General features: G+C 34.2%; 27 protein-coding genes, 1 long non-coding RNA gene, 1 other non-coding gene and 1 pseudogene across 43 annotated transcripts; 18 read left to right on the top strand and 12 right to left on the bottom strand.

The window, feature by feature from the left end:
* Positions 1-2,873: 2,873 nt before the first annotated feature.
* Positions 2,874-12,406, top strand: LOC146934193 (Peptidase M1 family protein). The gene is made up of 32 exons (XM_085706063.1): positions 2,874-3,247; positions 3,379-3,459; positions 3,562-3,606; positions 3,707-3,841; positions 3,943-4,018; positions 4,110-4,186; positions 4,479-4,592; positions 4,712-4,786; positions 4,883-4,990; positions 5,069-5,281; positions 5,395-5,456; positions 5,605-5,632; positions 5,712-5,798; positions 5,915-5,940; positions 6,042-6,105; positions 6,210-6,290; positions 6,586-6,633; positions 6,746-6,764; positions 6,929-6,933; positions 7,042-7,053; positions 7,138-7,194; positions 7,295-7,404; positions 7,476-7,556; positions 7,677-7,860; positions 9,274-9,422; positions 9,535-9,673; positions 9,773-9,919; positions 10,045-10,126; positions 10,346-10,521; positions 11,048-11,275; positions 11,923-11,994; positions 12,112-12,406. The coding sequence occupies exons 1-32, from the start codon at positions 3,170-3,172 to the stop codon at positions 12,190-12,192; spliced, it is 2,940 nt and encodes a 979-aa protein (XP_085562189.1). The 5' UTR covers positions 2,874-3,169; the 3' UTR covers positions 12,193-12,406.
* Positions 12,407-14,897: 2,491 nt separating this feature from the next.
* Positions 14,898-15,678, top strand: LOC146934192 (uncharacterized). Its single transcript, XM_085708428.1, has 2 exons — positions 14,898-15,158; positions 15,272-15,678. Exons 1-2 carry the CDS (start codon positions 14,919-14,921, stop codon positions 15,335-15,337), a joined length of 306 nt encoding a protein of 101 aa, XP_085564554.1. The 5' UTR covers positions 14,898-14,918; the 3' UTR covers positions 15,338-15,678.
* Positions 15,679-18,675: 2,997 nt separating this feature from the next.
* LOC146934191 (clathrin light chain 1-like) lies at positions 18,676-21,044 on the bottom strand. The gene is made up of 3 exons (XM_085706062.1): positions 20,276-21,044; positions 19,557-19,710; positions 18,676-19,428 (listed from the first exon to the last, which is right to left on the bottom strand). Exons 1-3 carry the CDS (start codon positions 20,671-20,673, stop codon positions 18,925-18,927), a joined length of 1,056 nt encoding a protein of 351 aa, XP_085562188.1. The 5' UTR covers positions 20,674-21,044; the 3' UTR covers positions 18,676-18,924.
* Positions 21,045-38,358: 17,314 nt separating this feature from the next.
* On the top strand, positions 38,359-41,200 carry LOC146934190 (uncharacterized). The gene is made up of 2 exons (XM_085706058.1): positions 38,359-38,647; positions 39,548-41,200. Exons 1-2 carry the CDS (start codon positions 38,519-38,521, stop codon positions 40,808-40,810), a joined length of 1,392 nt encoding a protein of 463 aa, XP_085562184.1. The 5' UTR covers positions 38,359-38,518; the 3' UTR covers positions 40,811-41,200.
* A 2,902-nt stretch (positions 41,201-44,102) lies between these two features.
* Positions 44,103-46,050, top strand: LOC146934189 (BTB/POZ domain with WD40/YVTN repeat-like protein). Its single transcript, XM_085706060.1, has one exon. It carries the CDS (start codon positions 44,437-44,439, stop codon positions 45,805-45,807), a length of 1,371 nt encoding a protein of 456 aa, XP_085562186.1. The 5' UTR covers positions 44,103-44,436; the 3' UTR covers positions 45,808-46,050.
* Positions 46,051-48,888: 2,838 nt separating this feature from the next.
* Positions 48,889-50,724, bottom strand: LOC146934188 (uncharacterized). The gene is made up of 2 exons (XM_085706061.1): positions 50,633-50,724; positions 48,889-50,443 (listed from the first exon to the last, which is right to left on the bottom strand). The coding sequence occupies exon 2, from the start codon at positions 50,431-50,433 to the stop codon at positions 49,138-49,140; it is 1,296 nt and encodes a 431-aa protein (XP_085562187.1). The 5' UTR covers positions 50,434-50,443; positions 50,633-50,724; the 3' UTR covers positions 48,889-49,137.
* An 8,282-nt stretch (positions 50,725-59,006) lies between these two features.
* LOC146934187 (uncharacterized) lies at positions 59,007-62,726 on the bottom strand. Its single transcript, XM_085706050.1, has 5 exons — positions 62,511-62,726; positions 62,241-62,407; positions 61,326-61,394; positions 59,569-59,849; positions 59,007-59,309 (listed from the first exon to the last, which is right to left on the bottom strand). Exons 3-5 carry the CDS (start codon positions 61,347-61,349, stop codon positions 59,153-59,155), a joined length of 462 nt encoding a protein of 153 aa, XP_085562176.1. The 5' UTR covers positions 61,350-61,394; positions 62,241-62,407; positions 62,511-62,726; the 3' UTR covers positions 59,007-59,152.
* Positions 62,727-67,118: 4,392 nt separating this feature from the next.
* LOC146934186 (cytochrome P450 86A22-like) lies at positions 67,119-69,476 on the top strand. Its single transcript, XM_085706057.1, has one exon. It carries the CDS (start codon positions 67,656-67,658, stop codon positions 69,204-69,206), a length of 1,551 nt encoding a protein of 516 aa, XP_085562183.1. The 5' UTR covers positions 67,119-67,655; the 3' UTR covers positions 69,207-69,476.
* Positions 69,477-75,386: 5,910 nt separating this feature from the next.
* Positions 75,387-82,320, top strand: LOC146934185 (mitogen-activated protein kinase kinase kinase YODA-like). Its single transcript, XM_085706054.1, has 12 exons — positions 75,387-75,555; positions 77,405-78,202; positions 78,303-79,010; positions 79,286-79,373; positions 79,608-79,670; positions 79,801-79,961; positions 80,070-80,145; positions 80,284-80,343; positions 80,432-80,539; positions 80,709-80,945; positions 81,204-81,304; positions 81,571-82,320. Exons 2-12 carry the CDS (start codon positions 77,631-77,633, stop codon positions 82,088-82,090), a joined length of 2,694 nt encoding a protein of 897 aa, XP_085562180.1. The 5' UTR covers positions 75,387-75,555; positions 77,405-77,630; the 3' UTR covers positions 82,091-82,320.
* A 118-nt stretch (positions 82,321-82,438) lies between these two features.
* LOC146934184 (short-chain dehydrogenase TIC 32, chloroplastic-like) lies at positions 82,439-85,445 on the bottom strand. Its single transcript, XM_085706056.1, has 8 exons — positions 85,301-85,445; positions 84,990-85,221; positions 84,441-84,520; positions 84,156-84,309; positions 83,912-83,990; positions 83,510-83,594; positions 83,028-83,074; positions 82,439-82,902 (listed from the first exon to the last, which is right to left on the bottom strand). Exons 1-8 carry the CDS (start codon positions 85,404-85,406, stop codon positions 82,741-82,743), a joined length of 945 nt encoding a protein of 314 aa, XP_085562182.1. The 5' UTR covers positions 85,407-85,445; the 3' UTR covers positions 82,439-82,740.
* A 16,819-nt stretch (positions 85,446-102,264) lies between these two features.
* PIP1;5 (plasma membrane intrinsic protein 1;5) lies at positions 102,265-103,899 on the bottom strand. Its single transcript, XM_085706053.1, has 4 exons — positions 103,500-103,899; positions 103,111-103,409; positions 102,625-102,765; positions 102,265-102,520 (listed from the first exon to the last, which is right to left on the bottom strand). The coding sequence occupies exons 1-4, from the start codon at positions 103,825-103,827 to the stop codon at positions 102,425-102,427; spliced, it is 864 nt and encodes a 287-aa protein (XP_085562179.1). The 5' UTR covers positions 103,828-103,899; the 3' UTR covers positions 102,265-102,424.
* A 4,069-nt stretch (positions 103,900-107,968) lies between these two features.
* MURE (ALBINO OR PALE-GREEN 13) lies at positions 107,969-112,408 on the bottom strand. The gene is made up of 5 exons (XM_085706052.1): positions 110,493-112,408; positions 110,181-110,297; positions 109,857-110,032; positions 108,624-108,769; positions 107,969-108,469 (listed from the first exon to the last, which is right to left on the bottom strand). Exons 1-5 carry the CDS (start codon positions 112,312-112,314, stop codon positions 108,451-108,453), a joined length of 2,280 nt encoding a protein of 759 aa, XP_085562178.1. The 5' UTR covers positions 112,315-112,408; the 3' UTR covers positions 107,969-108,450.
* Positions 112,409-117,336: 4,928 nt separating this feature from the next.
* On the bottom strand, positions 117,337-121,282 carry LOC146934181 (uncharacterized). The gene is made up of 6 exons (XR_015007682.1): positions 120,811-121,282; positions 120,543-120,672; positions 119,963-120,051; positions 118,187-119,113; positions 117,754-117,870; positions 117,337-117,668 (listed from the first exon to the last, which is right to left on the bottom strand). It is a non-coding gene; the product is annotated as an uncharacterized LOC146934181 (long non-coding RNA).
* A 735-nt stretch (positions 121,283-122,017) lies between these two features.
* Positions 122,018-125,758, top strand: TRM12 (uncharacterized). Of its 4 annotated transcripts, none has more exons than XM_085706049.1 (5): positions 122,018-122,110; positions 122,603-122,824; positions 123,045-123,112; positions 123,812-124,790; positions 124,945-125,758. In XM_085706049.1, exons 2-5 carry the CDS (start codon positions 122,692-122,694, stop codon positions 125,508-125,510), a joined length of 1,746 nt encoding a protein of 581 aa, XP_085562175.1. In that variant the 5' UTR covers positions 122,018-122,110; positions 122,603-122,691; the 3' UTR covers positions 125,511-125,758. The 4 variants fall into 4 exon arrangements, with proteins under 4 accessions (XP_085562175.1, XP_085562173.1, XP_085562174.1 ...); XM_085706047.1 differs by having other exon boundaries at positions 123,039-123,112; XM_085706048.1 differs by lacking the exon at positions 122,018-122,110 and having other exon boundaries at positions 122,570-122,824.
* A 2,150-nt stretch (positions 125,759-127,908) lies between these two features.
* Positions 127,909-130,969, top strand: LOC146934179 (GMP synthase (glutamine-hydrolyzing), putative / glutamine amidotransferase). The gene is made up of 6 exons (XM_085706045.1): positions 127,909-128,561; positions 128,782-129,032; positions 129,134-129,509; positions 129,631-129,762; positions 129,851-130,026; positions 130,589-130,969. Exons 1-6 carry the CDS (start codon positions 128,010-128,012, stop codon positions 130,710-130,712), a joined length of 1,611 nt encoding a protein of 536 aa, XP_085562171.1. The 5' UTR covers positions 127,909-128,009; the 3' UTR covers positions 130,713-130,969.
* A 5,555-nt stretch (positions 130,970-136,524) lies between these two features.
* On the bottom strand, positions 136,525-140,900 carry EGL3 (basic helix-loop-helix (bHLH) DNA-binding superfamily protein). Of its 2 annotated transcripts, none has more exons than XM_085706043.1 (8): positions 140,579-140,900; positions 139,682-139,936; positions 139,476-139,572; positions 139,218-139,232; positions 138,758-138,814; positions 137,865-138,644; positions 137,239-137,685; positions 136,525-136,879 (listed from the first exon to the last, which is right to left on the bottom strand). In XM_085706043.1, the coding sequence occupies exons 1-8, from the start codon at positions 140,674-140,676 to the stop codon at positions 136,808-136,810; spliced, it is 1,821 nt and encodes a 606-aa protein (XP_085562169.1). In that variant the 5' UTR covers positions 140,677-140,900; the 3' UTR covers positions 136,525-136,807. The 2 variants fall into 2 exon arrangements, with proteins under 2 accessions (XP_085562169.1, XP_085562170.1); XM_085706044.1 differs by having other exon boundaries at positions 139,476-139,564; positions 140,579-140,898.
* A 9,099-nt stretch (positions 140,901-149,999) lies between these two features.
* Positions 150,000-155,591, bottom strand: LOC146934177 (uncharacterized). Of its 8 annotated transcripts, none has more exons than XM_085706038.1 (5): positions 155,285-155,591; positions 155,137-155,185; positions 154,989-155,033; positions 153,099-153,190; positions 150,000-150,540 (listed from the first exon to the last, which is right to left on the bottom strand). In XM_085706038.1, the coding sequence occupies exons 1-4, from the start codon at positions 155,535-155,537 to the stop codon at positions 153,124-153,126; spliced, it is 414 nt and encodes a 137-aa protein (XP_085562164.1). In that variant the 5' UTR covers positions 155,538-155,591; the 3' UTR covers positions 150,000-150,540; positions 153,099-153,123. The 8 variants fall into 8 exon arrangements, with proteins under 8 accessions (XP_085562164.1, XP_085562163.1, XP_085562161.1 ...); XM_085706037.1 differs by having other exon boundaries at positions 150,069-150,753; XM_085706035.1 differs by having other exon boundaries at positions 150,462-150,762.
* A 3,595-nt stretch (positions 155,592-159,186) lies between these two features.
* Positions 159,187-169,005, top strand: LOC146934176 (P-loop nucleoside triphosphate hydrolases superfamily protein with CH (Calponin Homology) domain-containing protein). Its single transcript, XM_085706033.1, has 22 exons — positions 159,187-159,461; positions 159,851-159,941; positions 160,032-160,186; positions 160,316-160,414; positions 160,823-161,018; positions 161,212-161,336; positions 161,498-161,581; positions 161,709-161,792; positions 161,891-161,983; positions 162,084-162,113; positions 163,320-163,673; positions 163,758-163,839; positions 163,938-164,033; positions 164,128-164,307; positions 164,588-164,694; positions 164,783-164,962; positions 165,347-165,510; positions 165,600-165,853; positions 166,016-166,179; positions 167,550-168,106; positions 168,316-168,422; positions 168,578-169,005. Exons 2-22 carry the CDS (start codon positions 159,896-159,898, stop codon positions 168,637-168,639), a joined length of 3,219 nt encoding a protein of 1,072 aa, XP_085562159.1. The 5' UTR covers positions 159,187-159,461; positions 159,851-159,895; the 3' UTR covers positions 168,640-169,005.
* A 1,133-nt stretch (positions 169,006-170,138) lies between these two features.
* Positions 170,139-170,212, top strand: TRNAV-CAC (transfer RNA valine (anticodon CAC)). The gene has a single exon. It is a non-coding gene; the product is annotated as a tRNA-Val (tRNA).
* Positions 170,213-170,293: 81 nt separating this feature from the next.
* Positions 170,294-175,030, top strand: LOC146934174 (Mitochondrial substrate carrier family protein). Of its 2 annotated transcripts, XR_015007681.1 has the most exons (11): positions 170,294-170,407; positions 170,498-170,598; positions 170,856-172,104; positions 172,243-172,361; positions 172,546-172,670; positions 172,928-173,027; positions 173,216-173,284; positions 173,378-173,461; positions 173,682-173,767; positions 173,930-174,262; positions 174,608-175,030. XR_015007681.1 is itself a non-coding variant. In XM_085706032.1 (10 exons), the coding sequence occupies exons 3-10, from the start codon at positions 170,907-170,909 to the stop codon at positions 174,042-174,044; spliced, it is 1,896 nt and encodes a 631-aa protein (XP_085562158.1). In that variant the 5' UTR covers positions 170,294-170,407; positions 170,498-170,598; positions 170,856-170,906; the 3' UTR covers positions 174,045-174,506. The 2 variants fall into 2 exon arrangements, 1 of the variants encoding a protein (XP_085562158.1); XM_085706032.1 differs by lacking the exon at positions 174,608-175,030 and having other exon boundaries at positions 173,930-174,506.
* A 1,353-nt stretch (positions 175,031-176,383) lies between these two features.
* On the top strand, positions 176,384-176,827 carry LOC146934173 (uncharacterized). Its single transcript, XM_085707885.1, has one exon. It carries the CDS (start codon positions 176,384-176,386, stop codon positions 176,825-176,827), a length of 444 nt encoding a protein of 147 aa, XP_085564011.1.
* A 119-nt stretch (positions 176,828-176,946) lies between these two features.
* On the top strand, positions 176,947-179,570 carry LOC146934172 (Tetratricopeptide repeat (TPR)-like superfamily protein). The gene has a single exon (XM_085706031.1). The coding sequence runs from the start codon at positions 176,979-176,981 to the stop codon at positions 179,487-179,489; it is 2,511 nt and encodes an 836-aa protein (XP_085562157.1). The 5' UTR covers positions 176,947-176,978; the 3' UTR covers positions 179,490-179,570.
* Positions 179,491-180,373, top strand: LOC146934171 (uncharacterized). The gene is made up of 2 exons (XM_085707884.1): positions 179,491-179,505; positions 179,611-180,373. The coding sequence occupies exons 1-2, from the start codon at positions 179,491-179,493 to the stop codon at positions 180,244-180,246; spliced, it is 651 nt and encodes a 216-aa protein (XP_085564010.1). The 3' UTR covers positions 180,247-180,373.
* A 6,331-nt stretch (positions 180,374-186,704) lies between these two features.
* On the bottom strand, positions 186,705-191,023 carry LOC146934170 (bromo-adjacent domain protein, putative (DUF3527)). The gene is made up of 3 exons (XM_085706030.1): positions 190,488-191,023; positions 188,041-189,929; positions 186,705-187,439 (listed from the first exon to the last, which is right to left on the bottom strand). The coding sequence occupies exons 2-3, from the start codon at positions 189,907-189,909 to the stop codon at positions 187,113-187,115; spliced, it is 2,196 nt and encodes a 731-aa protein (XP_085562156.1). The 5' UTR covers positions 189,910-189,929; positions 190,488-191,023; the 3' UTR covers positions 186,705-187,112.
* A 2,082-nt stretch (positions 191,024-193,105) lies between these two features.
* On the bottom strand, positions 193,106-198,208 carry LOC146934169 (ASI1-immunoprecipitated protein 3-like). The gene is made up of 8 exons (XM_085706029.1): positions 197,812-198,208; positions 197,649-197,711; positions 195,983-196,738; positions 195,722-195,856; positions 195,176-195,259; positions 193,907-193,966; positions 193,728-193,814; positions 193,106-193,624 (listed from the first exon to the last, which is right to left on the bottom strand). The coding sequence occupies exons 1-8, from the start codon at positions 198,064-198,066 to the stop codon at positions 193,415-193,417; spliced, it is 1,650 nt and encodes a 549-aa protein (XP_085562155.1). The 5' UTR covers positions 198,067-198,208; the 3' UTR covers positions 193,106-193,414.
* Positions 198,209-206,359: 8,151 nt separating this feature from the next.
* Positions 206,360-211,466, bottom strand: LOC146934168 (ASI1-immunoprecipitated protein 3-like). 2 transcript variants are annotated; one of them, XM_085706027.1, is made up of 8 exons: positions 210,994-211,466; positions 210,746-210,808; positions 209,198-209,956; positions 208,929-209,063; positions 208,138-208,221; positions 207,174-207,233; positions 206,994-207,080; positions 206,360-206,899 (listed from the first exon to the last, which is right to left on the bottom strand). In XM_085706027.1, exons 1-8 carry the CDS (start codon positions 211,321-211,323, stop codon positions 206,663-206,665), a joined length of 1,755 nt encoding a protein of 584 aa, XP_085562153.1. In that variant the 5' UTR covers positions 211,324-211,466; the 3' UTR covers positions 206,360-206,662. The 2 variants fall into 2 exon arrangements, with proteins under 2 accessions (XP_085562153.1, XP_085562154.1); XM_085706028.1 differs by lacking the exon at positions 208,138-208,221.
* Positions 211,467-217,095: 5,629 nt separating this feature from the next.
* Positions 217,096-219,083, top strand: LOC146934167 (Haloacid dehalogenase-like hydrolase (HAD) superfamily protein). The gene is made up of 2 exons (XM_085706025.1): positions 217,096-217,332; positions 217,480-219,083. Exon 2 carries the CDS (start codon positions 217,759-217,761, stop codon positions 218,893-218,895), a length of 1,137 nt encoding a protein of 378 aa, XP_085562151.1. The 5' UTR covers positions 217,096-217,332; positions 217,480-217,758; the 3' UTR covers positions 218,896-219,083.
* A 3,034-nt stretch (positions 219,084-222,117) lies between these two features.
* LOC146934166 (DNA damage-repair/toleration protein DRT102 pseudogene) lies at positions 222,118-223,537 on the top strand (annotated as a pseudogene). The gene is made up of 2 exons (XR_015007680.1): positions 222,118-222,996; positions 223,203-223,537. The product of XR_015007680.1 is annotated as a DNA damage-repair/toleration protein DRT102 pseudogene (transcript).
* A 2,527-nt stretch (positions 223,538-226,064) lies between these two features.
* Positions 226,065-233,267, top strand: LOC146934165 (glutamate--cysteine ligase, chloroplastic). Its single transcript, XM_085706023.1, has 15 exons — positions 226,065-226,555; positions 227,910-228,060; positions 228,216-228,323; positions 228,602-228,694; positions 229,116-229,199; positions 229,313-229,381; positions 229,466-229,536; positions 229,636-229,704; positions 230,177-230,270; positions 230,429-230,518; positions 230,628-230,708; positions 230,912-231,004; positions 232,003-232,083; positions 232,158-232,227; positions 232,955-233,267. Exons 1-15 carry the CDS (start codon positions 226,269-226,271, stop codon positions 233,041-233,043), a joined length of 1,530 nt encoding a protein of 509 aa, XP_085562149.1. The 5' UTR covers positions 226,065-226,268; the 3' UTR covers positions 233,044-233,267.
* A 2,085-nt stretch (positions 233,268-235,352) lies between these two features.
* LOC146934164 (tubulin beta-1 chain) lies at positions 235,353-238,565 on the top strand. Its single transcript, XM_085706024.1, has 3 exons — positions 235,353-235,829; positions 237,130-237,399; positions 237,554-238,565. Exons 1-3 carry the CDS (start codon positions 235,436-235,438, stop codon positions 238,225-238,227), a joined length of 1,338 nt encoding a protein of 445 aa, XP_085562150.1. The 5' UTR covers positions 235,353-235,435; the 3' UTR covers positions 238,228-238,565.
* The last annotated feature ends 3,409 nt before the right edge of the window (positions 238,566-241,974 follow it).

Genomic DNA, 241,974 nt, shown 5'->3' with positions numbered 1-241,974 from the left:
CTTGATGTGCTTTATTGATAATGAACACAAAACAATATTTAACCAAGTGGTCGTTAGTGAAAATTAGTTGGCACTATTCAAATTTGATATCTGATTGTAATAATCTTAGATGAGGATTTATTTATCTTCTAGTCGAATGCATGATTTACAGGACCATTTCCTTTGATAATTGATGGTTAAAAAAAATTAACACTGTTTATTAATCCTGTTTATTAATTTGTAGTGAATATTGTCAATTTTCACTCAATAATAACACATTTAATCATTTAAGTTTTTTTGTGTGTGTATGAGCATGTTGCCAAATTCAGACAAAATTCTCACCAACTTTTTCTCTTTGACTCAGAATCCTCTAAAAAAACTCCTCAAACATACGAAATCTTTGTTTTTATACATATTTCAACCATCAACTCACTTAATACACCATATTTCTGTCTGAATGCAAATGTAATGTGACTTTGAAATATTCCTCATTGAATTTCAGCTTTTTCGTTGCATTCAAGTCAAGATTTTATGTATTGGCATAGTCTGGATTTTAAAATCTTAAGATTCAAATTTCCATCCGGATTCTAAAATTCAAATTTTACTAAGATAGCCTTGTTTACTTAAGTTATTACATAGTTTTATACACGGCTACTCCTCGTGATCCTCCCGTTGATGTGAAACCATACAATGCATCTCCAATTGCGGATCGTCCCGTTGATGTGAAACTTGACAATGCATCTCCAGTTGTGGATCCTTTTGCTGATGTGAAACCTTACATTGCACCACCAGTTGTAGATCCTCCTTGTATTGGTTGCCACCTACAGTTGACCGTGTTGGTATAAATTTTACTACATGAGATGGGTTGTTGAAATGGGTCCAAGATGAAGCAACAAAATTATGATTTAATTTTGTTATCACAAAATTTGATCATGGGAGAAAAAAATAATTTGTTTTGTTAGGATTTCACCTTTTTGGTTTCTTTACTTTTGCCTTTCATTCTTTACTTCTAAATTACTACAAAAAGTGTTGTAAAAGTGTAAAGAATTCATGATTCACCTATCTTTCTAATAAATACAGAAAATGGGGGAGGGGGCATATGGTTTCTTGCAAAACAAGTTAATAAGTGCCCTTAAATATATAAGTAAAATCACAATCATGTGTTTCCATCTCTTAGGGAAAGTATGCTATTGCAAAACAAGTTAATAAATGCCCTTAAATATTTTCTTAGAATTGAAGTAGTTCAATCAAATTCAGGTGTTTCCATCTCATTGACATTTTGGAGAAGACTGGGATGTTAGATTGCAAACCCATTGACAGACCTACAAATCCAAATAGCAGGCTTATGCCAAATCAACGTGAGTCTTTTCAGACCCACGTAGACACTGAAGATTGGTTGGAAAGTTGAACTACCTTTTTGTGGGATAGGCATTCACCAAGAGGATCCTATCTCCCCTTATCTCTTCATTTTGTGTGCAAATGACCTATCAACTCGTATCAGACAAACTGAAACGAGTTGGGCATTCAGGGTGCGAGAATCAGCAAAAATACTCCAATTATTACTCATTTATTATTTGGAGGCGGTTGTTTTATGTTTTTCAAGGACATCGACCAAAAGGTCAGGCTTATGAAAAATATTCGATCTATGTATGAGACAACTTCTTACCCAAGCTTTAAACCTTCAAAAATCAATTTTTTTGTAGCATAAATGTAAGCCAACACTGAACGGTGTTTAAATGTTATTACAAACTAGCAAGTGCTCAGGTCTTCCTTCCACAATCAATTGAAGCATGAAGCAAACATTTATATTTATCAAGGATATAATTCTAAGAGAATAAATTCATGGAGTAACATATATATTTCTAGAGCGAACAAAACACGTTAGATTTTTGGGATTGCTACAACCTATCTTGACAGTTGCTGCGGTACTAATACAATCTTCTATTTGTGCATTTTTGGGTTTTGTTAATGTTGACACAACTGTTGTTTTTGCAGTTACTTTTTAGAGCATTTGGAAACAAAGGAACAAGAAGGTTTGAGACAATATGCAGGAAATATTACAACAGGTTGTGGTGCACAATTTGCATTGTTAAATAGATTAAAAAAGTGGCACAACAAGCTGTGGGTAACAACAACATATCAAGTCCACATAGTGTAGGGGTTGTTTTTTCTGTGGCAAAAACCTTCCACAAATTGGTTCAAATGCAACATTAGTAATTCTTTTCATATGGCTAACAACTGGGTTGGAATTGGCATGTGTACTCGACACGAGAATGCAATTGCAATTATGTGTTGGGCAAGACGAAATGGATGTCACCACTTTGTAGTGTTTATGAAGGAAAAGTAATTGACCTTTTATCGACGATATTTTTTATTATAGACATCATTTTCCTATGTTATTCAATAACTTTACAGTAAAACTTTTAAGTAGATAAGTCAATGCGGTAACTCGTACACTAGCAAAGACAATCACGTTTTTATCTTTAGGCATGTTTGTACTTTTTTCTTTTGACCATGGTGTTTGTACTTTAATTGAAACACCTTATATTGTTTCTATTATTAGAATTGAAATGAACCAATTATCTCTTAAAAAAAATTATATATTTTGTTCTAAGTAATTAGTACTATAATATATTAACATCTTTTTATTACATGTATCACAAATTAGAAAAATAATTTTTTCATCAACTAATTCTTCATCAATTGACGAAAAATGCTGAAATTTTTATACCTGGTAGTAAAACAACAAACCAAAAAGAGAAAAATATTTTTCGAAAAATAACCTTAAAACGAAGGAAAAATAAATAAATGTTTGGTCTAATCTCTGTTTGGATAAATAAATGTTTGGTCTAATCTCTCTCTATATATGTATATATTCTGATTTCATTTCATCCATCCTGTCACTTTCTTCCTTCACTGAATTTCATCGCGGAACCAGGTGAGGTGAAGCTCAAATATCAATTCTTCAAATTTTCAATCATTTTATTTTATTTATTTATTTATTATTATTGCATAAGGTTTGGTTTATTATCCAAAATCAATTATATACCCGTGAATTTTCACGTCCATAATAATCGAAAATAACCCTACTTATCCAAATCCAATCACAAGAAAAAATTCTGTGTCGTTAACTGATCTAGGGTTTTTCAAGTTTCCTTTCTGGAAAATCATCCAATTAGGGTTTCAATTCATGGCACGTTTGGTTCTTCCTTCCAAGACTCTCGCTTTTTCCAGGAAGAGTCTACTGGGTTTAATCTCACCTGCTCCCGTTCGTGTCATTTCCATGATTCTGTTGAATTGCTGCTTAATTCAAATTTTTACAAGTTCAATTGTTGCTTAATTCATGGCTGTTTTTTTTTATTGGTTTCAAAATTCATTATTTACTTCATTTTTTTGCAGCTTCGGATTAATTCCAGTGTTAATTGTTTTCGGAACATCTCGAAAAGTAGTGTTAGATATAGACATTTCCTTGCATCAGAGGTTTTTTTTTTTTTTTTTTAATTTTGAATATTAATTTTACGATTTAATGTTGTTTTATGACTGTACTGAACTGATTGATTGATATGAAAATGACATTCACAGGTTGTTCTGCGAAAGAATTGTTGCCCGTTTTATTCTTCTGTTCCGGTAAGTTTGTATATTTTCTGCTGGAACTTTAACGTCTAGAGACTCATTAAGTTTGTGTTTGGTTAGTTTATCTTTATGTTCTTGTTATATTGTTTACCAGAGGGTCAAGAAAGCGAGTAGGAAGCTAATTTGTTCTGTTGCTACTGAATCAAAGCAAGTTGAAGAATCCAAAATGGCGATGCCAACAGAAATATTCTTGAAGGATTACAAAATGCCTGATTACTACTTTGAGACAGTAAGTTTAGAGGAGTTTTTAGATTATGTTTCGTTCATAGCATTGCCAATTTTTAAATTTTTACATTTGTTTTGTTCTCATGTTGCGTGGAACTATTGCAGGTGGATCTGAAATTTTCCTTAGGAGAGGAGAAGACGATAGTTAGCTCTAGAATTGCTGTGTTTCCTCGCGTTGAAGGTAGCCCTTTATGGTTCCATTATAATAGACTTGTAACTTTTTAGATCAGTGGAAATATATGCAGCATTAATCGTCCTATTTTATGACACAGATTCTACTCCTCCACTAGTTTTAGATGGACAAGACATGACTTTAGTTTCAGTTCATATAAATGGCAAGGCATTGAAGGTATACATATTTTTGTGCTGGGCACTACCCACTTTCTGAACATAATCACTGATAGAATTTCTTTGCCATCTTTTTTTACTCTGCTTTGCCATCTTACTAGTATATCAAGCAAGGATGTTCACTTTCTATTTCCTGATTTCAGTATGCTGAATATTATGAATGTAATTTTATGCTTCCTAGCTGAAACCTTAGATGTTGTTCACTTCAAAAACACTTATATAGGTTTCAATCACTGATGATTGTAGTGTTGTGTATAATTATTTTAAAGATATTCTCTTATGTTTATCTTCAGGAGGAAGATTTTCATTTGGATGTGCGCCATTTAACAATCCAATCCCCTCCTAGTGGTAAATATGATCTTGAAATTGTAACTGAGATTCTCCCACAGAAAAACACATCATTGGAGGTAAATGAAATTCTCCTGTTCTTATACTTGTATTATTTTCTGCTTCAGTCACCTCAACTCAGAGTATGAAGAGAGCGGGTGGGGATGTGTTTACTTACTATGAATTTGATTTTTTGTAGGGTCTTTACAAGTCATCTGGGAATTTCTGTACTCAATGTGAGGCTGAAGGCTTCCGTAAAATTACATTTTATCAGGTTTGCATCTTAGAGGAGTTAATATGATCAGATTTACTTCCTTAAAATTAATTTTGACATCAAATTAATGTATCCTAATAACCTATCGTCCAACAGGATCGGCCTGATATAATGGCAAAGTATACAGTTCGTATTGAGGCAGATAAATCACTGTATCCAGTATTGTTGTCTAATGGAAACCTGGTTGGACAGGGTGACTTGGAGGTGATCTTTAATTGAATTGCATAGGCTTCATTGGTGGTTAGTTCACTATTCATTGGCATTAATCAAGCTTTTCTGCAGGGCGGCAAACATTATGCTGTTTGGGAGGACCCCTTCAAGAAGCCTTGTTATCTGTTTGCCTTAGTCGCCGGGCAACTGGAGAGCAGAGATGACACATTTACTACCCGTTCAGGAAGGAAGGTGTCCCTTAGGATCTGGACACCTGCAGAGGACGTACCCAAGACTGCACATGCTATGTATTCTCTGAAAGCAGCTATGAAATGGGATGAAGATGTCAGTCATTAGCTGGTTTTCACTTTTATTTAATCAGATCAGCTATTTAGATTAAAAATACTGTTTCAGTTTCTGAAAAAAAAATTCTGTCTTGTCGTATGCTTTGCAAACAGGTTTTTGGACTTGAATATGACCTGGATCTCTTCAATATTGTTGCTGTCCCAGATTTTAATATGTAATTTATGTCTACCTTTTCTTTTGTGAATTTCTACAATGTAGCCGTTCATTTATCGCGTGCACTTTGTACATTTTATGAGATGAGATAGCATGAAGAGATTATGGTGCAGAAAGTAATATTGTTTTCTTGTTTTTGTAATGGTCAGGGGCGCCATGGAAAACAAAAGCTTGAATGTACGTCTCCTCATCAGCTGGTCTTGATGGGCTATTTTTCTTAACTCTGACATTTATACTTCTGTTGGCTTGTTTGTAGATTTTCAATTCCAAGCTTGTATTGGCTTCTCCCGAGGCTGCTTCGGATGCAGACTATGCTGCAATATTGGGAGTTATTGGACACGAGGTTTGTAACTATCACATATCATCAGCAAATGTGGGGGATTTTTTAATTTTTGATACACTCAACTTCCTTAGCTTTTGTTGATTGTAACTGAAGCTTATTTATTATCTATTATGCAGTATTTCCACAATTGGACTGGCAACAGGTGGCGCTTCCCACGATCTTGCTGTCCTTTCAATATGCTCTTGTTATTGTTCATTTAATTTTCTAATGCCTTTTCCTGCTTGTATTTTGGGTTTATATCAGAGTGACATGTCGCGACTGGTTCCAGCTTAGTCTGAAGGAAGGTCTCACCGTTTTTCGTGATCAGGTACTGCCTCTTTGACCTCAGTTGCTATGCTTCAATTAGGGCATTGGCAGTACTTTTCTTCCGCTGAGTATTTTAGTATAACGAGCTGCATCAATTATTGGCAGGAATTCTCATCTGACATGGGAAGCCGCACTGTAAAGCGTGTTGGTGATGTTTCAAAACTTCGAAATTACCAGTTTCCACAGGTTACTTATCTTTCTAATTTTCCATTTCTAATTATTCCTTTGTTGTACTTCATCAATATTGCTAATGAGTGCCACTGGGGCACTGTTTAAGGATTCCAAATTAAGAAATTAATCATTAAAAAAGTCAAATAATTCAATTTCCAATGCATTGAATACCCAATTTTTCATTAAAACTAACCATTTAAGGTCCTTAAAAAGTGCCCCGGGGGTACTTGTTGGCATTGTCCTTATTATAATTAATATTTTGTACTATTCATTTAACTAGAATTCTGATACTTCTACACTGATTTTCCAGGATGGAGGTCCCATGGCCCATCCAGTGCGGCCACACTCTTACATTAAGGTTAGAATTTGGATACCTTTTCCTCAAATCCATTTGTCACCAAAACTCCCCTTAACCCCTTGATATACATGCCCTGTAAGTCTGTACTTATATTTTATTTCCTTTTTGACAGATGGACAACTTCTACACAGGCAAGCTTCTTTATTTTTAGAATTTCAGATTGAGACAATATCATATTTGAATTTTACTCTACTGTAGGATAATTTATTGTCTGTTATTGCTAATTTACCTATTATCTTGACAACCTTCCATGGTTAATTTCTGATGCGGCCCTGTCATCAATGTCAAAATACAGTTACGGTATGTTTGCGGGTTTTGTTGCAGATTTTGACCTGTTTGGTTCAGTTTCTCTCACGAAGATATAGACCTGTTCCTAATGATATATTCTTTTTTTGTTTTGTTTTGTAGGTCTATGAGAAGGTGTGATATTTACTTCTAAAATTTTCAATCCCTCCATGTCCATTAGTTTCTCGAGCAGTTTGTTCTTATGATCCTATGTAACAGGGGGCTGAAGTTGTTCGAATGTACAAAACCTTGTTGGGAAGTCAAGGGTTCCGAAAAGTAAGAATACTCGTTAACCATGTTACTTGCAATGTCATGCTACCAGCAATCTGACGTTCTTAATTTAGAATTCAAATCTCACAGATTCTCTGTATTTCAGGGCATGGATCTTTATTTTAAGAGACATGATGGGCAAGCTGTAACATGTGAAGATTTTTACGCTGCCATGCGAGATGCAAATGATGCAGATTTTGCAAATTTCTTATTGTGGTTTGTATTGTGGGTTTTCTTTTCCAGCATTTTTATGCTAATTTCATACTGATCGATCAACTAATGGACAGGTACTCTCAAGCTGGGACTCCTGTTGTCAAAGTAAACACTTCTTATAATCCAGAAGGACATACATTTTCTTTGAAAATTAGGTATACAAACTTCAACTTTTTATTTCTCTCTGATTGGGTTAAAGGTGATTAAGTTTTGATTTCTATTTTTTAATTATTTATTTATCTCTGTTAACATGTTTGATGGCAACATTTTTGCAGTCAAGAGATCCCGCCAACTCCAGGGCAGTCAGTTAAGGAACCCATGTTTATTCCTATTGCGGTAGGTTTGCTTGATTCAACTGGCAAGGACATTCCTCTTTCCTCTATTTACCACGACGGGGCTTTGCAATCTGTTTCAAGCAATGACCAATCAGTCTCTACTACAATCCTTAGAGTCACTAAGGTGGGTTTGAACTTTTCTTTCGATGTGAATTTCTAAACTCATGTTTTAAGCAAGTCTCTTGGTAAGTTTTTGAAATATGTACCATAGCAGGTGAATAATAATCTGTGATTGCGTATTCCCCATTTCTTCCTCTTCCTGAAGAGGAAATGCCTTTCTCCCTTTTCGAGGAGAGGAAATAATCTTCCACTGTTAATTTCAAAGAGAATTCAGAGAGAATGTCCTAACCAACTTTATCACAAATTCTGGTATTTCATTGTATGAATAATTCTGTTATAAATCAGCTTTATATATGAGGCTGATAGTTACCTGCAATAGCAGGTCAACCTATGTCTGACTGACACACACTAGACCGCTGTTGATAACTGTCAAGTGCCAGATATATTCAGCTAGCTTAACTGGAACTAAGTCTAACTAATTCCTGAACTATACTTAACTAAACAGCTTCTCTTATACACTCCCCTCAAACTCAATGTTGGTTTGCAGTCACATTGAGTTTGGAGCGCATGAGTAGAAACTTTGCTGTAGAGACAGGCTTGGTGAGAACATCAGCCCACTGATCTTAACCAGGAATGTGCACAACTGATAGCTGCCGGGCTATAACCTTTTCTCTGACAAAGAAAAGATCTATTTCCATATGCTTAGTTCTTGAGTGCAAGATAGTATTGTGAGCAAGCAAAACAGCTGACTTTCATTGCCTAACTCGGTCTGTTTGGGCTGGTTCCCTCTACTTTTTAATTATGGAATGTATATGGAGACAAGGGTTGTGCTTTCCAACAACAGAAGTTTTATTCCCCCGCATAGTCTCCAAATTTCAGAAAAATTCTATTACCATATTATCAGCTAATCATTTTCTATTAGTATACCTGTTTTCAAAATATGTCCTTATTGCCCATAATGCTATTGGGCCAAATCAGTCCATCACACCAAACACCTATCTTCTCCCTCCTCAAATATACTCAATTTCTAACTCATCTCTTCCGGTATCCACAATCCAAATTGTGAACTTCATAATACATTCTTTCCAATTGACAAATTGTTTCTCCTTTCTCCCACTTCCTATGTTTTCTCATTTCTGGATCGATTACTGTATGTAGTAAAATTATATTCTAATCATGATAACAGATATATTACAATGGAAAATAATCAATTTTCTCATATTGCAAATTATGATCATCTTATCTTATGTCTATAATTTGATTTGATTTGAGGTGAAGGATACTATAATTTGATATGATTTGAAGTGAAGAAAAATGAGTGCAAAATTTTAAAATAGAGTTATTGAAAAAAATGATTGAATTTTTTATCTGCCCGATTTTCCCCAAACAATTATAGTTATTTGTTGAAATGTCTGCATATCGTGGTGGGACTTTTTATTGTTCATTTGAATGACAAATTTGTTTGTATTTCCTGCAGAAAGAAGAAGAGTTTGTGTTTACTGATATCTTTGAGAGGCCTGTTCCATCTTTGTTAAGGGGATACAGTGCTCCTATTCGTCTTGAATCTGATCTCACTGATGATGATCTGTTTTTTCTACTAGCCAATGATTCTGATGAATTCAACCGGTTTGTGTTCTTCAAAGTTGCATTTTTGTTCTTTTATTTTTACAATTATTTTGTTATTTTTTATTTGATAGCATAATGGAAATTCATATACTGCCTTGTTTAAATGACTTAGATGGGAGGCTGGACAAATTTTGGCACGAAAGTTGATGCTCAGCTTGGTGGATGATTTCCAACATAATAAACCATTGGTTCTGAATTCTAGTTTTGTTGATGGGTTCAAACGTATACTATCTGACTCAAGTCTGGACAAAGTATGCTAAGGAATTTCTTTAAAGTTTTTCAGTTTTTTCTTGTGGGATATGGTATTTTATGATTGCATTGATTGAACATTTTACTTTTTGATTATTTAGGAGTTTGTGGCAAAGGCAATAACTCTGCCTGGTGAGGGAGAAATAATGGACATAATGGAAGTTGCAGACCCTGATGCTGTTCATACTGTTCGGTCTTTCATCAGGAAGCAGCTTGCGAGTGAACTGAGATCAGAGTTCCTTAAAACAGTATGCTTTCTGTCTGATTCTGCCTGGAATTTTAAAAGAACTAACTTATTTTGATATAAAATAACTTTTAGTCTTCCATGTATGAATCTCTTCATTAATGCAAAGGATTGTTTACCTTTTTGCAGGTTGAAAACAATAGGAGCTCAGGAGAATATGTGTTTGATCATTCAAACATGGCCAGACGAGCTTTGAAGAACATTGCTCTTGGTATACCTTTTATTTTTGTAGTATTTGTAATAGTATGTAGAATAGATACAATAAATGTTAATTGATATAATTTGCTAATTCTAATCATTATCTATGATTTTAATCCTAACAATAAATAGCCTGGTTTTATTTTTTTATTCAAACAATTTTTTATGCAAGATACATTTTCATTCATGTTTTTAGCAGATCATCTGTAATTTTTGTTTGTTTGATTGGTAGCTTATCTTGCATCCCTTGAGGATCAAGAACTCACCAACCTTGCTCTTCAAGAATACAAAACTGCTACAAATATGACCGAGCAGTTTGCAGCATTGGCCTCCGTAGTTCAGAACCCTGGTAAAACTCGTGATGATGTTCTTGCTGACTTCTATGACAAGTGGCAGAATGATTACTTGGTAAATCTCCATCTCCGACTATTTTGAAGATAAATATTTATATTTTTCTGTTACGATTATGACATAGTTCGATCTTTTTAGCCGAGTTTGTGGTGGTGGTTGTTGGCCATGTTTCTTCTATTCTTTGAGAACATATTATTGTTGACATATGTAACTTATGATGATGTGAGGCTGGATTACACTCAAGGTGCACTGTCACTGCTATTTTCCAGCCATTATCCATGAAGAGCTCCCTGCTTCCTTTCCTTCTTACACAATTCACATTATTGTGAAGAGAAGCTCTCCTCCATTTGGGCACATTATTTAGGATGAACACCGTTCCACTTGACACCTTCTATAGCTTTGCAAAGTATTTTATGTTTTGGCTGGCTGACTGCTATTGCAATCTCTTGTACTTGTCTTACCCAAAAATATGCACAGTTCAGTTTTTTTATTTTATTTATAAAAGCGCTCCTTCCTACCTATGAGTTTATGCTACATAGTGGACTATTTTAGATTGATATTTATACTTGACCTTCCTTTCCAGGTAGTGAACAAATGGTTTTCTCTTCAAGCAGTGTCTGACATTCCTGGTAATGTTGAGAATGTGCGGAAACTGTTGAACCATCCAGCATTTGACTTGCGCAATCCCAACAAAGTGTACTCTCTCATTGGAGGTTTTTGTGGGTCACCTGTGAACTTCCATGCAAAGGATGGGTCAGGCTATGAGTTTTTGGGAGATATTGTACTGCAACTTGACAAAATAAACCCTCAGGTCTTTTCACATTACCCATCTTAAATTACGGGTTCTTTGATTCACATGTTATATAAAAACTGTCATGTGCTTTTCAGCTAACAGCTTAAGTTTTCTGGGATGATTGGTTCATGACATTGTATCAGTGCATCCATCTATTACCAAACTGTTTAGACGTATTGCTCTCATTCTTTTAAATAAATTAAATCTAGGGAAATGCCCATTTTATGAAAACGGAAATCCCGAAAGAATTTGAAGAGATATGATTTGTGAAAGTTGGTTAGGTCTGTTTGTTATCCATATCTGAAGCCCAAACGGTTGTTGCATGATTTAACATAAAACATTCATATACTTTCATCTAACAACTTGCTTATATGGTTTAAGAAAACATTTAGTTTTTTTATTTTCTGTTTTCACCATTGCTCTTTTTTTCTTTTTTCTTTCTTCTTTTCATTCAGTTTACATGTATCAGTTAAAACAAAATTGTTTACCTGTTGGCTTTGCGGATATTTTCAAAAAAGGAAGTTGAGTGAAACCTTTTGGGGGGGGGGGGGGGGGGGGGTTACAATTAAAAATGAATGTAGAAAACGTTTCTTGACAGTGTGTATTGTCAGTTACATGGTCTTCAGTCATTAAGTATTTATTGGATTGGATTTTTTCTTATGTAGGTTGCCTCAAGAATGGTGTCAGCCTTCTCAAGATGGAAGCGTTTTGATGAGACCAGACAAAAACTTGCAAAGGTAATAAAGTTATTATTTTGCTACATTAGCTGCAATTTTCTTAAAATATTATTGAATAACATAATTTTAATTCTGGCTGTCGTGATTTCTTAAAATAATTGTGTTGTATTGTTGCAGGCCCAGCTGGAGAAGATCATGTCTACTAATGGCCTTTCAGAGAATGTGTTTGAAATTGCTTCAAAGAGCTTAGCTGCTTAAAGTGCCAATGGCTGGTAATCTAAACTACCAAGCTGTGCCTTTCAAACTGTTCTGGCTTATGTTTAGTTAAAACGATCGTATCTGTGATCCCAATATCCTATGCATGCTTGCTGCCACTGGTAGCTTTTCCAATAATTTATTTTCATACCGAACTTCCAAAGGATGCACAATGCATTATTTATGCCAAAAAATAAAGAACGGAAGTTTATCTTTATTTGTTTTCTCGAGGTTTAGCATTATAACAGAAGTTCGATTGTGAGAACTCTGCTGTCTTTTTTTTTTTTTTATTTTTTTTTTTATTTTTTTTTTTTATGAAATTTCTTCTGTCTTGCTGATATCATTACCAAAATATTTATATTTGATTGATCAATGATCATAGAATCTTATATTTGAACCACCTTCCGCATCACAATAGATGATGAGTGATCATCTATTAAAAGTGATTTTAGTTTAAACTTATTTTGTTAAATTTATTTGATTATAACTGTGTTCGAAGAGAAATGAATATTTGTGCGGTTTTACTTTGAATACATGTTTGAAGTAATATATGTCAATTTTTTTGCCCAACGCAACTATTTTTTCATCACTTTTAATCGAGGTTTATCAATAATGTTTGACAGCAACAAAACATGTATTTCTATCAAATTCATGTTTCATAGGAGGCAAAATCGATAAGATATTCTTTATCTGAACACTGACACAACATTCATTCTTATCATTGTTCTACCTTTAAATGTTTCTTAAATTAAAAAGCCATTGTAAATCAGCATTCATCCATTGATGCATCAATTTAAAGTGGTAGAGTTAATGGATGGAAAATAGGGTTATTCTATTGAAAAGCATGTTACACGCTAAAAGAGAAAGACGTTTCTTTTGTCTTTGACTCTTGCACTGAGTTTAAAAATAAGCAATCGAGATTTAGAGTTTAAATTTGGGTTGCAATAATTCCCTTTTCAAATAATATAGTTTGAAAAAAATATTTCAATAATATGGTTGTTGATGTTTGGGTTTAATCGGTTGGTCTTATTGTAACCACAAAAAAAAATCGGTTGGTCTTATGAAAAAAAAATATTTCAATAGGATCTTAATTACCTTGAAAGATAAGTATCTCTACATGCTTGGTTTTTCATTAATTTTGAACCAAAATGGGAAATGGATCCTCTCGTTCTCGACCCTCCACCTTGAACCAACCTTTCTCCCTTTTTTTTCCTCAAAGCAAAATGCTACTTATTGCGAAAAGCGATTTTGTGAAACATAGCAAAAGTTTGTTATTTTCTGAACTTCACTTATGCACATGTGTTTTGCGGAAATAGGAGTTGAACATTTGACCAAAATTTTACAAACGCAACATGTAAGCAATTCGTGGCCTTGAGATACTAATCCTATTGAGCCAAACAACCATTTGGTGCACTGGATAAGAAGACATGACATGATATAAATATCATATCTTATTTAAATCCATTGCTTGACGCATCAATAGAAAAATGATAAATTAAATCAATTGTTTACCCTATCTGATCAACCCTTTGTAATCCTAATCCTTAGTTTAAGCCAGATTAGCAACCTCATAGGATTAGAGAAACCTATTTTTATCTCTCGCCTGTATTTTCTTCTCTCTAATGGTCCATCTCTCAACTCCAATCTTTCATGTATGGATTTGTACCCTTTGATCCCAATTTTTTTTATATATTTTTGTTGCCCCTCCTAATTTTTTTCCCCAAGTTTGTTGGTCCTATTTTTGTTTATTTGTTCGATCGATTTGTTTGGGTTCCCATATTTTGTTTTTCTCAATTTGTTTCTTTGTTCTTCTTATGTCAACATTATGTCAAGCATGCACCAAACACATGATGACATAAAACGATGCTATTATATTTTTTATCATGTGTGAACTAAACACATGATATATGATAAATATTTTTATTCTGTCATTATCTTGTCAGATTACTATCCATCTCTTTATCATATTTTATTGCTATCATACATTGCGCACCAAACTGGTAGTTTAAGAAATATGTAAAGAAAATCACTTTTTTCTCAAATACCATATGGTTTTTTTAGTATTACGACAAGTATATAGGCCACAATAAGAAAAATAATATAGTAATGATTAGAAAAACATAAATACAATATATTTTAAAAAAATCCTTAAAGAAACATTTTAAAAATCGAATACTAGTAATATATTTAAAAATCGAATACTGGTAATATATTTTGAAATGAGTAATACCTCAAATTCGTCCTTGAATTATCAGCAATCCATCAAATTCGTTCCTGAATTTATCGAAATATCTATTTAGTCCCTGAATTTTGCAGACGTCCATCAAATCAGTCCCTCCGTCCAAAAGCACCGTTAGTGGTGATGACATGTCCCCTTGCAAGCTGTGTTGTCCTGTACACGTGTCAACAAGGCAGCCACGTGTATAGGGACGAAATTGATGGAAATGGAGAAAATTCGAGATTTAACTTTTGAGGGTAATTTTTTCTGTGTTTCCAATTATACCCCTCTATTACCATTGTCTTTCATCCTCACATTTTTTTCACTCAGAAGCATCAAACCAGTCCCTAATCTTTCACCTTCCCGCCTAAACCGTCACCCTCTTCACTTCTCCAAAATCATCATCATCACCAGCGATCAACCTTGGAAAAGATTCGGTCTTGAAGTCAGATTCCGTGGGAGTAGCATGAAGATAACCTATAATGACACTCAATGTGGAAGATGTGGACTGATGGGACATAACTCAAGAACTTGTGCAAAGCAAGGTGTGGCTAGGAGACCAAAGGATTGGATTGACACTGAGCCTGAAGAACAAGTACAAGGTAATGTGGCAGGTGTGGAAACTGTTGTTGAGAATATTGCTATTGAGGTGCAACAAGAGAATGTTGCTACTGAGAATGTTGCTTCTGAGGTGCAACAAGAGAATGTTGCTACTGATTATGGACCTGTAACTGATGCAGTTTCTAGACAGGTATGACTTTATCCAAAATATGGATCGATTTGATACTTACTGGCATAATTTGAGGACTAATTTGATGGATTTTGTTATAATGTAAGGGCTGATATGATTGATTTTATTTGCAGATAATGAGTACAAGGAGATATGGCATGAGAGGACCAGTGATTCATTCAAATGACATGCATAAATAAACACCACTGAGGGGTCCTGCTCCACAGAATTCAACTGCTCCTGGAATTGTTAGAGTTCAAAATCCAAATTACGGGTCCGCTTCTACTCAACCCCAATACATGGAGTTTATCCCAACTCCAGGATTTCCAAAGCATTGATGCTTGTTTAAATTATGCTTTTGGACTAGTTTAATTATTGCTTTTTGGACTTGTTTAGTTTATGCTTTATTGGATATGTAATCACTTAAGAACATCAAATGATTTGATGACTTGATGGCTATGTAATTTGCATTTTTTGGCTATGTAATGACTTATGAACATCAAATATATGACTTATGATGGTATGCAATGTATGTCTTTTTATAATCAAAATGTCTGTCTTTTACTTTTTACTTTATTCAACAAATGTATGCCCAATGATCAAAGTGATATCTGGTGTGAAAATTCAAGGACCTATTTGATGGTAATTTCACTAATTTGAGGATCGATATGATGGATATGCATATAATTCAGGGACCATTTTGATTGAAACTGTTTTTATATCAGCCTTTTGTTAACTTCTTTTCTACGAGTAGAAATTAGCTTCAAAACTGTCTGTTTTTATATCAGCATTTTGTTAACTTCTTTTCTACCAGTAGAAGTTAGCTTCAAAACTGTCTGTTTTTATATCAGCATTTTGTTAACTTCTTTTCTACCAGTAGCAGTTAGCTTCAAAACTGTCTGTTTTTATATCAGCCATTTTGTTAACTTCTTTTTTACCAGTAGAAATTAGATTCAAACAATGACCAATGATTTTTTAATTTCGAATTGAATCAACAAAATTAGGGTTTTATGTTTTTGAATTGGGGAAGAACACCTACTCAATTCATGGAAGAATTTTGGAGGATTTTGAACTCTAGGTGACAAATAATAACATTAGGGTTTCATATTTATGTATTTGGGGAAGAAAGAGCCGTTAATTTGGAAGTGGAGAAAGAGCCGTTATTGAGTACAAGGAGAAAGAGCCGTTGCCAATTTTATGAAAATCCATCAATTTGGTCCTTGGAAATTTTCTGAAAATCCATCAATTTGGTCATTGGAAATTTTCTGTAAATCAATCAATTTGGTCCCTGCTTGCGTGGCATCTGACGTGGCAAGCCTTGTAAAAGGTTAACGTTACACGTCACCTCCGTTAACAGACCAACTTAACGGAGGGACTGATTTGATTGACATTTTGTAAATTCAGGGACTAAATAGATATTTCGATAAATTCAGGGACGAATTTGATGGATTGCTGATAATTCAAGGACGAATTTGAGGTATTACTCATTTTGAAATAAAAGAAATAATACTAATAAATATAACTTTTTTTTTATAGAATACTAATAAATATAACTATTTAATTCAGATCTCAGATATGATCGATTTTGAATAATATGAAACTGATATTTGAATCAATAGATTCCGAGTTGCATTGGTTTATTTCGGTTTAAATCAAAACAGAGAAAAAAATTCAAAACAACTTAAATCGGTTAGGATTGGATTTTCATTAGTTTGATTGTTAGATTCTATTTGACTGGATTCTTATTAGACAAAAGATGTCATATCGTAGAAGGTCATACCATTTTAGGACACCCTATCATTAGTTTTTTTTCCTTGATCCCCACTTTTCCATTCTTTCTTAATATATCTTGTTCCCCCTCTATTCTACACGACAGTGACAATTCATGCATGATTTGAAAGTCAATACCGACAAAATGGAGATGGAAAATTTCTTTGTAGACTTTGCTAAGTGACTATTACATCTATGGGTCAACCACTTTCTAGAGTCTCTAAAAGTGGAATAAAAGCAAGGTCCAATCCCATTATTCTAACTTACAATAAGATCGTTTCTTTGATGAAGAAGTGACCAATTTTGGAGTCACTCAAATGCTTGAACTATTCAATAGTAGGAGTAATTGAAATTTTCCTATCTAGTATTAGTATGTGTTTGGATTAGCTTTTGCACTACAAATTCACGTCCCAAGGCAAGTTGGACGTGGAAATCCTGAAGCTATAAAAGCAAGCTTTGTTAAAACGTAAAAATTCACGGTGATTCTATGGAAACCACCGCTAAACCAAACAAGCACCTAGTCTAGTGTTAAATCTAAAGAAGGCCTGCAGCCAAGGAGTCAAATTCCACCCTTAATTTCCTGAAACCTCTATCCCATGCCAACCTTATTTCTTGAAAAATAGTCCATAGCTCTGATTGAACAAAAAGCAGCATCCTTAAAGGAACAACTTTATTCACCTCACATTTTTAAAAATCATATATGACTCTGAAAGTACACATTCAGGCTTAAAAACTCTTGGTTTATCTGGAAGTATACTCCGTCCCGATTGATCCGCCACAGTTAACCGATACCAGGTGGCCTCAAAGCTACTAAGGATGTTGATATGTTGTTGTTGTGAATGCTGTGCAGAGTTATATGTCAAAGAAGTGGTGGCCTGAAATTTATAATTAGTGGAGGTTATCCATGGCAAGAATTTGTGGACAAATTGGTATTGCAATGTGAACCATCAACGAGAACCTCTGTCCTCTGAGGGAAGCATCAGAAGTGGAAAAACATTCACACCTTACAATGTAGCTCCTGCAAGACTATATTTTTGGCAAAACTCATAAATTGTTATAATTGTGATTTGTGAAGTAAACAAAAGAAGGCACACTTGCAATCATATACCATTTGAGCCATTCATGATAGTTTTATTCATAAATTCCTTAATTTAGATTCTTAATGTTTGATCAAATCAATTGTGTCAGATTTCTTACTAGTTGAGCTGAGTTAGTTAAATCATTATAATATAGTGGAACACAACTTCCAATTCAAGTCTCCCTTACATGTTATCATCTGTTAATAAAATCAAGTTTGGCATTTTGTACTTGGAACTAGACAACCATTCACTAATTGTTCAATCCCCGTCCTGCAAAGATGTATTAGATTGCTTGCTCCACACAAGCCAGCAGATAAACACGGTTTATCTAAATACAAATTCGCGTAAAAGGCAAGCAGTTATCATAGGTTGCGATCTTAGCTACTAGTTGTTCGTATAATCAAGTGGTAAGAGACTCGGGGACCTTAAGCAAGTGGTCAACCGGGTTCGATCCTTGACTATTGTGTATATAAAATATCTGTTCGAGATGGAAAACCCATCTTGTTTGCCCAATATGTTCTCCGACGTGAATCAGTCACTACATCGTACTTATAACATGGCTATACAAAAATATTGGCCGTATAATCAAAGTTTATTTTGTGAACTGACAATACCTCAGAATTGAAAAAAGCAATGCTGGGTGCTTCTTGCTGAGATTAAATGAAATAAATATGCAAACGATAAGAGGGTGAAAAAAAAAATTGTACTTTGATAAGGAATTCCAAAGTAAAATAGCAACAAAAAGACTTGCTTCTAAAACCTACAAAACTAGGACAATAGTTTAGACTGATGCTCTCAAAAGGGGGTGCTGCAAACTCCAAAGTATCTTTCTACTATGTCCATCACTTATTCTTAATGAATGTAAGAATAGAAAGGTCAAAAAAACAGGTATATATCTAAAAGAAATGCCAAGGAAAAAGAATAACATATTGTCCTCATCACTGAGCAGCTGGTGGCTCAGAACTAGCCACTTGCTCAACCTCAACTGTTGGAGGATCTTGTTGTTCACCATTAGCAGCAGCAGCAACAGCAGCATCTTTTGTAGGTGTAGCAGGCTTATTTTCTGCAGAATCCGCAGAGGCAGCGACAGTTGGTGTTGAGCTTTTCTCTGCCTTGTCATTTTTCCCATCCTTTGCATCTTTAGCGTCTTTGCTATTTTTGTTTTCTTTTGCATCTTTGTCTTCTTTTGGTGGGGGAGGAGGCATCATATGAGTCGGGGGGTTCTGTTTAAGCTTCAAAATCATTTGGCGCATTCTAGAAAGATCGGTAGGTTTCCCAGGCTTTGGACCTTGAATAACATGAACCGAAGGTTTATTGTCGGCTTCTTTTTTCCCTCTCCTCTTCTCAATATTAGGAACCTCGCGGGGAATGATCTCTGCTATTGCTTTCCAGTAATGTTTGTCAGCTTCTTTGTGAAATTTCTCTTGGTTGGCCAAGTATATCTAGACAGACACATGTATAAATAATCATTCTCTTCATTTTTCTTACACATTATAAAGAATTATGGCATGGTCAGGAAATCGGAAAAGGCGAAGAAGACATATAATTGCTTAATAGTTTACTATTATACCTTTTCTTTTTCTCTGTTGGTCTGTTTGTTTGTCTCACAATTAAGTTTTCTTTTCTCATAGAAAGCTTCCTTAAAATCTTCAGCTTCCTTTATGATCTGATTTCTCATTTCCTTTTCTCTTTTCTCCTTTTCCTCAAGGTGAAAGGCATTTTTCCTGCATAGGTTGAAGCCATAAAAATTGTACTATCATATAGGCAAACAAAAGCATGACAGTATTACTTTCTTCATCATGACACAAATTGAGTTCAATTTAATCCTCCAAAAGACACACCACAAATCTTTATACAAATAACAGATCAGTCTCTGACTCATTATAACAAAAGTACTACTTTGTCGTCAATATAAAAATGTCAGGGACTAGTTTGAGTATTGTTTTTGTCAAATACTAAATTAGACCACGGGAAAATTACAAGGGACTAAAATGAATTTTCAGATTGTGTAAAATAGTTTTGTCGAAACTTCTAATCAGATTGTATTATTTAGATGTCTGTGTAATATTTCAAAAAATAATACTATAAACTGATTTACTCATCGAGTGCATACAATTGATGCATGATAAAAATTGTAATACAAAATAATACAAGCTTCCATTTCTCATAACACAAAAGTCACATTGCATTGCAATTGCATTACATGGAACTATATATATATATATATATATATATATATATATATATATATATAGATTAATTTCGGCAAAAGAGAAAAAGAAATGTAACCTTCGCCATTCGCGTCTAGCAAAGCCTTCCTCTTGCATTTGAGTGGGATCAGGAAGAACAGGACCATCAGAAGAGAAGATTCCATCATCAGTTTCATTGGTTTGAAAAGGAGTAACGAAATCAGGGTTAGGGTTAGGGCTTGAAACTCCAAATCCATATCCGGGAGGAGAATGTTGGTCATTGTTGATTTTGTTGTTGGTATCAACGGTGAGGTGATCGTCTTCGGGGTTATTTGGAGGATGGAATGTGGATCCATAATCATACTGCTGTTGAGAATCATATCCTTCATAGTTGCTGGTGTTGTCATCTTCGAAAGGTCCTCCTACTCCTCCTCCTCCTGTGGTTGGAGATTGATGATGATGTGACTGCTCTTCCTCAAACGAGTCCAGGGACTCCATAGTTGAATTACCTTAGCTTTGGATCACAATTCTTTCTGTTCCTTTGTTTTGCCTTTCACAAATCACAACAACCATAACTAACTTCAATTACAACGTGTCACAAGCTACATATCTTTCGATTTTTTTGTTGACAAGCATTGTAGCTCATTACATGATTAAAAATGTAATAATTAAGTACAAATTAAACAATCACAATTAATTAATTTCGATCTCATCTATTTGATAAAAAATAGATGAGTATAAATGTGTACTAAATGTGAGAGTATATTTCTCAATCGGATTTATATGGACCAACAACATATTTAAGCATAATTTTTCGTATATTTTGTTTCAAGAGTGACGAACAATTTATCACAATGAAAACTAAATTACTGTTGGTGATTTCCAAAATAATGGAATCACTTTAAATCAAAAGTTGTAACTCTTCATGGGAATCATTCATATACATTGGAACTTTTCGCAAAGAGATGCTTAATGAACATTTGCATTGATTCAAATGTATATGATTATAACCTTTGGCAAAAGGGTGCTTAATGAACCTTTGCATTGATTCAAGTGTATATGATTATAACCTTTGACAAAGGGATGTTTAATGAACCATAACATTGTTTCAAATCAAAGGGGTGTTTTCTCTCATATGAAGGGTCATATAATGCACTATAAATGCTTGACATTTGGGCATTAGTTGGACACACAACAGAACAACAACACACAACTTTGGACAGAATTTTGTTGCATTAACAACATAATTCTCTCTCATTCTCTTACTCTAAATCATCCATCAATTCTCTAATGCATGAGTGAATTGCTGGAACCATAAATCTGTAAAATACTGTTAGGAGATACGCTTGGTGTGGTTGTGCAATACACGTCAAGGAACTCATAGTATCCTGAAGGGGATTCGCCGGTCATTCCTTATTGCATCCAATATACAGTTATTGGTGGGGGCGAATCGAACCTAAAGGTTAGTATGGCAACCCCATACGCTTTGAGTTTACATGCATAACCATTAATCTTTTCAGGTTTCAAGTGCAACAGCATCTTCCCAACAATCAAGATATACAACAATCTTTGGAATTTATGTGCACACTTCATCGTATTCATCTTCATCATCTTCTTGGTCAAGTTATTGTAGCAGACCCCCAACACAAGATCCAACAATCTTTAGGTTCGATTTATGATTTACTTGTAATTAATGGCTGCAATTTTTGGGAGAGATGAAATCTTACATATTCATCCATGACTACGGTGAACGGTAAACAAATTCCATTTATGAATATATGTTATGGAAATTTATGGATAAATATTTCATATGTGATGTGCTTGTGTTAAGTTTACATGTGGTTGTAGATAATATATGCATGATAAATTTTGATATGTATGAAATTTATCGTTTGAAATCTGTTTGATGTTAATTTGAACATGAGATAATATGCATATAAGTGATTACCTATTATGAAATATTTGGTGTTCTAAATGCATGTGTATAGTATCTAAGTAAATATGAATATGTTAGATTTAACATGTGGTGACATATATATACATGATTTAGAAATTGTTCAAGTATATGAATTTTGATGAGTATAGTAATATGTTAAGAATGTTTAAACACTATTTTATTTATGAAAGTAGTGTAGATAAATTGTCAAAATATCAAGTGGTTGATTTAATGATATTATTTACTTTGTGTAAGAAATTATTATCATTAATATTGTGCTGATATTATATTTACATGATAATGTGAAAAGTAATGGTTAATTTCTTGTTTATCATGATATTAAAATAATTTGGGTATGTTTTGAATTGTTGTAAGTTGATATATGTTCATGGAAGAAAGTCATAGAAAATATTAATGATTTTGGTTCATTGTTTATTCTTCTATGTCATTGTTTATTGAAATTTAGTATTGAACATATTTAAACATAAACTTGAATTTAACACAATGAATTTATGATATATGTATTAGTTATATGATAACTAAAATCAAAATGATTGTGTTATATTTGATTTTATGTGGAGTATATGACTTACATGTTTAATCCCATCTTATGAAGTTTGATTATGACATTCTTTTATGATCAATTTTTAGTTTGCTATGTATGTTTAATGCATTCAATGTATAATATATCTTGACTAGATATAAAAGAAAAGTTGAAGTTCAAATTGAAATGCATGTTAAATATTGTTATAGCAAAGGTGTAATGACATAAAAGTTTGTGCATTATTACAATATACTCAATTGACAAAAGTGTGTCATGATTTGATGATAGTTGGTGAATACTATCAAGAGTATATAAGTTGATCCATAGACATAGCTATGAGAATACAAAATCTATGTGAAGAATTGAATATTCAAAGTTTATAAAAGTTAAAAGAAAATCTTGCAATTATTTGACGAAATGATTGACAAGGAATGATGTCTTTGGAAATGATGTTGAATACATTGAAGACATTATTAGGGATGTGGTACAAACCCAAATCTAATTGATTACCAATGGTGGAAACTTAACCCACACTTGAGTAGCATCAAGTCTTGGGTTCAATGGTGAAAGTACACTATTAGAGTAATTGAAGTACTTGACAATAGATAACATCCCAAGGGGCAAAAGTACTTGGACCATAAGAAGAAAAAGGGTAGGATGAGGTTTTCCTCTTAATGGACATATAGCATACATTTGCTGGAATGCATACTTATGGGGCATTTCCGATATAGTCTACCTATGTGAGAATGAAGTTTGGCCGCTTCACGGAGTTCAAGGGTTTGACTCTTAAATTCTCATGAAAAGGGATATATGACACAAGGCCTTCTTAATGTGTCATCTTACAAGTCTCTTTATCAATGGTACCGAGATTCTATGTGTAAGTTATGCACACTTGTTCTAATGAATAGTTGGTTCAAAGCTTGCCTACCATACTATTTGGGAATGAGCGAAAACTTAACTTACTAAGTAATGGTTCAAATCGCGAGATACCATTATCTGAAGGCATGGAATTTTCGGATTTATGTGATTTAGTATTTTGAAAATGGTGGGGGATTGTTGGTGATTTCCAAAATAATGGAATCACTTTAAATCAAAAGTTGTAACTCTTCATGGGAATCATTCATATACATTGGAACTTTTCGCAAAGAGATGCTTAATGAACATTTGCATTGATTCAAATGTATATGATTATAACCTTTGGCAAAAGGGTGCTTAATGAACCTTTGCATTGATTCAAGTGTATATGATTATAACCTTTGACAAAGGGATGTTTAATGAACCATAACATGGTTTCAAATCAAAGGGGTGTTTTCTCTCATATGAAGGGTCATATAATGCACTATAAATGCTTGACATTTGGGCATTAGTTGGACACACAACAGAACAACAACACACAACTTTGGACAGAATTTTGTTGCATTAACAACATAATTCTCTCTCATTCTCTTACTCTAAATCATCCATCAATTCTCTAATGCATGAGTGAATTGCTGGAACCATAAATCTGTAAAATACTGTTAGGAGATACGCTTGGTGTGGTTGTGCAATACACGTCAAGGAACTCATAGTATCCTGAAGGGGATTCGCCGGTCATTCCTTATTGCATCCAATATACAGTTATTGGTGGGGGCGAATCGAACCTAAAGGTTAGTATGGCAACCCCATACGCTTTGAGTTTACATGCATAACCATTAATCTTTTCAGGTTTCAAGTGCAACAGCATCTTCCCAACAATCAAGATATACAACAATCTTTGGAATTTATGTGCACACTTCATCGTATTCATCTTCATCATCTTCTTGGTCAAGTTATTGTAGCAGACCCCCAACACAAGATCCAACAATCTTTAGGTTCGATTTATGATTTACTTGTAATTAATGGCTGCAATTTTTGGGAGAGATGAAATCTTACATATTCATCCATGACTACGGTGAACGGTAAACAAATTCCATTTATGAATATATGTTATGGAAATTTATGGATAAATATTTCATATGTGATGTGCTTGTGTTAAGTTTACATGTGGTTGTAGATAATATATGCATGATAAATTTTGATATGTATGAAATTTATCGTTTGAAATCTGTTTGATGTTAATTTGAACATGAGATAATATGCATATAAGTGATTACCTATTATGAAATATTTGGTGTTCTAAATGCATGTGTATAGTATCTAAGTAAATATGAATATGTTAGATTTAACATGTGGTGACATATATATACATGATTTAGAAATTGTTCAAGTATATGAATTTTGATGAGTATAGTAATATGTTAAGAATGTTTAAACACTATTTTATTTATGAAAGTAGTGTAGATAAATTGTCAAAATATCAAGTGGTTGATTTAATGATATTATTTACTTTGTGTAAGAAATTATTATCATTAATATTGTGCTGATATTATATTTACATGATAATGTGAAAAGTAATGGTTAATTTCTTGTTTATCATGATATTAAAATAATTTGGGTATGTTTTGAATTGTTGTAAGTTGATATATGTTCATGGAAGAAAGTCATAGAAAATATTAATGATTTTGGTTCATTGTTTATTCTTCTATGTCATTGTTTATTGAAATTTAGTATTGAACATATTTAAACATAAACTTGAATTTAACACAATGAATTTATGATATATGTATTAGTTATATGATAACTAAAATCAAAATGATTGTGTTATATTTGATTTTATGTGGAGTATATGACTTACATGTTTAATCCCATCTTATGAAGTTTGATTATGACATTCTTTTATGATCAATTTTTAGTTTGCTATGTATGTTTAATGCATTCAATGTATAATATATCTTGACTAGATATAAAAGAAAAGTTGAAGTTCAAATTGAAATGCATGTTAAATATTGTTATAGCAAAGGTGTAATGACATAAAAGTTTGTGCATTATTACAATATACTCAATTGACAAAAGTGTGTCATGATTTGATGATAGTTGGTGAATACTATCAAGAGTATATAAGTTGATCCATAGGCATAGCTATGAGAATACAAAATCTATGTGAAGAATTGAATATTCAAAGTTTATAAAAGTTAAAAGAAAATCTTGCAATTATTTGACGAAATGATTGACAAGGAATGATGTCTTTGGAAATGATGTTGAATACATTGAAGACATTATTAGGGATGTGGTACAAACCCAAATCTAATTGATTACCAATGGTGGAAACTTAACCCACACTTGAGTAGCATCAAGTCTTGGGTTCAATGGTGAAAGTACACTATTAGAGTAATTGAAGTACTTGACAATAGATAACATCCCAAGGGGCAAAAGTACTTGGACCATAAGAAGAAAAAGGGTAGGATGAGGTTTTCCTCTTAATGGACATATAGCATACATTTGCTGGAATGCATACTTATGGGGCATTTCCGATATAGTCTACCTATGTGAGAATGAAGTTTGGCCGCTTCACGGAGTTCAAGAGTTTGACTCTTAAATTCTCATGAAAAGGGATATATGACACAAGGCCTTCTTAATGTGTCATCTTACAAGTCTCTTTATCAATGGTACCGAGATTCTATGTGTAAGTTATGCACACTTGTTCTAATGAATAGTTGGTTCAAAGCTTGCCTACCATACTATTTGGGAATGAGCGAAAACTTAACTTACTAAGTAATGGTTCAAATCGCGAGATACCATTATCTGAAGGCATGGAATTTTCGGATTTATGTGATTTAGTATTTTGAAAATGGTGGGGGATTGTTGGTGATTTCCAAAATAATGGAATCACTTTAAATCAAAAGTTGTAACTCTTCATGGGAATCATTCATATACATTGGAACTTTTCGCAAAGAGATGCTTAATGAACATTTGCATTGATTCAAATGTATATGATTATAACCTTTGGCAAAAGGGTGCTTAATGAACCTTTGCATTGATTCAAGTGTATATGATTATAACCTTTGACAAAGGGATGTTTAATGAACCATAACATTGTTTCAAATCAAAGGGGTGTTTTCTCTCATATGAAGGGTCATATAATGCACTATAAATGCTTGACATTTGGGCATTAGTTGGACACACAACAGAACAACAACACACAACTTTGGACAGAATTTTGTTGCATTAACAACATAATTCTCTCTCATTCTCTTACTCTAAATCATCCATCAATTCTCTAATGCATGAGTGAATTGCTGGAACCATAAATCTGTAAAATACTGTTAGGAGATACGCTTGGTGTGGTTGTGCAATACACGTCAAGGAACTCATAGTATCCTGAAGGGGATTCGCCGGTCATTCCTTATTGCATCCAATATACAGTTATTGGTGGGGGCGAATCGAACCTAAAGGTTAGTATGGCAACCCCATACGCTTTGAGTTTACATGCATAACCATTAATCTTTTCAGGTTTCAAGTGCAACAGCATCTTCCCAACAATCAAGATATTCAACAATCTTTGGAATTTATGTGCACACTTCATCGTATTCATCTTCATCATCTTCTTGGTCAAGTTATTGTAGCAGACCCCCAACACAAGATCCAACAATTACATAGGTGTGGATCTTGAGAAAACTCAAGTCTCATATTGAATAAAGATAAAATCTTATTGAAGTTGATAAAGAGTAACACCATCAGGTGGCACCTTATAAGATAATATCATATGCACTTATGAAGAAATAAATAAACCTACAATTGTTTTCGCATAAATTCAATGTGGAAGCTTACTTGCTTCACAAATAATATTATTGTTATTATTATAAATTATTGTAAAGGTCAAGATTGATAGATTAGCATGCTTTGATTGGTGACTAGGTGGGATCTTGTATTTTAACCGATTTAAGGCTATTTGGCTTCTATAAAGTATAGGTAGACTGTTATCAACAAAAAAAGTATAGGTGGACAATTAATTTTTTTTATTTTTTTAAAGAAGGTGGACAATTAAATTATTCATTACTTATATTTGCTTTTGCGTGTTCAACTAGACAAAATATATATATATATATACACACACACACACACATATATATATATAGGGTTATGATAGAAGACACCTTTTGTGAAGGTGTCTTTTATCAAGTTACTCTATGAGCATTTGTTAAAAGACACCAACTACTTTTTATGAAGGTGTCTTTTATCAAAGTTATAACTAAAAAAGTGAAAATCACACCTTGAGGTGTGACTTGATAAAAGACACCACACTACTTTTTATGAAGGTGTCTTGTAACATAACCCATATATATATATATATATATATATACAACCTCAAAGAAATATAAATATATTGGCTTCTAGCCTTCTACAAATATACGGTCAATTTGTATTTTTTTTCTTTTTGAAAGGGATCAATTTTTATTTGTTTTATGGAAAATGTTAATAAATACACTTAAAATATTTGTTAAAATTAAATATAGTAAAATTATCTTAAAATTTATGTTTTAAAAAATTTAAAATTATTTTTTCATAGCATTTTTTTGCTTAACAAATACTCCAAAAGATTAGTTAACATCACCCTTGTTTTATTTCTCTGCTTTTCAAACTCTGGCAGATACATTATGACACTTTGAAAAGCCTCATTTTTCCTCTTAAAAAAATTTATGACAATAAGTGAAGCACACAATGGTATGATAGGACTATAAAGCATCTTTTTTGTTGGATTTAAATCAAATTTATGCACGTGTTTGAGCAGTTTTCATTATTGTGGAGTTGTTCGATGCTTTGGTTTTTTTTTTCAAGCATATTAGTTAAACAACAGAGCTACATTTCAAAATAACAGAGCTACATTTCAACCGCGTAGATACTCTAACTAAATACCAAATACAAATAAGATATGGTTACTTTTTAAGAAACCAAATTAAGGGTTTTTTTTAGAGAACCAAATTAAGGGTTTTGTTTATGTAAACTTAAAGGTAAACATTAAAATTATGGATCGCATACTTTTTTTTGACAAGAGGATCGCATACTTCTTTATATTATTTTATTTTTTTTTTGCAAATTCTTTATATTATGTTAATTACTTAAAAAAATTAAATTGGAGAATGGTAACTAGTGATCGGGATTTCATGATGTTGAAAAAGCACATAGTCATACACAATTTTACACCTTAGTCGTTAATGGTTGATCATATGGTTTATAATATTTTTTTGATTGATAATTTTTTGCATTTTAATATGCAGAAATGGTAACTCTAACAAACAAAAAAAAAAAAAAACAAACAAACAAAAAAAAAAAACTTTTCGTGGAAACATCACAAATAGAAAAAATAATACCATAGCGAACATTTTTTATTTACTCTTACCATCCATAAGAAGATCTAAGGTTCACTATTGATTTGCACTTTTTACTACAAATAACATTAATCTTGAATGAAAACTGATAAAGAGTGTCCGTTTGACACTTATCAAGGAAGCTAATACATAGATATTGTGTTAGGAAGTGGTGAAAGTGATGTATTCAATTTTAAAATATTAAAATTATGGTTTTCAATGAAATTTTTTAACTAAAATATTTAGGACACTATTTATAGGGGTGTAACGTTGTTGTCATGTGACTGTTAAGGTCACGGGTTCAAGTCCTGGAAACAGCCTCTTGTGTAAAAACAGGGTAAGGCTGCGTACAATACACCAAATGGTGGGACCCCTTCCCGGACCCTGCGTATGCGGGAGCTTCGGTGCACCGGGTTGCCCTTTTTATTTATAGGGGTGTAACGGTTCGGTTTGGATTGATTCGGTTTTCACTATTTTTCAAAAAAGAAACCGAACCAAAATAATCGGTTTAGGGGTGGCAAAAAAATCCGTGCCCGCGGGTATCCGCGGATAAAATCCGTCATGGGCACGGGGCGGGTAGCTAAACGGGTACCCGCGGGTAAAATAAACGGGTATTTAACTACCCGTTTCTTTATGGGGACGGGCACGGATTTGATGATACCCGTGCCCGCGGGTATCCGTACCCGTTAGTATATTAAGTAAATTACTAAAATACCCATGTGTATATATATAAGAGTTCAAAGATAAAAAACCCTAGTTTATGTGCGGCGCTCAAGTTGTTTCTCTCAACATTCTTTCTCTGTTCTTTCTCTGTGCGGCTCAACATTCTTTCTCCGTTCTTTCTCTCAAAAATCATTCATCTCCTCTACTTTTGCGGCCAGGTTTCCTTCTTCTCCTTCATCTCTTTTTTTTTTCTTCCTTCTTCTCCTTAGCATGATTACTTGTTTATGATTTTAGAATTTAGGGCTTTCTAATTTGAGAGTAATAAACTAATTTAGGGCTTTCCAAAATTGAAGGGGTAAAAATTAGTCTGAACTGAATGCAAATATTCATATAATTAGGAGTCTAATGTTATTGGTGAGTGATCTTGAACCAGTATTCCTCAATTCAAATCATACTAGATTTAGTTGTTCAAGCATTTGGATCACATGAGTGAAAGTTATCGCTCAGCTCCAAAGCCTCGGCACATAATTTCTTTAAATGTTCATCTTTGATTTTCCAGGGATCCAGAATCTGTTACAAAACCAATAACATATGTATGTATTTGTCTATTTCGATGGTTGTATTCACTATAATGTTTGTACGATTCTGTCTTTAATGGTTTTTTTTTTAAGTTTCTAATTATTCCTGTTATTCCTTTGTAGAATGTCTTTTGAAGAAAGTCAAGGAACCTTCAGTCCTAGTCCTATGGCAGTGGCAGATGCACAAGAGCATCCGGTGCTCGTGGATGGGTCTAATGTTGCTGCTTCAAATGTTCCGATTCTTCCAAATGCAGAAACTAATTCAACTCCTAATGAAATTGAAAGTCCAGTCCCATGTGAAATTGAGGTTGAAGGTGGTAAAAGAAGGCGTACTTCAGAAGTATGGAAACATTTCAAAAGGAAAAAAATAGAGAATAAGTGGAAGGCTATTTGTAACTATTGTGGCAAGAAACTCTTGGGTGACCCAGCTCAAGGAACGTCACACTTGAAGTCACATTGGATGTCTTGCGCAAATCGAACAACTCGAGATATAAGACAAGCTTTGATCAAAACTGAAAAAGTTGATGGTCAAACTGTAACAGTTGGTTCTTATGCATTTAATCAAGACGTAGCAAGACGTAAAGTTGCTAAGATGATAATTCTTCATGAGTATCCTTTATTGATGGTTGAACACATTGGTTTTAGAGAATTTTGTGCTTCTATGCAACCTTTATTTAACTTAGTTTCTCGTAACACTATCAAGGCTGACATCATGAAAATTTACGAGGATGAGAAAGAGAATACAAAGAAGTTGTTGTCAAAAAATCAAAGCCGTATTGCATTTACCAGTGATATGTGGACTTCAAGTAACCAAAATAAAGGATATATGACAGTTACAGCTCACTTTCTTGATGATTCATGGACCCTTCAAAGTCGACTTGTAAGGTAATAACACTAAACGACTTAATTTATGGTATTTTATATAATGTTAGTGATATATCATATAGTTTTTTGTTGTTATGGTATTTTGTATAATGTTAGTGATATAGTTTTTTGTTGTTATGGTATTTTGTATAATGGTAGGTTCATTTATGTGCCGGCTCCCCACACTAGCAAAACTCTAGCTGACACCTTATATGAATGTTTGTTGGATTGGAATCTAGATAGAAATGTGTCCACAGTAACTCTTGATAATTGCTCTACGAATGATGCTATGATTGAACGCCTTTTGAATAAGATTACACCTAGGTCACTTATATTGGGTGGTAAATTGTTCCACATGCGCTGCTCAGCTCACATAGTGAATTTAATTGTGAAAGGGGCTTGTCCATAATCGCTGCTGCCATTGAAAATATTAGGTTAAGTGTTGGCTATTGGAAAGCAACACCGAAAAGAGAGGAGAAGTTCATAGAGGCATGTGCTCAAGTGAACATACCTTATGATAAAAATCTTGTTCAAGATTGCAAGACTAGGTGGAACTCTACCTTCTTAATGCTTATTGTTGCCATACAATACAAAGATGTTTTTGATCGCTTGGCAAAACGATATAGTGAATACGAAACTGTGCCGAGTGAAAATGAATGGATGGAAGCAAAGGAAATTTGTAAGCATTTGGAAGTTTTTTATGAAGTCACACAATTGTTTTCTGGTACCATGTACCCAACTGCAAATGTTTATTTTCCCAAAGTATGTGAAATGAAATTGGCTTTGATTGAATGGTCAGATTCTTCTACTAGCCATCTCATTAAAAAGATGGCTACAAGTATGCTTTCTAAGTTTAACAAGTACTGGAATGTGGTAAATGAAGTGATGGCAGTAGGCATAGTGTTGGATCCAAGGTACAAAATTGAATTGATGGATTACTTTTATCCTCAAATTTATGGAGATAGATCTGACAGTGAAATTGAGAAGATTAAATCTTTTTTCAGAGATATGGTAACTGAGTATGATTCAAAAATGAAGGAGAAGCAGAAGGAGAAGGAGATTGCTTCTTCATCTTCAAGTCAAAATCAAAATTTATCAGAAGTGATTGCTGTTGGGAAAAAAGAAGCTTGGAAGGCTAATTTTGCCAAACATGTTAGTGCAAAACCAAGTGTTGCATCTAGTAGGTCAGAATTTGACCTCTACATAGAGGAGAAAAGGCTACCGGATGATGAAAACTTTGACATCTTAGGTTGGTGGAAGGCAAATGGATTAAAATATCCAGTCATGCAAAAGATTGCAAGAGATTTCTTAGCAATTCCTATTTCAACTGTTGCTTCAGAGTCTTCATTTAGCACTAGTGGTCGGATTCTTACTCCTCATCGTAGTAAATTGAGTTCAGATACTTTAGAAGCATTGATGTGTGTCCAAGATTGGCTGGTGATGTGAAAGGTAATCAATTCTATAACAAGTTTATTTTTTTTTTTTATCAATGTTAATTGACACAAATTATTTCTTTAACAGACCTGTAATGAATTGTGTGAACATCTAAGGGACTGAGTTAACTAGTTATTCTTCCACTTTTCTTAATTTCATGCTTATATAGTTTATTTGTTAATTGACACAGATTATTATTTGACTCTTTCTTTTTCTTTTATAGGTTCTACAAAATCAAAGTTTGAGAACATTGAAATTAACTCAATCCTGGAAGATATGGACGGTGACATGGACATAACCGGTGAATGACATTGTTAGTGAATGATAAAAGATTTTATTTCAAATTTCATTGTTATGTCGATTTATTTGGATTTTTATTTGGTTGGTTTTTATGCACTTATTTTAGGAAGTGGGAAGTGAAGTTATTGAAGCCTGGAAAGCATATAAGGAATTGTGGGTGTTTATTTGGATTTCAGGCTTCTCTAGCTTTTATTTGGAGATTTTTATGCTTTTTGGATTTTGGATGTTTTTATCTTTTATTCTACTTCAAGACATGGATTATGTAAGAATCATAACTATTATGGTATGATGAATTTGCTTGTGATCATGTAAGAATCCTTTTTTTGTTGGTTTATAATATGGATTATGAAATTTCAATAGAATATTTTATGTATGGATCTTTAAAGTTGAATTTTGTAGGTAATTAAAAGTTGAATTTTTCTGGAAAAAAAAAATTCAAAAATTCATGGGTACCCGCGGATATCCGTGGGTATCTAAATACCCGTGGATTACCCGTATAGAGATACCCGTACGGGTATGGGGACGGGTACGGGTAGCATATTTATCCAACGGGGCGGGGACGAATATCATACTACCCGTACCCGCGGGTACCCATTGACATCCCTAAATCGGTTTGGTTCGGTTTGGATTGGTTCGGTTGATCGGTTTATTTAAAAATACAATTAAAAAAAATTCATATTCTCACAAAATATTTCATAGAACTTTGTATAATTATATTTCATATTTTGTTTTTTCATGTTCTCTATTTTTCAAACAACTTTTTATAACTAACCTTACTCTATATTTCATGCATATGATCCAAGATTCATTCATCCATCATTCTTCAAAAACAACTTCATCAAACTCAAATATTTCAATCATTCATGATCCATACGTGCATCATTCATCAACAAACACAAAAATCAGTTTAGAATTGACTAGTGTTAATCTCTAATATTTTTAAATCTCTAAAACTTATAAAATTATTTCTGAACCAGCAAATAAAAAGTTATGCATACATGTGTGAAAATTTTCTAGGGATGCACTTTTTATTGAGTATATATATATATATTAGTTTTATTTCAATTTTTATCAATACACATCAATGACATCACACACGATCAAAATTTTACGCAAATCGCAAATGCTTTCTTTTTTGAATGGCTTTTTCTAATCTTCACTAAACAATGACATATAACGTAACGTGTATAACTCAATGGCATATAAAATGAACATGGAAAACAATGAAATATAATGAGTATAAATCAATGGCATAAACATGATAAAACTAACCAAGAGATGAACGATCTCAACGGTGACCAGTGGCGATGAGCAAATCGCAAATGCTTTCTTTTTTGAATGGCTTTTTCTAATCTTCACTAAACAATGACATATAACATAACGTGTATAACTCAATGGCATATAAAATGAACATGGAAAACAATGAAATATAATGAGTATAAATCAATGGCATAAACATGATAAAACTAACCGAGAGATGAACGATCTCAACGGTGACCAGTGGCGATGAGCAATGGGTTTGGTGTGGTTGACGACTATGGTTTCTTTTTTAGTAGAAATGAAATAGTTTGACTGATGAGATAAGATGAAGACGAGAGAAAATGAATGGATTAAAAAGTATTTTATGTTTTCATTTGGGCCTAACCATAAGTTTGTGTGAGGTAGGATAATATTAGTAAAATAAGGAGTGTGGTTATCATCGGATTGGTTTATCGGTTTCACGGATCTCGAAATGAAAAACCATGAACCAAACCAAACTAGATCGGTTTCGATCGGTTCAGATCAGTTTCAAACCAAACCAAACAAGATCGGATATTTTTTTCGGTTTGGACTTTCGGTTTCGTTGGTTTTGTCCAAACCACTTACACCCCTAACTATTTAACATAACTCATTAAAAAGATGTGCTTCAATGACACGTGTATTGTTAACAAAGGAAAAAAGATAATCCATAACTATATTTCCAATTCAGGGAATGAAAATAGAAACTAAACCAACATTAAAATACTAGTAATCAATCATTTAGAAGGTTTGATGAGGATGAAGAGGTTTAATAAAAGATGGTTTGGGGGCCGCCAGGGTATGGTCATGGAATTGGGGGTACTGCTATACTTTTTGGGCATGAATTTCAGAGAAGACAAATTATTAACATCAATTAATTATCATATTAATTACTACTTGGATTAAGGGGGTAAGTAAAGGATGGGTGTTAGTTGAAATTTGAAAAAAGGTGGGTGTAAAGGTGGTAATAGGGAAGAAGTTTGGAGGGTGATATGTAGATGATGGTGGGTCCCACCTAGCCCAGTTAGTCAATAATTATAAGATGATGATGCTATGCACGAAAGCCGCCCAGAACAGAAATGGTTGTGCACACGTGCAGCAGCATTGCCACTTGTAGTCCATTCGTTTTATACGACCAAACGGATGATGGATCTTTACACTTATTTTTCTCCTTCTTTATTCTCAACAACAATATTTTTTACTCCTCTCTCTCATTCAGACTCTTTCCTCATTTCTTCTCATAACCAATCACTACTTAGGTATTGTTTACATATTTTCAGTCATGTCATTTGAAATTTATATTGGAGATGATGTAAGATGTATTAGCTTGTCTTGTTTGATTTCGTAATTAATTCTTTTTTACACCAAAAAAAAAATGTAACTTTTTTTTTCAATTCAAGAGGATATAAGTCAATTAAATATGTTTATAACAATATTCAATGTGCTCTTTCCAAAATAAAATATAAACAAAAAATTATAGTTGAAAAGTTGATGTATGCAGACTAAATTTTTGACCACACACATGAATTTTTTAACTATCAATTTTGCTTATGTTTCATTTCAGATGAAGTACATTTTAAAAGTAGAAGCAATTGAGTTCAAATGATCAATGAATTTAACTAAATAATGAATTGTTACTTAATTTAATTTATGAGTTGAACAATACCTCAAAGAGGAGCACACTCTCAGATCTCAAGTCAATACCACCAAAGCAACTCACGTGGGTTTAATCAGACTATACTTACTTTATGTCAAACTTAAAATTACTAGAGGTTCATTTCTCCTTAGAACTAAAAGGCTGACACCAATAATTAAATTGTGCTTATAACCGAAAACATGTGTAATAATGAGTTTATTATGCAACCAACTTTGTTTACACATCAATCACATCTGTAGTTCATCAATGACAATCACAAACAATGTGATAATTTATGTTGTATTGACTCTCTTGCCTTCATGTAAAAGAAAAGGAAAAGTCAATATAGGAAACCAACTCACTTGCTCTTAAGAGCGATTAATCCACAATTCACTCAATATATAGTGATTAACTCACTATAGAATTATGATATGTTTTTTAATCCGTGTTAATGTCAACTAACCAAATTATATATAAACACATAACACATAGTCTATCGATGGAGGTTGAATAGGGACTAAATTCCTCCAATTTCGTTTTTTTCATAACTAAACATTATATTTTTCTGTCAAAAAAAACTAAACATTATTTTTTAGAAGGAATCAAATTCAGTTTCGCAATTTTTTTTATGATCAAAAGGGATTTTACTCTTTTTTTTTTAACAAACTTTCTTATTTTAAAGAATAAGCTATGGCAGAATTATTACAATATTGCAAAATGATTTACATAAAATAGCCAAGAAGAGGAGTCTTAGAGAATTATAACTATAGTTTATAAAATTGGTTGCAAGTTCATGTTACAAACTAAATATGTTAGAAATGTTTTTGAAGTAAAATATGTTAGAAAATTGAAATACGAAAATTTAATTACTGAAAAAATACAAAATTCGTTTCTAATTCAATTGTTAAAAACTCGGTCGTCAATTTTATGTTTTCCGTCTTTAATTTCTATCAACTCCCCCCCCTTTTTTTTTTTGTCAAATGCCAAAGTCTATCAACTCTTTACAGTAAGTAGTATTAACATAACTGGCTTGTATGCAAACAAACAAACTTTAATAATAATTCAACAAATGCACTGACAAAATTGACTTGAATAGTTGGGTTTCTATACAAAACGATAATTTGATTTGTTAGGAAAAGAAAAAGGCAAAAAAGATCATGAATAATAAAACAAAAAGTTAATACGATCACATGCAAACATATGGATCATAAATTTAAATTTGTCTCAAGTAGACACCTTGTTTGAAGCTAAAAGATGCTCAAGAAGTGCTTGACAAAATATATAGAGTTTTGACCCTAAAACTTGACATAAGGAGTGTTTTTGGTGTATTATTTATATCATTTGTTTTTAACACTTCAGCGCATTAGAGGTCGTTGACCTTGTACATAGAATCTAAAGGGTTATGCATAACAATGTTGTGTGTCCTAGGTTCATGAATGTTGTGCTTACAATGATTGGTTTTGTCATCCAAAAAGGTCTAGTGACGCAGCTTGTTGCATGCTTGCCTCATATTCATGTGTAAGTAATATTGATAGTAAATTTAATTGATTTTCTTTTTCTTCACAAAAAAAAAAACTTTCAAAATACTCCATCCGGTCCTATTTACAAGAGAAAATTGACTTTTTAGATACATTGAATAATGTATGTATCTAGTCAAGAACCTAAACCAAATACATAAATTATTTAGGCTTTGTTTGGGAGTTTGGAGGGGAGGGGAGGGGAGGGGAGGGCTTTGGGGGGTTGGAAATATATAGGAAAATGGACAAACAATTCACATTTTTTGAAAGAACAGTTTTTTAGAGAATGATAAATTAATACTTATGATCAATATACTTTTAATTTTAAGAATATTATAACAACATAGATTGAATTTGAAAAATTCATATAAACCCTCCATAACCCCCCAAAACCCTCCCCCGATGCAATTTTTGAGTTCCCCCAAATGAGGGGGATTTTTTATTATGAGTAAAAAATTAACCTCCAAAGCCCTCTCCTCCCAATGTCTTCTATTTCTTCCACTTGCTCCTTCCTTTTTTTTCAAAACCCTCCCCTCCCCTCCAAACTCCCAAACAAAACCTTAATGTATCTAAAAAGTAAATTATCTCTTGTAATTAGGAGCGAAGGGAGTATAAAAGTTTTCAATTTCCAATACACTATTACACAAATTTTTATAAAAAGTTGTCATTTAAGGTTGTTTACCGCATCAAAACCTACTCCCTTGTATTTGAGCCCCCCAAATACGTATCTATCTAGTGATAAAGGATTAATTTAGCTTATCTTATGAGACTAGTCAAAATGTGAAGTTGTATTATACTATATGAGACTAAAAAAAGACGGAGCATCAAAGCTAGTTGTGTAAAGAGCAATGATATTTGAACAACCATTTGCTAACAACTTTCATGACAACCCCTTTTTCCTCTCTTTTTATTGGTTAAAAACAATGGAGAGAGAAAAAGGAAGAGAGAGATTAAGAATATAATGTGAGTATGAGAGAGAAAGTTGTGTAAAAATTGTCAAAATATTTGTGTAAATGAGTGAAGGACATTGATAATAATGATAAATAATGAAAGTGGGAAAGTCGTTGTTAAATCACACGAGTAGCAAAGTCTTTGTTAACTCACACAAACACACGAGGAACAATCAAAGTCATTGCCGTGTTTGACCTGAACTCAAACAGGAACACAACCTTTGGCTTATACTCTCTCACACGACACAAATTACACGCCAAACAATCAATCTTAAATCTCAGATTTCATTTTATTTCACTTCTTGTCTCTCATTTTTCCTTGTTAAGCAATCTATCTATCTATTTCTATATGCAGCTGATCGATCTACTTCTTCCTCTTTTTTCTTCCTTATTGTGAAAGAAAGAAAACACACACAAAGATGAGAAGAGTTAATAATAGAAATGATGGAAGAGATTCCAACAACAACAACAACACTTTGGATACTATAAACGCTGCTGCTTTTGCTATTGCTTCTTCCCAGGATCGTGTTCAGCCTGCTACTAATCAGGTATAATCCAATAACAAACATTTTTTTGCTTCTTTACCTTCACATCACTTTTTGTAAATAAATATATAAAAAAAAGGATATTTCTCTGTTCAAACTAGTTAGAAAGGGTTATTGATTTCTGTTTTATGAGGGTGAAGTGAAGGTAGAGTTATTTATTTTACTATTTTCTCATTGTTTTGATGCTATAGACTTTTAGCCTTTTTGGTTGGATTTCCATAATTGATCTCTTTTCTATAAAGAAAAGATCTTTTCTCTTTGTCCTTGTATGTGTGCGGTGACATTATTAACAAATAAAGGACCAACCTTTTCACTTTCATGATATGGTAAATAAGTTCGTTAAATAAACTGATTAAACAATGTTAGGATTTACCTGTTCTTGGTCTTTGGCTCATTTTCAATGTTTCTATGATACTAGTAATAGATCGGAAATATATTTATTCTTTTGTGAAAAAAAATATGAAAGTAATATCTGCAGAGTCATTGCAAGATGGAGTTTAGTAAGATTAACAAAGGAAATTGTCAATTTTGTGTGCTCTCTCATTTTTTACATAATTAAATTCTCAGTTTATGGTAATCAGGTTGATTAATACCAAGACTTTTAACTTCAACATAAAAAGTGATTTACTCATACAAGTGTGTTTGTCCTAATTAATTCTTATCATGTGTGACAGTTAATTGATTCCTTTATGAATTCAATCGAGTGAATGTTCTAGGAGTAACTACTGTTCATTTTTATTAATAAAATTAAGGTCTTAGTCAATTTCATTTTGTGTATAATACAGTTAACAGTAATTGTCACATTAACCCCTAAAACAAAGTAATTTGTCACATTAATGTAACACATATCACATAACAATGTCTTCTATGACTGAAACTTAACTCAGCTACTTGTGTTTGCAGAAGAAAAAATGGGGAAATTGGTTGAACATAACCGGGTGTTTCGGCTATCAGAAAAACAACCGAAAGCGGATCGGGCATGCTGTTCTTGTTCCAGAAACAGCACCTACTGGAGCAGATGCTGCTGCTGCTAATGCTGTTAGTTCAACAGCTCAAGCACCACCAAGTATAACACTTCCCTTCATTGCTCCTCCTTCATCTCCTGCATCATTCTTCCAATCCGAACCTCCTTCAACCGCACAATCACCGGTCGGTATATTATCTAAAACTTCTGTATCTGCAAGCATGTACTCACCTGGTGGCCCTAACTCAATCTTTGCCATCGGCCCTTACGCGCACGAAACACAATTAGTTTCTCCGCCTGTTTTCTCAGCTTCTTCAACAGCTCCTTTCACACCACCTCCCGAGTCTGTCCACTTGACCACGCCTTCTTCACCCGAGGTTCCGTTTGCTCAACTATTTGATTCCAACAGTAGAAATTCAGAGACATATCAGAGGCTCCAAATATCTCACTATGACTTCCAAAATTATCAGTTCCAACCTGGAAGCCCAGTTGGTCCACTGATATCACCAAGATCCGCGATCTCGGGCACCTCTTCTCCTTTGCCTGATGAGTTTCAAAAAGTAGACACTGCTAAGCTTCTTCAATTGGATAAACTTTCAATTTATGGTAGACAGAAGTCGAGCCAAAGTTCTGGGTCTATAACCCCAGAAGCTGTCAAGTCCACTAGTACTCAGGCTGGTTTTTTCCCAAATCATTGGGTTTCTGATATTAAAATTTCACCTTCTCCAAGCAATAATCGCCGGAATGAGATTAGTGTAAATCATAGAGTCTCATTTGAATTATCGAATGCAAAAGCATCGTCGTCTGTGGAAAACAAGCCAACAGCATCATCACAATGGACTAAAGTCCTGTCAAAATTTAAAAACGACGCAGCAGCAGCAGCAGCAAAAACGACAGACAAAGAAGAGAATCATTCAATAGAGAATGAGTGTGATGATAAACAAGTTGTTACAGAAACTCTTATTGATACAACGAAGCAAAGAAAAGCCGCTGAAGCAACAGTTGACGAGAAGGATCATCAGTCCTTAACCCTTTCTTCTTCTTCCACGAAAGAATTCAATTTTGCTAATGCAGAAGGAGGAGATTCTCCTGCACCAAATATAGTTGCTGATTGGTGGGCTAATGAGAAAGTTGCAGGGAATGAAAATGCTGCCTCAAAGGATTGGTCTTTCTTCCCAATTACTCAACCTCGTGTTAGCTAACAAGCAAAGGACTAACATATTATACAGTGGCTTCTTGTTCACAGAATTTGACAATTGGTTTTAAATTTTGTGCTGTGTTACAACTTGTCAAAACCCAACAGCAACACCTGCTAAATTGAGTTGGGAAATCTAACACAGTGATGGCTTGGGGTTTGTATTTTGAACACAATGACCCCTGGAAGCAATAGTGAGTTTGAATAATTTGTGTTTGGGAGCTTCTTTTTCCACCCCACATGGGACAAAGTGTGGTTTTAAAGTTCCTTTTGTATTTCTGTAGTTCTTACAAAGTTTGGATTAGAAATACCTGTATGTACATATTAGTGTTTGTACCTTATCCTCTGTTGATTTTATATGTAGTTTTATTTGCAATAGAAGGAGATTAGAAGTCAACTAATGGTAGCCAATTAAAATAAATTGCTAATGATAATCATTGTTTTATATTATAATTACATACGTGCACACGTTCGATTTTGCTAGAGGGGTGGGTAATCAACCTTGTATTGGTATGAAGCACTGGAATACACCCAATAGTGACAGTACAAGATTTATTCAAGTATTGGTTGAATTGTAACAACAACAAAAAAGTTAGTTGAACACTAATCATTCTTTTCAAACTCCTTTAGATAACCATAATCATATCCTAGCGCAACCACAGCAGTTTTTATGGAAGCACAAAGATACCATATTTTAAATTAAGACAGTTAATCTGACGATCATAGATCCAGTTTCTGGTCCAATCGGTTCAGCCGATTAGTCTAGTCTTTAAAACACTGGTTGACATAGAGTAGTTCACTTTTTAGGCTCCTTGAAGTAGTTTGGAGCTACTTTCTCCATCACGTAAAGGTAGTATTTTTTTGTTAAACTCAACGGTAGAGCTTTCGAGCAACTTCTGGGGTTCAAATACACTTGTTACATGCAAAATTTGAATTTTTAAGTTTCAAGGTCAACGGAGCAAATCGAATTAGATATTCTCATATGGAGAAGACAATGGACTGAAAAGTCTTCGAGAAGGTTTGTTCGAGTAAAAGCTATGAATCAAGCTTGGGCACGTAATCAAAGAGTCGATCTTCGAAAATCAAAGATGTCATACTCAAAAAGGCCATGTTCATACAAATCTTTTTTGTTCTTCAAACTTGGATATGTATAGCAAAAAAAGCATGTCAACTTAAAACCCTTTAAGGATCTAATTTGAGTGCTAGATTGATCTTCAAAACTCATTTGTTGAAGTGAATAAAGTGAGATTTCGAATTCGAATCGAAGTAACTACAGAAAACATCCACTTTAACAATCTCAACGTTATTAATTAAGTTAGATCTTACCGACAATAAACAACTAACTTTCTAAACAATTGCAGATGGTGTTTCACAAAAAATGGCCTAAAACATCCATACCAAGCACAGCGCCGTTACCCTGACTTGGGATCCTTAAAGCAACAACTTCAGGTCCAGTCCAACTAAACCATTCATACAAGTTGGTTTTCGAGTACCTCCTTTTCCATAAGAAAGTTCGTTAGATGTTTCCAAATGTTTAGAATAATAATAATATGTACAAGCTTGCATGAACATTACATTCTGTATTAAATTTATATATTAGCTCAGTACAGTAGTCAATAATTCATTTCAGCAGCCATGGCAGAGTGTCATCCACCATTTAAAAATAAACATATCATCAATACACCTATGTCTTGATACATGATAGTTGGATTGATATAAATTGGAATCAAAATAAAAAATTCATACCCATTTGTTCAAACATGAGAATTATTCAACTTATTTTAAACATGAGAATTATTCAACTTATATTAATTTGCAAATTAGCTAACACAAAAACGTGGGATTGTTTTCATAAAATAAACTTTGGGATTGCGTGACATAAAAAACGTGGGATTTGGAGAAAATTTAAATCCTCTACACTTTATAGGGGTAAGTTTTTGTTTTCTTTCTTTACTCAAAAGTAAATTTGGAGTAAGTTTTATTTTTTTATGATCAACGTTAGTAGAACAGTAGTTACTTTTGGGGTGTTATAGAGGAGGGATTGAACTCATGATCACCGTATTACTAAAATTCATGTCCCTTCACCAAACCATCAAACCACTTTATGACTCTAAAATTTGGGTAAGTTAGTCATCTACAATTTAACTTAATTAAATACCATCAAATATCGTTTTTAGACCTTAGAATTGAGGCAGTTAGTAATGTGGATCTCCTAACATAAAAAAGTGCATTTATTTTTTCAAATTTCAAAAGCAAACTTCCCACAACCTAACTAATAAGTTAAAGTTTGTCTCCTAATAAGTGTCAGATTTCCCCTCCGAAGAAATTTTTTTTTGTCATATTTGTTCATTTCATATATATTGAGCAAAAAAAAATAAATGATAATAATGAAAGTTGAGTCTAGCGGAATGAGCTAGTCTCTTATAAGAAGACAAACTAAAGTCTGAATTTCAAATAAAAAAAAAAACGTTCATATATATTTAGTGATTGTCAATGTCTCAAATACAAATACCCCTAATGGAAGAAACCCATGTGAAACAATAAAAAAAAAAAAGAATAATAAGTTGATTGAATAAGCTGTTATAATTTATTGATGTATTCTTTATTATCGTAAATACAAAATAAAATATTATTTATTTGAAAGTGATACACATTATATCAATTAGATTTTACGATTAAAGTTGTACCAAAAAAAAGATTTTACAATTAAAGAGAAAACGATTGAAAATTGAAAGCAACACTTAATTTTATTTTATTTTTGTTGAGGGGGAACACATGACCATTTATCAAACCTTCAAAGAAAAAATACCATAGGTAATGGATCAAGGATCAAATATACATCCTTCTCTTTCTTATCCGTAGCAAAAAATAATACTGAGAAGTCAGTCAGTCTAGTTCATTCTTTTTTATAGACCAAAATCTAGTTTTGTTTTTTTGGTACAAAAAGTTTAGTTAATATTTTTGGTCAAGAAAGTCTAATTCACTTCATTCCTCATTTACAAAATAAGAATGGAATATATATGTATACTAGTAATACAAAAACGTGGGCATCAAATTTGACTTTCTACGATTGTAGTACATGGATAACAGAACTATACCCAGCCGCATTGGTCTGACTATTTTTGTTTGTATTTCCTCGATTTATTTTTATATTTATATATCAGTTCATAAAAAAAAGATGCTTTCACCAACAAAAAGAAAAATGTCCTCAAAAGAGGTTGCTAGACTAGAAAATGTCCAATGTGGACGGCGAATATAAATAATTGAGGAAGATGAGAAGAAAGGAAACAAATAAGCACGTTGGCAATGACGTTATCTACTCTAGAAGGCTTAGTTAGACTAAACGTTAATGTTTGACCAAATTCCAGACTTTTTTTTTGCATTGGACTTTCTAGATCCTATAACCAATGCAATGCTTATAACAAACTCCCCTCTCCCTCATTCATTCATATACCTCCTCACCTTTCCACATACATATATAACTACTTCTTCTCCAACCAATTCCAATTCACACATCAAACAACTTCAAATAATATCAAACATCTATATAATACTTATAACCAAGAAAGAAAAGAAAAGCAAATCAATATTATCATATCACCTTCTTCTCTTCTCCGTCTCATCTCATTCAAAATGCCACCCTTTGCAGGTTCTCATCCCGGTGGTGTTTTCAGATCAGACACAAACATAGTCACAATCGACGTAGGAGGCCAATTGTTTCAAACAACAAAACAAACCCTAACCTCAGCTGGACCAAAAACCTTCTTCTCAACAATCTCACAAACCTCTTCACCCTACACACCTTTCATTGACAGAGACCCTGAAATTTTCTCTCTCCTCCTCTCCCTCCTCCGCACCGGTAATCTTCCTTCCAAAGCCAAATCCTTTGATCTTCAAGACCTTATCATTGAATCCAAATTCTACGGCATCGAAAATCTCTTAATCAATTCTCTTTCTAACCCTTCTCAATTTGAACCTTTCAATCTTCAAAACTCACTTCAATTACCCTTAAACGGAAGAGACTCTCCTTCCACCGTTGCAACCACCCCTTACGGTTCCCTCCACGTCGCACACGGCAGCAAGATTACAACCTTTGATTGGTCACTTCGCCGGAAATCAACAATTCTAACGCACTTTACGGCTGTTGATTCTCTTCTTGCTTTATCGCCGTCGTTAGCCGCCGCCGGAGCTAATGATTTCTCCGGGTTACAGATTCTTGATTTGGAAAACGGATACGTGAAGGATACGTTAAATTGGGAAAACGTAACGAAATCTGGTTCAACCGTTCAAGCGATTGGTTCTTCACCTGAGAACATGTTTGTTAGCTTTGAATCTTCACGGAGAAACTCGAATTCTATTGTTGTTTATGATTTGCATAGTTTGAGACCTGTTACGGAGATTGCTCACAATGAAATCTATGGTGCCGATATCGATTCGGCGATTCCGGCAACGAAACTGCAGTGGATTGAAAGTCATAATCTGTTGATGGCTTCTGGGTCCCACAGTGGTCCTTCTGGTGTTTCTGGTAATGTTAGGTTATGGGATGTTCGTTCTGGCAACGTTGTTTGGGAGATTTCTGAGAAAGTTGATTGTTTTGCTGATGTGGCAGTTTCTGATTCTTTAGATGCTATGTTTAAAGTTGGTGTGAATTCTGGTGAAGCGTTTTATATGGATTTGAAGAATTTGAGTTCTGAGAAAAATTCATGGGTTTGTTTAGGTGATAAGAGAAAGGTTTTGAATGGGAAAAAAGAAGGGTTTGGTTGCAAAATTGAAACACAAGGGAATCAAGTTTTTTGCACTAAGGGTGGTGATGTGGAGTTATGGTCAGAGATTATAATGGGTTCTTCTAATAACAGGATTTTCAAGAAGAATTTGATGGGGAGGGTGCAAGATATGGGAGGTGCTAAGATCACAAATTTGGCATTTGGAGGAAGTAGGATGTTCTTAACTAGAAAGGATTTGCAATGTGTTGAAGTTTGGCAGAGTTCTTGTAGGGAACTTTGAGTTTCAGTTGTTCTTTTATTCTTTTTATTTGTTATGAAAACATATGTAGTTACATCGTGTAAAGGAACCTTCAAACTTGTACATTTTTGTTGCTTAGGAGGTTTTGTTGAGTTGAAATTGTTTTAATCTTTTTCTCATAACAAATTGTCATCCTGCAATTATGGATGGTTAGGTTTGTGAGACAAATCAAATATAGGTGTTTCATCTTATTATTACACACTCAAAATTTTCTTCTTTGGTTAATCTATGCTACGCTAAATATATATTTTTCCTGGTTGTAGACATGGTATTCAATATCAATTTTGACTTTTACTAAACTATTTGATGCTATTGGAAAAACTGAGAATAGGAACATTTTTTCTGTTGTATTTCAATTACCTAGCCGAGGTCCATCATTGTAAGAGCTTCCTCCTAGATATTGATTTGCAGAAATGATAAATTAAATTTGGTAACAGTTTGATTAGCTTTGAAAATACCTTAAACAAATATAGTGATGAATTAAGCTTAAAAGTTTGCTTGCTGTCGCACCCAAAAAATGAGTGAGTTAGATAGTGTATCAGTTGTTTGTTTGCTCAAAAAGCTATTAGTTTTTTTTTTTTTTTGAGGGACCTCAAAAGGCTATTAGTTCGAACCCCGGCCACCACCAAAAAAAAAAAAAAGGAAAAACCTAAAATGTTGGAACTTGCATGGTTGTACCTTCTTTCAAACTAAGTTCATAGTAGTTTCTACTCACTACGTACATTTAAGATTTAACATGTGAAACTGAGCAAAAAGCATAATACCCAGTAAGAAGTTGGACAGGAGTAGCTTTTAGTGAAATGAAATACTGTTTGAGTTGGTTAAGAATTTCTGGTGTCCTGCAGCAGGCCACACATTCATGATAATTAGTGATTCGATATATAATGATCAGTTACTTTTCACAATTTTGAGAAAAATGTAAATGGCAAGCTGGTTGAATGCTTGAACGAGAACCATAGAAGTTGTTTCAAGCATATCTTGAGTTGCAATGGTTCTATCATCATTGCGCAAGCGTTTCAAACTAGAGGAACCTTCAAACTTGTATATTCTTTGTTGTTTGGGAAGTTTTGTTGAGTTAGAAATTGTTTTAATTGTTTGAATATTGACAGCCCTGAGCGTGTTTAGGGTGTGCGATCTCGCAAGGCAACACAATGCAACAGTAGGTTAAAACTCAACAATCAGATACTATTGTTTCACTTAAAACAATAAAACTCCGTTGCATTTAAGGTTAATTAAACAGTTGTTAATGGACACAACATAACACTCGGGTAAAATTGAAATAAATTAACCTTTTTTTTAAGCAAACAAATGATGCATTGAGAAAGTCAAATGACACTAATTTTGAGAAAGAAAAGGTTTCATAAAACGACATTCCTTTTAGGACAGATGGTGTAGTGTAAAATTTAAGAGATTTTTTTGTATTAACCCTCTCAGAGAAAGTAGGGTGGCAAAACAGGTCAATCCGCTCTGATTTTCCCCGGCTCCTCCACTAACCCGTAAACAAAGGGCGGGGTGGACCAATTTAGGTAGGGGTTGAAACTTTCAACTCGCCCCTCGATAGGTTGGCTGGTTGATTAGTCAATTACAATAAAAGAAACTAAAAAATTAAAGCACTGACTATAGGTTAGTTGACGCTTAAGAGAAAATGAACTTCAAAAGTAGTTTATTAAAATTCACCCTAATCCAACAATCATTACGCAAGCAATAAAAAGTCTATTGGTATGTAAAAAGAAAATGTGTTAACGGATGCAGTAAAATATACCTGACTCGGTAAAAAACAACTAAAAATGGAAAGAGACGTTTTTAATTGACCCAACAGGATGGTACAAGATGACTTAAGTGGTAAGATCCAAAACCTCAACTTGTTCAATTTCTCAAACTTCTGTTTGTTTATTATATTTCTCAACGACAAATGTATAAATTTCTAGTTCTTCAATTTAGAAGAATAACCAGATTAGTGAGAGAAATTAAAGAATAAGACTAAAATTTCATTTTGTAAGATTTAGAAACTTATAGCAACAACAAACGAGTTGATGCAAAATGATGAAAACATGGTAATGTATATCAATTATTTTTTAAACTAAACGAGTACGGAGAAGTTTATTAAAACATCAGTGAACTACATTTTTTTTTTAATTGTGCGAGTACACTACCAGGAGGAGTTCACAAAGTCATAGATCAGAGATTATGCATAAAAATGAATATACATCATATCTCTGGATCCATGAAAATGAATATACATCGTAACCAGATCAGCAAGAGAAAATAACAGACTAAGACCAATGAACAGAGTGTAATTAGCCATCACATGTTCCATAAAAATAAGTAGCCTCTGAGACTATTGCTTGTAATTGGTTCCATCAAACAACTAGATCTTGGAAATGATTGTATCAGACATAGTTATGCTTTTAAATTGTTTGAGTAGAAGAAGGAATTCAATGATGGTGTCATAGATAGTCCAAAACCTCAAAAGCCTAAATTTTGGAGAGTGCTTTTGTGAAGTTGGGAGAGAAAATTATTTCTGGAGAGTGCTTTTGTGAAGTTGGGAGAGAAAATTATAGAAGATGGGAGGGAAAAATAAAGTAGAATTTGGAGACCGGGTTTGTGATTTGCATTAATCTAAGTAGTGCTCAATTGGATTATATACACCAATACCTAACAGCTAAAACAACTGTCATAACTAGCTTACCCATAAAACCCAACAAGCTTAATAAACTGTTTACTAGGGTGACCTCAGGTATGAATAGAACCACGCAACCCGAACAAATCCAATTTGAAAAAAAGATTAGATTGGTTTCAGTAACTAATTCAGTTTGATCTGCATTTTTCCAAACTCAGATGTCATTGATGAACTTAAACCAACCCCAATGTTATGTGAAATTCTAATTTTTACTATGAAATATTATATGAAGTTTTGAGTATAATCTTTAAATTTCTAAACAAAGACAAACACTAAATAACAATTTCAAGTTGTGCACTTCTAAGACAAACACTAAATAATTTGGGAGCAATACATTTAAAAACGAAAACAAGGCTTGTATCAACAAGTAAACAGCAATCTAGTCAGAGGAGTTAAATGAATTGAATGAATTAAAAAACCGGGGTTCAAACTCTTATGAAGGAGACAATACTAACATACAACTAATATCATTTGCCTATTTAAAAAACAGGCAAACTCGTTGAACCTTCTTTATAAAATTTAAATAGGTGCACCTAATGTAATCATACATTACACAATGGCATAAAAATAGTCTGGCAAAAGAGTAAAAGAATCACGAAGATAAAAAAAACTTACATAGTCTGCTAATTTATTTAAAATGGCATCTGTGGAGCTTTCTTCCCAAAGATGGCCTCCCAAATGGAGGGTGAAAATGGTGCTTTCTTGTCCAAAAACACCCTAACAGCTTTCTCATCAAAAGCAAAACCCTTTCCTGTTAATGTCTTGATAACACCTTTTGCTTCTTCAATTCCATTTTCTTTGCAAAAACCATCTACCAAGCCAACGAAAGTCGTCACATTTAGAGAATGGCCTGCTTCTAACATCTCTACACAAAATTCAACAGCATCCTGTAATCTGCTACATTTGTAGAGTCCTTGTATAAGAACAGTGTAACTAAAAGCATTTGGTGAAATGCCATTACTCTGCATTTTCCTGAAAATCCTTATAGCATCATCAGCCTTGTGTGCCTTTGTGTATCCCTCCACTACAGCAGTGTAAATGACAATCTCCGGAATCGTTCCCTTTTCCCGCATCAAACCGAAAAGCTTCAAAGCTTCTTGAACATTACCATCTTTACATAAACCATCAAGCATAGCCACTGCATTAGGTATAAGACCAGTTTCCTTCATCTTCTTGAAAATCTCATCGGCATCTTGAGGCATAGACTGTTGCGCTGGTTCATTGGAATTTGACGAATTCACCGACCTTGCTTCTTCCAATTGGCTGCTTGCTTCAACATCTGATTTACTCCCTACTTCATCATCAAAACCAAGCTTATACTTATCGAGAAAACTATCTCCTGACTGACCACCATCTCTATCAGTTTCAGCAACATTTCTACCCTGAGGTCCAAGATCAATTTGCGAAGATTTATTGCCAAGACGACCACCATCTCTACCAATATTTCTACCCTGAAATCCAAGACCAATTTGCGAAGATTTATTGCCACGACGACCAACATCTCTACCAGTTTCATCAACTTTTCTTCCTTGAAATCCAAGATCAATTTGCGACGATCTATTGCCACGGTTTCCATCAAATTTCAGACGACGGCCACCTCGATCATATTCTTGGGAATGCAAAGGAGGTTGATTACTTGGCTTCTGACCTCTCAAAACCCTAGTTTGATTCAATTCCTCCGAACGTTGTTGAACACCAAAACCTTCCTCATTTCTATTGCCACCACGGTTATCATTAAAACTCATGTCTCCCCGTTGACGAAAAAATTCATCGTCAGATTCTCCGGCAGCAGCTTTACGGCCACCACGGTTATCATTAAAGCTAAAATGGCGCATAGTAATAAGCCATGGAGACAAAATTTGCTTAGAATTTAAAAGGGAGACTAACCCTTCAATTTTATTAACCCTACGAACCAACAATGGTGTCATGTGGATGAACCTGTTAATCAGTTGCATCAAGCATACATAAAATCAACAATTTATCACAAAATCAAAAGAATATAAAAAAATTACCAAAAGAAAAGAAAATGAAGCAGGATTAACTAAGAGAATAATCATATGATATGCTGAATAATCAATTAAGAAATTAACCAGAAAAAACAAAGGAAAAGATGAAAGACTTTCTTACCGTTTCTGGTGGCCGGCGACGAAGGCTGTTTGCGTTAATCGGCGAGGTTTAGCTTTTTTAGGACAGTTGAGTTCACTATTCAGTGGGACTACAGGTTGTCTCTGATTCAAGGGCAGAGGGTTTTATTTGATGGAACTTTGAGTTTTTTTTTTTTACTTGAGTATTTTATTTTATTTTTATTTTGTGTTTTTTAACCCAAAGTTTGATTGAAGTGTAACTAAAAGTCTAATCAAGAACCAACACACGTTGGCTCAGTTGGTAAGGAACGGGTCACTTCCTTGCAGAAGGTTGTGTGTTCGATTCCCTCTGCCGATGTGAGGGCAGTGTTGGTGGGTGATCTGTAAGTACCTCTATAAGTGCCATTTGGGCCCGGAGGCATGCCCTGACCCTGGTGGTGACCGGAGCCGAACCCACCTAAACTTTTTATTACCAAAAAAAAAAGTCTAATCAAGAATTATTCTACATAAATCGAAATTAGATTCTTCTAGTATTTTATTTAGGGAAATGCTAATTTTATTAAGGGAAATGCTAACGATTTTTTTAGTGCAATCTTTAAAAAAACTTAAATAATAACTCATTTGAGTGGTTAGTTTAGGATCTTAGAGTTTGCTCCTCTCAATATTTTATACTTCATCTGACTTTAAATGAGTCTCCCGCTAATGGACGGTGGGATTGGTCCCTTTGAAGTAGTCGGTTCTTGGATCAAATACCGAGTTTTAAAAAAACAACCTTAAATAATAATTTTTTATAAAAATTTATATATTGAAAGCATTAGAAATCGAAGTATTTAACATTTTTAATAAATAACTTCTTAATTTAAAATCTTTTAAAAGTGTCCTGGGATACTCGTTAGCAACACTCTTTTACTAAGTAAGTGATGACATGTTGTCATTACGTAATTTTTAGGACTTATTTTGACATTTTGATAGAGTTCTAAGCAATATAAAGTATCCCGGAGATGTTAAAAGCAACAAAATTTGAAGAACTGGAAGCTGCCAATCGTATTGCGATTTTCACCATCGCAATACGATTTCTTGAAGTCAGAGAGCATGTTTTTGAAGGAGCTGGATCGCAATACGATCCATCCAATCGTGATACGATTTCAAGAAGGGCTTTGAAGTAAATTAGGGTTTGATGAAGCCATCGTGGTATGATTGTGCCATCGTGGTACGATTTTGGGCGATCCATATTTGCCTATTTAAGCTGAAGTCAGTCTCAAACAAAGGATGATTACGATTTTAGAGAGGTAAAGTGCGATTTTAACACCCAGAAGGCTGCAGCGGAGAGGATTTCATCATCTCTAACCAAGTTTATGTATGTTTTAATTCTTTCATTGATTATGCTATTTGTAAACTCAATTATGAGTAGCTAAATCTCTTAGAGATTAGGTCAGAGATGAATCTATGTAACCCTAATTGATCATATGTTGTTGTGAAACTCTATTAGTTATTAATGAATTTCTAGTCTTTATTCAATTCAATTGTTCTTAATGCTTTTTATATCCTGATCAAATATAAACATGATTTTGTGAGAACGAATGACTACTGACCATAGCTTTCGACTTAGACCTAATTGAATTGTTCTAATAAACATGGTTAGTCTACGAATGGATAATCGTTTATTAGTGATATTAGGTTAACGTTCATAAAACCTTCAAGGATTATTAGACCACCTAAGGAATTAGGGGCTGTAGTTTAAGAAGAGGGTCCTAACTCAAGGGATTGATTAGGGCTAATTTGTTAACTATCGTGAAACTAGAGAATCATTAGTAATAATAGGTGCAGTAACCAATTAGGGGAAACATAGAGGATTCGACAGACCTGATCTCATCTCTCTCCATATTTTCTTAACCAATCTTTATTTACTTTTATTTGATTTCATAAAATCAAACCAAATCTACTGCCTAGTGGCAAACCAAAATAAACTTTACACATCCTATTTCTATAACGCAATTGAATTATTGAAGTTAAAAACAGTCCACGTGGGATTGATATTTTTACTACTTCGATAGTATTTGGTGCACTTGCCAAACATCTATCAAGTTTTTGGCGTCGTTGCCGGGGACTGTTGAATCATTTCAATTTGGTAATTTCGTTATTATTTAGGATTTCTGTCATTTATATTTTATGTTTATATATAAAAAAAAATTATTATTTATGCTCTTCACTTCTATTTCTTTGTGCTTTGCTACTGAAGAGTTTATCCAAGTTTTACAGCTATGATAGACAGGTTACTCCTCTATAACACAGAAGAGATTGCTAAGCTGCAGTATGAAAAATATATGCTATCTTTTAAGATCAGAATTTTGGACAACAAAATCTCGAGTTGTGGTCATTATGAGGCGAATCAACCAGGTAGTGATTGTGAAGGGAAGAAAGAGGTGATCGACATCGATTACAATACTCAACTGCAAAATATTTTAGATGATTTCTTGGTGTCAAATCAAGTTTCATTTGAGAAGTTTGATGTTCAGTGTGGTGATCTTGTTGAGAAAGCACATGAGTCTCAAAGGAAGTTGGTTAAGATGGAGACTGAGTGTCACGAGGTTGTGTTGGAAGAAAATCCAAAAGTGAGGAGTGTAGATATTTCCTCAAAGTCTGAACCAACAGGGGTTAAGGAAATCACTCGTGTGCAAATGGATGCATGTCCTTCTCTAAGGTGGGAGAGCTTAAATTCCAAAGGTTTAATTGTGAGCGCATGGGAGCATCTACTTCTTTGTTACAAATTCATGGAATTCCTACCAAACAAGAGGAAGAAGAAGGATGATGTGTTCTTTCTGACATATTTGCCACCCTAACCGTGGTTGAAGCGTCAAGCTCAATGACGTAAAAGAAAGCGCTTGGTGGGAGGCAACCCATCCTTTTTATTATGTTTTTATTTTCAGTATTTTATTTCTATTATTGAGTCGAACAATTTGTCTTTAATTTTCATTTTGGTTTAACTCGGTTATACCCCCCGTTGATGTAATTGTTCTTGAACTTGTTTATTATTGATGAATTTGCTTGTTTACTTGTTTTTTTTACAGTTTAGTAACAAATACTTGTTCAAGTGGTATTCCAAAAGTTCAAAAGGATGAGTGACTTGATTTCAAAGGCGAAGTGTACGGCAGTTAAAGATAGGTAGTCACAACTCCCAGAAATCTAACACTGTAAGGTTCATGGCCAAATTTTCTTTTTCAATTTACTTATATAGAGTGTTCTATGCATTTACATTTATAGAACTTGCGATTTTTCTCTACTGTTGATTGATCTTTGTCATTAGCACACTGAGGCAAAAGTGCTTGGTCTCGTGAGCCTTTTGAAGCCTACCCTGATTATAATTGTTAATTTTTATCATTTTCTTAACCACTTTGAGCCGGTAGGATTAGAACTTTTTGTTCGGTGACAAACTACATTACAAGCTTAGAGACTTTTAGGACTTGTCTCTTATCGTTTTTCTGAGTTAGGCATTGTAGAATGTTGCTAAAGATTAAGTTTGGGGTTGTTATTGGAATTTGCTACCAACTAAGTTTGGGGTGGGGGTACTAGAGAATAAGAGAACAAAGAATGAACTTATCATGAAAAATACACACAAAATGGTGTATAAAAAAAAATAGAATGAAAAAGGGACAAAACATTGAAAATCCGAGTAACTTCAAACTCGATTGTCCCAATTGTTATAAATATTCTCTAGTACCTTTGCAATTGTTTCTTAATAAGGTGAATGAATGTTGGATTGAATTTTGTGCTTAACTTCCGTAGGAATGCCTAACTCGAATTTTGTGTAGCCTACTTATCCAAATATTATCCCACCTTCACCTAAGCCCCGTTATAACCCTTAAAGACCTCAAAGTGTGCATTGACATTGATTTTGATTGACATTTAGAAACTTTTCAAGCGTATGGTAATATGTAGATTGCATGTCGACTGTGAACCCTATTCAAATTGTTGCGTGGAGTTGTGAATTGGTGGATGCGAACAAGTCAAACTAGCTCATCTTTAGCTAGTAAGGTGTTGAACTTTTTGGTGGTATCACTTGATCAGGTAGTTGTTATTTTACTGTCGACTGTCAATATTGCAAATAAATTCCTTGAGGACAAGGAATGGTTTAAGTTTGGGGTTGTGATGACATGTTGTCATTACGTAATTTTTAGGACTTATTTTGACATTTTGATTGAGTTCTAAGCAATATAAAGTATCCAGGAGATGTTAAAAGCAACAAAATTTGAAAAACTGGAAGCTGCCAATCGTATTGCGATTTTCACCATCGCAATACGATTTCTTGAAGTCAGAGAGCATGTTTTTGAAGGAGCTGGATCGCAATACGATCCATCCAATCGTGATACAATTTCAAGAAGGGCTTTGAAGTAAATTAGGGTTTAATGAAGCCATCGTGGTACGATTGTGCCATCGTGGTACGATTTTGGGCGATCCAGATTTGCCTATTTAAGCTGAAGTCAGTCTCAAACAAAGGATGATTACGATTTTGGAGAGCTAAAGTGCGATTTTAACACCCAGAAGGCTGCAGCGGAGAGGATTTCATCATCTCTAACCCAGTTTATGTATGTTTTAATTCTTTCATTGATTATGCTATTTGTAAACTCAATTATGAGTAGCTAAATCTCTTAGAGATTAGGTCAGAGATGAATCTATGTAACCTTAATTGATCATATGTTGCTGTGAAACTCTATTAGTTATTAATGAATTTCTAGTCTTTATTCAATTCAATTGTTTTTAATGCTTTTTATATCCTGATCAAATATAAACATGATTTTGTGAGAACGAATGACTACTGACCATAGCTTTCGACTTAGACCTAATTGAATTGTTCTAATAAACATGGTTAGTCTAGGAATGGATAATCGTTTGTTAGTGATATTTGGTTAACGTTCATAAAACCTTCAAGGATTATTAGACCACCTAAGGAATTAGGGGCTGTAGTTTAAGAAGAGGGTCCTAACTCAAGGGATTGATTAGGGCTAATTTGTTAACTATCGTGAAACTAGAGAATCATTAGTAATAATAGGTGCAGTAACCAATTAGGGGAAACATAGAGGATTCGACAGACCTGATCTCATCTCTCTCCATATTTTCTTAACCAATCTTTATTTTCTTTTATTTGATTTCATAAAATCAAACCAAATCTACTGCCTAGTGGCAAACCAAAATAAACTTTACACATCCTATTTCTATAACGCAATTGAATTATTGAAGTTAAAAACAGTCCTCGTGGGATCGATATTTTTACTACTTCGATAGTATTTGGTGCACTTGCCAAACGTCTATCAGTAATTTAATTCCTCTCTAAAATTATAAAGGTGGGAAATTTACACTATAATTTATAATTAAACAAAAAAAAATCAATTTGAATTATAACGAATAATTTAGTCAATATGTTAATTTCTATATAACCTAGGAGCTTAGATTTCGCATGATTCACCACTATCCATATATTATCAATTTTATGAAAGAGATAGACACAAATGAGAAATTTGTGGAACCTGTTAGTGAGATCTATTTCTTGAAGAATTCTTGATATTATTTTTTTAGAGATATAGTTGAAATTGATCTCATTAATCTCTAATTGTGTTTATTTTTGGAGAAAATCTAAACCGTCAAATTAGTTATTATATCATTTATTAGCAAATAAAATTCATTATAAAATCCCACAAAATCCAATTTATTAGACAAACCTTTGAAATTGGAATGATTTTGAATACATAAAAAATATCAGAAGACTTAATTGAATACTACAAAACTTTTTCTAAATGACGTAGAATCTTAATTGAATACCACAAGACTTTTTTTAAGTTCTAAAGAGTCTTTATTAAATATCAGAAGACTTTTTGATGATAAAAAAATCTTTTAAAATCCCTTAAAATCTTAATCCAACACACAACCCTAAATCTTAAATTATATCTTGCACTAAAAAATAATCACTGAATCTTTCTTTGAAAAAAAAATAATCACTAAATTATTTCACTCATGTGATCATCGGCTCATTTATATCTCCTTATACATTTTTAATAACTCAACTAATCTTAAAAAAAATTAGCCATCAGTGTTTATACATTTTTAATTTGATATCAATTCACTTTTAATTATATTTACTAACGTGTTCGTCTTTCCGCTCTTTCTGTTGTGTTAACGTTTAAAAATTATGAATGGTGTTTTTTATATGAAATTTTGATTTTGATTAAAACTAAAAATATAAATGTTGTCCCTCGAAAAAAAAATGTTTGTTGCTTTCAAGTTATAACAAACCAAACTAACCATGATTATCTATTTCAATGACACCAACAATATTACAAAAAAATATAATATAAATTTTTTTCTTTAATGGCACCAACAACAATTTTTATTATAGAAAAAATTGTTTAATAGTATAATTGAGATAATGAAAAAGTAAATATAAATATCGGTTGTGCTATATGGTGCGAACGTATTTCGCAAAAAACACGCGAACCAGGAGTTAATGTGCAAAACCATACTTCCTTAAAAAAGACCAATTTTTTTCCGTACTTCCTTAAAATAAACCAATTATTTTTTGCTTAATTACAAAGTAATTTAAAAAAAATAAAATCAAAGTGGTGAAAATAGTATTCCCACCTTAACCTTAGGCAAATTGAATTGCACCTATATATTTGCTTCTAACTTGAAGTGTACTCCCTCCGTCCCAAAATGTAAGCAAAAAAATTTCATTTTCTTTGTCACAAAATGTAAGCAAAAAAGACAAAGTTTTATCTTATTTAATCTTGTTTTAAAAAAAAAATCATCTTTCCTAAGAAAAACTTTTGTTTATTCTCATGAAATTAAATGCAAATTACATTTAATTTTCTCTCTCTTCCATTTTCTCCATAACCAATAGTCAATGAAAATTGTTTTTACATCTTCCTATAAAATTTATTCCAAAGAAAACACAAAAAATTATACTCCAAATTCTTACTATGTTTTAGTTTTATTAATAAGTGTGATTTGATTTTTTTTCCTTACAATTTGGGACGGAGAGAGTATCTATTATTTGCTTTATTAATCAATAAATTAAGTACTCTCTCCGTTTCACAATACTTGTCCATTTTTGAGAATAATTTTGTTTCATTTTACTTGTCACTTTCAAGTTTCAATGCAACATTAATTATTGATTTAACAATAATACCCTTACCTATTTATTCTAGAGAGAGAAATAATAGAATGAAATAATAAATGAGTAAGGGTATTATAGAAAAAACCCAAAGAATTTTATCAAAAATGAAACATTTATTTGATTCCTTGGTATATGTAATTTCTTCAAAATGGACAAGTATTGTGAAACGGAGGGAGTATGAGTTTAATGGTGTAGACTGACGGTCCAAAACAATTTTGCATACACAACCAATCAAAACATTATGAATTATCACGTTTGACTCACGTAAATTAAAAACATTGATTGAGGAGGCGATGCTAAATATTTTGATTGATTGTGTGTGCAAAATTGTTTTGGACCGTAAACCCACCATCATTAAACTCGTTAATTATCACTATATTAAAAAAATAAAATTATCAAATTTTATATTGTGTCGGTGTATATTTATTTTACACATAAATCAATTTTTTTGTGCATGAGTAAAATTATTTTATACATGTATCAAATGATGATGTGTAAAATAATTTTATGCATTATGTTAGTTAATGTTTTGTGGGTTTGATTAAAAAAAGTTAATTTTTGTGGGATAGAATGTTCTTTTGACCGATTATATTTCAACATTGGAATTTAATAATGTATTGATGGATAGCCAAATTATCTTGTGGGGTCATCAAGGTGTAGAACCTAGTATTTTGAACCTGCCAAGTCATTCGCTCAACTCCGACGAATTTTACTCTCGCACCGAATCGCATTTTCCTATAAATATACTCATTTAGTTTGTTACACTTTTTAAATGATAAAGGGAAAATAATCACACGCGCGTGCGCGCACACACACACACACTACAAGAATTCTTGTTTTTACTGGCGGAAATAATCCCTCAGTAATGCCAAAAATCCCTCAGTAATATGTATTACTGGCGGATATGAGTCCCTCAGTAATATGAGCGTCAGTAATGTTACTGGCGGAATTTTCCCTCAGTAACGGGGAGGTAGTTTTGACAAAGCATTACTGAGGGATTATTCCGCCAGTAATTACTGGCGGATTGCAATCCGCAAGTAATTACTGGCGGAATAATCCCTCAGTAATGCTTTGTCAAAACTACCTCTCCATTACTGAGGGAAAATTCCGCCAGTAATGTTTATACAGATTTGCATTAGTGACGAAAAATTCCGCCAGTAATGTAATGGACCTTTTTTTTTGTGATCCCTTCCTACTTTTTAATTCTAATTAAAGAAATAAAATTCAACACAAATAAATAAAAGAAATAAAATTTTAATTTAATAAGACACAAATTAATTAATCAATATATCATAATATTTGTACAATCCTTAAATAGTTTTTGTAAAAAATCATAAATATTTAAATAATATTCATACAATCTATAAAACTAACATAATAAGCTAATGATCATAATATTCAAACAAATTTGTTCCTAGTCTCCCTCCTGGTAATTTGCTGCTCGTATTTCCTCCGGTGGCATCGGAACAAAGAATGAATGATGGATTGTGAGTTTAGGTCCTCTTCTATATGGCCTTGGTAGCGGGGGTGGTGGTGGTGGCTCTTCTTTGTCCATCTATAGATAGCAAACGTAAAATCAACCTGAAGACAATTTTGCAGACATAAACAATTGTTCACAAACACACTCTTACTTATGTATTCAGAAACTCCGGTGGGATGAAATGAATTCAGAAATTTACGAAACTCTTACTGTATATACTTAACTCATATGTGAAACTAACAAGGAGAAGGGAAATATCTAAAACATATCAACAACAACATTCTCAAAACAATTGATTAACTCATAAACATACTCCAATTTTAGAAACACTTACTTATTAGACCAGGTGCTAATGACATATCGGCCATGTCGATCAACCAAACTCTTCACATTAGGATCAAAGATGTCTCGAAGTGTATAATCGAAGTCCGGAAGATTAGGATCAGCAAGCGGGTCTAACTGCGGTTGTCCATCGGGCTGCCGAGTCTGTGGCATCGGAATGAAGGAAGAGTGATGGACTGTTATTTTAGGTCCTCTTCTAGTTGACTGTGGTGCATAGCGTCGCTGTGGTGGTTGTAGTGGCAGGGATGGCTGTGGTTGCTCTTCTTCCTCCATCTATATATAGCAAACGAAAGAAAAAAAGAAAATGAATTATAATTTTCAATAACATAAGAACAGAGTTGAAATTGCAAAATCTAAATGAATAGGCAGATTCAGCAACTAAATTCACAAATTCAGGCTACTATTAAAGCTATTATTTAGGAAGAAGCTGTTTTGGTTAAAACAGGACCTGTCTTGTATGCCTTCCCTAAGTACACTTTAGATTGTAGTTAAACGAGGATCAACTAACTATAAGATTGTAACCAATTAATTAATTTCTAATTCGGTTCAGTAACAATTTCACACAAACATATAGTACACTTAACCGCTAGCATTACTTAGGAAATTATGAAGCACTTTCTAACAACCCGCGGGTGTCTTAATTAATGTTAAAAATATGAAATTTTCTTTTAGCTTTGGTGATAAGGTAGTGAAATTTCAATATGACAATCACAGTCATGAATCTTCAAAAACTTATTTGAATCTAACGTGAACAAACCTCCTAATGGAAACAATGCTACAAGTTGACAAAATGAAAGGGGCCTTGAAAAAAATAAAGCCACCCAAACCGCAGGCAACACACAAACTACAGTAAAATTAAGAACCTTTTGTTGTAATAAGTCCAGCACTAATTGCAGGAGGAGGTTTAAGAGAAACAGTGGGAGCAGGAAACCAAACTAGTACAAAACCTGTTACAATGCCTGTTACCTAAGATAAAGTAACAAACTGAATAAGACAGTTAAAAAATTCTAACATAATAAAGAAACTAGATGAAATTACATCAGAGTACAAGTTAAAGCAAAGACGATCAGAATAAAAGCTAAAATGCGAGATCAAGCCGATTATAGGAATGAAAAAAGAATGAATGATGAAGATTGGCTAAAAATGATTCATTAATAGATAGAGCTGACATAATTAATCTTTTCCAACTAAGAACCTTGCCACATTATGCATGTCAGCATTTAAGGAACCAAGTCTGTTAGCAATTGCTACTGTGAATAAAATGCTTATTATAACAACTTCTCACAAGTTATGCTCATTCTTAAAAGAATGTATGAGTTAGTATAAGCACTAAATGTGTACATCAAGTTCTATTTATCAACTTAATTTTGGAAGGAAGACAGAAAATCATGAAGGTGGTCAGTCCCTAGCTTATCAAGGTAAATGACTAATATCTAATTATTAAACAGATCCGAATTGCTAAGAACTTGAACTGGTCAGTCCCTAGCTTGTTTCCTGCTTTGATTTAACACAATAAGCATCATTTGCGGCAGTACCACAAATGTTCATGTTGTAAACATGAATTCATATGAAAATCTATATACTCTTGTTAAAACTATTATCTTGTGTCTTATCAGAAAATCAGAGATTTTCAGATATTTTCATCATCCTAATGATTAATAGCAATTTGAACCCTGACCCTGAAAAGACGTAACCAAGAAATGTTATCGAACTTTTTTCATTGGCAGTATATCTTGTTGATAAGCTTACCACATTAGCAACAACAAAATCCATCTCTTTTTTGAAATTTTCTTTACGCCGCTCCAACTCTGCAGCAGCCTGAAAACAAACAAGATATCCATTACATATGGCTAATTTTCTTGTCATCACTCTTTTGTTAGTATGCTTGGACAGAATGTTAATATTTTTAAGCAAATAATGGTAATGCAAAAGCATTCCTGTAGAGAGAGATTCCAACTTTGTAACTTTGGTGAAACCTAAAACTCATCATGCCAAATAAGGTAGACTCGTTCGTTTCTTTTCTTGTAAATGGGGTGTGAGGAGACCCTCATTCTCACTTTTATTTTACATTGCAGAAAGATGTTGTTAGCAGAGGGATTTCAAAGTTAGTCGAGCCTATTACTATGAAGCCAATTGGAAGTCCTACAAACTTACATAGTAATAACCTAACCCCATATCAGCTGAGTGTGAACCAACTCCCATTTTAAGCATAGCAACCCCTCTTATTAGCCCAATATGTATGTATGAACTCTCCGATTCACCATCTTTCAATTGAAAACTGACAGAACAAACAAATTGATTATCGCTACAGCACCGACATTTCTGATCGAAGGCTATTTCGTTATCGACACGAGTCAGTGTTCAATATAAACACATGTCATTACATTCAATTCTACCATACAAAATCAATGTCCATACAAAATATTAAAATATTAAAATTATTTGATTTTGTTGTATTCAAATTCAATGTCCATACAAAATCACATTGAAATAAATACAGTGAGAAGAATGAAATAAAAAACAAGAATAGAATTTCTTAATGAATTTCTCAGCATATTAACAACAATAATCACTGAAATCAACAAAAAAAACTAAAAATTCTTTAAAAAATAAAAACAGAAATTAACGAGAAGATTTGGTGGAGAACAAAGAGTGAGTGAGCACCTTTTGAGTACCGTTTGAGTTCCGATTGAGTGAGTGAGTGAGCTGAGTTCCGATTCTGAGATTGAGTTCTGATTGAGTGAGCTGAGTTCCGATTGATTGAGTTCCGTTTCCGTTTGAGCACCGATTGTTGGGGTTAGATTTTGTGATTCTAAGATTGAGTGAGCACCAATTGTTGGGGTTAGGTTTTGTGATTCTGAGATTGAGTGAATGAGTGAGCACCGATTGTTAGATTCATGCTAGGTTTTGTTGTGAATCTCATGAGTGAGCACCGATTGAGTGTATTGTTTTGTGATTCTGAGTGAGCAACGGTGAGATGGAGATTTGAGAGTTTTGGGGGGTTAGGTTTTGCAGTAGAAAGGGGGGATTTGAAAATGAGATGGAGATTCGAGAGTTTTGGGAAAGTGAGAAAGGGAGGAATGAAAATTTGGGTAAGGTGGGGGAATGAAAATAAGAACGCGCCTTCTAATCCAACAATATTACTGGCGGAATTTGTGCATTACCGACGGATTCGAATGCAACAATATTACTGGCGGATATGTTGCATTACTGACAGAATATTTAATCCGTTATATTATTACCGTCGGATTTATATCCCTCAGTAACACAAAGGCACATTATTGGCGGATCTATTGCATTACTGGCAGAATATTTAATCCGTTATACTATTACTGTCGGACTTATATCCCTCAGTAACGCAAAGGCATGTGCGTTTACATTATTGGCTGAATATTTCTGCCAGTAATACATTGTAGGTTCTTTATTGATATTACTGGCGGATTTATCCGTCAGTAACGTTATTGAGGGTTTTTTTAATGTTACTGAAGGTTTATTCCGCCAGTAATTACTGGGGGCCTAAATCCGTCAGTAATGCAATTTTGAATTGGTTAGTAATATTGGGAATTCTTGTAGTGACACACACACACACACATATATATATATATATATATATATATATATATATATATATATATTCATATCGTGTTTGTTACATTTTTTTTAATATTTAAATTTATTCTTATCTATTTGTTACATGTGTTATTTGTATTGAAATTTGAGGACATTTTTCTAAAGAGAAAAAGTCAACCCAAAAGAGCTGAAAAATGTTATTTTCTTTATATATAGTATAGATTATATTTCAATTTTTATTTTAAATTATATTTGTAACTTGTAAGTGTATATCACTAAAAAAAAAATCTTTTCATATTCTTTTAATTTTTAACTCGACTTATATTCATGATTTTATTTTTAAGTAAAGGTGAAAGACACTACAACCGTACAAATTTATTGATTAATTTTATTATATTTCACTGTCTCATCAAACATTTAACTGTGATAATATATGATACATCTATCTTAGCCTCTAAGTCGACCATATAATTGTATTTAATTTGTATTTTCAATGTCAACCTTCATTTTGTGGACTCATTAATCAAATCTATAGGACACTTGTAAACAATACCTATATTAAAACAAATTTCATGAATCTATTAACTCTATACAACCTTAGTTTGATTTTTGTAGGGGTAGGGGAATAATTATGGGTATAGGGAGTAAAATCTTACTAACATGCAGACATTGCTCTTGAAGAGTTGCAGTGGCACACTAGCACTGCTGTACTTGTTTACTGCCTTGGTTATGTTCTACCTTTGCTTGCCATCAGCTAATACTAATAATTTTTGGAGAATTAATCACTTTAGTCCTTGAATAGGAAAGGAGTCGTCACTTTAATCCTTGAATATAAATAAATTGCAAAATAATCCCTGAATGTAGACTCCGTTAGTCAATTTAGTCCTTGAATGTAGATTCTGTTAGACAATTTAGTCCCTGAATGTAGACTCCGTTAGTCAATTTAGTCCTTGAATGTAGATTCTGTTAGACAATTTAGTCCCTGAATGTAGACTCCGTTAGTCACTTTAGTCCCTGAAATTGACCAACAGAGTCTACATTCAGGGACTGTTTTGCAATTTCTCTGCATTCATGGACTAAATTGACCACTCATTTCCTATTCAGGGACTAAAGTGACTAATTCCCCAATAATTTTTTGTTCTAAAAGAAAGTACCCACGTCCCTATGAAAATAGCTTTAAAATCTAAAGATGGGCCCTATTTTGAGAAATACTCCCTTTGGTCATATTTATAAGCAAACAAAAACACTTTTAGGTTCATTGAATTCATAATGTATTTGGTCTATATATTGACCAAATACATCAAATATTGAATGAATCTAAAAAATGTTTCTTGTTCATAAATGTGACCGGAGGGAGTACTACAGTCTATCTTTTCACCGAATAATCAATATCAAGCTCTAAACACCGTCATTCTCGGCTTCCAATTAATGCTATATGCATTACTATGTAGTTCGTTCATCCTATTCGAACTTTTTCCTTGGCAGTTAAGCATCAGGCAATGAATAAAACCGGTGGTAACCGTATTTTCGGCGACAGTAACTGTATATTAATGTTGCTACTTGCTACGTAGGACAATTAAGGGCTTGCATGCATCTACAATCTTTTTCTAAGGTACTCCATGTGCATTATTATACTTTAAAAAAAGAAAAGAAAAAAGGAGACTCTATGACAATTGTCTTGATATATATTAAGAGAGTGGATTGACAATTTTTTCTAAGATATTCCATGGGGAGTATCATATAATTATAAAAGAAACATTATTTACAGCTTAGTTGTGGTTTTGATTTAGTTGTGTCTTGAATATATCAAATTGTTTAAGCTTGTTTTTAGAAGACCGGTTTCTATTTGTTTAAGTGTGTGTTTGGTACAGAGTTTACAACCCCAAAAGCACGGCTGGCGTGATTATCAAAGCAAAAATGCCGTGCCTTTATGAAGCTAGCCTTTGGAGCTTTTGTGCCACCGTGATTTCCTACCGTGGTTTTGAAAAAATTAAGCCCTTCCAAACACACACTAAATTAGTGCATGGACCTATTTAAAAATTATAAATTAGTTCAAAGACTTATTTGTATAAGAGTGATGTTAACTTGTGCCTTTATGACACATGTTAGGATTCCATAAACGGTAAATATTTATCACAAAACATTCATTTTTAATTTTTAGAAGAATAAATTAGCACAATTTCTTAGACAAACTTTCCATTTTAGGTTCCTTGACATGTGTTCTAAGGACACAAGTTAACATTTCTCTTTTAATATAATATTATAGTCATATCATTGATGATTAACCGTTTGATTACATGACATTTTTCAATAAAAAAAATTAATTCATTGTAAATAATGTCTTGCCATAATTGTCATGAGACATATTCAAAACGCTATTTCTCTTTGACAAAATTCAAAACGCTGTTTAATAATTGTAAATTTAAGAAAATTCTATGGTGAAGTCATGAGAATGACTTTTTTGGTGAAGTTAACACTATAACATCAAAAATGTAGTGAGTAACACCCCACTATTTGTACAGTGGCATCAAAAGTTCATTCCCCATAGTATCATCAATTCATCGGATTAACAAGATTACACTTAATCTAATTTTATCCTACCTTGTTTCAAGTGTAACACCCCCACAAAGTGTAACACTTAAGACTATCACATAATATCATCAACTCTGCTTGCATGTTAAAGATGTCAACGATAAAATAGTACCTGTAAGGCCAAGTTGTTGCAAGCATTACTAGATGAATTACTATTGATCATTAATCAGTAATCAACAATTTAAAAATGAATCAAACATTATAATCAAAATTAACTTTTTCAAAAAAGTCAGTTTACTGACTGCACGATAGAAGCTCCCTTGTATTTATGGCAAAATGCACTAGAGACAAGATTTTCTTTTTCTTTTTAGAGGAGAGACGAGAGTTCTTGTGAGCCAGCCATTTGTATTATTTGAAGGGAAAAATCAATCACAATCGTATATCATATAGATACATATTTAGATTTTTTAATATTTGTAAAATGAACAAATGTGTTAGTTTTGGGAAAATAAGAAAAAAGAATGAATGGTTGTTAGTGAATAAGTCGATATAGTCTGAATTTAAATTAAAAATACCTTTTTAACTTTAGTCAAAAAAATAAAAAAAGTTAAGTGTTTTTATATTAGTATTTTGCATGTTTTAAATAGAAAACGACGTTTATTTAAAAAGAGATATTTTTGCATGAACTCTCACCCAACACATTATTCTTACACCCAACCAATAAAAATATGACACATGTTATTAACTTTAAAAAAAAGTGTGATTTTAATTAAGGAAATGGAAACATAAATGGTGGTGGGTGGTTCTTTTCGGTTAAAGAAAGTGGAAAAAGGAGAGAGAAATATTAAAAATAATGAGAAAAAATTCTGATATTAATTTTTATTATTATTTTAATGAGGTGTTTTATTTTAATTGGTTGGATGTAAAAATGATGTATTGGGTAAGAGTTCACGTAAGAATTTCTCATTTTAAAATATATTTTTTATTAAAGTGACATTCATTGTAAAATAAAGAAGGTGATTTTATAGATTAAGTTTACCAGCCAAAAATACACAATAATATAACTAACGACGTGTTTGAAGGTAAAAATAACTAAAAAAACAAACTTAGATTTTATATATGTTTTATGACTCACGATTGGTCACTTATATAAATAAAATTCATTTATGTGATTTTTATATATGTTTTGAGATACACTTATGACAAGAATGTATATATACCCTGCTGTTATTATTGGGGTGAGTGGGGTTATATAACCTTCAAAAAGCAAGGGAGTAATGTTACCCAATGAAGAAACAGACTTACTCCATAAATTTACATCAGAGATGCAGAATACTCATGTGTAATTGGTTTTACAGTACCTTTACAATATTAGTATTTCACAATAAAGAATATACCTTTATTTATATACACCCAACTAACTACATCGGTGGACATTGATGAGTGATGACTTATAAGGAGAGACACCGAAGCCTAACTAAACAGAAAGAAAAAAATGCAGCTCAATTTCAACTCTTAACACCTAGCATCACTACTCCCTCATTAATTGTCCCAACTTTCTGTTTTACCACATCCTTTCTTTCTTTTATATAAATCACTTTTCCTCACTCTTCTTGCTCAGAAACAAACAACTCCATATTCTCTCTTAATTCTCTTCACCCTCTATCACAGCCAATCTCTTCTTAATAACCCTTCACTTCTCTGCTTAATTATTGTTCACTACACATTCTTAACATTTAAACTATATTTTAACACCATTATTTACTCAGGGTTTATTTTCTTTTTTCATTTGATAAACCAATCTCCCACATTGAATACATACATACATACATACATGCATTCAAACTTAAACGTCCATTATTGTTTGTCGACCAAAACCTACGACAACGTTGTTTCTCCGGTGAAACTTTCACGGTGTTAGAAGTATACTTCCACCTAATAAAGCTGTATTTTCGGTTATTGGGTCCCACAAAGCACATGGATGCATCAAATGCTTTAATGATCTTAACCGCTATAGCGGCGTACTTAATATGGTTTTCATTCATCACACGTTCACTTAAAGGTCCACGTGTCTGGCCCTTATTGGGTAGTTTACCTGGTCTCATCCAGCATGCAACCCGCATGCACGACTGGATCGCTGATAATCTCCGCGCGTGTGGCGGCACGTACCAAACCTGCATCTGCGCCGTTCCTTTTCTAGCCAGAAAACAATGTCTTGTGACTGTCACGTGCGATCCAAAGAACCTCGAACACATCCTCAAACTCCGGTTCGATAATTACCCAAAAGGTCCAACATGGCAGTCAGTGTTTCATGACTTACTCGGAGAAGGTATCTTTAACTCAGATGGTGACATGTGGCTGTTCCAGCGTAAAACCGCCGCACTAGAATTCACCACTCGTACCCTACGACAAGCCATGGCTCGTTGGGTTAGCCGAGCCATAAAGTTTAGATTCTGTCCAATTTTAGCCACGGCACAAGAAGAAAAAAACCCGGTTGATCTTCAAGACCTTCTCCTACGCCTCACTTTCGACAACATATGTGGCTTGGCTTTCGGTCAAGACCCACAGACGCTGTCTGTGGGTCTTCCCGAAAATGATTTCGCGCTTTCTTTTGATCGCGCCACTGAAGCCACACTCCACCGATTCATATTACCTGAGATTGTTTGGAAGCTCAAGAAAATGTTCCGCTTAGGAATGGAAGTGAGCTTGAGCCGAAGTCTTAAACATATCCACAAATATCTCTCTAACATCATTCAAAACCGAAAATTTGAACTAGAGAGTGGAAATGGGGCTCTAAACGACGATTTGCTTTCGCGTTTCATGAAGAAAAAAGAAAAATATTCTGAAGAGTTTCTTCAACATGTTGCTCTTAATTTCATCCTTGCTGGACGTGACACATCATCAGTGGCTCTCAGCTGGTTTTTCTGGCTTTGTATGAAAAATCCAGAAGTGGAGGAAAAAATTCTGGTAGAACTCTGCACCGTGCTGATGGAGACACGTGGTGGTGATGTTTCAAAATGGACAGATGAACCTCTTGCTTTTGAGGAAGTTGATCGTTTGGTATATCTCAAAGCTGCATTGTCCGAGACTTTACGACTTTACCCTTCCGTACCACAGGATTCAAAGCATGTGGTGAACGACGACGTTCTACCGAACGGAACATTCGTTCCAGCTGGTTCAATGGTGACATATTCGATTTACTCGGTTGGGAGGATGAAGTTCATTTGGGGAGAAGATTGTCTTGAGTTTAAACCTGAAAGATGGTTTTCAACCGACGGTGAAAAGATGCAGAGTTCTTACAAGTTTGTTTCGTTTAATGCGGGGCCAAGGATTTGTTTGGGGAAGGATTTAGCTTATTTGCAGATGAAGTCCATTGCTGCTGCTGTGCTTCTGCGCCATCGTCTCGAGGTGGTGCCCGGGCACCGCGTTGAACAGAAGATGTCGTTGACGTTGTTCATGAAGTATGGACTGAAGGTGAATGTACACCCTAGGGATCTCGCGCCAATGCTGGAAAAGATTACAAGCTAAGTAATAATGGTTGACGGGTTGAAGACTTGTGCAACAGTGAGTAATCATCAATTTTTAATAAAAATATATATAATATTGATGTTGCAATAAAATATAGTTATTTACTTCTTATAGAAAGCTAATGCTATCAAGCACAAATAGAATAGTCTTTGTATTGTGCAAAGTTTTTCTTGATATCATATTAGGGGAATCTATTTAAAAAGGTTAAACCATATAGACTATATGATGTTCTAAAATTATAATGATTATATGATGTTAGTTTACTTCTTATAGTTTTTCTTTTTTTAACATCATGGTTATAATATTGATGTTAGATTATATGTTGTTCTACAATTAATGGTTGAAAACGACTACAAGTATGTATGTGTGTGTATATCATCTTGAGTGGAAAATTCGGCGTGATTAATGAATGAAGAGAAATAACAGAAAAAACACACAATTGAACTAGTATGACATACAAATGCTACCTAGTTGAATAAAAGATAATCTACAATACTTCAGAGAACTTTTAACTACAATAATAGGGGAAATCTATTTAAAAAGTTTAAGTAAATTTTTGCATCCATTCTACTCAATGCTCTCACCAAACCATGATCCAATTATACTTTTTAGTTGTAATGTAAAAGTAAAAGAAACTTTAAATTTATGGAAGTATCAAATTAATTTTCTCAAAGTAAATAATAAAAATTTCAATAAATAAAAAGTTGAAACTTTGGTATCCAAACTCATTTAGGTTGGTTTGATGATGATGGCTTGAGTCTTTGAAGTGTATTTCTCTTAAGGTATCAGATTTGATTTTCCTGTAATTAAAGGCAAATGAAAATTTTGTATGAATTAACCACATAAATTGACATCGATAAATTGACATCGGAAAAGAATTCAATCAAAAATGTTATTTATGGCTTAGTCGTGTTTTGATTTATCAAATTTTTCGCAATTATATTATTGTTTTGTGATCTCCTTCACCAGCACCAGCAAGAGTTTGCAGTGACAACAACAAACATCTTCGATTTTGTCTTCTTGGGTAGTTAAATGTTTATCTTCCTTGTTGATATTGAGTTTTTTATTTAGGGATTTAAGTTTGTGGGAATTTCGATTGTGGCGCGATTTAGAGATATAGATTTAGAGATTTGGATTGTGCCATTTTGAGGCAAACATAGTTTCCTTGACACCAAAGTTAGTAATAATAATTCTAGAGAGGATGAATACATAATACATTGAACCCTTTGTTCATAGGTAAAATTAAAGTCAAAATCAGCAACTTAGGTAAGTAAAATAGGAATATGAATTAGTATAATTAGAAATTAAAAAAAAAAAAAACTCACGTCAACTTTGTGTTATTTGTACAAAATGAGAACCAATCAAAATTGTTGTTTCACAAATCTATCTGTAGATTATGTAGAATCCATATGTTGAACAATTGAGACAACAAATAAAACATACAAATCTCGATATCAAGTCAAATTGTTGGCTTTTGACCTCTCTCTATCTCTTGGCTTTGGATGAATACATTTAAAGAGAGAGGACAGGGTGAGAAAAAAAGTGAGTTGAGCTTGCGTGAGAAAAGACATGATGGGTCAGCATGTAAATTATTTAAAAATTTAAGGTGTTTTGTATTTTCCCCTATAAGAAAAAAAAAATTAATTATTTTTTGGGGGTGGGCCGTGACCCACCTCAGCCCATAGCCCATATGGTGCTCCACCTCTGATGGTTGTCGTCATATTTTATAACTCTTTGACATGAGCTATTAATTAATCTTAATCATTGAATTCCCAAATTCAATTTACTTTAGAGAGAAGAACATGCGGGTGAGGGTGTTTTGAAAATTTGATTTAGTTAAAAGACATATTAGTCATTTTGTTATGCTTAAAATGTCTCCTTGGGTGTAACTAGATAAAATATGAAAAAATTCAAATTGTTATAGGATAGTTGGGAGAAACATACATCTAAATAGACATTGCTTCAAGGGTCATGACAATTCTTAGAGTGTGTTTGTTTCAAGGTAAGAAATTACATTTATTGGAATGTTATTCCCTCACATGATATTTCTAGGAACAACATTCATATCCATATGTTTGCTAAAAATTTAGATTTCCTGATAATGTTTTAAATATTATTTAAATAAAATAAATGGAAATAAATGTGAGTGGTAGGGGGAAGTTATTATAACAAGTTGAGTTCTATTTTGACGAGAATGTTAGATTCCTATCCTTCAAGCATGAGAATAACAATATAAGAAATGACATGTAAATAACATTTATGAGAACATAAAATTCTTAGGAAGAAATTTTCAAAACTTAAAACAAACAAATGAATGTTTCATTTTCAATCTCACATCCCCGAGAATCATGTTACAAACCTTGAGTATATAAATCGCTCTCAACAACAACACCGCATCTATGACAGGAAGTGTTGGAGGTGAGGTGCCGTGAGCTTCTAAAGGCATTTCCATGAAGATTACCATGCATCACTATAACCAATACAAATTTGCAAATTTCTAGTAATTGGTAGCTGTCAAATCCAACTCCAAGTAACATTCAGTACCACTTGTTGATTTAAATTTTGACCCAACCACCTATAATCATGACTCCCGCGTATATATCATTGGAGGAACCACTCCGAATGAGTTTGTCATCAATGTCACTATCAATGGTAATGCTACAAATGCAATTATGGTAAAACGAAGTGTTAGTTTGTTCAAGTTCCAATCCTCGTTTTCAAAACAGTCACAAAGACGAAGGTCTGTGTCACTAATGTCAACATATGACACAACATTGCAAAGGTAAATATTTTCTATCCATCATACCTGACAGATATATACCATATAGATATATGTCTTTTCCTAACTCTGCATGTAAAAGCTGGCCCTAATATGTATTAAATTTTCTAACAACGTTAAGTGAAAAAAAAAGATATTTAAACTGCAATATTTATAGATAAAATAATACATGTAACAATATTTGTATTAAGAATTTAGGACTCAAACATATTTTATGCCTTTGTGAAATGCTAACAAGTGCTCTCAGGAAACTTGATAAGCAGTTTAAAATGAAATTTTTATCTTAGAATTAGTGTATTCAACACATTAAAACGCCATAAAACAATATTTTGTACATAAAAGTTATCAATCATTTCTATTTTTTAATCGTTAAAAAGTGTCATAATGACACTTGTTAGCAAAACCCTATATTTTTTTTTCTCTAGTACCATGGTGTGTATCAAACACATTTCGAGATTTTTGATATTTCCAACGCCTAATCAATATACCCTTATATTTCAAATTTGATCCCCTTCATAAATTGAAGGGTCTTGCTAACAAGTGTCTTCATGACACTTGTTAAAGATACAATTGAAGGGTCTTGCTAACAAGTGTCTTCATGACACTTGTTTTTTTTTTTTTTGTCAAGTAGCCTAGTGGATAGAGCTCACACAATTTAATTGTGGAGAAGTGGAGTGTCCAGGGTTCGAACCCCGGCCCCTGCATATAAAATGCGATATCCCTACCAACTGAGCTGAGCTAAGCGACACTTGTTAAATATACAAAAATGAAAATAATTGGTAAACTTTAAGTAGAAAAAGTTATTTTTTAAAGTTTTAATACATTAAATGCACAATTTTTAAGACAAAATTTCTTCTTTAGATTTCTTAACAAGTGCCCCAAAAACACTTGTTAACATTTTTTAAATTTTAATTACGATCATATCTATGACCACTTCTTTCTTCGACGATATTGTTTTGGAAAATATGTGATATGTAAATGAGTTGTGCTATTTACAGCGACATAATAATTCACGAAAGCATCCCGATGGAAAAACTGGCCAATTGTAAACAAGTGCTTTGCGGAACACATGGGTGGAATTCATGCAGGTAGTGGTACATATGTGTAACAATCAACACTTCAGAATGATTTCGGGAAACAAACTCTCGCGATACATATCTTTTCCCTATGTAAATAATATTATACACCCTTCACACTAATATTTTAAGTATAAAATACAAATTTTTTTGACAATGTATAAATTACAAAAAAAAATTTTGACAAAATAAATTACAATTTATTATATAAGACAAAAAATAATATAAAATATGTTTTAATATATTATATTGTGTGTGTCGATAAAGAGTATTTATTGAGAAGAAGACTATAAGTGAATTTTTTTTTATAAATATATATATATATATATATATATATATATATATATATATATAATTTGATTATTCTTGAATTTGTATAAATGGTATATTATTTGGTCAAATGAAATTATAAAATAAACCGTTATAAAAAATATTAAGTCATATACACCGTCATTGTAAAAGATTCATTACACTTTCAATAAATCAAAACTATCTTATTATGAAAATCATTTAACTTTTATCGTAACAACTTCGAAAGTTCCGTGAATAAATGATTGTGATTTGTTGACACTGAAAACTCTTTACTTCGACGATATATTAAAATTAAACTCTACAAGAGAAATGTGACAATTTTATTTTCTCAAAGGAAAAATAACACTAAAAAATGAAGAAAAAAAAAAGGAAAAATGAGTAAATAGACATTACCCCTAAAATTGTAAGTTTCGTCGATTAACCCTCAGACATTAACAAAACTTCAATTACCCTCGTGAAATTGCACAACGTTAATCAATTTACCCCCTCCGTCAAATTCTTCTGTTAGTCAACATGACGTTTTGCAAATATCCCCTGAAGTTTTGCACTTATGTGCAAAATCCCCCCGAACTTAAAAATTTATATTTTTTTTTTATCCTTTATTCAAAAGATATTAAAAACAAACAATTAACATTTAACTTTAATATTTTAAACTCTACAGTATTACAATCCAATATAAATATTACAATTCAATATTACAATTAACATTTGGATCCTTTATTACAATCCAATATTGTAGATAACAAAAAGCAAAACAATTTACTAGTTTTTTAGTCATGACATTTAAGTCAACCTTATTTTTTTAGTTAGAGAAACTTCATCATCTCTATAAGTTTTCTTTCTCATTCATTCGTTAAGGATGTGGCAGATTTAGATAGTTCTTTGACATAAAATCACTCCATTGCATCTTTTTCCCATTTCTTTCAATCTAAACAAGTGGTTTCCATGCATCAGGTTTGTTCTTTTGTGTTTTTTCGTGATTTTGTCGTCTGAGTGCGGCGTTGTGTTGTTCGCCGTTTGATTTTGTTTCTTGTTGTAGTGTTCGTTTGGCTCGTATTGAAAATTCGGCTTCACTTAATTACAAATTCAATCAGTGATTTGAGCGTCAAGGTTGCAGATTCGGAAACATGGATATTTCAGAGACTTAAATTTTATCATATTATTTGTAGCCATTTTGTTGTTGTATGCTATCAACTTGGGTGATGTGAGTTTGTTCGCAGATTCATCCTTTATGTTTTTCGCGATGTTAAACATGTTATCGTATCTGATGTACTTTATCAAATTTAAATGAATGAATATTATTTTGTTTTTGTAAAAAAAATAAATTTGTGAAATTCTTTGTTTGGTTCACCCTCTTTAGTCCTAAAAATCATTCACATTTTATAGTAAGAAAAAATATATCCTTTAAATAAATTCATGAATCATTTTATAAAACATGATTTTAGCTTTTTCTAGAAATTCACAAATGCTATGTTTTATTTCCATAACATTGACATTCTTTACAATGATGTTTTTTTTTTAATTTACCTTAATATAAAAATACTCATAATTGCTTACTTATATTATTAAACAAAGAAATGGAAATAATAAACGGAAAAAGAAAACAAAAAAAAATAAAATCAAAAAATATTAAATGGCATAAATTATCCTTATATTTTCTCTCTCAATAAATGATCCTAATCCTAACATCAATAATAAAACAAAAATAATAGTTTATAAGATGGAAAATGTACTATTTACTATTTAGTACCAAAAAAAAAAAATCCGAGAGATATATCGTTGATAGAGCAGTTAAGTAAGTTTCCGTTAAAGAGTAAAATTCCCTGTTTTAAGATTCACTGCACTCACCACATGATATGCATCACCCCACACATATCTTGTGATAGAATTCTATCCAACGGCCAGAACATGACCGCTAGACAGTTCACGCATGACGCGTCACACGGAATCTCTCATTTTTGTTTAATTTTTAATATCCAATTTTATTTATTAATTTCCCACTAAATTTAATGCTTGAGAACAAAAAAACACACTAAAAACTGTGTACTGTTTTTGTGTTTTCTTCGTTTTCTCATTTCACATTCTCTTCTTCTTCTTCTTCATTTACCATCCTTTGCACATTTTCTTCGGCTTTTCAACTTCGAAGCAAAACGTCGTCGTTTTCAGTTCGAAGTAACACACTGTGAGTATATGTAGGGTTACTTACACAGTGTCTCTGTATGTGTTTTTTTTTATGCAACGGTATAATTTTTTTTTTGCCATGGTTTAAACATTGTGCGTGATTTTAAAACCTATTGACTTTAAGAATCACTTGCATGTTTTTAATTTCAGAATTTGAATGATCTGTGCACAAAAATTGTAGTTTTTGTGTATGCATTTGCTGATGATGTTTTGTGAAGCTGCTGGAGTTTGTGATTTTGAGTATTTTTTTTTTTTTTTTGTAAATTTTGTTTTTAAGGTTACCATTTGATTTCTATGGAGTTTGTTAAGCAATTGGATCTGAGTTCAATTTTTTATGATTTTCTGTTGTATATGCAATTTGTCGAAATTTGTCGAAATTTTGAGATTATGCTATCTGGTTTTCAAGATAAAAAAATAGAGACAAATGGATGAAAGACCTAATTTTTGTGTGTTTGTTATGTTGACAACTTTGTTCTCAAGAAAGGGGTGATAATTAATTAGACATGATTATGTAGATTTTGTGTTTAAAGTACAATTATGAAAAGGAGTCTTGAAGGGTTTTGGCAAATGTATATTCCATTTTGATTCTCTATTTTTGACTGCATTGGTAGAAAACATAGTTCTGTGGGTGAAATACTCAAAAATTTCAAATGCCAAGGTATCTGTTGAATTATCCAACTTTAGGTTTGTTGTGTGTGTGTGTGTGTGTGTGTTGTTTCATGTTGGGGGTGTTGGGGGTGTGAATCATGTCTAAGTGGACTTTGTCTAGTTATTGGTTTTGAAGAAACTTAGTTAATAAGTTATCTTCATCACTTCTTTGCTAGTGGTTCACTCTTTTATTGTTCTGAATGTGAAATGAGTGAGTGTTTTCAAGAACAAGTTCGAGCCATGGTTTCCATGGTATCAAGGGACACTTCAGTATTAAATGTTTTTCTAAATCATCTAACATTAATGTTTGGCATTGAAATTGTCTTATACGCTTTAAAACCATGATATTCTTAGCATGCTTTCTAATTTTTAATCGGTGGATTTTTGTTTAGGATTTGAAAGCATCTGTAATGTATGTTGTCGTGTAGCGTGATCCAATTATTGCCGCAGTCTACAACATAAATAAAAGACTTACTTAAACATAGATGAGTTGTATGATGTCTGTTGTGTAGTGAATGCAATAATTGTTGTAGCAACCATAAATCATAGATTGCGTAAACATAGATGATATGGGATTTGATATTTGTATCTGTCGTGTAGCGAGATTCAATAATTTCCATATAGATATGTTATAGACATGATATCTCTATCTGTCGTATAGCGAGATTCAATAATTTCTATATAAATGATCCGTTAAATGCTATTTGTATTTGTCGTGTAGCAGAGTTCAATAATTTTCGTGTAGATGATCTGATACTTGTATCTGTCGTGTAGCGAGATTCAATAATTGCCATAGTCTACAACATAAAACAAAGACTTAAATAAACATAGATGATCCGTTATAGGATATCTGTTACTTTGAAATGACCTCGTACCTTTGTGTCGTTACTTTGTTTGTTATATACATGATATCTTTATCTGTCGTGTAGCGAGATTCAATAATTTCTATATAAATGATCCGTTAAATGATATTTGTATTTGTCGTGTAGCAGAGTTCAATAATTTCCGTATAGATGATCTGATACTTGTATCTGTCGTGTAGCGGGATTCAATAATTGCCATAGTCTACAACATAAAACATAGATGATCCGTTATAGTATATCTGTTACTTTGAAATGACCTCGTACTTTTGTGTCGTTACTTTGTTTGTTATACGTTTATTTTTGGAGGGAACAAACTGACAGTGGAACTTTCTATTGCAGGTTGTTATTGTGCAACGGACGCCTCATCTATGATTTATATATTTTATAAAAACTGGCCAGCGCGCTTCGGTGGAATTTAGCCGGACACCATCTACCGAACTCAGTCTTCCAAGCATTTTCATAGACTTTGCTGCAGTATCAATTGTGAATTTACACCCGCGTTTTGCTTGTATTTCCTGTTCTCTCTTTCTCTGTGTGTGTTTGGTGCAAAAGCTTTTCCGAAGACATGGCGCCATGGTGGGGAAAGTCTTCGTCCAAGGAGGTGAAGAAGAATAAGAAGACAAACCGGGAAAGCATTTTTGATATGATACAGCGAAAATTAAAAAATGTTTCAGACGAGAAGAGCAGCTGTAGATTAGTAGGATTTAGGAAACATCGTGGTGGCATTGTCTCAAAGAAGGGATCTAGATCCTTCGGACCTTCAACATCACCGTCACCCTCTCGAAGTGTGTCCCGCTGCCTAAGTTTTGCAGACAATCGTTATTGTCGGCCACTCACAGTGCCAGAATCGTCCTTTCCTACTGTTAGTAATGCAGACTCTGGAATTACTTTAATGTCAAAACTGGAAAGAGCCGTAGGAGATCCTACATCTAGACCATCTATATATTTCCCCCTGCCAGAACCTGGTTATATAACTATAAGGGACGAATTTACAGATGTGGAAGGAGATATAGTCACTGCATCTGTTTCCAGTGACAGCTCCATCGACAGTGGTGACTCATCTGATTTGCATCTTGTTAGTCCTTTGGTATCTGACTGTGAAAATAGAAACAAAGCCACCATTAACAATTCTTTCAGGTGAATTTGTTTACCTCGATACATATTTTTAAATGCTCTCAATGTGTTTGCCTTATTTTCTGTTAATTCAATTACTAAAATTGTTTCAATGTTTGTAAAGTGTGGCACGCAGAGATCAATCTCATATTACTATCGAAAGAAACTCAAGAGCATCCTCAAAACCAGGTCATAAATTGTGCAACAATAAGCACTTGTCTACCTCGCCAAAAAGGGTTCCTTTGCATCCGAAAATAGGTCGTCCGGGTGGTTTATGCAGTGCTCCAGATAGTTCAATGTCTAGTCCTAGAAGTCCAACGCGAGCGTTTGGTTCGGAGCAAGTGTTAAACTCAGGATTATGGACAGGAAAGCCCTACCCAGATATAGCTTCTGGGCTCTGCTCTAGTCCAGGTTCAGGCCATGATTCTAGTAATAATTCAGTTGGCGGGGATCTATCAGCATTTAGGGCACACAACAAGTGTAGCACTGAGTGTTCACCAATACCGAGTCCCAGAATGACAAGCCCTGGTCCCAGTTCCAGGATACAGAGCAGTAATGTCAGCCCTCTGCATCCAAAAGCTGGAGGTGCCTCAGCAGAGTTGCCTACAAGACGTCCAGATGTCACGAAACAACAAAGTTATCGGTTACCGCTTCCTCCAATAAAAGTGACTAAATCTTGTCCGTTTTCTCCGACTTATTCTGCGTCTTCAACTCCTTCAGCCCCTCGAAGTCCTGCCAGATCAGATAATGCTACAAGCCCAGGTTCACGCTGGACAAAAGGGCATTTGCTTGGAAGGGGAACATTTGGACATGTTTATCTTGGTTTCAGCAGGTCTGTTAAGTGGGTTCCAGACACATTAATATTTATTATGCTGTTATTGTCGATATTCATACCCATTTTTGTGTGCATGATTATGGAATTCTCACTAAGCAAATCAGATTTGAATTAGCATCTGCCCATGTTTAATCCTTTATCTGTTATGTGTACTCTTGCCCTGATTCGAAATTGATATTTGCTGTTTTTCAAATTGTCCTTTATCCACATTTTTTTTAACTAAGCCCCTTCAACTTTTAAGTTTGACTTGGTTCAACTTGTGATTTATGTAGAGAAAGTGGCGAGATGTGTGCAATGAAGGAGGTAACCCTTCTTTCAGATGACCCTAAATCACGTGAATGTGCGCAGCAACTTGGCCAAGTAAGCTTGCTGGTGTAAACTGGGTGAAACAAACTTTATTCATTTTACGCGCCCCACAACCCTTGCTTTTCTTTTGGGAAGTCCAAATCACATGTCTAGTTTACAATTAAGAATAAACATTTACTTTCCTCCAATTTCCATTGTTTTTCTTTGAGAAAAACCCTAGGATAGTTTTGGACTGAGTATGTTTGTATAAAATGATAAATATTCATATGTACGTGATGTCATTTGCAGGAAATTGCATTGCTAAGTCAGTTGCGGCATCCAAACATAGTCCAGTATTATGGGTCTGAGACGGTATTTTATTCTGTTATTGTTGTCAACTTGTCATTCAGTAAATGATTTCACTTTCAAGTTTGCTTGCTTACAATCATGATTCAAAAGTTCAGATTGTGTTAACTGCTTTATAAAATTTTATACCTAATAGGTAGATGACAAACTTTACATATACTTGGAGTACGTCTCCGGTGGGTCAATCTATAAATTGCTTCAAGAATACGGACAATTAGGTGAAATTGCAATTCGGAATTACACCCGGCAGATTCTTTCAGGACTTGCATATTTGCATGCAAAGAACACTGTTCACAGGTGAGTTTAATTGATGGCAACATGTTTTATGTATAATATGATTCAATTAGCATATTTCATTGATGTTGTCATTTGTAAAACAATCTGTGTTGGTTTGGTTTTGATCAGGGACATCAAAGGTGCAAACATATTGGTGGACCCTAATGGACAAATAAAACTAGCAGATTTTGGGATGGCAAAAATTGTAAGAGCGTTTATAAGATGTCTTCATGTGTATAAGATGAACCTCTTTGGGATTTGGATAACTTGACTTGAGTAAAATATCTCTGCCTAAACTATTATGAGATGGTGTCTAATATTGCTTATCCGGGATATTTTGCAGATAACTGGGCAGGCTCTTTCATTTTCTTTTAAAGGAAGTCCTTACTGGATGGCACCTGAGGTAAGTATGATTTCTGCGTCCACATAAATCTTGTCAGTGACTTTCTGTACGTAGTAATCTCATTTGAGTCACTTCCTCAATTATATAGGTTATAAAGAATTCAAATGGTTGTAATCTTGCTGTTGACATATGGAGTCTGGGCTGCACTGTTTTGGAGATGGCAACAACAAAACCTCCATGGGGCCAGTATGAAGGGGTGAGTGAATTTGAAGAAATATTATAGTAATTATGAATATTGTTGCATGTTCATTTCAAATCTATTTTCTGACACAAATATATGAATCTTAGTTGGAGCACATGCTTGTATAGAAACAAAACATTGATTGAATAACCTGTTTCTACTGTTTCACTCTCAATGCTTCAAGGTTGCTGCTATGTTTAAGATTGGGAACAGCAGCGAACTTCCTACAATTCCAGATCATTTATCAGAAGAAGGGAAAGATTTTGTCAGGCTTTGTTTGCAAAGGGATCCACTTGATCGTCCTTCGGCTGGTCAACTTCTACAGCACCCATTTGTTAAAAGTGCTTCGCTGGAAAGACTCATTCTGAATGCTGATTCTTCAGAATCCCCATCTGCTATTATAAATGCAATGAGATCTCTGGTAAATGTGTTGCCCACTTGCGTATTCAATTCCTTCATTTATTCAATCATCCTTTGCACAGCTGCATTATTTTTCTGAGGTGAATCATATCTAATATCTATTATGTTGTTTAGGTAAATTTGTTGAGTTGTGTGGTATGTTAAAAATAAATATAATAAAATATATTGGGTAGCCATAAAGTGTATCTGTCTTCATTTGTGTTTGGATTTTCACAGATTGCACAAGTTCTTTATTGATCATTTCAAATTTTTCTTTTAGGCTATTGGACAGTCTAAACATAATTCATGTTTAGACTCGGAAGCAGCTGGTATCTCTGGTATCCCTCCGACTAGAAGCTTCAGAGCTGGTTATGAATCAAGGTCTTTCTCTCTCAAACTCAATTACTCACACACACACACACACACACACACACTTAAGCATGAGAAAGGTCACATGAAAAAGAAATGCAATGGTTAAGCTTCTACTTTGTAATTAGGAAAAGTGATGATTAAGGCATTTTGATGTCATGGCCGTATAGAAAATTTGGTCAAATTGGCTATGCTATTTTCTGTTTAAATAAAATTTTATGGAAAGTTCTTTAATATGAAAGGAGATGTACTCAGGTTTTTTTTTTGCTCCTTTTCAGTAATGCTCAGAAAAAAAGGATCGTCTCATGTCCCGTTTCTCCATCTGGTGGGCTACGTTTGCCTTCTAGATCAACGAATTCAAGCGGGATGATATCTCCCTCTCCAACATCCGGTCTTCATACTGCATCTGGCCCATCTACTCCGCAGCCTAGAAGTGGGAAAATCCCATATCATCAAACAAAGCAACCTATATTCCCACAGGAAGCTCTGGGTACAATCCAAAAGTCTCCAACTGGTTTTCAGTCAAATGGAGGCACTGCTTATCAGGAGGGTCCAAAGCAGGGTCAGTTTCAGAGAAATATTCAAGCTAGACGGGATATAATTTCACCTGAAAATAATGCTCTTGCAAACCAAAATAGGCGGGCCGTTGAGGGAGTCCGAAGAGAATTTCGTAATGAGAAGGCATGTTTGGCTGATTGTGCGTCTCAACAACAGTTGGTGAGGGATAATGTGAGGCCAAATGCACCTATACATCGTAAGTCTGGAGCACCAGTGGCTGATCGCATGGATGGCTTATGATTATAGCTTATAGCAGTAGCATGATAGAAATTTGTGTATTTTACAAAGTGGATGCTGCATGTGCATTTATAGCAGTAGCATCCAGTCCTGTTTAAAATATATTTAGTTTTTTAGGCAAATGTACATTACTAACTTTACTTTGCGCTGCAAAGGGTACAAATTTTAGCTGCAAAGGGTATTAGTGCCAATACAGATACAAATGTCTTGAGTAAAGATGGTTACAAACTCAATCACAGTTGAATGCAATATTTTTCTCAATAACTGCATATTTTAAATAAACCAATTTTTAAAAATAAGAATGCACCCCGGCTTTTGCTTTTAAAATAATTTGCTAATGATCGAGTGGGATTATGTGTCTACAAGTTTGAGAACTTTTATTCAGAGTTAGTGCTTGGCAACTCTAACAGTATACAATGCAATGGAATGCTACAATGGATCAAGTCTGAAACGAACTATATACTGCTTGATTTGAACAATAACCATCTCAAACCTGTAATGAATGGATACTCTGAGCTATTGATTACTAAAACGTTTCAAGATGTAAAACTTTTCATCACTAGGCATTTCTAACACAAATAGTTGTTTTTTGCACATATGAAGTTTGCTCTAGTTCAGTGTAGCAAGAGAGCCGCGTCAAACAAACCTCAAACCTACTTTGTAGACAAACTTACACTTAATTCCCATAGTTTTTGTGCCAGCTTTGTATCTTTGGCTAAAGAAGTTGGGCTTGCCTTGTTGCTATCCGTAAAGTATTCACCAGATATACCCTTGACCTGTGGATGCAATGCAAGGTAACATTGAGTTGCAGCTCCCTACAAAAGAGTGCCACCACAATTCAATTAGTAAAAAGCTGGTCTAACAATTAGTCTTTAGTCTACTAGCTGCAGATGACTTGCATGCATGTTGACTAAAAAATTGTGAGCCTGTGGCAAAATACCTGTTGGACATTTTTAAGGAAGTACTTGCCCACCATATTAGCAATGGCTGCAAAAATCGAGCGACACATGAACAAAAATCCAAAACAAGGAGAAATTATGTACAAAAATAACCGGTTAGTATGACTCGTACATAGCATGAGAACAATATTACTACATCCGTCTCTATTTGTAAGATCCTATTGTAAAATTTGGAAATATCTTGATTAAATGAAGAGAATTAAAAGACCAACTATTTATTTATCTTAATAACTAAAGGATAACTTTGGGAATAGAGTATACATTATTGACAAATTTAACACAAAAAAAATACTTAATTCTTTTGGTTTGGTCAGTGGAGTCTTACAAATAAGGATAGATCTAATATTATATATTACATCAGTGTTAACCAATATGACCAACCAGAACCGAATAGGACATCAGACCTATTCCAAACAAAAAGGATACTTAATCAGCAATAGTTGAAAATGGTATATATACTAACCATTGAAATAGCCATGGTGCCGCAGAATATTTGTAACAATTGTACCAGGATGAAGGGAGTTAACAGTTATTTGCACTCCTTCTTCCTGTCAAACAAAGGAATATGCAAGGGTTCAACATCAAACTCAACCAATAAGTTCATCGTCTAGTCAAGAAAATCCATTACTGAAGCAGGCTATTTACAATGGGAGGAATCTATGCAGTAGACAAACGAGCTATTTTCTTCCGCTTGGATTTCAATAAACTCGATATTAATAAGTTGGTTGTCCCATAAGACTGCTTTAAACACAGTGGTAAATTTTCTCGAACCGTCAACGAGTTACCATCACGTTACTCTAACGGTTGCACCAAATAAGATTGAATCTTATGAAATTGCATAAACAGTTTTGTGTGACTATAATACCTTCAAGCGCCTTGAAAGCTCACTGGCATGCAAAATATTTGCAAGCTTGGATTGTCCATAAGCAAAATAACTGCTGTATCTGTAAAGAATCAAACAGGGAAGTGGGAAATTATAAAATTCTGGGAACTTAGAACACTGAACATGATGATTAACATTTAATAAAATAAAAAACTTAATAGAATGAGCCTTGTAGCAGATAAAGGAAAGAATAATTAAAAATTAAACATTCCAACTAGATAATTACTCTGATTCGTTGTTGATCTTATCGAAACGAATCCCTTCACTATATGAAAATCTGTGAGCCTCTGATGATACAATAACTATCCTTCCTTCCCGGTTGCATTCCCTTACAGTTTTTTTCATAGTCTCTAATAAAAGGTTTGTCAACAGAAAATGGCCTACAAAATACTATCAAATATTACCTTCAATTTTTGTTTTGGACATTATCAGAGAGTAAATAACAACTTTCTATCAGTTATATCATTTAGAAAGATTTATGCTATAGTGTGAGGAAACATATATTAATTACCCAAGTGATTGGTTGCAAACTGCAATTCAATATTGTCTTGAGAAAGCATGAATGGAGTAGCCATCGTCCCTGCATTGTTACTTGAAAAGAAAAAGACTATATTATTTGATTCAACTTCCAAATCTGCAATCTATACATAAAGGTATGTAGTAGTATTTTTTTGCTGCTCAATCTAAAATTTAAAGAGTGAATAAATAACCAACTTGGTTCTCGAAATTGTTGGATCGTATCAACCTATCAATATTACAAAATGATCTCTAGAATTGCTAAATGGTAATCAACTTCATCCATCTATCTAGATCTTCTGACATTAGTCACTTAGTTTCAAATTCATCTCTGATATTACACACTTAATGTCATTCTAGTCCCTACAAATTCAAATGGATGCAAAGATTTTATTAAAATTTTGCAATTTCAGAGATCATTTAAAGATTTCGATAACGCAAGGGACTAGATTGATACAACCCGACAATTTCAAGTACCAATTTAGGTATTTAGTCGAAATTTAAATAATAATATGAATCCATATGTATGGTTAGAAATTGTTACATTAGAATATTGAGTGGAAGACCAGAGGAATTAAAATCTGCTGCGAATTTCCTAACAGATGCGAAAGAGCTAAGATCTAACTCAAAAACATCAATCTTAGCAGCTGGAATTTCCTTAAGTAAAGTTTCTTTGATATCTATACCATTTTTCACATTCCTAACTGCCATAACAACATGTACACCACGCATAGCAAGAATCCTGCTTGTTTCCAGACCAAGACCACTTGATGCTCCTGAAAATAATCAAATCATTAATTCATCTAACTCAGTTTTTGAGGAATAAAAAACACAATAAATTGAACAAGAAAAAACCAGTGATGATTGCAGTGAGAGAGGTTCCATCAATTCCATGAGTGACTTGTTCGGCAGTTGATGAAGCTGAGAATCCAGATGGTCCTTTCCAACCAATAAACCACATTTTTACAGTCAAAACAAGGTTTGCGTTTGAGAATGAGATGATGATTGATTATTATTAATGTTTAAGATTATATTTGCATGATCTGATATTTTAATGATCGTATTTTTGTAATAAAAGTATTTCCTTTTTTTTTTTTTGGTATAATAAAAGTTGTTTCTTAATGGATGCTCCGCTGGAACATTATTACTGGTAACTGTTCTTTGACCAGAAACATTACATAATTGGTCGGTTTGTTTTTTTACACATACTAATATCATCAATAAAATTTGTTATTTTTTATATAATTATTTAATTACTTTTTTTAGGGAATTTTTTTTTCTTCTGTAATAACCTTACACAACAACCAAGCCTTATCCCACTAAGTGGGGTCGGCTACATGGATCAAATGACGTCATAGTGTTCTATCAAAAACCATATTTGGATCCAACTCATTGACCTCTAAATCTTTTCGAATGGTTTCTCTAATGGTTTTCTTAGGTCTTCCTCTACCTCTTTTAACCTGACTCTCCTCCATTTGGTCTACTCTTCTTACAACGGTATCTACGGGTCTTCTCTCTACATGTCCAAACCATCTAAGCCTATTTTCTACCAACTTTTCTACTATAGGTGCTACCCCCACTCTCTCTCTAATAGTGCCATTCCTAATCCTATCCTGTCTAGTCTTACCACTCATCCAACGCAACATCCGCATCTCCGCTACGCTTACTTTACTCTCGTGTTGACTCTTAACCGCCCAACACTCCGTACCATACAACATTGCCGGTCTGACTGCTGTCCGACAAAAATATCTCATTATATATATATATATATATATATATATATATATATATATATATATATATATATATATATATATATGGGTTATGTTACAAGACACCTTCATAAAAAGTAGTGTGGTGTCTTTTATCAAGTCACACCTCAAGGTGTGATTTTCACTTTTTTAGTTATAACTTTGATAAAAGACACCTTCATAAAAAGTAGTTGGTGTCTTTTAACAAATGCTCATAGAGTAACTTGATAAAAGACACCTTCACAAAAGGTGTCTTCTATCATAACCATATATATATATATATATTTCTCTGTAATAAATAACTAAAGTAATATTGGCAAAAATGAACAAACTTTAAAAGTGAAAATTATTAGAGGGAGAACTTATGGTTATGTATGAATAAAATGAAGGATTGGTTTAGCTAAAAGAAAAAGGAAATGAAGGACATGGTTAAAACATATCAAATAAGAATCGCATAGACATTTCTTAGCAGTAAAATGTTGTTTTGGTGTTTAATTCATATTTTGTTGAAATGTTCTAAATTTTTATGAGATATTCTTATAATATTTTAAACATATTTGTAAAAATTCATTGAAAATTGTAAAAAATACACATAAGTTGATTTGAAAACAATAAGGAACCAAAACTTGTTGTATGGGAATTTTGATTATGTAGTCAAATTTCATATTGTTTTTTATTATACAAGATATTTATTCATTTAAATTGATAAAATACATTGAACAACACAAATACATAGAAAATTACTTCTTGAGTGGATGAAGAAGAAAAAAGATGGTTGTGCGGCTGCCAAGTTAAAAAATGTGAATTTTTAGCATGAAATGTAGAAGGGAGAAAAATGATATTTGTGAGTTCATGTACTTAAGGATGAAATTTCTCATTGGAGTAAAAAATACACGGCTATAAAAAATTGAGGTATGTTATTTGAACAAACAACTTATGAAAAAACCAAAATATATAAAAAAAATCCATGTATTGACACAAAAACCAAAGAAAATAAAAACATAATGTGAGTATGAAAGAGAAAATTGTCTCAAAAGTTGTCACAAAATGGTTGTACAAATATCATTTTTCAAAAAAATTGGTTGAGTTAGCACAAATAAATCCACTTAAAACAATAAAATGAGTTCTTTAAAATTCCACTATATATGTATAGGGTCAGAGTTTGAACTACGAACACTTCACTTATTCAGTTGAATTTTTATCATTTAATCACCCAATAAATTGAGTTTTAAAGGACACTGTTTCACTTTGCTCTTTCATGCTCTCTCTTTTATTTTCTGCAAGGCAGCTACAGCATTTATATCAAAGAGTGAGCTGTGAGTATTACTTCTTTTCTTCTTTTGTTGAAGAGATTGTATTATTTTATTTTATAAAACTTTTTTTATTTCCTTTAATATACCTGAAGTATTTTTAGATGAGTATATATCAAATCCTTTCAAATTCACCAAAAAAAAAACATCAAATTCTTTAGAATACCTTTGTTAATCGGGAATTCTAGAAAAATTAGAATTTTTGGCAATGCTTCAATTTGTTTTAAAAGAAAATTGGGAAATGAGAAATTTTTTATTAATTAAAGTGACATTAACTACTATTTTACAACCGTGTTTAAGGATATTTGAACTTGATACCTCAAGGTTATAACGCTTTAATTGAATTATCTTCATTTATAAAAAAATTGTTTGGATAAAATAATAAAACTCTCCACTCTTAAATTTTGTTAGGCTATTTTTATGCAATTTCTACAAGCTGCGAGGCCAATTTCAAACTCTAAAAATAGGACCAATTTAAAAAATTGGGATCAATTTACAAATTTTGAAAATTTAAATGGGTCGATTTGCAATTTTTGAAGGACAAACTTGCAAAAGTTGAAAGAATTATAAGAACCAATTTGACAATCTTACTATGATAAGTAACGAAAAAATTCCAAATTGTTAGTTTTCAAGCGGTATTTTCCATGGTGCAACATCTTCACCAAGTGAGTAGTGTGGGACCATATTCATTTTCTTTGTGAATGAATAAAGGCGAAGGAGTAAAATGATGTTGTAGAAGGTGGAGCTCAAAATGATAATCCGGATAGTTGGCGACCTCCACCAATGAGGTTTTTCAACAATTGAGGAAAATTAGTTATGGTATGTGCATTCATGGTCGTTGTGGTAACTTTGGTCGTATGTGCAAAAACAATTTGCTCCCTTATTGGTTATCTACTTTTGAAGGTGATGTTGTGGAAGTGTGAAGTAACTTTGAAGCCGCACATCACTTGAAAAAGTGAAGGTTGAGAAGTATACGAGTGAGAGGACACATAAAGTTGTAAGATTTTGGGTTAAAATATGGTATATAACATACTTGTGTGGTTGATCTTGGTCCAATGTGGATGATGTCTGAGGCGCCTCTGACTCAACAATGATATCAGAACTTATGGTTCGACAGAGGGTTCAACCGACTCCTTATGTCGAAAGTCTTCTTCAAAACGGTGGTAAGATGAAGTATCTTATTAAGTGCAACAACAATAATTCAAGTGGATGTGTTCCAATTATGGGGGAGTGTGTCCATATGAGTGAATGGAATCTTGAGGGTGCTTATATGAATGGATCAAATTAAGAACCTCCTAGGGCTTTGAAAAAACATATAAGTAAGAGGATTTATAAGAGATTTACTTTTTCCACCCTATGTCTTTCCTCGCGCGCCCTATTTTTTTTTCCCAAAATACCCCTAGTCCGGATTATATAATCCGAAGTTATTCCGGAATATTAAATCCGGATTTATACGACTATTTTGGCACTTCATCCACCCTGAAGGATGATGATGCCAGTTATGAAATATAGTTCCGGATTATATAATCCGAAAAAGTTAGATAGATTCCGGATTATATAATCCGAAACGTGTAAATCACCCCATTGAAAGTCAACAAAAGGGGGTGGTGAATGATGGTTCCGGATTATATAATCCAGAATGTACTAAACATGTCCGGATTATATAATCTGGAATGCATCAGTACAGAGGCAGAAGCCATCTGTTTTGGCTGAGCCACTGTTTTAGAGCTGATTCAGTCAATTTTTTTGGCCTTTGACCATATGCAAACCAACAAAGCAAATTATAACATTAAAATTAACAACACAATATAATTTTTAAACTTTAATAAAACATAATTATCCAAATGGTACATAACATAATTATCCAAAATATTCAAACATTAAAATTACATAAAATACTATCAGCCCCTAATAACTACACCCGTACCACCGCCGCCTCTGCCACCACCCCTGCCACCCTCAGTAGCTGCCCGACGACGGTAAACTTTTGCATCATGCACCTCTCTCAACGCATCCTCCAAATGTTGCCATTCCTCAGTCCCTTTCAACACCAGACCGCTTCTCATCACAACATAGATGTGGTCTCTGATGCGGCTCATCCTTCCGCTAAGCTGTAAGTACGCAAGGTTTCCATCATCTTGAGCAGCTTGGGCATCAAGGACCTCACGCTCTGGTGGCCTCGGCACCGGTACTGGCATATCTGGAAGAATCATGCGTGGATGAGACACCTGGTAAAACCACTCGATGTATCCATCAGCTACCTCCACACCATGAACTGCAGTCTCTCCCAACTCCTGAGGTGTCAGCGCATAATCAAGTGCACGCTGAAAGCGGTTTGTGATCTCCGACAAGTTAACATCAACAAGTGCACTCTGAACGGGATGTCTCGGTATGGTCTGAACAAACCCAAACTGGCGAAGCACCCTCTCCGGCAGATATTTCACCATGCGCTCTCCGCATCTCAACCATCCAGAGTAAAGGCTGACCCGCTCAAACTGACGTGCCTGACGGTGCACAGCATATGGGGCCATGACTACCCTCGTCAAATCCAGCGCATCTAGATAGTTCCTGTAGTTGTCCACCGTGCCTAAACCCTGCAGTGGTAAAAAATCATCGCGCGGGGATACTGATGCTCTACATATGCGTCCCAGACATCCTTGCTTCCCATACCTGGGAAGTGATGAAACACCCAAGCCTGCACCAAAGACAACCACATATAAATATACAAACCATATACACTTACATTTAAATAAAATAAAACATAGTTCTTAATTTATACCTGCAACAAACTCAGGTATCCTGCCACCTGACTGGTGTTCCAACGTGCAGCATTGTTGAGCTCCTTATACAAGTGAGCTAGTGCCGCAGCTCCCCATGAAAAACCAGCATAAAGATCAAGGTCTCTGAAGTACTTCAGGTAGACAACATCCACAACCCACTGGCTTTTGTCACTGAAGATCGTGATGTCCACCAAGTACAGCAAATATATGCGGACAACCTGGTCCCGCAACCTCCGCACCTCCTCAGTCACACCATACTCGGCCGCCAAATCCCTATGCTCCTTCAAACGCTCCTTGAATATTGTCTCCAAGTAGCTAAATCTGCAATGTGCACCTTTGGTCTTCTCGACCTCTTTAAGAGCATCACCCAGATCAGACCCCAAGTACTCCACCATCCATTCCACCGCCTCGTCCCATGATATGGACCCGTGGGACAGGAGCATGCCGTCAATGGGGATATGCAGCAAAGAGGCCACATCATCAAGTGTGACAGTCATCTCCCCAAACGGAAGGTGGAAGCTGGAAGTCTCCTCGTGCCACCTCTCCACGAACGCACAAACCAGCCCACGGTCAATAATGGTGTAGCTGGTATCCTGGAGCCAACCAGGGCCTGTGGCATGCAATCTGTTCTCCCACCACCGTGCAGCCATGATAGGTCTAGTGTCATCATTATGCATCGCTTCTATCTTCTTTCCGTTGTTGATGCATTTTAATTTTCCTCGCCGCTGCAAATAATTAAAATTAATAAAGTGAGTTTAAATTCATGGCTTCACAAACATATTTAACAATAAATAAACCAGTAAGATTTAACAGTACATAAACATGCAGTTTCAGATATAAAGTGAGTTTCAGATATAAAGTGAGTTTAACAGTACATACCACGCCATCAGCCGCCTTCCTGACCACGTGCACATGGTACCTCAAAAGCAGGCCAGTCTGGTGTGGGCCACCGGGATAGTCGTGTAGTGGCTCAGGGTCCACCACCTTCTTCTTTCTCCTTCGTCGTGGCTCAACATCTTCCATTTCCTCGTCCATACCATGCAGCTCCTCCTCAAACTTCTGCTCATCCATACGCTGCAATTCCACATCAGCCTGCTCCTGCTCCTGCTCCATATACTGCTGCTGCTCCTGCTGATGCTCGACATCAGGCTCGACATCAGCACGGTGTAACGCCCGTCTTAACTATTTAATTAATTCAATGAAGTTTAGAATATATTTATAAATATATGCTTATATGATTTATAATTTGAGTAATTTATGTGATTTATGATTTGAGTAAGTTATACGATTTATGAAGAAATTATGTGGAGTATATGATGTTGTGAAGTTGTTATGTTGGTGTGACTTATTTTATTATTAAATAAAATAAGATATTAGAAATAAAATAAAAATATTAGAAGTTGGGCTGTGAGGTGGAAAGAGTAAGTTTATAGGTGAGATGAGTAATAAGAGTAAATAAATAATACAGACATAAGTGGGAAACGTTTTTACGTGAAACGCTTTTGGAGAAAAGGGAGAAAAGTCAGAAGAGGAGAACCAGAGGGAGAGGCTATCGATTCTGCAATTACAAGGTAAGGGTGAGACTAATTTTCCATATTATTAAGAGTGTAATTCTGTAGAATGAATTTAACATGATTAGGTTAAGTTTTGGTGAGAATTGGGAATTAGGGTTAAGACCGATTTTGATGATTGAACCATGAAAAGATGTTAGAATGATGCAAAATTAGTGTACAGACCTTAGATATTGCCTAAGATGATAATTAGATGCTAATTGGATGAAAGAAACATGAGAATAGGTGAAAAGTTGAGATTTTTAGGTTTCTGGCCGTACTGACATTCATCGCTCGCAACTGCGAGCAAGAACACTCGCAATTGCGAGCTAGGAGCCATCGCTCGCCATTGCGAGCAGAACAACTCGCAACTGCGAGTAACCAAACACTCGCCATTGCGAGCAAGATAGCTCGCCATTGCGAGCAGGACCTTAGGAATCCCAGAATGTGCGCTTTGCTCGCCATTGCGAGCAAAGTTACTCGCCACTGCGAGTTAGGCTGTTAGTTGCCCAAAATTGTCCCGATGCGATCCTTTCGCACGTGTAGTCTTGAGATGACCTTAGGAGTAAGTTAGAGAGCTGTTTAGGATGCTTTCATAAGCTCCAGAAGTCTGTTATGGTGACTGAAATTAGAAGTGTTGCTGCATGAATGCTATAATGATGTTTTATGATCTTTACATTGATGTAATTAATTCTTTATGTGAATGTTAACACATTCAAGCGTTGTTAATTGTTGTATGTTGCTGCTGTTTGCTGTTGTCGACTGTTAGTGTTTTGAGGTTGCATGAGTCGGTCTATGTTGTTGGAATTTAAGAAGTGGTCCATGATTATGAGTCGTATGAGTTGTACACGTCGTTGTCTAAGTTGTTGGAAGTTGAGTTCATTGCATACTCATTAAAGTTGGGGGCTTTAGGCCCGGCAGCCTTTGTGCTCATTAAAGTTGGGGGCTTTAGGCCCGGCAGCCTTTGTGCTCATTAAAGTTGGGGGCTTTAGGCCCGGCAGCCTTTGTGCTCACACGTTGAAGAGCCTATTATGCTCATTTGTTGTTGATTGGTACCACATGCATCTGCATATCAAGAAGTCTCATGATGTTTAAGTTGTCGAGTTGTTGTCAAGTTGATAAAGTTGCATGGTCTAGATGAGTTGTGTTGTCAAGTTGTTGTTGAATTGATAGAGTTGCATGGTCAAAGATGAGTTGTGTCGTCAAGTTGAGTGTTAAGTTGATTATGATTTGTGATGAAAATTAGTAATGGTATTTGATGATTGCATTTGTTATGAAATGAAAAATATGCTACTTGTTGATATGTTATTAACGTTTAAATTGTTAAATGCATTTTATTGGATTATATTCTTAATGTATTGATTAGGAAATCTCACCCCTTCTGCGTATATGTTGCCTCGACCGTGGGTAATGTGCAGGTAATAAAGATTAGAGGAGTTCATGAGTGGACTCTCAGTCGGTGTCTAGGTGCTCTGATACGTAACGGGATGGGGGCTTGCATTTACTTCTATTCCTTACGTGTCTCTTTTATGAACTAATTTATGAGATTTTTCAATAAGGCCTGCGTGCCAAGACTTTTAAATGTTGAACTATTTTCCGCTGCAACAGTTTAAGATTTTCATGATGTTGAATTTGAAGGATAATTATTATTATCTATTTTGAGATGTTAAAGTAGTGTGTGACATTCCGTTATGAATTAAATACTCTGATTTTAAATGAAATTTTTATGTTGGGAAAACGGGGTGTTACAATTGGTATCAGAGCAGGTCGGTCCGTCCGGCCAAGTAGTGAGTCGAGTTGTGTCCTTAGCAGTTGGAATACCACTATTATGATATTCTAAACGTTGTGTGTTGTGCAGAGAAGAGACCTGGAGGCTGCGAATCTTATTTGCTATAAGAGGACTAGAATGGCTGGAAGAAATGATGCTGCGATTGCTGCTGCTTTGGAAGCTGTAGCCCAAGCTGTGGGACAACATCCAAATGCTGGTGCTGGTGCGAATGCGGATGTGAGGATGTTGGAGACCTTTCTGAGAAATCATCCTCCTACCTTCAAAGGAAGGTACGACCCTGATGGAGCACAGACGTGGCTCAAGGAGGTTGAGAGAATTTTCAGAGTTATGCAATGTACCGATGATCAGAAGGTGCGTTTTGGAACGCATATGCTGGCTGAGGAAGCTGATGACTGGTGGGTGAGCCTCCAACCTACCTTAGAGCAGGATGATGCAGTTATTACTTGGGTTGTGTTTAAGAGAGAATTCCTAAACAGATATTTTCCTGAGGATGTTCGCGGGAGAAAAGAGATCGAGTTCCTTGAGCTAAAGCAAGGAAACATGTCGGTGACAGAGTATGCAGCAAAGTTTGTGGAGCTGGCTCAGTTCTATCCAAACTACACGGGGGACAATGCTGAGTTCTCCAAGTGTATCAAGTTTGAGAATGGTTTGCGTGCTGATATTAAGCGAGCCATTGGTTACCAACAGATCCGTGACTTTTCTGCCTTGGTGAGCAGATGCAGAATCTATGAAGATGACAGCAAAGCTCATTATAAGATTATGAGTGAGAAGAGGGGTAAGGGCCAACAAAGTCGCCCAAAGCCTTACAGTGCTCCTGCTGACAAAGGAAAAGGAAGAGCTAATGATGAGAGGAGGTCAAATAAGAAGGATGCTGGTGCTGAGGTTGTTTGTTACACTTGTGGCGAGAAAGGCCATAAGAGTAATGCTTGTACTAAGGATATTAAACGGTGCTTTCGTTGTGGCAGTAAAGGACATACACTTGCAGAGTGTAAGCATGCGGACATTGTGTGTTTTAACTGCAAAGAAGAGGGTCATATTGGGTCTCAGTGTACGAATCCGAAGAGGACTCAGACTAGAGGGAAAGTGTTTGCTTTGACTGGTACTCAGACTGAAAATGAGGATCGTTTGATCAGAGGTACTTGTTATATTAACAATACTCCTTTAGTTGCTATTATTGATACTGGTGCTACACATTGTTTTGTTGCTTTTGATTGTGCTTCTAAGTTGGGTCTTGCTGTGTCTGATATGAGTGGGGAAATGGTCGTCGAAACTCCAGCTAAGGGTTCGGTGACTACTTCTCTTGTTTGTTTACGATGTCCTTTGTCTATGTTTGATCGTGATTTTGAGATTGATTTAGTTTGTCTGCCTCTGAGTGGAATGGATGTAATTCTTGGTATGAACTGGTTAGAGTACAACCACGTTCTCATTAATTGTTTTAGTAAGTCGGTGCGTTTCTCTTCTGCTGAAGAGGAAAGTGGAGCAGAATTTTTGTCTACTAAGCAGCTGAAGCAATTAGAACGCGATGGGATCTTGATGTTTTCCTTAATGGCATCCTTATCTTTGGAGAATCAAGCAGTGATTGATAAGTTGCAGGTGGTGTGTGATTTTCCTGAAGTTTTCCCTGATGAACTCCCTGATGTACCACCGGAAAGAGAAGTTGAATTTTCTATTGACCTTGTTCCGGGAGCGAAGCCTGTGTCTATGACACCTTACCGTATGTCAGCTTCTGAGTTGGCTGAGTTGAAGAAACAGTTGGAGGATTTGCTAGATAGGAAATTCATTAGACCGAGTGTTTCACCTTGGGGAGCGCCGGTATTGTTGGTTAAGAAGAAAGATGGAAGTATGAGGTTGTGCATTGATTATCGACAACTGAATAAAGTAACTATAAAGAATAGATATCCACTTCCTAGAATTGATGATTTGATGGACCAGCTGGTGGGTGCACGTGTGTTCAGCAAGATTGATTTAAGGTCGGGTTATCATCAGATTAAAGTAAAAGATGAAGATATGCAGAAGACGGCCTTTAGGACGCGATATGGTCATTATGAATATAAGGTGATGCCTTTTGGTGTGAGTAACGCGCCTGGCGTGTTTATGGAGTATATGAATCGCATTTTCCATGCATTTTTGGATCGCTTTGTGGTTGTGTTCATCGATGATATTTTGATTTACTCTAAGACAGAAGAAGAACATGCGGAACATTTGAAAATCGTTTTGCAAGTGCTGAAAGAGAAGAAGTTGTATGCTAAATTGTCTAAGTGTGAATTCTGGTTGAACGAGGTAAGTTTTCTGGGCCATGTTATTTCTAGTAGTGGTATTGCAGTTGATCCATCTAAAGTTGAAGCAGTATCACAATGGGAGACTCCTAGGTCAGTTACAGAGATTAGAAGCTTTTTGGGTTTGGCAGGATACTATCGAAGATTTATAGAAGGATTTTCTAAGTTGGCACTTCCGTTAACACAGTTGACGTGTAAAGGTAAAGCCTTTGTGTGGGATGTTCATTGTGAGAACAGTTTTAATGAATTGAAGAAGCGTTTGACGACGGCTCCAGTTTTGATTTTGCCAAAACCTGATGAACCTTTTGCAGTGTATTGTGATGCGTCCAAATTGGGCTTAGGCGGTGTACTTATGCAAGATGGTAAAGTTGTTGCTTATGCATCAAGACAGTTGAGAACTCATGAACGAAACTATCCTACTCATGACCTTGAGTTAGCTGCAGTCGTATTTGTCCTTAAGATTTGGAGACATTACTTGTATGGTTCGAGATTTGAGGTGTTTAGTGATCACAAGAGCTTGAAGTATTTGTTTGATCAGAAAGAATTGAATATGCGACAGCGGCGGTGGCTCGAATTGTTGAAGGATTATGACTTTAGTTTGAATTACCATCCGGGTAAAGCTAATGTTGTTGCGGATGCCTTAAGTAGGAAGAGTTTACATATGTCTGCTATGATGGTGAAGGAATTTGAACTACTTGAACAGTTTAGAGATATGAGCTTAGTTTGTGAAATGTCGTCTCGGAGCGTTAAGTTAGGAATGCTGAAAATTGATAACGATTTCTTGAAAAGTATTAGAGATGCACAGAAGGTTGATGTTAAGTTTGTGGACTTGTTGGTTGCTAGTAATCAAACTGAAGATGGTGACTTTAAAGTCGATGATCAAGGTGTGTTGAGGTTCCGAGGTAGGATTTGTATTCCAGACAATGATGAGATAAAAAGGATGATTCTGGAAGAGAGTCATAGGAGTAGCTTGAGCATTCATCCGGGAGCTACAAAGATGTATCATGATTTAAAGAAGCTGTTTTGGTGGTCAGGATTGAAACGTGATGTGGCACAATTTGTGTACTCTTGTTTGATTTGTCAGAAGTCGAAGGTAGAGCATCAGAAACCTGCTGGGTTGATGACACCGTTAGATGTACCAGAATGGAAATGGGATAGTATATCCATGGATTTTGTGACAAGTTTGCCGAATACTCCCAAGGGAAATGACGCTATTTGGGTGATTGTTGACAGATTGACAAAGTCGGCACATTTCCTTCCGATTAATATTAGTTTTCCTGTGGCTCAGTTGGCAGAGATTTATATTCGAGACATAGTGAAATTGCATGGTGTTCCTTCAAGCATCGTGTCAGATAGAGATCCAAGATTTACTTCTAGATTTTGGAAGAGTTTGCAAGAGGCTTTAGGCTCTAAGTTGAGATTGAGTTCGGCTTATCATCCTCAAACAGATGGTCAGTCGGAAAGAACGATTCAGTCACTCGAAGACTTGTTGAGAGTTTGTGTACTTGAGCAAGGTGGAACTTGGGATAGTCATCTTCCGTTGATAGAGTTCACTTATAATAACAGCTATCATTCAAGTATTGGGATGGCACCTTTCGAGGCTTTGTATGGTCGGAGGTGTAGGACTCCGTTGTGTTGGTTTGAGACCGGTGAAAGTGTGGTTCTAGGACCAGAAATTGTTCAACAGACTACTGAGAAGGTGAAGATGATTCAAGAGAAGATGAAAGCGTCGCAGAGTCGACAGAAGAGCTACCATGATAAGCGTAAGAAAGACCTTGAGTTTCAAGAGGGAGACCATGTGTTCTTGAGAGTTACTCCAACGACCGGTGTCGGTCGTGCATTGAAGTCAAAGAAGTTGACTCCAAAGTTTATTGGTCCTTATCAGATATCCGAGAGAATTGGCACGGTGGCTTATAGAGTTGGCTTACCACCTCATTTATCGAATTTGCATGATGTGTTCCATGTGTCGCAATTGAGGAAGTATGTTCCAGACCCGTCCCATGTGATTCAGAGTGATGATGTGCAAGTTAGAGACAACCTTACGGTAGAGACCTTACCCTTGAGGATTGATGATCGCAAGATGAAGACGTTGAGAGGCAAGGAGATTCCTCTAGTGAGAGTTGTTTGGAGTGGAACGACTGGTGAAAGCCTGACATGGGAGCTAGAGAGTAAGATGATGGAGTCTTATCCAGAGTTGTTTTCTTGAGGTAAATTTTCGAGGACGAAAATTCTATAAGTTGGGGAGAGTTGTAACGCCCGTCTTAACTATTTAATTAATTCAATGAAGTTTAGAATATATTTATAAATATATGCTTATATGATTTATAATTTGAGTAATTTATGTGATTTATGATTTGAGTAAGTTATACGATTTATGAAGAAATTATGTGGAGTATATGATGTTGTGAAGTTGTTATGTTGGTGTGACTTATTTTATTATTAAATAAAATAAGATATTAGAAATAAAATAAAAATATTAGAAGTTGGGCTGTGAGGTGGAAAGAGTAAGTTTATAGGTGAGATGAGTAATAAGAGTAAATAAATAATACAGACATAAGTGGGAAACGTTTTTACGTGAAACGCTTTTGGAGAAAAGGGAGAAAAGTCAGAAGAGGAGAACCAGAGGGAGAGGCTATCGATTCTGCAATTACAAGGTAAGGGTGAGACTAATTTTCCATATTATTAAGAGTGTAATTCTGTAGAATGAATTTAACATGATTAGGTTAAGTTTTGGTGAGAATTGGGAATTAGGGTTAAGACCGATTTTGATGATTGAACCATGAAAAGATGTTAGAATGATGCAAAATTAGTGTACAGACCTTAGATATTGCCTAAGATGATAATTAGATGCTAATTGGATGAAAGAAACATGAGAATAGGTGAAAAGTTGAGATTTTTAGGTTTCTGGCCGTACTGACATTCATCGCGCGCAACTGCGAGCAAGAACACTCGCAATTGCGAGCTAGGAGCCATCGCTCGCCATTGCGAGCAGAACAACTCGCAACTGCGAGTAACCAAACACTCGCCATTGCGAGCAAGATAGCTCGCCATTGCGAGCAGGACCTTAGGAATCCCAGAATGTGCGCTTTGCTCGCCATTGCGAGCAAAGTTACTCGCCACTGCGAGTTAGGCTGTTAGTTGCCCAAAATTGTCCCGATGCGATCCTTTCGCACGTGTAGTCTTGAGATGACCTTAGGAGTAAGTTAGAGAGCTGTTTAGGATGCTTTCATAAGCTCCAGAAGTCTGTTATGGTGACTGAAATTAGAAGTGTTGCTGCATGAATGCTATAATGATGTTTTATGATCTTTACATTGATGTAATTAATTCTTTATGTGAATGTTAACACATTCAAGCGTTGTTAATTGTTGTATGTTGCTGCTGTTTGCTGTTGTCGACTGTTAGTGTTTTGAGGTTGCATGAGTCGGTCTATGTTGTTGGAATTTAAGAAGTGGTCCATGATTATGAGTCGTATGAGTTGTACACGTCGTTGTCTAAGTTGTTGGAAGTTGAGTTCATTGCATACTCATTAAAGTTGGGGGCTTTAGGCCCGGCAGCCTTTGTGCTCATTAAAGTTGGGGGCTTTAGGCCCGGCAGCCTTTGTGCTCATTAAAGTTGGGGGCTTTAGGCCCGGCAGCCTTTGTGCTCATTAAAGTTGGGGGCTTTAGGCCCGGCAGCCTTTGTGCTCACACGTTGAAGAGCCTATTATGCTCATTTGTTGTTGATTGGTACCACATGCATCTGCATATCAAGAAGTCTCATGATGTTTAAGTTGTCGAGTTGTTGTCAAGTTGATAAAGTTGCATGGTCTAGATGAGTTGTGTTGTCAAGTTGTTGTTGAATTGATAGAGTTGCATGGTCAAAGATGAGTTGTGTCGTCAAGTTGAGTGTTAAGTTGATTATGATTTGTGATGAAAATTAGTAATGGTATTTGATGATTGCATTTGTTATGAAATGAAAAATATGCTACTTGTTGATATGTTATTAACGTTTAAATTGTTAAATGCATTTTATTGGATTATATTCTTAATGTATTGATTATGAAATCTCACCCCTTCTGCGTATATGTTGCCTCGACCGTGGGTAATGTGCAGGTAATAAAGATTAGAGGCGTTCATGAGTGGACTCTCAGTCGGTGTCTAGGTGCTCTGATACGTAACGGGATGGGGGCTTGCATTTACTTCTATTCCTTACGTGTCTCTTTTATGAACTAATTTATGAGATTTTTCAATAAGGCATGCGTGCCAAGACTTTTAAATGTTGAACTATTTTCCGCTGCAACAGTTTAAGATTTTCATGATGTTGAATTTGAAGGATAATTATTATTATCTATTTTGAGATGTTAAAGTAGTGTGTGACATTCCGTTATGAATTAAATACTCTGATTTTAAATGAAATTTTTATGTTGGGAAAACGGGGTGTTACACACGGCGTCCTCTACCACCCCGACGCCTCGGAGGAACACCACCTTCCTCCTGCAGCCGTCGAGAACGCTCTCTCCTATGGGAAGCATGCCATGCCTCCCTTACGCGCCGGGTATTAGATGTTGAAACTTCTGTAACATTCAAATCAAACATCAATCAAACAACACAATCAAATAGCACAAACCAGAAGCAAAACAACATTCTGGGTTTGTCCGAATTTCGAAATCCGGATGACCAACAACCTAGTCCGGAAAACAAAATCTGGATTGCATTCGAAGAGAATTAAAAAAAACGAACTAATTGAACTTGCATGTGTACAAAAATCGAACTTACCTTCCATGATGTTTGACAAGGGTTGAAATGCGGTGCTTTTGAGCAAGAAAACTCCAAATTTGGACAAGATTTGTGGTGTTCCGAATTTGGGATAATGTAGAGAGAGTGAATGGGGAAAGTGAAACTGTAAAACTGTAAAAATGGGGGGTGAAGTTCCTTTTATACTTCGCATTGTCCGGATTCTATATTCCGAAAAACGTATAGATGTTCCGGAATATATAATCCGGAGGGCATGTTGGTAATTTGCATAGGGCGTGCGAGAATGCCATAGGGTGGGAAAAGTAAATCTCGATCTATAAACACAACGTTTTAAAGTTTTAGATAAAGATATCTTGTTCAACTCATTTATGTGGTTAGGCTCAATATATATAGGCTTAATTGCACTTTTGGCCCCCTATCTTTCCAAAACTTGCGGTTACAGCCCCCTAACTAATTTAAATACAAAACAGCCCCCTAAGTATTGAATCTTTGGCAGTTTTGGCCCCCAACGCTGACGTGGCACCCTAAATGAGGTGCCACGTGTCATTTTTTTTATATTCTTTTTTGGCCTTGGGGGGCCAAAACTGCCAAAGATTCAAAACTTAGGGGGCTGTTTTGTATTTAAATTAGTTAGGGGGCTGTAACCGCAAGTTTTGAAAAGATAGGGGGCCAAAAGTGCAATTAAACCATATATATAATCCCTCAAGTTCGTCTTCATGACTCAGCAGATGAAATACATGTCTTCTTAAAACTCTTCAATAGATGAGAAAATTGGGCCTACATAATGTATTTATTAGTTAGATTACTAGACGATTGTAAATGGTCTTCATCAGCTGCTTGATCAGGTCCCTGAATTGGATGGTATCTTGAGCTTTTGCAATTTTATTTTTAGTTCTTTTACAAAATATGGCGCTAATCTCTCAGGTAATTAGCAAATGGTGTAACTCACTCTTTCGCAAGGTAGATAACATTTACGGCTGATTCCAATGATTTTTTTTTTTTTAGTAATCCAATGATTTCTATCATCTACCATTTTGTAACTTTTATTTAATTTTGAATGTAATGCATCAAGTTTTTATTCTAAACAACGTGGTATTGAAGTTTTATCATAAACAAAGTAGCTTTGACAAAAAACTTAAATTTCATTCGTTTTGAAGATTATCTAAATCTATCATGCAAATAATGAAATTTACATAGAAGAATTTGAAATACCCTCTAAGATCATTACGTCAACAAATTCATTCATCCAAATACACTATGAAATTAGAGTTTATTCAAATATATTAAGAGGGAAGCTCAAAAACTACTGCATGATGCATTTTCCAAGCTTTTATTGGAAAAGTTTTATAGAAGAGAACTGCGTGTGTTACTATGGAATGGTGACAAAGATAATAGTTGACTATTTTACATTTGGTTATGCAAAACGTGATATCTGCACTCTTGGAATTTTGAAAGGTTGAAATGAAGTAACAAAATTAATTAATACTCCCTCCGGTCTCAAATATAAGAAAATATTTCTTTTTTAGATTCATTGAGTAGTTAATGTATGTGGTCTACATTGTAAAGCAGATACATTAATTATTTAATGAACCTAAAAAAAGAATCTTTTCTTATATTTGAGACCGGAGGGAGTAGTAGAAAAGAATAATCCACATTCTTCTAAGTGACCAATGAAGGAAACAATTTACACCCAAATCATGGATTAACATAAAAAGATTCAGAAGAATGTCCCTTAATGAAAAAGATGACACAAAACACAAGATGTTTACAAACAAACACAGATAAGAGCCTCAGGTCCTTGTCTTGAAAGGAATGGCTCGGATGACAATCTGGTGATACACGGCAGCAAGAGCAGCTCCAATAAATGGTCCAACCCAGAATATCCACTGCAAAACATCATCAATAATACAGTATTAATTAATTATTTAATCTAAAGACAAAAATTAGAGTCTAAATTTTGTTCATAAAAATAAGGTGATAGAAAACATACATGGTCATCCCAAGCAAAGTCCCTGTTAAAGATGATGGCAGCTCCAAGACTCCTAGCTGGGTTAATGCCTGTTCCTGTGATTGGAATGGTAGCCAAGTGGACCAAGAACACAGCAAACCCAATGGGAAGAGGAGCCAAGATCTATAATTCCCCAAAAAGAATAACCACATTGAAATTAGAGTTAGAATAAACATTAAGAAATTAATTCACAAATTAAAACCATATGCCAGTATATGCAGAAAATAGATCACCAATATTTTAAGTTCATTGATTAAATAAATAACTGCATTTATTATCACCACAAATAACTAAAATATATAGACTAAAGTCATATAATTGATGTAAAGACTAAAGTTAAAAAGTCCTAATTGGAAGGAAAAAAAATGTAAAGAGTAAACTTATAATTTATTTTCCTAAGGAAAACTTTCAGCACAGATGCAAATTGAATGAAGAAATCAAAAAATAAAAAAGGAAAGGAAGACATACAGGAACATGAGAGTCTCTAGCATTTCTCTTGGCATCAGTAGCAGAGAAAACAGTGTAGACAAGAACAAAGGTACCAACAATCTCAGCTCCAAGTCCATCACCTTTAGTGTATCCAGGATTCACAAAATTAGCACCACCTTTAAACAGTTCATACCTAGCATTACCTTCAAAACCCTTCACCACACCAGCACCACAAATAGCACCAAGACATTGCATCACAATGTAGAATATAGCTCTTGTAAGTGACAGCTTCCTTGCCAAAAACAGACCAAATGTCACAGCAGGGTTTATGTGTCCACCTATCACAAACAACACACAGATCTATCATTTATCTTGGCTATTAACATTCTCAAGAAAAAAATAAATAAATAATATTGTAAGGTTTTAACCTGATATTCCAGCAGTGCAGTAGACAAGGGCAAAGATCATACCCCCAAAAGACCAAGCAATACCTTGAATGCCAACAGAGGAACATTTGGAGGTTGATCTGTTGACACCCATGACAGTCAAAATGGTGATGTAGAGGAACAAGAAAGTGGCTATGAACTCAGCAATTCCAGCTCTGTAAAAAGACCATGACTTGAGCTCACCAGGCTCAAAGAATGGAGCTGGTGGTGGCTCTTTGTAGTCTTTGCTGTCACTTTGGGCTGCTGTCCCTAATGGCTGCCTCTCTGAGAATTTGTTTGCTCCAACTTTCACATCTTCCTCCTTCTCCATTCTTACTCTCTCTCTTCTTTTTTCTTTGCTCTAAGTTTTAGAAATGTAATATACTGATAATAATGCTAGTGTAAGCTAGAATGAGAAGAGTCTCATTGTTATATAGTGGAAAGAGGAACTAAAAAACAATTACAGTATTTGCTACAAAAAATAATGTCATATTATGGAGTAGTAAGTAATATTGTAAGTCTTTTTGTTTTTACTTTTTCTTACTCATCAAAAAATAAGGTCAATGGTAGCTTTTTGTTGCTTTTTAGAAAAGTTCTATTGTACTTTACTGCCATGATTTCAATTTTGTTTTTGTTTTGATTAGGAAATGTCTGGAAATAAAAAATCAGTAAGATTAGGTTTAAGTAAAAATTAAAAAGAGAAATCATTTTTTATTTTGTGGAAAGTGTGTGGAGGGACATGTTGGTTCCCCCTTGTGTTGTTATTATCCGCTGCAGAATTTCACTTTCAGTATGTCCTATACAATTTTATATTCTTTTGTGTTTTTAATGATTCTAAGTTTTTACATAAAAAAAGGTTATTACAGTGACATGCACGGTTCACTCCTGAGCATTTTCCATATACTTGAATCGGTGAATAAGCTCTGCAGATTAATAATTGCCGTATGGTAGCATACTGGTAAATTCCAATTTATGTTGATTTTTTTTTTTTTACGTACTAAAATTGAAGTTAAATTATGAACTAAAATTGAAAATAAAAACATCATAATAAAATCACGTTAACGGTAACAAAATCAGAGTCACGGAAGAAATGAGAGAGAATCCAATGGGATAGATAAAATAAAATGACCGTTGGGAACCGAAAGGGACATTTTTCCAAAGAGAAATGATATTTTGACAACCATTTTTTGACAACTTTTGGACAACTTTCTCTCTCATACTCACATGATGTTGTTATCATCTCTCTTCCTTTTTCTCTCTCCATTGTTTTTGACCAATAAGAAGTGAGAAAAACAAGGTTGTCAACAAAGTTGTCATCAAATAGATGTCAAAATATCATTACTCTTTTCGAAACACATGAACATATGGATTGGATGGGATGGGCAACTAATTTTGTTTTATTCTGTTCTGTTCTTAGGTGGTCCTAATCAAACTGTAACTATTTGTCCCCGTTGCAACTTGCCAGTTCACGTTATTGCGAGTTTGTTACAGATTTTGTTACACTATTATTACACCAAATCCATATTAGAACTCTTATTGCACTAAATCAAACTTGGTTCACACTACACACTCCCTCCATGGCTCTTTGCCTGATTGGTTGTTGAATTCAATCAGAGACTACAATGTGACTTGTATTTTCTTATCTTTCTTTGTCCACGCTAAACAGTGTTAATGCTAATTGTTTTATGATTAGAGCGGCCCTAAACACACAGCATGTGTCTATTTTATTTTCATAAGAAACATACAGATGTATGTCTTTATTTTTTTGGTACAAACATACTATGTGTCTTTATTATCATACTATATAATGACATATACATGCAGTCATGCATACACAAAAATAATATGAAGGGTAGGAGTGTCAGACTGTCAGGACTCCCTTTTTTATTGTGCAAGACAGGCTGTGTTGTTGTTGTTGAGTTTCACATGTGATACGTACAAATTTAAAACTATTTAAGAAATTATTCTTTATTCCAAAATATGATATTTTAAAAAAAATCCATTAAATGGGAGATAAAATATTATGACATAATTTAATCCATGTAACCGACCCCAATTAATGAGATAAATGTTTAGTTGTTGATGTTGCAACTTAATTTAGAGGGTGGACAAAAAAAAGACAAATCACATTACACCATAAGTTTTGGAAAAAGATAGGTAGACACCCTTCTTCGTACACCTCTTATGTACACCCTATGTGTTGGGGGTATTTTAGTAATTTTACATCACATCATCACCCCTTTTCATCTCTTCTTTCAATATTTTTGTCAAATGTCACAAATGTGTGTGGGTGTAAAATGGTATATGCTACCTAAGGTGGGTCATGTATAAGAGCTCTAAGTTTTATCTCCCATTTTGATTCGTCTTTTCAATAAAGTAATGAGTTTTGCTAACCAATGCCCTTAGGGCAAAAAGGAAATAATTGTGAAATTTCATGTAGAAAAAGTTGTTTTTTACTATTTCAATAAGTTGAATGCACAATTTCCAAGATAAAGTTACTACTTTAAGTTTCTTATCAAGTGTCCTTAGGGCACTTGTTAGCATTTCCCTAAAGTAATTCATCTATATTGGTTAATAGTTTCACCAAAAGACGAATCACATTTTTGGTCCTTTAAAAATCGTTTTTTTCAAAACAAAATTAACATGATCTTCAAAAAAACTGTCATTATTCTAGTGTAAATAACTGTCTATATGAATTAAATTCTTAATTCTAAATTAATTCATAATCTCTTTTATTTTTTTGAAAAAGAAAATAGTCTACCAGTTGACACCAAAATGCAACAACCTCTAATGATTAAAAGAAGATAATGATGATACCAATATTACAAAAAAAAAAATATGAAATCAACTTTTTATAATGGAGTAACATAACAACAAAGCATATTATCTCTGCCAGAAAGAAAATTGGGAGGATTAGTTTCATCGCTGGCAGGATTAGTTTCACAAAACATTTTGGTGACAACCGCTAAGCCTTTTGACGGGGGATTTGGTTCCTATTCCAAGAGATCAGCTATGTATATTCGTTAGATACAATACAACGAATACATAATGTTAGTATCTTGGACAGCTTGGAGGCTGAGAGTTAAGAGTATCCTTCAACTTCAAGGGTGCAATCTTATGTGTTCAAGTCTGATATATGAACATGGTCTTTCTGGCTCTTGTCCACAAAATCCTCGTGTATACATCCTCCTTACATCCCATTGTCAGAAATCCCTATCTTCATGCTTGAACCTATCAGATTCAGTCATCTAACTAAAAAACAATTACACGTTTTCTAGATAACATCATTTCTTTTAAACACTAGTTTTCCTTGTATAAAACTAGAGAATAAATGGGAAAACGTGTTGTAACAATGATTGGCCTCGCCTGTTTGTTCATGAGGGTTGAAGCCATGCTTGATTCTAAAAGTTACCACAACAAGAATAAAATATGTGAATATGTGCTCAATAGACCTTCCTCTTCAGTTTAAGTGTGAGTGATTAGTTTCACATCAACTATGACGAGGCTAAGTGTAAGATATATAATAGATGTGGTGTCCAAGACTCGTGGTGGTTGTGTTCATTTAAAACATTGTTGCTCTCAACACTTTTCAAACTCCCTTACAAGTGGTATCAAGGCTTGGTGGGAGAGCAGAAGCGGATCTTGAAATATTAAATTCATGTATGGGGAAAGCCTTTTTAGTTGTGTAGTTAAAAGATATATTTTGTTGGTTGTAACTTGTAACAGCGGCGATATAGTATGCCCCTTTAATGGGGAGACTGTTGGGTTCAGTGGTTAGTGTCACATCAGCTAGAAATGAGCTAAATTATCTAATGTCTTTAAAACTTTGGGTGGTGAGTAGCGTCTAAGTCTTTTGGTGGATCTTATCACTTACCTCGTTGTTGCTCCTGGCGCACTCCAAACTCTGTAACACAACCAACCATTATGTCTGACCACTTCTCGATCTGCATAATTTGATTTTAATCGTACAACATGATGTAAAAGTTGTCTGCGGTCTTTTACATACTGAGCCTAGACCCACAACAATGGGTCAAATTTGGCACGAACCCCATTCGAACTTATTGAGCCAGAAAAATGTGGACAAGTTAGTGTTTAGATTCCGTCCATTTACCTACCATCCATTTACTGTTACAAGTGAAAGATCAGTGAGATCCGCTTAATAAAATAGGTCACACTAATCTCCACTTGTGTCTATCTATCCCATAAATGGACAATTTATGAAGAGCATGTAAATGAAGGGAATCCAAACTCAAGTCAAGTCAAGTCACGGACTCACGGTTGATTACAAGGGAGGAATATTTTTCATGCCCAACATAATTTTGGATGTACACACTTTACTTGTTAATAAAATGTTTGTTTTTCCATTATTTTAATTTTTTTTGGATGTACACATCTAAAAAATTACAAATTTTGTGTCTCCGAAAGTACACCAAAATATGTTGTTCTCAAATACACTTCTAGGAAATATAGGCTGGAAAAAAATCCCTGCATGTGAAAGCTGGGAGTACTATCTTTTGAATTTCTCATAAAGTTATACATGGCGTTGGATAATCTAGCCTGCTTGATTGGACAAGTTCAGTTCAAGATTTTCTGTTTATATTTTTATATATTTGCCTAGGAAGCAGGACTAGCGTGTCACTCTACAACACAGAATTACAATTACAGTGGCATGTAAGCCAGGGGAAAAAAGGAAGGAAAAAAAATAGAATTGGCTATATAGACAAAAATAAAAGGTTGGATAAAAGCGTACTGCATGGAAGTTGCAATTTATGTTGGACTCTGGAAGACGGAGCAATTCAAACTTTAAAGCCCATCTTCACCAGATTGATTCCGATGCTCCTGCAAAGAAAGGCCCCTATCATAACCAAAAGGCCCGTTTCTTTTGACCTACTTCATTTGTGTACTCAGGTGAACAGGTGAAGCTGATCTATTGTTAGCACAGCAACCTTTGGTATCAGTGGCTCTCTGGTAACCTGCAACAATAAATGCAAGAGACAAAAAACAAAATTATACATAAGACATTAATTTTTATTTTATTTTCTAGACTGAGAATTCTTATTTTTCTGTGTTTTAGCTAGCCATGCCAGTCATAAAAAGACAACAAAAGCAGAAAACATTTGACATTACCGCCATGGAAATTCACTTGTATCTATTCCAGCTTGATGAAGCTCGTCAACATACTGCAAAGCCTCCCTGCACTCTTCTCGGTCATCGAAGAAATCCTTTTTCTCACCTTCTATTTGATATGTTTCATGGCCTTTACCAGCAATCACCTGCACCATGCACATAAAAGTGTACCCTTATTGACAAATCACATTCCAAAAATAAACAATTCCTTCTTGCATATTAATATTTTGGTGAATTATTCCGAAATGATTAAGGGGATTAGTCTCTACAGTTGCGCGCAAAGGATACCAAGTTCATACCCAAAAAAAAAAAAAAAAAAAAAAAAAGATGAGTTGGTCCAAGTGTAGACTGACAGTCAAATGAATCAGATTCAATAAACACAATCATAAAGCAGAATTAGTTTTGCCATTCACTAAGTAAGATTTAATGAGGAAAAAATCGACAGGATTAGTTAAAGCTTCATAGGAAGCAAGGCTACTTAAACGAGACAGATTAGGATTCCAACATTTAAGGGGTACAGGGAAGTCAGCTTATCATGGCATCCAAGTTGTGACTTCATAAGATCACTAAAATGTCATGCATGAAACTGAACGTTGGTGGAGAATTTATCCACGTGAATACGAATAATAATTGTGGATGGCCAATAGTTATTCTATGTTTGTTTGACGCATTTAAATTTAAGGTTCTTCCAAATTTGTCAACAGCTTTGAATATGGTAATTTGTTTCCATTGCTACTTAATTTAGGGAAATGTGATGGTTTATGATAGAACATTATGGTGTAATTTGATCCATGAAGCTGACCCCACTTAGTGGGATAAGGCTTGGTTGTTGTTGTTGCAACTTATTTTAGGGAATCTCCTTAGTTGAAATATCACTTTGATACACATCTTAATATTGTTCAAGGGTTAATTAAGTAAATGGTCCCTATAAATATTCAGAATTTGTTTTTAGTCCCTACAAAATAAAATTACACTTTTTAGTCCCTGTGATATTTTCCTTTAGCATTTTAGGGACCAAAAAAAATGCTGACGTAAAATTTTTACAGGGACTAAAAATGAAATTCTGAATATTTATAGGGACCATTTACTTAATTAACCCTATTGTTCAGCTTTTCCACAAGAAATACCAAGAACCAAAATGGTTTAAATTAAGCAACTTTTGCATCATGTCAACTAAGCTAATTTTCATATTATAATATAAGATGCAATGTAAAAAGAAGCTTCAAAACTTACAACAACATCACCCTCCTCCCCCATTGCAACTGAAGCTCGCACAGCTACCCTCCTAATGTCATGGAGAAAAAGCCTGTGACCATTTGAAAGAGGAGGATAGTAGTCATTCTCTCCATATTTCAGATACTCTTGCATTGTCCATCCTACCCCAGCCAACATATCGTCCAAAATATCCACTGAATAAAAAGTAAAAAGTATGAAAGAATTAGGATTAACAAACCCTGCTAGTTAAGACATTGTGAAATTTGGGTGTAAGCATGCACAAGAATTCGTATATTGCTCTTAACAAGGCTATAGCTTATATTCCAATGTCAAAATACATACATGGATCTTCACCCTTGGGGTTGTCGGATGTCAGCACGGTCACTTCACTTTTATCTGTTGCTATCTTTGTCATCAGGGGTCTCTTCCCCCTTTCGTCCTCACCACAGCAACCAATCACTTCAAAAGAAGAAAAAAGACGGTCGGACATTCAATATGATGAAAGTATATTCAAGCCAAACGATATAATTAATTATGCAGTTTCAAGCTTTAGCAGAAAATGCCTTATAATTAGTAACCCAAAAAATTTCTCCAAGTTCAAAACAAAATTGAGAAGGAAACCTTCCACATCAATTAAGAGAAATACAAACATACCAGTTATAATCCTGCGAGGTTGAAGCTCTCTTACAGAATCAAGTAATCTAGACAAGGCATCAGGAGTCCGAGCATAGTCCACTATGACCCCAAATGCTTGTTCCTCGTCAATTAACTCACACCTCCCAGGAACTGCATCAACCTCTTCAATCCCTCTAACAATATCCTCCAAGGGTGCCCCAACAGCAATGCCAACTGCCACAGCAGCAAGAATGTTGTAAACATTGTGCCTTCCTAGTAAACCGGACGAAATTTCCAGTATCCCAGCAGGTGTATTAACCAACACCTGTGTCTCAAACAAAGAGAGTTCAAACTTCAAGGGATGAACATCTGCATTCTTATTCTCCAACGCAAATGTCACAACAGGAACTTCAGGGCTCCCCATTGAAACGAACAAAGGCGCACTTGGATCGTCAATGTTAACAACTTTCCTATGCCGCTCAGGATCCACCATCCTTGAAAACAGCTTAGCCTTTGCATCTCTATCCTCTTCCTCGTCCTCCTCATCCATCAAATTCGTAAAAACAGCAACATCAAAATCAACCTCATCATATTTCCCCTGAGCCAATCCGCGCGAAGAAGCCTCAAAAACCACAGATTCAGTTCCATTATGAAGCATCTTAGCCATCAAATTCTGAACCAAAACAGCATCCAGAACCCCATAAGACGAATCCAACTGATTATCCCCATGAACATAACTAGCAATCGAGTTAAACATCCCGGTACGTAAACCCATCGCTTCATACATACTTTTAATCAAATAAGTCGTCGTTGTCTTACCATAAGTCCCCGTTATCCCAATAAGAGCCATGTTTTTCGAAGGATACTTATAAAACGACGCAGCCAACGTAGCAAGAACAGCATTTGTATCTTCCACAATAACCAAAGCCTTACAACCTAAAGTATCTTCAATATCAATCTCTTTACTCGCTACAACAGCAATAGCACCTCTCTTATCAGCCTCACTCAAAAACATATGTCCATCGTTTTTTCTTCCAACACAACACACAAACAAATTACCAGAAGTAACAAGCCTAGAATCATGTTGAATTCCATTAATTTCAACTTCCAAATTCCCGTAAACCGAAACAGGAACCACTTTACTCTCATCCAAAAGCTCAGCTAAAGTCATCTTAAACTTAGGTTCAACAATTCTAGCTTTATTACTTTTCCCTAAACTATCAAAATCTAAATCAAAGGAAGATTCGGATTTCAAAGATAAATCACCATCTTCTTCAAAATCTCCTTGAGATTCATCAGAATTCACAGTGAGTTCACGGAGACGTTCAATTTCTTCTACATCGTCGACTTCGTCAGGTTGAAGCTCTTCAACAGCTTCAATTTCGGATTTGGCGGGATTAGGTTTAAGAAGACCTTGCTTAACGAACTCTCTACGTTTAAGAGCGATAGCTTTATCTATTTCGCCGAATAAATCGTCTTCGGCGGAATCAGTGGCGGAAGGTTCGTCGGGAGCGTCTTGGGAGTCGGCGATGGCGGCGAGGTAAGTGGCTTGATTGTTTTTGAAATCTTCTTCTTCGCGAAGGCGAGCGCGGTCGGCTTGGAGTTGGATTTGTTGGTATTTGGTGAAGCCGTGAGCGGAATCTTCGCCTACTTCGGGTGGGTCGTCGTCAGCTGGGTTTGGATAGAATTTTCCGTCGGGTGCGATGGCGGAGGGAGGGCGGAGAGGAAGTAAGGGATAAGATAAGGGACGGGAAGGGAATTGAAGAAGGAAGTGTTTGGGTTTTAGAATGGTGGAGGTTGAATTGGGTTTGATAGTTGTAGGAGAAGTGAAGTGTGGAAGAGTAACAAATGGCAAAGCCATTCAGACTGTATATTATGTGAACTGAAGAAGAAAGGGAGTGAGTGAGTGAGTGAGGTGAGGGGTTTGTATGGGGTTTTAGTTTCGAGTTCTACTTGTTATTATCCTTATCAAACTTCACTTGTTAACTACCTAACAAACACTCCATGCTCTATTCCACATGGGCCACACTTGTCAATTAAAAATGAGTACAATTGACACCAAGAGGTCTCTCTTTGACCCTCACTCTTCCGGGTAAAATTCATGTTAGTTATAAGCGTGGTATTAGATAGATTTCATGTTAGTCATAAGCGTGGTATTAGATAGATTTCATCTAATAAAAGAGCTCAGACGGTGTTGGAAAGAGTGTCTGTCCTTTTTTATAGCGCTTGTTACTAATTTTTTTTTTTTTTAGAGAAGCTTGTTACTAATTGTTGTTTCTCTTGAAATAAATATAATTGTCTCTTTGATAAATTAATATTAACATAATAAAATCAACCGTAGGATAGATAGGTGATGCATTTCTTCTTACAAGAAATGTTGATTTTCTTTTCTAACAAACAAGCATTGATGGAAGCATGAATTCAGTTAAGGTGGGCTCAATTTTCTCAATTGTGATTCTTTTTGCTTCAAGCGATTGATGCTAAGGGAGAAACTTCGTCTCTCAGGTGTGAGTTCCTTAACTTCTCCAATAGAGTGTTAGGTATGGTTGTTTTGGGTTTTTGAGCTATAGCAAGAAATGCATACAAAATAAAGATAAAGTGAAAAAAAATGCAAAAATAGCTTGTTTGATTGATCATATGCATCTATTAAAGTGTATGCCCTTAGTATTTATAACATAATGCATGTTAGCCAAATGACATGGCCTAACGTGATGAGCCATTGCTCGACTAATTTCAAGGGTTAGGTGTGATAACTCCCTTGCTCGCCCCCACGTTCGACTTCAATCTCCTCCTTCTCAGCATGGTCAGTTGGCAGGGTCTATAGTGCACAGGTCAGTGAAGATCATGTCTTTTCCTTTATTCCTCAAAGTGATTAGCGGTGCTACAAACAAGGAAAGTGAATTTTTTGCATCGTTGTCAAGTCTTGCTTTGTTTTGACTCAATCTTGAGGCCTTGACGACCCACGTACTGAATTAGTGGTCTTGAGAAAGAACCGCCTATTTCGATCGGTTAGGAGGCTTCCACGCTTAACTATCTAATCGCCTATTTGTTGAGATACATTAATATGATGATTACTTTTAGGTGTAAACAACGGGTCACATTTCTTCAGTGTGGATTTCTCATGTCAAACAACATGTTCCACTTTCATAATTCAAATATGACATTCTCACCCATGTGACACGATCTATCATGTCATAGCTTTATTTTTTCAGATTCAATTACATGAACATCTTTAATTATTTTTTACTCTGCCACATAAAAGGTAGAACACTTTGTACTTCTAGCAACAATTATACAATCCTTGGTATGTTTGCAGGTGTTATGCGAGAATAAACTATCATACCCTTCACCACATAACTTAGCCACTAATATTAAATTCAATTGAATGTCTCAAACATGCTCACGTATTTGAGAGTTAACTTTGTGACAATATCCGAATTATCTTCTCCAAGGCTACCACATTTTATCACACTTTCATGAGTCAACTTCACAGTACTAAATTCACTTGGAGCATAAGATATCTCTTCTAGAAGTTACATGTACTAAAGTACCATTATCGATATTCCAATTGTATGGACTATCAACAAATGTTAGTGGTATCATGTCCCTCGATAAGTAGCAAACCTAATGTTAGATTAATACTCTCTTTATCACAGTCATCTTCTTTCTTCTGACATCTATTTTTGTCCTCATTCTTATTCTTCAAAAACCAACTTTGTTTTAATATATGTTATTTTTACCACATTAGCAATCAAACAACTTTGTACCTGATTTGAAATTGATTTTTGTTTTTTTTTATCTCTATTACTTGTATATTGGTTCTTGTTTGTCCCCCTTGTTAAGTAATCAATAACTCTAAATGTGAAGTGGAACCCTGAGACTTTCTTATCGTCTCCTCATTCATAATATTACTCTCAATAAGGTCAATTGATAACACACCATGAACAAAAGAATTATAGAATGACATTCTCAAAATTTCCACAACTCATGCAAGGAACCAAGAAGAAATAACCCCTGAATTTCGTCATCATACTTAATACCCATAGCATAAAGTTGATTCATAGTTCCTTGGAAAGTAATGAAATGATATGCCTAATCCATCTTGAGGCGTCAAACTTAACATCTTCGTTATCAAATACATCTTGTTATTACCTGTCTATTTTGCATACATCCACACAAACTTATCCCATAATGATTTTGCATATTTCTCCTCACTAATGTGGTTCAAAATGTAGTCATCATCCCACTGACGAATGTATCCACGTACATATGCCTAAGTAGTAGGGTATGTTGATCAGTAGTCTTATTATCACCAGGATTCTCTTCATCAAACAGAGGTTGGTGAAAACTCTTCGCATAAAGGAGATCATCCATATTACTTTTTTACATGACATAATTTGACTCATTCAATGTCATCATACGAGTTGTGTTGTTTTTCATGGTTTACCACCAATTAAATACCACAAGATAATCGAATCTCTTATACCAATCGATGGAAGTAGAGTGCACAACAAAATATTTGGACACCTTTTGTCAAAAAAATAATAATATTTGGACACCTCAATAGAAAACTCTTTTCAATGTGACAGAATAAAAATTATGGGATTTAGTCCAACAAGAAACTTCAAGCGTATACATCTATTTATAACTACATATAAGGAGAATGCAAATTTTTTTATGTATTTTTTGGATTTGCAATTTTACTCTTTATATAAACCATTTAATTTACTATTTAATCCTCATTTATTTGATTAAATAACTAAAAATTTCAAATATGTATGCTTTTGTAAAAAATGATACTGAATTTTTGTGTAACATTTATTTTCTTTCAATTTTACACTTAACTTAATTTGTTTTACAACTTTATGTTTCCTTACCAATTAGATAACTTAATTTTTTAAGTATACAAATAAAATCTTACAACTCTAATTTTGTATCGGTGATGTTAGTAAAGATAAATATGTACTATTATTTCACCAATTGGTAGTTAATGACGTGCACTATTGACCAACTAACTGAACATACTTTTTTTGTAGTTCATTGTTGCTGTGTAATAAATTTCGAAAAAGAATATGCACTTGTGTATTGACGGTGGCCACACCACACAATTCTATGCCCTAAAATGATATACGGTACAAGAACAATGAATAACTAGACCATCGACCCGTGCTATCGCACGGGTCATATCGAAGGCAGTATTTGACAGTAACATGTAACATAATAGTTTAGTTGAATGTCATAATTGTTCTAATTAAATTCATAATATTAATTATCATAGACATTGGTACTGTACCATATCATATTATGTCCATGACATCGACCTTGATATTGTAACATGACATCGACCCGACACATATTTTGATATTTTAATTGGAATGAACAATAAATGCGATTATCATTGAAATTAGGATCATAATTTGACCAACATAATAGCGAGACGGGTTAAACTTTAAGTAATAGCGAGACGGGTTAAGCTTTATTAATAAGAGATAAGGTTAATATAGTAAAATTAAGCAGATAAATTAGGGTAAATCTAGGGCAAAATATTGCTTACGGGTTAACTTTAAGTAATAAGAGATAATAGAAGAGGTATGGTTAATATAGTAAAATTAAGCAGATAGATTAGGTTAAATCAAGGGCAAAATATTGCTTATGGGTTAACTTTAAGTAATAAGAGATAAGAGATAATAGAAGAGATATGGTTAATATAGTAAAATTAAGCAGAGAAATTAGGGTAAATCTAGGGCAAAATATTGCTTACGGGTTAACTTTAAGTAATAAGAGATAATAGAAAAGATATGGTTAATATAGTAAAATTAAGCAGAAAAATTAGGGTAAATCTAGGGCAAAATATTGCTTACGGGTTCACTTTAAGTAATAAGAGATAATAGAAGAGATAGGGTTAATAAAGTAAAATTAAGCAGATAAATTAGGTTAAATCTAGGGCAAAATATTGCTTACAGATTAACTTTAAGTAATATAGATCCCCTACCCGTGCTAACGCACAGACATTTATAGTGTGGATTAAAATATAGTATAATATAACACATAATATAAAGAGATATTCTGTCATGGTCACATGACCAAATCAATAATGTTTGGACACACACACATAAAAAGATTCTCCTCAAAATATTCAATCATCTTTTTTTATCAATTTCCCCCTTATTATGAAAAAGAAATACTTTTTTATGTGTGTGTGACCAAACACTATTTCTTTGGTCCTGTGACCATATTAGAATTTCTCGTTGATAAATAGTCTTATACAGTAACAATTAAAATTAAGCATAATATGAAAATACAATTAATGAAAATGTTAGATAAAGTGAATTACAAAATAAGCTAAATGATTCTTATATAGTATGTAGAAGTTCATACATTCTGAAATACTTTCTTGTATACGATATTGGTTGTGTTATCAATGCAATCACCATTTTCATCAGTTATGAGTATTTTCAAATGTTTCTTTGATGTTACCCTGGAAACTGCGACATATAATTGGCCGTGAGAGAATACAGATTGTGGTAGGTAGATGCCGCACGGATCATATATAAATTGAAAATGGAAATTCACATCAAGTAGTTGATCGTCTAATTACTTCTCTCCCTTAAAACTCGAAAAAATTCTTTTGTCAAAAGGTATTTAAGAGATAACAGTGGTGTAGTTGAAGTATGATACTTTTTGCCATTTGAAAATTTATTTATATGATAAACATACAAATCCTGGTTAATTGAAGGGATTCGTAAGCCTAGCTCAACTTGGATCTTGCAAATGTGTTCTGAGTTTTAAGTTGTGCTTGCATTCTCATCTACATATAAACAAAAGTTTAAAACAATTCACAAAGGATTAAGCTTGCAATAATTGTCTCAGAATCTGAGATTTGAAATTGTGAAATTTAACTATAATTTTTGAGTGAAAAAGATTGTATTACACTACTAAATGAAAAAGATTGTATCACACTACTTAATGAAATGAGCTGAACAAAGGCCACCTAAATAACACTTCGTGTACTAAGACAACATCTTCAAGAAGACTCAAGAAAATAATATCACATCCCACACACCAGAGATCAAAACGAACCAAAACAGCTGCAAATATTCTAAAGAAAATCTATAGATATCAAATAACAAAAAAGATATTGCATGCCAATCATAGAACCTTCACTTCAAGTCCACCAAAATCAGTATACTTCAAAAAATCAGCCACTTGTCAGATCTGAAGAAAAAAAATTCACCTATAAATACCATTTTAAATCACCTATTACATAATTAAAAAAATTCACCTATAAATACCATTTTACCGTTTGAAATGAAATAGCGTCCATCTCCACGGGTATCAATAAATGTAATGCTCTCAAGATGTGCCATCAAAACCCTGCTGGCTTGTTTTTAGCATTTAAGCAACGCCGGTCCCAGTTCTAAACAAATTTGTACATTAGGATATGTCCTTAACCTAAAGTCAAGAGGGAAAGAACAAAACAACTCTAACTATAATATAAACTTTCTGCAATAAGTGATGATAATCAAAGCTAAGAGCTTTGAAATTTAGCTCAACAAATAACTACTCTCAAGTTCAATACTTATTTAACCTGGACGATATAAGTATGAGATTGAATTCCTGTGTAAAAGGTGTTCATTACTTCTATATGAAATCAAAAGTTGGGATACTCAAAAGGAAGGAAAAAGAAAGTAATAACAACATAACAGAAGAAGCCATCTTATTGTAGAACATACCTTGCAGAAACTATCATCACTTCCAGAGTAAATAAAATGGCCAGTTTCATCAGCAAAACATACAGTGTTTATATCAGCCCAAAACGTAAAATGAAAACCAAAAGTTAGAACATCTATGGTATGTGTAAATACTTTTGATCCATATGGAGCCAACACAATATGAAAATGATTTCTCCATAAAAATGATAAATAAATTATCAAGCAGAAACTTTGAAATAAAATTTCATAACACTAATATAAAGACACTGTCAATAGATTAAGCGGTCGCATTCCTATTATGCAGCTAACCAAACTATTCTATCACATGAATTATAAAAACCACCCCCTTCACATTATGCATAATCAATTCTATACAACTTGGTACTAAATTTTGAATTGTACCCCAATTTAATTCAAACACCACCATAAATTATAGACTCAGACAATGGTCCAAATCATATGAAGCTAAATAGATGTGTAATTTATGGCTAGTAACATTACCGTGTGCGCTAAAAAATTCGAAGTGAAAACCTTATTTGTTTCAAGAACATCAGAAACCACCCCTCAGAAAACATACCAAACCCAATAACACTAAAGAGCTAAATCACAACCATCTATATTGATAAACCAGCAGGAGACCATTACAAACAGCCAGCTAAAACAGGCAATAAATTTTTTTAAACAGAGCTAAAACAATTGCATACCAAAGTTAAGAGCAGAAAAAAAAAAGGATATGTTGCAGCTGGAACACGATGACACAAAACAGAATGCAGGGGGTGGAAGAAACACTGCTATGTAGCAGCTATAATCTGAAACAACTCTGCTGCACAACATTAGTCCACTCCACATGCCAAAATCCAGCTCCAAATTATGAAGAAAATTACCTTGAACTCTCCGATTATGCAGAAAATTACCTTGAACCAACTCCGAATAGTTAAGGGTAAACATCTGAATATGAAAATCCAAAATATAGATTGCATTAGCATATAAATTACCTCGAATTCTCTACGACGATTCCACTAAAACGGTCAAAATCTTTCTTGTTAATGATGTATCAGTATTATTTATTTTTCATTGAACTATATGAGCTTTGATCATGATATTACTAAAAAGAATACACATACCAAATATTTATCCACCAATACACATACCAAAAGTCTTACTAACAAAAAAACTCTAGCTACATCAGACAGAAACAGGCACGGAAATTCTATTCTGTTACAACAGAAAAATGAAAGTTGAATCGGCAACAAAACCATACTGAAAGCGAAAAAATGGCCTAAGAAATATGTAACAGCAAGTCAGTAAAACATGACAAAGAAGTAGCTGTCTTAAATGAAAAAAGTGCAGGTGCTCACACCAGAAAAATTCTCCAATTCTTTAGTTTTCTACTAAAGAGGAGTGGGACTCTTGATTTGCAGTCTTTAATATTCATAAGAAATAGAATAAAAATGTCCAACATGTTCAAAAGAAAATGTATTTTGTAACTCACACCAATATATGGTATAAGTCCTTGAAGCTTTTTAAGGGTACACAAAAGGAAAGGTAACTAAACTTGAACATATTAGAAGTTCATGTGCAAAGAACCTTAACCTCCTACTGCCAATAGTTATATGCTGAAAATATATAGAAAATAGCCAAGCCACAAAAACTACAAAATAATATTCTCAAAATTGAATTTATGATATTCTTCAAAAAATTTGACCTCATGATGGCTACAAAAACTGTCACAACCTACAAATTGTCAAAACTAACAACAGTACTATAAAGTCATGACACAGTAAAGATCACATTTACCTATAGATAGATGTTTAGTAGTCGTATTCATAATGTGAGCTTATACAGAATGAAGAATTAATTACAAAATGCATAAAAACTCCAATGCCCTACAATTGAAAATGTCGCGGTGAGAAAACCTCTTATGCTTACAAACCAATATTCAAACTATATTATGAATATCCAATATTGAATGGTAAAATTATAAAATAGAGTAAATCAATAGCACACAATCACATTACAGAAATTGAAAGCATAATGAATAAGCTAAAAATTAAAGAATAGAAAGAAATTTTTTTTAGAAAAATGATAATAGTGATGCACTTAGAGCGCTCAACATTGAGAATCTGATCAAGAACAATGGCCAAATAGAAATTAACTTCCAAATGTGTTCGTTAAAACCACCAAGAGAACCAATCCTGAAATATAAAATTAGTAGAACTACTATTTAAAATCTCAATTCACTTCCAAATATAAGATGAAATAATACAATTAAAAAAAATTACAGGAACCAAATCATAAACCGGAGAAACCATAAACAAATTCAGATAAATTATTTACATAAATAAGAAGATAAAAAGGGTTAACATTAAATCCTTACATGAAAATCCTTTGAGGAACCAACAAACCCTACATCTGTAATCTTTTTAGTCATCTTCTGCTACAGTCTTCAATCCATCCAATTCACAGTTCCATAAATTCGATTAACAATCACCGACATTCATAGCTAACTGTTGGCAAATTCATTTCAGAACAAATCAATAATGATAAATCAAATTTTCTAGAATGAATCAACCCACTAAAATAATGAAACGAAGAAAAAAAGAGCAAATGATTGAAGCATAAGGAAATATGGAAATCGAAAAAACCTGTAAAAATTGATCTCCTCTAGTTAACTCCACCGCAATCCACTCTCGCTACCACAAACACCATCAATCTTTTCCTGAAACTCATCAACAAAGGGACAATCGCTCACTGAATCGGTTTTGAGAGAGAGAGAGAGAGAGAGAGAGAGAGAGAGAGAGAGAGAGAGAGAGAGAGAGAAGAAGAAGAGGAGGCTGGTAGTGAGAATGAGAAGAGTGGATCATCGCCGTTCGTGGTCACCGACAATGAAGATTTAGATTGTAATGAAGGAGGAGAGAAGAGAAGGCCAGAGTTAGTGATGGTGGTGATACGGCTGCGGCGGAGATGAAATGGAGGGTTAGGCAGAGTGATTGTTTTCAAGGAAGAATAGGAGAAAAAAGAGATAATAGAAGCAGAGAAATTAAGCAACAAAACAGTCGTAAGCAATATTGTCTTCTTTTTTTTTCTTCTTATGTTTATCGTTTAAAGTGTGAGCAACAAAACAGATTAAGCAACAAAACAGCCGCAAGCAATATTCTTGCTTTTTTTCTTCTTATGTTTATCGCATAAAGTGTGGGCAACAAAACAGACCTAATTTTCATATGCTAGTAATATGATTTTGAAGTTTATCTGTTAATTAATTATACTCTTTTTCTTTTTGTTTTCATAATTAAAGTTTTGGTTAGGGTAAAACAGGAATTTTATTCATTAGGGCTTAGGTTTAATTAGGGCTAAAATGTTGGCATGGGTTAACTTTTATATATAGAATGATGTTTACTATGTACATTTACATGATATCTATGTACCAATTAAAATTCAGGTGAGAATATATTTGTACGTATTGCGCTAAACATCCATAAAAATTAAAAAATTCACGTTAGTTATGGTTAAATGTGTACTACAACATGCAAAGGCATTCAAATTATTACGTTAGATTGATTTGAATTTGAACACCCTACGTGTTACCAAATTATTACGTACTTGCTCGACAACAGGTTTCAACGATTTAAGATTCCCTCAAAACGACATTGTTTCGTATGTGACAGTTTGATTTAATAACAAGGAAGTGGTTGTAGTTGTAGAGTTAAGAGAAAGCAAAGGAAGCTCGTGTACGTTGGCTTCAGTTCAAAGCCAGCTTTCTCAACAACTCGGTATTATTGTTTATATAATTTACAATTTACCTGTCTTTGTCACGTTGTTAACTGTCCCAATCCAAATCCCAGTGATTATTTATTTATTTACACTCACACTAACCACTTCAATTCTGCATCATCAATTCATGCACTTTTTTTAATTGCTACAATTGGGGTTATAGAATCAATCCAGGTACTCTCACTCTATCAACACACTAACATACAATTAATTTGTCATTACAATTACAATCCCTATAGAAATTTAAAGGAATTAACAATGCACAAAGTAACATGTTCGCAACAAGGCGGATTCATTTCCATTCTTTGATTTATCTTTCACTTAATCTCAGTGTTTCGCGACATCAGGGCCACTCTGTCATTGATTTTAGAAGATGTGATCATAATCAAAATCATTCTATTTATTATAAAATCAAACTCTTTAATTGGTTATGATCTTTTCACGTGTGATTCTTTTTTTTTAACCTTTTCATGGGTCAACGGGGAAACTTTTACGTGGGGTATGAAGTTGATTGTCAACTAGTACTACTATGCTAGTACTTTATATCCTCATATATTTCACAATCATATTGTGTGGATGACATTGTGAAGCTGAACGTGATTCTTTATTTCTCATTTATGATAATGATTTATTAACCTTTTCTCACTTTTGTGCTTGCTTGCACAGATTTTTCTGATTTTCCCATTGTGGGATTGTGGCATGGTTCTTAATATTGGCTAAAACTAAAACATCCTAAAAAATAGTTTTCTTCAATCATGGACAGAAGATCTCCTCCTCTGGTTAACCAAAAATGTGAATGGCGAATGTTTGGAATCTTTAATCTTCGTGAGGCTCATTCGGATGGAAGATCGGTTTCCAATAGTAGGCAGTTGGATAAACACACCAGTGGTAAGAGTTCTTCTTTTTTAGCTTAAAAGGATTGTAATAGAATTAATGATTTTCTTAGATACACATTGACCATTGTATGCACTGAAAGTCTAAAATGTATACCAGTAACCATAAATATCATTTGAAACTGTTACGTATTGAATCAAATTTTGATTTTCTGGGATTCAATTATATTATACTCATCTTAAATTTGGAACTGGTGATTTTTTCCAAGCTGCAGGAAATGGGAAATCCAGAATTGGTTCAGATGTGCTTAGCACAGTTGATGAAAAGTACCCTGATGTTGATGTAAGTTTTGAATATTCTCATCAAACATACATATATTTTTGTAGCAGCTATTGTAAAAGGAACTCATGCTGTTAAGAGTCTAATTCCTGAAATCACAAGCATGTATGATGTTTAAACCCTTTTTAAAGCCTCGGACTAGTGGTTTTGGTAATATTTTTCGAAGTTACTTTACAATGAGAATTTGTAAGAACTTAGAAATAGTGCCATTCGAGTTGTTAGTACATTTTGTCTTTCTGTTAATAAATATCTAGAAAGGGGAAAGACTTTGAAGGAAATTGTATTTATTTGCCTTTCTAAGTTACTGCAGTAGTATTACAAATATTAACACTAAGTAAGCCATTAACCATAATACAATAGTATTGCCTTGCTTTGAGGATCTAGTGATCAAGGTCTGCGACCACGGTTTGGTCCACGTCATGTCGAGTTTTATGTTGTCATAACCGCAACACGACCACGATTGAGGCCGCATCGGGCTCATTTGACCACAACAGTTACTATGACCGATATTTTAAACCTTCGGTATCAACTAGTTTCATGAGAAATAATTCATGCACATAAACTAGAAGTATGTGACGTAAGTTTTTAAAATGTCATGTATAGTTGGCAAGATGCAGCAAAAATGGTGTTGCATCCACTCCCCTCACCCCATTACATGAATGATTTAGTAGCATAGCATTGATGGAAGAATTTTGACTGCAGGTATGCTCCAGAAGAAGAAGAGGTTATAGTTGTAAGAGTGTACGTGTGGAGAATGATCGGATAGCAGATTTGGAAAATGAAGTAACAAAAATGATTGTTAATCAGAGATTTTTCAACAAAAACTCTCAAGGCAAAGATGGTGCAGATTGTCAGCCTAATCAATTTTTGGATGCTGTACAGGTTTTATATTCGAACAAGGAACTTTTCACAAAACTTCTGCAAGATCCTAACTCTCTGTTGGTAAAACAGATTCATGACATACAGAAAACTCAAGTGAAAGCAGAACAAAATGGAGTAATAAGATTGAATAAAGCTCAAAACAGTAGTAGTTTTGATAGGTTTAATTCGAGTTCAAATTGTGAGTCTCAGTCCTCTAAAAAAATAGTAGTTTCGAAGCCTGATACAAATAATGCACAACACTTTGCTGACACTAGCTCTGGCAATGCTCAAAATATTAAGCCTTCAAATTTTACATTTGGTGAAATAAAGAGAAAGTTAAGACATGTCATGAGAGTAAGGAGAAAAGAACAGCAGTGCGGGACAACTGATTCGGCGCCAAGAAAATTTCCCAGCAGTTCGCAGGACTTGGAAGATGGTAAAAATGTAAAAAAGTTGGACACTTCTGAAAGAAATTCCCCAATTAATGTCCATGTTAGTAGTGAAAAAAGTTTGAAGTTTTTCAAGTTGAAGGATTCTGAGTCAACTATGAGACAAGAAGAAGTTGCTTCTGAGCAAAATAAATTGACCGTGAAGGACCAAGGTGTGAAAGTTTTATCTCATAAAAAGCAGCAGATGGTCCTCAAAGCACTTCATAGAGATGGGGAAAGTTGCTCTTATAGTAGTTCTTCAGCTCAAAAAATCAAAGATTTGCATGTGGCCACTTTTAGTAATGAGTTGCAAGTTTTTGGTGCTGCAGATATTAGTGTCAATAAGAGTCTTTCTGCCGACAATTTGCATGCACATTATGATATTCCTAGAGGTATGCCTCGTTATATAACTAGTTTTTTCAACTTTCTCTGATCATAAACATTCATAAATATATGCCTCATTTATCATCTATGTATTGATCAATTCTTTAGTATGGTCTGAAAGGCTGTTACAATACACGAGATAAATTATACGTTTTCTTGCAGAAACAGATGGGTCACTAGTACAAGTTGATTATGATAGATTTGAAGAGAACCATCTTGAAGACCTTATAACATCCTCTTTGGATCCAATGAACAAGTCAAAGGATATCATAACTGAAGTTCTGCAGACTTTCAGCTTGAAATGCGATGAGCCTATGAAGAGCCATTTATCGAACTTATTGATGGATTCTTCATCCACTTTTGATGAAGTGAATGGATTGACTGACCAACTTTTTGACAGTACCATCTTGCATGAGTATATCATCGAATGTTTCATGGAGTTATACCAGAATAGTGATTTTTCACCCTATTTTTCATCAAGAAATCCAAACTTCCAAGCATGTGTTGTGAGGAAAGTTTTGGATAGACAGATTAATGAACTTGTTAAACTTCACTTTTTCCCTCATCCATCACCAATAACATTACAACAGCTTGTTGAAAGGGACTTGGCCAGACGTGAATCATGGATGAATATCCATGTTGATGCAGAAGAAATTGCAATGGAGGTGGAGAAAAATGTTTTGGAAACACTGGTTTTGGAAATCGTGTCTGAGATGACTATATCATAGAAGTGATACAACATTGCAATGAACTTACATGTCTAAATCATAAATTTGATCACCGTGGGTAGTTGCTCATGGTGGTGGAGACCGCATGGCCATTAAGTCATTTGTCTTAGGTTCCATGGAAGATAGAAATAGAATGTCTTGTTTTATTTCTAGCTACATTATTTGATACTCATCTCACAGTCACATAGAAACAATTGTTCATTTTACAAATTATTTAAAATAAAAATATGTTCATTTCACACATTAAACATATTCTATTATTGAGAGTGATGCATATGGTGTTCCCTCTTTCTCCAATCGAAAGATATTTTTAGAACATTCATCTCTACATATTAGTTATTTTGCAAATTTTTAAACGCATTTATTATTTTTAGAACATTAATCAATAACTTGGATATGAAAAATCAAATATACACGAAGACTAATTTAGTATCACACATAACTTAAACACATTAATTTCACTTTCGATTTTTTTTAATAGATATGAGAAGGCTAAAAGAGTCTTATAAAGAAAATATAATTACATAGTACATTTTAGAAAACCAATGTGAAATCACTATTTTATATCATATGATGGATTGCAATGTATATAATTTGTTTAATAACAGACATTTTCACATGAACTTAATTATAGCATTTTTTTTCTACCTCATATCATTTTTTTCTTCCATTTTTTTAAAATGCTGCTCAACTGAAATTCTCTCCTCAACACGTCACCCTTATACTTCTCACGTGCCTTTTGAATTTTCTATTTTGCCCCTCTTCAAAAGTCATTGAATTTTTTTAAAAGAAAAAGTCATTGAAACTTGACAAAAAGAAAAGTCATTGAAAAATTTAAAAATAATTAAAGATTTAAGGGGTGGCGTATAAGTCAGGGCACTGGGCACATATAAGTCATTGAATTATAAAAACAACTTCCTATTATAAATTTATTTCAAGACAGTCATTGAATTATAAAAACAACTTCCTATTATAAATTTATTTCAAGACATTAGACATGAGTCATACCTTGTCAATATGGCATGTATTGGAGGCACAATTCATACCTTTGGTGGCTTACGAGCGGCGGGTTGACGTTCAGCTGTTACAAATTTGCAAATGCTAGATTAAATTTACAGTTTTGTTGTTAAAAAAAAGTACTAGTCACACAAAAATATGGAAAAGAAAAAAACAACAACTGGGAGATTTACGTACTGAACTCTCACAAACAAATCACTGCGTAGGGAACTAATATTTAAAATTCGATTTATATATGAGGTATCCACATTTATTTGTTATTCTTTGAAATATGGATTTAATTTTTGTGGTTAAAAAAATGATTTTAATTTGTAGACATTATTTGTTACTCTTTGAAATATGGATTTAATTTTTGTGGTTGAAAAAAATGATTTTAATTTGTGGACAGTAACATATATCCAATCAATTTTCTTACAAGAAAAGAATAAGATTTATGATTTTTTTTTTAAAAGATATAAAATTTAGGATGAGGGTGACGACGTCTGAATCTTAGGCAAAGAAGATTGTAACACTTATTTTACATTTATCAAGATATTTTGAAGGTCCTATTATTAGAAACAATAATGACGATTAGTTGTTGTGTTTTTCTGGTTTTTGTGGTATTACTTTTTGTTTGGTGGCCGAATTGTATGTCATTTTTCATGGTCTTCATATTGCGTATGATGCAGACCACAAGAACATTATTCTTGAATCAGATTATATGACGACTCTTGATTTAATCATGTAAGATGTCCAACCTCATGTTCCTATGATTGGTCAAATTATCCAACTACAACATCGATATTTGATTGTTGATTTTCATCATACCCTCTATCAAGGCAACGAGTGTGCGGATTAACTTGCTAAACATGATGCTTCTTCTATAAACGCTCTAAAGTCTTGGATTTTTTGCCGTCTTCAACTATATCATTCCATTCTGGACGATGTTATTGGAGTTGCTCGCCTGAGATTATAGTTTGGTTTTGTTTTATCATTTCTTCTTGATAAAAAAAAGTTATAAAATATATTGCATAATATATACAAAACCAAACTTCAAACTTCAGACATCATTCTTATGTGTTACGTTATTGGAGTGTAAAAGATTAATCTCGTATAAAATTGCTTCAGTGAAAAAATACCTTAATCCCATCTCAAAAAAAGAAAGGGAAATGTTAATGAGTGCCCCCGAGCACTCTTTGAGCACTTTAAATAGTAAGATTTTAATGAAAAGTTGTGTATTAAATGGATTGAAAATTGTAATAGTTGACTTTTTAAATGAATAATTCTTAAATATGGGATAATTTTTAAATGAATAATCCATTTTTTACCGAAAAAAAAAAAGAAAAGGAAAAAAAATACCTTAAAATGACTATTTATGGTGTTTCTCACTCACTACTGCTGCATTTGCATAAACCCTACTGAGTGGAGTTAGTTCTACTAGCAAGAGAGTATAGCAGCAGCCAACAACAACATAAACCCTAGAAAGCTTGAAGCAGCGCAGCCATGGCAATAGATCCAAAACAAGTAAAATCAGACCTAGTTCTCATCCTCGACTTCGGTTCTCAATACACTCACCTCATCACTCGCCGTATCCGAAGCCTCTCCGTTTTCTCTCTCTGCCTCAACGGCACTTCTTCTCTTCAATCCATCACTGAACTCAACCCCTCCCTCGTCATTCTCTCCGGTGGTCCCCACTCCGTTCACACTCCCGATTCCCCTTCCTTCCCCGACGGCTTTCTTCAATGGGCTCAATCCAATGCAGTTCCTGTTCTCGGTATCTGCTACGGTCTTCAGCTTCTTGTTAGCCGTCTCGGCGGTGAAGTTCGCGTTGGAAACACGCAGGAGTATGGCCGGATGGAAATTAAGGTCCAAAACGCCTCTGCTCTTTTTCCTGCTGAGAAAGTTGGACATAATCAGATTGTTTGGATGAGTCATGGTGATGAAGCTGTTACTCTTCCTTCTGGTTTCAATGTCGTGGCACGAAGTCAACAAGGCGCCGTCGCTGCCATAGAGAACCCCTCTGCCAAATTTTATGGTCTTCAGTATCACCCTGAGGTATAATAATATACCTACCTGCTTTGTTTAATTTTGATTTTGATACACTGTCATAGTAGAAAGTTTTGCACGTCAACAATAGAACATGTGATTGACTTCAGAAGTAGCTAAGATTAAAGTCAAATGTTTCCATCGATATAATTGATTGATAGTGTAAGAAATATTTAGTGTTACGATGTGTATGAGTTAAATTGATTGTTATTTGTTCTTTTTTGGGAAGGTGACTCATACGCCGGAGGGAATGGAAACACTGAAGCATTTTCTATTTGATGTTTGTGGGATTTCAGCAGGGTGGAAGATGGAGGATGTGTTGGAGGAAGAAATCAAAGTGATTAATAATACAGTGGGGCCTGATGAACATGTCATTTGTGCCTTATCTGGTGGTGTTGATTCCACTGTTGCTGCTACCATAGTTCATAAAGCCATTGGGGATAGGCTTCATTGTGTTTTTGTTGACAATGGCTTGCTCAGGTGACCACTAGTCTCGGTTTATTCATTGTAAAGATATTGGATTACAAACGGAAAGTTTTTTTTTTGTTTGTTTGTTGTTGATTTTGTTGCTGTGTCTATAGGTATAAGGAGCAGGAACGTGTGATGGAAACCTTTAAAAAGGATCTTCATTTACCAGTTGAGTGTGTTGATGCTGCAGACCAATTTCTTACAAAGCTTCAAGGTGTGACAGATCCTGAAGTAAAGAGGAAAATTATTGGTAAAGAGTTTATCTGTATCTTTGATGCTTTTGCTCAAAAGCTAGAAAAGGAACTTGGAAGCAGACCTTCTTACTTGGTTCAGGGAACCTTGTACCCTGATGTGATTGAATCATGCCCACCACCTGGAAGTGGGAAAACCCATTCCCATACCATCAAGAGCCATCATAATGTCGGTGGTCTTCCAAAGGATATGAAATTGAAACTCATTGAGCCACTTAAACTACTTTTCAAGGATGAGGTTTTACTTTTGATCTATTGAATTGTTTGCTTGTGCTTAGAATTAAATTGTTTGTTTCTGTCTATGTGTCTGCGATGTTATGCATTGATTTTTTTTGTTATTTTCATTTCCTTGTATAAAGGTACGTCAATTAGGGAGGATCATGGATGTCCCTGAGGGATTTCTAAAACGTCATCCCTTCCCTGGGCCTGGTCTTGCAGTTAGAGTTCTGGGTGACGTGACTGAAGGAAATGCCTTGGATGTTCTCCGACAGGTACATGGAGCTTTTGTGCTTGTGTTTGTCTACAGTATTGATTTTGATTTGTACCTTCAATATTTTGATTCAATTTTTCTTTTCTCAGGTTGATGAGATTTTCATTCAGTCAATCAAAGATGCTGGCCTTTATGACGTAATATGGCAAGCCTTTGCAGTTTTCTTACCAGTAAGATCTGTTGGAGTTCAAGGTGATCAAAGAACACACTCCCATGTTGTTGCACTCAGAGCCGTGACGAGTCAAGATGGAATGACAGCAGACTGGTAAGATTTCAACTGAAGTATGCATATGGCTATGATGCTGGATAACTCTTTTGGCTATGCTACTTCTGCATAACTTTATTTTGTTTTCTTATTTCTTTTTTAAATGGTACCAAATTACCATTAGGAGGTTAAATGTGCCTTTAGCAAACTATTTGATAGAACAAAATTTATTTTGGAAAGCACATGTTGCAGTTTCCATTAAAAGCTTGTGTGAGAGAGCATTAGAACTTGTACATCTGCCCAAGTCCTAAAAGCTAAAATATACCTTAGTTTTTTCTTTTTAACAGCTAAAATACTTGCACAAAAACAATGAAATATTTCAGAGTAAACTGTGTTTCTAAGCCACATTATCATTTTATCAAGTTCAATCACGAGCCTAATTAGATACTAGGGTCGTTATGCTCCTTGGAAATATATCAGCTTCTGGGTATTGATGTTTGCACCTTTGATGCTAGTTCATTTTAATAATTGGCTTTTTACATTTAACCTTTAAAATTTCAAATACGGCTGCTTATCATCTTAATAGCACTTTGCGGTAACTGTAATTTGAATTGAATTCCAGGTACTACTTTGAGCACAAGTTCCTTGATGATGTTTCACGCAAAATCTGTAATGGTGTCCGTGGTGTGAATCGTGTTGTGCAAGATATTACGTCAAAGCCTCCTTCAACAATTGAGTGGGAATAATATCAGAGTTAGTTTTATTTTTCGATGGTTGTTGGGTTTTATTGTGTTGTATATGCGATAAGGTACTGGCTATTTACTTGTTTGAGTTATTGTTTTCCCCTCTTGCCGGGGGATTGGAGGGAAGGGATTGAAGCAGGAATTTATAATAGGATTGATACAATTCTTGACATTGCAATAACTAGAATTGAGAGGACTAGTTATTGTTGTGATTTTTTCCCCTCTCGAATCAATTGAATCAAACTACAATTGCTCCTCAATGATCGAAAGGTAACTTGACAATTATGTTGCATGCATCTAACAAAGCGCACATGGCATTTCAAAATTGTCTATTTTTTTGTTTTTTTTATCAAAAATAATATTTTATATTTTAGTCCAGGATAGAAAAGAACAAATGTGTGTAAGTCGTTCATATATTCATATCGGGGCATGTTTTATTCTAGGATGGGCCACTTATATTTGGTTCTCTGTAGATCAGCACTTGAAAATTGTTTGAAATTCCAACGATGACTTACATTATGTCAAACCCCTCGTAAGTAGAACATATATGAGAGAGTGAGCTTTTGAGTGTTTTGCAAAAACTAGAATAGATATTTGTACTTCAAAACTCTCAAATAGTATTTGTTATCTCTTGGTTTTGTCAATTGATATCTGAATGAGGTTGACAATAAGTTATTTCAAAATTGACAATTTCTTCCTCTGCTAGAGGTGTTCCAGAAATGTCTATGATTGAGTAGATAGCTCTATGAACGAATGGATTTAGTTGGAAAAAGGAAAGATTTGTACAAGTTATATCTGTCATCACCACTTTGCAGAAATTCCTTAGGATTAGATCACCATCTCAGGATGACCAGGATCTTGAGTTTATATTTTTAAAGGGCATCATCATTAGTAGTTGTTGGTTTTGGACAATTTTTAGGCACTCGACTACAATGGACCACATACTAGTTTAACTTGCTTTCATATTGATCATCGAATTTTAACTTCTATTATGTCCTTTAACTTTGTATGATCTACGGCTCTATGTTTTGAAATATTGTAGAGGGTCTCGTCTACGAGGTATATGTCTGGACTCAGTGGCGGATCTTGAGTAAATTTGTTGGGGGTGCCGAACTTCTGTGGAATATATATCAAACAGTTTTAAAAACTAACATAAACAATAACTAGCCTGGTGGCCTAAATCCCTTGAAAGTACCAAGGGATGATGGGTTCGAATCCCATCAGAAATGCTTTTTTACTACAATATGTTAAAATAAAAGACAAAATATGTTAAAAAGAACACCAAGAAGTGTTGAACCCGCGACCCTTTACCAATTTATGGCACCCCTTACCACTGCAACAACCGATTTGTTATTGACATAACACACCTAATATAGTATATAAGGGAATTCTGGGGGATGCCATGGCACCTGCCAGCCCCTAAGAAGATCCGCCACTGTCTGGACTTGTGACATGTCTTTATCATTTTTGTTTGTCAAGTTGTATTTTTTTTTTTTCTACCGTTGAGAAATCTTTCTACATAAAGACAGGAACTTTCTGTTAGATTTGTCCACAGAAATGATGATCACGTGAAACCTGAAGTGCGCATAAAACCGCTTGTTCGATGGGTCGAGTTTGATTTTCTCTAACTGAGTTCTCCGATTTGTTATGTGAATGGATAAAACAAACAGGAGTTGAGTTAGTCCGAGTCTAATGTGATTTTTTTATTTAATATTATTAAATAATGCTAATGATCATTGCGGATTTTGGAAAGGAAGAAATCTTATATACAAATGCAAGGAAATGTTGCACCCAAACATTAGAAAAACTCTAGGTTTGCCTATGGTTTTTTTTAAAACTAAAATGCCCCACATGGATGCCAAAATGCAAGGTTATGTGACCTTTCTAGCCATTGATGATATCCAACAATCAACAATCAAACCTTGTCATTTGTATCAAATTTTCTTCTATGGAAATCATTATGCAAATCTTATTATATCCAAATCTTTGATGCATTCTTAAGCAACCATAAAAAGATTTTGTTATCCTAGATAGGAAAACAATGTTTATGTTGTCACCCTATACATAAAGGTTACATCTGGACATAGATAGGTGCACAGTTCTATGCACATTTATCGCCACCCTATACATGAAGGTTACATGGTAGACTTTGACTTTAGTTAGAAAAATGATAATATTTCAAGTTTACAAAAAAGGCTAACATCTAGACATAGAAGTTGCAATCAATCCATGCCGTTTGTATCAAAGTTTCTTCTATGAAAATTATTATGCAAATCTTATTATTATCCAAATCTTTGACGCATTCTTAAACAACCATAAAAAGATTTGATTAGCCTAGATAAAAAAAACAATGATTTCGTTGCTACTCTATACATAAAAGCTACATCTATACATAGATATGTGCACTATTCTAAGCACCTTTATCGCCACCATATACATGAAGGCTACATGGTAGACTTTGTCTTTAGTTAAAAAAAACTACAATATTTCAAGTTTACAAAAAAGGCTATACATCTAGACATAGAAGTTGTAATCAAACTATGTCATTTGTATCAAAGTTTCTTCTACGAAAATCATTATGCAAATCTTATTATTATCCAAATCTTTGACGCATTCTTAAGCAACCATAAAAAGTTTTTGTTAGCCTAGATAAGAAAACAATGATTTCATTGACATCTTATACATAAAGCTACATCTAGACATAGATAGATGCACTATTTTATGCACCTTTATCGTCACCCTATACATAAAGACTACACGGTAGACTTTGACTTTAGTTAGAAAAATGACAATATTTCAAGTTTAATCAACTTTTAATTTATTGTGCTCATCATTGACTCGTGTGAAGCAATTTTTTTTTTGAGCAATGATATATGAACAACCATTGATAACAACTTTCCATGACAACTTCTTTTTCCTCTATTTCTATTGGTTAAAAATAATATAGAGAGAAAAAGGAAGAGAGAGAATAAAAACATAACGTGAGTATGAGAAAAAAAATTGTCAAAAAGTTGTTGCAAAATGGTTGTACAAATATCATTTCTCTTTTTTTTTTACGGAAGTAAAAGAAATTTTATTGCGAAATTTGTACATCAATCTGTCATCTACAAGTGAGTAGGACTAGGGAATGGTGTTCAAACTACTGTTTAACCTTTAAGAAAGAGTTGGTAAAAAAAACCTTTAAAAAAAAAATAATATTTGAACAACTGTTCTGTGACAATTTTATTTTTCATACTTATATTATGTTCTCATTCTCTCTTTATTGCTTTAGTTTTTGTGCCAATAACTACATTTATTTATATATTTTGGTTGTCCCATAAATTGTTTCATAAAATAGTTGTTCAAATTACATTTTATGAATGCATCAAGGCCTAGCGTTTGAAAGAATGTTTTTTTTTTTTGTTAGAAACATTTGAAAGAATATGATGTAGAATAAGTTAACGATGGAAATTAAAATTTGACCCAAAAATTTATAAAAGTAGTCCAAAAATGTTGATGATGGAATTTTTTTATAACTTAATCCAAATAAAAATATTTAAAAATAAAGAAAATTCAATTGAATTGATTTGAATTCTAAATTCTCTAAAATTTCAATTACATCATTTAAGGACACCTAGAGATTTAATTTAACGATAAAAAGACAAACCTTAAATTGAGTCATGTTAGCGTTTTTGGTGAAAATTTTGGTGCAAATTTTTGTAAGTGAACTTTGAGCTCTACCATAAATATTAGTAATTATTTGCAATGTTATCTTCAACTTCTCTTATCTTTTAATTCAAATCAGATGAGCTACCGATATCTTTGATCCTCCTTATCTTGTACTGAACCACTATCCATTCGCCCTGAATTTCCATCATATGAAAGGAAAATCTAAGGGCCTGAGGTGTTGGCTATGATACCTCAGCTTGTTTTGGGTAGACAAAGACTTTTAGAGCTTAAAATATTTGAAGAATAGCGTTTTATCACGACCAAATTGTCCACTTTCCACGTGCAATAATGTATTCAATTTGATATTCTTCTCCTTTTATTCCAATTGTTAATTTGGCGCAGACAAGTATGTCCACGAGGTTTCAGCTAAATGGAAGAGTTTGGTCTTACAACATTAAATAAATGACGGATTTCAAATTTCTAAGAATAATTATAAAATGTTCATCCTCTTAATAAAAGAAAATAATAAAATTTGCATCTCAAAAAAATATAATATAAATGAAATGTTCATTGCTGCTACATCGATTAATAATAATTTTCTCTTCTTCCCTCAAAAAAAAAAAAAAAAAAAAATAATTTTCTCTTCTTATTTTTTTTTTAAATGGAGTGAACAATATATTTTCATTCACACTCATATCAAATGAAAACATCACTGTTTAGTATTTACATAATTAAAAATACATTAAAACAACTTGACCAGATAATATCACATGAAAACAGCACCGCTAACAACACAATCCTTAGCATATTTTTCTTATTAATTAAAATTCATATAGTATATGTTAAAAAGAATCACACATTTTAAAAAAAAATCACACATCGGATAAAAATAATCCAACAATGTGTTTATAAATGAAGGTAATCTTCATCTTACAAGTCAATTTTGTAAAGATGAATTAGATTCAATATCAAAATTTAAAAATATCCATTAAATTTATATAGAACACGCATAATTTGACGAAATGCATGAGAATTTTAATCAAAGAGACTATATTAAAAAGACTACTGTTAGCTTCCTCTTATAATAATATTCAAACTATGTACTATTAAATTACTTTGACCATATACTATGTCTTGAGAGCAAGTTTGGACTTAATCAGATGGCTCGACCCGGTAATAGTATTGATACGTCAAAAGCCAGCAAAGTAATGCTTTGGAATAAAAAGAAGATTATAAAACTGTAGACTCAGTTTGACCATGACTGAAGTAGTTGATAGCAGTATGGACAAGTCAAATAAGAGATATGGCAAAATACAATTTGCTAATTTATATTGCACGTTTGCACTGGTTTTAGTGTTATATTATACACTTCATTAAGAAAGAGGAGAAAGTCTAGTCTATACCCTCCTACTCTTTTGTTGTCATCCTTTACATCATTTAATTTTTGTTTGTTTTAATATTTACAAAACTACAAATTTAGACCAGAGAGAAAAGACGGGGTAGAATCAATGAAAAATTTACAATGAAATTCATTTATATTTTATAGTCACTATTGATTTATAGTGCGAGTGGAAGAGAAGTAGATTGTCACGGTTAAAATTCTCTATTATTCTTAATTATTACAACATATCAACCATCAAACATAAAGAAAAAAAATGAGAGATAAAATTACATAGAAAAGAGGAAATTGAGTTTGATGGTTGAAAAATTACACAATTGATAAAATCCGAAAGAATTTCAATAGAGAGAATTCATTCTCTTATGAAATTGAATGATAATGTAATGAAAAGTACAAAGAAGATGGTTATAAGTTTTTTTTAGGGGAGAAGATAGTTATAAGTTAAAAAATCATTAATGTATCATGAAATTTTATGAAATTTTTGAATAAAATTTCAAATTATAAAAAAATATAGCAGATAGCTCGGTTTTTCCTAAAAAAAGCAGGTTGCTCGGTTAGTGAACTAGTAGATACCAAAATCATTCCAAAATATTTAATTTAAAAAAACAATAAAACCGGCTCATAGTGGCCGGGATGCATGTTTTTAAAAAATACATGGTGAGCATCACTAGATCCCATATACTATACTATTTCCACCAAAGAAAAAAAATGCCATATACTGCATTTCTTGAGTTACAAGAATACTTATAAATGTCTATGAGGGAGAAATTTCTAAACAAAGTGAGAATTATAGATTCATGTCAAATCATTGGTTAATTTAATTCAGTATAATTTCAACTAGCCTATCTACCAATTTACAAGTGCTGAAACAAATGTCCATGTTACATCACCAATAGGTATTTATTCCAGAGACTAACTTTTTCTATTAGAATTCTTCAAAACAAAAAGTATCTCCAAGAATTTTCATTTGTGACTATAAGAATCTCTGTGTGACACGCCAGTGGGAGAAATTAAATTGAACATCTCCATTTTTTATTTTTAAATACAAAATTCAAAACTTTGAAGCCACTTTCTGGAGGGCTTGCTTGATCCTTTTTGCTGTTGCATTAGCTGGTCCTTTGAACTGCAAATAAAAGGAAGCATAAATTTAGATAAAAGACTATAAATTGTAGCCCTTATCAAATTAGTCCCCTACATAACATTAACAATATTTCAAAATGTTCTTGAAATTGCAAAATGTTAATCAGATTGGTTCTTGAGATAATTGGTATTCTCATGGACTATAAGGACATTAAGTTGGTAATATTAATGATGCATTTGAAACTTAGAGAATAATGTAAGGGATGCATTTAATAACATATCTAAATAGATGGACAAACATGATTAACGATAAACATTTTAAAATTCTAAGGACTAAACTGATACAGTCCTACAATTTTAGATACCAAATTGTTATTTACTCAAATATATTCAAGAGCTTACCTTAGATTTAATGATTAGATGAAGACTCCCATCAGCTTCTTCTGTTGATTGAACTGAATTAAAATCTATGTTGAGATTGTTAACTGCTTCCATAATTTCTAATATCCTTCCTGCTTTAGAAGGGCACTTCATTTCAATTACAACTCCATTGTCACTCATACTGACATTAACATTCCTATTAGAACTTCCTTTTGAAGCATCTGAACACATCTCTCTCCTTGTCTCCTCTATGTCACAAATTTTCCTCTTTTTCACCATAGGTTTCTTCCCATTGTTAGTTTTGTTATTATAGTAATGATCAGAAGTCCTCTCCACCATATCATGATGTGATTTTTTACTTCTAGACTCTATACCTGTTGACTCTCTTTGAGCTTCCAACTCTCTTATCTTTTTCTCAAGCTTTCTAAGGTATTCAATTGCATCATCTAGTATAGAAACTTTGTCATCCTGCATGAATAATGTATTTAATTAGTTTTTGATGAAAATGTAGCACTGATACTTCAGATTGAAGGCGTGTCCTGTGTTTGACACAATATTATGTCTAGTGTTTGTGTTTGTGTTGGTGCTTCATAGGTGGTGCTTAATGATCAAGCTAAGAAATATGGTGACTAAAATATAAATATTACCTTACTATTTGAAGGAACCATTGATCTAAGAGTTAAAAACCTTTCATTTAGCTTTGCCCTTCTCCTTCTTTCTGACAAAACATGGTTCATACCTTCATCAGCCTCTAGTCTTGTACCTTCTCTATAGTCATTCTCCTCTTGAGATTCAAGCAAACCATCAGTGTGCATCCGTGGAACTTCGAACAAAATCTTCTTCAATAACTTTTGTGAGGTCCCTTGTCTTGGCCTTTGGAAATTCACAGGCACACCTTTGTTCCAAACACAAAAGCTTGATTCTTGATGAAAGTTTTGAAAATGCATCCCCATTGTTAACTGGTCATTGCTTTTTAAAAGTTCTGAAAGAATTTTCTGATAATGCCAATCTTCACTTAGAGGATCCACTAGGCTCATTTTTTGGTTATTATTGCAATCTTCTCCAACCTTAGGAGCAGAAGAAATATTTTGTGATATGCAGTCACTTGAATTCACGGAGTTATGAACACAGTTGCTCAAATCATCATCCAAAACTTGCCAGCTTTCAACCATGAATGTTTCATTTGGTAGTTGATTGGCTTGTAATGCATTTGAGCTACCATTAGGAGAGGTTGCTGTGTTGATTATGTCATATCCAACTTCTGGAATTAATTCAACATCATAATCATTATCATCAAATGCTACACAAGCAACACCTTCGTTATTTCTCGAATTCAATGTAGCTCGAGCGTTAATAGGGTCATCGACGCTTAGACTATTCGATAAAGAAGTTTTGATCTGTTGAATGAGACTGAGATCTTCCAATACCTTCACACAAAAGGCGAAGAATCCAGAAACATTATTACAAGAAGTTGAGGGAGAAATAACAGAATAGTAATATTAATGTTATAAAAGACAATGGAAAAACCGAAAAGACTTACGTGATCGGTTGTGCCTAGCTCAATAACCCCTTTCATGAAAGGAAAACACACCACTGTCTGAAAGTTGAGACGAAAGAAACAAATTACACAATGCATTGATAGGATTTTTGGTTTCTAAAATTTGGACGATTATCAGTCTTAGATTATTAGTCTTTATGTTTGGAAATTAATAGAATAAAGGCTTTTGTCACACATATACTTGAAAGCTACACTATGTAGCTTCAATGTAATTGCATGTCTCTGGTATTACGTACAGGTTCCCAAATAGTAATAAGGATGGATACTATTGCAGAAGTACTTAGACTAAACACTAAAGAGTGGTTTCCAAAGCAAGACCTATCTTAACACATGTAAATTTCTTTGCATTATTATTGATAGTACTAAGAAAACTATTAATAACTATTGGAGTTCATTTATAATACAAGGACAATTAAGAAAAGAAAAAAAAATAGACTGATACCTGAATTGATGCACTCTGAGCATGGGAGAAGACAGGTTCAAATGTGTTTTAAGGAACAAAACCAAAGGAAGAAGATAAATGTTAGACTTTGTCATTTTAATCACAATTAGAGTACAATAAAACTAATATCTCCCTTTCTTTTTATAAGTACACCCTTTTGTGAGTTTATAAAGGCGTGTATAAAAAGGGACGGAGATAGTCTATTTTAATCAAAACCAGAAGAAAGAACAAGCCAGCTAAAGAAAGAGAAACATATACCTTTGCGAGGAGAGCGCGACTAAACACTTTGCAATCAACAGAATCAGCATCAATTAGCCAAATTGGTTGGCCATTTTCTAGAGCTCTTCCTGGTAAACTAAGAACACACAAATTTGAGGATAAATAAGAATGAATAAATGTACAATTTAAAAACAGAAAGCCAAACTAGAAAGGAACACAAAAAAGGAAAAAAGAGTGAGATTTACCCTTGGCCAATGTTGAATATAAAGGACATGCAAACCAAATAGTACCACTCGGTATCTGTGAGATCATCAGGTGAAAGTGCTGCAGAAGGCCTTTTTATTTGAGGGTTGGTATCTACTGTTTTGAGGGACCTGAAAAGCTCTCTCAGCTGCTCACTCCTCTGTAAGCCTATTTCGTCAGAACTAAGTTCCACTCCTTGACTTGTTTTCCTTGTCTTAATCTCTCCATTGTAGTATCCTTCCCCCCAGCTCAACACCCTGAAAAATGGTCAAGGAAAAAGGCCTTGTTGATAAAAAGCTTATCGTATAAGTGCTTATGTGTAAGCTATTTCTATAACAAGAGATAAAATGAAGTCAAACTGTTTTCATTGAAGCTATAATCAGTTTTCATCAGCTATTATGAAGAGCTTATAGAAATAACCTGAAAACAATTTATGACATGTCATAAGCTATTTCCATAAACTCTCTAAGATAATCTCACATATGCTTAAGTCAATAATTGAGGTAAATAAATCAATAAAAACATATTCAAACTCGATTTTGAATAGAATATAGCTTCCTAGCAAAAACCTTTAATGCATCAAGTAGTAGCAGACAATCTAAAACTAGATTCAGATTTTCAAGATTCAAATGAAAAGTTAACTATTCATCTAAGATAACAAATAAGTGGTTAAAATAGAGCTGTTGATAATTAATATAAGCAAAACTACAGTAGCACAAAAAAACATTTTTTTACACCTCCATCTCAAATCAAATTTTGGCAGATAATGTCTCATATATCATATAAAGTCTTAGTTTCAAGGTATTAGAAAAACATGAACATATTCAAGAAGGAAAATATAATAGAATAGCATAAACACATTTAATGAGGTACTATGAATGAAACAGTTTGTATCTTACCCTGGTTGGTTAACAGATTCAGACCAGAATATTACATAGCTCCATTGAATGCTTCTAACTGCCAAAGCAAGTTGCTCCTTCATGTTTTGTGGCACCATTATCTACTTATGCAACAGAAACAACACAATCTATGATTAATCTACAATATCTGAATTCATTGACACAAAGATACTTGTTTGCTTGATTGAAAAATGTTTTTGTCTGAACTGAAAAGCAAGTTTCCAAAACAGAAGTGATTGTTTTTCAGTTACTAGATTTGGAAACAATAACTGATATGGCTACAAAAGTGTGACATAATGTCACCGTGACATTAAATCTGAACCACACAACACACACTTTTGAGTGGCCCAGATTTAATGTCACCCATACAACACATCTGGGCCACACAACACAATGTGTTGTGTATAGACTCAGATGTTGACTTGAGAGGGAGGATTGAAAATTTGCAATAATGCTATGTTCTGATAAGATGGTTGGTAGTAAAAGTATATATATATGCAGCAGAGGTTAAAAAAACCAAAGAAAGTTGTGACAGAAATGAAATACTACTTTTTTTTTTTGAAAGGAGAAATCAAATACTACTGTTGATTATATATATATTTTTAATTCAAATAGCTAGCATTACTATTTTTACCAAAACCGTCCGAAACACAAACGTGACACTCACTTCAAAGACTGCAAGATGGAAAAAAAATACAGGTGCACACACATGTATGATCCAACGTTATTTTTTTCATATAAAAAAACTTGCATATATGGATATATTATTGATAGTAGGAGTATATGTCAAAGGATTTGGCAATAAATATATGTCAAAGAATTTAGCAATAAATGTCTAAAAACAAAATAAATAAATTCTCACTTTTGGGTAGAGTTGTGACGGATAATGATCACTCAAATAATTGTAATAATGGTTCCCTCGAAGGCATGGCAACTGCTACTCTAATGGTGTGCTTCCGTCCTAAATCATTTGACAAAAATTATATCTCAAATTATTACTCCATTCGTTCTATTATGAGTGAGTCTAATTATTATTTCGCACATGTTAAGAATAATGTATAATTTAAAGAGAAAAAAATAATTGTTTTAAGTATCATTGTCAAATAATTTATCCATCTAATATCATTAATGTAGTTTAATAATGAGTACGACTACTTGGGGGTTCGACGTTACATCTATACACGTCCAAGAATTGATGATTTTTCCAAATGCAAATATGAGAATAGGTATTATATTACACTAACAAGATCTTATTTATTGATATCTCTGTTCTCCTTAAACTTAAAGAGTTTGGTCTAATGATAAATTGACAAACCTTGGATATGAAAGTTTTAAATTTGAGCTTAGGTGCCCTTAAAAGGATGTAAATGTAAATACCTTTGTGAGTATTCTTTTAACTCTAAGGTTTTGTTTGGGAGTTTGGAGGGGAGGAGAGGGTTTTGGAAAAAAGAAGGAGCAAGTGGAAGAAATATAAGACATTGAAAGAAATAGAAGATATTGAAAGAAGAGGACTTTGGAGCTTAAATTTTTATGGGTTAATTAAGTTTTTGGTCCCTATAAATATATGCAGTTTTGTTTTTAGTCCTTATAAAAAGAAATCACACTTTTTAGTCCCTCTAAAATTTTATGTCAAGGCTTTTAGTCCCCGCCGTTAACTTAACTTAACGGATGCTGACGTGGCGCTGCCATATCATTATTATTTTTAAAAAAAAAAACAAGTCAGAATTTTCAATTTAATTTTTTTCCAAAAACATAATGATAAATTATGAAATTTCTAAAATACCCTTAATCTTTTAACATTTTCCTAATCAAGCATGTTGTCAAAAATTCAAGTTTCGGTGATGGATCTAAGCCTCTTTATCCTTGGAAGAATGAGATTTGGGACTAACCACATAAGCGATTGTTTTTCAAATCAATCAAACTATCATAAAACTCTAATTTCGGTGCAGGCATACAATTTTCCAGCTTCATGTCATTTGGCAATGAATCTAAACCATGTTTGTTCTTCTTTAAATTCTTCGAGACTTTGTTGTAAAATTCCTTTTCTTTGGTTCCGCGAATTGAATCCAGGGGAGTTTACATTACTATCATTGAATTCAAATGATTGAGAGTCCAACTCAACGCCCATATTTCATCCATATTTATTCTTCTCAGGATTTAATTACTCCTGTTCCACACATCAAACAGAATCGAAGCACATCTCTCTATTACAGGTCGATTTCAAGAAGGAAATTTTAGCATAGGTTGTTCGTTTTAATCTTCGTAAACGATTTCAGGAAGGAAACAAGGAAATTCGTTTTCGATTTTGGGTTTAGGTTGCTCGATTTCAGGATTCTGGGTTTAGGTTCATGGTTTTCGAAAAATCCCAATTCTGGGAATTTAGGGTTTCTTTTATATTTTACCACTTTCTTTTTAATATTTTAATTCTTTTAATTTAAATTATTGATTTTTTGTTCTAAATACATAATCCAATTCAGCATTCAACGTGGCATGGTTTTTATTACATAAAGTGTCATGTCATAAAAAAAGATGATGTGGCAGTGCCACATCAGCATCCATTAAGTTAAGTTAACGGCAAGGACTAAAAACCTTGACAGAAAATTTTAGAGGGACTAAAAAGTGTGATTTATTTTTATAGGGACTAAAAACAAAATTGAATATATTTATAGGGACCAAAAACTTAATTAACCCAATTTTTATTCATAATACAATCCCCCTCATTTAGGAAACTCATTTGTATTGGGGGAGAGTTTTGGAGGGTTTATATGAATTTTTTAAATTCAATTTATATTGTTGTAATATTCTTAAAATTAAAGATATATTAATCGTTAGCATCTCTCTCACTCAAATTGTACTCGTGAACTCAACTCAGTTGGTAGAAACAATGTATAATATATGCAAAGTATGGTTTAAACCCCGACTACCATTAAAAAAGAAATTACCCACAAATTGAAAGACTAAATTAGTGGCACCTAAATTTTGTGTAGTCAATTTGACTATGTGCAGAATGTGTAATTCATTGTTCTGCGTATATGCTTTGTAAATGGTGGGAGTTGGTGAAGGTTATTATTGAGAATTAGGGGTGGAAATGGGCTAGGCCGGACCGGACTTTGTAAGGCCTAAGTCTGGCCTACTTCAAAAATTATAGGCCTGAGTCTGGCCTATTACCCGTCATAGGCTCATTTTCGAGGCCTCGCCTGGCCTTTTTAAAGACCTGATGAAGCCTGAAAGCCTATTTAAAAGCCTATTTTATGTTAAGTCTGACAACACATGTAAGCATACTCCTAAATAGGCCAAAACTTATTAAGGCCTAAAGCACACAAATATGTTTGCTACTAAATAATGAATTCTTACGAAGGTCTAATCACACCAATATATCAGCTACTAAATAACCAATCATATGGAGACTTGTGTTTATGAAGAAAGAAAACTTTAAAAATATCAATAATGGAAGATATATTATATATGAAAAGCTTAATAGGCTGGTATGATGGACTTAATAGGCTTTTTTGCAAGCCTTAGCCCGACCTGTTTAATTAAATAGGCCTTATAAAAAGCTGGAGCCTGGCCTTATTAATAAACGAGCTGGGCCGAGCTAGGCTTTAAATAGGCTAGGTCGTAGGCCCCTGTCGGACGGTATGGCTTATTCCCACCCCTATTGAGAATGAGATTTAATGTATATTCGGTTTGGCTTTTAAAATGGTCAAAATTAAATTAATTCTAGATATTAAGAAAAGAATTGAGTAAAACTGCAAGTTTAGTGGCTAAGTTCCCATATTGGTGCAACGCATTCGAAAACTCCTGGTTTTGGATTGGCAAGTCCGATTTCGTCATACCTAGAGGGAGGGTAATCGATGTGCTGATTGGTTGGCTAACTTTAGCTTTTCTCTAGACTCTTTTAAATATATCATAATGGAGAATCCGTCCAGTGAGCTCCGTAGACTTCTTTTTGATGACATCTCTGGCGCTTCTATGCCTAGGAATGTTCGGATAGCTTCTTAGTTTTCTTTTGGTCCTTTGGCCCTCTTTTGTACCCAAAAAAAAAAAAAGAAAAGAATTGAGTATAATGTTTGATATAGAATTGATTTTACTTTTAAGAATGGGTTTTATTTGAAGCTGAAAATTAAAGCTTTTGATTTTAGAATTGATTCCAACTCTCAAAGTTATTATTCAAATTACTTTATATAGATGTATTTAAATTTAAATTACTTTATCTTTAACTCATTTTAGTTAGAATCAATTTTATAAAATTAATTCATTCAAAACAATTTTTTTAGACGCACGACCAAACAATAAAATCAATTCATTCAAAATCAATTTTTTTTAGATTCACAACCAAAACGTACACTTGAGCTAATAATGAGCCGTAAACTTCTTATCTAGTTCATACATCACACCCAATGAGTTAATGACAACGAGCACAGAGGCTCCACCACAATACTCTTTCAATGTCATGCAATACTTTCAATTTTAGTAGTGAACATGACTTTTAAGTTTTATTTGTAATTTAATATTCCATTTTCAATCTTTATAATAAAAGTGTTTGACAAAATCATTCGGAAACTTGTGACAATTTGCTAAACTATGTTTAACAAACCATTGGATCGTCTCGTGATTTTAGTATGAGTGCGGTTTTTCGAGAACCATATTATATTACTTATTGTTTTTTAAATTGCGACTAATCTCTATATTTAACATATGGTCATTCACTACTTAAAATAAATAATCAAGAAGTTATTACCAAAGTAAGAAGACAATATTGAAAAAAACACTCTCACAACTCCTATCAAAATAAAAAAAAATTGACAAGGATTTTAAAATCGTTTCTGAACCAATTCAACACTTTTGAATTCGATTTTCATATGGTTTGGTGGATATGAAGTCCATGCAAACCCAATCACTTCAAACAAATAGATACGTTTCAGCATAAAAACAAAAACAAATAGCCATGGCCGGCAAAAACAAAATTATAACTACAAATCCACAAGCCATATATATTATAGCCGCCTCTCTGCTATGCCAGGGACACAATCTCTGTGTATTTACAAATTTTCCGCAGTTGGAGATTATGGATCATTTAACATATCATATGGCGTAATATAGTTTATCTTAGTTAGTAAAATAAGGTTTGATTGTTATTGTTATTAATGTGGATCATTTGATTAAAATCTAATGATTCAAAGATTGACTACAAATATTGACTCAAATTATGCGGTTAAGACGTGAGCTGTTCGATTTTAATCAAACGATTCACAATCTACGACTATGACTATCACGTGAAAACGCAATTGTGTTTTGTCCAACTTTGTTTTGTTGTGCACCTATCACTACTTGATTAAAGTCATCAAGTTGTGTTATTGGAACACATAATTTGGGACAAATACTTGCACAGAGGTAGTTTCGTCATATCAATCCAATAATAAGGACAAATGTGTAAATTTGTCATCTCTCACCCACACACACGTCTCGAGAACCGCCACATCGCCGTCACAATCTCGTCTCCGATGTGAACTCGTCCTCGCCACCACAAAACCTTCGTCCTCACCACACCATTGTCTTCAATCCTTCCATATCTGACCTCCACCACACAAATTTATACCGTCTGTGACCTCCACCTCCTCTGTCATCGACCACCGACTTCCACCACATAACATTCAATATCTTTGTTTCTGAGATGGAGAGAGACGAAACAATGTTGCAAGGAGAGAGCTTTGGTGACAACGCAGTGTATTGTAGGGAGAGAACATTGGTGACAGAGACGGTGACAACGCGGTGGCCGACAATGCTAGAAAGAGAACTTGAGTGAGTGGATGAAGAAGAGAGAGTGTTGAATAAATAAAGAATAGGAGGATTTCCTTTCTTTCTAACTACTATTAAATTACCCTTTCATTGATTTTTTTTTATGTTGTGTGATGATGTACAAAAACTCTCCAATATGGAAAAACTAAAAAATACATCGGACGGTTTTGGGGAATTTTCGGTAGATTTTTTAAATCTTTTTTTGGTTACATGAGATAAGAAAGGAAAAAAAAACAAAAGAAAAAAAAGAAGCAAAGAAAAACTACGTCCTAATAAAGGACACTCCCATAGCATCAGCTAGTAAGGCTGATGATAGGCATGGTAATGGTTGATGTACCATCACAAGAGTCTCTGATTGATTAGCACCTATATTTGCAAGTATATCTGCGCAAGAGTTTCCTTCTCGAAAAATATGATGAATGGAAATATCCCACTGCTTATCCAAATACGTCTGAATGAGCTCCAAGAGGTTCGCATAGTGATGAAGCCTCGACACTTCCTTTGACACTAAATGCACTACATGAAGAGAGTCAGAAAAACAAACCAGTTTCTTATAACCAGCCTCCCAACAAAGCTTAATCCCAATCATAAGGGCATGAATTTCTGCATGCAAAATATTGGACAACCCCACACTACCATAGAAGGCAAATTGCATTTTTCCCTCAAAATTCCTAACCAATCCACCAAATCCTGATGTACCTGGGTTAGTTAAAGCGCTACCATCTACATTAAGAACCATTGTATCATTATCACCATGCTGCCAGCATACTTCATGAGTGGACCTAACTAGTGTGGTTGAACTAGTATTGTCGAATGCCCGTTGTGAAACTTGCAATTGCGCATAAACATTTGAAACTGTAGTTGAGACTATTGGTTGGATACCATCAAACACCAACTTGTTGCGAGTGCACCATAGGTTCCACATTATAATAGGGGCGACACTCCCTATCTTACTTAATAACATTTGAATGATATCACTCATATTACTCGAGAGATTACTAGTGCACAACGACGAAATGTCAGGAAATCCACATCCAGACCACACTGCAATAGCTCGTGGACAAAGGATGAGGCAATGAAGTATAGATTCATCCTCCCCGTTACAACATGGACATGTAGCAGAAACATTCACCCCTCGATGGTGAAGGACATACTTAGTTGGAATAGAGTTATGACAAACCTGCCAGATAAAAAATTGTACACTAGCTGAAAGTGGTAACTTCCAAATCCAATTCCATTTCTCCGGTGAAACAATATCATCCCTTCGAGATAAGAGCCAGTGATACGCACTTTTTGCTGTGTATTCGCCATTTAAATTATCTTTCCAAACCCAAGTGTCGGCAAATGAGGTAATTATGGTTGGTTTCAGTTCATGTATTGAGGCAACAATTTCAGGAGATAAGGGAAGATTTAGCTCATCAATGATGCTTTCCCCGTTATCCCATAAATCCTTAATTTTGAGGCATAAATGATCTGGAGAGATATTTTGTACCACATTAATAAGAGGATGTTTGACGATCCAAGGATGGAACCACATATTTGTATCTCCATCTCCAATTTTGTACGTGAAACCATCTTCCAACACATTAAGAGTTTTGAGGATTGCATTCCAAATAGGTGAACCTGTCTTTGCTTTTTCTAAAAACATATTACCCTCTTTCAAGTATTTGTCAGCAAGGATAGACACCCATAACTTCTTGTCTGATTGCACGAGACTCCAAACAAGTTTTCCCAACAAAGCTGTGTTTTGTAATCGAGCTGGCCGAATTCCTAGACCTCCAAGCTTCCTAGTTTTTGTGATCTTGTTCCAACCAACCATGTGCATGGCTCGTTCCTTTTCCCCATGCCAAATGAAATTTCGCACTGTCTTATCAAGAGTTTCACAAGCATATTGGGGATACCAACAAATTTGCATAGTATATGCTGGAAGTGAAGTAAGCACAGCCTTAGCAAGGGTGACTCTTCCAGGTTTATTCAAAAGCCTCCCTTTCCAAGAAGCAAGCTTAGAGGCTACTTTATCATGGATCTTTAGGAAATCTTCTTTCTTTGTACGGCCATATCTCATCTTGAATCCCAAATAATTCTCCAAACGATCAGTGAATGAAATATTAGTGAGATTTTCAAGTGAATCTTTTATGGATCGACTAACTCCTTTGGACGCATAAGCTCTTGATTTCTCCAAACTAATTTTTAGACCCGAAAGAGCACAAAAATTATTTAAGAGGTTGGAAATAAATTGCGCTTGGGAAGGTTTGGCTTTCGCAAAAAGAAGCACATCATCTGCAAAGAATAAGTGAGATATTCTTGGTCCTTCAGGGGTAATGTGAAGAGGGTGCAAGTTCCCTTCTTGAACTGCTTTTTCAATCACATCTCCAAGTCTCTCCATACAAAGTACAAAAAGATATGGTGATAGTGGATCCCCTTGACGAAGACCACGAAGAGGTTGAAAATGCTCAGTCCTACTTCCATTCCACAACAAAGATACCGAGGTAGCTGAAATGCTGCTCATTATAAGAGAAATGATAATAGAAGGAAAACCAAAGTATTGGAGGGTTTCACGTAGAAAAGTCCAATCCACTCGATCGTACGCCTTTTCTAAATCAAGCTTATATATGACATCTCCGTGCTTCTTCTTCGCCTTTCGCATGTGATAGATAAACTCTTGAAGGATGATGGCGTTATCAACAGTACCCCTTCCTGGAATAAAACTACTTTGCAAAGGGCTTACAATATCAATAAGCATAGGCCTTAATCGGTTTACAAGAACTTTCGAAACCAATTTGCAAGTGACATTACATAAACTTATAGGCCGAAATTCCTTAAATGATGTCGGGTTATCAACCTTAGGGAGCAAAATCATGAGGGATTCAGCAACTTGTGGGTCAATGGATCCGGTCTCAAACGCATTCTTCACAAACTTCAGAACATCATCACCAATATCCCCCCAGAACATCTTGTAGAAAATGGGTTGAAAACCATCTGGCCCAGGCGCTTTATATGATTTCATGCTCATAAGAGCTTGATACACCTCTACTACTTACTTTTATAATATTTTAAAATAAAATTAAAAAATATTACTTTGTACCAAAAAAAAAATTAAAAATATTACTTATAAGTATTTTATCACAATGTTTCAAAAACAATGTGTTTTCATCTCACTCCCTTGAAAAATATTGTCCCAAAAAGTGAGAAATTCATCCATGTTTCCCTTCATCACATTTCCTTTATAGCCCGCCTCTCCATTATCATCCTAACATCCAAACAAAGCTTAAAGAATGTATAGATTTATTCTTAATTAAGTATAATATTCATGTATGTATAAATTATAATAACAAGGCTTTTTAGCTTTACAACAGTCCTTCATTTGGCTATAATGTATTTAGTTTAATTTTAAAATGAAATTAATTTCTATGCACAAGCGGTTTAAACTTGTTTACACGTACGTCCAATCAAATCATATCAAAGAGATATTTCGTAAAGATATTTTATAAACCAACTTTAGAATGCATACTAACAAAATAATAGTAATTAAAAGGTGGCACTATATGGTTATTTGATTGGATGCATATGTAAAAAAGTTACATGCCACAAAATTATATATATTTCATCATTTATTTTCGCCTATTTTCCACATGTTCGATATCAATCGAACATGTGTAAAATTTTAATTTGTATATTTGCCGGTGAAAAAGAAAACACACACAAAACATCCGGGATAAGTTGATCAAGATGTCTAGTACATTTCAATGTTAGGCATTACCCATCTTTATTTCTTTTAGCCTTACTTACCTTTCCCCTTTGTTATCTCACCCCCCTCTTTTTGGACAAGGGGCAAGGAGGAAGCTAATCTTAAGATTCTAAAAACATTAAATACAAATTGGACAGCTCAGATTACATGGTCATCAATCTCAACTGTCCAATCTTTATAGTTTGTTTGAGATGGTAACCGGAGGCAGGGAATGCATTTCCCATCTTTTTCAGCAAGATGTGTATATGCTTTCTCAACGAATTCGGATACTCTACAGCCACAGCACGGTGCAGCGGACTGTAGATGATCCCTACACTTTCTTCAATAAGGATCATATTAATTAATGTTTGCAGCAAGATGCCATTATATCTTCTCAACAACCATTATATTCATAGGGTAAGTGACTGATAGAAACCTGTACCAAAATACAATTTAATTGTAGAAATTGACTTTTCTTGATGGAAGAAACGTTTACAACCGAAACAGATTTACACACATTATAGACGCAAACTAAGGAAAGAAATATCGTACACAATTACTACCCAGGACGAAGAGATGTGTATATGCTTTCACAACAGATTTGGATACTCCACAACCATAGCATGGTGCGGCAGACTGTAGATGATCCCTACACTTTCTTCAATAAGAATCGTATCAATTAATTTTAGAAATTGACTTTTATTGATGGAAGAAACGTTTGCAACCGAAACAGATTTACACACATTATAGACACAAGCTAAGGAAACAGACATAGCACACAATTACTATCCAAGAAATCTGACAGTCTTGGTCTCTCCCTCCAAGAATTCTGAGGGTTTGGTCTCTCCCACCCAAAACCATTCAAAAACTATCACATTTTCCTTTCATTTCTCTATTTATTTTTAAATTTTAACATAACCGACGTGATAGCTGCTCGTAACTGCCCATAACTATCATAATAAGAAGTCTAACAGTGACTTGTACATAGAGATGGGAATTACTGGGCTGAGCAACGGGCGGGTTCGGTCCCAAAACCCCCCACCAGCCCAAACCGAGAAACATATTTATCAGGCCCATTCCCGACCGTTAGCCAGTTCGGCTTGTTTGGGTTATGGTTTGTCGAATCAACGGTTTGCTCGGATGGGTTGATACGGGTTTGACCTAACACAATAAAATAGAACTAAAGAGAGACGGTGTTGGGTGCAAACACCATGGCAGAGATCGACCCACCATGAAGTTGTATTCTGCACAGAAGCTACACCCTGTTGTTGCAGTTCTCTATTTTTTTATGTTTCAAAACTCTCTGATCTCTCATGGAAGTTTTGCGTTTTCTTTTTTGTTATTTCACCTTTTGTTGAAAAGTCAATAAAGGATGAGGATAACGCTGCTCCACTGCTCTGTCACACTGGGTGCTGCAGTAAATCAATTCCCGTCAAATTTTAGACACCTCACACTTTCACAGTCACACACATATACTTTTAGTAAGAGGTGAAATAACACTGCGGTCAGTCTCGGTTGCCGGTGGGTTTCAATTTAGAGACCCAAGCCTGACCAAATGCAACCGAAAGTACACGTGATAATTCATAATTTTCACCCGACACCCGAACCGCCCCGCCCGCTTTATCAAAATCATGTTCGGATAACACGGGTTTCGGACGACGGACAATCCTTTGCTCACCCCTAGGGAATAGGTCAGGCACACCAACATGAACCTATGACCTAGCCTACATCCATGTTACCCCAGACTTTTTTAAGATTAAAAAAAAAAAAAAAACGACTTTTTGAAAAGTCTATTAGCTAAAAATGTCCTGGTACATGCCATAACGAAAGTTTTTTAGGCTTATTAGGCCAGCCTACTTAAGTAAACAGGAATAATATTTTTATTACTATTATTATATTAGATTTTATATATTATATTAAATTATAAATTTGCTAACTTTTTCAGTAATTTAAGTATATTGGTCTACATTAATTTTTTGCAATGTATTGTTATATTCCCTAAAGAAAAAAAAAGTATTACTATAAGCTACAACTCAGATGGTTAAAGGCTACAAGGAGATTTGATATGTTGGGAGCGCGAGTTCGAACTCGCAGTTTCCTACTTTTCAACATTTGGCGTACGTGAATTTTACCACTAAGCTTTAAAACCATAATTGAAATAATATCATATAAAATTAGATTATCTAAAGTATCATGTTAAATATAAAAATGGAGCATAATCTCATTGGTCTATTAGTTTTTTAGTCTATTTAAAGATATGAGATTACTTTTTTAGAGACGTTAAAATGAAAATGTTTTTAAGCGGGCTAACAGGGTGAACCAGAATTTCAAAAGGTCATCTTCAGATCTAAAAATAAGCTTATGAGACTGACAAATAACAGATAGGCCTTGATTTTTTTTATCAGACCATACTTTGGCCTTTCAAAGGCAAACTCGCCTCAGCCTAACAACAACACCTCTGAGAGCAGCGATCATGATAAAGGTGAAATAGATCAACCTCTGAAACTTCGACCAATCCATACCATCTGCTAGGAAAAACCTAGTAATGATCATAGTAACTTGGGGAACAATCATGAAACAATTTGTATCGGGCATTTATTGATGACATAATTAAGCTACACCAGGTCTATGCTTTTGTATTAACAGCCTAAATAATGAAAAATGAAAAAAGTATGTTACTCTGTTTGAACATCACTAACCCAGCACAATCCATGAAACACGACAAATATTAGTTTAAAGCAGCATACACTGTTGATGTAAATTAGGTTTACATTGGCATCTAGCAAGAATTCACTAGTGCATCACTTCATACAATCCATTTCAAGATACACTTATAAAAGTAGGATGACATGGCAAAATAATTGCTCTACGTCAGTGTAAAACTGACTTTTAGTCACAGTGCATGTGTTTTCTAAAATCAATAAATATATAGAGATACATAAACTATTCAACTTCTTCAGTTAAGAGTTTAGTCTGAGATATAGAGAAAGAAACCTTGTAGAGGACTGAATTCCATGAGTCAAGAGACATGAAGAAGCTTGTTAACAGCCGAATCCAGAACATCTACATGCCTTCTCAGAATTTTTCTTCAAACCGTCAAGGATTTCAGTTGTAAACTAGGACCAACGAAGGAATATGAAAAACACTAAATTGTTCCTAATCAAATATTCAGCAGAATAGAAAACAAGTTCAGCTCAGACATACAGTGTATATTAATACTAATATACTAATAAACAATCAGTTAGCAAAATAATATCTTTAAAATGGAAGAACATTTCTATAACTTGTGTTGCACATGAGGGGGCCCAGGGGATCATCCACATTGGGCCCAGAGCAACCACGCAGGTGGGTTGGACACCACATCTTAACCCAAAACCTTAAGACATTGAGTTTATATAAACAAAAAGAACAAAAAGTAGGGCTCGAAAAAAGCCTTCTTTATATCTTATTTGATATTGATTGATAGTCATTTGATATATCCTATCTGTCTTTTTTTTTTCTATTTATTATCTATAAATTAAGAGAGAATTATTGATTTTATTTTTTATACCTTCAGCAAAAAGAAAATCCAAAAATAAGATTCGCCCCCTTTTCTAAATTTCATTAGGGGGCCCCTTTACGAAACACATCAACACTCTAATTATCGTAAAATTAGGCACCTATTGCATAATTAGGACGGATTCCCTTGTTCGACAAAAGATCCTTTTATATACAATAATGGTATTGTAGCGGGTATAGTTTAGTGGTAAAAGTGCGATTCGTTCTATAGATCCCTTAATAGTTAAGGGGTCCCTTGCGTGATTCATATCACGATCAAAAACTTTATTTCTTACTTAAAGGGATTTAATCCTTTATACCTCTCAACGAACGATTCGAGGAATAACATACATTATCGTAATTTGTATACAATTTAGATTAGAATTGATTCTAAAATTATGAAACATAAGTTTTTGCAATTGGATCCAGAATCCAAATTTTTGAATATGAGTAAAGGGAGAATGATATAGAAAATTTGTTTCCAATCGTAACTAAATCTTCCATTTTTTTTATTATTTGTTTTGTATAGGAGAAATTGAAGCAAAATAACTATTAAACAATTTTTTTTTTTTTTTTTTTTTTTTTTTTTTTTATCCTTCTTTCAAAAAAAAAAAAAAAAAACAATTTTTTTATCCTCTCACTTATGAAGTGTTCAACCTCCACTTTTTTAAGCAATGTGGAACTTCTAACTCGCACCTTCTACCCAACAAAACTTGTAGGTGAGATGAATGTTTAGCCTTTCAAGTTGCATAAGGCTTTGTTTGGGAGTTTGAAGGGGAGGGGAAGGGAAGGCTTCGAGGGGTGGAAAATTTGAGGGAAAATGGAGAAATCTTTCAAAAAATTTAAAAAAGTAGTTTTTTAGAGAATGATAAATTAATACATGATTATTATATTTTTTATTTTAAAAATATTATAACAACATAGATTAAATTTGAAGAATTCATATAAACCCCCCAAAACCCTCCTCCAATACAATTTTTTAATTCCCCCGCATGAGGAGGGTTTTGTATTATGAAGAAAAGTTAACCCCTCAAAGCCCTCCCCTCCCATTTTCCTCTATTTCTTCCACTTGCTCATTCCTTTTTTCCCAAGCCTTCCCCTCCCTTCCCCTCCAAACTCGCAAACAAAGCCTAAATGTATTCAAACATTCAACATCTATAAACGACTTTCCATTCAACTCATTTTTTTACCTAAATACATTTAAGCATAAACAACTTTACATTCAACTCATTTTTAGTAAAATCATTTTTACAAAATCAATTTTTGTTTCAGCATAACCAAACATGAACTAGTCAAACCAAACATGCACTAAGTTAGCAATTGGCAAAGAGCAAAGTGATTGGATACAATTGGGATGCTAGACTATCAATGCTCTTCATTTCTTCATTCAATCTGCATCATTTAACGTCAAATTTCATCTATTTTGCTTAAATTTCTGAGAAAAAATAAAAAACAAAACAGCATAAAATAAGAGACAAAAAAAAAAAAAACTTACTTGAGACAGGAATTTATATAACGATTCCCCTTAGTTGCTGCATCAAGCACTGAAACAAAAGCACAAATAAATAAATAAATAAATAAATTTGAATAAATCGTGATTATCATTGTGATGAATATTTGAGAAAAATGGAATGGGTAGCTACCGGATTCTTGAAGATGACCGGCGGCGTCGGTGAAGCATTGAATGTGATGGAGTGAGGTGTCAGTGGATTGAGAGAGGGACAAGCGAAGAGAAGCGAAAACAGAAGTGAAGCTCTGAGCAATGGCGAAGGAATCGCGTTCGACAACTTCAATGGCTTTCAATATTTCTCTCTGATTGTTAGCATTGAAGATTAGGGTTTCTCTTTCTGATTCTGGATTAGGATTGGTTTCTTCTTCTTCCACGGGGTCTCCCATTTTCACTTCCTTTACCAATTCGATCGATCAGTAAAGAGTCGCCAGCAGCAACTTCCAGATTTTCTGCTTCAGGACTAATTTATTTTCCCACTTTTTAATCCGTAAAACAAATTCATACAACATCATTTAACATTTTTAGTGAGTAAATAAACAGTAAAAATGTTGATGGAAAACAAATAAAATTTGTGTGAAAAAAACATATAAAAAATAAATTACTTATTTATGCTTATAAAATTTAAAACAAAAAATAATTGAGAAAATCAATATAGTTAATTATTCAAAAAAAAAGTGTAAAAATTGTCAAAGTAAATTGTATGAAAGCATGTTGAAATTACAAAATAGAAAATATAAATTGAAAATAAACAAACAAATAAGTTTATTTTAAATTAATAAATAAAACAATTTATAGTTAATTTTTTGAAATAAGAGTAGTTAAAAGTAAAAGTTATTATTAACGGTTAAAAGACTAATTTAATTTGTTTAACAAATTCAATGTGATTCTCTTTTTTATATGATGAAAGAAAGAAAAAACTAAGGAAAAATACGGGTGTATTACACCATAAAACATCAGCAGTTAAATACGTTTTTTATTCTCATAAATATATTAATATTTTGTATTGGTCCCCCAACATTTTTTTGACCTTTGGTCCCCCAAAAAAATTTCAATTACTGTTTTTTATTCATACTTTTAAGTCAATTTATATGTGATATTATGTTCAGGAATGTCTATAGCATTATAAGAATCTCACAAAAAAAATATATTAGCATTATAAGAATTTCTTCGAAAAAAAATTATAATTTTATGACAAAACATGAATTAAATATGTGCAAGTTTCGAGGCAAAAAAAATGATGAATGTTTTAATGATGATAAACCTTGTAGAATAAAAACTGAGTTTTATGAATTGTGATATACTAATGTTTTAACTTTGTTTTTTGTTGAAAGAAAATAAACATGTAAGGAAGCAAGAAATAAGTCACTTACCCAACAATAAAAGAAACAGGGTAGCATGAGCGCATCATAACTATAACATCACAAGCTTAAAGATGATATTGAAAGAAAAAAAAATGTTTAAAGTATGAGAGGATTAGTTGTTCAAGCGAGGGGATCAAAATCAAGAGTTTTGAACAAATAATTTATCATTCAATAAGATTATATTCATAATCATATACATTTTTCCTCACCAAAACGAGATTCTCATCAAGTATTGAAGATTCAACAAATGAGATCATATTCACAATTAAAGATCATATTCATATAATAGAAGATATATCATACAAAAGAAACACTTCAGTTTCAGTTTAGAATGACTTAATATGAACTTTATAATGACTTGATATGAACTTGAGAATGACTTAAGACTAATCAAAAAGTAGTTCGAATTTAAGATTGGAAGCATTTTAGCAACACTTTTGATTCCACACAAGTTGATCAAGAACCAAAGGTTCACATGCAATCTCATATACAATAAAAAATTATCAAAATTCTTCAACCTCAAGTATCAAGATCTATATAAAATTGAAGAATCAAGATGCACCGAAACAGGCATATCGTTATTCTAGTTCATAAGCACATCATATTCAATCTCAAGTGATTAGAATGATACTTTAGAATAATACTTCAGAATGGTGCTTCAGAGTGGTAAGCATCGTGACTTAATAACGGTACTTCATATTCATGACTTCATAATGGTACTTTATATTGAAACTGTGCACATCATATTGAAGTACATATAATGGACTTCAAATGTAAGTTCTCTATATTAGATCGAAGTACAAAATAAACTTTATATCATGCTTAGATTTAAGTTTTGAACATCATATTAAAGCACACAACAAATTTCATACGAGACTTAAAAATCACAAAAGATACGGTCAATGGAACCAACTTCAAAATATGTATTGAAGTTCAAAAGGAAAAAAAACCAGATAAAGTTGAAGCATTATATTATGGAGGATGCCTGTCAAAGTCCACATCACTGAATGGTGAAATAACAACCAAATCGAAGCTTGCACTAAAGGATAAAACAATAACTAGTTTTTAGCATGTTCTCCAAGTTTGAAAAGGCTCCACCTTTCTATATAAAGACTACGTGCTCAAAGACGGAAATCATGAGATTGCACTGCACTTTGAGATCGGATTAGAATCCTAATCTCATCAAATATTGCAAAATACTTTTGAGATCCAAATCAATCTCGAGATCAAAAGCAATCTCAAATGCACTGAAGCTTACAATGAGAAAGGATCCTCCTATGTCATACAACAGTCCTTTGAAATCTTCACCTTCCATTATAAAAGAGAGAGAAAGAAAATTTACAAAAGTGTGATCCAAGGGTAGAGATGTGGACACTTGATAGAACATGAGAGAAAATAAATTGAGAGAGTTCGTTTAAAGCTTACACTATATCTTCCTATAAATCTTCATGTAAAAACGAGTTAAACTATAAATTTATTTGTAAAAATTCATTTTTAGAACTAAAAGTTACAAATCTTAACTTCAAGAAAATCAATTACAAAAACAAAACTAGTATTGTTTAAAAGCAACCAAAATGTCATAATTAATTTCGACCTCTCTAAAAATAGAATTAAATATACACATGTTTACCTTCAAACTTTTGGACGATAGGACCACCCTAAAAAAACAAATAACTTTAGGCCCAAATAATAATTAAGAAAAGGGCCGGCGGAAATGTAATCAAAATAACGCCTACTCCCAAACAAAGCTTAAAAAAATTGATGGTTTATTTTTAAAAAGTAGTTATGATACGGACTTACATGATAGCATGATGAATTTTTACAAGATAAAAATGTAAAACTACTTTACACTTTTAATTTAGGGTTAAATATGTTTTAGTCCCTAAAAAATCATGAGTTTTTAAGTTTAGTCTCTATAAAATTTTAATGGTAATTTTAGTCTTCCATAATATTGTAGTTTGTAAGAATAATCCCTATAATGCAAATAGGGACTAAAGATGAATAAATTTTTTGCAGGGACTAAACTAAAAATCTTGTAATTTTGTAGGAAAAAAAAATATTTAACCCTTTAATTTATCCCTCATTTATATTTATCTAAAGATATCACCTAACTTCAAAGGAGCAATGCACAAAGACAAAAAAGTCTGTGTCAAAGAAAATGGAAAAAGACAACGGAAGCAAGAAGTAGGATTTAAGAAATATACTTGTAGTAAAAATTGAATGAAAGGAACACCAAATGAGTTATTTAATTAAATATAATAATGTCAATTTAAACTCATAAAATTATTGAAATTATTAAGTCAAACACCGTGTCTGAATCCTTACATCTTTAATTGTGTGAGTTTTTGTTGGTAGTGGCCGAAGTTCGAACTCCGAAAAGTCAAACACCGTGTCTGAATCCTTACATCTTTAATTGTGTGAGTTTTTTTTGGTAGTGACCGGAGTTCGAACTCCGGACCTTGCATATTTTATGCATTGTCCATACCAATTGAGCTAAGCTCACGAGGACTTAATTGTGTGAGTTTAAATTATTATTTGACATTTCGTCTATTTAAAAAAAATTAAATTAAATATAAACAGAGGAAGAAAAGAATGAGTTAAAAAACTTAAAGATTCAAATTCCTTCCTAATTTGGCTTGCAATTAAATCCAATTCGACCCACCTTTACTTTACTATCTCCAAAATTGCAGGCCTTCCCTGAACGCTTTTTTCAATTTGAAAACGAAGTAGTACGTAACAAACAAAGAAAAACGCTTTTTTTCTTTTAACATTCAACAACAACGCACACACTCTCTCTCTCAATCTCAACAAATCTTGCACCTAATTTCCGTTATCCATTTCCTCTACACCCAAAATTCACTTTATTTCGCTTCGATCCACACCATTTCCGTTTCATTTTCTTCAACATTTTCTCCTCCACCGCCTTCTCCTTCACCGCATTGCTTCCAGGTTTGCTCCGATCTGTTCCTCATTTTCTTTCTTTTTCCTTCTTTTTTATCAATTTCGTAAAATTATTATTATTACCAGCTTATAATGTAGCTGCAATTTCGAATTTATCTTTCATTATTTTTTTTTTAATTATTTTTCTTGTATCATTTTCTGACAAAATTCTTTCAACTTTGAACCATATTACCTTTTTTTAATCAACCAATGCCACCAACATTATTATTATATTATTTAATGTAGCTTATTTTTAATTAATCTCTTTTGTTAGTCGTTCATTTTACTAAAAAGTAGCATATTATTATACTCATTTTGCTGCTGATGTGTTTTAGGTATATGATTTTGGATACGAATTAAGGTTGTGTTTCTTGAAATTTTATATCTTGGTGTAACAGTGTAGAATTAGCTAATCAAAGGGGAAAAGGGTATCCGAAACGAGCATGCAGTGGGAACAGGAGGGAAGTGTGAATCAAATTGAAGAAGAAGGTAACAGCTTGCTTCTGTCTCTGAAGATAGTTTACTTGCAATTTTGCATTCCGTATCTAAGACATTGACTGGATTTTTATATGGTTTTAGGTAGCCCGCTTGCACCTCTGATAACATGGATAAATGCAGTGCTTCCAAACTTTAATCTGCCTTTAGAAACTTATGAGGAGGAATTAAGGGCATGCCTGAGGGATGGATCCGTATTATGTACCATTTTGGACAAGCTGGTTCCTGGTTCGCTGGAGGTAGTAGGAATATCAGCTATGTATACATTAACATCCATTGTATATTAATTGAGCTGAAATCAAGTTAGAGCTGTTTTCATTATATTGTTTGTGTCCTCTTTCTTCTAAAGAATGCATTTTTAACTTCAGGGAAGTGGTTCTTCGAATGAGCCGATGAGTGTCGAAAGGTTTCTGGTGGCCTTGGATGAACTGGGATTATCAGGATTTGAATTGTCAGACCTGGAGCAGGTATAAGAAGTTCCTTATGCACGATGCAATTTGAAAAAAATGCTGAGTTATGACTTTTGCTATATTTGGTAATTGGCTGTCCTTGATTCAAGGGCTGGCTTGATAAATACCCCATTTGTCTGTACATTGGCAGTAGATGCTTAGTTTCACCCTTTGTCATACAATGAAGGAGAACCACTGTATAATTTAATTGAGATGTTTAGTATTTTATTGTTGCGAGCTTAATATTTGCTTCAGTTGGATTTCTTTTGTGGATTGTGAAAATACTATCCAGCTTTATACGAGCATAGGCCGTGCATAATGTTGACTAATAAAATAAATTGAATGGCTCTGTCCAAACTCCAAACATGACACCGGGATTCCATTTTTCTACTGCAGTTAATCTGTACTAATTATATAATTTTGCAGGGATCCATGGAGCCCGTGCTGCAGTGCCTTGAGAATCTGAAAGCTCACTTTGTATATAATGCTGCACGTGAAAACATCCGAGGTTGTTCCAGGAAGAGGTGGGACCAGCCCGTCCTAACATCCCTGGAAGAAACTGATAGTTACCTCAAGGATGCTTCAAATTTCCAATCCGCTGTTGATGGTTATGTTGAATTAGGTATTAAGATCCATTGAGTAATACCACAATTTCAATTCATTAACTGAATTTAAATTTAGTTTCAAAGAAGCCATGTGATCAATGTATCTGATCCCACCCAGAATGTTAAGGCTCAGTTGTTGTTGCCGTTTCTATTCCTATCCAAACATTTTTATGTTATTTGTTACATTATACTTTTGTTTTCTCTATCCAGACGGAATTGCTTCCCTCGATCATCTTGGATTCAAATCCAATGAACTGTTGAAGTTGAAGCAAGGACTTCGCGTGGATATTTCAGATGCAAAACTTAATGAATTATTAACTTCAAACAATTTGGACGTAAGTAATAAGATACTTAATTTGTTTGTCTCTATCAATATTCTTTTTGTTCCGGTTCTTGCCATTTGATAATTCTTTTAACTTTTACATGTATATGAATTTGAATCATTGCCATTATCCCATTTATAACCCTAATATATTATTTAAATCTTTTTCTGCAGAGTGTCTCAACTCAATTTCTTTTTGACATAGTAAATAGGATCCTAAGTGATATCTTCGAAAGGAGGAATGGAGATATACCTCAAGTAAGTGGACTAAATGGTTTTGCAATAAACAATGCCCAATGTTACTACTTTGCTCTGTCTAGAAAAATTTAATTTAATTGTGTTACTGAGCAGCTGTTCAATTTCCCATTTATTTATATGTTTATAGGCTCAACGTGCAGCATGCTTGTTGAGGAAAATTCTGCAAGTAATTGAGTTACGCTTTTCAAATCAAGCAGAAAGCATGAAAAATGTAAGTTTAACATTCTTTGCCTTTTTTTTTTGCCAAAAAGTAATTGTTTTATAAATTCCATTGAACAGTGACTAATTTAATGTGTTGCATATCTGAAGCAAAACAATATTTTCAAGGCTCGTGAGGGAAAGTATCAAACAAAAATAAATGCGCTTGAAACCTTGGCGGTTGGTACAACAGAAGAGAATGAGGTATTTTCTTTGTTGGTGCATCCGGAGGCATGTTTACTGTCTTTTTATATTATTATTGTCTGCTAATTTAATTTTAAAAAGTTCTCTTCACTCTCTACAGGTTGTGACAGGTTGGGTTCAGCAGTTGAAGGTGAAAATCTATCTCATGCCTATCTCTGAGTTCAAGTTAATGGATGAAATTATCAAATATAGATCTTTATTTGCATTGTCGTTGTCATGGCTTATTTGTGTTGCATGTTTGAGTAATGATCTTAATTGGGTGAATAACTAACAAACACCTTGACGAAATAATTTAAATTGATAAGAAGCCACTCATATTGTACGGGTGTTATACAGCAAAAGGAGTACATTGGTACGAAACTAGTTTTATGTAAGCTGGTGTACCAATATTTTATACAACTTCAAATGTAAATGAGTGATTATTGCTTAAATATATAAAGAAATGCTTGTTTTTTGAAGAGATATTCTGGTAGGACCCATAAAGAGAATAGTCCAATAGATAGTAGAGGTGAGGTGGCAAGTTAGTTAGAGGGAAGAATGGGAAACACATGTGGCAGTGAGTGAGTGAGTGATTGGTGAGGTGTGTGATCTATTTTGTTATAAGAGTGCGTGAAGGCAGAGAGGGAAGATCATTATTCAGCTAGAAACCTTAGGGTTTAGGCAGAGAGAGAAATGTCTCTTCTATTAGGCTTTGTTTACGAGTTTAGAGGGGAAGGGAGGGGAGGGGTTTGGAAAAAAGGAAGGAGCAAGTGGAAGAAATAGATGACATAGAGAGGAGAAGGTTTTGGGGGTTCATTTTTATTCATAATACAAAATCCTCCTCATTTGGGGTAACTCAAAAATTGTATTGGAGGAGGGTTTTGAGGGGTTTTGGAGGGTTTACATGAATTCTTCAAATTTAATTTATATAGTTATAGTATTATTAAAATTAAAAATATATTAATCATAAACATTAATTTATCATTCTCTAAAAAATTACTCTTTCAAAAAATATGAAAGATTTTACCACTTTCCCCTATATTTCCAACCCTCCAAAGCCTTTCTTCCCCTCCCCTCCAAACTCCCAAACAAAGCCTTAGGAGCTTTTGCTCTGGGGTTACATGGGCTATCTTCTGTAATACATCTATTTTTAATTCAATAATACAGTTGTTTCTTTTCTTTGAATTCGGGTTCCTACCACATTCCTTTTAACATTGTATAAATTTTTATTGAAAATGATTTTATTGATATATAGTTAAGTGTATTTTTAGATTTTGTAATTTACAAAACTGATAGTTTTTCTTACTTTCAATGTGATTACTGTTAACTAACTTGCTACAATCATTTGTATCTTCAGTTTTCTCTGCAGCTTGAAAAAACTAAATTTGAGGAGAAGAAGAAACTTGAAGAGCAGGATTTTTCTCAATTAAAGAAAGACAAAGTTCGCAATGAAATTGAAATTTCTGCATTGAAGCAAGATTTGGAAATGGCGCAAAGATCACATGAAGAACATGTTTTGCAGTTAGAAGTGCAGGCTTCTGAATCTAAAGCTGAATATCAGAAAAAGATACGGGAACTTAAATGCCAGCTTGCTGATGCAAAGATGCAAGTGAAGGAACTAGAGACATTTTCGGAATCCAGATATTTGAATTGGAAGAATAAAGAGCATACCTACCAAAGTTTTTTAAATCAACAATCTGGGGCTTTCAAGGTTCGTTTCTATGTTTTGTTTGCTTTATAGTTGCTAGTTTTTATGGTGTGCTATTGACCATGTAGTTTGATGCTTTCTTTATAGGAATTGAAAGCTGTCATGAAATCTGTCAAAGATGAAGTGATAAAAACAAAAAGAAGCTACTTAGAAGAATACAAGTACTTCGGTACGATACAGTGTTTGAAATTCTGATGATTTAACATCCATTGTTTTTTTTTTTTTTTAATGATGAATTTGATGTATTTACAAGATTTTCTTATGTAGGAATCAAGCTCAAAGGTCTAGCCGAGGCTGCTGATAATTATCACGTTCTTCTAACAGAAAATAGGAAATTATATAATGAAGTTCAAGATTTGAAAGGTACATATTATTTATAGTAATGGTAAATGTGAACCGTTTCCTTGCTTGCTATCCTGATTTACTTTTCCTTTTGTTCTGAACCATTTATGAATAGGAAATATCAGGGTATATTGTCGAATTAGACCATTTCTTTCGGGGCAAAGTCAGAACCATACAACAGTTGAGTTTATTGGTGATGATGGAGAATTAATTATTAGCAATCCTCTTAAACAAGGAAAAGAAAGCCGCAAGCTTTTTAAATTTAATAAGGTTTTTGGTCAAGCAGCAAGTCAGGGTACTGCATTTTTTTTCTTTTCTTTTTCATATTATTATTATTATTATTATTATTATTATTATTATTATTATTATTATTGTTATTGTTATTGTTATTGTTATTGTTATTGTTATTGTTATTGTTATTGTTATTGTTATTGTTATTGTTATTGTTATTGTTATTGTTCTTGTTCTTGTTCTTGTTCTTGTTCTTGTTCTTGTTCTTGTTCTTGTTCTTGTTCTTGTTATTGTTATTGTAACCACAGTAATGTTCAACTCATGAATCAAAATTTTCTTTGTAGAGGAAGTATTCTTGGACACTCGACCACTAATTCGTTCTGTTCTTGATGGGTTCAATGTTTGTATATTTGCTTATGGTCAAACTGGCTCAGGAAAGACTTACACCATGGTATACATTTCGCATGTTTAATACTTTGTTTACATCACAAGTGGATATATGGTTCAAGATGTTTACTTAATAATTGTCTTTCTATTAGAGTGGACCTAACCTATCGTCAAAGTCAGACTGGGGAGTCAACTATCGGGCACTTCATGATCTTTTCCATATCTCCCAGAGTAGGAAAAATTCTATTGTTTACGAAGTTGGAGTTCAAATGGTTGAAATTTATAATGAACAAGTTCGTGATTTACTGTCAAGCAATGGTCCTCAGAAGAGATATCCTTTTCCATTTTTATTCCCAGACCCACAATAATGACAGGCTTGTGCACCAGGCCTCCCTTTTATTTTAAGTTACGCAGCTCTTTATTCATACTTTCATTCATGTATTGGCATACCAACTATGCATATACACCCACATGTATCAAAGGCTTGACATATAGTACTGTTAATCTATTTGCTTCATGCCTATTTTTTTGGCTCCCGTGTTTGCATAATTTATTTAGATGCAGCAGTTTTGACCATCCATTTACTTTTGTTTAAAAGTAAAATATACTAATTTGATCCATGTTGCCTACCCCATTTAGTGGGAAAAGGCTTGGTTGTTGTTGTTGTTGTTGTAAAAGTAAAATATAAGAAGTTTCTTTTCCTTGACTTGCACACACTTGGGATTTGGAATACTACCCAACCGAATGGATTGGCTGTCCCTGATGCAAGTATGCATTCTGTGAATTCAATGCAAAATGTCCTTGAGTTGATGAACATTGGGATGATGAATCGGGCAACTAGTGCCACAGCCTTAAACGAAAGAAGTAGTAGATCACACAGGTTACATTCACATTTTAAGATTTTCTTCTATGTCAATTTTCCAACTATGCAGACACAAAACTTAATTTTATTTTATCATCATATGGTAGCGTTCTCTCTATTCATGTCCGAGGAACGGAAGTGAAGACCAACTCTCTGTTGCGTGGTTGTCTGCATCTTGTAGATCTTGCAGGAAGTGAAAGAGTGGATCGCTCTGAAGCTACCGGAGATAGGCTTAAGGAGGCTCAGCATATAAACAAATCACTATCTGCACTTGGAGATGTTATATTTGCTCTGGCTCAAAAGAGCCCACATGTGCCATATAGAAATAGCAAATTGACTCAACTTCTTCAGAGTTCGTTAGGTAATTGTTGCTACAACTTGCCATTCGGTTGCTTCTTCAAAAAATAATAAAAGAAAAATTGCCAGTCGGTTATATTTGGTTTCATTAGTCCGTATTTTGATTTTAGCATATTGTAGTCATGCTTTACTAAATTGCAGTAGCTTTATCACTTGTACTTCACAGGTGGTCAAGCAAAAACCCTTATGTTTGTACAGCTTAATCCCGATGTTGCTTCATACTCTGAAACTATAAGCACTTTGAAGTTTGCTGAAAGGGTTTCTGGTGTTGAGTTAGGCGCAGCTCGTAGCAACAAAGAGGGAAGGGATGTGAGAGAACTAATGGAGCAGGTTATTATTTTATTTTATTTTCATTTTCATTTTTCATATATAATGCATCTGGTCTGGTGCACATATGGGTCATGAAGTGCTGAATTCAAACATGCACCTTATTTTGATTGGGAAGTTTGTTGCATACATATAGTTTATGAAACACTAAATCCAATTGCACTTTGCTAGATTGTTCAGATCAGGAAGTTTTGCTAGGGAAATAAAACTAGGAAAAAGTTATAATTTTTCCATTTACTGGGTTCGTTTACTGCTTGGGAAGCTGACAGAGGTGATACTGGCTTAACCACAGGAAATAGTGTTAACATGCAATTTATTTCAGTTGTATCCTCTAACCAGCAGTAATTTGTAAAAAATAAAATAAAAAATACCACTCAAATTTAAATACTCCCTCCGTCCTTATATATAAGCCCTCTTTACATATTTCAAGACAAATTAGTAGTATTAATTAGGGTATGTTTAAGAAAAATAATAATAAATGTATCTAGTAATTTGAAAAGGGGTTTATATTTAGGAACAAATTTTTAGTCAAATAGGTGCTTATATATAGGGACGGAAGGAGTAACGATTAATGTTGCTGATATGAGAATGCTACTATAGATGAATGGCCATACAAGATAAGATAAGATTATCAATGATACCATGAGAGAAAAACTAGAGGTGTCTCCTATTGTAGAAAATATGATATAATCTCGTCTTGCGTGACTTGAGATTGTGTGGAGAAGATCCATAGAAGCACTGGTAAGGATAGAATGGAGGACAGTCCAATCTTTAGATATTACTCATTACAAGACATCATGGCAGTTGTTTGATCCATGCAGCCAATTCCACTTGGGGTGGGAAAAAATTGAACTGTTATCATATTGTAGTTGTCAGTTGAATGTTTTGGCCTAGTTTATGCATGATACCTGTGAAATGAAAGCAGTTGGCTTAAACTGGTAATTCTGTATTATTTATGGCCTGTTTAGATTGGCTTATTTGGGCTTATCTACTGGCATTAGTTTTGTGAGGCTGTTTGAGAGAACATTTGAAAACAACTTATGACATTTTTCATAAGCTTTTCTCAAAGATAGATTGTGAAAACAGCTTATACAACAACAACAACAACAACAACATCCAAGCCTTATCCCACTAAGTGGGGTCGGCTACATGGATCAAATGACGCCATAGTGTTCTATCAAAAACCATATTTGGATCCAACCATATTTATAACATATAGAAAATCATTTTAAATTTATTTCATCATTTTTTTAATAGAAATAGCTTATGTAAGTAAGTGCTTATCAAGATAAGCGCTCGTGCTATAAGTTGCAAATGAGCTGTTTATCCAAACAGGGCCTTACTAGTGCGTACTGACTAGTTTATTCTTGCAGATGTCATTTCTCAAGGACGCCATGGCAAGGAAGGATGAAGAGATTGAGCGGCTGCAGTTGCTCAAGGCCAATCATAATGGTGCAAAACCTTTATCTCCATCACTAAGGCATGCATCATCATCCCCAAGGAGACATTCCATAGGGACTCCCCGCAAAAGCACAAGACTTACTGGAGCAAGGAGCCTGGGAGTCAATGAAAAAGCTGCTTTTGACATGGATAACGGCTCAGAGTACAGTGATAAGCATTCAGAAGCTGGTTCTCATCAATCACTGGATGATTTCAGGAACAAGTCCAGTTTCCTTCAGTCGAAATTACCTCGAGAAGACGTCGATCAAAATTTTAATGACGACATTGAACTCTTAAGATTTGGAGATGCAGATTCTGAGGAGAGATTAAGTGATATATCTGATGGTGGGCTTTCAATGGGAACAGAAACTGATGGTTCAATCAGCAGTATTGTAGAGTACACTCTTTTCCCTGATCCCGAGAAGACAGCTGAATCTACACCAGTTAGGGATATGACATTGGACAGCCTTCCTGCTCAGAGCATGGAAAAGTGAGTTCTTCCTTTTAAATAATTTTCTTCAAGGCCATTGTATCTTACTTATTCTAGCATATTATGGTATGTATGCTCTTTCATTGCATGTGATTGCTAGGGGTACAATGCATGCTCTTGCATGTCAAACCCTAGTTTTTTGTGTAGGGTTTTTACCAAGCCATCATCGAAATCAGACTTGATATAACTTTTTGTTTCATTAACTGCAGGCCCATTATGCCATCAAGAATTCCCAAAGCTCCGCAAGTCCAGCCAAAACTGCAGACAAGAACTTCAAGGTTATCCTTGAACAGAAGCACCTCGAAGGTTTCGTCAAGTATGTATATTCAATTAGCTTTCATCCCTTTTATTTTGTTATGCCTCCGAATTAAATATCTAATTTGTGGCCACAACATCTGTTCCCATTCTAAATTGATCTGTTACCCAGTCTCCCTTGGTTGTTCTGCTTCTCATTTCTTGTCTTACATGCAGGTGTTAAAAAACCCCCAGCCGGTAGCTCTTCTTCGGCGAGGCCTTCTAAACGATGGCAATAGTTAGGATTCCACATGGATGTTGTAGAGTGTTTGTAGAGATAGCCTATAGGAACTTTTGATTCACGTTAGGTGCTAAATATATTTATTATACTGTACTCAAGGCTCAAGAGTTATAGCTGATTTCAGCTTCAATGTGTTATTATTATTGAATGAGGCAATTGCAAACTCTAGCTTTGTAACTAGTTTGTATGTAAGTTTCAAGGTCTTGTTACTGATTACTGAATCTGTTGTATTTATAACTTTCCTTTCAGTAATGTTTTCAGCGTAGCTGAAGGAAGAAATGTCACAATTCATCTAACATTTAAACCTAACATTTGATACTTTTAGGATATTATTGAATGGAGGGTAAATTTTCATTTTGAAAAAGATATTGCATGTTGCACAGTGATTTATGATGCTATGAGTAGTTGGAGAAAGATTCCAGCCACCGTTTCCTAGTGACCTCTTTGGAAAAGGGTGGTTCATGCTTAGATATTTTTCTGCTCAAAATTGCAGTGCAAGCTGTGTTTGAGGGTGAGAGTAGTTGAGAGGAAGATGGGGAAATATTTGGAGGGGTTGTAGAATCAAATCAGATGAAGTTGTTTATTTAGTGGTGGAAATTTGTTGTGCATAATACACAACTTATATCCTAATCAATGCAAGTTCAAATATTTTTTGGTTTTATATTGATTTTTTTTTTTTAAAAAAAATCATGCATTTTTAGCCTGTGATGAGATTAAAACGTATTATTTCTGTTAAATGGAGGATTTAACAAAAATAATTCAAATACTGATTTAAATTGAAAAAAAAAATCAAGATTAGAATGATATATCACGTATTTCTCTTAATTCAAATAAAATAATAACAGTGTTATACTTCAAGACTAGAATTCTATCCTATTTCTCCCTCTAAGCTTTCTACCTATGTACAAAGATGGAACATTCAAAAGCTCTAGTGAACAAAAACAATAAAAAGCCATAGTATAAAAACACACAATAAAAAATCACAATCTTGAATTGAATTGGGATCAATTAATTAGCTTGAGTTTTAGTATTATTTTGTAATTTACCCAAGCTTTCCTAGTTCATAGAGATCTTGGGTATAAATTTGGTTTCAGAAATTAATTATGGGTCGGGACATTCTTTAAGAATTTCAAATTTAGAATGTATTTTTTTAAAAAGACAAATGTTACAAATTCCAATGCATTGATTATACAAATTTTCATAAAAATTTATTATCAAAGGTGCTTAAAGAGTGCCCAGAGACATTCGTTAACATTTATCATTAATTATTAATTGCAGAAAAGGAAAATTAGCTGATGCTTGATAATGCAAGTATGGTTAATTTATGACGCCGTTGACACTTGAGGAGGAGCTAGTTAATCTTAATCTTGAGGTATGAAAATGATATGAAAAAGAATTTTGAGAAGAGAAGAAAGGTTCCGTTGTTTTAGTTGCGTGAGGACAGAAAACAATGAAAGGGAGATTATATATTTTCTGAAGAGAATCCCATCACAAGTTGTCTGGGTGGTGTAGTCGGTTATCACGCTAGTCTCACACACTAGAGGTCCCCGGTTCGAACCCGGGCTCAGACATATTTTTTTTTAATTATTTTTTGTTTTTGTTTTTGTTTTTGATAATTACCGTGTTATTCATTGATTCAGTAAAACCCTCTCAAGGCTGCTTCTCTTCCCCCCAATCCAAAACACAACACAACACAACACGATGATGATGATGATGATGATTTTCAGAGCTTCTCTTCAACTCTCACTCTTTTCAACTTCTTCAAGGTTGCTTATATTTCATATTACTCGTCATCTTTTTATTTTCGATATATTCAATTCAATGTGTGATTCCATGCCTCTTTTTTTTTGCTGCAGAAAACCTCTTTCACCGGGCTCTAATGTGCCTAAATTTAATTGGGGTTCCATTCTCTTCATTTCTTCTACTTTATCACACATATGAGTAGGATTTAACAGTGGTTAGTATCCTCCCCCTCTCTCTCTACTTTCATAGTTACATGCTTCATTAACAATCTCATTTTTATTATTTTATTTGGAGAAAAAAAAATTGGAACATTAACTGTGAATTGGTTAGTCAACTCACTGTGCAAGACTAAGAATTTGTTTTCTGTTTTTAATTACAAACATTTGTAGTAGAAGAATACAATTACTCAAACCACACTCTTACTTAATTTCTTTGCTTTGCAACTCATGATGCAATCTGTTTCATTTTCAGGATTGATTTCTCTGTCCAGACATTCTCAGACTACACAAAATATTTGAGAATATGTCTGGATGCAATAAATCACCTCAAAACAATCAACATTCGTGGATTCAACATGGAGGGGTATCCTCTAAGGTTCATCTTGCTCGTGTAGATTCTTCGCCTTCTCTTTCCAATAATGAGAATAAGCAATGCTATACAAATTCTCCAGAGTTACTGACCACGCCTCAACTCCTCTCTGCAGTTTGTCAGTTATGGGATTCTGCTAGTCGCCCACTTTCATTATTACTTCCAAAGGAAAATGTGAACCAAGATAATGACGATATAGGATTCCCAAAAGATAGAATTTTCAGTTATATTCATGAAAAAAGAAATGGTGTGGTTACTTCCAATAACACTGATTACTTTTCTGTTAACCCAAGGGCTAGTATTTTCAGTTCACTAATTGTGCAGGAAAAATTGGATTTCCCTAAGGTAACACAGAAGATGTTAATACTTAAATCTTCTTATGGAAGCCAACATTATATTTATTCTTTACTCCAGAGATATTTGAAGGCAAGTGATGAAAATTCAAATGAAAATTGTAATGAAATGGAACTTGGGAGCGAACAAATTTCGTTAAGATCAGAAAATGTTCCTAGTGAGCTAAACTGCAATGCAAAGGTTACTGAGCCTGACAACCTGAAAACTAGTTCTTTGGTTGACAAAGACTGCATTTCAATAGACACAAGCACAACTTCATTGGCTAGTGATAGTGATGCATGCAATTCGGATGTAACCATACGTGAACCACCATCATTATCTAATGATGCAGTTCTGAATACAGAAGAAGTTAACCCTCTGTTTTCAGACTATTCCCTTCAAGCCATGCCTGGTAATCAGGTAGATGTTGGCGGTGCTTGTCAGACCCTATCTACTAGTATCTATGCAGATTATCATATTAACAACTCTTTAACTACCTGCGACAGTGCTTCTGTACAGTGCCAATGTAAGAATGATGATAATGAATTAATGGAAATCCAAAGAAAACATCTGTCAGATAAAAGTGATGATGAGCCTAAGATTCAGATCTTCTCTGCAAACAATAAGAAGCCTTTCCATTCCCTAGCCAAGCAAGAACATGCTTTTTCTGGGGCATTGGCTGGAATATGTGTCAGCTGTTGTCTGCATCCTGTTGACACAATCAAGACAGTTACTCAATCATGTCGTGCAGAGCAGAAATCCATCTTTTACATTGGCAAATCAATTGTTTCTGATAGAGGTTTGATTTTTAAGAGAAATCGATTTCTTGCTAGATATTTGTGTAACTTATTTATCCTGTTTTATTTAGATTACTTTTCCTTTTGAATTAAATCTTCCACTAGGTAGTTTTTAAATAAAGTTTGTGGATTGATTTCAGGTTTCCCCGGACTATATCGTGGAATTACCACAAACATTGCATGTTCAGCTCCAATTTCTGCAGTTTACACTTACACGTATGAATCAGTTAAAGCAGCTTTGCTTCCTTATCTTCCAAAGGTAACTTGTCTTTCTCTATATTTAATTTGTAAATGGAGTCATTTGAAGGAAGTTATCCTTGCGGTCTTGCGTTTATCTTTTCCCCTGTCAACATGGTCCCATAAGAAATAGAATCTTGGATTAGTCTGGATCTTACCATAACTTCAATGCTTATTAGCGTAATGAGATTTCAATCACCTTGCAGGATTACTATTCTTTTGCCCATTGTGTGGGAGGTGGTTGTGCAAGCATTGCCACATCTTTCATCTTTACTCCTAGTGAGCGAATAAAGCAGCAGATGCAAGTTGGATCTCATTACCGCAACTGCTGGTATGCACAATTCTTCGTATCGTCTGTATTTGTATTCCGTTATTGTAAACTGTGTTCACCCTCTGTGAAGATCTTGTAAATTTTGTGTATAAATTTGGTAGTCTTACTGTCTTAGATAGTTACATCATGGCAAATAACCTTATTATGTCCGTGTAAGCTCGTGGTTTCCAACTTCCACTAGATATTTTTCTTTGCAAGACCTGTATAGTTGTATTTATTTTGCTTTGACATGCATCGTATACCCGTCTTTTGTGCAGGGATGTATTGGTTGGAATTATCAGAAATGGTGGTCTTTCCTCGCTATATGCAGGTTGGATAGCTGGACTGTGCCGAAATATCCCACATTCAATGATCAAGGTTAGTAGGTATTTTCAACATTCAATACATGTTCTTATTGAAGTAGCTGAAACCAGTAGGTTTTTCTGTCATAGAACTGGCAGTGTTTGCTGAATAGTCTGTCATGCTAAAGATTTAATGTTTTCCATATTGGTTGCCAACTTCGACCCAAGGTTTTATTTGTGACTGTTGTTTGTGATCCATTGCAGTTTTACACATATGAAAGCTTGAAGCAAGTGATGCCATCTTCTAGTATTCAATCCCACACATTTCAAACTGTGAGTTGGTGCTTGTTCTTGCTGCTTTTGAACTATCATTTTTTCTCTCACCACAATGGATGTAAAATAAAATGATTTTACTAATTTTTGTAGTTAATGTGTGGAGGATTAGCTGGCACTACTGCTGCTTTATTCACAACTCCGTTTGATGTGATCAAGACAAGATTACAGACACAGGTGTGTGATTAACAAGTCCTTCAATTATATAATTTTTTTACTACTAGTGAACAGGGAGGATGCCAACTACTAACACGGTTTCTGGACTTTTCCTTATAAAATTATTATGTTTTATATCTACTATCTTGTTATCCTTAATTGTTTTTTAATTTCAACGATATTTATTTCCAAATTATTTTATTCTTGCTTTATGCTTCTGATGAAAGTGAGTACACTACAGATTCCTGGGTCAAGAAGTCAATATGATAGTGTGCCTCATGCCCTTTACAAAATTAGCAAGACTGAAGGTTTGAAGGGATTATACAGGTATTATTTTCTGAGTCCGGCCATTATCATTTAGATTAGAAGAAAAGATCTTATATGAGAAAACAAAAGCCACTTTATAAATTATGTCTTGGGAGCTTTGATTCAGATACAATTTGCTCGATGACATTTGTTTTTGGATTTGTTTATTATGTATGTCGCCAGGGGGTTGACTCCGAGGTTGATTATGTACATGTCTCAAGGATCGTTGTTCTTTGCTTCATATGAATTTTTTAAGAGTGTATTTTCTCTGGAAGCATCACTTCCCACCGGTTTATAAATTAACCACGACAACAAGGATAGTAGGATACCAACTGTAGCATCAGAGTCTTGATACTTTGCACTATTGATTAGATAGTGCTTGGAAGAAAATTTTAATGGTGCCACAAGCTGCAAGCAAGTACATAAACTGTATATATGTACTATGTACATTAGTAACATATATAATGCAGGTGCAAAAGGTATATGGCAATCAACCATTGGAGAAATCACGTTTCCGTAAGTTGACAGGAATATATTTGCATTGGAAGTATCATCTTTGAATGTTATGTCCATCGTAGTGTGATAAGATAAATTTTTTGAGATGCAGACAAGGGTTTGTTAGAAAATTTTGTAAGATTATCTTATGTCTGTTTCTTTGATTGTGTATATTTTTGGTGTTCTAAAGAAATTTGTTTTTCTTTTGAGCAATGTATGTATGATTGTGTACCATTTTATTTACAATTGCCACCATGTTACTCCATCCACTTTCTGAATAATTATCATCCTAGCACTTGATATCTTCAATTAAATTACATAATACAAGCTAAAACCCTAACCCATGCCATGTAAATTGAATACTAGGATTGCCTAAAAGTACAAGGGGACAGGCCCCAATTGATCAAGTAACTACGAGGGACCCTTGCATTCAGCGTTTGGCAAACCATGGTTGCCAGTCGGTATTACCACCTTCAGCTGTTCCTGAACTTTTCTGTCATGAAGGCTCTTTCTACTCTGATCAACTACTGCACGAAGATTGCTTTTGTTGGAATATTCTTTATCATATAATCTATCTCCTCTCTTGTACTTTAAGCTTTCTCTCTTAGAAAATGGAATTTCCAAGACAATGGCAGCAACTTCAAGTTCGAATAAGACTCGGTAGGCAACAAAGGAAAAAACATTGAATCACCACACTCTTGAAGTTTGTTTTTGATTGCAAGGTTCTCTTCAGCCATCTCAAAAGTTTATTCCATGGATCAAACACCGGAAGCTTTTCGAGTTTTAAAAGTGTTGGATCTTGTGTTGGGGGTCTGCTGCAATAACTTGACCAAGAAGATGATGAAGATGAACATGATGAAGTGTGCACATAAATTCCAAATATTGTTGTATATCTTGATTGTTGGGAAGAGGCTGCTGCACTTGAAACCTGAAAAGTTTAATAGTTATGCATGTAAACTCAAAGCGCATGGGGTTGTCATACTAACCTTTAGGTTCGATTCGCCCCCACCAATAACTGTATATTGGATGCAATAAGGAATGACCGGCGAATCCCCTTCAGGATACTATGAGTTCCTTGACGTGTATTGCACAACCACACCAAGCGTATCTCCTAACAGTATTTTACAGATTTATGGTTTCAGCAATTCACTCATGCATTAGAGAATTGATAGATGATTTAGAGTAAGAGAATGATGAAGAATTATGTTGTTAATGTATCAAAATTCTGTCCAAAATTGTGTGTTGTAGTGTGTTTCTTGTGTATCCAACTAATGCCCAAATGTCAAGCATTTATAGTGCATTATATGACTCTTCACATGAGAGAAGACACCCCTTTGACTTGAATCAATGCTATGATTCATTAAGCACCCCTTTGCCAAAGGTTATGATCATATACACTTGAATCAATGCTATGGTTCATTAAGCACCCTTTTGCCAAATGTTATAACCATATACACTTGAATCAATGTCATGGTTCATTATCTATCAATAAATAATAATGTTCCAATGTATATGAATGATTCCCATGAAGAGTTACAGCTTTTGGTTCTAAAGTGATTCCATTATTTTGGAAATCACCAACAAAAAGCACCTTGTTCACAAAATGACTTTTTTTCGGACGAACTGCTATGTCTTGAATGTGAAAGATCATACAAAACAAATTTTGTCATCATAGATTTGTCAAATACTTTGTCTTTTATTTAGGAACATAAATTAGTGGAAACTAGCATCTTTGCTACTATTGAGGAATCTTTGTCAAAATGAGTTTGATGAGTTTTTGATGATTTTTTTTTTTTTACAACACATGATAACTTTGTTGATATTCTATAACATAAATGACTAAATCGGAACAAGAAAAATAAAAGACGAAAATGTTACCTAAAATTAATTTAAGGCATAAATTATATAATTTTGCCAAAAAAATTTAGATGACTAAAACAAAAAGTTGGTATCAATATAGGGTTTATAAACATTTTTTTCTGATTAAAATATATTTAACCCTAAATCATCGGCTATTTTTTTACATAATTAAATTAAATTATTACATAATGGTACCCACACCGCTAAAAGTGGATACTCCTGGCTCCTTGGCAATTCAAACTCCATCACCACTCATTCTCTTATGGGTTCTTGGTCTTGGATATGGAAGCTAAAGCTGGATATGGTGGCATCATCCGGAATTCTGCTCGCCTCTATCTCTCGGGTTTCTCGGGCTACATCGCAACAACTACTGACATTTTGTTCGCCGAGCTCACTGCAATCCATCGTGGTCTGCTCCTGGCTATAGAATCAAAAATTGAGGTTTTAGTCTGCTACTCCGATTCGCTGCTTTCTACAAAGCTTGTCACCGATCATGTTTCCAATTATCATGCCTATGCTGTCTTAATCCAAGCCATTAAAGATATTCTCTCCTCAAGAAACTTCTTCATTCATCATTGTCTCAGAGAAGGAAATCAATGTGCTGACTTCTTAGCTAAGCTCGGAACCACCTCGAATGAGGAATTTTCTACTCATGTTTCTCCTCGAAGCGACCTTCTCCCTTTGATCAGGAACGACGCCATGAGAATTTTCGTCCCTAGAGCTTAGGCTTTCTTTTTTTTTTTTTGTTGTCGCCGCTTTTTTTTTCTTTCTCTTAGCCTCGTAACAAAAAATAATAAAATATTACTAAATATAAAATAATTCAAAAATGGATCCTATATAAACCCACTCACTCACAGCATGCATCCACCTAGTATCTATGATGCGAACCCAACATCATCATTTATCCAAACTAAACTTCCTTAACAAAATCAATGCGATGCACTTTTCCACTCTGTTACATGAATTTCTTCAACCCCCGATCATCGAACAACGTAAAATTGGTCGTGAATTAGCCAACTTATTGCAATCACCACACATTCCTTGCTGCAAGAAAATCCACTCCAAAATTGTCGTCTTGGGTTTTCACAAACACGATATCTTCCTTGTTAACACTCTCTTGCATGCTTATTCAAAACTCAACTTAGTAAATCATGCACAGAAGCTGTTTGATACAATGTCTCATACAAACCTTGTTACTTGGTCTTCTATGGTTTCTATGTACACTCGGCATAGTTACAATGTAGAAGCATTGATGTTGTTTCTTCAGTTCATGAGAAGTAGTAATGACAAACCAAATGAATACATTTTAGCTAGTGTCGTTAGAGCTTGCACTCGATTTGGTGGTCTCAACCCAGCTCTACAGATACATGGTTTGGTTGTTAAGGGTGGATATGTTCAAGATGTTTATGTGTGCACCTCTTTGATTGATTTTTATACCAAACATGGTTGTATTCATGATGCAAGGTTGCTTTTTGATGGCCTAGAAGTTAAAACCAGTTTCACATGGACTACAATCATTGCAGGGTATTCGAAACATGGAAGAAGTGAAGTATCTTTGAAGTTGTTTGATCAAATGAAAGAGGGTGATGTTTGTCCAGATAAATATGTACTTTCGAGTGTTTTGAGTGCTTGTTCGATGCTTGAGTTTCTTGAAGGAGGGAAGCAAATTCATTGCTATGTATTAAGGAGAGGCATTGTCATGGATGTGTCAATGGTCAATGGACTTATAGATTTTTACTTTAAGTGTCACAAAGTGGAGTTGGGTAGGAAGTTATTTGATCGGATGGTAGATAAAAATGTTGTTTCGTGGACCACAGTGATTGCTGGTTGTATGCAAAATTCCTTCCATCGGTATGCCCTTAACCTGTTTGTTGAAATGGCTAGAATGGGTTGGAAGCCTGATGCATTTGGTTGCACAAGCGTTCTTAATTCTTGTGGTTCACTCGTAGCTTTGGAAAAGGGAAGACAAGTGCATGCTTATGCTATCAAGGTCAATATTGATAATGATGATTTTGTGAAAAATGGTTTGATTGACATGTATGCCAAATGCGATTCCTTGACCGATGCAAGAAAAGTTTTTAACCTTATGGCTGCTATTGATTTAGTATCTTACAATGCAATGATAGAAGGATACTCAAGACAAGACAAGTTGTGTGAAGCATTGGATCTTTTTCGAGAAATGAGGCTAAGTGTATCTTCACCTACACTATTGACGTTTGTAAGCCTTCTCGGGGCATCTGCTTCATTATATCACCTGGAGCTAAGCAACCAAATCCATGGTCTGATTATTAAATTTGGGGTTTCTTTAGATGAATTTGCTGGAAGTGCTCTAATAGATGTTTACTCAAAATGTTCACGTGTTGGGGATGCAAGACTAGTTTTCGAAGAGATCCAAGACAAAGACATTGTAGTATGGACTGCGATGTTTTCTGGGTACACCCAACAATCAGAAAATGAGGAGTCTCTCAAACTTTACAAATGTTTACAGATGTCAAGACTAAAACCCAACGAGTTCACTTTTGCTGCTGTAATCACCGCAGCAAGTAATATAGCAAGTCTGCGACATGGTCAGCAGTTTCACAACCAAGTCATAAAGATGGGTTTTGACGATGACCCCTTTGTCGCAAACGCTTTAGTTGATATGTATGCCAAAAGTGGAAACATTGAAGAGGCTCACAAAGCATTTATCTCCACAAATTGGAAAGACACTGCATGTTGGAATTCGATGATTGTGACTTATGCTCAACATGGAGAAGCGGAAAAAGCTCTTCAGGTGTTTGAGGACATGATTATGGAAGGACTGAACCCAAATTATGTCACCTTTGTAGGTGTGCTATCAGCATGCAGCCATGCTGGACTTCTTGACCTTGGATTTGATCACTTTGACTCAATGTCTCAGTTTGGAATTGAACCGGGAATTGAGCATTATGTATGCATGGTTTCTCTCTTGGGCCGTGCTGGTAAATTATATGAAGCTAAGGAATTAATTGAGAAGATGCCAATAAAACAAGGAGCAGTAGTATGGAGAAGCCTACTCAGTGCATGCAGAGTTTCCGGAAATGTTGAACTGGGAACATATGCAGCTGAGATGGCAATATCATGTAACCCAGCAGATAGTGGATCATATGTATTACTTTCAAATATATTTGCGTCAAAAGGTATGTGGGTAAATGTCAGAAGGTTGAGGGAAAAAATGGACATAAATGGAGTTGTAAAAGAACCAGGTTGTAGTTGGATTGAAGTGAATAATGAAATCCACAAGTTTATTGCCAAAGACACAGCTCATCGCGACTCCGCTCCTATATCTTTAGTTTTAGACAATTTGCTTCTACAGATCAAAGGGTTTGGTTATGTGGCAAACACTGACGCCCTTTTACTTGATGATTGAGATGAATCATCTTGTGGTAATATTACAATTAGCCAGGCTTTTAAATTGCCGAAGTAAAAGTATCTTCATTTTGAGCCTCAAGTTCTGATATTTTACCATAAATCTAATCAGTTTATGATAGAATAACAGTTTGAGACACTCATGTAGATATAGTTCTTCAAGTTATAATATTTTTCTTAATCTTCATATCCATAATAATAATGAGAATAAGCAATGCTATACAAGTTCTCAACTGAAGTCCCCTGAGATACTGACCCCACCACCTCAGCTCCTCTCTGCAGTTCGCCAGTTACGGGATTCTGCTAGTCGCCCGCTTCCGTTATTACTCCCAAAGGAAAATGTAAACCAAGATGATGATGATAAAGGTTTCCCAAAAGATAGAATTTTGGGTTACATTCATGACAAAAGAAATGATGTGGTTATTTCAAATAACACTGATTACTTTTCTGTTTACCCGAGGGCTAGTATTTCCGGTTCACAAATTGTGCAGGAAAAATTGGATTTCCCTGACGTAACACTGAAGATGTTAATACTTGAATCTTCTTATGGAAGTCAAGATTATATACATTCTTTATTCCATAGATATTTGAAGGCAAGTGATGAAAATTCAAATGAAAATTGTAATGAAATGGAACTTGGGAGTGAAAATGTTCCTAGTGAGCTAAACTGCAATGCAAAGGTTACTGAGCCTGACAACCTGAAAACTAGTTCTTTGGTTGACAAAGACTGCATTTCCATAGACACGAGCACAACTTAATTGGCTAGTGAAAGTGGGCTCTTTCTAGGGTGGGAGACCTTAATAGGTCTCCTACCGTGAGCAAGTTACATAAATTTTTCTTAGCCGTTGGATCATGAATCTCCATGGATCTTATTATATGTTGTCAACACCCAATACTTTCGTTTACTTCATCATCATTTTCTCTCTCCCATGAACACTTTCCAATTCTTTGTTTCTCTCTCAATCAACTCAGATCTGCAGAAGAGCTTGCATTATTGATGATGCAGTGACAAGTTTAAGATCCATAAGAGATAACAGGAAAGCAAGCTATACTGATGAACCAAATGAAACCATAACCATTTTCATATCCTTGTGTTGGATGATAGAAACTCAAACAGTGCGGAGAGGGCCGCTCCCGACAGCGAAAGTTTGTACCAAAAAATATGGGAAGAAGAATAATAAACTCTTTAATGGTTGAAAGATTTGATTTTTTGTTGTAATTTGTATTTGTATGAGTTGTGTTCTTAATTGCGATGTGTTATTCTCTTGCAGATGTAATCTTTCATTTTAATGGTTATGAAAGTGTGAATCCTGTTTGATTTATTCCTCATTATATGTCAAAGATTTGTTCTTTTACCTTTAATGAATATAAAAGTGTGAATCTGAGAATTAGTTTATTGGGACATATGGACATTTATTTGAATTTAAGAACACAGAATGGGGAAAGAACAATTTCTTTTATAAATGATGATTGAGAAATCTGCCCCAGAAAGTGTTGATAGCTTGATACTGTGAAAGAAAGAAAAAAGTGGAGGAGTATAAGATTGCAAGAGAGAAGGAATTGGAAGCTTAAACGTGGTGGCTGATGTAACTGGATGAGTGTAAAGACAAAAAAATAATCAAGTGTGTGGTTGGTTTATAGTGTAATCTGTGAGCATGATCAATCTAGTGGTTCTGAAAGGTCATTGATAGAGATCAGAATTATAGAGATGATGTTTTTGCAAGAAAACTTGCGATTTTCATTGATTTAGGAAAGGAAAATACAATCTGCAGTATATCAGAGCAGTTTGCTATCTCAGAAGATAACTTCTTCTGGCCTAGTAACTTCCTAATAACTTCCAACTTAAGAAATAAAACAACAAACAACAAACTTAAATACAATCCACAACCACAACCAATAACTAACTATTTGAAATTCAAACTAAAGCCAATAACTAACTATTTGAAATTCAAACTAACACACTAATATTATATTACTTATTTATTTTTATTTTTGTTTCTCCTTTGATAAACCCTCCAAATGACGGGTTTACCCTTCTCTTTAGTCTGTGCGCTATCATTGCCGCCTCCAAGAGAAACAGCCTTGTCCTCAAGGCTGAAGGAAGGAAATTGAGCAGAGATGAAGTCTTGATCTTCCCAGGTAGCTTCCTCAATAGGTTTGTTCTTCCAATGGATAAGAACTTGAGAAATAGATATGCCATGTCGGACCACTGTTCTTTGTTCTAAAGCTGTCTCTGGTTCCCACACAGAATCTTCACTAACCTCCAAACTAGCAGGGAGAGTTGAATTAACCACAACATCACCAACAGCTTTCTTAAGTAAAGAAACATGGAAAACAGGATGGATTCGAGATGTAGGAGGTAACTCCAACCTGTAAGCAACAGCCCCAACACGTTCAACGACCTTAAACGGACCAAAATACCTCGGAGATAACTTGGGACAGATTCTAGCTGCAACAGATTGTTGCACATGAGGTCTCAGCTTCAAGAAAACCACATCACCAACGTCAAAAGAACGTTCTTTACGATGTCTATCTGTCTGTGTCTTCATTCGATCACTAGCACGTGATAGATGATGCTTCAGTTGTCGCAAGCATTCATCACGATCAGCCAAGTCTCGTTGAACAACTTCCACTTTAACTTCACCTGGTAAATAATTAGTAATAACCGGAGGGGAACGACCATACACCACTTCAAATGGAGTTGTACCTGTAGAAGCATGAAAAGTAGTATTGTACCAATATTCCGCCCAAGGAAGCCACATTGCCCAAGTCTTTGGTTGATCAGCAATAAAACAGCGAAGAAAAGTCTCTAAACAACGGTTAACTACTTCTGTTTGACCATCGGTTTGAGGATGGTATGCAGTGCTTAGCTTTAAATATGTACCTTGTTGTTTAAAGAGTTCCTGCCAGAAATTACTAACAAAAATGGGATCTCTGTCGCTCACAATAGATTCCGGAATTCCATGAAGTCGGACCACTTCTTTGGTGAAAGTTTCAGCCAAAGATCTTGCAGAATAGGGACGCTTAAGAAGGATGAAATGGCCATATTTTGACAGTCTGTCTACCACTACAAAAATAGCTTCGAACCCTTTAGATTTTGGAAGGCCAGTAATGAAGTCCATGGAAATATCTGCCCAAATTTGATTTGGTATTGGAAGTGGCTGAAGCAGACCACCGGGTGTTGAAGTTGCATACTTGTTGCATTGACATACATTACAGTTTTGCACAAAGGTTTGGATATCCTTTTTCATACCCTTCCAATACAAATTAGCAGCCAAACGACGATAAGTGCGATAAAACCCGGAATGTCCACCTTGAGGAGTGCTGTGAAATTCCTTGAGAATGATAGGAACGAATGTAGATGAAGCGGACATAACTAATCTGTTATGATACAAAAGAACCCCATTTTGAAGTACAAACCCAGCTTTTGTTGTTTCTCCCTTTTTTAAGGCTGAAATGATTGCTTGTAATGTTGGATCCTGCTGCACTTCTTCATGGACAGTTTTAAAATCTAGCCATTCAGGACGGAAAATCATAGAATTAAGTGCTAATCTGTCATGTGAATCGGTAAGGGTAACCATGGAATTGTTTGGAGAAACATCAAACTGACGGGACAAAGCATCAGCACCCTTGTTCTCAAGACCAGGTTTATAGACTACATCAAATTGATACCCTAAAAGCTTCGCCACCCAATTCTGCTGATCCATTGTGGTTACACGCTGTTGCATTAATTGCTTCAAACTCTTTTGATCTGTACACACCGTGAATTTGTTCCCTATTAGATATGGACGCCAATGTTGGATTGCGAGAACCACAGCCATTAATTCTTTTTCATAGGCAGATTTGTTCAAGTTACGATCACTGAGTCCCTTGCTGAAAAATGCAATAGGCTTCTTATCTTGTATTAAGATCGCACCCAACCCATTACCGGACGCATCACTCTCAATGAAAAATTCTTTGGTGAAGTCAGGCAATGCTAATACTGGGGCTGAAGTGACCTTGTGCTTCAGTTCCTCGAAAGCTGCTTGTTCCTTGACTCCCCATTTAAAACCTTCTTTCTTAGTCAAATCGGTCAACGGTCTTGCAATCTTACCATAGTCACGGATGAACTTTCTGTAGTACCCAGTCAGACCAAGAAATCCTCTGACACCCTTGACATTCTTTGGCACAGGCCATTCTAACACACTGCTGATTTTGGATGGATCCATAGAGACCCCTTCATGAGAAATCACGTGACCCAAATACTCAACCGACAATCTGCCAAATGAACATTTCTTTTTATTGGCAACCAATTGTTGTTCAGCAAGCACAGTTAAAACTGAATTCAAATGTCGAATATGGTCCTTCCAAGTCTTACTATACACCAAAATGTCGTCAAAAAATACTAAAACATACCTCCGCAACATTGGTTTGAAGACTTTATTCATTAATGCTTGAAAGGTGGATGGAGCATTCGTTAAACCAAAAGGCATCACCAAGAATTCATAATGCCCCTCGTGAGTTCGGAAAGCTGTTTTATGAATGTCTTCTTGTCGCATTCGTACTTGGTGGTAACCGGACTTCATATCAATTTTGGAAAAATATTGCGCACCATGTAACTCATCCAATAATTCATCAATGACTGGAATAGGGAATTTATCCGGAATGGTTACCTTATTCAAAGCACGGTAATCTACACACATCCTCCAAGAGTCATCCTTCTTCTTGACGAGAATAACCGGACTTGAAAAAGCACTCTGACTAGGTCTGATCACACTGGACAGTAGCAATTCTTTCACTTGTTTCTCGATTTCTGTTTTGTGGTGATGAGGGTAGCGATAAGGTCGAACATTAACTGGGCCCTGACCATTCAGCAAGTGTATAGCATGCTCTTGTTGTCGTCCAGGAGGCAATCCTTGTGGTTCCTTGAAAATATTATCAAAATTATCCAGCACTGACTTCATTTCCAATTGCTGATCTGGTGTCACCATATCCGGTTGAGCTTCACAATGCAACTGACCAAAATGATTTTCATCAACATAATTTTGTAATGGAGTGCACTCCCTAGTACGAATTCCTCTGATCTCTATCCACTCTCCTTGATAGTCGAAACGCATTTTTTTCTCAACCCAATCGATGTATGTACATCCAATTTGTGTCAGCCATGCCATCCCCAATACTAGATCATAACCGCCCAACTCAAAAAGTATAACATCTATCTCCCATTCAACCCCTTGAACAGAAATGATAACATCATGGCACTCTCCCAAAGTCGAAGCCACATGTCCGTCACCCAATCTGATACGTCTAGCAGGAGTCCCGGTAATTCGCAAACCCAAAGCCAAAGCTAGACGCCTTGACATGAAATTTTTGTTTGCTCCACTGTCAACCAACATCAGCACCGGTATCTCCCCTACTTTCCCTTGCAATCTGATGCATTGGAGCATATCTTGATAATACTCGGTTTGTCTATCAAAAGTCAACACATTTTCAAAAGTCAGCACATTCAATTGCAACTCTTCTGCACCTGTGTCCACATCTTCATCATTCAACACTCTTACTTCATTTTCATCTTCAGAATCATCCTCAAGCACCATAACACGCAAATTTTTATCTGGACATTGATGACGAGGATGATACGGCCCTCCACATTTAAAACAGAGTCCTTTTTGACGACGGTCAGCAATCTCTTGTGAAGACAGATTCCTCACATTCTTGTCACGCCAATTTCCAGTGTTGGCAGTGTGTGTTTTGTTTTGTCCAACACTAAACATTCCACGTGCACCACCTGTGGATTTTCCTCCACTGTTTCCTCCAAGAAAACGATCACGATTGTCTTTGTTATTACGAACCATAACCCAATCGCCATTTTTGTTACCAAAAACGGGTCTAGATAGTGAACCATGTGACCTTCGCGATGTCCAGTCTCTTCGCCCCTCCTCCAATTCACGTTCTACTGCTCTAGCCACATTCATTAACTTTGCTCTTGACATGGGCCCCATAGCGATCATGCTGCGAACTTTTCCTCTGATTTTGTCATTCAAACCATGAACGAAATAACCCAAATATTGGTCATTGGGTAATCTCGGCAGTTGCGCTACTAACCTCTCAAAATCTTCAATGTATTCTTCGATCGTTCCTTCCTGTTGAAGTGCAGAAAGTTGTTCAAATACATTCCCATCACTAACACCACCATACCTTTCAAGAAGTGCATCTTTCAAATCTTCCCACGTCAATGTTTCATTCTCCTCCAACAGTCCTTTGAAAAAATGGATTGTAGGACCGTCCATACATAATTGTGCCAAATTCACTTTGATTTCTGGTGTAGTGTTCTGCACATTGAAATAAACTTCCGCCCTAGCGATCCAACCAGCGGGATCATCACCATTAAACATCGGTAATTCAACCTTTTTAACAGATAGGCGAAATTCATCCAAGGCATCATCATGTAATTCAGAATTTTTCTTTTTGTTACCAACTGACTCATTATTTTGTGATGATTCTCCCACATTCTTCTTCTTACTTGAATTCAATAAAGAGATGATCTTCTCCTGGTTCTCCTTATTTTGATTCTGCATTTCTTGTAAAGAAACCTCCAAAGTTGCGATTTTCTCTTCAAGTGCAGTCACTTTGGCCTCCATCTTCTTCGGTGGCATCCGGTAGGTCGGACCAAATTGATAGAGATCAGAATTATAGAGATGATGTTTTTGCAAGAAAACTTGCGATTTTCATTGATTTAGGAAAGGAAAATACAATCTGCAGTATATCAGAGCAGTTTGCTATCTCAGAAGATAACTTCTTCTGGCCTAGTAACTTCCTAATAACTTCCAACTTAAGAAATAAAACAACAAACAACAAACTTAAATACAATCCACAACCACAACCAATAACTAACTATTTGAAATTCAAACTAAAGCCAATAACTAACTATTTGAAATTCAAACTAACACACTCCAAAATGACGGGTTTACCCTTCTCTTTAGTTTGTGCGCTATCAGTCATGCACCGGTAGGAGACCTATTAAGGTCTCCCACCCTAGACAGAGCCGTGAAAGTGATGTATGCAATCCTGATGTAACCATACGTGAACCACCATCATTATCTAATGATGCAGTTCTGAATACACAAGAAGGGAGTATGATGTGTTGTTGATAGGCTGAGTAACTGCATATTTCATACATTTTGGATATATCTTGGAGGTTCATAAAATCTTCTCTAATGTAAAAGAAAAAATGGTATATTCCAATCCACTTCCCATCATTATCATTTCAGAATATAATTTTATTTGAATAGATACAAACAGGAAGATAGAAAGGCCTGCTATGCTACCTCCCTCTCTTCATCCCCCCATTCTTGATTTTATCCTATTACAATATGAACAATTTCAGGTTTCTGTCCCATATACTTTCAAGAACTTGTTACAAAAAAATGATTTTGATACCTCTAACTAATAATGACTAACATTCTATCCCTATCCCCTTTATGAGCAGTCCCTGCATATTTTTCTAGCCATTCTGAGAGTCTTGTTTTACAGCTTCAGCAAGCATGGAACTGTGTCAAGCAACAAATCTTCATATTGATGCAGAATTCCACTCACTGTGATCTCTTTTCTATGTAATCACATCTCTATGTCCTAGTCAACACCTTTATACTCGCGCAATAGGAGAAAAAGGTGGGTTTGGCACATAGGACCTAGGAATCCCTTTTGGAGTCTTGCACACAGCCTTCTTCTCGGCTGTGATTGTTTTGAAAAAAGACTCTACATCCTCCTCAAGAAGCATTTTCAACGAACTGCAATGAGATAACTGCTGGTTTTTCTCATGCCCCGGACCGCTGGAGACAGAAGTTCCATGCAAAATGGCAACACAGATGGAGAATGCTTGTAATGTGGATAGTTTTGCATGAAAATCAACAGCATAATGCCCCGCTTCGACCATTTTCATGCTGAAAGTAGGACTACTTTCTTTTGCTCCCTGTGCACCAAAAGTTCAGATAAGTATCAGTAAGAAGAAAAGAAAAAAAAAATACCAATCTCACAGCTGTAATAAGATGTATTGATATTCAAACGACTGTATAGATGCATATCTTATGAAACTAATGCCTTTTCCATCCTGCACTCAATATATAAATCATAGTTTTTTTTTTAATTATATATCAATCATAGTTATTACAATCTTACTATTCATGATTCAAATCAAACAGCTCAATATGAGTTGATAAGTAAATGATTCCTGTCATAAAATGAATCACGAATGACTTTGAATCGTATGATTCATGCTGAATCAATTGAGTTCGTATTAACGATATGAATCGCACAATTCAGTTATTTGCATTTTATCTTTTCTCTAACCAGTTCTCATCAGTTGAAAAGTCAAGGGGCACCACTATCTGGAACACAACCATCTTCTAATTGTCACAATGAATGGCTCCATAAGAAATATGACCACATTTCTGAAATGGAATGCAAAAGTGCATGAAGATGCATATGTCTCTAATTAACTGAATTTATTATACTACAGTGTTTCATCTAATAAGTCCCTCCAAGAAAAAGTTTCTGTGAAAATCAAGTTGTACCTGAACAAAAAGTTCCAGTGGTTGATATTCCTCTATAAGGGAGTGGTCTTCAGCAAATTGAATACTAGGATTGCCTAAAAGTACAAGGGGACAGGCCATGTCCCAGCCACCACAGTCACAACCTCCGCCGTGTCTCAGTCGATCAAGTAACGATGAGGGACCCTTGCATTCAACGTTTGGCAAACCATGGTAGCCAGTCGGTATTACCACCTTCAACTGTTCCTGAACTTTACTGTCATGAAAACTCTTTCTACTCTGATCAACTACTGCACAAAGATTGCTTTTGCTGGAATAGTCTTTATCACATAATCTATCTCCTCTCTTGTACTTTAAGCTTTCTCTCTTAGAAAATGGAATTTCCAAGACAATGGCAGCAACTTCAAGGTTCGAATAAGACTCAGTAGGCAACAAAGGAAAAAACTTTGAATCACCAGACTCTTGAAGTTTGTTTTTGATTGCAAGGTTCTCTTCAACCATCTCAAAAGTTTCTTCCATGGATCCAACACGGGAAGCTTTTCGAGTTTTAAAAGCACCTTGTTCACAAACTGACTTTTTTCCGGACGAAATGCTATGTCTTGAGTGTGAAAGATCATACAAAACAAATTCTGTCATCATAGAGTTGTCAAATACATTGTCTTTTATTTCGGAACATAAATTACTGGAAACTAGCATCTTTGCTACTATTGAGGAATCTTTGTCAAAATCATGAGGTTCCAACCCAGTAGCATTGCTCTTCTTTTTATTATCAATGGAATGAAATGTATATACCCAATTGAAACCGTTACCTACTCTCCATGTTTTGGCCACAAACACATCTTCAGGACACTTCACCTTGAACTCAAAAAAAGGCATTCCATTTTTGTTTTCGAACTTGAGATTACCGTGCAGGTGAACCGGTGAAGATGCTATACCTGAATACTTGATTTCTCTGTTGATAAACTCAGAAATAATGTCAGAATGTTTTCCGGTGTTAGATAAATCGTTCAGAAAATACTTCTGATAAGTCCTGCTGCTTATAATGTTTGCTGTCTCATTTGATTTTACCTCATCATTAGTTTCTGAAATATGACTCAGTGGACTTCTCAAAGATTTCGACTTTATGAAATGATTCATCCTTTTCCTGACCGGTGTGGATCGCACTTTTGATGAGCAATCACTTTTCAAAGAAGGAGATAGCATGTGAAAGGTTTCCACCTTAGCAGAGAGTGACTTCTGCAACAAGTGAACTTTGTCCTTTTCAGGAACAAAATTGCCATTCATTTTAGAATCAGAAACTTTATCACTTCTGGACCTCAAATTTATGGAACTTCTCCCTTCTAATGTAGTAGATTTTTTATTCTTAACATTTAAATCCATGCAAATTTCAATAAACCCATTTGAATTGTCCGGCTCATGGCAAGCCGAAGACCTGGAACCGAAATTTGAATACTGAGATATATCTGAAGGTCTCTGCTTGGTATCTTCATCATCTGAACCACATAAAGAATCAACTATGCTACTTGCGAAAGAGATGTTACTACTACTCCTTGAAAATTCTATCTTTTTCCTTCCCCCCAATTTCTGCGTGTTTTTAACTTCCTCTGTACCCTGATACATAGAAACCCTCCTTGTTTCTATATTATTATTACCTTCCAATGCATGAGATCTAGAGAGACGGCTCTTACATGAAGAACTGCGAAATCGAGCGAATTTAATCTCTGCAAGTGCAAAGTCCTCCTTCATGGTAAAAACTTCACCTTTCCCTGTGGATTTTCCTTTTTTAGATCTCTTCTTAACATTCACACAATATTGCTGAGGTGGAAGAACAGTATTGGGACTTAGGCCTTCTGAAGATTTGCCACTGAGATTCAACTCCAACTCTTTCCCCATTGATGAATCCAAATTAAGGCCTGCAACACCATTACATAAACAAAACAAAGAAATGCACATAAATTAGTTTATGACAAAATGTTAGTAATTATTATCTAACAAAATTTATATATATCAAAAACTTTGGCCATAATAATAATCACAATTGCATTTGCTAGTATGAAATGATACCTGCATTGCAGAACAATTATCTAAACATTCACCTAAAACATGTAATTTTGAAATGGTAATTATGACCTTTCAAGCAACAACTATTATTGTAAAAGAAGTTTTATTAGTGCCCTAAAAAATTGTACTTAGAGACAGACAGATTAGAAGAAGAGAAAAAAATAAACTAAAAAAGAACACATTTGATCCAATAAATTATATGCAAAAGGAAAAGAAGAAGGCTTGAAAGAATGTTGTATGATCTGTACAATGCCCAAATGTGATTTGAGTAAAGTGACATCAATAAGTGATATTTTAATTAAAATAAATAATAAAGTACACTAAACTATGATTTTGATACCAAACCAAAACAGTGGAAAATGCAGAAAAGAAAAGAAGAAGAAAACAGAAGAAAAGGGAAAAGGACGTACTGGATTAGATCTTGAAGAAGCAAGGTGAAGGAAAAGAGAACACCAACAAGCAACTTCAATGGAATGTCATAAATTTCCAAACTTGAGCATAAAGACTGCATGAAAATGACTTATGAAACCAACCCATTTGAGTAAAGAGTCAAGTACTTGCACATGTGTATTGTAGTTGTACTCAGAAATTCCAATCCAAAACAAGCCACAAAAAAAAAAAAAAGCAGTGTAGTGACGTGAAACCGACACAAAAAACAAGTTCAGTTCAATCTCCACTACAGAAAAGAAGCAGTAAATGGTTCCAAAAAGTGATGTTAGAAACAGAAGTTACATAATGCAAGAGAGAGAGAACAAGTTTTGACACTATAGTCATGCTCATGCACCCTACTTAATCATGTCATGTTCTTCAAACATCATCATAATCAATATCATGCTGGTTTTTTCTTTATTTGCCTTTTCTTTTTTAATTTTTTTATTTAATTTGAGTCACATTCAGTACTAGTCAGCATGAGACCAGCGATCTAAGCAAAGTAAGCGAGCAACCCAAGAAAGAATCAAGAGAAAAAAAGAAACGGTGCTCTTTATGAAATGACAAGTAACACCTTAGAGGTACAACATTTAATTGTGTTACTTTGGGGACAATGGAAGGGTAATTGTGGAATTTCAGTAATGGAATGGCTCCACTGAAACAGTGTCACTGCAGGACAAGTTATCTTGTTTGTTTGAGTAAAAAAAGTTTGTTTTGGGGAAACAAATTATTATCTTATTATATGGTTTTGGGAAGGGCAGATATATGACATAATAATTTATTAAAAACGGAATCCCACAATTAATTTACAATAAAATATTCATAGTAATAATTTATTTAAACACCATAATCAGTTTTGTCGAATTCAGAATCAGATCTCAAGAGTGCTGCTTTGGTGAATTTTATTGACAAGTTTGCCCTTATACTAATCCTCAATCAGACAAAGGAGGTGAGAAACTGTATTTCTTGTTGTCAACAAATATAAATAAAAACTTGCATATGCAGAAATATAAAATGTTGGATTAAAAATACGTTTAAATATCAAATGTCTTCAAATTTTTTTTTGTCAAGTAACCTAAAAATTCACCTTAAGTTGGATGTTCGGAGTTCGAATTTCGACCCCATACATATAACAATGCATATATCTGTCAACTGAGTTATATTCACGGGGATTGTCTCCTCAATCTTTAATCAACTAAATATTTATGCTGATGAGTGCCCTAAAGGTACTTGTTAAGGATTAAAAAAAGAAAATAATGGTTAAATTTCGTGTAGAAAAAATTACTTTTTAATCCTTCAATAAGTTGAATGCATTATTTCTAAGATAAAATTACTACTTTAAATTTCTTATCAAATGTTCTAAGGATATTTGTTAGCATTTTCCAAGTCAAAATGAAGTGCTTTTTTGGTAATTGGATAGCAGGTGTAAAATTGGCTAAGCAGATGAAAGACAGAGAAAAATAATGATTTTGAGGTCAAAGCGTCAAACTCAACCGAAGATATTGCATTTGCATGTTGAATGGTGGAGAGATTCGAGGGACAGCATGGGACACCAAAAAAATTCAAAGTTCAACAACAACCACTATGGCATATTGGCATTGGCTCACATCAAACCCACGGAATCTCAATCTTAGACTCACGCACTCTACGTATACACCCTTTGACTCATCAATATATGCAATGTAATGCTCCCACTCAATTTTATACTCTCGTTAGTTGTGTTCTCAATTTCTCTTTATATTATTACTTTAGTTTTTACTCCCTCCGTCCCTTAATGTAACCCCCCTTTACATTTTTCACATTTCTTAAGAAAAGTTGTCAATGTAATTAATGTGTCTGTTTTGTGTATTAATATTACCAAATTGTCCTTTGTTTGTATGTGTATTAAATTTGACTATTCATATTTCAAGACAAGTTAGTAGTATTAATTAGGGGTATGTTTAGGAAAAGAATAATAAATGCATCTAGTAATTTGAAAAGGGGGTTACATTTAGGGACAAAAATAAAATCAAATGGATGGTTACATTAAGGGACGGAGGGAGTATGTAAATATTATGGGTAGTGTTAACTTGTGCCCTTAGAGCACATATTAAGAAACCCAAAAAAAAAAATGTTTTCTTAAATTTTGTGCATTCAATGCATTTAAAAGTTAAAAATTAAATAAATTGCACACATTCCAATAATTTATTTCTATGTTTGAATCATTAACTTGTGCCTAACTTGTGCCTTAAGGGCACAAGTTAACATTTCCCAAATATTATTTCTTTGTATATTTATTATTGTCTCATATCTTGTATTAAAAATTGTTGTTCAAATAACATATACCTCATGTAATAATTTTTTTTTTGGTGGTCGAGGTTTGAAACAACCTTTGATTAATTATGCATTGTCCCTACCTTTGATTAATATTATAAAATCGAAACAACCTTTGATTAATTAGTATTTGATTAAATTTATTTTACTCTCAGTAACATAATTAATCCATAATTAAATTTTCTTGGTAAAACTGAAAAAACATCATTAATATAATTTAATAACTTATTGCTAATTCTATTAACATCTCTTAAAAAATATTTTGATTTATTTCTTATATATTTCACACAAAAAAATGCATTGAACCTTATTACCTGAAACAAGAACATCAAACCTCCAACACCAGCCTTTAGCAGATCACAGTAACATTCTATGTTTAATCATATATTCTTTGTCGTCAGATTAAGACTAAAAAAGTTTTAACACCTAGTATAAGTTAGCATTAGTTTCCGCAAATTCCAACTAGAAGAGAGCTAACTATACAGAAAACTTGGCTACTAGTATCATGAAAACAAAAACGACAACCAAAAGACAGAATATTCCTCTTAGTAAGCACCTCTTGAAGCTTTGATGTTTTCATCTTTCCTAGACTTTCTCAATAGTTTCTGCATACAGGCGGCATAAAGATGTCATAATCGTCAGCATGAGGACCCACCACCTTCTTCTTCTTCTCAGCATCTTCAAATTTTGCAGTGACCCATGGCGATGTGCCTACATTTCTTTTTGAATCTGATGCATCTAATGTCAGCACAGACACCGCATCACAAGAGGCAGACCAAGAATGACCACAGGCGATACATTCCAGCTGAACAAGCAGAGCAACAATCAAAAAAACCCGGGTCATTAAAAGTGCATCAGATGAGTTTTTAAATTTTAATTAAATATCGGTAAAGCATTAAGGTGCAAACCATATATCGGTCAGCAACTCCTGCACGGATAATATCCCTTACGCCCACTTTACGCTCTGTGCAAAGTTTGCAGCGAGCATCTGTCATCTGTTTCACAGAAGAAAAGCTAACAGTTAGTCGATAATATTCACACAATTTAATAGATTACATAAGATTATTGGGGTGGAGCAAAAAGTGACCTGCATGTGCTGTTGTTCATCGGGCTCATTCTTGGGTAATTCCTCAGCAGTCAAACCTTCCTGGAGTCCAAATATTTAGTAAACAACCATGGAATCAATAGCCAGATTAATCTTTCAGAAGTTACTGGTAAGAAATTGCTTCATGAAGCTATACGCATCAGTTAAAAACCAAACAGCATAGGAGGCTTTCGAAAACATCTAGCATTTTTGTGATGCACAGATAGTTTTCTGAAAGTGCATTCTGAGATATTTATCTAACACATGAATCATTTTAAGACGTACCAACAATTCCTTTACTACTTCTATCCAACACTTGGAAGGCAAGGAACGACAAAATCTTCGGTTTTAAAGCATCTAAAGTGCTGGAGGTTGTAGATGCAATAAAAAGTTTGTCTTGGAGTTTGTTTTTCGGGAAGAATTTGGGTCCACCTTGCCTCTTTTACGAATGGTTTGAACTACCATTACATTGTATGCTTAGGTAATTTGGTGGTGTTTGTTTAGTTGGTTAGATTTTTTTGGGAGGGTCGAGTACTACTTGTACTTAATGGCAATGCAGTCTATAATCAATCAAAAAATTCTTTGCTGCTACAAAATAAAAACCTATCATGCACTAACTCCAACACTTTTAATTAGTCAGTCTACCTTCAAAACATCATCACAGAAAATAATGACCACATATACCAAAGATATGGATTATAGTACTATTTTATCATCAATTGATCACATATGGCAACCAAATTATTGGTCCAATAATTTGTTGGCCATATGTGATCAATTAACCCAAGAAGGATGCCTCAATGAAAATACAAGAAAGAAAAAAAAAAATCATTGGGTCCAATGCAGGGTGGTCAGTGGTCACCATTGCTAAAGAACATATGATAAGAGTTTTTAGATCTTTCACTAGGATCTGATTAGAAGTTAAGCATGTTCTTAGACCCTTTCTAACTCCCCACCCCCAAGAAAAGGTTGGAACGTTCAAGCATAATACCAAATTTTCTCAGGACATAGGTTCAGTGCTGTCAATAAAATCCAAGCAAAATAATACTCTTTTATTTTACTAGCATTTAAAATATGTTAAAATAGATAAAAATATGTTGAAAATTATAGAAGTTGAACCAGTTGTACTGACTGAACAAAATAATGACAAGAAGCTATCAGATTAGAAATTAATAGTGTAAAATTTACATGAAAACAGTATCATGTGAGCAAAAAACTTTAGAGTTCCAAATGAAGAAAAAAAAGACTGAAAATATATAATTCATCAAATACCTTCAACTCCGTAGATGTCATATTCAATATTTTTGAAGGTTCTAGCTCTCCATTTAATAAACGCCGTAACAGAAATGCATTGTTCTACAAAATAAGGTCAGAAAAAATAAATATAAGCAATCCCATCATAACTTGCAAAATTTGTCTTAGTAAAAATAAGTTAACCAAGAACAATTTGCAAGGCCAGAAGAACCAGCCCCTCAAGACCTTAATTCTATCCTAATATGTCAACTTTGGATAACACAGTAGATGATGTAGATAAAAGCAAAAAAAAACAACACATTGTTTGGGTAACAGAAATGCATTGTTCTGCAAAATAAAGTCAGAAAAATAAAATTATAGGCAAACCACCAAACTGTGAAATTTGGTCTTAAGTAATATAATCAAAAATGTATTCGACTACAAGAAAAAAAAGAAGTCCCACTGTCCAACCTTATACAAAATAAAATGTAGCAGTGGCAAGTGATTTTTTATCTCTAAAGTTTCAAGGACATTGCTCATAAACATTTAAGATTAACGATCCATATTAAAAAGGTAACTCCCAACCTTGAGATTAAATGCTAACTGTCTTAGCTTTTGTCTGTACTTCTGATCATCTGATGAAAATGCATCATGCGAAGCTTTCTCCACAGCAACTACAGCTGGAACAGCAACATCTGGCCAGACAAAAGGCTTGGAATTCTGTAGAGTGAAAAATGGTAAATGCATTATAACCCTCAAGGAAAAGGAAAGCAAATAGAAGATTATGAGAATATAAATAAACCCACACAAGATATCACAAACACAATTGGATACTTCAACAAGTACCTTCAGAACTTTGCCTTTACATTCATTTGCGATTTCTAAACTTTTGCTATTTCCTCCATTGTTGATAGCATCAGAATTGTCACTCCCTTTGTCTTTTTTCTTCATGTCGTCATCGGTATTAAACAAGTATTGAACATTCTGAAGGAGCATCTCCAAACCTTTGTCACGACGGGCATCTCCTGTTAGTGCGTTAAATTTCACTAATATCCAATAATGCTCTGAGGTATTAGCTACACGATTCCCTGGTATTTCAGGTTCCAGAGATTGGACACTCTTTCGAGATGCTTCCTTCTCCTTTGATACATCAAGAGATGAAATACTCTTTTTCTTGAAGTCTCTTTTATTTTTCATCAGATCTTCCTGACCAGCAGGAGCTTCATCAGTCTCAATGTCAGGTAGTTCACCCAAACGTTGAATGGTTTTCTGAACAAGCTCATCAATTTCTTTTTGTTTATCGTCCTTGTAGTCCTTATCAGTTAGATTCCACAATTTCATTGTTTCAAAGTCATACACCTTCTGCACAACAAACCCAGGATGCTGCTTACGATTTGGAAGTTGTTTGTGTGTGGGAACAAAATGCACCACACATGTATGCTTAACAGATTCTGCAGGAACATCGTCTTGGTGGAAACTATAATATAACTCTCTTGTCTCATTTGATTGCCAGGTACCACCTCCTTTTTTTTCAGCTTCATACGGACGGTAAAACCACTGCCCTGTGATCATCAAGGTGTCATTCAGGGATTGTGTAATGTCCTGACAGAAAAACATCTCCGGAATCAGAAAATCGAAAAGCATAAAACTCTATGTTTCGTGAAAGAGGAAGAAATAGCACCCTCTTTGTCCCCCGCGTGAATGAGAAAAGGGGGTTACCATTTACCAAACCCAATATTATAAGTTTATAACATCAATGCAGATCGATCTACTTCACAACATATGTTGTTTTGTATAATAACAAGATAAAATTTAGAGACCTTGTTATTGAAAATTAAAAAAATGAGGACAACGCAACGTGCTAAATCCAGCATGTGCACATTCCAAGGATTGCCATGAACAGAACAGAACAAAACAGGGATGCTAATCTAAAAAATAATGAAATTAGCATGCATTGTCAATAACAGTGTAAAGATCTTTTACACTAAACACAAATAATCTTATGGGTGACTTTTACCGTAGTTCAAATTGAAGGTAACGTTTTTAATGATATGATAATTTATAATTGATTGACAGTGTAAAAAAAATCTTCACACTTGTATATATCAAAACTCATCTCTTAAACATATAAAATTGTGAAAGAATTTAATTAGTATACATTGTGAGTGTAAAATTATTTTACACATGCATCCAACAATGAGTTGTCACGTCAATTAATGAATAAGACAATTCATGTGTTTTCATATTCATTAAATGACGCGGCAACAAATAATTAGATGTATATGTAAAATAACTTTACACTGTCGGTGTATAGTAATTAATGTATTAATCATCAACAAAGGGAATGTGTCACATTTAATTCTGTTAGAATTTATTACTCATTCATTCACCAATGCATAACAGCATACCCATATGATCAGTAAATTCATCATATAATATCTAAGCAGAAATCAAGTGTGATAGCATAAAAAAATGGGTTGCATGTGTAAATAGTATTTGACAAGAAATTCACCTTAATAATGGCCACATACGCCTTTTCATCTTTACCGTCAGGCTCAAGAAGCACAGTATCCTCCTACAGAAAAACAATGTGACGCCAAAAAAACATCATCATCGTCATCAAATTCAAAAAAAACATAAATGAAATTCCATGCATTACCAAGAAATATACTTACAAGTGTGTACTGGTTTCCATCAAATTCAAAGGAATGAAAATGATTGATTCTGTTTTTTCCTCTTCTGGAAACCCTAACTGGTTCGCCAATGGGTTTAGCATCTTCCAATGGCGGCTCCTCTTCTTCTTCTTCTTCTTTTTCCTTCTTCCCGTAAACGTAATCATCGTCATCTTCTTCTTCTTGCAGTTTCATCAGCCTCTTCCTTTTGCGGTGGTGAGAAGGCAAAGTTGAATCGTAGCTGCTGATTGCTTCCATTGTTCACTTCACCGCCGTCGCACCGTCCTCCCGTCGTCACAGTTTCAAAAAGGGGAAACAAAAGTACAATGCACCGTTTTATTCTTATTCTTATTCTTAGAGTGAGTGAGTAAGAATATGGTATGACTTGGGAACTAAGGATGTAGTATAGTCTCATAAATTTTGTTTTATACACGTCATGAATTTCTGTCAAAAAAAAAAAAGGTAAGTTCATGAATATCATTTACTCTAATTTAAAAAATAATAATTAATGATTAGATTAATTATAGTTTGTGATTATATACAAAAAATTTAGGGATAAATTGATGGTCTATTCCAATTAAATAAATAAGAAAAAAATTTATGTAGGTTAAAATATTTAATTGATATACATTTTTGTTTGCGTTAACCCTTTGATTCTTATAGAAAGTCGGCAATCTGAAGTTCAGTTCGTATACTTTTCTTTTACTGAAGGAAGACCGTTGAATGAATGAATTTTTTTTTTGAAGGACCGTTGAATGAATGAAGAGAAAGGAAAGAGAGTAAAAGAAAAAGAAAAAATAATTACGGAAGGAAGACCGTTGAATGAATGATTTTTTTTAAGGAGTTGAATGAATGAAGAGAAAGGAAAGAGAGTAAAAGAAAAAGAAAAAATAATTACGGAAGGACAACCGTTGAATGAATTATTTTTTTTTTGAAGGATCTTTGAATGAATGAAGAGAAAGGAAATAGAGTAAAAGAAAAGGCAAAAATAATTACGGAAGGAAGACCGTTGAATGAATGAATTTTTTTTTTTGAAGGACCGTTGAATGAATGAATGAAAATGAGTGGAAAATGAGATAAATTTTTTATTATGAATGAAAACGCTAGAAAGTAAAAGAAAAAATACATGTAACAATAAAATGACAAAAATAACCTTGTTTAAAAAATTGAAAAACGTAATATTTTTTATTATTATTAAACAAATTTATTGTATTACTTAAAATGACAACCAATTATTTGCAAGTAACGATGCGGATGTGATGACACTGGGTCGTGTATTATTTTATTAGTTGTTTTTATGCACTGTTAATAGAGTTTAGATGAATTTGCATGGTTCTGAAGCTAAATAAGAAAGAAAATAAGGAGACAAGAAAAGCAAAAATTGTGTCGCGATTTTGTACATCGGAGCACGGTTTTGCTGACAATTTCAGGAGTTTTCACTCGACAAAAATCGTTTCAAATCGGGATATGATTTGAGGAGCGCCATGCCTTCAATTTGAATTTATCTAAGAATAAGTAATATCGATGAAATTGCTAAGTAGAGATTAGAATAGTCCCCTATGGATACACATTTAATTATTACTTGGATATAAATTAGTACAATTGCTCGCGCAAAAAAAAATATATAACACTTGCTAAAAATGTATCAAAATTCATGGATTATCTGTTTAACATGTACCCGCGCAAATATGGGATGGATACACGTATCATATTTATTTGAGAAATTCTTTTTCCACCTTATTCACTTCTCATGCGCCCTTCAAATCTATCATTTTAGCCCCGTTTAGATTTTATAATTTGAAGTGTGTTTGATGATTTTCGGATTATAACATTAGAATTGTGCTAACCTAATTTTGTCCGGATTCAACTCAATGTATTAAAATGGTCCGATTTAAAATGACATAATAATTCCTTTCGGTGATGAAAATGACATGATATAAATAGACATAATTTAAAATTGACAACCAACTGACAAAATGAGTGAGTAGTAACAGGTAAAATGTAAACATACATTGTAACGACATCAAGAGAAATCTGAACATGTGATCAACCATGGAAGTTAAAAAACACGTGAAAAACATATTGAACCAGCCAACCTTGTTGACCAAGTCATCATTCATGCTCTGGATTGGTTATGATCATATAATTTGAAATATTGCAAAAAAAAAAAAATTAGATTATATAATCTAAATCATTATCGAATTGTGTAAAAACTTTTGCTATGGAAGGTTTGACAATGCAAATATAGTTTTCATGGTTCACAATACACACAAACATCTATAAATCGGCGTGGTTGGTTCGTTTGTAAACCACATCATAGAACTTACATACAATTATTTGGTAGATATGAACACCAAGTTAGCTACTATTTACTACAACGGGAAGAAACTAATAAGTTTAGGGTCCGTGTTGATGTCACATTATCTGACTTGAAGGAACGGTTAGAACAAATTAATTGTCGACTCAACCACAAAGACACAAGGAGGGTGGATAGTGTTGAGTATTGTTGTCCATCAACCGACTCAGTTGGAAGCGTCCAGTTCACCAAAATAAAGCTAAAAAACAACGACGACATGAAACCACGTTCTCTATCAATGGTCAATACAACTTAAAAGGATCGATCGAGTTAGACGCTTCCTTAATCATAAAATTTCATGATATTCAAAAAACTTTGATTTGACTAGGGACCTACGAAGAAATCATTAGTTGTATAAATTGATATGATAAAGGACTTCGTTTTGCTGATTTGTATACTTATTTGCTTGTTAATTATGTTGTTTTAATCCATCAAGTAAGTTCATGAATGATTAGATTAATTATAGTTTATGATTATGTACCAAAAAATAATAGTTTATAATATATGAATGATTAGATTAATTATAGTTTATGATTATGTACCAAAAAATAATAGTTTATAATTATTTATTATATTTTTTTTTTTTGTCAGGTAGTCTATTGGCTAGAATTCACCTTATAATAAGTAGGGTGTCTGGGGTTCGAACTCCGGCCCCTGCATATAATAATGCATTGTCCTACCAAGTGAGTTATGCTCACGGGACATTATTTATTATATTTCTATAAAATATGGATTAAATTGGAGAAAATGGTAACAATTAAATAAACACTCAATTCGTATGGATAAAATTAATGATTTATTCCAATTAAATAAATAAGAAAAAACTCATATACTGGTTAAAATATTTAACTCCTATATACTTTGTTTTTTTTAACCCTCGAATTTTTAGGAGAAAGAGCATAGTAGTCAAGAATTCATTTCATATACACTTTTAGTGTAAAGAGATTTAAGACTTGCTAATAATACATGGAACTAATCTATATTTGTTGAAATATTTTAAGAACTAATTTTAAAAAATGACATTATTCTTTGTTTGGATGAAAAAATAAAGTTAAAGAAAAGAGAGTGAGAGGAAAGATATTTTATTCTTTTGATGGGAGGAAAGAATGTTGAATGAATGAAAGTGAGTTGAAAATGAGTGGAAGTGAGATGAATTTTTTATTAGAAGTGAAAGTGGATAGAATGTGAAAGGAAAAAAACACACGTAACACTAAAATGACAGAAATACAATTGTTTAAGATATCAAGAAAAATAGTTTAAGTATTTTTTGGGTACATGTATTTTTTTTTTAGAGGAAGTATTTTTTATTGTAGTACTTAAAAAAAAGAACCGATTATTTGCAAATAAAACTAATTACCATAAGTTTTTGCTTTTAAAAAACGAGTTTAATTCATTTGCAGGTCCCCGAACTAATTAGAACCTTAATATCTACGGAATCAAGTATGTTTCTTCTGCTCCTCAAGTGTCTTCATTGTTCCTCTTTACTGACGAACCAAACAAGACAAAAACATACAATTAGAATAATAAAATTAAATTTTTCGAAAAATGAAAATGAAATGGAATGGCAATGCATGAGGAGAAGGTTTAATAACAATGGAGATTATCCAAATTACGTGGGGATTTTTTTACGATTAATAAGTTTACTTGATCTTTTTTTTTTTTTTTTAAAGAAGTTTACTTTTGTTTCTCTTGTTTATCCTCAATAACATCTAATTATTGTCTATAGAGAAATGTTATCAAGTGTCACGAAACACTTTTCAAAGACCTTAAGTAGTAAGTATTTATGAAAATGCATGTAATTTTTTTTTTTTTTTTGGCAAAAGTAATGCAAAGAGCATTACCCAAAATTCATTGAAAAGAAAGAAGAAAAATACAAAAGCGAAGGGGAACTAGGTCAACACCTCCTTAAAAGGAAACAAACCGGAAATTAGGCAAACAAAGCCTGTTTCTAGAGTAATCAGACAAAATACTACCAGGAACTAAGGGGAACCAAGCAAAGACAGCGCTAGACCAATGTTAGCCAAACCATCTGCACAAGAGTTCCCCTCCCTATAGATACGAGTTACAAAAAAAATCATATTCTTAATTAACTCTAGGCAATTAATCCATCTGTTTCTCAGCTCCCAAGCAACATGAGACTTCTTTTTAAAAGCATGCAGGACCAGTTGAGAATCTGTTTCTAACCAAAGACTATGCCATCCCTTATCATATGCAATTTCAATAGCCAGAATTGCAGCATGTAACTCAGCAATGTAAGCAGAAGTAGTGGAAAGGTTTTGAGCAAAGCTACCTAAACAGGTTCCATCAGCAATCCTAAAAATACCTCCACAAGAAGATTTCAGAGGATTTTTGGTGAGAGCTCCATCAGTATTAACTTTAACCCAATGAAAGATTGGAGGTTGCCATATGACTTCTTTGATCAGGGGAGCTCTAGGAGGATGAATATCAACCTTGAAATATTTCAGCAGAGTGAACTCAAACATGTCTCCTGCAAAAGTCTTTCTAGTGTTGTTACCAGAGATAGACACATTTGATATGATTTGACTAAGCACAGTTCTCCATTGGATGATTTTATTGTGATATCTAGCTTGATTTCTGCAGTACCAAATAGTGTTGAAAATATTGACAATGCAGGCTTTGACAACTATAAGACATTGTGGTTTCCAATGAGTACCACAAGCAGTCCAAACATCCTTGAAATCAGTGAACTGACAACTTCTATTTAGAATGCTGGCCAACCAATTCCAAAGCTTGACAGCTAAAGGACAGTGAAGAAACAGATGCTGAGTGGATTCAGAATCTGAGTAACACAAATTGCAAACAGATGCCAAAGTGCAGCCTCTATTTATCAAGTTTTCATCAGTAGGCATTCTGTTGTGCATGATGCGCCAAACTAACAGAGATTTAGAAGGAGGGATATCTGGGGACCAAACATACTTTGCCCAAGGGATCTTTGGATGAACATTAGACTTAAACAAATAGGCATCTTTAAAGGACATGTCACCTGATTGAGATTTCTTCCACACCAAGCTATCCTCTATATGAACCCTAGGAATAGTCACTTGATGAACATGTTGAATCAATTGAGGGAAGCGCAGTTGAAAAGAATCTGGGAAGCTCCACTGAGAACCAGAAATGAAGTCACAGACTAAAGCTTGCAGATGCTCTCTTGTATGAAGATCAAAATTAAGGACATTTGAAAAGGAGTCAGTACACCAACAGTCATTCCAAAAGCTGATTTTTTCTCCAGTACCAACATTCCAGAAAGAATTTTCAATGATTGTTGAGTGTTCAGATTTAATGTTACTCCATAAGGAAGAGTATATATGGTATTTCACAGGTTTCCTCTGTTTGATAACTCTGCTCTTTAGGACAGTGGCCCAGGCATCTGTTGAATTAATCAGCTTCCAGCAGAGATTAAGGTTGGAGGCCTCATTCAATGTTGAAATAGACCTTAACCCTAAACCACCTTCATCCAATGGCAAACAAACTCTCTTCCAGGCAACAGTTACCAACTTCCTCTTCTCAGAATCACCAGACCAAATGAAGTTTCTAATACACCTTTCAATGTCTTTGATGAGGGAAACAGGCCAATCACAGACTGAGATGCAGTGAACAAGCATGCTTTGAATAACTGAATTAATCAATTGAACTCTACCAGCTATAGACAAAAGAGAAGCCTTCCAAGAAGCCAGTTTGAGCTTAATCTTATCATATAGAGGATGGAAATATGCAGTCTTAGGCTTACCTCTGAAAATTGGCACTCCCAGATACAAAAAAGGCAAAGTTCCAATGCTGAAACCCAGTAAATGAGACAGATGAGCAAGTCTGGAGTTAGAGATTGAACCTGCATAAATGGTAGACTTTGAAGGATTTATCACTTGACCAGAACTTTCAGCATATTGAATAAATAGAGATTTAAGAGCTTGAATGCAGGAAAGTTTGGATTTGCAAAAGATCATCACAATATGTAATCAATATATTGGGAATCGAAATATTTGACTTTTATGAAGAATAATTACTTATTTTAGAATGTGCTCCGGGAGAACTCGTTAACAAGACTCATATTTATATGTTGGTCATGATTTTGAGATAATTCATGCCTAATTATATGTTGATGCTAATAATATTAACATTTGTTTAAATTTATTTTTGATATTTCACAAAAAATATATACCTGATAGATTACCTCAATCGTCAACATCACAACCCAATACCCATTATTCGCTCTGTGACTTTGAGGGAAGTTGATAATATATATATGGGTCTTGTTTTTTTTTTTTTTGACAAAATATATATGTATGGGTCTTGTTAACAAATGTCTCTGGGACACTCTTTAAGAATCCAAATTTAGCAATTATTTTTTCAAAAAATCAATTATTATAATTTTCAATGCATTGAATACACAACTTTTCATAAAAACTTACCATTTAAAGGGGAATGGACTGTCTCCTGTGTAAATGCCTCTGGTTTTCTCCTGACAAGCAATCTCAACCCTTCATTTTCTTTTAATGAAAATCAATGACTATTAATAAACACAATTAAATTTCATTGGTTTTGTCTGCTTCATTTCTCTCCTTCCTCACGGATCCCTTTCTTCAAAATCGCTCCATAGTTTAACAGGTAAAATACCAGAAAGAAAGTCATACCAATTGCTGGAATTATACCAACTGTCATGACAATTGCTTGTTGGAAGAGTTATGTTTTGGTTATTTTGTCATGCTAATTCTGACCAAATGGGATGCTGTTAGTCAACTAAAATGGAATTAAACATGTAATGTGTGAAAGATCCAAAGCAATTAAACATGTAATGCTGCTACAACAATGCAGAAACCAACACCTTACACATTGCAGAAACCAACATCTACACTGATATAACAGTATAGAAACCAGCTGCTACAATAATGCTGAACTTGACACGTCATACATGCTATTTGGAACAATAGTTTCCTATGTAAAAGCAATACATACAAGTAGGGGTGTTCAAAACCGAACCAACCCAATAGAAAAACCGCAAACCAAACCAATCCAAACCGAAACCGCAAAAAACCGCACTTGGTTCGGATGAATTCGGATGACGTTTGCACTGAACCGCGCGGTTCGGTTCGGTTTGCGGTTTGCATCTCAGCAACCGAACCGAACCAAACCGAACCGCAAGAATAATAAATATTACTTAAACATGTACTAGCTCAATTACATAGCTCAAGAATAATCTCTTTTGATTCGATTTTTCCATTGTTGCACCATCAGGTTCGATTCTAATTCATTTCCATCTCTTTCAATTTATTTCCATTGATGAATTTGTTTCCTTTACTTCCCAATAATTTGTTTCCTTTACTTTCCAATAATTTGTTTCATGCTTATGTTTCTTCTTAATTTTACCTATTTTGATATAAGTTTTACCTAATATTTTATCATATAAACAACAAAATAAAATGTCATATGTTTATTTTGTAACAAGTTGACAATATTAGAGTTAATGTAATATTTTTTTATCTCACGATAAACCGCACAAACCGAACCAATCCAAACCGCATTGGTTTGGTTTGGTTTGGTTTGGATAAGTTTTTAAAAATCAACCGAACCAAACCAAACCGCATGCTTTTTTATCTCGCGGTTTGGATGACTTTTATGCTCAAAACCGAACCAAACCGCACCGTGAACAACCCTACATACAAGTAAATTTAACTTGAGAAGTTAAAATACATATTTCTTAGTTGAACAAATTAATAGATGAAAGAAAAAGGACCAATTAAAATAAATACTATAACAATCAACGGCAAGAGAGACGACGAAAAACAACAAATGGATGTTGCAACAGAGAGAGGACGTTAACCACCGGTACCAGAGACAATGGCAACGACGACGAAAAACGAACAAAGCACACGATAACAATCAACAGAGCACGATGATGACATCAGCCAAAGAGCACACAACGACAACACCAACAAATAGCACGCAACAACAACGTCAACTGGTAACACGCGACGGCAACATCAATATAGATGGTGTTCACTGGGTTGTGTTGTTATTATTGAAGAAGATGAAATGATTTAAATGTTTTACAGGAAAGTGGGTCTCGTGAGGGAAGAAGGTTGGGAAATGAAATAGACATGTGATTTAATTGTTAGCCGTTGATTTTCATTAAAAGGAAATGAAGGGCTGAGATTGCCTGACAGGAGAAAACTGGAGGCATTTACACCAGAGACAATCCATTCCCCATTTAAAGTGCTTAAAGAGTGCCCGGGGGCACTCGTTAACATTTCCCTATGTATATATATCCTCGTCAAGTCAACATCCATTTGTTGTCAAAACTAGTTTCCACCGAAAAATTATCCAAACTAGAAGATAACGAACTACACGGCATTTTGCAACTAGTACTATCATTCCAAACAAAAGTGATATCCAAAAGTTGTCCAAACTAAAAGATAACTATACACAACCTACTGGTACTATCATTCCAAACAAAAGTGATATCCAAAAGATAGAATACTCCTCCTAGTCAGCACGTCTTGAAACTTCGATGTTTTCATCTTTCCTGGAAACAGGCGGCATAAAGATGTCATTGGTCTTGTCAGATTCACGGGGACTTGCCAGCTTCTTCCCAACATCAAATTTCGCAGTTGCCCATGGGGCCGTGCCTACATTTCTTTTTGAGTCTGATGCATCTAAGGTTAGCACAGACACCGCATCACGAGAGGCAGACCAGGAATGACCACAAGCTATGCATTCCAGCTGAACAAGCAGAGCAAAAGTCAAACCGAAGTCATAAAAAGCGCAGGAGATGAATTTGATATTTGAAATATCAGTAAAGCATTAAGGCGCAGACCATATATCGGTCAGCATATCCTGCACGGATAATATCCCTCACGCCAACTTTTTGCTCATCGCAAATTTTGCAGCGAGCATCTGTCATCTGTCTCACCAGTAGAAAAGCCAACATTCAGTAGATAATATTCACACAATTTAACAGATAACATAAAATTGTTGGGATGGAGCAAAAAGTGACCTGCATGTGTTGTGGCTCATCGGGCTCATCCTTGGATATTTCCTCAGCAGTCAAACCCTCCTGGAGTTCAAATATCCAATAAATAACCACAGAATAACCAGATTAATCTTTCCAAAGTTACTAGAAAGAACGTGCTTTGTGAAGCTATAGCTATTTCATGATATGCTTCAGTTAAAAAACAAACAGCACATGAGGTTTTCAATTTCAAAAACACCCCCTATCCTTTTTCTAAAACACGCCAGTTTTCTAAAAGTGTGTTCTGATAAACTTATCGAACACTTAAATCATTCTAAGATGTAACCCCAATTCATTTACTAAGTTCAGCGCAGTAGAATCGACCTTCAAAACATCACAGAAAATAATTAACACATATATGACAGATTTACAACTGAAGTAGCTCATTTTCAATTAATTATAGTGCTATTTTATCATCCATTAATCACATACGGCCAACGAATTAACGTACTGCTGATTTACCCTAGAATGATGCATCCATGAAAATACTACAAGAAAAACAAAACGTTAGATCCAATGCATGGTGGTCACCATTGCCAAGGAAAGTAACATAAAGGTTTTTAGATATTTTACTAGGATCTAATCTGATTAAAGGTCAAACAAGTTTTTAGACCCCTTCTAACTCCCCACCCCCAAGAAAAGGTTGGAACATATATAATACCAATTTTTTGTCAAACGGTGTTAACGAGAGTAAGCAATAATCATGGCTGTCAATAAAATTCAAGCAGAAGTATATTCTTTTTTACTAGCATTTGAAATGAGTTAAAATAAATAAAATATGTTCAAAATTATAAAGGTCGAACCAATTGTATTGACTGAACAAAATATTTACAAGAAGCTATCAAATTAGAAATTAATAGCGTACAAAAAACAACATATGAGCAGAGAACTTCAAAGATGTAAATGCAAAATAAAATAAAAAGCTGAAAAGATGGCATTCATTAAATACCTTCAATTCAGTAGGTGTCATATTCAATATTTTTGAAGGTTCTAGCTCTCCATTTAATAAACGGCGTAACAGAAATGCATTGTTCTGCAAAATGAGGTCAGAAAAAATAAATATGGGCAACCCATCACAACTTGCGAAATTTGTCTTAGTAAAAATAAGTTAACCAAGAACAGTCTGCAAGGCCCGAAAAACCAGCCCCTCAAAATCTTAATTCTATCCTAATATGATAACTTTGGATAACACCTTAGATGATGTGAATCGAGGCAAAAAAAACACATTGTTTGAACTCATCACTGAACTTAAAAGGCATCCACCGTTAGTTGACCACATCATTCTGAATGCTAAAAGTTCACTCAAATTACCCCCTGTTTAAAGCTCAAAGAAAAAAATTTACAATACAAACAAACACAGATGTATTTTAAGAAACTATAGCACATATTCACATATCAAAATATGAAATGATATTAACTGCTGCAGAAATAGAAAAGAAAGCAATCCATACAACAGAAATAGTAAATCAGTAGTAATTCATCAGTATGTGACCTATGGACATACATAACCCAGTTTAGATGGTACTATTTTATTAGACATTAATCTCCTGGTGATTATTTTTTAATAATAAGTAATATAATAAAAAAAACCTATTCAACTACAACAAAAAAAGTCCCACTGTCCCACCTTATCCAAAATCATATGTAGTGGTGACAAGTGATTATTCATCTCTTAGGTTTCAAAGACAGCGCTGAAAAACATTTAAGGTTAATAATCCATATTGAAAAGTAACTTCCAACCTTGAGATTAAAGACTAGCTGTCGTAACTTTTGGGTGTACTTCTGATAATCTGATGAAAATGTATGGTATAGAGCCTTCTCCAGAGCAACTACAGCTGGAACAGCAACATCTGGCCAGACAAAAGACTTGGAATTCTGTAGAGCGAAACAATGGTAAATGCTGAAGTCATTATAACCCTCAAGGAAAAGGAAAACAAATAGAAGATTATGAGAATATGAATAAACCCACACAAGAAATCACAACCACAATTGGGTACTTCAAGAAGTACCTTCGGAACTTTGTCTTTAGATTCATTTGCTATTCCTACACTTTTGTCATTGCCTTCATTGTTAATAGCATCAGAGCGGTCACCACATTTGTCTTCTTTCTTTTTGCTCTCATCAGTGTCAAACAAGTATTGAACATTTTGAAGCAACATCGCCAAACCCTTGTCACGATGGCTATCTCCTGTTAACGCATTAAAATTCACTAATATGCGCTGATGCTCTGTGGTAATAACTGGACAACTCCCTGGTGTTCCAGGTTTCAGAGAGTGGAGACTCTTTCGAGATGTTTCATCCTCCCTTGAAACATCAATAGCTGAAATACCCTTCTTAAAGTTTCTTCTATTTTTAATAAGATCTTCCTGATCAGCAGCAGCTTCATCAGTCTTGATGTCAGGTAGTTCACCCAACCGTTGACGAGTTTTCTGAACAAGCTCATCAATTTCTTGTTGATTATTGTCTTGATAGTCCTTATCAGTTAATTTCCACAATTTCAATTCATCTGTGTCATACACCTTCTGCACTATGAACCCGGGATGTACCTTACGATTTGGAAGTTGTTTGTGTATGGGGACAAAATGCACCACACACTTATGCATAACAGATTCTGCAGGAACCTCATCTCGGTGGAAACTATAAAACAGCTCTCTGGTGTCAACGGATTGCCAGCTACCACCTCCCTTTTTTTCTGCTTCGTCTGGACGGTAAAACCACTGCCCTGTGATCATCAAGCTTCCATTTCCATTTATGGATTGTGTGATGTCCTGACAAAAAAACAACTCTGGAAATCAGAAAATGGAAAGGTGTGCGTATAACTCTACATGTTATAAAAGAGAAGGGAATAGCACCCTATCTGTCCCCACATGTAAAGGAGAAAAGAAAGGGGAATAGCAAACCCATAATTCTATTTTATAACGTCAAAGCTGATCAATCTGCTTCACAGCATATGTTGCATTATATAACAATGCGACAAAATTTGGAAACCTTGTTATCAAAAGCCAAGAAATGAGCACAACACTACATGCCAAATCCAGTATGTGTACGTGCCAAGAACAAAACATGGAAGCTAATCTAAAAATTAATTTAATTAGCATGCATTATCAATGACAATATAAAATCTTTACACTAATCACAAATAATCCTTTATGTGATTTTCAAGGTAGTTAGAATTAAAGGTAACATCTTCAACAATGTGACAGTTTATAATGGATTTATAGTGTAAAAAAATCTTCACACTTACAGCATATCAACACTAATTTTACAAACATTAAACACGTACAAATGTGAAATAGAAAAATAATGTATTAATTATCAACAAAGGGAATATATTCCTTCAGAAAAAAAAAAAAAAACAAAGGAAATATATCACGTTGACTCGGTATTTATTACTTATTCGCCAATGCAAAACAAACAGCATACCCAGATGATCACTAAATTCATAATACGCAAGCAGACATAGAACTACAATGTTCCAAACCAACATATATATATATATTTTCAAAAAACAAGGCATAGTTAAATAAAGTACTAGTAGTATGTAACAAGGAATTGACCTTGATAATTGCGACATACGGCTTTTGATCTTTAACCTCGGGCACAAGAAGCACAGGGTCCTCCTGCAGAGACATTAATAAGTTGCAGAATCACTTCACACAAACAGAAAATATGAAACACATTTCGCAAACCCTAATAGTGACAAGTTGTCATACACTACTAAATATTCAATTAAGAAGCTTAAATTACACGATAATATTGATTATAAGAAAAGTAATAAAATAAAAGTGAAGAGAAGATGATATACGAGTGAATATTGGTCTCCATCGAAGTCGAAGGACTGAAAATGCTTTTTTTTGCCTCTTCCTTTTCCAGAAAACCTAACGGGTTCACCAATGGGTTTAGCGTCTTCAACTGGAGATTCTTCCTCTTCTTCTTCTTCTTCTTCTTCTTCTTCTTTTTCACTGGACTGTTCCTCTTCTTCCTCCTTCTCAGCCTCGTCACTCGGCTTCATTTTTTCTTCTTCTTTTTGGAGCTCCATCTTCCTTTTGCCTCCGAGGTTGGAAGGAGTCGGTTGTGGTGTGTTGTCTTCATCGTCGTCACTGGTTGCTGCTACTAATCGTCGTCGAGTAACCATTGTTTGTTGTGAGATTCAGAGAGTGGAATTGGAAATGGAAATGGAAATTGAATGGCCACACACAGACAGTGTACTAATTTTACTGCGTCAGTGTATATTTCTTCTATTTGTATTCCATTTTTGCTGTTGATTTGATGCATCACGTTTTATGTTTTGGATTTTTGCCGGATATAGATGCACAACTGTAGCGCACCGTTTTGATTCTTGCAAATATGGTAAGAACGAATATATATTCTCGCTAATTTTATTAGCATACAAAAAAATTATTTTAAACTTATTTGAATACGCTAGAAAAACTCTTTTAAAATTCAATTAGTTAGTAGTAATTTTGTCAAAAAATAAAAATTAGTTAGATAGACTTTTATTCGTAGTTCATTTTTTGTCTTAAAAAAAAATAGTAATTCATATTTTGAGTAGACTTTTATTAGTTATTCATATGCATCGTTAAAAAATATCTAAGAGAAATACATATTTTTTCAGAGGATAAGAGAAATTTATATGTTCATAAGTCCTAACTCAACTAGAAAAAAATGTAAAATTGTTAAATTGAATGTCGTGATCGTGGTTTGAACCTTGACGTCTCTATTTGGTGTTTGTGTGAGTTTTAACGATTATTTGTCATTTCATTCATATAAAAAAAAAATATACTCGCTTCAGTCATTTTCATAAGATACAAAGTGGTCCACGAAAGTTGATGTACTTGGTTCATAATATAAATCAGATACATTAATTTTGTTGATCAGTTTGTCTCATATAAATGAGAGAGTATATATCAATGTGTGTGTGTGTGTGTGTAAAATGCAGAGTTAGTTCCTAGCAAAAATTAATGTCCAAATTAGTCTGACAAATTTACATCAATGACGAACAAGTCCTTCGGTGAGGGAGAAAAAAGCAAGACGTTGTTGACATTTAGGGTTTTTACAGGGTATTAGAGTAACAACTCGAAGGAAGTTGAAGCCTTTTCGTTTTCATTTCCCAACAACTCTGCCATTGTTTCCAAGAAAACGACTACAATTCGTACCCTCTCCGCCTCCATTTCAGTTATGATGGAGGAAACGTATGGAAAATTGTCGGCCTCCAGCCTGATAATGCACAAGTGAAGAAATGACGTGGCTCATGAGGTGACGGTGAAGATTAATATTCATAACCCGAATTATTGGGTGAAGCATCTTCCTAAATTTATGGGCTCTATGGTGTCCATGTCCACGTTCATATGGAATATTACTAATACTTTTTACGATTTAGTGGATACTCTGACGCTGAAATAAGAGAAATAAAACTCAGGACGTCGAATTGTGTGCTGCCTCTTGTCTTACCTTGTTCACACTTTATGTGACCTTCATCACTTGTAAAAAAAAATGTCATAGCTGGGAGTATATTCCATAAATATATTGAAGAATGTAAACAATGAGTTGCAAACGAACTTGATCGAGGTAGGTGATGCCTCAAAACTAAATAAATTGAAGTATGAGAATGAGAAGTCGAGAAATGAAAAGTCTATTGTTGAAAAGAGAATTAAAAACCTAAAAAGGATGTTGAAATCTGAAAGTAAATCATATGATAGTGCTAGAAAAGTTGTTGTTGATGCGAAGACTCAAGTTGAGGGAATAAAGCTCCAAGTCAAAGGTTTGAAATGAGAGGTACAAAAGATGAATAAATACAATGGTTCCTTGAAGGAATAGGTGGGTCCATGAAGAAGCTCATCGTTGACCTGAAATAGGCTAACCATGACCATGATGGGAAAAGGGTTTTGAACTTTTTCGTTGGACTTGTTAACATTTCAAATTGGCGGTCCTTAAAAAAAACATTTTAAATTCGCAAAGATGGCAAAGATGTAAGCTTTTTATTTGAGGATTGTTGTCGGAGTTGAAGATGTTGATTGCACATCTAAATTTTTATGCATTAGGATGCATGTCTAGTTTTTTTTTTTTTTATTCATTCATGAAAATCTGAGTTTTTTTTAAGAAATTTCTGAATTTTATTGTTGTGAAAAAAATAACATAATTTTTGTTAAAAAAAACACTCTTTAAATGTTCTAAATTAAAAAATAAATTTTGAATTTTTTTTTTAAAATTTTTGAATACATTGAATACTCAAATTTTCACTGTACTCGTTAGATTTTTCATTTTTAAAACACCTCCCACACGCAAAGAAAGACGTTAGCTATGTGACTAATATTTGTGGACTTTGGCAACTAGTTTCGCCTTTGGATTGGTGGAGAGAATATTGGTTTACTCTTCTAGAACTTGTGCATGTTGCCGTTGCTATCATCATCTTCGTGCAATCGTGCTTGATTAACATGTGTAAGTGTTCATAATTCGCATAAGTACATTTTTGTAGTTGCAGATTTTATACTACTTTTCTTTCAAAGCCGCCGTTGATTGACAAGGGGGAACTGTTCTCAATTTCAACAATTATTTTTTACAATTAGTTTCAAGTTCAACAATTAAACAAACACGTTTTAGAGAATTTTGTGTGATTTTTAATTAAAAAATGGTATAACAAATAATTATATCGAGAAGACTATTGGAACAAGTGTGAAAATTTGGAGTTAAGAAAGACCAAACACGCCAAGTCTTATATTAGATAAAATCGAAAGAAAAAAAAGTCATATATATATATATATATATATATATATATATATATATATATATATGGGTTATGATAGAAGACACCTTTTGTGAAGGTGTCTTTTATCAAGTTACTCTATGACAGGGACGGACCCACATAGAGAGCTATGTGGGCCAAGGCCCTCACACCAATTTTAATTTTTTCATTCATATATATGTTTCTTGGTTGGTTTAGCTTGCAGTTTGACTCTTAGTTATGGTCTCTTTCTCTTTAATATCATATATTTATAAGTATAATAAAATATAATAATAGGGTAATGATCATTTTGGTTTCTAAATGTGTAGCAAATAGTCACAATAGTCCCTAAATGCAGGGACGGACCCACATAGAGAGCTATGTGGGCCAATGCCCTCACACCAATTTAAATTTTTTCATTCATATATGTTACTTGGTTGCTTTAGCTTGCAGTTTGACTTAGTTATGGTCTCTTCCTCTTTAATGCCATATATTTATAAGTATAATAAAATATAATAATAGGGTAATGATCATTTTGGTTTCTAAATGTGTAACAAATAGCCACAATAGTCCATAAATGTATCAAAATAGTCATTGATTGTGCACTTTGTTAGTCAAAAATAGTCTTCTTTGTAGCATCACATTATTGTATGTATGTGTAAAATAATTATACACCGATAGAGTACGCTAATTAAATTCATTCCAATATTTTATTCTTCTTTTACTTGGTTTGATTTTTTAAAACATACTTAGTTTAATATTTTAAACCTAAATTGAATTTACTTATTCATTATTTTAAATACTGCCCTCACTCCTCAAATTTTCTGGATCCGTCACTGCTCTATGAGCATTTGTTAAAAGACACCAACTACTTTTTATGAAGGTGTCTTTTATCAAAGTTATAACTAAAAAAGTGAAAATCACACCTTAAGGTGTGACTTGATAAAAGACACCACACTACTTTTTATGAAGGTGTCTTGTAACATAACCCTATATATATATATATATATTTCTTCAAAAAAAAAAATATATATATATATATATATATATAATATTTGATAGATCAGAAGTCCTCGCTAGCTTAACTTAGTTGATATGGATAATGCATAAAATATGCAAGGTCCGGGGTTCAAACCCTGGCCACCACAAAACCCTGGCCACCACAAAAAAAAAAAATATAGTAGAGAGTGTAGCCGTTGCAATACTCACTTTTGCGAATGGAATGAACACTCACAAAAATGTGTGTGTGCGCGCCTCTCTCTCTATATGCATATATATAATACTCAAAAATGTTAAATTAATTAATTAATTCTAACATTAAAAGTGCCTTTTTAATTTTCAAATTTCATTCTGAACTATTTTGGTACCCAATTAGAAATATTACGGTACTCGTACTAAAATATTTTGATACCTAAATTAAAATATTATGGTACTTAATCTGAAATATTCTGATATTCGATCTAATAGGCGTGTTAATTGTCTTAAAAATAGCGGCTTGATCGTGACTTAAACCAACAATAACTTTAGTGACTGTTTTTTTTTTTAAATTGATTTTGAAAATCCAAAATACAACAATTTCAAAAATCTAAAAACAACACGAACATGCTCTCTTTTGTCAAAAAACACGAATATACTCTCTAAAAAAACTTTTTTCAGCTTACTATTTTATTGATTAAAATTTATATAATCATGTCATTTTTTATGAAATAAATCATATCAAATTTTTGTACCCATTGTCACACATTTAAATTATTGATAGTTGTTTGATCAAAATCAAACAATTTGATTCAACCTCATTTTCTTTTGCATTGTAAAATCTATGTTCACTTAACAATTTCATGTTTTGATCAAACATCCACCAATATTTCAAATCCTCAAGCTTAGAAAATTTCTCCACTGAAAATCAAAATTTTCAAAATGTGGAGTTATAAATAGAGATTCCCATCATCAAAATGTTGGATTGAACTTCAGTGTCATCGAGCCGGGAAATGCGTCAGCCATTTCCAATCACACATTGCCACGAGTCCAACTTTGTTTTAAAAAAAAAGATATTTTTTTAGAGGAGAGGGAGAAATGGTGAAAGAAAGAGAAAGGGAAGACATAGAGAACAAGGGAGGTGAGATAATCGAAGAGGTTTCCGACAAGAGAGAGACCAAATGATAGGGGATGATTCTGATCTGAACGAGGGAGGTGACAATGAGTTTGGTCACATAAGGGAGGTTGGTCGGAGAGGTTTTTCAGTGAGAGAGGGTGAACATGGAGCGGGAAGGTCGGAGAGAACGAGGGGGAAAGCGAACGGTGGTCGACTTGTGAATGAAAAGGGTGGATGACAATGTTTGGCTAGTGGCACAACAAAGACGACGAAATGAGTTTAAAGAGAGGTTGCGTTCCCTTTCTTCCTGATTTTTCAACGCCTTCCTCTTTCTTTCATAGTGTTTTTTTTAATAATAAATATTAAAAATTTGGACACATAGCGATCATGATTGGAGAACTACAAGTGCATTTCCCACCACAATAGCTCCAAAGTGCGAAGCTAAAATGTAAATGTTAGATATGAATGATAAGCACCACATAACATTTATTCACACAACTTTTAGTTTTCAAGCGAAGCTAAAATGTAAACGTTAGATATGAATGATAAGCACCACATAACATTTATTCACACAACTTTTAGTTTTCAAATTTAAATTTAAACGAAGTTGTTTAATCTAAGAATATTGATTTTTCACGTAGAATTAAGTCTTACTAACCTAAATTACACATGAAGTCTTTTAAGTTATCTAATTACAACATCATGATCCTTTTCCCTAAAAAAAACATTATGATATTTTAAGTTTTTTCGTACCACTTACGTCCTTTAAGTTATTTAATTGTAACATGTTAGTTCTTTAAGTATTTTTCACAACATTTAGGTTCTTTTAAGTTATTTAATTTTAACTTTTAGGCTTCAAATAACTTACATTTTTAAAATCTACAATCCTCAAATTGTTACAATTAAATGACTTAAATGACCTAATTAGTACGAAAAAAACTTAAAACAAACCTATTACAATTAATTAACTTAAAAATTTAAGTGATACAGGAAAAAAAAACTTTAAACCAATTTATTACATTTAAATAACTTAAATATATAATTCAATCCAATTTTTTTTATATAAAAAATAAATGATTGTACTAGACATTGCCAGCGTGGAGAGTTAAGCGTTGCCGACTTGCCGTGTGTTTGTTCTCTCCGTCTACTTTACCCATTTTTTCCATCTTCATTTTTAAACCACACTTTTATTTTCCTCCAAAAAAATCAGAATCAAAATCAAACAAAATAACGTATCGAAAAAGCTTCTCCAATAAAGAAGAGAAAATAGAGATTCACCATCTCTTTTTCTTTCTTCTTCAATTTTCTGATCCTCTTGCTTTCACTTTCAGGTTAGTTTTTTCTTTCTTCACTTTCCAATAATTTCTTTCAATTTTTCAATTGTTTTTTCAATTTTTTTTTTCTATTTACACTTTGAACTGTTGTGTTCGTTTTCTTTTGGTTATTTGAGTGATGGGTTTGCTTGTTTTTTCTTGAAGGGGATTTTCTTGACGATAAAGTTGCGAATTTGTGGTTAAACTTTGCCTGTCTTTGTCGCTTTGCTTTCAAGATGGTGTCGTTTTCAAGAATCTAGTTTCTGCTCAGGAATCACGGTTCAAGTTCCATATTATTGAATCTTTCTTTAATTGGTTACTTTATTGTGAAATTGGGCTCTCCTTTTGCGGAATTTATTGCGACTCTTGAAGCTTGAAGGGTCTTTGTCATTAAAAGTTTGATTCAATTTCGTTAGGGTTAGTTGGCGCAAATTTGTTGATAAAATGGTTGATTCAATTGCTGCAACTTCACTTCTAGGCCACCGTCCTGTTTGTGGTGGAAATTTGATTAGGGATGTATCTGTGAAGAGGAAATCTTTGAACATTTGTAGGATTACACCAGCTGAGTTTCTTGGTGGAAGGGTTGTTGTTTCACTGCCTTTGACTAAATCGAAACAAGATGGGTTCTTGTCGTGTTCGTCGATTAAGGCTCTTGCTGTCGAGCTTACAAGAGAAGCATATGCTTATAGGGAAGATAAGTTGCCAAAGAAAGGTAATAGTAAGATTGATGGTGGCTTTGATCGAAAACCTGGTTTATGGCCACCGGAAAATAGAGCGGATAAGCCTTCGCTTAGAAATCCTTTGCTTCGACAAGAGAGGATGGGATGTGGTTGGTTGGGTGCTATATTTGAGTGGGAGGGGGTTCTTATTGAAGAAAACCCTGATTTAGAGAAGCAAGCTTGGCTTGTCCTCGCTCAAGAAGAAGGAAAACCCTCTCCTCCTGGTTTTGTAATCAAGAGAATTGAAGGTATGAAAAACGAACAGGCAATTTCTGAAGTGCTGTGTTGGTCCAGGGACCGGACTGAGATGAGAAGAATGGCTAACAGAAAGGAAGAAATCTACCAAGCTTTACAAGGCGGGATATATAGTCTCATGCCTGGGTCTAAAGAGTTTGTCGGTGTTTTGATGCATTATAAGATACCGATGGCTTTGGTTTCCACACGGCCTAGAAAGGTTATCGAGTCTGCTATGGGGGAAGTTGGTATTGTAGAAAATTTCAGTGTTATTGTTGCAGCAGAGGATGTTCACAGGGGAAAGCCTGATCCAGAAATGTTTGAGTATGCAGCCCAGCTTTTGAACTTCATACCTGAGAGGTGCATTGTGTTTGGAAACTCAAATCTGACAGTGGAGGCTGCACATGATGCACGGATGAAGTGTGTTGCTGTTGCTAGCAAGCATCCTGTGTATGAGCTTGGGGCTGCAGACTTGGTTGTGAGGCGTCTGGACGAGCTTTCAGTGGTTGATTTGAAGAATTTGGCAGCCGTTGAAACATCTGAATTTGGGTCTCCAGAGCCTGAGTTAGAGATGGAGTTGGAAAAAGATGATTCTGATACATCATCTGTTGACGAAAGTTTCTGGTAAATCCTATAAATGTACAGTCGATTGAACTTCATCTGATTCTTGATGATATTAGTTACAGATTAGTTACATGTGTATATGGTAACACTAAATAGAATAATGAAAAAAGTTGTCCAAAGTGGTTTGCATGAACAATGATGTTACTGCTATTGTATATTTTGTTTATACATGCATGGAATTTTCAGATTTGATTTGCTTGTGTTTCCATCCATATTATTTTATTTACACATGCATGGATTTTTCAGTTTTGATTTGCTTGTGATTCCATCCGTATGGTAAAATACAAGATACCTCAATGAAGTTAAGGTGTCATCTGTACATGCGATCCAAAAAGTTTATGCTGTGGCAATATATCCCATTAGCTCTTGGAATATAGCAAAACCGATAAATAAGGTGTTGTATCTAAAAACTGATAACTCGCACATCAAAAGCGACTCTATTTGAAATTATTTTTCCTCTGTTATCCCCTTGGTTTTTAAAATATAGAATGTTTACTGCTATATTTGTGGGGGATTGAAGCATACTAATTACCAAGCCCAACTATTAATTTTTGAAACAAGCCCAACTATTAATTGGAATTAGGGGATAAAGGAGATTGATGTGATGGGAATTGTGAGAATTGAGAGATCATTTGTTTGAAATGTGACGTTTCTAGCGGTCCATGGATGGACCATTGTTTCTTTGTCATCTTAGTCCCCTCTGTCTATAATTTTAGCAGCACAGACTTGCATTTTTCTTCTCCCTGGGTGTTTGTTGCGGCGTGGATGTTTGCTGCACATCTATGAAGCATGGATACGGACACGGACACCGGACACGACACGGACACCGACACGCCGACACAGCTAATAATTTTAAAAAATCACAAAATTCAGTGTAATTAGAAGTGTCGGTGTCGTGTCGGTGTCGGACACGACACGTGTCCGACACCGGGACACGCCTAATCCGAGGAGTGTCCGTGCTTCATAGCTGCACATACTCTGGCAGAGGGAGGGAGTTGAAGTTCAAAGGGATAGGTGGAGGTTGTGGTTGGAGGTGGCTGCGAGGAGGATGAGGTTGTCATTGCTAAAGGAGCATGAGAGTTCTGAGAGCTATGTTGTGTTGGGAGGGGGTGGGTAGGAGGATGAGGTTGCCATTGGGCTAAGATGATTGGATCAAGAGGTTGAAGGAGAGGAAGGACGTCAGAGGAGGAGGCAGTGGTGGAGCAATGGGTTTTATGGCAAACAATGGAGGAATTGCTAGTTGCTTGTAATGGGATCTGCTTGCTGGTCCTAGATGATGTTACTGTGTGTTGAGAGCAACATGTACACCAGAATGGCGGTGCTTTGCAATGATGGGGATCAGTAAGGACTTGGCTCCTGTCAAGCCATAGCATGAGTCTGGCTATAGTTAGAGACCTATAGTAATAGTAGTCATCTTGTGAAGGTTTCTGAATGGGGAGACAAAGATGGCAACGATGAACACGTCGCCTGTTGTTTTTTTTATTGAGAACTTGACGAGTTTTTTGAATGTAAGCAGTGATGTTGGGCAAGCAGTCTTTGAACGTGGAGAGTAGGATGGGCGGTGAAATGAGGAGAGGCACAATTAGGCTACGGTTGGGGAGTCTTGGTATGAAAGAAAGCTGCCCATGATGCTAGCGGAGGAGTCATAGTCAGATGATTCAGCCATGGAAACTTAATAAACGAATGATTACAAATAAATTTATTTGGAAGGGCTAATTAATGTTCCAGTGATCCACTTCAAATGTTTGCAGCATTAAAACGCACAACCAATTGTTGCCCAGGTTTGAATGTAGAATACAAAATTACAAATTAAGGCGTTTTCAGGTGCATGTTTAGAATCACTGCAATATAATGAGAGGATGAGATTTCTTTTGTTTTTTTTGTTTGTGTTATATATGAAGTCTATTTTGATAATAGTGTATCCTTGTAATTTCTTTCTCCTCTCCCCATTTTTGAAGTAGTAGGCTTTAGAATTGTTTGTTATCTAATCCATATTCACATAATGGCAAGGGACTACTTCATGTCAGTAGTTCGTTGATACTTAAATTTCTGTTGTGGTGAACCAAGCTTCATTTGATTATCTGATAGCTGATAATATCGTTTTATAAAGAATGCTCAACATACTTATTTAGCAGCAGCTATTTTTGACCAAAAAAAATAATATTAGCGGCGCTTTAAGCGGCTAATCTATCATTACCTTGTTCAGTTGTACAGTTGCAGACAATCATGTCGATTGACATATTGAGTTGATTTGTGGAGGGGTTGATTAGGAGAGGAGGTTTGAGAAGACTGGGGAAGGTTCAGATGAAGTTTAGTATGATGGTTCTCTCAGTGTGTTTCCTGTTAGTGTCATGAAGGAATAGATGGTTGATGGTGAATTGTATGTTGTAACTTGAATAGAGATGGTAGTCTGATTTTGAAGTACCGTGACATTGGCAGTGATGGTGGAAATTGGAGGTGTTGTGTTTCTCAACGAGATTTCAATGGTGAGAGTGAGAGAGGGTGGGGGGGTTCATGCAGGGTTGTTTCTTTTTGACAACCTCAATCTATATTCTCAAACAACTATTTAGTTTAGGGGTTCATATGATTATCAGAACACTTTTTTTTTTTGAGGAAATTATCAGAACACTTTTAAGACACCTGTAGCATCTTACCAAAGCATCAGGGACAAACTTCAATCGTGAAAAAGAAAATTTGTTGTTAAATTTGTTTATTATGCTTTGGGAATCAATTAGGAAGCATCGTGGATGTTTCATAGACAAGCAATACCAATAATCAATTATTCAGCATTACTTTGTTGACTGTCACTCTGCAATTGGTTCAGATTCCACGTTGATAATATTTTATTGGTATGGTCCACTAACCTTTCAATTCATACTTTCTAAATTGGTCGCTAACATTGTAGGCCCTTTATAAAAAAAAAAAAAACTTGTGAACTGTGCAAATGCAAGTACTAATATTGTGGGTGGGGCTTCGGTAACTTTCTGTTGGGTGACTTTGGTGACTTTAGTGTTTAGTGTATTTTAGAAGAAAGAGAGTGATGATTGAAATAAATTATTTTGATGAGAGAGAACTATTGGTTAGGAGAGAGATAGAAACAAAGACACCGAAAGGCACCGAAACCAAAGTCACCGAAGCCCCACCCTAATATTGTTTTGCATTAGATACAGCACAAAAAGAAAGATATTACACTTCAATAACCAGAATCAATCATTATCCAATACTGTATATAATTGTTTGTTAAGTGCCACACTATAGTTCACACTCCACTCCACCCACCCACTCTGTTCACTCTGCTTCACCTTCACCACTCTCACCCTATAGTATCCCAATCTATATTCCCTCAATTATTCATGGCGGAGCCCAACAAACATATAAAAATCATCGCTGGTTCCGGCACCGATCATTACAGCATCTCTCTCAAAGATACCTTAGTCTCCTACCTCCGCTCCATCAACATCCAAGTTGAAGATCTTGGAACTTCTTTTTACTATTCCTCGGCCGCTGAAGTTGGTCGTCGAGTCTCTCAATCAACACCATCTTCCTCACCAGAAGTCCGTGGTCTGGTAGCATGTGGCACCGGTGCCGGCGTCTCCATCTTCGCCAATAAATTTCCTGGCGTGTTTGCCGTCACTTGTCTTACTCCTGCTGATGCCGTCAACGCCCGTTCTATCAACAATTCAAACGTCCTCGCCGTCTCCGGCAATTATACTTCAGCGGAAACAGCCATCGAGATCGTAGACGCGTGGTTGAACACTCCGTTCAAGTCTCCTTGTCCTGCAAGCAATAACAAACCATGGCCAGAAGAGATGGAGAAGTTTCTAGACAAGTCTCTGGTTGAAATGGTGGAGATCGGAAAAGGAGATCTTGAAGCTGCTAATATTGCAACTGATAATGAATTAGGAGGCTTAGCCAAGTGAGTGAGTGTGATAGTTTTCAATATGTGTGGTGGGTTTTTGTAGAATAATATTAACCTTACTTGTCTTAGTAGTGTCAATACTCCTACGGAAAAAAAGGCCTTGGTGCTGCTAAGTTCAGAGATTGCCAAAAGTGAAGGTTGATCTAGGTTTTGTGAGACAATGTTAATGTCATTTATGAAGCAAAGGTACAGTACAACCACCATTTACCACCATCAAAATCGATAAACTTGGTTTTTTGATGTAGCTTGTTGCGCTCATACCCTTGGTATTTGTTTTGTCCGTTAATTTATGTCTTCTGTTTTCTCTATTTTTATGCAATTCGTAAAAGTACCAAGAAATCATGGAGCTTCTCTAATCTCTTCACTATGTAATTTTCGCTTTCGCTCAACAGATTGCTAGAGAGGAGGCTCTGCTCTCCTTTGAATGGTCGAGGGGTCACGCACTTACACCCATAGTTTTGACGCTGGAATAGAAGCAGTGGACAAGTACTGATTAAAAAATGTTATATTTTGAAAATGACGAGTATTATATTACCAGAAGAGTTGGTGGAAAATTATGTGTAAAATAACACGTTGAATGGGAAATTATCGGTAAAAGGGGAAAGTAAAAATAACTTTAATTTTTATGGAAATATAAGTTTCTCACAGTTTAGCATAGAAAACAAAATTGAAAATGTGTAATATATGTGATTAGAAATAAATAATACCTAACTTATAGTCGTGAGAATGTAATAATTTTTTCTTTTCTAGGTTCACGATTCTTAGTTTGGTTTTTTTTTTTTGGTCTGGGGTTTGAACCTGCATATATTATATATTATGCATTGTTTCTTGCAACTGAGTTAAGCTTACAGGACATTCTTAGTTTGGTTTATATACATATACACACACACCAAATCTAGTTAAATAAAAATATAATTAAAATTAATGTATTAAATTTAAATAATTCACATGCCCATAAATTGTAAATTTAAGTAACACTAAAAAATGAAACTACAAAATTGAGATCTTATGCTTCAAAAAGTGATTCATCTATAACTGATTTTGTGTTAAAATGATTAGCAACACCCTTTTTAACGTAGACAATTAAGTCATTCGTAAGAAATTCACTTTTCATTTTATTTTCGAGTCGTGTGAATTATTTTTTTGCTTAACAAAACTTCTATTGTAGCTGTTTAAGAGAACAAAAGTGTTAACATAAGACGAAAAATCTAACAAACTAAATAATACTTATAAGTTTCTCCTTTCTAATAACTTTTGTCAAATTAACCTATTTATAATTCACTTATTTATTCAAATAACAAATAACAAAATAGTTCCTCTTAAAAAATAAAAATAAAAATAACAAAATAATTAACGGAGCGACCAATGCTAACCACTATCCATAAGCTCCATTTTCGAAACTTGGAAGAAATTGTGCAAAAAGATTTTTTTGTTGAACTAGTCAAAATGAAATATACCAAACACAAAAAAAAACATTCTATCTAGAATAAGACATACCAGAGTAGAACACGAAAGTCTTACAAAAGTAACAACCGAAAAAAAGCAAAATACAAAATTTAGCCTACACCCGCACAAACAAAAAGGCTAAGACACTGTGACGGATTCATGATTTTTGAATAGTGGGAGCACCAAATATAAAAATTTGTAGCATTAACAATTGTCCGCTACAATTTTTCATATTATGGAAACTTTGAATGATTTTCTCATTTTCAATATCAATAAAAATATTTTTTCCATATAAAAAACCAATCAATCATTTAACTGATCATCTCCCATTCGATTTCGCATTCGTTTCTTGATAATATTATTAATATTATCAAGAAAAAAATTTAAGATATATGATGATATGTGTGGGCTAAGAGAGAAATGATTTATGATGATTTATAAGAATGTACCAAAAAAATATGTGTGGGCTAAGAGAGAAATGATTTATGAGAATGTGAGTTATGTGATCAAAATGTCAACCATTGGTACATTATACTACTAGAAAAAACGGTTTCTAAATTTTTTGTGTAGGCACATGCCCACAACAACATACATCCGTCTCTGCTAAGACACCAACTATAAAAGTCAAAAGTAATATGAGCAAATTTTGCCTTCAACCGCTAATAAAATAACAACTTAATTTTATCTAAGTGGTGATAATTAGAACTTCATTTATTCTTAAAAATCCTGTTAAAATGATTCTCTTGTATTTTAATCAAAATACTTTTAATTAATACGTCTGTCGTGTGATGTTTGAGGAAAAGTGATTAGGAGATGGGTCTCAAGACAAAAGAATCAGAATAAATAATCAACTAGTGTGTGATGATACCGTGGCCTCCATGGTCTCACCTTCCTCTTCAATCTTCTCTCTCTCTTTTCAATTTCTTCTATTCTCTTCTACATATTGTTTGGCTGAAGTGAAAATAAGAGGAAAGAAGCCGTGGAAGGAAAAATAATAATACTGATTTCAATGAAACAAAGGAAAGATTAAGACTTTACCAAACATTACATATACAAGAAATTTGTATCCATATTACAAGAAAAGAGAAATAAATATAACACAAAATACTTGATAGTTGATATATACATAGTATATAATTGTTTGTTTTAGCAAACTAGTCAAGATGGAGTTCCTTGAGAGGATCCCCCCTCCCTGTCCTCAAACCACTCAATCCTCATCTCTACAATATGTTTCCTGCATCCCATGGTGGTCCAATTAGGGCAATTCTCACGGCAAAGTTCCATTTACATGTATCAATTAACATCTCTATATATAACGCGACAAATCAATATTTAAATTCTTATTTATAAATGTATTTACATTTAGTAACCGACAATGTTCCATGTAAAACTATTCTCAATATGATAACTCGATTTATAGAAATATAACGACATCTAAGAGTTAGTATTCAAACCTCAAATTTGCTCATAATTCATCTTAAAAGGTGAATTTCTAGCTATTTGATTAAAAAAAGAACTAACTCATGAGAGAACATAGTAGGACAAAAAAAAAAATTTGAGATGAAGGGGATGTATTAGTGGGTAGAGTAGAGAAGTAAAATTGGTTTAAGTAACCTAAGAAAAGAAAAGAAGAATAGAGTGTCCTTCCTTACTGTAAAGGGAAAAGTTACAAGGATGGATGGATGGATGGAGTGAAAGTTGAAAGTGAATGAAAAAGAGAAGTGGTGATGTAATGCAATGCTAATTTTTTAATTGAAAGGAAATGAAATGCGAATATTATATATATAATAGCTACAAGAAGCATAGGTAGGAACATTATCAAAGAAAGGAACTGAGTAACGGAACAAGCGGTGACTGTGTCTGAGTCTATTCAGAGAGTATGAAGGAGTGAATCAAAGGAAGAAAAATACCATTTCCCCTTTCTTCTTTTCTTCACGCAATTCATCAACCCTAATTATTATTATTATTATTATTCTCTTTTTCAATTTTCAATTTCTAATTTCAATACTATCATGGCTACAATATTCAGACTCGCTTCTTCCTCCTCTCCCTCTCTACGCCACGACGCAACACCACATAACTTCCATATTCGGAAAACCACCACCATTTCCAACACTTTCTCTTTCTCTTCAAAGAATTCTTGTTCTTTGAAGAGAATCGTTACTTCCAGTGGTGGTCGTAGATTCATTATTGCTGCTAGTCCTCCTACTGAAGATGCTGTTGTTGCTACTGAACCTCTTACCAAACAGGATCTCATCGATTATCTCGCTTCTGGTTGTAAAACCAAGGATAAATGGAGGTGCGTGCATCTTTCATTGCTTAGTTTAGTTTTGTTTTATATTCTTCTAATTCATTCTCTGATTTACGCTTATTATTATTATTATTTTACTTTTTATTACTACAATACTATAGTTGCATGCAGATATTGTTTTGTTTTTTGTTCTCTTGAGTGAAGTGTGTATCTGATTTTGCAATTGCGATTGCAGTTTTCAATTATTTGTTTATGATTTCCTTGATTTCTTGTATCTGTCACTTTATATTTGTTTGATTAGGCTTGAGATAGTGATTATAGAGTGTTAATTATGTTATGAAAACAAATTATTGTTTTTGATTGAATTATCAATAGTCTCAGAAGAATATCATTAGGAGAACATTAATGCTGTTTTGTCGTCACCTCAGGTCAGGTAATGCGTCGCTATACTGCATGTGCGCATTACATGATCAATTGCCCTAGCTGAGCTGAGCTACATATACGACAATACAAGATTAATTGTTTTTGTCGAATATGTAGCGCAACTTAGGTATAGCGTATGTGTGCTTCTGGTACATATATGTTGAGTAGCTAGATTCACGTGAGTTTCATGTCAACATGGTTTTTAAAAAAATTGTGCTTCAAACTGCTCAAATGATCAATTGTACTGTAGCATTCCTCATTACTATCAGTTAATAAAAACATAGTGTATTTTTGGTTCTGCGGTGAGAAAAATTATTTGTATTTGATTGAATTATCAATATTCTCAGAATATCATTTTGTCAAATATGTAGCTCAGCTCAGGTAATGCATCACTATAGTGCATGTGCGTATTGCCTGAGTGATTACCCTAGCTGAGCTAAATATACGACAAAACAGCATTAATGTTCTCCTAACACTTCTAACAATATTCTAAGACTATTGATAACTCAATAGAATGCAATTATTTGTGTTCAATACCCATAAATTCTTATAGATTTGTGCAAGTCTCATTTCAACGTGACTTTTTTTTTTAAAAAACAGCGCTTCAAACGGTTCAAATGATCAATTGTACTGTAGCATTCCTTGTAATACTATTAGTTATTGAAATCATCTTTGTCGCATTTATCAATGGTGATGGCAAAGTTGAAAAAAGAAACCATTTGTTGATTTTCTAAAGCAACAAATGAAATGGGACAAATGTACTCCTTTGAAGTGATGGATAAAAGTGGTTAGATGGAACATCTTCCTAGGGTTTTGCGTTCACTTTTCACGAGGAGTCTTTTGTCTTCTTAAGTTTGTCAGTATTTTAAGTAAGTTCATATAGTTTCTTTGAAGTATGGAATTTGAACTACCTCTTATATTGTGTCATAATTTGTTTGTCTTCTCTTCAGGCAGTTAATTTATTCATGTTCTCTTGCAGAATAGGTACTGAACATGAAAAGTTTGGTTTTGAGCTTGGAAGCTTGCGTCCTATGAAGTATGAGCAAATATCAGAATTGCTGAATGGCATTGCTGAGAGATTTGACTGGGATAAAGTAATGGAAGGTGATAACATTATTGGACTCAAACAGGTAAGCTGATATTTTTGCGAACAACAAATTCAAACATTTAGTTTGAGAAATTTGATTTATTTAATAAAATACTTTGTGATTCAGCATTCATTGGATTGCCATGCTATTGTTGGAGAGTCAAAAGTGTAACTTTTTGCGCACATTGTGTGAAACAGGGGAAGCAGAGCATATCATTAGAGCCAGGTGGTCAGTTTGAACTTAGTGGAGCCCCTCTTGAAACTCTGCATCAGACTTGTGCTGAAGTTAATTCGCACCTCTATCAAGTTAGTCTTTCATACTTGTTTTGAATTATAATAAAATAATATGTTATTTTTCAATTAGGGAAATAAATTTTGGATTTTTTTGTTCAATGATATTCACAAGTAAATATGCATCTTCATCACAGTTGTAGTCATTTAATCTTTGTATATTCTGAGTTCTGAAATAATAGATGGCTAAATTTTGGTTCTAGCTCATCATGTTTGATTTTTGTAATCTGAGAATTGACCAAGATATTTCTTTCAGATCTGTTAATTATTTCTTTTGACATTATTATTTATAGGTTAAAGCTGTTGCTGAGGAAATGGGAATTGGATTTTTGGGGATTGGTTTCCAGCCAAAGTGGGAACGCAAAGACATACCTATGATGCCAAAGGTAGTTTTTCTTTCTCCTCATTTTTAAGTCCTTGAACTGATTGAGCATATCTGCATGGTAACAGTATCAGTTATAACACAACCTATTTTTAAAATGGATAAAAGCCCTCTGTTTATGGTCCATTGGTCGTGATTTTGGCTTGATTTCCTGACATCAGGATTAAATAGTTGTTTTAACTTTCAACAAAAAATGGATTCAAATAGTTGTAATATTTCACAGCACATCTATTCTAACCACAGTGACTTGAGATTATTGTGACAACTGACAACCTTTTCTTAGTAACATTTGAGCTCCATGGGAATGACATGTGGAATTCGGATGATACTATTCCACTTAGTAACTTAACAATGACAGTGCTTCTTTTTTTACCTTAACTAACTCAATTCAATTACATACTATCCGTCTTTTTGTTGTGGCTCAGGGAAGATATGAGATTATGAAAAAATACATGCCTAAAGTTGGTTCTCTTGGGCTTGACATGATGTTCAGGACATGCACTGTACAGGTGACTCGTGTGATTTTTGGTTAGCTGATTATCGACAAAGCATTCCTAATTTAAACACTATGAAAAGAATATCGTCTGGCACAATCATGTAATCAGCTCTCGTGTTTATACAGGTAAATCTGGACTTTAGTTCTGAAGCTGACATGATCAGGAAATTTCGTGCTGGCCTAGCTTTGCAGCCTGTAAGAAACATTGATATTTTTATTCATTTTATTGCTGAATTTTTTCAATGCTGTAAGATGTAATCATTGTTACCTTCACAACAGATAGCAACAGCTCTTTTTGCAAATTCACCCTTCACAGATGGAAAGCCCAATGGGTTTGTTAGTATGAGAAGGTACATGGAAGTTTTTTTTCTTTCTTTCTCATGCAGCTGTTTCCTTTTTAATGTTGCTTTATTAAGGTGCCTTGTCCCATTTTCATAAACCTGAAACAGCCATATTTGGACTGATACCGATAAGGACCGCACAGGCATGCTGCCTTTTGTTTTTGATGACTCCTTCGGGTAAGTGATTTTTTTTTAATTGTGAAGCATTATGTCTTAAAACAGTTATTTCTATGCCTTCTAATTTTAGGCTTCGTGGGTTTTCTTAGACTTTTTCACCCTTTTGCTGATCAAGCGATCCTTCATATAAAGTGTATTTGGAAATATACACATTCAATGGCTAGGCAATATCAACATTTGACATTCATAAATGCTACATAAGAAATAAATCAATAAATAATTGGCTATAATATAATTGTTTTGCATATGTTTATATTGTTATCTCTTTCTTTAGGAAGTCATTTATATCAAGTTAAAATTTAGATAAAATTGTGTTATTTTCTGCAATAGTTCAAAATTACTATTTTACTGTGCAATCTTATTTGATGAATTATGTTACATCTTGTTTAAAAACGGTTTTATCAATGGTGTTTCATGCAATGATTTGGTTAATCTTTTTCCACTTATTTTGTTTTCGAACTCTCTGATGCAGGTTTGAGCAGTACGTTGATTTTGCTCTTGATGTTCCAATGTATTTTGTCTATCGGAAAAAGAAATATATCGACTGTACTGGAATGACCTTCAGGGTTCTCATCTATCCTTAATATTCGTGTCATCTTAGGCTATCTTATCTAATGTGCCCTTGTCATTCTTCATTGTGAAACTTACTTTCCTAGACCACAGTGTTCATGTAGCTTTGCTTTCTTAAGCATAGAGAATTGATTTTTTTTTTTTTTTACTGTAGGACTTCTTGGCAGGAAAGCTTCCTTGTATTCCTGGTGAATTACCGACCCTTAATGATTGGGAGAATCATTTGACCACTATATTTCCCGAGGTTTGTTTTTATTAGTTTTACAATTTAACTGGTATCTGTTGATTTTTCAATTGTTTTGCACCATTTTCGTAGTTATTTTACTATAAAACTTAAACATTACTCTTTCCAGGTTAGGCTAAAGAGGTATTTGGAGATGAGAGGTGCTGATGGAGGGCCTTGGAGAAGGTTATGTGCTTTACCAGCATTTTGGGTGAGTTTGTGCATGATATTTGTAGTCACACTTTGTCCTTGAGAAAGTCACATAACATATTCGAAAGGAATAATGTTTTTAATAATATTTTTTTGAAACTATATTTAGTCTACTTTTATATTCAGACCCTTCTTTGCATGTTCTTCTATGAACTGCTTCAATTTGATAACATAAGCTCACTATAATGTTCCTGATTGTGCCAGGTAGGGATATTGTACGATGAGGTTTCTTTGCAACGTGTTTTGGATATGACAGCAGATTGGACTTTAGAAGAAAGAGAAATGCTAAGGAATAAGGTAGCATCCTTGCAATATTTTTTCTTCATTTGTATTATTCAACCCAGAAGCATAAGTAAGCTAGGTACAATCCCAAAAATAGCTTTTCTTTCAATTAAATCTTCAACATGCCCCTTCATGCCGTTCAAAAAAAAAAAAAAAAAAAAAACATGCCCCTTCATGCAAAATCCATTTCTACTTGAAGCATGGGCTAAACACCAGCTTTCTGCAATTAAATCTTCAACATCCCCCTTCATGCAAAATCCATTTGGGCTTGAAGCATGGGCTAAGCACCAGCTTTCTGTACTAGAAAAAGGATAACTGAGGATAAACACTTGATCAAAATGGCTTTGAATCCGTCTGAAAACTTAAGTTAGCTGCAAAGCTGAAAAAATTATGAAGTGGAACTATTTCAATTTTTACTTGTTAGGGTCTTGAGTTTCAGACGGATAAATATGATTTGAAACCTGGATGGAGAGATATGTTCCTTCTTTGGATTCTCTCTCTCTCTCTCTCTCTCTCTCTCTCTCTCTCTCTCTCTCTCTCTCTTTCTCTCACTCACACGCACGCACGTAGGTACGTACGTACATACTCGGATTAGTTAACATTTTACTGTATGACAATGACAATTTTAATTTCAGAAATAGTCATTGGGTGTTTTTTTTTAGCTTTTAAAAAAAAATAGATTCTGTGTTAGAAGAATCTAGAGTTTTTTTTAGAGATTCTAAAAAAAATCTGAAGTTATTTGTGTTTGTTAACTACCCATAAAAAGTGATTGTTAACTAGTTCATGCGTGACCTCCTTGTTTTTTTTTTAAAAAAAAAGTTTTGGGAAAAGCTAATCCTAATAGCTTTTCATTTTAGAGTCAATAGATTTTTTTGATAAAATGATTTTTCTTAAAATCCTAAACAAACACTTAAATGACAAAATTGTTTTTTTTTTTCCTAAAAAAATCTAAAACAAACGCACCCATTATCCATACTAAATTTCTATACTGATAACCGGAGTCTCTCTGGCAGGTCACCGTAACCGGTCTAAAGACACCATTTCGAGATGGTTTGCTGAAGCATGTTGCTGAAGAGGTTCTAGAGCTGGCAAAGGTAAGCTGTAATTATTTTTGTTATTGCTGTTACCATCAATGTTGCTAAGAGCATGGATTGGTATGTATCTACAGGATGGCTTGGAAAGAAGAGGCTTTAAGGAATCGGGATTTCTAAATGCGGTAGCTGAGGTGGTTAGAACAGGTAATGAATTTTTAGATTACATTTCTTTTAATGACGCATCTCCATTTTTTGTGCCATGCTTCAGATGGCCCTATTTCATGGCTCAGTTAAATGTGCAAATTCATAATTTATATCTAGTTGGCCCTTGTTTTAGTTAGAGGCTGTTTTCAAAGCAGTGACCAATGTTCTGCTGCTCTCTCATCGAACATTCTGTTGACTTCAGTTCTAGTGATGAGTTATATAGTCTTTGTTCCAAGCTAACTTCTAGTGATTATACAAAGCACTTTATATAAGTGCCATATTATGTTAGTACATATATCTCTATAATGGGGTACCGGACTCTTAATAGTACATATATCTTTTTCACTGTGCATCATATTGAAATATCTTGAAATCTTCTGTTCTCATGTTCTAATCTAATGCAAATTTTTACCAATGCAAAATTGTGAAGAGTTTTTTTATACTTTTTACACTTCAATCAATTTTAGTTTGTGATTTTATGAGCAGTACTTGTAACGTTGAGATTTTGTGGTTGATTTAGGGATCAAAGTTATTTTTTTCTTGGCTTTTTTTATCTTTTATGCTATAATATTTGAGAGTTGGTATCCATGGACTTTCAAGCTTAACATACTTGCACCTTCATAAACTTGTGGTAGAATGCAAATTAACTAATGCAATCATTGGTAGCTTTCGTCAGAAGTTTTATCTGTTTCCTTTGGTATGTGTTTAATATTTTTTATGGTGGCAGGTGTCACTCCAGCTGAGAGGCTTTTGGAATTGTATCATGGAAAGTGGGAGCAATCTGTAGATCATGTATTTGACGAATTGCTATACTAAGGTGTATTCGGCTTCTTGTTTTTCTTTCACATTTCTGTGGGAGGTTAATTGTATAAGCCACCTTTTTTGGGTAGAATCGTGTGTAAAACTCTGGCTATATAGTCCTGGCTATCTCTCTTGTGAGATGCTTTTAGATATAGAAAATAATATCTGATGTATTTTTTTGCTTGGAAACATTATCAGATCAAGCTAGTATTTAATTCATGTCGGAAGTTTGAAAATAACATCAGCTTAATCATCTTCACCAAAGTTGTTTGAACGAACTTTCATTTTCTCTAATTCCAGACTCGAGACTAATTCAATTTTCATAACATTGTTTTGAAGTCTTTTCAGCAATACTATTTAAGTTATTGTTAATTATTTCTCTTAAGTTATGTTGTATTTAGAAAGATACATCTTGATTAAACCAAATTAAAGTTCACTTTTGTATCAACTGGTTACAAGGTACTCTGCTACATATGAAATGTTAGTGGATATTTCTGCTTTTGTGCGTGCTCTTTTACAAGCAATTCTACAGTTATATGCTAAAACCGCGTGGTCTCCGGAATAACATGGAACAACCTTGACCGAACATGAATGTCTTAAAAGTGCAACTATTTTTTTTAATGACAAAGGTTAGTATTTAGTTGTTAGATTAATATTTATTCTTTTGTTCGGGTTTGAACTCATGACCTCCAATTTTTTATCACTTTGTTCATACTAGAACTACCCAACTGCAACTGATTGGAGAATGAAGCAACTAAAGGGAGGCAGATAGTTGGCGTTGATGAAACGTTCTATCTTAAGCCCCATTTTATTATGTTAGAATTGATTGATAAACTACCTTATTTACTTCGTCCAATAACTTGGAAAACCATTTCTCCAACAGCTTGTCTTTACCCCATGAAAGCTAAGTTCACTTGCAAGCATGTTGTCGCAATCACCACGTATTAGCTGAACTTGCTACCATGGTACCACCCTTCATTTTGTAGCAAAAAATATAGGGAAAACACCATTAGATGTTACATGTGTGAAGTTATATCGTATATTCATTTTATTTCACATTTTTGCACCGTTACAAACCAATAAAATAATAACTTGTAATTTTACCATGTAAATTGGGCATTAAAACTCAGTAACAAAACTCTATACATCCTCTTCAAAAAGAAAACTTAATACATGCACAAATTCACATGTAACAATCTAGTTGCCTTGCTATTCATAAAGATATTCTTGTTTATAAATACAGCTCTTTTCTTTGGTATATAAACAGCACAAAAAAAAAATTATAAAAATATTCCGGTTGATTGCATGAATAGTTTTGCCAGGCAACATTGTGTTTTGATTCCTTTGATTCCTTTACACTGGACTGCATGAGAATATGAGATTATATGTTTTAAATTAATCAATAATAACTTCTCTATCTCCCACACCGCACGTGTACCTAACTACTGCTTTAGTGGTTATGAGTATAGTTGGGTACAGGTTGCAGCGGAAACCCAGATCTGATGCCATTTATAATTGAATTCATAATATTCTCTGTCCTATACTAGTATTCACTGAGTAAGGACCATATATATACACAATAATTTTACCTCAATTGAACGTGAATGATTCAGAATTAGTAATTACTTCCAACTAAAATTGACACGGTTCAAATTCACCCATGTGATTGATTCTATTCTGTCGGGTATATACCATAACATGCATGTCGAAACATTAGCCAAAAGCTAGTAATTTGCAAATTAAACAACAGCCTCTAGCAGGGAAAACCATTCAATACATTCCTTTTTTTTTTTTTTTTTTTATCATTGTCAAAACTCACTATCATGTCACAAAGCTATAATATTAAATAATAAGTATGATTGTCCAGCAAATGAGGTGAAAATTTGCTGTCAAATTACTAATCAAAGCACTGTGACCAAACAGGGAAATGGACAATTTTGAATCATATGACAGATGGGATATCAAGTGGTAGGAACAACTGATAATTCATAATGTCATGAAATGAATTTTCTCCAAATAAATATAAAATGAATTTTATCAAAATAATAATAATAATAATAATAATGCCATGAAATGAGATGATATTAGAACAATCAATCATGCAATTGCTATTTCTTGTCACCTTCCATTTCCAGCTCATTAATCTTATTGAGACTTTGACATGCCCCCCTCCCAACAGACCCACATTAACTTATTCATTAATTTTTTATTTTATTTTTCATTTTACATAAATAGAAAATGCCGATTATATCAATATTATCATCCTATCCCTTTTTGTATTTTATTGTACCTACAAAAGCCTATTCATTCCTTCATTTCCATTCATTCCAACTTGAACTTGATCTAATTCAGTGTTACAATTTTTTCCTATAGTCTTTTTTATTTTCTTGAAATCATCAAGTTCATAATGAGAGAAATCCTTCATGTACAAGCAGGTCAATGTGGAAATCAAATTGGAGGAAAGTTTTGGGAGGTTATGTGTGATGAACATGGGATAGATCCTTCAGGAAGTTATGTAGGAAAGTCACACCTTCAACTTGAGAGAGTGAATGTGTACTACAATGAAGCAAGTGGTGGAAGATATGTTCCTAGAGCTGTTCTAATGGACCTTGAACCAGGTACCATGGACAGTTTGCGTTCTGGTCCATTTGGAAAAATATTTAGGCCTGATAACTTTGTGTTTGGACAAAATGGAGCTGGTAATAATTGGGCTAAAGGACATTACACCGAAGGAGCTGAACTTATTGATTCTGTTCTTGATGTTGTTCGTAAAGAAGCTGAGAATTGTGACTGCTTGCAAGGTACTTCCTTATTTTATTCATCACTTCACTCGGTTCTTGGTATATTGATTGAGACACATACTGTTGTTTTGCATATGAATAGACGGTATTTTTAAAAAGTTTAAATAAGTATCTGGTCGTCTGGTCCTCATAAATATATTGTTTTTAGTCTTTGTAAATTTATTTATTTTATTCTAGTTCTTGGAAAATACATCGTTCTCTACATTTGGAGGTGATGGTGATAACTTAGTGGTAAGAGCTTAACTTTGTAACCTCAAAAGTACAAAGTTCAAATCCCTCGATGATAATTATAAAATGAACATTAATATCATTTTAACTAGTAAAAAAATTCCTTTTACCCATTTTAAAAAAATGAATATACACTGTTTTGCTTTTGGTCTGTGTAAAATTTGCGCATGTAAAAATTGATACTGATATGTTGTAATATATATTTTACTATTTATCTCACTTAAATTGGAGGGATAAAATAGTAATATTTTACATATCAGAGAGATCAATTCCAATATAATTAAATTTGCAAGGACCAAACCAAAACAACATGATTGAGCAGCAAAACGGGGTATATTTGCATAGATCAAATACATTTTTAAACCTTTAAAAAAAATTCTGCCACATAGACCTAAGTTGCAACATGGTTACAATTGAGGTTGCATCCAAAGATTAAATCATAGTCACGATCGTTGCATACGGTAGAGAATCGAGGTTATATGTTTAGTGGTCCTTCTAAGTTGAATCCATACTTAAATTAATAAATATTTAGTCCTTCCCTAAAAATAAAAAAATATTTAGTCCCAAATTTTTCCTGTCGTTTGTACAATTAGTCTCAATTGTCAAATGTAAACATAATGTTGATGTGGTATTCCACGTGAACCTATTTAAATGACTTGGCTTCCATGTGGAAGCCACATGTTACCTGGCTCAACATTTAATTATTTGAGTAGTTCTTAAATCATAGTTGGTAACTTGTGGCCTACTAAAAATAACTTAAGAACATAAAACATTGGTTTTAATTAATCTCCTTCTTGCATTAGACCTCTCAAAAAAAAAAAAAAAATCCTTGCGTTGGAGATGCTTTTTGGTCACAAATCAATTGTGAACCTTATTATAAGAAACCTTCACACTAACATATTTAACCGTAATCCTAACAAAATAATATTTAACCTTAACTTATATCAAGAATGGTGACATGAACAAAATTTGGAAACATGCATACGTATGGTGTCATGGTTGATAAATAATGACCACAACTTTCCTCAAAACCTTATGCTTTATGTGAATGGAAATTGTTTGATGTTGACAGGTTTTCAAATTTGTCATTCGCTTGGAGGTGGAACTGGATCAGGAATGGGTACCTTGCTCATTTCCAAGATCAGAGAAGAGTATCCAGATAGAATGATGTTGACTTTCTCCGTGTTCCCTTCACCAAAGGTTTCTGATACCGTGGTGGAACCCTACAATGCAACTCTCTCTGTTCATCAACTAGTTGAAAATGCAGACGAATGCATGGTTCTTGATAATGAGGCACTCTATGATATCTGTTTCAGAACACTCAAGCTCACTAATCCAAGTTGTAAGTGTTTTCATCAAGTTTCACAATTCATATGAAAGATAGTAATTATATAAGACGAAAAACATATTTAACTATGTAGTCACTGATACTCATTTTGAAACGGAGGGAGTAGTTACTAGTATATTAACGTATGTATTTTGTTGTTTTCATGCAGTTGGTGATTTGAACCATTTGATATCAACAACAATGAGTGGAGTAACATGTTGCCTTCGATTTCCTGGCCAACTCAACTCTGATCTTAGGAAACTAGCAGTTAACCTCATCCCTTTCCCACGTCTACATTTTTTCATGGTTGGTTTTGCTCCCTTAACATCAAGAGGTTCTCAACAGTACAGTTCTCTCACAATTCCAGAACTCACACAGCAAATGTGGGATGCAAGAAACATGATGTGTGCTGCTGATCCAAGACATGGTAGGTATCTAACAGCCTCGGCAATGTTCCGCGGCAAAATGAGCACAAAAGAAGTTGATCAACAGATGATAAATGTTCAGAACAAGAACTCGTCTTACTTTGTGGAATGGATTCCAAACAATGTGAAATCAAGTGTTTGTGATATTCCGCCAACAGGGTTGTCGATGTCTTCGACATTTATGGGGAATTCGACATCTATTCAGGAAATGTTTAGGCGTGTTTCGGAGCAGTTTACTGTTATGTTTAAGAGAAAGGCATTTTTGCATTGGTATACTGCTGAAGGTATGGATGAGATGGAGTTTACTGAGGCTGAGAGTAATATGAATGATTTGGTTGCTGAATATCAGCAATATCAAGATGCTGCTGGAGTGGAAGAAGGTGAGTTTGATGAAGAGGATGAAGAGGAAATTGCCTAGTTGCAATGACTTTGACACAACATTATTTAAGGTTCTTTTTGGATCATTCATGTCATGGCAAATTAACACATATCGTAAGTTTGTTTGTTTGTGTGTGTTATTGGTAATGGCATGGAGAAAAAAGAAGGGAAAGAATGTGTGTACATGAATAATTTACTCATATATATTATGAGTTGGCTTGCAAATGTAAAAAGTACATAGGATTTGGGGCTATCAATTCTCACGGGAGTGTTGTTTTTATTTTGAATCGTTTGTTGGTTTGTCTTTACTACTCATATCTTGTCTTCTATCTTATCCTTGTTAATTGATGTTAATAATTGATATGATCAATTTGTATAGTCGGTGGAATAGATATTTTCTAGGCTAAAATATGCTTTTGGTCCCTGCAAATATAGTGAATTTGGGTTTTGATCCCTGGTAAATTTTTTTTTTGAAATTCATCCCTGCAAAATTTTTTGTTTTTTAAAAAAGTCCCTGACCCCACTTTCTTGATGATTTGTCACATTTTTGCATACGTGTCAGATGCTGACTGTGTCACTTTGTCAATGTGGCATCCATGTGGCATTTATTTCAATTAACTTATTTAATAAATATTTTTAAAAGACAAAAATTATATTTTTGAAATTAAAATAAAACAATTAATATTATTTAATTAAAAGACAATTCATCTTCTTCTTCTTCACGTGTTCTTCCAATGCCACCATTGTCATGCTCTTCATCACAAAATGAAAAAACTGGTGGAACACTAGTTAATTTTAGCGAAGAAAATTGGAAAGAAAAAACACTATGAAAGAACTAGTGTGTGGGTGTGACTTAAAAATGTCCCACATTAGAGGGTCACCCCAACTAGTAAGTGTTTATATATGGGTAAAGTGACATCCAAGGGTGTACCCTTGGGGTACCCAATTTTGTGAACGGGTGAACGCTTACAAAATATATATATATCGAATAAAAAAAATGATATATATATTTTTTGTCACTTGAAAATGTTAAATTAATTAATTTAATCATTATCCGTAAGCGCTACGCGTAACAAATAAATTTGTTACGATCCGACCCGATCCATAACGCGTATCCATAAACTTCCGGATATATCCAATTAAGAAACAAAACGCGTTTGCTTAAGGATTAAGCAGACTTAATCCCCAAGTCACTCGTTTTTTTGTTACAAACTCTCCCTATAAAAGGAGAAGTTCGCCCCACTCATTCTACACACCGAAAAGAATTTCATTGAGTTGTCGGGAATTCTTTTCTTCTCTTCTCCCTCCGACTTGTGTTAACAAGTTTCTTCTGCTTCTACTCCTTTCTGTCCCTTTCGGTTTCAAATAGAGCGGTTACGTACCGTATCGAGTGGCTTCGATCAATCGATTGAACCATATTTTAAGAGTGTTCTTAAGACCATAGTCCCTTCTTCGGTTTAATGTCCCTTCGGAATTAAGAGTGGTCTTAAGTTCATAGTCCCTTCGGAATATAGAGTACTATTAAGATCATAGTCCCTTTTCGCAATACTAATGTCCCGTCGGAATTAAGAATGATCTTAACAATATATAAATTATTTCAATAATTTTCTATTTAATGAGAAATGGTAGTATCACCATATTTGAGTGGTCGTAGTGCCATATTGATGTTTTGGAGAAGTTAAAGTTAGAATGGTGGTAACACCATATTTGAGTGGTCTCAGCACCATAATAGAATGGTAATAATACCATATTAATTTGAGTGGTTTCAATATTAAAGAGTGGTCTTAGAACCATATTTGAGGGTGTAATTCTCGAATGATTTTCTACAGTGCAGTAGTTAATCAAACAGTTGTAGATGGGCTTGTTTTATCCTGGAGGCGGCGTGGTTGATAGTCTACCTTGCACAACTTTGGGTAGTGCCACGAAACGTCTTAAAGAGAGCGACCTGGTCGTGACTCAACCTAGTAACAACTTCGGTAGATAACAGATTTTGGAAATCCAAATTTAACAGTTTGGAAATCCAAAAACAACAAAAACACACATATCTTTATCTTCTCCACATGAATCTTCAACCCAAAATTAAGAATCTTATCATCTTCATCTTCATATGCATTTGCGTTTTCTAGTATCCTATTCTTTCCGGATATTGTTCTTAACTTGGGTTGAAGATTTTTTCAAGATCTTATCAAACCAGATCTAGAATGTCCCTGGTTCGATCCCCACTACGTCCTCAACTTCCAAATCTTCTTCACTTGATTCATTCCGTCACCACAGCAGCGCCGTGGTAATGTCGCGACAACAACGCTTCAAGCGAGTCTCCAAACCTATTCTACACCCTCCACGAACCAATCTGTCACGACATTCCAAACTGCCTCTGAACCCAACCCATCATCATCAGAACCGCACATTTCATTCGAAAAAAACAAAACCTTTGTCACGCGAGTTCTTTCAAATCGATGCACTAACCTTGCCCCTCGTTTGCTTGAGATATGGAAATTGGGTAATCCTCCATTACACGGGGATGGAGAAGGCGACAGAGAAGGAACATTAAGAAGAAGAAGAATGGAGAAAGGGGATTAAGGAAAAAAATGAAGGAATAAAGGAAGACGAAGGAGATGAGAGAAAGGGATTTTATGATCTTTTTTGAATTAGAAAATAAAAAATAAAATAACATTTTCTGATTTATTATTTTATTTTATAATTATTTAAATCTATGTAAATGCCATGTGTACATGTATACACAGTAAGCATCTGACACGGATGCAAAAATGTGATAAATCATCAAGAAAGTGGGGTCAGAGACTTTTTTAAAAAACAAAAAAATTTGCAGGGATTGATTTCAAAAAAAAAATTTACCAGGGACCAAAACCCAAATTCGCTATATTTGCATGGACCAAAAGCATATTTTCTATGAGTAAAAATCCTCTCCATTTATAACTTTCTCCATTTGTTGCAATTTGGAGAGAGATAGACACAAAACAATAAGTGGTGGGTCCTATCACTAAGTGGATCCCACCATCATTTTTTTCTGTGTCTATCTCTCTCTAAATTGCAACAAATGGACAAAATTATACTCCCTCTGTCCCTTAATGTAACCCCCCTTTGCATTTTTCACATTTCTTAAGAAAAGTTGTCAGTGTAATTAATGTGTCTGTTTTGTGTATTAATATTACCAAATTGTCCTTTGTTTGTATGTGTATTAAATTTGACTTTTCATATTTCAAGATAAGTTAATAGTATTAATTAGGGGTATGTTTAGGAAAAAAGTAATAAATGCATCTAGTAATTTGAAAAGGGGGTTACATTTAGGGACAAAAATAAAATCAAATGGGTGGTTACATTAAGAGACGGAGGGAGTAAATGGAGAGGACCTTAACCCATTTTCTATGGTGATGGATGCTATTTAGTACCTGTGGCGGATGCATTTATAGCAGTGTGGGGTTGTTGAGTTGCACCCACCAAGGGAAAAAAATATTTGAAAATGTATAATAATTTTTATTTTGTCCCTGTAAAAATATAGTGTTGTCTCTATAAAAACAATTTTTTGAATAAAGTAGACGTAGACAATTTGGGGAGGTGGGTTTGTTCATAAAAGTAAATTTTATAATTTTCTTTTTAATAATATTAAAAGTTACTTCTTCAAAAAAAAAAATATTAAAAGTTAGGGAAATGTTAACGAGTGCCCCCGAGACACTCTTTAAGCACTTTAAATAGCAAGTTTTTAATGAAAAGTTGTGTATTGAATGCATTGAAAATTGTAACAGTTGACTTTTCAAAAGAATAATTA

This window comes from Medicago sativa, chromosome 4 (genome assembly GCF_051527215.1).
Source record: "Medicago sativa cultivar Bolivia chromosome 4, Bolivia_mono, whole genome shotgun sequence".
Taxonomy (NCBI): Eukaryota; Viridiplantae; Streptophyta; class Magnoliopsida; order Fabales; family Fabaceae; genus Medicago; species Medicago sativa.
This window is presented reverse-complemented; position numbering and strand designations above follow the sequence as displayed.

What these genes read in the sequence shown, in the direction of transcription:
- LOC146934167 (XM_085706025.1), top strand. Translation starts at nt 217,759, where the DNA reads ATGGTTGATTCAATTGCTGCAACTTCACTTCTAGGCCACCGTCCTGTT.
- LOC146934169 (XM_085706029.1), bottom strand. Translation starts at nt 198,066, where the DNA reads ATGGAAGCAATCAGCAGCTACGATTCAACTTTGCCTTCTCACCACCGC. An exon ending in GTAAAGGCAAAGTTCTGAAG is followed by an intron (nt 195,857 to 195,982) that starts GTACTTGTTGAA and finishes TTCACTCTACAG; the next exon opens with AATTCCAAGCCTTTTGTCTG. An exon ending in ATGAACAACAGCACATGCAG is followed by an intron (nt 193,815 to 193,906) that starts GTCACTTTTTGC and finishes TCTGTGAAACAG; the next exon opens with ATGACAGATGCTCGCTGCAA.
- LOC146934173 (XM_085707885.1), top strand. Translation starts at nt 176,384, where the DNA reads ATGGAAGCTAAAGCTGGATATGGTGGCATCATCCGGAATTCTGCTCGC.
- LOC146934185 (XM_085706054.1), top strand. Translation starts at nt 77,631, where the DNA reads ATGGCGCCATGGTGGGGAAAGTCTTCGTCCAAGGAGGTGAAGAAGAAT. An exon ending in ACCATTAACAATTCTTTCAG is followed by an intron (nt 78,203 to 78,302) that starts GTGAATTTGTTT and finishes ATGTTTGTAAAG; the next exon opens with TGTGGCACGCAGAGATCAAT. An exon ending in GTTTATCTTGGTTTCAGCAG is followed by an intron (nt 79,011 to 79,285) that starts GTCTGTTAAGTG and finishes TGATTTATGTAG; the next exon opens with AGAAAGTGGCGAGATGTGTG.
- LOC146934193 (XM_085706063.1), top strand. Translation starts at nt 3,170, where the DNA reads ATGGCACGTTTGGTTCTTCCTTCCAAGACTCTCGCTTTTTCCAGGAAG. An exon ending in GTTTAATCTCACCTGCTCCC is followed by an intron (nt 3,248 to 3,378) that starts GTTCGTGTCATT and finishes ATTTTTTTGCAG; the next exon opens with CTTCGGATTAATTCCAGTGT. An exon ending in GCTGTCCCAGATTTTAATAT is followed by an intron (nt 5,457 to 5,604) that starts GTAATTTATGTC and finishes TGTAATGGTCAG; the next exon opens with GGGCGCCATGGAAAACAAAA.
- LOC146934177 (XM_085706038.1), bottom strand. Translation starts at nt 155,537, where the DNA reads ATGGGAGACCCCGTGGAAGAAGAAGAAACCAATCCTAATCCAGAATCA. An exon ending in CGGTCATCTTCAAGAATCCG is followed by an intron (nt 155,186 to 155,284) that starts GTAGCTACCCAT and finishes CTTTTGTTTCAG; the next exon opens with TGCTTGATGCAGCAACTAAG. An exon ending in TATATAAATTCCTGTCTCAA is followed by an intron (nt 155,034 to 155,136) that starts GTAAGTTTTTTT and finishes TAAATGATGCAG; the next exon opens with ATTGAATGAAGAAATGAAGA.
- LOC146934172 (XM_085706031.1), top strand. Translation starts at nt 176,979, where the DNA reads ATGATGCGAACCCAACATCATCATTTATCCAAACTAAACTTCCTTAAC.
- LOC146934165 (XM_085706023.1), top strand. Translation starts at nt 226,269, where the DNA reads ATGGCTACAATATTCAGACTCGCTTCTTCCTCCTCTCCCTCTCTACGC. An exon ending in ACATACCTATGATGCCAAAG is followed by an intron (nt 228,695 to 229,115) that starts GTAGTTTTTCTT and finishes GTTGTGGCTCAG; the next exon opens with GGAAGATATGAGATTATGAA. An exon ending in CTGGCCTAGCTTTGCAGCCT is followed by an intron (nt 229,382 to 229,465) that starts GTAAGAAACATT and finishes CCTTCACAACAG; the next exon opens with ATAGCAACAGCTCTTTTTGC.
- LOC146934190 (XM_085706058.1), top strand. Translation starts at nt 38,519, where the DNA reads ATGAGAAGAGTTAATAATAGAAATGATGGAAGAGATTCCAACAACAAC. An exon ending in TTCAGCCTGCTACTAATCAG is followed by an intron (nt 38,648 to 39,547) that starts GTATAATCCAAT and finishes TTGTGTTTGCAG; the next exon opens with AAGAAAAAATGGGGAAATTG.
- LOC146934187 (XM_085706050.1), bottom strand. Translation starts at nt 61,349, where the DNA reads ATGGATTTTGTTGTTGCTAATGTG. An exon ending in ATTTTGTTGTTGCTAATGTG is followed by an intron (nt 59,850 to 61,325) that starts GTAAGCTTATCA and finishes TGCTATATATAG; the next exon opens with ATGGAGGAAGAAGAGCAACC. An exon ending in ATTAGCACCTGGTCTAATAA is followed by an intron (nt 59,310 to 59,568) that starts GTAAGTGTTTCT and finishes TGCTATCTATAG; the next exon opens with ATGGACAAAGAAGAGCCACC.
- LOC146934164 (XM_085706024.1), top strand. Translation starts at nt 235,436, where the DNA reads ATGAGAGAAATCCTTCATGTACAAGCAGGTCAATGTGGAAATCAAATT. An exon ending in GAATTGTGACTGCTTGCAAG is followed by an intron (nt 235,830 to 237,129) that starts GTACTTCCTTAT and finishes TGATGTTGACAG; the next exon opens with GTTTTCAAATTTGTCATTCG. An exon ending in CAAGCTCACTAATCCAAGTT is followed by an intron (nt 237,400 to 237,553) that starts GTAAGTGTTTTC and finishes GTTTTCATGCAG; the next exon opens with TTGGTGATTTGAACCATTTG.
- LOC146934184 (XM_085706056.1), bottom strand. Translation starts at nt 85,406, where the DNA reads ATGTGGTTTATTGGTTGGAAAGGACCATCTGGATTCTCAGCTTCATCA. An exon ending in GTTTGCAACCAATCACTTGG is followed by an intron (nt 84,310 to 84,440) that starts GTAATTAATATA and finishes AGTATTTTGTAG; the next exon opens with GCCATTTTCTGTTGACAAAC. An exon ending in TCCTTAAAAATGTCCAACAG is followed by an intron (nt 82,903 to 83,027) that starts GTATTTTGCCAC and finishes ACTCTTTTGTAG; the next exon opens with GGAGCTGCAACTCAATGTTA.
- LOC146934179 (XM_085706045.1), top strand. Translation starts at nt 128,010, where the DNA reads ATGGCAATAGATCCAAAACAAGTAAAATCAGACCTAGTTCTCATCCTC. An exon ending in GTCTTCAGTATCACCCTGAG is followed by an intron (nt 128,562 to 128,781) that starts GTATAATAATAT and finishes TTTTTTGGGAAG; the next exon opens with GTGACTCATACGCCGGAGGG. An exon ending in CCTTGGATGTTCTCCGACAG is followed by an intron (nt 129,763 to 129,850) that starts GTACATGGAGCT and finishes TTCTTTTCTCAG; the next exon opens with GTTGATGAGATTTTCATTCA.
- LOC146934168 (XM_085706027.1), bottom strand. Translation starts at nt 211,323, where the DNA reads ATGGTTACTCGACGACGATTAGTAGCAGCAACCAGTGACGACGATGAA. An exon ending in TGACACCTACTGAATTGAAG is followed by an intron (nt 207,234 to 208,137) that starts GTATTTAATGAA and finishes TTTGAACTCCAG; the next exon opens with GAGGGTTTGACTGCTGAGGA. An exon ending in ATGAGCCACAACACATGCAG is followed by an intron (nt 207,081 to 207,173) that starts GTCACTTTTTGC and finishes CTGGTGAGACAG; the next exon opens with ATGACAGATGCTCGCTGCAA.
- LOC146934174 (XM_085706032.1), top strand. Translation starts at nt 170,907, where the DNA reads ATGTCTGGATGCAATAAATCACCTCAAAACAATCAACATTCGTGGATT. An exon ending in TCTCATTACCGCAACTGCTG is followed by an intron (nt 172,671 to 172,927) that starts GTATGCACAATT and finishes TCTTTTGTGCAG; the next exon opens with GGATGTATTGGTTGGAATTA. An exon ending in AATCCCACACATTTCAAACT is followed by an intron (nt 173,285 to 173,377) that starts GTGAGTTGGTGC and finishes TAATTTTTGTAG; the next exon opens with TTAATGTGTGGAGGATTAGC.
- LOC146934170 (XM_085706030.1), bottom strand. Translation starts at nt 189,909, where the DNA reads ATGGGGAAAGAGTTGGAGTTGAATCTCAGTGGCAAATCTTCAGAAGGC. An exon ending in CACTGGAACTTTTTGTTCAG is followed by an intron (nt 187,440 to 188,040) that starts GTACAACTTGAT and finishes TTTGGTGCACAG; the next exon opens with GGAGCAAAAGAAAGTAGTCC.
- MURE (XM_085706052.1), bottom strand. Translation starts at nt 112,314, where the DNA reads ATGGCTTTGCCATTTGTTACTCTTCCACACTTCACTTCTCCTACAACT. An exon ending in ACCTCGCAGGATTATAACTG is followed by an intron (nt 110,298 to 110,492) that starts GTATGTTTGTAT and finishes CTTCTTTTGAAG; the next exon opens with TGATTGGTTGCTGTGGTGAG. An exon ending in CCCCAAGGGTGAAGATCCAT is followed by an intron (nt 110,033 to 110,180) that starts GTATGTATTTTG and finishes CTTTTTATTCAG; the next exon opens with TGGATATTTTGGACGATATG.
- LOC146934192 (XM_085708428.1), top strand. Translation starts at nt 14,919, where the DNA reads ATGGGACATAACTCAAGAACTTGTGCAAAGCAAGGTGTGGCTAGGAGA. An exon ending in CTGATGCAGTTTCTAGACAG is followed by an intron (nt 15,159 to 15,271) that starts GTATGACTTTAT and finishes TTTTATTTGCAG; the next exon opens with ATAATGAGTACAAGGAGATA.
- LOC146934176 (XM_085706033.1), top strand. Translation starts at nt 159,896, where the DNA reads ATGCAGTGGGAACAGGAGGGAAGTGTGAATCAAATTGAAGAAGAAG. An exon ending in AATTGTCAGACCTGGAGCAG is followed by an intron (nt 160,415 to 160,822) that starts GTATAAGAAGTT and finishes ATAATTTTGCAG; the next exon opens with GGATCCATGGAGCCCGTGCT. An exon ending in CCTGCTCAGAGCATGGAAAA is followed by an intron (nt 168,107 to 168,315) that starts GTGAGTTCTTCC and finishes CATTAACTGCAG; the next exon opens with GCCCATTATGCCATCAAGAA.
- LOC146934191 (XM_085706062.1), bottom strand. Translation starts at nt 20,673, where the DNA reads ATGGAGTCCCTGGACTCGTTTGAGGAAGAGCAGTCACATCATCATCAA. An exon ending in GCTAGACGCGAATGGCGAAG is followed by an intron (nt 19,711 to 20,275) that starts GTTACATTTCTT and finishes CAACCTATGCAG; the next exon opens with GAAAAATGCCTTTCACCTTG. An exon ending in CCAACAGAGAAAAAGAAAAG is followed by an intron (nt 19,429 to 19,556) that starts GTATAATAGTAA and finishes GTGTCTGTCTAG; the next exon opens with ATATACTTGGCCAACCAAGA.
- LOC146934189 (XM_085706060.1), top strand. Translation starts at nt 44,437, where the DNA reads ATGCCACCCTTTGCAGGTTCTCATCCCGGTGGTGTTTTCAGATCAGAC.
- TRM12 (XM_085706047.1), top strand. Translation starts at nt 122,692, where the DNA reads ATGGACAGAAGATCTCCTCCTCTGGTTAACCAAAAATGTGAATGGCGA. An exon ending in AAAAGTACCCTGATGTTGAT is followed by an intron (nt 123,113 to 123,811) that starts GTAAGTTTTGAA and finishes TTTTGACTGCAG; the next exon opens with GTATGCTCCAGAAGAAGAAG. An exon ending in ACATTATGATATTCCTAGAG is followed by an intron (nt 124,791 to 124,944) that starts GTATGCCTCGTT and finishes GTTTTCTTGCAG; the next exon opens with AAACAGATGGGTCACTAGTA.
- LOC146934186 (XM_085706057.1), top strand. Translation starts at nt 67,656, where the DNA reads ATGGATGCATCAAATGCTTTAATGATCTTAACCGCTATAGCGGCGTAC.
- EGL3 (XM_085706043.1), bottom strand. Translation starts at nt 140,676, where the DNA reads ATGGTGCCACAAAACATGAAGGAGCAACTTGCTTTGGCAGTTAGAAGC. An exon ending in GAATCTGTTAACCAACCAGG is followed by an intron (nt 139,937 to 140,578) that starts GTAAGATACAAA and finishes ACCATTTTTCAG; the next exon opens with GGTGTTGAGCTGGGGGGAAG. An exon ending in TGGTTCCTTCAAATAGTAAG is followed by an intron (nt 137,686 to 137,864) that starts GTAATATTTATA and finishes TTATTCATGCAG; the next exon opens with GATGACAAAGTTTCTATACT.
- LOC146934188 (XM_085706061.1), bottom strand. Translation starts at nt 50,433, where the DNA reads ATGACACCATTGTTGGTTCGTAGGGTTAATAAAATTGAAGGGTTAGTC.